Source organism: Meleagris gallopavo, chromosome 2, assembly GCF_905368555.1.
Source record: "Meleagris gallopavo chromosome 2, MGAL_WU_HG_1.1, whole genome shotgun sequence".
Taxonomy (NCBI): Eukaryota; Metazoa; Chordata; class Aves; order Galliformes; family Phasianidae; genus Meleagris; species Meleagris gallopavo.
Genome location: NC_139405.1, coordinates 39769786 through 40054558, shown reverse-complemented (window position 1 = coordinate 40054558; position 284773 = coordinate 39769786). Strand labels below are relative to the sequence as shown.

General features: G+C 41.4%; 12 protein-coding genes and 1 long non-coding RNA gene across 29 annotated transcripts in view; 7 read left to right on the top strand and 6 right to left on the bottom strand.

The window, feature by feature from the left end:
- Window positions 1-20541, top strand: part of LOC146544947 (uncharacterized) — a 29272-nt gene extending 8731 nt beyond the window's left edge. The window contains exon 4 of one of the 2 annotated variants that reach the window (XR_014882153.1): window positions 3546-20541. This is a non-coding gene — a long non-coding RNA (uncharacterized LOC146544947). The other variant, XR_014882152.1, reaches the window with a different exon arrangement.
- On the bottom strand, window positions 19072-25435 carry PSMB1 (proteasome 20S subunit beta 1). The gene is made up of 6 exons (XM_003204047.5): window positions 25182-25435; window positions 24115-24222; window positions 22422-22503; window positions 21860-21989; window positions 20557-20663; window positions 19072-19348 (listed from the first exon to the last, which is right to left on the bottom strand). The coding sequence occupies exons 1-6, from the start codon at window positions 25280-25282 to the stop codon at window positions 19163-19165; spliced, it is 714 nt and encodes a 237-aa protein (XP_003204095.1). The 5' UTR covers window positions 25283-25435; the 3' UTR covers window positions 19072-19162.
- Window positions 25436-25596: 161 nt separating this feature from the next.
- TBP (TATA-box binding protein) lies at window positions 25597-35799 on the top strand. Its single transcript, XM_085219786.1, has 8 exons — window positions 25597-25717; window positions 27618-27857; window positions 28837-29171; window positions 30605-30692; window positions 32216-32307; window positions 33677-33844; window positions 34137-34231; window positions 35127-35799. Exons 2-8 carry the CDS (start codon window positions 27804-27806, stop codon window positions 35204-35206), a joined length of 912 nt encoding a protein of 303 aa, XP_085075912.1. The 5' UTR covers window positions 25597-25717; window positions 27618-27803; the 3' UTR covers window positions 35207-35799.
- Window positions 35800-37624: 1825 nt separating this feature from the next.
- Window positions 37625-41372, bottom strand: PDCD2 (programmed cell death 2). Its single transcript, XM_085219784.1, has 6 exons — window positions 41073-41372; window positions 40741-40989; window positions 40155-40340; window positions 39109-39215; window positions 38640-38756; window positions 37625-38038 (listed from the first exon to the last, which is right to left on the bottom strand). Exons 1-6 carry the CDS (start codon window positions 41368-41370, stop codon window positions 37859-37861), a joined length of 1137 nt encoding a protein of 378 aa, XP_085075910.1. The 5' UTR covers window positions 41371-41372; the 3' UTR covers window positions 37625-37858.
- Window positions 41373-41490: 118 nt separating this feature from the next.
- GNPAT (glyceronephosphate O-acyltransferase) lies at window positions 41491-59921 on the bottom strand. Of its 2 annotated transcripts, none has more exons than XM_085219773.1 (16): window positions 59706-59921; window positions 56740-56931; window positions 54748-54924; window positions 53998-54127; window positions 50587-50714; window positions 50060-50135; window positions 49296-49447; window positions 49075-49205; window positions 48177-48400; window positions 47004-47249; window positions 46007-46086; window positions 44902-45042; window positions 43945-44044; window positions 43758-43851; window positions 42490-42551; window positions 41491-41952 (listed from the first exon to the last, which is right to left on the bottom strand). In XM_085219773.1, the coding sequence occupies exons 1-16, from the start codon at window positions 59919-59921 to the stop codon at window positions 41909-41911; spliced, it is 2193 nt and encodes a 730-aa protein (XP_085075899.1). In that variant the 3' UTR covers window positions 41491-41908. The 2 variants fall into 2 exon arrangements, with proteins under 2 accessions (XP_085075899.1, XP_085075900.1); XM_085219774.1 differs by having other exon boundaries at window positions 56740-56928.
- Window positions 59899-67151, top strand: FSAF1 (40S small subunit processome assembly factor 1). The gene is made up of 7 exons (XM_085219787.1): window positions 59899-60035; window positions 60126-60418; window positions 63119-63175; window positions 64287-64382; window positions 65074-65160; window positions 66128-66177; window positions 66817-67151. The coding sequence occupies exons 1-7, from the start codon at window positions 59975-59977 to the stop codon at window positions 66944-66946; spliced, it is 774 nt and encodes a 257-aa protein (XP_085075913.1). The 5' UTR covers window positions 59899-59974; the 3' UTR covers window positions 66947-67151.
- A 2632-nt stretch (window positions 67152-69783) lies between these two features.
- TRIM67 (tripartite motif containing 67) lies at window positions 69784-107510 on the bottom strand. 2 transcript variants are annotated; one of them, XM_085219772.1, is made up of 10 exons: window positions 106493-107510; window positions 100284-100379; window positions 96584-96706; window positions 95316-95426; window positions 93104-93263; window positions 86288-86445; window positions 84031-84169; window positions 82571-82874; window positions 77167-77329; window positions 69784-75743 (listed from the first exon to the last, which is right to left on the bottom strand). In XM_085219772.1, exons 1-10 carry the CDS (start codon window positions 107384-107386, stop codon window positions 75678-75680), a joined length of 2214 nt encoding a protein of 737 aa, XP_085075898.1. In that variant the 5' UTR covers window positions 107387-107510; the 3' UTR covers window positions 69784-75677. The 2 variants fall into 2 exon arrangements, with proteins under 2 accessions (XP_085075898.1, XP_031408060.2); XM_031552200.2 differs by having other exon boundaries at window positions 86288-86433.
- Window positions 107511-133886: 26376 nt separating this feature from the next.
- FAM89A (family with sequence similarity 89 member A) lies at window positions 133887-140065 on the top strand. The gene is made up of 2 exons (XM_085219788.1): window positions 133887-134337; window positions 138089-140065. The coding sequence occupies exons 1-2, from the start codon at window positions 134086-134088 to the stop codon at window positions 138245-138247; spliced, it is 411 nt and encodes a 136-aa protein (XP_085075914.1). The 5' UTR covers window positions 133887-134085; the 3' UTR covers window positions 138248-140065.
- Window positions 140066-151187: 11122 nt separating this feature from the next.
- On the bottom strand, window positions 151188-160605 carry ARV1 (ARV1 fatty acid homeostasis modulator). Of its 2 annotated transcripts, none has more exons than XM_010707030.4 (5): window positions 160444-160605; window positions 156154-156273; window positions 155576-155729; window positions 153889-154113; window positions 151188-153450 (listed from the first exon to the last, which is right to left on the bottom strand). In XM_010707030.4, the coding sequence occupies exons 1-5, from the start codon at window positions 160540-160542 to the stop codon at window positions 153344-153346; spliced, it is 705 nt and encodes a 234-aa protein (XP_010705332.3). In that variant the 5' UTR covers window positions 160543-160605; the 3' UTR covers window positions 151188-153343. The 2 variants fall into 2 exon arrangements, with proteins under 2 accessions (XP_010705332.3, XP_031408287.2); XM_031552427.2 differs by having other exon boundaries at window positions 160352-160504.
- A 150-nt stretch (window positions 160606-160755) lies between these two features.
- Window positions 160756-198236, top strand: TTC13 (tetratricopeptide repeat domain 13). 2 transcript variants are annotated; one of them, XM_010707028.3, is made up of 23 exons: window positions 160756-161013; window positions 163171-163265; window positions 165183-165258; window positions 167355-167425; window positions 169388-169453; window positions 170508-170600; window positions 171323-171439; window positions 172215-172325; window positions 172753-172835; window positions 174195-174336; window positions 176212-176386; window positions 176787-176943; window positions 177998-178128; window positions 178452-178584; window positions 181013-181105; window positions 185588-185671; window positions 186858-186942; window positions 189041-189150; window positions 190418-190553; window positions 191374-191453; window positions 192623-192701; window positions 194317-194396; window positions 198086-198236. In XM_010707028.3, the coding sequence occupies exons 1-23, from the start codon at window positions 160794-160796 to the stop codon at window positions 198207-198209; spliced, it is 2541 nt and encodes an 846-aa protein (XP_010705330.2). In that variant the 5' UTR covers window positions 160756-160793; the 3' UTR covers window positions 198210-198236. The 2 variants fall into 2 exon arrangements, with proteins under 2 accessions (XP_010705330.2, XP_010705331.2); XM_010707029.4 differs by having other exon boundaries at window positions 160758-161013; window positions 189044-189150.
- A 1618-nt stretch (window positions 198237-199854) lies between these two features.
- Window positions 199855-221194, top strand: C2H1orf198 (chromosome 2 C1orf198 homolog). The gene is made up of 4 exons (XM_010707104.4): window positions 199855-200348; window positions 208225-208275; window positions 216275-216823; window positions 218749-221194. Exons 1-4 carry the CDS (start codon window positions 200001-200003, stop codon window positions 218803-218805), a joined length of 1005 nt encoding a protein of 334 aa, XP_010705406.2. The 5' UTR covers window positions 199855-200000; the 3' UTR covers window positions 218806-221194.
- CAPN9 (calpain 9) lies at window positions 203505-262621 on the bottom strand. 11 transcript variants are annotated; one of them, XR_014882150.1, is made up of 21 exons: window positions 262227-262619; window positions 256451-256520; window positions 255913-256031; window positions 255321-255454; window positions 254553-254721; window positions 253976-254059; window positions 253630-253715; window positions 251513-251590; window positions 247414-247574; window positions 246577-246734; window positions 245706-245914; window positions 244883-244919; window positions 243308-243388; window positions 242720-242777; window positions 242116-242180; window positions 239761-239829; window positions 238333-238411; window positions 237433-237549; window positions 236800-236971; window positions 236183-236241; window positions 235315-235391 (listed from the first exon to the last, which is right to left on the bottom strand). XR_014882150.1 is itself a non-coding variant. In XM_003204038.5 (20 exons), exons 1-20 carry the CDS (start codon window positions 262437-262439, stop codon window positions 235365-235367), a joined length of 2073 nt encoding a protein of 690 aa, XP_003204086.2. In that variant the 5' UTR covers window positions 262440-262618; the 3' UTR covers window positions 234940-235364. The 11 variants fall into 11 exon arrangements, 8 of the variants coding, with proteins under 8 accessions (XP_085075903.1, XP_085075904.1, XP_003204086.2 ...); XM_003204038.5 differs by lacking the exon at window positions 236800-236971 and having other exon boundaries at window positions 234940-235391; window positions 262227-262618; XM_085219781.1 differs by lacking the exons at window positions 236183-236241; window positions 236800-236971 and adding an exon at window positions 258578-258635 and having other exon boundaries at window positions 234940-235391; window positions 262227-262431.
- Window positions 260933-284395, top strand: AGT (angiotensinogen). 2 transcript variants are annotated; one of them, XM_085219783.1, is made up of 5 exons: window positions 260933-261022; window positions 277459-278276; window positions 281105-281369; window positions 281982-282126; window positions 282683-284395. In XM_085219783.1, the coding sequence occupies exons 2-5, from the start codon at window positions 277484-277486 to the stop codon at window positions 282872-282874; spliced, it is 1395 nt and encodes a 464-aa protein (XP_085075909.1). In that variant the 5' UTR covers window positions 260933-261022; window positions 277459-277483; the 3' UTR covers window positions 282875-284395. The 2 variants fall into 2 exon arrangements, with proteins under 2 accessions (XP_085075909.1, XP_010705325.1); XM_010707023.4 differs by lacking the exon at window positions 260933-261022 and adding an exon at window positions 275564-275719.
- Window positions 284396-284773: the final 378 nt, after the last annotated feature.

Genomic DNA, 284773 nt, shown 5'->3' with positions numbered 1-284773 from the left:
GGTGGAGTATGTGGATGGATTTCTACTAGGGTTAGGAGGACTATACCCTCAGTTAAGGCTACAGAGCATAACAAGGTATAAGAATACCTTTGTATACAAAAGAAATTCTGAGTGACTCTATTTTTTAGGAGTTACATCATGCTCCAAATCATGCTCTTGTCTAGTCGTGTAGGCTTGTCTAGTTTTAATACTTATTTCTACTTTGGATAACAGCAGTCATTTGGTATCAAATCCTACAAAAAAAGACACGAGATGAAAACTAACTTTGTGACCTACAGCTCTGTAAGCATCCCACATCCCTCATCAGCCATGGAGAAACTGTTTGTGTTCTTGATTCCTTGAGGAAGATAAGACTTTGGTGTTTCTTCTATAACCACCACCAAAAAAATAAAGCAAACTGCAATTACTTTATATCCCACTGCTATTAATTCCTTCCAAGCAGGTCAATCCATTTCTCTCTTTCAAGAGTGAGATAGCAGGGTTGGTTGACACATGCCAGAGAGCCCTTTGAGCTTGCCTTCCTCACGTTTCAAGAAAAGGTGAGAAAAAAATCTTTTTCCTTTTAATGAACATTCACTTTTTTTTTTTTTTTTTTTTTTTTTTTTTTTTTGTATGCTCCTTTATTCATTTATTTTGAAGCCTTCCACCCCCGTTAACTGTGGGAAAAGGCTTCCCTCTGCTAGGGTACAGCTTGCATTGTAAAAGTAATTCAATTTTACACCATAGCGATGACACGATCAAGGGAACCTTGAGCAAGCTGTGTGACCAAGAGCATTTAACAAGTACGTGAAAAGCTCCCAAAGAGCCCTCATGAAAGAAAGAAAGGTTGTAACAATAGGAGAGGTCGTTCGATAGTGGTAAATTAAGAGTCATAGGAGTGACTCTAATCAGGTTAGACTTTAAAGAAAGAGAAGAATCTTTATATCTCTTGAGCATAGGCCTGACTGCATTAAAAACTCTTCAGTGTGCGTTGGGAAGTGCACAACCCCCTCTGATGCTCAGCACTTGCTCCTCCTTGAGTTGAAGCATTCAGCCCTGGAAGAACAAAAACATCCTAGGCAAAAAAAGTCAAACTGCAAATTTGGACCAGAAGGACCTTGGAAAAATGATACTGAATCTTTTTCTCCACACTACAATGTTTTAGTCAATAGCTAGACTTACTTAGATGTGGTTTCCTTTCATTTTGGTCCCCCTGACAATCCTCATGCAAGCATGGAAACAATCCTGTGTATAAAAGCAACAATTCATTTGTGACAGGAGTTTATCAGGTCTGTCTGAGATAGATCCTGTCCTGAACTGAAGCGCACCATCTATCTCAAGTAAGAAAGGCCGTGCCAATGATGTATAACTACATGTACTGTGTGTATTGATATGTACATTGGGGAAACTTGTTCTGGGCATGTAATTCAAACTAGGGTCACTAGTAACATGTACTGTGATGTGGATTTAAAGGAGAATCCAGCAGTCTGAAAAAAGAATCTATATACCAATGGCCTATCAAGCAGGGCTAGCATGTGGCTTAGCCATTGCTTCTTAGGTATATGCTATTGTGAAAAACAGAGTTTGTTTTGCACAAGAACAAGGTTGTGACTTGTCTTTCTCTTTGTTAGCAAAACAAAATAAGAAAGGGAAAAGTTGGGCCTGACTCATTTTTGCAACCGACAGGGACACCTACAGGAAGACAAAATTAACACAGTGGCATATTGGGTGTTTTCTGCTTTATTTGTTCACAGCTTGAGCCTATTACCTAATAGAGACGCAAGAAAATGGCCCATCTGTTTGCAGTGGGCAAATGTGTGAGTACTGCTCTCTGGGGCTGCATGGGAGAAGGGTTGCTTTTCAAACACGTATTTACTTTACTCTCTGTTTTCTCAACGGTGTGTATAACTCAATACTAAAAGGCTAATTTGTTTAAGAAAACCGAACCTGACTTCTTCAGTTAATTGCTTACAGAAAAGCTGTAGGTACTGCAGCAGTTGTGTGTGCTTTGCCGAGCGGCCTCAGCTGGGCTGCTGGCGTGGAAGCTGCATGGCAGTGAGCTGCTCCCTGCCCCTGCCCCCCTCCCCAGGCCTGCTGGCTCTGCCTGGGCTGCAGCTCTCTGAGGAGATCGGGGGTGTGTAAGGAGTAGGAGAGAGATGAAAGTACGTCTGTCAAGGAATGGGGATGAGGCATCTGGGAGGGAAGGCCTGCTCAGGGGCACACGAGGTTTGAGATATGATTAATGTGTTGGCAACATGTTAATGAGAACAGGATCTGGCAACTTGGAGGAAATGCCTCTGTGTTCGCTTGCAAACAGCCTCAAGCAGGACTATGAGCCTATGCTCGTATGAAAGGGAATCCAAGATTTTTCATGTACGTGAGTGGCAACAGGCTATAATTGAATGAAATGGAATTTGGAGATGAGCAGGATGGCATGGATCCCGTGGGGCCCTTTCCTCCAGCTGGGGCTGCTCCATAGCTTTATCAGCAGAGGACGGGGCTCTTTGTAGTAAACAGCAGCCTGCCAGCATCACCACATCACTGCTTTCTCCCCAGCTCCTTGGCCACTTGGGCTTTTAAAACAATTTTTACAAACTCCCAGAGTCAAAGCCAGTGACGACCTTTACTTCTCTGCAGTCTGAGGGGATAGAACTGCTTGAAGGTATTAGCTATGCTAAGCCTCTTAAATAACTATTAAACACATAAAACTCTTAAATGCACGCAAATCCTGTGTAACAAATGGCAAACAATAAGGAAAAGCTGATCAACCATTATACAGCAATTTAATCTATGCAATTTGCATAATTTTGTCTAACAGAAGGCAGCTATAGTAGAACTCCTTTCTGAAGAACAGCAGAAATGCTGTACAAAACAGGTAAACAATCAGGGGTGAGGATTTTGCAAGTTCTCGGCAAATTCTTGGCTCGTGGACAATGGGAGTATAATGTAATTGCAAGGGATGTGATGTAGATGGACTCAAAGAGATAAAGGAAAAGTTGCGAGCATGAAAAAAAAGTCAGTTTTGCAATCAAATTGGGCAATTTGGGACAAAGGTTTGAGATTTACCTCTAACTCTGTCCCTCTGTCATTTCAGTAGGCTTATGTGCCTGCATCCTACATGAGGTGCAGTGCTCTGTGCTGTGATAGGCACGCTGCTGCCTTCAGCGTTTGTGCATACATAGCACCTTTACAATGGTAATCAACGAGTAGCCCCTTTTGACAGCTGTTCTACAGATGGCCACGGGGCAAATGGGCCACGTGTAGCAGGGCTGGGGCCAACTCCACAGGATAGCCTGTGCTTCCACAGTCTGTAAGGTGGGGCCACACTTCTGAAAATACACCTCATTGCTGTGGGATCTGCAGCGTTGTCCTACACACGCTCAGTGAGCGTGCTGAGATTTCGCAGACGGGAGCTGTACAACTTACTCCTAAGTAGATAACCTGGGGCTGCTTGTCACTGCAGAGCCACCTGCTTAGGTACAGCCCCTGCGCCCGATGCATTTACACCAGGAGCTCATTAACAACTTAGTGCTGAGCTGGAAAAGCAGCTCTTTTTTTTTTTACAGGATTGTCCTCTATTATGTTCCCAGCAATCTGGTGGCCATCAACACCTTGCTGATAAACTGGAAATCCTCACCTTCTTCCATCTTCACCTCCGAAACGACCCATGAAAGAGCTCTGGAGATCAAAGAAATCCTCTTCTATCCTTATCCTTCTGACTGAGGGACTGGTGGGATTTAGCACCCATGTGGGAATGTGAGCATCCATAACTGGGGAGTGGCAGAGGTGGAAAATGAGATGGGGAGGGGATGTAGAGAGGCACAGAAGATGAATTACCTGGGGAGGAGGTGCATGCGGAATTGTGCTCCTCATAGCAAGCGTGAGAAAACAGAAATTACTTCCTCTGCCCCAAATAAAGATCAAGGATCATTTGCATTCAAAGAGGTCAGTTTTGCACATATCCCATCCCTTCAGTCACTCTCTTTTAACTCAAAATCCTCGTTAATTAATTGTTCTTCAAATTCTGCTCCTGTGAATTATATATCTGAAGAACTTACTTCTTTCCTCAGTGCTGAGTGCGTTTATTTATTTTTTTTTCTGTCAAAAGCTGACTTTAAAACAAAAGGATTTAGGTGAGAGTTGTGGGGATTTAAAGATCTCCAAACTTCTGAAATATAGGCTCACTTGTTAGAGATGACTGAACAAACTGACAAAGAAGAGTTACCCATTATTTATCTTTTTTTTTTTTCCAACAGTTTTAGGTTTCATCTAGAATTCGCATTCATAAACACAGCAACCTGGGGGCTTTTCACAGCACCTTAGGCAGACTGAACAGGAGCTGGTGCATAATCAGCGATGGAACAGCTGTTATCCAGAGATAACAGAGGCTGCAGATGTGCATGAGGTCAAGGGAGACAATGCTGTGAGTGAAAAAGTCATACAATGGAGTTCTGTGTATTTTCTTCAGATGTGGAGAACAAAAAAGCAGTGACCTTTTGTCTGTTGCTGTCACTCCCTGCCTCACCATTAAGGTAGTTTTCTCTTCTTTTTTTAAAGGGAGGTGTCTTGAAATAGATCCCTGTCAGTCATGCCCTAAAAACGATGAGTGCAGCCATCAGCAGAATTTTTTTTACTGTAAATATTCTGCATGTTGAAGTATGTGGCAGCTAGATTAATGTAGAGCTTTGGATAAGTGTAATTTTAATGCATTTATTTCAAAGACAAGTTGATTTTAATCACTTGATGTGCAAAGCACTAGTGAAAAATACAGGGAAACAAGACAATACCCATGGGCTCAAGGAAGATCTTTCCCACCTGGTATCCATCTTCCAACAGTGATCAGTAGCAGTGTGCAAGAACTGGGCAAGAAAAAATGAAAGTCCTTCAGGTTTTGGGTAGTCTGATTTAAGGATTGCTGAGCTGAAGTTGTCTCCATTTATTGGTGTTGAATTATGTTTATGGACATACCTAGTTGTGTCCAAACCAGAATGAACACTGCACCTGATTCCTGAGCAGCATTTGGAAAAGTAGAGATCTATGAAAGGTACTTTGGAAAAGTCAGTGACCAGCCATCTTAAGCCTAGTACCAACCACATGTACCATCATGGCAAGTGTTGGCATCTGCCTGCTCAGAAGGATTGAAACCAACAACCAGCAGTGAGAGAAGTACATTCACTAGGAAACTGAAAGCAGCAGCTCAGGATCTCCTGCTGTGCACCAGCACACAGCGTTTCACCTGCTCTCCAGCTTGGTGTATCAGTGAGCATGTGCTGCACTCACCCTGGCCACAGACATGTCCTCAGTGAGCTACTGTGGTACCTAAAGAAGACAGGGAAAAGTCAGTGTGCCTTGCCTGAGGTTGAGATAAGCCTCTATTCCTGATGTCAGAAGTGCAGCTTTAGGAGCACAAAAAGGAAGGTGAGCGCTCACAGGTCAACTAGTCAGAGCTGCATTCATTGTCTCTGAAGCATCTTTTGTGATCAGTAGAGAGTTGTGTTGGGTTTAGCTGAGAACTGTGAGTGAGAGCACACAGCAGTTACGTTCCCAGCCCAGCGTGTTGTTTTTTATGGCCCCCATCCCCAACAGAGGACAATGGCTTCTGCAGCTCTTAGGATCCACGGGAATCTGGTGTTTGACAATACACTCCCAACACATCTGTTTTGTTTTTCTGTTTTGGTTTTATTTTACTGTTGAAATTAGGAGTTTCCATTTTAGCCCCCCTTCCCCCTTCCCCTCTTCCCCTCTTTTTAATTGCTTTCTCCCCTCCTCCACACTTTATTCTTTCGGCACAGGGCTGCCACTTACCAGCTGTTCACAATTCCTTCACCCCTTCTGCTTTTCAGTACTAGATTACCACGACGTACACTCAAAGGATATTTTCTTCCATGCAGGAGGTCCCTGCTTCCCATACCCACTGAATACATTTAACAAAAATACTTTCCTCTCTCTTTCGTACCTTGGAGGAAAGTCATTATTATCTGCACTCATTCCATGATTCAGATTGGCCAACCTCTAATTGCTTGAGTTTGATTTCTTGTCTGTTTTTAGATCCCAAGACTGCTGATTTTCCCTTCTCCTTTGTAGACCAAGCTCACCCACAAAGTGAGTACTCAATAATTATTTCTCAACAAAAAAGATCATTCATCAGTTCATAAATCTACTCTCGTCTCCCCTGCTTTTTCCATTTTGTTATATGTAATTGGATTATTTTTCTAAGCTGAAATTTGACCAACCAAAATAAGTGCATTGCCACATCTCAATGAAAGGTACCCAAAAGAAACAAGCTGGCATGTCATTGTGAAGCAGTCGGTTGCACTCCCTAGTAGGTGTCATTTACTGAAGGGGATCAAGGAGCTATGGCTCAGGGTCGAGGGCTGAGAGATGCAGAGCCTGGGAACTTCCACTGTTGCTACTGGAAGAAGAGGCTGCTGAGCTCTGCTCAGGAATGTACTGCTTTCATTTCTAATTGAGTTATTTGTTCACTTGTTGAAGAATTCTTCTCTTAGGGCAGTGACTCCCACAGACAATAACAGTGGCCACATGCAGCCACCAGGGAATTCCTTGCAGCCACAAGACAAAAACTCTCCCTGATTGTTCGGTTCTGTTTTGACTTAGTCTGTCAAAACTGAAGCCACCATGAACTTACTGTGATGGCACGCGTCACAGTTGTTTGTCTGAGAGCCACCAGTTCATCCTTTTCCTCTCCTAGGCACTCAGAGCAGGAGGTCCCAAGCTGCAGTCTCAAAGACCAAGGTCTGTAAAGTCATAGTAACATTGCACGTTGCTGTTGTCTTTGTAATGTGTCTTTACCATGTCAATTAAAAGCCCTTTAATAAGGGGAGAGACAGACTGCAGGAGAGGCATGGGTGCTCGGTGACTCCAGAAAAATCAGGAACCATTATGCCCACAGGTCAGGTCTGGTCTCAGATCTCTGCCTGTCTTGATGGTCACCCAGAGCCTTCTGCTGAGCAGGTTACTGACCCATGTCTTCCAGAACAGTCTTTTTCTGTGGAGCAACCTCACAGGAACGGGAAAAACCGCCAGAACCATGGATGCTGCAAAGCCAGACCCATTTACCCCATAAGGCTCCCTACTGTTGCTGGAGCAGATGTTTCAAGCAGCAACAGCCATAGCTCGCACGCAACACCACAGGTCTGTGCATGGAGAGCATATCCAACCCCCTGCATGTATCCTACACAGATCACATACGTACCTGGACTCTGTTTCTGGATACTGACAGGGCTCACAGGAGGTCAGAAACATTGAACTTTCCTGCTAAAACAAAGTATTTCATAACTAGTCTTGGACATCATATCCAAGCTTCGCAAGTCCTGCACTTTTTACTGCTCTCAGGAATGATCAGCTTCTGCTGGGCTATGAGCTGCCTGACACAGCCTCGCTATGGGGAAAAGGCTCTGGACCACAGCCTGTTTCCTTGCTGCACTCCTGCCCTGCCTGGGTTGCTGCTGACTGTCCTTGGACCGCAGTTATTACCTGCAGCTTTCCCAGAATGCTGCTGCTCTGCCCAGGCTGCGGTTTTTTATAAGAGATGTATCTAGTTGGTCATGTCTCAGGAATTTCAGAAGTCCCCTATTTAATTTCTGAAAGCAGTTCTCATACAGGTCATCAATAATACCTTATTATGGTTAGGATATTGCTAACATTTGTCCATAGATGATATTTTTCCTTAAAGCTAAAGCAATCACGTTTGCTTTGGTTATTCTCTGCAATTCCTGAGGTATGTGCAGGTAGCATCCTAAGCCATAAAAGCTCACACTTCTATAACTCTGGCTTAAGGGGATAGTGCAGAAAAAGTTTTTGCTGATATGTTTATAAATAATAATAATTAAAAATAAAAACTATAAAGTTTATCATTTAAAGCAGAGAAAACTTTCATATGAGAAACAGTATCCTCTTAGAAAGTTCTATGGCAAGGGACCAGTATAGCGTGTTATGCAGTGAAAAGGAAGATGGTATCCTCTTCTCCTGCCACAGCTCCCAACTCTTCCTGCACAGTGCTCCTGCAGAAGTTTGATAAGGACCAAAGGAGCGGACGAGAAAGGGAGGCAGTAAAAGTAAAGGGTATATGGCATGCTGTGGGCTGCTATTTACAGGTGAGTGCACCTAGTGCCAAGCACAAGGGAGAGGCACAGGCACTGCCTCTGTGCCCTCTGCCCCTCAGAGCTGAGCAACAGCATTCAGTGTCTTGTGGCACGGCTGATGTGCTCAGCAGTATTTTCAAGGACCATCACCATCTTCTGTCACCTTCTCTTGAGCGCATGACCACCCTGTCCTTTTCCCCTCCCTCTCCTTGTTCCCTCACCGGTGCCCCTTCGGCTGCCCTCCTGCACAATATGACCCAACCACACATTCTGCATTTTCCATATCTACTTTTTTTTCTTCTCCTTTCCCCCCTCTTTTGTTTTCTGGTAACAGCGTTTGGCATTTCCCGGACAGCCCGTACCCCATAAGGCCTTAGAGTCTGAATGCAAGAACGGCTTGAGCGTTGCCTGCTGCGACTGAAGAAGAACTTGAGTGAAAATAATCCTCTCTTTTGTTCCGCTTGGGTTGCTTTTTGTTTGCCTGACAGATGTTCGGCCCCTGTGCGTGCACGCGGAGCAGATCCTGCGCAGCGCAGCCGGGCCCTCTGATCCGCCAGCCCATTGAGTCCTGCACCTCGGCCCGGCTGGGCTCCAGCCCTTACAGATGCGAAGGCTGAGGGCTGCTGCTCTGTTCCACTGCACATGGCTGGGTGGCCCTCTGTGGTGAGGGGGAACAAGGAGGGCAAGCCTCTCACTTGCAGCACCCATGGTGACACATATGGGCAAGCGCAGTCAAACAACACCACTGTGTTGCATTTTGAGGTGCCACAACATGGTGTCATACAGAAGCCTGCTATACCTGGCCCCCCTCAGCTTGTTGTGCCATGCTGTGCATCTCAGGGGTGGTTTCGGGCAGCCCCAGGTGCCTGTCTCCTTGTCAGCCCCTGCATGACTGCACCTACAGCTGCCGCATTGCCCTGTTTATGGCCTCTCATAGAATCAAGAATTATTGAGGTTGGAAAAGACTCCAAGACCACCTAGCCCAAACACCAGCCCATCCCCACCATGCCCGCTAACCATGTCCCTCAGTGCCACAGCCACATACTTCCTGAATACCTCCAAGGACGATCACCCCACCACTCCTCGCGCAGCCCCTTGCAGTGCCTCACCACTCTTCCAGAGAAGAAATGTTTCCTAATATCCAATTTGAACATCCTCTGGTGCAACTTGAGGCCAATCCCTATCGTCCTATCACTAGTTAACAGCGTTAGGCACTGAACTATCATTTAATATTGCAGTAGCTGAGCATGAGTTTATTAAAAACTTCCCTACTGTGCTACTGACTTGTTGCTTGACAGAGTATTTTCCTCTGCGGAAGCAAATACAGTTCATGATGCTACAGAGTTCACCTATGCTTCTCCTGACATCCAAGCAGCTCAAGCAGGATGTGTGCATGGGTCTTTAGTTTAGGGAAAATAACATTGACCTGCCACTATGGTGTCAGTAGCCAGCAATTTACATTCCCTTCTTTATTAATTTTGGACTCTCCTTGACATATATGTGAACATGAGCAAAAGGGGCTCATTCAGAAAGGAGAAGAGCTTTGTAATATGAATTTTTGGGTAGGAAATGCTTTACGGGTATGGGAGAATTAGTGAATGCAGCCCTGTGCATCTGTGAGTACCCGTGGGACAATGTAACACCTGTCCTGGCATGAGCTATTCTGTACATGCCCATTTTTACAAAGGCTGTGTTGTAACTCTTTGTAGACAGCATTAGATTAATACTGCGGGACTTATCTAAAGCAGTTATGTGCCATAGATAATACCTGAAACCCATGCTGTGCCTACACAGAGTATCAGCCAGGGAAATAAGTGTTTCAACTAACTCCTATGACTTGTCTTGTTTCTGTCTTGATGATCACAGCCCCTCTCCGTATTCTGCACAGTCCTCTTGGTGATGTTGTTTGCAGGGCTGTGTGCGAGCTATTCTGTGACTTTTCTTTTAAAGTAGTTCTTTGAAATTCTCCTGCTCCTGCCAGGGGGTTTGAGCCCTGTTGCATCACTGTTGTGATGGTCTGTCAAGCCATCTAATTGGGCTGTCTCATTAAGACGTGCAGTCAGAGCTTACAAGGCAGCAATCCCATAGTCCAACACTGTGGCTAGAGCTATGGCCTGCATATGGGCTGGGAAGTGAATGCAGACGCTGACAAGAGCCTGCTTCTGTGAGCTCACCCCCCACTTCTGGGGTTAAGCTCAATCAGCCAGGCCATCTTTATCATCACACTCTGCAGTGAGACTAACTGGAGAACACTTACACCAACACAGAGTTTAAGTTGCCAGAAATGTCAACATTTGTGGAGGAGTTTGATGGATTAAATTAGGGATGATATTGCCTGCATGGTAGGTGCTGCTTTGATCACTGCGATTTCTCAGCTGCCAAAAAAAAAACATCTTGGTTTTCTTGTGCTTCACCAAACCTGGTGAAGACTGCCCCTGTGACAATGTCATACCTTAACTGAGCTGAAGGCTAACAGAGCCCCTAATATTGAAGTCTGCATAGCCAGATGAAGCACATTGACAGCCTAGGTTTAGAACTCCATTCCTCCACCTTGCACAGGGCTGGGGCTGTGCAAGAAAAGTCTAAGTATCACCATGGAAATCTTGTTTGGTCATGCTTTGTTACGGAGCAGTTTGGTGCAAAAGCCCCACTAAGTACCAGCTGAAAACACTTTGCATCATCCTTTGGATGCTTTTACTTCAAATTTTGTGGGTTAGCTCAGGACGAGTGCTTCTCTTGGCTTTTGTGAGAGCACAAAAAACCCAGGCTTTGTGGCTTATTTTAAATCAGAGAATGAAAACACTCTGCACAGCTCTTCCAAAGACAAACTTTCATTTTTAAAAATCCCATCTAAGTATCATTAATCAAGCCATCTCCTGTGCTAATAAGATGGAGGCGGAGAATGAAATGCCGTTCCGGCTCCAGCAGCTGTTGAGCATGTCAACCGGTTTCAAAATGCTTGGCAGAAGTTGTAAATGCAGTTCTAATGAGATCGACTTGTCTGCAACTAGCAAACAAATACCAGCCGCACCAAAATGTTTGTTTGCCACGGGACTTAATGGAGATTGTGTTAACCATTCTGCTGTCAGGGGTAGATGTCAAGAAAAGTTCAGATCAAGCATAAAGCAGTGACACTGGAATGTGGCTTTTTCCAGAATGGATTCTTATATAAAACCTAAGAAAAAGCTTTCCCTCTTCTTTTTTTTTTCTTCTTCTTCTTCTTTTTTTTTTTTCCTCCTCATTTGGCCTTCAAACTTCCTGCAATCTTGGTACATGAAGTTCTCTAAAAAGATCACATAAGCAAGCTGCCAAACAGATGATATATGTTCTGACGGGTGAGCTCGTGGTAGGGGACACACTTCCGAGTACTCAGCAGCATCAGCAGCATCACCAACTCCTGTGTACAGCTCCACCAGTGGCTCCAGGTCTAGCTGGCTGAGCTGTCCAGGTCTCAAACACAAGAGCACTGCAATGAGAACCCAGTAAGCAGCTTGATCACTCATCAGATCCAGCCGCCAAGCTGATTACAGACCTTTCGCACAAAGCCACAAAGCTATGGTTAAACATAGCATCAGTGCAGAGAAGCTGTAATCCTGCCAGGCTAAGCCACATCAGCAGGACTGTCACTGCAGATGTCAAGAGCACTCTGAGGGGCTCCCAGGTAAATCAGCACATCAGTGACTTCTTGTACTAGAACCAAGGAGATCACCATACCTCTGTGGCTGCAGAATGCTAAGCAGCAGAAATATCTAAATTTCAGAGTCATCAGGGCTCAGGTAAACCAAATACGTCAACAGTGCATTATCTATAACACTGCACTACTACTTCCAGTCTTCTACATCTCATTTCTCTACCAAGAATAAGAATCCTAGTTTTTAACCCTTCTCTCATGGTTCTTTGGCTGAAGTACGAAGCACTGGTTGCATTTTCGATCAATGGGCCAAGGTTAACTGTATGATTTTCAATAGGGCCAAGAGTTGGGTCCTGCATTTTGGTCACAACAGTCCCAGGCAACCCTACAGATTTGGAGAGGAGTGTCTGGAAAGCTGCCTGATGGAAAGGGACCTTGGAGTACTGATGGACAGTCAGCTGAATATGACATCCAATGGCATCCTGGCTTGTAATAGGAATGGCATGGTGAGCAGGACTAGGGAAGTAATTCTGCCCCTTTACCCAGCCTTGGTGAGGCCTCGCTGCATTCAGTTTTGGGCAGCTCAGTACAGAAAGGACATGGAGGTGCTGGAGCAGGTACCAAAGAAGGGCAATAAGGCTTGTGAAGGGCTCGGAGAATATGCATTATGAGGAGAGACTAAAGGATCTGGGGCTGTTTAGTCTTGGGAAAAGAAGGCTGAGGGGAGAACATATTGCTCTCTTCCAATATCTGAAAGGTGCTTACAGCAAGAGCGGAGTTGGTCTCTTCTCACTGGTGACAGGAAATGGCCTCAAGTTACACCAGGGTAAGTTTAGGTTGGATACTGGGAAAAACTTCTTTGCAGAAAGGGTTGTTAAGCACTGGAATAAGTTCCCCAGACATCCCTGGTTGCATTTAAAAACCGTTTGGATTGGTACTCAGGGACATGATTTAGCAGAGAGTTGTTAGATTTAGGGTAGTATGGTTAGGTTGTGATTGGACTTGATGATCTTTAAGGTCTTTTCCAATCTGAGCGATTCTATGATTCTTGCTAGTATCCCTTTAATTTGTCTTGTGCCAAAGAATATTAATTATTGCAGGCTACACTGAACTTGAGCTGCTTGACAGAGTCCATCTCTACCCTCACTTGAGCCTCCGAGATGAACACTGAAGTTGAACTTTGCCAGCAACTGTTAGGAAAAGGTCCAAGAACAGCCGAACAGGAAAGATACTGAGAATTTGTTGTTTGTTTTTCTGTTAAACCATGTTTTTGTAATTATGAACACTCTGTTGAGATTGCTTAGAAAAGGAAGTCCACATAAAATGGTCCACACAATTAAACTAACTACATATTAGAGTTGAAAGAATATAAAGCTGGTCTCAGTGTGTTGCACTCACACAGACAAAACCCCTTCTCAAAAGGAATTTGGCTTGAGAAGGCAGTTCTGGAAAAAACTCCTAGTTAACTCCGGGCCCATGCGCCATATTGTCTGGTTTATGACTGCCTCAAATGGCCAAAAGCAAAGGGCATTCATGCTAAACAAAAGCTGACTGAAAGAAAGAATGTGAAAGCTGTCATCTCCAAATCCCTTTCACTCAAAAGTTGGTTCCTGACTCCAGATCAGGAGCCCTGGAAGAGGCAGAAATTACTCTATGCTCCTAAAAGTGTCTTCTACTTGTCTGGGGAAAAACAACACTGTTACTTTCCTCAGATCCACAAGCGCTTTTTTAATCATCCCTGCTTGCTCCTGCCACTTTTCCCCAAGCTTGGGTTTGTAAAACTTAGCATCAAAACTTGGTTGATGGTTGGACAAGATGACGTTAGTGGTCTTTTCCAACCTTAGTGATTCTATCATCATTAAACAGTGCCCATACAAAGCCTGCTTTCTCTTGGTTCCCAGTATGGATAATTCTGGGATAAATAGGCAGTGTAAAGGAGCAAATTAAAGTAGAATCACTTCAAACTGCTATACTCCAAATTGCATTTTATAATTCCTACATCACTGCTTTTCTCTAGGAAATGGCAGTAACAGACATAGCCCACTTCTGCCTCCCACCTCACTGAGGCACGTAGTGTTGCAGGCATTGTAAACAGGAAAAATGCCTTCCTGGGGTGAGAAAGCCCAGTAATTGGTTTATAAAACAACATTTTATGAGTCAATCTTAAGATCATCTTAGTTTTAGCTAAAGGAAAATTAAACTTATCCTTGACACAGGAATGACACCGTGAACCAGAGTCCTAGAAGCATATACGCAGTATATATGCCCTGTCAAGCACTTCCACTTTCCATAATAACAAGCCCCCTCCCCTGTACACAAAATGGATTTGACACATAAACAATATTGCTGAAAAACATATGTCTAAAATAAAGCAAGGCCTACTTTCTTACAAACCTACTCTTCAGGGCCAATTCTGACCTTGTGCAGTCTCTCATATAAGCAACAATGTGCTGCCATTTGGCAGAGATCAAAATAAAGCCTCCTGTCTCCTCAGTAAACACTACGGTGAAGCACATTACAGTGGGAAACCAGTAAAGTATGTATGACTATTTTTACCCACACCCTGTGTAACTGTTGAAATCTGCAACAGTAACTAACCATTGCCATCTTAAGGTATTGCTTAGCACTGCTGGCAGACGAAGCTAAGCTCGCTACTGCAGCTCATTATGCCCCCTCTACCACGTGGAAGTACTTGATCCAGGTGGTTAGAAGTGCTCTCTCCAAGATTAACCAAAAAATTTTGCAACAGCTTGTTTTTGAAATACATGTGTTTCTTCTTTAGCATTAAGAAAAGGTATTGCGAGATAAAGATCTTTCCTCTCCCTTATCTTCCATAGAAATGCAAGAGAGACTTCTAGTCCATAGCCAAGCAGACCTACCAGGCCCTCTTGCTTCTAGAAACTGTAAGTGGTATTCATACATTTGTTTTGTCCAGCTGTACCTGTACAGCATATCTGCCTACAGAGTTCTGTAACTAAATAGCGCTCAAAGTGCTTAATAAAAAATTAATATACATTGTAGACAGTGCAAGATTACTACTGGTTTGATTTGTATACAACAACTACAGACACAACACTACGGAGGGCTGTAAAAAGTCAGGGTATTCCCACCTTCCTACCCTAACAAGATGATGTGATGTTTGCAAGCAAAGCTAAATAGCTCAGTGGATTTTTAAAAAGCCTCTTGCTGCTTTTTATCTGCATGAGACATCCATAATGCTTTAATGTATCTTAATACTAATGACCAAGCAATAACTAACTGAGCAGCCTCTGAATATTTTTCCTCTTATGTATTTTCTGTCACTCTGAGCGTGAATAGTGAGGACATCAAGGCAGGGTACAACCAGGGAAGTTAAAAACATTGGGAAACAAACATTTATAAATCACTAGTTTCACACCACTGCATATAGGAAATGAATACAACAACTAATATCTTCTTCTGAGAAATGAGTTTGCTATTTGCAGTCCAAAAGGCCTGTGTAAAAGCTTTCATTCCCTACCAATTCTTCAGTCAGACTATTCTGCAGGAAAACTGAAGATAACACAAAATGGCCATCTCACCTGCTCCAGTGCTCTGACCAGATAGTAACGGCACACAGCAGCAAGGGAACTTGCAACCTCAGTGCCTGCTATTGTACCTCCTCTGTGACTGCAAACAAGCTGAACACTCAAATCATTTTGTGTTTCTCCTACTCATTTGGCATCCATTAACAGCATTACATTCATTCAAGTCTAAGTTACATGGTTCCTCTTGTTTGTCGCCCTTCCTTGATAACTGCTTAAATCTTGTATACTGGGATAGAGCTGTCCATAAGGCACGCATGCCAGCTTGTTACCATCAACTGCTTCTCACTGCAACTTAAATACTACTCACTTTCATTACAGTTCAGCAACTCTGTACTAAACTATTGTGACATACTTGTGCAATTCCAAGGGTAGCTGAGCTTGACTGCACTTTGATTAAATTTTATAGGGTGTATTTAATCTGGCATTGCTGATTTTCAATTTCAAGTATATATATTCTTTGCTTTCTTGGAACTACCGCACTGTGTTGTGTGCTCAGTAAGAAACAGCCTATAAATACAGCTGTGTACATTTAATGTGACTTTTGCATGCAATCCTAAACATCCCTGTAAGATACTTGAGTGTGCCTAGAAGTTCTGACTCGAATAATCAAGTGACTTCGGTCTGTGCCCTTCAGACTTGGGAGGCTGAGCTCCTTTCTTCCCCATCTGCCTGAGATTCGAAGTTCCCTTCTTACACAGCCCAACAGCGGCACCAAGCGGCCATGGGGACCTTGGGAAACAGCTGTTCAAGTTCCCTCACTGGATTTCCTAACCACTCCCAGAGTCATATTAAACGCAGTACCTGTTTTACTGCTGAGGTTGAAGCAGTTACCTACTACTGGTACTGCCTAGAAAGCCTGAAACTATCATCTCTCATGAAGGTTTGCCAGAGCTAGGAAAAATGTGTGACATGTAAAATGCTGTATTACTGCAATTTGGCCATCTCCAAACAGGTCACAAACTTGCTACAAACTCACATACTTACGCAAAATTACTTTTCATAAAGACCAAGCACGTAACCTCAAGCAAAAAGATACTCTGCATGTCCCCCCTCTGTGTGGCTACATATCTGAAAAGATTCCCGTAAGAAAGAAGATTATTTTGCTCTCGATTACACATCCCTGCTTTTCTGGAGGTCCAAGCACTAAAGTCAATTTCCAGGAATCCAACTAACAGTCTGTGCTTGATGCAATTTCCCAAGAATCAAAAGCAGTAGTAGGAAACAGCCCACCCCTCCCCCTCCAAACTTTAACAGGCTTCCAAGAATCTCCATACAAACTTATTTTCCATCGGCAGCCAGAAAAAGATGCTTCCTAGTTTGGACGTCAATCGACTATAAATCTGTGGAGGTGAGACAAGATGCAGCATTCAGAACTCAACTCTGAAAGGTTTCACTTAATGCCCTCCCTCCTACAGAGAAAGTGGTTTTCAGGCAGCAGCAGCACAGCTAATGCTTTTCTCACTAAACCAAGGCTGAACTGTTAGTGTTATCACAAAAGTTTGTTGATACAATATTAATAAATTTACACTTTTCCACATTGTAGCATAAGGCACTGCAGGAATAACATTAAATTAACCTTGTAATTAGATGAATAGATTAAGATGAGATGAACCAAAATGACTTCAACAAACCTTTAGCCTCACTCTTAGCACTGTATCATAGAACCATAGAGTGGCTTAGGTTGGAGGGAGCCTTAAAGATCTAGTTCCAACCCTCTGCCATTGGCAGGACTGCCACCTACCAGCTCAGGCTGTCCAGTGCCCCATCCAGCCTGGTCTTGAATGCTTCCAGAGATGGGGCATCCACAGTTTCTCTGTGCAGCCTGTGCCAGCACCTCACCAGCCAACCCTCTGAGTAAAAAATTTCCTCCTAATATCCAATCTAGATCTCCCCTCTTTTAGTTTAAAGATATTCCCCATGGTCCTATCACTATCAAACTGTGTAATAAGTTTGTCCTCCTGTTTAGAAGCTCCCTTAAAGACTGAACAGCTGCAATGAGGTCTCCCTGCAGTCTCCTCTTCTCCAGCCTGAATAGCCTCAACCTTTCTTCATAGGAGAGGTGTTCCAGCCATCTGATCATCTGCATAGCCCTCCACTTGACCTCCTCCAACAGCTCCACAATAGTCATTTGATCAACTTCATGGCCTCCTCTAGACCCACTCCATCTGCCCCATATCCTTCCTGTGCTGGGGTCCCCAGGCTTGGACACATACTCTAGATGGGGCTTCAAAGGGTAAAAAGGGACAATCATCTCTCTCCCCCTCTTGGCCACCCCTCTTTTGATGCATCCTAGAATACTGTTGGCCTTCCAGGCTGCAAGAGCACACTGATGGCTCATGTCCAGCTTTTTGTCCATCTCAGCAGGGCTGCTCTCAATGAGTTCTTCTCAATTGGGAATTGCCTCAAACCAAATGCAACACCTTGCACTCTGCTTTGTTAAACCTCATTAGATTCTCATGTGCCCACTTTTTAAGTCTGTCCAGACTCCTCTGGCTGCTGTCCCTCCCTTCTATTGCATTAACTGCACCACTCATCTTAATGTCAGCAGCAAACTTACTGAGGGTACACTCAACTCCACTGTCTGTAACATTGACAAAAGGTCCCAAGATGAACCCCTGGCGGACACCACTTGTGACCGGCCTCTTGAACACAGAAGTTGACACTAATCCTCTGGCTACAATTCAACCAATTCTTTATCCACCTAATAGCCTAACCTTCAAATCCGTATCTCTCCAATTTGGACATAACAATGTGGTGAAGGAACACATCAAAGACCTTGCAGAAATCCAGGTAGATGACATCAGATGTCCATCAGTTGTCCACCCATCCCATCACTCCATTATTAGAAGGCCATCAGACTGCTAAGGCACAATCTGTTCTCAGTGAAGCTGAGCTGGCTGTCTTGGATTACTTCCACATCTCACCCGTGCCTTAACATCTCTTCCAGGAGGATCTGTTCTGCAATCTTCCCAGGCACAGAGGTGAGGCTTACTGGCTTGCAGTTCCCTAGGTCTTCCTTTCTCCCTTCCTTAATATGGGAGTTACGTGAATCATCTCACCACGTTTCAATGATAGCAATAAATCATAGATTTCCAAACGCACCAGTTTCCAATTCCCACACTGCATGCATAGGTATAGAGGCATTTCAGCTGCATTACCTTCTTAGAGAAGCCCTCCCAAGAGCCTCTGCGAAAAATATGAGGTATTCCCCCACTGCTTCCTGAAGTGACAGTGTTCCCTGACTCTTCTCAGGGAGGAGCACCTTGTCCCTCTTAGCTATACTATCCTGGAACTTGTCATGGGCAGGCTCACTATCACCTGCTTCCTCCTTCAAACCTAGTTTAAAGGAAGTTCCTTTTCCTCCTATGACTTAGGGAGACACCATCAGGCCAGGTGCATTCACCCCATGTTGAAAAAATAAAATTCGTGCAGACACCAGCTTCTTAGCCATGCCTTATCAGATAGGTTTTCCTAGTCTTCTCAGTATTGCTGCCTGACACTGAATGGTTGGACGAAAACACCACCTGTACTCCCATTCCATCCATTAACTGCTCCAGTTCCCTGAAGTCCCTTTTGATAGCCCTCAGGCTTCTCTCAGTGACTTAATCACTGCCAGCTTGAATTATTGCCCTAGACAACCTGCTGGGTGGATGTTCCATCACATCCTCACTTACCTGTCCCTTATCATGAATTACTCTGTTTTCTAAAACCAAAAAAAAATAACAACCACATATACATAAAAATACCACTATCACTTCTACCAAAGAAAAGAAAATATTCAGAATTACAACAGTTAAACTTCTTGAAAAAATTTAATAACACAAACACCTTCACATTAGAGTTAAATTGTACATCGTAGATTACACGTTTGTATGTGAACTGAATTAGTCTTTTCTTAACTGGATGGTTTCCTCTTTAATTCCATCTTTGGTGACAACACAAATCTTAAGTGCATCACCAGTGTATACATCTCTCTCAGCAGCAGAAATAAAGACATCCTTAACCAGCTGCAAAGCCTTCTCCAGGGTCAGAGGTACGTGCTCCACATTTTGCATGTTCTTGAAGCCAATCTAAGGAAAGATAAAGCATTTCAAAGGAAGTACCTTCCATCTAACACAAAGGCATTTTCAGTCCGTGCACTAGATGAGCAAGTTTACACAAATGATTAGCCTGTTTTAAAACCCAGAGTTGGCAGAAGTAGTTCTCCATAGAGTTTATAGCTGCATGGTCAGAACTTTACCAGCACTAACGACTAAAGTGAAGCATAGCCTCTCCTACTAACATTCAGTATAAACAAGACACTCATCTATTTCTTCAGAAATTTTTCACCGGGTTAGCAGTATCAAAACTACACACAAGTTCATTCCTGGTCATTTTGTAGTTAGGAGCCTTTTTTTTTTTTTTTTTTTTTTCTCCAAGCAAGTAATTCTAAGTGCACCCAGAACTTAAAGACAACAGCTCATAATGGAACATGATGGGCTTTATTAGTGTATCCTAGCTGATTTACTTAAGTGTCCAAAATGAAAAAGGAGGGCAAAGGGTCACTTACTGTGCTTCAGACTCAGAAATGATAAAAACAACTTGAAACAGAAGATGTTTTATTCTCTACAGCTAATGAACCTTAAAAGTGAATGAAAGCTGAAAAATTAGTTAAAAAACCTGTGAAGATTTCACACATCCAACAAGAGCTTCAATAAAGTCAGTCAAGTGTTTTCACAGATTTAAGTAAGTTTTCAGCAGTTTTACATAAGAATATCATGAAAATAGTCACAACTTGAAGAAAACTTGAAGAATATCAGACAACCATACAGTTGTTTGATCCCTTGATTGGTTTGGTCCCTTCCAACTCCTATAGTTCTGTGATCAATTAATTTTATCAATTAATGTGAGTATATAATATAGTCTGCCTTCTTAACTTATTATTATTTAATGCCAAGTATTAGGAATATTTACATTATCTTTCCACCTCCCTTGTCAGCTAATCAGCTTCTGTGGGAAACAATTTCTCGATTAAAACGTTTAACTACTGTAACAAGACTGTCCACTGTCCAACCTTAACAAAATCTGAAATCAACATTTTCAGATCTCCTGAGAAGGTAGAACCACACAATTTTTAAATGTACGGATTGATAATGTTACCTGTAATATACCCAAACTTTCTCTCAAATAATACCTCTCAAAAGTAAGGTCACATCAATTTAAATATTGCAAATCTTCACTGAGATTGTTAAAAAAAAAAAAAAACAACAACACAAAGAACAAAGAAGAACTATTTTACCTGGTTATCAAGCAAGGGCTGCAGCATGGCACTTGCTGATCCACCTGCTTTGAAAGAGTCTCTCTGGTATGAGCCTACTGGGTCAAAGCTATAGACTGCTCCCTTCCCTTAAAGAAAAAAAGAAGTACGTAAGTATGTAATTGCAATCCAGAATGATTCTTAATAGTGATAAAGATTTGCATTAAAAAAAAAAAAAATTCTGTCCATAAACAGTTTCAGAAATACCAGAAATCTCCGAAGAAGCTTTACAAAATAGTACTGCACTGTGTTCAGACAATACCTTGTATAGCAGGCTCACTGTGATTACGGTGCCCTACTATATGCAAGGTTATCTGCATGACTTAAGCTATACCCATGCTCTAGCAGATGTTTTCTACAGTACTTACCACAGAAGAAGTCCTAATGAAGAATAATCAAAACAGAAGAACGTGTTAGAGCACAGTGATGCAAAAAGAGCTCTACTTTTTTTTTTTTTTTAAACAACTAGCAGAAAGTTTAGTCAGCAAAAGTGCACAGTTCTTGGAACTGCTTCCAGACTGTGTGCTTAGTTGCCTCTGTAGTGCCTTCCTGGAAACAGGGATGGTGCTTTGGGCTCTTTTGTTCTTTCCTCTGGAGTCAGGCCAGGCTGCACAAAGCAAGCTATCTTGTGCCAGCACCAGAAATTGAGATGCACTGTAGCATCTACAGGGTTTCACAAGGGAATATGAGTGAAAATGCAATGCCTGGCTACACTCGTTCCCTCTGTTCAGACAGGCTGCACCTGATGTGATAAGCTGGACAGCACACTTGGCCACACAGTAGTGGTTGCTGAGCAGCCCTGGCACAGATCCAGATAGTAACATTAAATCAGAACAAATCAAACTCATGTGTGCAAACGTGTGCTCTCATTCTTATCACATGCTACTGTACCCTCAGTCTGACAGTTCCCATTATGCAAGACAGACCGACTCACTCTCCATATATTGCAGACATCTCAGCAAGACTGGGGAAGCACTATAACTTAGTTTCAACAGCAAACTGTGGGGAGCGGTTGAAATTAGCTAAGCAAGACCACCTCTGAGCTCCTGCTCAAAGCCAGAGAATACAGTATTTTAACAGCTCAACCACATCACTGGACACAGAATGTCCTGGAAGAGGAGAATTAAACTTACAGCACGTACAGCATGTAGAAGTCATTATTTTTGTTAGAGATTAATTAACATTTAAAAGTCTTCATAGAAAACCTGTCTCCAGCGTTGACCTTCAGCATTTCATAATCTCTACCACACTGAAAGGCACAAATAAAATTTGTTTCAAGTCTTACCTTCTTCATCAAGTCCACCAATTATGTTGTAAACGTAGTAAGGAAAGAAACGTCGAGAATACAGAATTGTAGACAGCATTGCTGCAATAGCTCCAGTAGTCATGGTCTTGTTATTGGAATGCTTGTACATCTGCAAATGGCACAGCACGTCCAACAGGAAAGTCACATGCTCAAATTTATACTCAACCAAAATTACATTTTCTGCAACATCATTACTGAAGAGAACAATATTAGCAAAATATTAACTGACATAATTACAAAAACAGCATTGGTCTAACAGTAATGCCTTACCAAATAAACCAAAATTCATATTTTTCTGAGACTTAGCAAAGAACAGATGTTGCCTCATTATTCTTTTCATCGCTTCAATTTTTAATCTTGTGATTTGGCAAGAACATGGCCTCAATTTCATCCTGCTTGATCTTTCACTAGCAATACAGCTACAGTTACAATACAAACACTTGATGACAAACAGCAAAAACCATATTTAAAATTATAATAGGTCTCAAATGCAATACCAAAAAATATACATGTTTCTAAATATATTAAGACAGTTAGCTACCTTTAATCTTGCTTCAATAATTTTAGTAAGTGTAAGGCAGTCACCATGGAAGCCACTGCATCCAATGACTGTATGCTCTGTTCTGTAAAACAAAGTTTTGTTGCGATTTTAGATTTAGTATGAGCTACATCACTTTCTTACATGGTAAGTTATGAAAATATCAAATGTATTTCCAGCTTCTCAAACACTATCAGAAGTAGTTGTCTAAAATGTAGTAGTAACAGGTATTCTGCAAATAAAAGCTAACTGCAGCTTACATCTTGGAAAGGACTCATTAAGTGTGGGATCACACAGATGTCACTCTTCAACCCACTGATTTCCAAAGCAAAACTTTGGAGAAAAAAAAACAAAACACTTTCATCATGTTATTCAATACGGTTTTACTCCATCTGGCCAGGGGAATGCTTTTAGCTGGCGAGGTAATGTTTATTCTGTAGGTGATTTTTTCTGTCATCACAACAGCAGTTATTTGCTGATGTGTTATACAATATTAGCTCTTTGCTCAGTTTCAGAGCAAGCATTTAATAAGCAATAACTACGAGAACCCACATTTCTAAAAGAGCCTACAAACATTAACACATTGTCCTTGTTTCGGCTGGGACAGAGCTAGCTTTCCTCCTAGTAGCTGCTACAGTGCTGTGCTTTGGATGCAGGATGAGAACTGTTGACAACATTGATGTTTTGGCTCTTGCTGAGTAGCACTGCACAGAGCCAAGGATGTTTCAGCTTTTCACACTGCCCTGACAGTGATGGAGACTGAAGGTGCAAGGGAAGCTAGGAGACGACAGGGCCAGGACAGCTGACCCAAACTGGCCAAGGGATGTCCCATACCACGCAGGGTCATCTGGAATGATAAAGCAGGATAGTCGACCAAAGTGGAAGGGGAGGGTGAAACTGCTGCTCAGGATCTGGTCAGGCACTGGTCAGCAGGCGGAGAGCAACTGCCTCGTGCTTTATTTTATTATTTCTTTCATTTTCTGACCTATTAAGCTATCTTTGCATCAGCCCGTTGGTTTAACTTGTTTTTTCCCCAACTCTCTTCCACATCCCACTGCAGGGTTTGGTGGAAGTGAGCAAACAGCTGCAAAGTTTAGCTGTCTTGAGGTTAAAACACAACACATGTTTATAGGTTTAACACTCAGCAATCATTTTCAAAACAACTTAAACTGAGATAATCTCAGTTTCTGTCACCGCAATTACCCAAAGCCATCATGAGCTCTACACTAATTGTACTAAAGCAATTTCCATTTGGATGGTAAGAGTCAAAGATACTACATAGAGTTAGCCAGGTAAAACACAAGTTTACATGATCACATGTCATAAGCAAAAAAACTGACAGCAGTGAGCACACTTGTGGCCTGACAAAGCAGAACTAGTTATTACACAAGTTAATACAAAAGTTCTTCTGATTATCTTGCCAAAAAAACACCTAGCTTATGTTACAGGTAAAGTCAGGCACCATGCTAAAAACATTCAACAGCATGCAATAAGAAATCTGACTGCATTTAGAGCATCACATTACAGCAAAAGTCATCCTAATTCCAAAACTCCAATTCTGTTACTACCTTTTTTTTTTTCTTTTTTTTTTTTTCCCTAAGAGTTCTACGTAAGGAACATGATAGATAATTTCAGGCAACACAATAAATACACAGGGTCATTCCTCCATTTCAATTCTTATAAGGTACGGACTTACAGTTTGTAGCATTTTGGACTGTCCCGGCTGTGAATTGCATAACCTTCACTCAGTCGTGTGTCAGAGGCAACAATGCAAAAGTCTTCTCCAGCAATCGCCAAGACAGTCCTTGAAGAAGAGTATTCATACAATCACAATTTTTGGCACAGCTTGGTTCTTCGACAAGTGATGAGAAGATAAAAGTTCTCTATCCACACTCACATTGTGTCATGAATCTTATTACATTCCTTGATTTTTCCCACTATACATTTCCCTATGCATAAACTTGAGATTAGAAGAAAAAAGACACTAGACACACTAAAGAGAATGTACGTGATTCTTTGCTTTGACTGCAAACCGTACAGAAGCTTAGTAAGGTCAAGACACAACAGATTCCCATTTTAGATGTCTGATAAGGAAAGCTGCTGATGTCTGATAAGGAAAACTGGCTGGCTCTCCAAGCAAACACACTCCAGCCAAGCACTTAGCTCCACTACCACAGAATTAGCATCACTCTTTTAACTTAATGTTAACCTACATTATTAATTTCCAAATAATTACTCTGTGATTGCTACACTGCCACTTCCACTAAGTAGCTAAGAGATGTCCTTTACAAAGCAGTTAGTGATCAAGAAAAAAAAATAAATCTAACAAACGTCAAGCTGCCCAGATGCTTGTCAATTCAGAGCAAGCATCTGCAAAAGATCACCCACCTGTAACAGTTATGACAAAGTCGTTTGTGACTCAGTTACAGCCTTAAAAACAAATCACCACTAGAGACGTTTCCCACTACAAAGAAACAAGCCCCTGGGTAAGGGAAAGCGCTTGCTTTGACCCCTAAGTGTTCAGCGGTCTGCAGTGTGACAAAATCCCCAGTAGCACAGAGAAATAAAGCAGAAGAGAAGCACCGATCCTCGGGACACGCAGCCCTGTGCGAAGCCAAGCCCGACTCTCCCCCACTGCTCTACCGACAGACGCTGCCCAGGGCACAGGCTTCCTCGCACGGGGCCGGCGAGACGAAAACGAGGAGGACGCGGCCCAGCCATCGCTCAGCCTCAGCCCGCCCCACCCCTGCCCGCGGCTCTCACCCGCCGTTGAAGGTGTAGGGCGAAAAGCGGTACTGGACGGGCCCGCCCAGCCCGCAGCCCGGCTCCGGCCTCAGCTCTGCGTATCCGGCGGCAGACAGCATCTCCGCAGCACCGCTCACTGCTGTCTCACGGCAAAATGGCGGCACCGGAAACGAGGAGGTGGCGCTCTATGAGGCACAGGCACCTCGTCTCGTCTGTCCTGGAGGTGCCACGCCCCACTGTCGGCGACCGCACAGCCTCCACGATCCGGACCAGACTTCGGGCGGAAGGGACGGGAAGCACAAGAGGTTCTCGCCATGAGCGCGGTGCCAGACGCCGCGGCACGAGGTGTGAGTAGAGCCGATACCCCGCGGGTAGCGGCACGACGCTCGCCCGCCCCGCCCTCACTCAAGATGGCGGTAGAGAGGGCGGGGTGGACGCGCGGTGGAAGTGACGCAATCGACGCGCGCCAGCGGCGCGGGAGCGGGGCGCAGCTTAGCTCCCGCTGGGGCTGTGCGGCGGCGGTGGTGGCGTCGCCTGGGCGCGGCACGCGGCAGGTACCGACTGTTATGTGTCCCACTCCGCCCCGGGCCCACCATGGCGTGGGCTGCGCCGGTTCTGTCGGGAGGGACCGGTCGGGCCGAGCCCGCTCCGTACCTCCCCGCGGGCGCCGTCGTAGGATCGGGGCCCTCCGGGCAGGTCTGAACGGCGGAGAGGGAGGGGATGGGCGGTGTGTGATGGCCCCGGGCCGAACGGCGCACCGGGAGCCGTCCCGCTACGGCCGTTGGTGCCGGGGGCGTGATGGCGGCTGGCGGCGGTCACCGCCTCCCCCACGTGACGGCGGGCGGGGAAGGCGGCGGCGGCCTTCGCTTTGGCATTGGCGCGGCGGGAGGAACGGCCCGAGCTATAATCGCCCCTTCCCGTGCACGTGGGCGCGGTACCGGGGCTCGGAGGGGCGGACCGCGTCCCTCGGCCGAGGGATCGGGCCGCAGGCGGGGGGTTGCGGATGGGTTGGATGTAGGTGTTGTCCGCGCGGCGCGTCCCGGCATGCCCGGCGTTCGGGCTGCGGATGGGCTGCCTCTGCTGCTGGGTAACGGCTGGGCCGGGGGGCCACCTCTTTCCAGGGCGTGAAACGTGGAAGCGCCTTTGGGGAAAACAGCGGATGCTGTTTCGGCTACAGTGTTACGTTAGTGCGATTTTGAGCTCTTGTGCCTTAAAGACAAGAAAAAGCTGGGCAGGCTTTCTTCAAATTTTCTGAAGGTTTGCCTAAAAATGACCTTGAAGCTCTCTGCGTAAGTGTCAAGTTAAGCAAGCTATAAACTAATGGCAAAGTATTTGATAAAAAAAGTATAGCATTTCATAACAAGAAGCTATGCAGAGAAGGACCTGAGCTTTTTTGCAGATAGCAGGTGGACCGTGAGCCAGCAGTGTGCCCCTATTGCCCAGAAAGCCAATGGGATCCAGGGATGCACGGCCAGCAGGTTGAGGGAGGTGATCCTCCCACTCTGCTCTGCCCTGCTGAGGCCACATCCAGAGCACTGTGTCCAGTTCTGGGCTCCCCAGTTCAAGGCAGAACAAGGAGCAGTGGACGCAGACTGCAACACAGGAAGTTCCATACAAATAGAGGAAGACAGAGCTGCCCAGAGAGGCTGTGGAGTATCCTTCACTGGAAGTACTCAGAATTTACCCAGACACTTTTCTACAGTATGGAACCTGCTTTAGCAGGGGGTTGGGCTCGATGATCTCTGGAGGTCACTTCCAGCCCTTACGATTCCATGAAAGCATTTCAATTCTCTATTTGTATTGTTTCTTTCCATAGCATGCCAATAGAGGTACGGTCTTTGTTTAAACAAACAACAAACGAACAATAAGTGAAACAACAACACCCAAAAGCATGCGTTCATTTCATGCTTTCAGTTTCTCTTTTTCCCCCAATGAAGTACATCACTGCAATTCAAAATGCATTAGCGCTTTGCGGAAGTAGATGGAAGGAGAATTCCTAAACCTGAGCTGACCAGCAGTGTTTTCCCATAGCAGAAAAAAACATTTTTGGAAGGCCAAGCCTTAACTCTTCCCAGGAGGAGATGTGTGAGCAATGTGTGGCTTTAGGCCTGTCTGTCAGGAGCTGGTGGAATTCAGTTCTGAAAGTCAGTGCTTTCCCAGATGAAGAGAAGAATATGGTACAGTGAGCGTGAAGGTCTAGAGCTGTGTGTGAAGGAGGGCGTAGTTCTGGAGGCAGCTGCTCACGTGCTGTGGGTGCTCACCACGGGGCATCCAGGGGGCTGTAAGGTGCTGTAGAAAGAGAGAGATTACTTTATATAAGGTGCATGGGTGTGTGCGTGCGTATGAGTGTTCTCACATATATTTGTATGTGGGTGTTTCTTATCTAACATACCAGCTGATAGGTGTGCTTTTATTTAAATGTTATTCTCAAGATATTACTTCTTTTCTTTTCAGGCTCTGTTTAGTGTTTTAGACTTGCAGTACGTTTTCTCTGGAGCTGATGTTTTCCTGACGTTTTCAGCTTGGCTAAAAAGCTGCTTTGCTGGAATGCTTTAGAGAGTCAAAAACCATTTCGGTTTTAAATTAATTTAAATTAATTGAAGGAAATATTTCTGGCCTCACCAAAGAATAACTGGAATCATGGATCAGAACAACAGTTTGCCACCCTACGCTCAAGGCTTAGCCTCCCCTCAGGTAAAGAGGAATGACGTAATATGCAATATGCAGTCTGAATTTCTTTGTGAAAGTGTTTTCTGTTTCTTGTATGTAATTTCTTTGTGTCTTTTTTGTTCGTATGTTTGCAGATACGAAAAATTCTATTGCATATAGAATAATTAGTAAAAAGCAGAGTTGAAAAAACATTGATTTATATATCCAGAGGTTTAAGAAATATAATGATATATTTATGGTTTTCTTGAAGCTGAAACATAACTGACATGTTGGAAATAAGAAGGGGAGACCTCACTGCAGCCTTCCAGCACTTGAAGAGAACTTACAAGCAGGAGGGGGATTGACTTTTTAACATGGTCTAATAGCAATAGGACAAGGGGGAATGGCTTTAAACTAAAAGAGGGAAATTTAAATCAGATGTTAGGAGAAAATTCTTTACACAGAAGGTGGTCAGGTACAGGCTGGCCTGAGAAGCTGTGGAAGACCTATCCCTGGAGGCACACAGGGCCAGATTGGAAGGGGCCCTGGGCTGCCGGAGCTGGTGGGTGGTAGCCCTGCCAATGACAAGGGGTGGAGATTCCCTTCTAACTCAAGCCATTCTATCATTTTAACTTTGTTCATTACTTTTGGAATCCTTTAAATGGCTTATACATAATGGACTACAGTTGTGCTGCAAATGCATTTGCATTCTAACGATTGCAAGTAGAAATTGTGGGTCAAAGTTGAGATGTGCTTTCCAGGTATTGTAGGAAACATACTGATATCATTGACGTGCCAGGCAGTGTTGGAATTGACAGACTGATGGATGTTGTGATTCATGTTGTGGAAGAACTGAATCTTGCAAAGGTTTTCTGTTTTTAGCTTTTTAAGTTACTAATATGCCACAGGTTTGATGTGACCAACTAAGATGACTTATTCTTAGATTACTACTTCAAGCTTTTTCTCTTTAAAATGAGATTAAGTCAAAGGATCTGTGGTTCCTTTTTCATGCTTTCTTCTGCAGGGTGCAATGACTCCTGGAATTCCAATTTTTAGCCCAATGATGCCATATGGCACGGGACTGACACCACAGCCTGTCCAGAGCACCAACAGTCTGTCCATCCTTGAGGAACAACAGCGGCAGCAGCAGCAGCAGCAGCAGGCAGCACAGCAGTCTACATCACAGCAAGCGACACAGGGAACATCTGGTCAAACTCCTCAGCTCTTCCACTCACAGACTCTTACCACAGCCCCTTTACCAGGAACCACACCTCTGTACCCCTCCCCAATGACTCCGATGACTCCTATAACTCCTGCAACACCGGCATCTGAGAGCTCTGGGATAGTGCCACAGCTACAGTGAGTGTGTTGTGTGCTAGTATAGCATGACGTCTCTCAGGATGTGCTTTAACTCGAAATACCCAAGAGCGAAACCACATGAGGAATTGTGTACTACATTTTGATAGGAAGGGTGATCTTGAATATTTATTTGTATGATTAGTGCAGAACGTTATCATTGTAAATGACTGCTTACAAGGGTGGATAATGATAGGACAAGGGGAAACTAAGGGCAGGTTTAGGTTAGGTAGTAGGAGGAAGTTTTTCATACAGAGGGTGGTGATGCAGTGGAACAGGTTGCCCAAGGAGGTTGTGGATGCCCCATGCCTGGAGGCCAAGCTGGATGTGGCTCTGGGCAGCCTGATCCTAGTGGTTGGTGACCCTGCACACAGCAGGGGGGTTGAAACTAGATGATAATTGTGGTCCTTTTCAACCCAGACCATTCTATGATCATGTTGTCATTTAGCAGTATAGTGCTAAAGCTCTGTGCTGTGGGAGTTTGTCTTGCTTTGCTTATGAAGCTGTCTGAGTTGATGATCTGGTATTTCAAAATACACGTGCCTTGAAACACTCATTTTTAGCTTACACCAAAAAGTCAGTAGATCCATCTCACTGTGCAGAGAATTTTGGCAGTGAGATATTAAAGCAGATCACAGGAACTGTAACGTCTATAACGGAATTGGAAGGGTTGAGAGGAAGATACTGGCTGATAGTCTAGAAGCTAGTAGTGAGTAGTCTTTAATATTCCATGCTCCGTTTTCTAGTCATTTACTACAACGTAGAGCTTCTTGAGTTTCAGGTATGAAAGTATTTTCACTGAACTGTAGCTTTATAGAGACTTACAACAACGTATGGAAGGCCCAAGGAGAAATAGGTGTTAAACAAAGTGAATTTTGCACCAAAAGAATAGTCTCCAATATTAATATTTTTTTAAAACCTACGGAAGACCTTTAGATTTCAGTGTTTTCTAAGTAAATAAGTGTTACTAAATGCAAAATTTCCTTGGACTTCTCTTAAACTTTCTGGAGATCGTTTTTTTTGAACACCTAGCAGTGGGTTTATCTGCGAGGGTATTCTCACTTAGTCCTGCATCATGTCTTCCTCCTTGAAGGGCATCCCAAGGACAGTATCATTGCTACTACATTTTTGCCCATTCACAGCAGCTTCCTGGATTGTGATGAGTGGTCACAGCACAACCTCAAAATTTTTTTCCTGCCCAACTGAAATATTTTTCTCATGGGATGCTTTTCATAATAGTTGGCAGGAAAGGAGGAATCAGCAGTCGTGCTTTAGGAGGTACTGCCCTAAAAGAGGAGTTTCCTGTCAGTATGAGAGATGTCATTGAAGTTTGCTTGTTTAAACAAATAAAAAAAATGAAACTAATAAGCATGCTATATGGATGCTTTAATTCTTTAATTTACTTTTTAAAATGTATTTCTCTGAACTATTTTCAGGAATATTGTGTCCACGGTGAATCTTGGTTGCAAACTTGACCTAAAAACCATTGCACTTCGTGCCCGAAATGCTGAATATAATCCCAAGGTAAGAGAAGTATGTTAGAATGCATCCAGTAACAGATATGTCAGCAGAACGGGTTTGGAGTGTGCTTTGCTGTAGTAGCTAGATTGAAAAACCTTTATTCAGAAACAGTTTTATGGTAGAGTTAATAGAATTACCTAAGTTCATTAAAGATTTCTTTTCTGAATGAGTAAGAAGCGTTCTTATGCTGATATAGCTGTGTTTTATGTGAAGATGTGATTTGGGAGCATTAGAAAGAACAGTGTGACTAATTAATATACTGGGAAAGTTTTTTTCATTGTTGTAGAGCTGTCCTGAGTTACTGTTTATATGGCACCCTCGTTGCTTTTGCTCAGCAAGTTCCGTTTTTGTGTTATTGCAAAATGTCTGATGCTCAAGTCTTGTTCCCTATTTTCCAACAAGAAAAAAGGAAGGGAGAATTCAATTTCTGGCATCTGTAAGAGCCATGGTTGTTCTGTGAGTTCCAGAGTTTCTTCCTTCTGGCTACTGCTCTGGAATTCCTGTGGCAGCAGTGCAGTTACAGGGTTCTTGTGGCCTCGCTCCCCCTCTAAGCTTTGTTCTTTCACGTTTTCCCCCAGTACTGACTGTTACTGTCAGTTATAACAGTGATGCTGTTAACAACTGCATGTGAGTAAGATGCTTGTGCAGCTCACATTTGAGCAGGCGATGGTAGCTCTTATGGTAGGGTAGGTGGCTGTGTAAAACTTGTAGGCTAGAACGATCAATATGAAATGCTGTTTTTCCACAGCAGAGAGAAAAGAAGGGTTATGTAACACACTCCTGACTTTTAGTCAGTACATCGTTTTATGAAACAAAGACGTTGCTTGGCTGTTATTTAAGCCATAGTTTGACAAATGTGTTGTTGGGTAACTCATGCTACTACCTTCATTATGTCAGCAGAACAGCATATGAGACCGTATAGTGAACTGGTCCAAGTTTAATATAGCACAAAAAAGGGATTTAGTGTGTGATGCCCAGAACAGTTTGCAGTTGCTTCAGAGAGTTTAAGAATGTTTATAAATGCAGGTGTATTCTACTATGGTAGTTAAGATGACTTCAGTTTATATGAAATATGGCTTCTGACTTCCCAGCAGTTCTGTTTGACAATTTTCTAATGCTACCCGAATGCTTAAGGTACAAAGCCAAAGTAGACCATAAAATATTTGCATAACCTTCCATCCTGCTTATAACAGATTAAATTTCAAGATGTGGAGGAAAATTTGGTACTGAGATCGTTGCTATCGTTGTGTTGCAAATGTTAGTAGTATTTGTGGTATGCACATGGTAGTCAAAGACAAGCTTAGTAAAAGAGAAGTGCAGTACTAGAAATCCTTCCTGTTCGACTCTACCTGTAAGAGTGTTTGAAACTAATTAAAGCTTACTTGAAATGTGTGAATGAGGAGTGTTCTGTACATATATTTGAATCTAGTTATTTCTTTGCAGTGGCTACTTAGATTACGCAAACTTGGTCTTGATGTAATTGTTACATCCATGTATCACTAATAATTTCAATGCTCACATTTCAGCGTTTTGCTGCTGTTATTATGAGAATAAGAGAACCACGTACTACTGCGCTTATATTCAGCTCTGGAAAAATGGTGTGCACAGGAGCAAAAAGGTACGTTCAGCTGCTAAGAGCAAACTAGGCAAGGTCATCTTTTCTTTTGAAACCATGATGCTTGAGAAATACTGTTTCTTTTATACAGTGTTTATTATATATATGTTGTATATGCACATGCACATAGAATGGCTATGCACTGAAACTGTTTAAACTGTAGGGGCAGCGGCAGGATAAGAGCAATTTGGTATTTGAGTTGTTTCATTCATCGTGGGCCAAGAGCTCCAAGTCTCCAGTCCCTGTGGTCTGATCTGTTCGTAACGGGATCATTGAGGCATGAGAATTGAAAACTAAACATGAGTTTTACTACAGTGAGCAGGAGAGAAATTCAACTCTGAAGAAGTCCTTTAGAAATCCAAAGGGAATAAGCTAATGAGAGAGATCATAGAATCATAGAATAATTTGGGCTGGAAGGGACCTTGAAGATCATCCTGTTCCAATGCCCTGCTATAAGAAGGGACACCTCCCTCTAGTCCAGGTTGCTCAGAGCCCCATCCAGCCTGGCCTTGAATGCCTCCAGGGAGAGAGCATCCACAGCCTCTCTGGGCAACCTGTTCCAGTGTTTCACCACCCTCACAGTAAAGAATTTCTTCCTAATATCTAGTGTAATTCTACCTTCTTCCATTTCTCCTCATCCTGTCACTACACACCAGTACAAAAAGTCCCTCCCCAGCTTTCCTGTAGGCCCCCTTCAGGTACTGAAAGGCTGCTATAAGGTCTCCTTGGAGTCTTCTCCAGGCTGAGAAACCCCAGCACTCTCAGCCTGTCCTTGTAGGGGAGGTGCTCCAATCCTCTGATCATCAATGATGAATAAAGATGCACAGGAAACGCTTTGTCTGCCTGGTTATGTTCGCAAGTCAAGTTGTCTTACTCTGCCTCAGGAGGAACCAGATCTTCAGCTGTTTACAGAAGTGAAGCAAATTGAGTTCTGTAATAGCAAGTAAGGTTGTGTAGTTGTGTTAAACCTAGGTCTGAGTACCTGGGCCGCATCAAGCAGAGGACTTTGGCAGTTTACAGGCTCCTATAGGAGTTTGTAGATTGTAGCAGTAGTGGGATTGAAAATCTAAGTAACAATTTTAATGTCTTACAGAGGTGCATATTTGAAGGGTATGGAAATATGTGGAGTTACAAAGTATTTTCTGCTTCATAAACAGTGAATACTGTGTTAAAGTGTTCAGGACTTTAGTACCCCAACTAAGCGTGCAAACCAGTAATAGTTGTTAATTTTGGATGTAAGCATTTTGCAACTCTCCTCTCCTGCAACACACACAACATTTCTTTTTCCAGTTAAATATTTGTGGCTTGGTGCTGTTTGCTTGAAGTAGTGCTTAACAGGGGAAATAAGCTGGCTATCCTTTTCTCCCTTCAGCGAAGAACAGTCCAGACTGGCAGCAAGGAAGTACGCAAGAGTTGTTCAAAAACTGGGTTTTCCTGCAAAATTTTTGGATTTTAAAATTCAGAACATGGTGGGCAGCTGTGATGTGAAGTTTCCTATCAGATTAGAAGGATTGGTACTCACACACCAGCAGTTCAGCAGGTAAATGAAGGTTTGCTTACCTTTCATTCTTGCTGTGTAGTGACTAGCTTAGAGGGTGGTGTCTATTTAGATTGTTTCCTTACACCAGAGAGGAGTCAGCATCTTCGTTCCTATCCTAGCTCTGCCTCTGGGGTAACTGATGTAATTTTCATGGGTTGATATTGGGCAACAATTCTTTGCTACTCTTCCCAAATTGTCTACATCTGCACTGTCTGTTTCTGCAGTTCTGCAGATGAAGGGCTAGGACATCTGTCTGTTGGCACATTGAAACACTGTGACTCTTCTCTTACAGCTACGAGCCGGAATTGTTTCCTGGCTTAATCTACAGAATGATCAAGCCAAGAATTGTTCTGCTTATTTTTGTTTCTGGAAAAGTGGTTTTAACTGGTAAGTCAAGTATTTTATTCCAGTAGGCTAGATTTAGACTGCATTAGAAACAATGGTCCCACAAGTATGCAATTTATTAGTTGCTCTTCTTTAGAAATGACAGTATTGGGAAAGAACAGACAGTACAGTGTTTTGTGGACAAGAACCCACAAAGCAAACCACATGTATTTGGTTAAACCTTATAAGTAGTGATTTTGAATTCTAATGAAGAATGGCAGGTGCCCAAAAAGAGCTCAGGTAATGTTCTCAGCAAAATCTGAAAGTCTGTTTCTGTGCATTAGGTGCATGTGACTGAGCTCACTGCATTGTAACAGCTTGACTGGAGCTGCTGCCATTTTTTTTCTTTTGATGCAGCAGCCAAAGAAGGGGAGATATCCAAGCTCTGGGGCTTCCTTAACCTTGGGCACTCCACCTACACCCTTCCTTTTCCCCTCTGTTAAGCCTTACTGTATTGAAAAAAAAAACAAACCTGAATTCACAGATGAAAGAAGGACTGTATACCTGCACTTTGGTCTCTGCTTCAGTCACTATTTCCTTGCTTTCCCAGATTTTTGCACTCTTGAATAGAACTCTGCTGTTCAGGCCCTTCTGCAGAAACATCCTATGGGGCTGTGCTTTGCAGTTGAGTGTACTGAGAAAATATGTTTAGAAAATCTCATTTGCAAGTATGGCATAAGCACGAAAGTGGTAATGAAACAAACTCAGGACTTTATTCGCCTTCCGTTAATTCTGATAATGTATGTTTTATAGGAAATGGCTATCTAAAGGAAGAATTACATGTAGAAATAGAGGTGGATGTACATAAAACTGCATTCAAATAAACATTCTAAAAATTAAAATGAACTATTTGGCTCTGGAGAGAGAGGGAATTAAGTCAGTTTCTCTCTTGTTGCAGGTGCTAAAGTTCGAGCAGAAATCTACGAAGCATTTGAAAACATCTATCCTATTTTAAAGGGTTTCCGGAAGACAACGTAACATTTTCTACATATTTCAGAGAAATTGGGGGTACATTTTAAAAGGCATTGCATATGGCACAGCAGTAACGAGATGGACTTCAGTGAAACTGCAACACCAGACTTGGACTATTTCCCAGTTAGTGCCTATTTCCCTGATGCTCAAGGGGAATTGTTTTATCGATGATTATGTCTACTGAGTTACTGTGAGTTGCTTTGTTGGGCTGCTCTTGGAGCAGTCCCTCCGAGTTTTATTTATATTCTAGCTTTTAAATAGTTTTAATGCCAGTTCTGTTAATAGAAAATTCATAAATTGGTTTAAAAGATGAATGCGACTGTGTCACTCAGTGTATAAACCACTTAAGTTGCCATGTATATATGTTTTAATTTCCTTCCATTAAGACCGTGGTTTTTATAATTTTGAAAGTTAAGCTTTTAAATTTCTTCAGTTTTAAATTTCTTTGGTGCCAGACACATTCCCTCTTTCCAGTATTAAGCAAGGCAGAATAAATTTATTAATGAAAACAGCTCACTGTACATATATATATAATATATATATTCCTCCTCTTTTCTCCTTCAGCTCCACATGTACAATAAACCCTGTTTATACAATTATGGGAACTGTCTTAATGAGTTTTAAAATTACACAGTTGGTAAAGTGAAATATATTGAGAAGTTCTTTTTAATTTAATCTGGATTTTTGAATAGCACATGCACTACTGTAACTGACTTGTCATTTGGAGAAAATCTTAACAATGCTCTGGCTTGCTTACCAGTAGTCATATCCTTGGCAACATTCAGCCTGATTACTTCCAGTACACTAACAGGAAAGAGAAGACTGGCTACAGGAGTTTGTGTTCAAGTATGTGTTGCCTCCCATTCAACAGATGGGATTTATGCAAGTCTTACATAGCTACACTTGAATGAACTGGAACAAAAGATTTTTTGCTTAGCTTCTAATATTTCTTATAAATCACTTTTGTATTTTACCAACTATGACAGTCTCACTATATTAGTGTTCCTACAAAATGTCAAAGCCCTTCCAGCTAGAGTCAGCATGTACATAATCTCCCCTTTGAAGTGTGCTTGAAGCTTAATGGGCTAAGAACTAAAAATAAACTTGTTTCTCCAGTACATTTCCAGTAATAACCTTTCTATGACTTCCACGTTCTTTCAAACAGCTTTTATCTAAAACTAACCCACATGTAACCATGGTCTCTTAATTAAAATATTTCATTCCAGATAAGTAGTTATGGCTGGCTTTGCTACCATACCATTTGCAAATCGTGAGTGAACTTAATCTTTGCTTATTCTTACAGTGGTGCACGTTATGCATCACTATCAACAGGTCTTTCAATAATTTGTTTCACTGATCTTAGCAGGAAGTTGATATACTACCATGCAGAGCTACATAATTAAATGAGATGCAGCACACAGCAGATGTAGTATTTAGGTAAGCTGGTCCAATGTTCTGCTGTATTGCCATCTGTGCTTTTTTAGCATCTGCAGAACTGCTAACTATGGTAGGAAAACTTTAAGCCATATATCATATGGTTTTCACTCAAATCAGCCAAGTTGTGCTGTAGTGACTTAAGATGGTGTGTGCTATTCCAGGAAATGGTCCTTTTAGAAGTGTGGTGATGAGTAAATAGCTTTACACTTAAGGCGTTCTCTGCCTGCTCAGCTGAGGATTCCCAGCATCTAAACTACACAAAAGCAGTGGCTTCTAGTGTTTTCATAAAATCGCTCGTGGAATCACTGGTAAGCAAACATGGAGGGCTCAAGCAGGAGGAAGGAATGAGTAACTTAAGTAAATTCTGTATTGTAGGTAGAAACAATCCACCTCTTCTCTTTTACTGCAAATGCAGTTTTATCCACGGTAGTAGTTAAGCAAACATCCCAGTTACTTAAGCATCACAGTTATGTTTTTGCTCTTCCCTCAGTGACACAGCAGACAGAAGGCACCTGTTTTTAAACTTCACTGAAGATGGATGGCAGAGTTAACAGTTCAGATTGAAAATCTGCTGTTATGAACAGTAAACAACAGATGATAAACATCTTCTGACAAGGCAGGCTTTGTTTAGACTGCTTCTGCAATAGTCTAATGCAGAAATAGTTTAACTCAGTTAATGGTTTTAAGTCAAATAGAACAATTACTTGTTCATTTTATCCTGAATTATCATTAATCACAACATGTAACAACTGCCTCTTAAGATCCAGTGTACCTTTTGGAAGAGCAAAGCATAATTAAGTTGCCTGTTTAAAGGCTATGCAGCTTCATTGCTGTGACTACTGTAACCTGCTGAGCTACAGCATGCAAGTGAGCTTAGAGCAGTCTGCTTTTCTCTGTGAATTACTATCAGTTTTTTAAAGCAAAAGTTCTGACAGGCAATCATCTAAGATTCTCAAATTCGGTTGCCAAAAAAGATACTTTCACCAGTCCAAAACCATTTAATCTTTATTTAAATAAACATTCAGAGTTGAGATTTGAAGTGAAATTCAATGAAGAATCGCATCTGGCTTTATTACCAACTTCAAGAGCGTAAGAATGAAGTTGCCTGGGGCTCCTATCCCCTACCAAGAAGAGAACTGTTAGACTGGTATCACTGCTGTTAGTTCAGTTTCCTGCAGATGCGTTGAAGAACAAAATAAGTGTGATTATAGATGATTCAACTTAGGAACTTAAGGGAGGTTCAGAAGACTCTATAGAGAAGTCTTGTTTCCATATGAACTCCTCAGCATACTTGTTTTCTGCACTGCAGTTCTCAGCACACGTGTACACCACCAGTGTTCCCCAGTCAATGCTCTCCTCGAGGCTGTCAACCTTAAGGTGGTTCAGGAGCTGTGGCATTATCTTCAGGGAAAAACACAGGTTACAACTACTAAGTAACAGTTTACACTTCCTGAAACAGTGTACTAGACGCAAAGGGAAGCAAAGACATGTCCCTACTGAAGTCTAATACAAATTCTGTAATGAGCATTGTTAAATTTAGCAGCTACTCTCCATCTCAAATTATTATCTCCATGACTACATTGCTCATCTTTGTATCACATGAAGTGTATTCAAGATACGCATGCTTCTAGCATGCAGAATTGTACAGCTGAATGCTTACAGCTCAGTTTACTTCCAAATCACATCTCAAATACTTCTATAAAGGTGTATTTTTGAACAAACAATACCAGATTCCTATGACTTAAGAGTCGGTTCCATATTCACAACTGTCCCATTTTACACATGGTGCAAATTAACAAGATGGGGATCTATCTACCTTATGTATGTGAAAGAAGTCCTATAGGGAAAAGCACCTGAAAGAGTAAACATGGGTTCTACACAAGTCAGCACTGTTATTCTGTAGAAATTTCAACTACTTTGCTCTAAGTGTATGACCCTACAATTAGATTCCATTAAATCTGTACTGTACTTCATGCTATTATCTTTAAATTAATTTACATACCTGGAATTCAAATACCCTTTTGGCACCACATAAGCAATTTGGGATATCTTTTTCTTCAGGAATATTTTCACCTGATACCCAGATTGGGCCTTCTCCTCCTCTGCAGTATCTAATTATCTAAAACGAAGCAGAAATTAAGCAGTTTAAATTAAGTTAATACTGTCTTTCACTGTGTTATAAAACTGGTAGTTACTGACATAGACACAGCTTTAAGATGGCTGCAGAAAAAGGTTTCTGTTCCTTTAAGTCATATTCATGGAAAAGTTTATCTTCCCAGGACTGTTTAAATAGTCAAAATTTTATATGAGCTGAAATCTATGGAAAATTAAGCTTAATTGAGATGCGTAGAGGATGATGAGGCATTCCCATCACCATTTCTAGTTGTATGAATGAAATAAAAGGATTGAAAGTGAAACATTTTACAGGAGCACAACACTGTGCAAATTATAAGGCTGCTTCATCTTCTGACCTGCTCTGGCTCAACAGTTATTCGATCTTTAAATGTTTGGAAGATTTTGTCTTCTTTAGTTTCATGTTTTGCCATTGCTTCCAATGTCTCTTCATCTAATGCATCACCTAAGCAAGAAAACAAACAAACAGACAAGGATTACAAGTTAACACAGGAAAGCAAAAATTAAAAATAATATTGCATCCCTAAGAGCATTTGGCTCTCAGTAAATCCCAGTATACATCACTCTTAAGACATTATTTTTTCTTTTTGTGGCATACTAAGATTCTGGTATGCATCCATTTATTAGAGTTAGTAGCATTTTAGCCATAGATGCCAGTAGTGGAACAATAGAAAGGGAAGGAGGTAATCGACCAAAATCTGCGGCTTCCCAAGGGATCATTAAATGTGTTGAACCTGCAGAGTGTGACACTGGGAAAAGGCCACCCACACTGCACAGGGACCAGACTTCAGTTTCAATCACTAAGAGTTACACCCCTGCCACAGCCCTCCCATGTTCACATCAATGTGTAACATGGAGAATCCCTAGGAGGCTTTACACCATAAAGGACAGCTGGGAACCCATTTGCTTTCCTCTTTAACACTATAAACTCTTCACCCTGGGTGTGTACAAAGCCTGCGAGGTGACTACAAATAATGATTTCGGGGAGAAGGGGCTTGTGCTTCAATTTTTTAAATTCAACTAAAATTGCTTCAGAACAATGTTATTCTGGCACAAAAAGATTTGTTAAGTATGATGGCAGATGCTCAGGGCTCTTCTTATCTCACCCAAGTTTCTTCTTTCTTGAGGGAAGCACAGCAGGGTACAGCATGCTCCCTAATGTCCAATGCTTCACTGCAGCAACAGCTGCTCCAGCAGCTCCTGTGGCCGGAGCTCAGTCTCTCCCACAAAAGCAACTTCTATTATGGGATGCATACCAAAAGGCACCATAATCAACTGTAGCTATAACTTTTGGTCACCAGTAGTTTACAAAAAACACTTAAGAACTACAGCATTTGACGTTTTAAAGACGTAACAGAGTCCTCACTACTAACATATTTCTTACTTGTAGTGCTTGTGACTCTGCTTTCCTCTTGTTTTTCCAGTTTCTTTGATGCATCCACAGCACCTTTCTCATCATCAGGATCCACAGTGCTGTCAGCAGGAAACTCTGGTTCCTCAGGTTCTATCAAAATTTCATATTCTGGAAAAAGGAATTCATTATGGTCTGGCTCTGCGTCCTCCGTGGCCTCTATAAAACAAAAAAGATACAACTTCACAATGCCATCTCACGTTTCGTGCTCTTCTACCCAGAAGTAGCTGCTACAGTGTGCTATGAAGCAAAAATACAGACCCAACATTGCAAAGGCAGATACAACCTACACCACTGTTAGACCAAACATAAATACTAATGACAGGCTGTACCATTTTTCATCCACTGTGTACTACGAGTAGGAAAGCTGTCACAAATGCATCAGATACACCGTCTATAACGATGGCATTAATTACGGGTTGTTACTTCTCACTGTTTCTGTTAGACGTTTCAAAAGCGTGACCCGTTGACTGGCACAGATCAGCTAGTTACCAACGGCCGCCCCTCAGTTAAGGCTGCTGCCAACTTTACGCGCACCCCCGTACGGGCCCGGCCCCACCTGCGTCCCCGCCCGTCCCGCAGGAGCGGCGATGCCCACGCCGCCAGTCCAACGCCTGGTGCTCGGGGCCGCAGTAGGCGGCGCGGCGGCAGCGCCCGCAGGCGCGGGGTCCCAGGCAGCCGCACACGCGGCACAGAGCGGCGCCGCTGCGGAGCCGCCGTGGGACCGGCTCGGGGAGCGGCGGGGGCTCTTCGGAGGGCGGCTCCTCGGAGTAGGTGACGTTGCGGCGCGGCAGCTGGCTCCGGAACGCTGCGGGGAAGAAGCGGCGGGTGAGTGCGGCGGCGGCGGAGAGCGAAGCGGGCGCTCCTCCCCGCCCGCGGCCCCCGGCTCACCGCAGAGCGGCCCCCCAGGGCCCGGCAGGCGGTAGCAGGCGGCGCCGCGGCACGCGAAGACGAAGAGAGTGCGGTGGAAGGCGTCGGGGCGGCCGGGCAGCGGAGCGTACAGCTGCAGCAGGAAGGCGCGGGGCCGCAAGCATCGGCCGCAGCGCAGCGCGTCGGAACCCGGCAACCCGGCCTCGCCCAGCCACGCCGGTCGCCCCCCGACCTTACTGGGGAAGTGGGCGCTGCGCAGCCGCCAGGCGCCTCCCGGGCCCACCGCCTCGGCGAAGCCCAGCTCCACGCCGCCCGCCATGCCGCTTCCGCCGGCGGAAGTGAAGCGAGCCGCGCGCCGCCCTACGGCCGCGAACGGTGATGCGGTGCCGGGCGCTTAAAAACGCAGCGTCTGTTCCGCGCAGCCACACGGCGACAGTGCTTGTGTGAACGTTAGTTTTAATGTTAATGCCTTCAGTCCCCCGTTACAGTCCGCACGTCAGCGAAATAATTGAAAGAAATCAATCACGTTCCTTGTTACAAGTCTAGAAAACGGATTCGAGTCTCCATTGCCGTGCACTTCTCTTTAAATACGTATCCAAAAAAACAAACAACAACAAAAAAAACATTTAATCAATTTAAAAAACAACAAAACGCAGTGAGTATATAAATCAACTGCAACCCTCAGCGGCACCATCTCTCAGTGGCAGCAGGAAGCAGTCCCGCACACACACACACACACATACACACACACACACTCTCCCTACGGCCCGCCCCACGTTCCTGCAGGGCTTCTGGATGCGCTGAGGGGACGAGGCCTCGGTCGGTGCTGCCTTAGCGGGAGGGTGGAGCTTCGGTACTCAGAGCCGTGCGGCCATGGGCTTCTGTATTGGCGTCCTGGCATCTGGCAAGGACAGCAAAAAGCTCAGAACAAAAGGCTATAGTAAACTATTCGTTGGTCTGTTTTCTTTGGACGCTGGGTTGTGTGATGTTTCAAATAGAGAAGGTTGGATATTAGGAGTAAGTCCTTCTCAGGAAGGGCGGTGAGGCACTGCAAAGGGCTGCCCAAGCAGCTGGTGGAGTCACCATCCCTGGAAGTGCTCAAGAACCATGTGGATGTGGCACTGAGTGACACGGTTAGTGGGGATGGTGGGCTTGGGCCAGTGGTTACACTTGATGATCTCAACGGTCTTTTCCAACCTTAATAGTCTTTTACTGCCTTAACGAGTCTATAAGTCTAACAGATATTCAAAGCTGCAAAGGAAGTAGTATTGGAAAAAAAAAAAAAATACCACCAGTATTTCTCTACAGATAAACTTGACAAATTATTAGGAAAAATAGTTAAGGAACAGCTGGAAATATTGCTAAGTCTAGTATATGCTCATTGTCCAAATTCATGTACAAGTCAAGAAGCTTTTCAAACAAATCGGACATCACTTACCAAACACATCCAGAATTTTATGGATAGCCTCTTGATTTACACTGTAGGAGAATCCATTGGCCCTATGGTTCAAAAACAAAACCACGCAACTGTTTTTTCAATGATTATTTCTTATTTGTTAGAAATGACTAAAATAATCATATTTTTCATCCTGCGAGCAAACTTATTAATTTTTAGGGCATGGTAGACTTTTAAACAAACTGTGCTCAAGGATTATTTTGGTTTCTTTATCCTTCTTCATGCTTACATTCCCCATTCTCTCTTCCCGTTTTCATTAAGGATAACTGCAGTAAAAGAACATTTGCTTGTTTGTTTTTAATAATACTATTTTCAAGACTCTACCTCTGAAACCATATATCTGAAATCTTCAGCTGATCTCAAAATCTGTCACTCTCAGTTTGCTTCATTTATTTAAAAGGAGAAGAAAGGGAATCCAGCTGTAAAAATCCATTTAGCACAGTGACAGTGCAGGGGACTTACAGCAGCACTTTGTGTGCTTACCATAAACACTACAAGCCTTAAACAATTAATTTCCTCAATGCAAGAAAATACCTCAGGGTCCTCAGTAGCCAACAGTGTTCTGTGCAAACAGCCAAGGCCAAGCAGGGACTCATAGCTGGGATTCCTATGGTTATACTTTTTAATAGAAGTAGAAAGTAGTACCACCACAACGCTAATTGATTTGGTAACATGAAATCTATGTCGCTATGTTTCTGTGTAAGTAGAGCTGTTTTTTAACCTTAAAACTGTACACTGTGAACTGCATTAAATAACCTTAATAAGTAAGTTTTCAGTTAAATTGATTTGAGATGTCAGTGCCAAAATATTTGAATAGTATTAGTGTTTCCAATTATTGCTTGCATTGCCTGATGAGTCTTATTATAAAACACAGAATAATTATTCCGTCATTAAAAATAAGCAGGATTGTTGTGTTTGCACATCAAAATCCTGACAGAAACTTTGAAAACCAAAAAGCACAGAAAGGAGAGTTAGAAGAAGTCCACTAGTGGGTTATTAAATTCTGTTGCTGGAACCAATGGAGCATTTTCACTCTGAGGGGTGGCATCCTGCTTCCACAACCTGTACAGAAAGGAATAAGTACCTAGGCCTTCACTGCAACTCAGGTACACCCAATTCATGCTTCAGTTGGCTGCTGTTCAAGAAATTGGATGGCTCTTATTCTGCTTAACACTAATAGCTCAGTCATTAAGAATTTCCAGTAAGGCCGCACTTTGTCTTTTATATACCAAAGAGCCAATTTGACTCACATTTTTTTCTTCTTCACTGCACCTAGTTGCACAAGAGCTGCTAAGGCATTTTTCTGCATGTCAGAAGACAGCGCCTCGTAACACTGTGTAGTCCCTACAAAAAAAGCAGAAACACAATTAAAAGTTTTATCACTGCCCATTAACAGGTCACACTTGTAAAATAATACTGCATTACAGCCATACGTACCCTTCTCAAGGAGTTGAAAAACAAAGTTGCGGACTCCAGGTATAAACTGCTTCTCAGTAAAGGCTTCTTTTGTTTCTTTTGATAGATATCTGAAAATTAACTAACATTTAAAGAAAAAAAATTAGCACTTCCTTGTGATTGTCAATTTGTTTTTAAGTACAAACTAACATGTCCTTACAAAGTAGTAATCTTGTTACACTTTGAAAAGTTAGCGGAGGAACTTACAAGGATTATTAAACAGCACATCTGAAATTCTTATTACTGTTTAACAAGTGTGAGATATTAAAATAAGATTCAATATTACTGCAATAGTTACCTTGGACATTAATTTAATGTTTCTGTTCTTGCAATCTAAACCAGTATAATTTTATTAGAGTGTTATCTGTTTTTACAGATGGGAAACACCACGCAAGTCAGTACCAATCAGCCTAAGTCAGACACCAGATCAGTAACAGTTCCCTCACCTACTAGGTTCATACGTCTGCATCCCTCTCAGCATTACGCTGATAATACATCAGAGATTTTAGTCTTCTTTATGTATACATTACTTGTCACAGGAATGTAAGTATTCAGCTATATTAAAATCTTAGGGAAAAGAATTTAAAGAGATAAGAACCTGTCACATACAAACTCATTTCTGAAGCAAGCAGGACAGCCCACAAAAGGAATGAAGTAAGAACTCCCAGTAAGAAAGAGCAATGGAGCCTGCCAGCAGGAAACACTCCCTGTGTAAACCCACAATAGCTTATTAGATTACAAGATAGTTTATTGTTTTATTCATTTTGAAAATTCTCAGCCAAAGTTGTAATTAGGCTTCTGAAGAATGGGCACGTTCCTACTATTTCTCCATTCTTCCACTCCCCAGCCATTTAGTGCGCAAGTATCACTGCACTTGTAATTTTCCTACAAAACACAGGATAAAAAAAAAAAAACCATACCTTCTGAAAAACATCATACCTGATAGCCTTCCACAAATGGTCTGAACATAGCTGACAAGAAAGATACTACAACACTTCCTTTGTCAGTAGGGTAGATTTCCTGTTGAGTTGCTTGAATCGCATCACATTTTGTGAGAAGAAAACATCCTTCCTCAAAATCCTGGAAGAGAGAAGCACAACTGAATTGTTAGCACCTAAACAAGTGCAGAGAGCTTTATTCAAAAACAAACCAACCAACCCACTATAACAAAAACAACAGCAAGACACTATTTATAGTGAGTCACATCACTAAATGGCATTATATCAGATACTGGTAGGGTTCTGCAGGGCTCTGTTTTAGCCACAACCCTCTTCAGTGCTTTCATCAATGCAAGACTTGAAGGTTCATTAAGGAAGCTTAAAAACAATATTAGTATTGTATTAATAATTAATATTATTAATAATTATAATAATTATATAATAATTATAATAATTATTAATTAATAATTAATAATTAGTATTGGGAGGAGTTGTCAACTCTTTCAAGGGTAGAGAGGCCTTACAGAGAGATCTACAAATTGGAGGGCTGGCAATCACCAACTATATAAAGTTTAACAAGAGCAAGTGCTGGGTTCTATAGTTGAGATGGGCAACCCTGCAAATATGTATGCAGTTGGGACAATGAGCACTTAGAAAGCAGCCCTGCAGAAAGGGATCTGGGGGCTCTAGCTGACAGCACATAAAACACAAACCAGCAGTGTGCCCTGGAAGCCCAAAAGGCCAATTGTAGCCTGAGGTGCACCAGGCCCAGCTGTCGTGGTTTTCTGATTTTTGTTGATAGCATTCCACATCATAACATCATGTAAAGCAGTGGAAGTTAAAGAGTTAGTGTTCTGGTTCTGTGGACTGCCTTTTTTTGGTTCTCAGAAGGGAAGGAAGGAGTGGAAACCTGGTGGATTCAGACAATAATTTGCAACTAACCAAACCTCCGCTCTGACCTGCTTTTAAGTTCTTCCACTCACAGATCAAGTAATTATCTCTGCAGGTATTTATCATAAAGCACACATTAAGGTGAGATCCAAAATCAGATGCTATTTTAATTGGCTGCGCTACTATCATTATTTTTGTATAAGGGATATTTTTACCTTCAATGAAATACCAGGAAAGAAGATGAACTCATCAGAGAAAATATCCCTCAAGAAGCTGAAGCTGCTGTAGACTTCCTCTGAAAAAAAAAATACACTGTTGTTTAAAAACATAATTAAAAACATGCCATTGAAAAGTTTTTAAACCTTATTTTAGAAGGAAAATCCAGCTTAGATAAAATCTGGACTGGTCATTCAGAGCACTACATATATATACAACTGAAAGCATCACAGTGGAACAGCAAGTACTCAATTCAGTTGTTACTAAAAGGAAATAATAGGGAACTGCAGATTCCCAGAACATGCATTAAATACCATATAATGAGATGCTGCACAAAGTCAAGGTATATGTTTTGAAATAGTACTTAATGAGACAAGTTCTAGAAAACACTGAAACACTTCAGAAAGAGTACTGAGAAGAAAGACTGAGAACTGGCTGCACCATACATGAACTTGTAACCTAAAAAGCAGGCCTGCTGAACATCAACAAAACAAGCAAATAAACCACTGTATTACCACCATGAAATGAATCCTTGCTATAAAAGCAGGAGAGACTTCCAAACATAGCTCTCTTCAATAGATGAAATATGAAGGTTGATGTTTGGTATTTTTGGGGCCATTTCACCCTATGGGAGTTTCAGAATGCATAATGCAAGGGAAGAAATCCAAGCACTCCCAGACACTTAACTTCTAAACTCAATTGCTTCTGCATTGCAGAATAGTGTAAACAAGAATGGGGATCATCTCATCGTAACTCTGCTCTCCCAGCAGAATATTCCTACTTTCAAAAGTATCAGGGGGTAAACAAACAAGAAAGTCAAGCAAAATACCACTATTCCCCCAACACATTCACTTTATGCCACGAGACCTTATTCAGAGTCCTGGCATAACTTTCTCACGTACCTCCCCCTATCAGCCACAGGAACCTCCTGCTCCCCTTGCTGGTGGCAGAGCAGGGAGCTCTGGGCACTGGGCTCTCCATGCTACCCAAACATACCTTTCCTGAAGCTGCGTGTCATTTGCAAGGCAAGTGCTACCAGCGATGGACGTACAAACACATTCAGTAACTGGTTTCTGTAGGTACTACACATGAGGATGACCAAAGCCCGCTTAAAGACTATTTCCCCTACGGCTCCATCTTCTACTCCTTTGTCATTGAGGACCACGTGGCCATCGACGAGGCGCGCAATGTTGGAGTGCAGGGAGAGACCCGACGTAACTGCTTTTTTGGCACACAGATTATCTATCAGGAAAACACAATAGGGAACATACCTCTGTTGAAACTGCCTAAAATGCACCAGTATTTCATTAAGCTTTATCACAGAGGACAACTATGACATCACTCAGTTAGAAAAATGCTCTCAGCCTAGCCATTGTACGCAAAAGACAGAATAAATTTCAGATAGTTCTGTAATTAGAACTCTTCAAATTCTTCCACTTTCTAACAATAAAATGAAATTCCTTTGTCTCTGGAACAAAGATTCTGAGCCTCCAATTAAAAGGCTAGAACTGTCTGACGGATACATTCATCCTTAGAGAAATACTTTTGATTAGGCATTTCTAGCACCATAAGTTTTCAATCAGATGAACAAGTCTTTATCAAGTCTTTCCACGGTTTTCTTATACAAGACATTCCTCATAACAAATTAAGTTCAAAAAATCCTAACAGAAGTGTCATTACATAATAAACTTGCTCAAAGAGAAAAGTTGGCACTTAAACCCAAATTCTGTTAAAATTCTTTTAAAACGCCTTAAGCAAGGAACTTGCTTAAGATTTCATGGATTTCATGGTTTTCTCGTTTCTTTTTAAGGAATAAAGTCCTTCAAAGGCAGCTATGAGCTTTGCAATACTTTGGTAAGACTTCCTTTTGTCAGAGTAACACATTGCAAACAGACAGAGAACAGTATCTCAAAGCTTAAAAACAGAAGTGGATTTCAAGACATCTTCAAACACGACTTCCATTGAATGCAAAGCATTTGGAAAGCAAAGAAACAATAAAAACTGCTAAATGAACACAAAAATTTTTCGCATATGCTAAAATCCATTTTAGCAGCACTTAGCACCTATGAAAACAATCTATAACGTTGTCACCATACACCGCCTTCAGGAAAACATTATCTATCCTTCACAAACAACAAAAGGAATAGAAATAACACTTTCAATGCATACCAGGCCATTCAATGAATCCTCCAAAAGTCTGAGTTAAGCCTTTGAGCCACACAGTCTTTTCTATTAGAAGTTCAAAATCCATGGCAGGCAAATTCTGGAGCAGAACAGCAGCAACTAGCACCCACGGGCTCAAAACCATGTTTTCTATTTGCAGGAGTTCCATTTTATAAGCTACATCACTGACAAATTCTTGAATATCTTCAGTTGGCTTTTGTGGAAGATGCCTGGAGGAAAAAAAAAAAAAACAACAAAAAAAAACAGTGCAGTTCAAGGTTAAAAAGCTTCAACATCTGAAATATACATCACACTCTTCCTTATTTCTTTTATGTATCGCTCCCAGATCCTAACATTTACAGGGCAGTTCTTTGCACTATGTAATACAGAGCAAAACATCAGCAGATTTACAATATTTGAATCAGAACTTTGTACTGATGTTGTACACTTGCTACTTGCTATCCTCAAAATAAACAAACAAATAAACTACATTCTATATATCAAATTATACAATCACCACATCCAGTTGTAGCTCCATCTTCCTTACCACACGATCGCATAACTGCTTGCAGTAATAAGCAAGAAGGGAAAGAAAGAGGAGCTTCTATGTAACAGAACTACTAAATTCTCAGAAAATAGAGCTTTGCCTAGGTCATATATCACAATAAACTTTTGAAATAGGATATCCTCCCCCTAAAACAAAGCAATGGAATTAACAATTTGTTTCAGAGGCAGCCAGTCAGAAGCATGAATACCCTGCGCTCAGACAGAACATCTTCACTGAAGATGATGAGGAGGTGAAGGAAAGTGAAACAGAAGTAAAACAGAGAGCTACTTAATTATTTCAATATTTCTGAGGATTAAACAAGTGCTTTCCTGCATAAACCATAACAATATTCGGTACCTGGGAACTAAATTATATGGGCATAGATTGATTCTCCCAGAAGCCAATGTTCTAAGTGATACCGGCTGGCCAACATAGATGTGTATGGTACCAAAATTGTCACTGAGGATTCTTCTGGCCTTTAACAACCCCTAAGGAAATGGAAAGAGTAAAAAGCAAATTTTAGAGCTACATGATGCATATACAACCACTTATGTTCTGTTCTTAAGGAATTAACATACAGATGTAGATTCTTTGGGCTTTGGGACTCCTAAGAGTTCATATGCATAAAGAGATTCTTCTAATATCCTCTCATAGCTGATGCTGATGGGAACAAGGTATGTGTCAAAGACTTCACGTTTAAAAAATGGTTCCATCACAATGCTGAGAAGACCTGCAAATTAGATTTAAAAAAAAAAAAAAAAAAAAAAAGGAAAGAAAAAAGAAAAAAAGTGAGTCCCTTGTCTTTTTCGAGGAAAGAAGAGCAACTGCAATTTAACTTTGAAAAAGATATATTTATATTTTAGAAACTACTGATAGGTGTGCATCGTTTTTGTCCTCTTTGAGCAAGCAGATGCAGAAGACACTGTCCAAGCTTTAAAACAAAAGGTGAATGTAAGCAATACACTTGCACAGCTATTTGTGCTCCTTTCAAAAGTACTGCTCTGCTCTTATACATCTCTTTCTAAAGATTTTCTATGACTTTTACAAAGAGTTAACCTACAATTTTTCTGAGGTGGTAAGGGAATGCCTGTTGTCCAAAAGAAAAGAGGGAAGAATTATGCAATTAGGTACACAATTGAAGAGAAAACAGAATGCAAGAGACATGTATTGATCTTCTTTATATAGCTTTAGAACTTTAACTGTAGTGTTTTCCACTGCTTACAGACCTCACCAATTTCCCACCACTTCAACACCTCTTCCTGCCTGAAGAACTTAAGAAAAACATAGCCACTAATGAAAACACTGATCACCATAGAAGGTTCCAAGTTTTTAAGAAACTTACCAAACTTTGGAGTCAGTGTCTTAGCAGTGCGGCTTCTAGTTCCTTCAAGAAAAAACTCAATTGGGGCATAGCCATTCTTCAAAAGTAAAACGAAACAAAAAAAGCTGGTCAGAAAAACAAAAACGTTTCTTCCTTACCGCCTGTAAATAATTTAAAGTACTTAAACATAAGCAGATTTTTGTTTCATGGAAGCCATGCCACCTCTAACCTCAGTCATTTCAAATCTGTATTCATCTATTGTATTTGCCAAACTATGGAGTTTAATTAACAAAAACATTTTGTCTGTCACGTGATATGGGTACACAATCCAAAGCAACTGATAAGCAGCAATTTCTTAACTGCTCACTGCTGAACTGCAGTAACAGCACATGCATGCTCCTCACCAGCATGAACTATGAGGTAAAATGCGTTTCCTCCATCAGTGAGGACTTTAATTTTATGCCCACGATGTCACACTTATTTTAAGTGAATCACTGCAATAGAGTATTTCTTAAACATACACTTTGAAAGCTCAATAATGTATTTACCCTTAACATAGTTTTTACATATTCAGCAAAAACTGCCCAATAGAGTCTGTTGCCGCCAAAGGAACGTCGCATAAAAAAGGCACCTGCTCTTCGTAGCAGCTCACCAACTATCTTCATTCCTAGGAAATCTGAAATACAATCAAACAGAAATCAAATCCACACACAGAGAATTTAATAACATCTGCCAGCAGAACCAACTACGTTCTATAATCAACTGATTTAATTACCAGAATAAAAGATCTCTCTCAAGGATTCTGTTGTTGCTTGCAATGCTTGCAAGACATGACTGGTATGTTATGATATGCTTTCAATTATATATATATATATATATATTAGTAAATAGCATTCATATCAATTTATTTTTATAATTCAGACATCCAGATTTCAGCCATAATGAGGATTATTTTTTTTCAAGTACTTTGTCTCACTCATCTCCAGAAAGATCAGTTACCACTGAAAGCATCTCAGAAGACACAAATTAACCCCAGCAATAAACTAACCAATTACATTACGTTATATCATGTAAGAGCCCAACTTATCAATTTGGGAATGGTAGCATAAGCCAGACAAAATTTTTGATAATTTTCTAGTTTCAAGCAATCCCTCAATGCTCAGATTGCTAAAACCAGGAAGTGCTAAGCAGTAACAAATATTTTGGGGAAGTATTTAAAATGAGTCCATATAGCAACTGGCCATTTGCTGCTTCAGCTTTCCTATTACTTCAATCAGTAAAACATTTGAGAATGGATATTCAGTCACTAGATAGGAAGAAAAAAGATAAAAGGAAATTAGCTACAGGATTCTGGGCAACAACAGCTGATGTAAGAGCTTTGACTCTTTTTCCCTTACTCTCCTACTACCCTCCCTCTCTCACCACAGCACAGACTCTATCCTCTCCTTTACCTCCATCCTCCTACTGCCCATTCAATCCCCCAGCCAGGATGCAGCTGCCGTGACCAACACTTCTCCCCATTGCACACTGGCTCACCAGGATCTGGGACTCAAAAGCATCTTTTCATGTGCGTCACACCCACTATTTCACCAGCTCTGCTCTCTGCTAAAGAGTCTGTCTCCTCTTTTATAGCCCCTTTTTAGATATTGAAAGGCCACTCTCAGGTCTCCCTGGAGCCTTCTCTTCTCCAGGCTGAACATCCCCAGGTCTCTCAGTCTGTCCTTGTAGGAGAGGTGTTTTATCCCTTGGATCATGTTTGTGGCCCTCCTCTGAAGGTGCTCTAACAAGTCCATGTCTCTCCCGTACCAAAGAGTCCACATCTGGACACAGTACTCCAGGTGAAGCCTCACCAGCACAGAGTAGAGGGGGCTGGATCATCTCATTTGACCTGCTGACCATGCTTCTTTTGATGCAGCCCAGGATACGGTTGGCTTTCTGGGCTGCAAGGGCACATTGCTGGCTCATATTCAGCTTGCCATCCACCACTGCCAAGTCGTTTTTTGGCAGGGCTGTGCTCTACCCTTACATCCCCCGGGTTGTATTAATAGCAGAGGTTGCCACAACCCTGGTGACAGACACTGCACTTGGATTTGTTGAACCTCAGGAGGTTCATCCAGGCCCATTGCTCATGCCTGTCTAGGTCTCTCTGGACGGCTTCCCATCCTTCAGACGTGTTGACCGCACCACACAGGCTGATGTCATCTGCAAATTTGCTGAGGGTGCACTCAGTCCCACTGCTGATATCACTGATGAAGATGTTAAAGAGCACTACTCCCAGTACTGACCCCTGATGGACACCACTTGTCAATGATCTTCATCTGGACATTCAGACACCGACCACTACTCTCTGGGTATGATCTGATAACCAGCTCTCCAACCACCAAACAGCCCACCCATCAAATCTATATATTTCTAATTTGGAGAGAAGGATGTTATGGGGGATCATGTCCTTACTGAAGTCCTGACAGACGGCTCTTTGCTTGTGCACTGATGCAGCTACACTATCATAAAACACAACAAGGTTGGTCAGGCAGGACCTGCCCTTGGTGAAGCCATGCTGGTTATTCCATGTCACCTTCCTCTCTTACCTGTGCCTTAGCATAGCTTCTAGGAGGATCTGTTCTGTGATCTTCCCTAGCACAAAGATGAGGCTGACAGATTGGTAGTTCCCTCTGTCATTCTTCCTACCCATCTTAAAAATGAATGTGACATGGCTTTTCCTCCAGTCACCAGGGACTTCACCTGATCACTATGACTTTTCAAACATCATTGAGAGTGGCTTGGCAACTATGTCAGCCAATTCCCTCAGGACTCTGGGATACATCTTATCAGGATCCATAGACTTATGGATGTTCAGGTTCCTCACATGGTCATAAACCTGACCTTCTCTTATGGTTGGAGAGGCATGACTCTCCCAGTTCCCACTTTCTGAACCATCACTCAACAATTGCATGCAGAACAGTATCAAGCAAAGACTGCAGCAAAAAAAATGTTGAGTACTTCAGTCTTATCCTTGCCTGTTGTTACAAGCCTGTCTGTATTGCTCACAAGAAGGTGTATGTCCTCCTGAACTTTCCTTTTCTGGTTGATGTACCCATAGAAGCCTTTCTTATCCTTCTTTGTGCCCCTCGTCAAATCCAATTTCAGTTGGGACTTGGCTGTCCTGACCCCATCCCTACACTGCCTAGTAGCACCACTAAACTCCTTTTCTTCTTGCTCTCCAGTTTGATCAGCAGGTCCTGGTTCAGCCATGCCAGTCTTTTGCCTTCTTTTCCAGACTTCCTCCACCTTGAGGAGAGCTCTCGTGCCCTAAGGAAAGCTTCCTGAAAGATCTGCCAGCTCTGCTCTGCTCCCTTATCCCTGAGGACAGATTTCCAGGGGGTTTTACTGATTAACTCATGAAGAGCTGAAAGTTGGCTTTCCTAGAATTAAGCTTCCTGATATTATTCTCTGCCTGTCCAATATCCCTCAAGAGTGAACTCCATCACTGCAAGTCACTACAGCTCAGGCAGCCTCCAATCCTGATGTCACCAATCAGTTTCAAGGAATCAGTCACACCACCAACTAGCAAGAGGTAATTGGCACTTCATATCAGGCTACTGTGACGGCACTTAAAGCTGTATCAAGTGTCACAAAAGGCTCTGTGTACACAGTAACTCTTGGCCAAGCTTTTGTCTGTTTCCAGCCAAAGAAAGCAATAGAGAAGTCTGCTTCACAACACCTGTCTTTTCCCAGCCTTGGGTCTACAGGTGAGGTACTTCTGGTCAAAGTACTTACTATGAAAAAAAAAAATCCTCAGCACAGAGGAGGGGGCATGACCATGCAAACATCTAATCCAAAGACATTTTAACAAAGAGCATTCACAACAGAAATTAAATAACTATTTATAGCAGCAGCTACCTGATCCCTTGCTACTGGTTCTCTGAATCCTGAAAACACCATTAAAAGAACATACTTGCCTATTCCTGCAGCAATGACAGGCAAAGCCAAGTCATACGTATATAGTAAATAAGAGAGCATCAAGAAGTCTACATAGCTTCGGTGACTGGGCAGCAGTACAACTGGGTGCTCTTGAATGGCACGTTGCAACTGAAAAAAGAAATAAGAACAAACAATATTGTTCCAGTATTTGCAGAATTGCTGCTGAAACTTGCAGATACACATCTTCACACAGCTTAAGAAGAATAGAAGCTCATTTGTTGAGTATAGTTTCTTTGTTCACTTTGTATCTTTTTCAACACGGAACCATGGGAAATCTGGAGCAGTATTTTCCAGAAAAGAACCCTGTTGTTTAAAGGCACCACAGGACTCAAAAGACAGGGCCACCTCATTACATGAGGGATGTTCTTTCTCAGCATCAAAATGCATAGCATGAATAATATGTATTTTAAAACCTTAGAAATATTATTCCTTATTGCCAAATACATCTCAAGTGAAGGCCTACATAATCTGCAAAAGATGCAAGAAGCTTTATATAAAATGTCTCCTTACCATCAGAAGAATTTGAAAAATTTTTCTGACTGTTTGCCTCAAATACACATCATCTGACTTTTCCCCTCTTTACTAAGAAAAGCAGCAATAAACACAAATGCAGTCTTTTTTAAAGAAGCATATCTTTTGTACTTTTTCCTAGAAGTGAAGATTGGAGCCTCTGCCTAAGTATCAGTAGAAAAATACTACAGTTTTTGTTTTTCTTGAACAGTACTCACTCTCTGCATTCCTTCTTCATTCACACAAACCCTCTGGAATAGCTGTTTAAATATTTTGCTCAGAGTAAAGGCAAAAAATCTGACAGTTCCTAATTGCATACTGTGACCCATCTCATCCAGGATTTCCGTGGCTTCTTCTTGAATAATATCAGGCGATTCTCCCATTTCTTTTGCTAACTAAAGAGAAGTAAAGCAAACAAAAGAACCATCAGATGTTGCCCCATTCTCCTTGCCCACACACACACTATTCAGTGTGCCACAACAGTTACAGCAGCAGTAATTCTAGAGTTTTATCTGGTAGGCATACATCTAATCTTACAGAATCTGTTCAATGTCAAGCAGCACGAGAAAGCCCCATTAAAGCTGAGCTGTCAACAGGGGCTGAGTAGTAACTTTTCTTCCTCGAAAACATACTATCTAAATATTTTAGCCTGTGCCACCTTCAGAGGAGGTTTAAACTCTAAGAATATTTCCTAGATTATTGGTCTGAAGAAGGTTGTGTGCAGCTTTCTTTAATTAGTAAAATGAAACTTAAGCTTGCAGAAATACTCTAGTAGATCTCAGAAGTGCATTTGGGTTGGATTTTAAGACTTAACCAAAGAACTTCATTTATTACTCTGGCAACGGCTAGCTGAAATGCAAACAAAGCACTGTCTCTACCAGCTTTGCATATCAATGTGTTGGTTTTTTTCCTGTTCTTATGCACATTCCATTTGAAGTTTTCTTAAAAACAGACTTAATAATCATCTCTTCTATTTATATAAGAGAAGTTCACATTCTCTTTTAAATAGAGAAATATTTAACTGAAAAGTTCATCTTTTGCTGTTATGAAATGAGAAACATGTCTTTTACTGAACATCAAACAGGAAGAAAGAGGAAGAACAGAATAAAAAGCTTCCTAAACAGCATGGCTCAGCTGGGAGGCCAGCAATACTTGCAGTAATCTCTAGCTTGGAGTTGAGAAGCAGACTGCAATGGCAAGACTGCAAACCTCCTTTAACCACTTCACACTCATCTGACAAATTTCTATCAAAATCATTTTCCATCAGAAAAACAGCACTTAAGAAGAAAACATCACACGAGCATCTTTCTGACAAATGCCATGTGAAATATTTTCTTTCAGATAATGCTTTAATGTTTCCAAATTGAAAGGTTTCATTTTCTTTGTATTAAATATTACTTAGCAAATCCTGATGGCGGTAAGACTGAAACATGTAGGTCATGCTTCAGTTTGTAACCTCATAGCAAGCTTTGATGTATCATACTTGACACTGACCATTTAAAAATAAAAATATCATGGCAGCCACTCACTCTGAACTAACTGAAATATCTTATACATACATCTGCTAGCCTGGAATTTATTTGTTTAATATTGAAAATAGGTACTTCTGCTAAGTATTCCTTATTTCAGCCATTTCAAAATATGAGTCAGTTGAATATAAAATATTTTATTCAATACAACAAAGCAGCTGCCCTTCATCTTAAAACAAAAATGTGGACACATCTTACTATTTCTACTTCAAAGAACTGTGTGAAATAGAACTTTCCTTTTAGGGAATGTAGCACTCATGATTCTATCATTAACACATCGCTAGCCTGTAAAATTGCTACAAGACATCCTCAAGGTACCAGAATTGTCTACTAAGCAGATTTAGTCTTTCACAATGCTGCTCTGTGTCAAGGACAGTGGAGAAGGGGACAAAAAAGAGTCAAGCACGCTGGTTAAGTTGGATGGTGAAGTGTCATATAAGCAAAATCAAAACACTGCAATATAAATCAGATACCTAACAGCTTTACTGGCAACTCTGTGATAAAACAGTACTTGTCTTTCCTGCCAGAAGAGAACAGCTCTCAAGTTACTGATGTAATGGACCGCCTACCAAACTACACCTATGGTGTTTGACAAGGCCAGCAATATTTCTTTTCTCCTGTTGCCACACAGTTTGGCTGTGTTCAATTTAGTTTGCTTAACAGCTCAGCATTCAGACTCACCTGCTTGATAACATATTGAACCTGCTCTGATTGGAGAACAACACTTTTAATAGCATTTGGCTTGCAAGGTGAAAGTCCTTTATAGATCACAGGTGTATAACATTTCATTGCGTATCTCAAGTCACTGGACAATCGTCTTTCCTCCAAGATATCTTCAAACTCATCTCTTTTCTTTGATGTGAGCTCTTTCTGCTAGGAACATACAAATAAAGAATGAGACACCATTTCGGGTGATTCAGTGATCTGCTTGGATGCAGTAGTTATGTATTAGATGCAAAGCTTTTGCAGCATTTGGTTGCTTTACTTTTTTTTTTTTTTTTTTTTCATATTTCTGTAGTGTCTGCATTCCATACTCTGAGTGCATGAACAATGCACTGCTTGGAACAATGCTGCAATTAGAAACTTAAAAAAATAAATAATTGAACCAAAACAAAAGCAACAAATGTTTTCAACTGCGAAGATCTCCAGATCACCCTATGTCACATTGCTTAATTCTGCCCAACGGGAAGAGGTTCAGGGAACACCTTGGCTTTAAAGCTAAAATGCCTTGCCTCCAGTCTCTTCATGATTAATAGGTATTAGCAGCTTTGATCTCTACTATTACAGCTGCATGAAAACAATAACAGGAACAACATTATAAGAACACAATCATCAACAAAAGAAAGTAGTATCCCTGCTGCTTTAAGCTGCACCTACAACCTTGGTGATCTGTTCTGGCTTTCAACAAGCTTGGATACAAAAGTACAGAAAGCACAGCCAGGTAGGAACAAAACAAAAAGCGAACTACCAGCCATGTGAAGATCAGAAAGCAACACAGTTATAAAGAGAGCACAGTCTCCGAGTAACCAATGTCACTGTTAAGCAAGAAAGCTAACTGCATCTAGAACTAGTTGTGGATCCAGCCCACTGCAGAAATCTCTTTCACAAAACTCTTTTCCCCAAGACAGCAGGCATGGTCTGTGTTAGAGAGGGATGTCTCCTCTTATCTCCTGTAACAGCACAGTCTATGTGAATGACCCTTCAGTCTTTCTAGAACTCAAACTGTGTCCTTCCAAACTTCAAAATAACAGCAATAGTCACTAGACAAGCAAGACTTAGTGAAACATAAAGGTAACAGTTATGGTTAAGAGTATTTATTAGAAAAAGATGCTAAAGCAAAAAAAAAAAAAAAAACAAACAAAAACTGGGGGGAAAAGTGAAGGAGGAAAGGCATTGCTTCCCAGGCTGTTACAGCAACCTTCCCTGACCCCAAGACAAAGGCCTGGCCAGCAAACATCCACCAGGACTGTTCCTGCTTATCCACCAGGATAAGCAAAATACTCAGCAGCAGCAGCAGCTAGGTTTTCAGCCCTGGTAGAGGGAGTCAGCTTTCGCTGTGTAGCTACATCAGCAACACTGTCACAAAAGCAGCTGACATTTGGAGTGAGCACAGCGCACCATTTAGCTCCCGACCATTTGTCACTACAAGACAGTTTGGAAAAACAAAACAAACTACCACAAATCAGGAACATCTCCACTTAAGAACGTCAAAAAAAAAAAGCCCTTCAAAATCCCAAATGAATCAAGAGTCAATTTCATTTTATCAGAGAACACAAACCCCTACTATAACACCTGACATTGTTACATTTTTCCCCATACGCTACAGCCAGGTATTGGTGCCATCCTTTACTGCACCAGTGCTTGGTAGTTCATCTCACTTTTCTCTCCAGTATTGCAGTTCAGAGAGCTGTCCCACAGTAACTGCAGAACCACCCTCTACACAGACTTTTAAAAAAGTCATAGGTTTAAGCTCATACATGCTATATTAAATGTAGGCCCACATCCATTTAAAAGCTTTATTATCTTTTTTTCCTATGTAGTTTAGTATTAAAGTTTTCAATCTTTCTTCTTCCACAGCTTTCACCTAGCTGATGTCACATAAGTGCCACCGAAGCCATGAGCTGACAAGGAATTTGGAGATAGTTTGTGTCAATCATCTGTGGCCTTGATACCTTGTAGCAATCTTTCTGAATACAAATAAAACAGAAGAAAATAAACCACTTTTGGAAGAAAAGAGAAGAGAAAGGGAGAGGAAAAGGACCCAGAACTACCAACTCTGGTAGCATCAGCCACACCAGCAGTGGCTGTGCTTCTGTAGCCATTAACATGAGAGCACGTCGTGGATGACAGAGGCTGTACAAAGCCACAGCCGATGGAGAAGTCACCTGTCTACCACTTCCGTTGATTTCACATTTCCAGATTTGATCTACAACTGCTACCCTTCCATGCTTTCATGTCCCAGCCTAACGTGGCACGGAGGAAGCTGAAAGAAATGTTCCTCTCGCACCGCACAATCAAACTGCTGCTTGGATTCACCTGCAGGCTGGCAGAGACACATTTAGAGGATATGCAGCTGAGAACCCTGGAACCAGAGAGCTCACTTCTGTACGTGGTTACTGCCGTGGTAGTACGTGGTTTACACGGCTGAAGCGCGGAGCGGGGATGCCGCAGCTCCCCACGATCCTCAGAACACAACAGGAGCGCACTCGGGTGCACCTGGGACAGAGGCACAGCGCCAGGGAAATACAGCAGTGCCGTTCCAGAACCCGAGATGGAACTACGAATCATACCGCTCTTTTCCAACCCTTCGCCCCAGTCCTAGCGAGAAGACAGGTTTAACTCCCCACATCTCAACCTCCTCAGGGAAAAACGGGGACAGCGAACTCATTTTCAGTGACACAAAACGGGGCAGCCCGCTCTGACAAATCCGTCCATGTGACAGCTCTCTAACAGCCACTTCAGCCGAAAACTCGCCAACACCAGCACGCTACTGCCCAAACGCTCCGACAGCCCAACCCGGGGACAGCCGCAGGCCTTCCCTCCCGCCCTGCCCGGCACTTGCTGCCCGCCCGCAGGCCCCGCCCGAGCCCCGCTTCAGAGCGAACGCGGCCCGTGCAGGCGACGGCCCCTCTCCCCGCGCCGCCTACCGAGAACATGGGCGTCCCTCGCCGCGCCCGTCCGGCCGCCGTCGCCACCGCCGCCGCCATGGCTCTGCGAGCGCCGCCGCGCCTCGCCGCGCCCCGCTCTGTCGCCCTACCTCTTCGCTGCGGCGCCCATGGCCCCGCGCCGCCCCGGCCCGGCTGCCCGGCGCGCTGTGGCGGGCGCCGGGGAGGGCGGGGGCACCGCGCCGTGGGCGGCGCCATCTTAGGGGCGACGGGAGCCGCTCGGGCTCAAGCGTCCTTCCGCTCTGAGCGCCATGGGGTCGCGGGAGCCCTGCCGGCGGCTGGAGGCGGTGCTCGGCGCTCTCTACGACCTGGGTGGGTGAGCGGGGCCGAAAGGAGATTTGCGGGAGGGAGGGCCTCTCGCTGCGAAGCGAAGTTGACCCGCGCACGTGTTCTGCCGTGCAGGTGACGAGCCCGGCGTCCGGGGCGCGGCGGGGGACGGCGATGCTAGCGAAGCGGAGGAGGAGGAGAGCCGGGAAGCGCAGCCAACAGCTCCGAGCGATGCAGGCAGGGCGGAGGGAGGGCGGCGCGGCGCCCGCGGCTTCTTCGGAGGGCTGCGGGAGGAGATGTACCGCACCGCCCCGCCGCCGCCCCACGCCGCGCCGCCCTCCGCCCAGGTGGAGGTGGTGGTGTTCCGCGCGAGGAAGAGGAAGGCGCGGCCCGACCCCGCTCCGGCGGCGCCCGGCGTCGGCACCCAGGTAGAGCCGGGACGGGGAACCCTCTGGGATGGGGGCTCCGTCCCAAAACTGCCCTCCTCTGTCGGTGCTGCTGCAAAATGAGAAAACCTCAGCTATCGACAAAAATGTGCCGCTCTCTGTTAAACGAGAGCGTGGGTGATGGAAGTTATTTAAAGCACGGATTTTTTTATTTTTTCCCCCCTCCCCCTCAAGCCACGCCAGAGATTTTACATTGAGGGACTGGGGTGCGCCTTTCTGGGTACAGCAGAAGGCAAGCAAGATCCCTAGGTGCTCGCCTGGTTTTGTTGTCTCTGCCCTCTACCACCATAATGCAGTAACTCCTGCTGCAAGCATCTCCTCTCCACCAGTACAGGTGCCTACAAGTCCCAGATCCCTCCCCGGATGCCCAGCTAATGACAGCCAGCCCTGCTGGCAGGTTGAAACAGGGGTAAGTGCAGTCTGACAGGTAATGATTGTGGCAGAGGAGGTTCAGGTCAGATATTAGGAAAATTTTCCACTCAGAAAGAGCCTCAGTGAGGCACTGGAAGGGGCTACCCAGGGAGGTGATAGAGTCACCATCCTTAGAGGTGTTGAGGAAACATGTGGCCTGTGGCACTGAGGGACTTGGTTAGTGGGCATGGTGGGCGTGGGTTGGTGGTAGGGCTAGGCTGTCTTAGTGGCCTTTTCCAACAGTTAGGATTCTGTGACCAATGGCTTTTTCTTCTGATTTCAAAAAATCTCTGATTAAGTATTATGCATTGGAAACAGAAAAGTAAATCCCAGCAACATAAATAAACCCATCCATGTGGCTGCCAATACAGTATGAAACATAATCATCCAGCTTGCCAGTTCACCAGCTTGCCAGTGGCTATGCTTTTACATAAACGTGTTTATTACTTCAAGCTAAAGACAAGGCTTAAAGCTCTAGCAGTATCCTACAAATGAAACAGGCAGAAAGGCCTCTTAACTGTTCCTCTGCCTCAGTGTTTCATGTGTTGCCCTCACCTTGAGGACAGGTGGGTGTGAGGGGCCTGCAGGCCACTGACAAGCAAGGAGCACCTTGCGGGGCTCGCACTGATTATCTTATGGAGGGAGTGTCTTGTAGGCATTAGGTCTCAGGTTCCTGGTTGGTTTGTGGGCACCCAGTGTCCTCATGCTACCAAAAGCTGGGGCATGAAGAGAAAGGTGATCTTGAAGGTCTTTTACAATCTGAGCAAGTCTATGATTCTATGGGCCTGGCTGGAAGCTGCCATGCCTTCCACAGTGGGCAGAGGTTTACCATGGGTCAGCTTTGTAGCTTTTTTGTTTGTATGTTTTTTCTGCCTGTAAAACCAGACCTGTTAGGCCTGTTAATGAAATGCTCTGTAGGCAACCAGTTTTCACTATGATATAGATTGCCAGACTACATGCAGCTTTGCAGAGCTAGAAGACATCTGGCTTTGGTGTATACAGAGGGAAGCTGTGCTTTGATGTAGCCTGAGCCCATGGCTGGATGTGACTAAACACTCTAGAGAGCAAAAGGAACTTTGTACTGAGTGTTGCCACCAGCTGTCAGTACACAAAGTTACCTCTCCAAGTCCAAAGCAAAATAACTTCAAGTTCACATTGTATCCTGCTGTAGCAGTTTTGGTACAGATTTTGAAATGGAAGTAGGCGTGATGCATAGCTTGTGTGTAGCACTTTTTAAAACGTCATTTAAACTTGAAATTATAAAAATTAATTGAATTTATTATTTTGTCTGGTTTTTATCTGATTTATGGAACTCTTGGAAAGCATTAGCTAATAGTGTAGACAGTGAAGTGCAGAACAAAGCTATATATGTTCTGTGATATAATGGCATCCTGTAAATTTTGCAAGGCCATTCCAATACGACCTTATAATATCTTCATATTTAAAATGCTATTGAGACCTTCTTACTTTGATTTATTAAAAGAGAAAGCTGAAAAAAGTTGTGTCTGGAAGGTTTCATACTCTTCCTTGCCACCTATTTTGGCATTTCACTGCTTTCAAATTGGTTTTATTTATTATATTCACAGAATCACAGAATTGTAGGGGTTGGAAGGGACCTCCAGAGATCATCGAGTCCAACTCCCCTGCCAAAGCAGGTTCCCTACACCAGGTCACACAAGTAGGTGTCCAGGCGGGTCTTGAATATCTCCAGAGAAGGAGACTCCACAACCCCCCTGGGCAGCCGTTCCAGTGCTCCGTCACCCTCACTGTAAAGAATTTCTTGCACACATTTGTGCGGAACTTCCTATGCTGCAGTTTCTGGCTGTTTCCCCTTGTCCTGTCTCCACACGTTGCTGAAAAGAGTCTGGCCTCACCGCTCTGCCCCCCACACCTTAGGTATTTATAGACCTGGATCAGGTTCCCTCTCAGTCGTCTTTTCTCAAGGCTAAACAGACCCAGTTCACTCAGCCTTTCTTCATAGGGGAGATGCTCCAGGCCCTTCACCATCTTTGTGGCCCTCCGCTGGACTCTTTCCAAGAGATCCCTGTCTTTTTTGTACTGGGGAGCCCAGAACTGGACACAGTACTCCAGATGAGGCCTTACCAGGACAAAGTAGAGGGAGAGGGTCACCTCCCTCAATCTGCTGGACACGCACTTTTTAATGCACCCCAGAATACCATTGGCCTTTTTGGCCACGAGGGCACACTGCTGGCTCATGGCCAACCTGTCGTCCACCAGGACACCCAATTAAATGTTTTGTTTTCTTCACAGACCAGAACAGTGGCTGAAAAGAAAAATGTGAACAAGCAAGAATTTAACTTCGAAAAAGTAAGTCACTAGCATCTACCTAATCTCAATGCTTCATTGTGCAGGCGTGCATGTATTTATATGCTTGCAAAAGCTGCAGTGGAAATACTGAGAAGCATTGCTGGAAAAGGTTGCCTTTTACAGGTGAGGATTTCCTAATATGTAATTTTGGCCACATGCTGTGCTAGAGGAGGAGCGTGTTAGAGAGCATGTTATGGCTCCTTGGCCTTTCTTTCTGATCTTTCACTGATAAATTGGGGAAGTTCACTGCATGTTAGCTATGTAAAGCTATGTGAGTACCTATAATGTTGCATATGGTGTTTTAGGCCTATAGTGTTTGTTATGAATTTTTGATCTCATATGGGGAAAGAAAAAAAAAAACAAACAACATCTGACATCCAGTTTTGACACATCAAATTACTTTTCACCATTTGTCCTTTTGTTCTAACATTTGGTTCTCTAAGTGTAATTAGCGCTGGCCTTCTTAGCTGCAGATTTGTTTGCAGATTTGAATGAGTTTTATTGTGTGCCTGATCTCTGCTTGAGATCATGCAGTGATCCAGTGAGATCTTCCAGTGGAGATGCAGTGTGGAGTGCTGTACTGCTGGAAACAGAGAGGATTTAACTACTGCCTCTAAAAGGGTTCTGAATTCACCACTGGTTTTGTCAAGATGTTCTTGTATAGTATCAACTATGTATGTGTATGTATGTAGATGAACCACTTCACCATCTGCCTGTCTGTTTCTCACTAATTAATGGCTTTACAGCCAAGGAATTGGAGTTCTTTGTAAATGCTAGGTCTTGTGAGTAGCATGTCTTATTGTTTTGGTATGTACAGCACAACACAACTCACTTTTCTGCAAAGCACCTCCTTCCCACATATCCAGTTTTTTGTGAAATGAACAGAAACACTTATTGACCCTCTGTTAGTCCTTACTGTCCAGAGATTAGACGAACAGTGGTCAACTGTTCTGCAGTATAGTACAAAACTCCATTTCTATTATTTTATAGCGTACTAAATTCAGATATTAGCTAAGGTGTCTCTGGGAGTACAACTTCGTTGTGGTCTGTCAAGTGTTATTTTACAACAGACTGGACAATTACAAAATGCTCACAATTTTCTATGTTTTAGGCTCGTTTGGAAGTGCACAGGTTTGGAATCACTGGCTATGAAAAGCAGGAGCAGCGTATATGGGAACGGGAACGTGCAATCATGCTGGGAGCCAAGGTAATTCTTGCTCATTTTGTGCTGGGAGGTGACCCAACTGTTGCAATGTAGGGAAAGTGTAAGAAACACTGTGAGGTTTTGGCATCACTTCTTTAAAGTGCAAGATCCCATTCTCCACCCCTTCTCTCACCTCATGTTTACTTTTACGTTTTTTGTTCAGTCTTGTCAGTTTTCTGTAGGCATCTGGAAAATTAATATTTTTGTGTTATCAGAGATATTTAGGTGCAATAGAACTGATTGGGGTGGAAAGCAACATTTACTGATTTTTATACAGACCTTTCAAAACTAAACAGCTAAGAGTATAGACATGCTTTTATAAAGATCAATTTTCCCAGTGATTTAACAATTAAGTTTTTCAGTTTTATTTATCGCCAGCAGTGTAAAAGGGGGAAAACGTAGTTTTTCTAAGTTTTCTTTGACGGTAGGGAAGAGGGTAAGGACTTTCCAGGTTCAGTGTTATTTTGGAAACCTTGTAGATCTGTTACACTGTATAAATATCCCTTCCCACCAAGAAATACATTTTTACTATGTATCTGCTTTACAGCCTTTAAGTCCTTTTCCTCTGATCTGAAGTGAAATTATTACTTCTGCTTACCCACCACCTGAAAAATATTTTCCATGCAAGTGTGTGAATATTTCTGAATCTATTTGAAAATTTCAGCAGAGGTATCACTCCCGGTTTTTATTACAGCCTCCCAAAAAGGAACACATCAACTACAAGAAATACCAGGAGAAAATGAAGGTGAAGAAAACAACAAAGGATGATGATAAGGGACAGGTTTGTGTGACTTTGTCTATAAAAAGTCAACATGTAAGATCTAGCCCAAGAGCCTGATAATGCCTCAGGCACAGGAGGAGTGCCTGAGTTTGACACCTGCTGCTCTCATGAGGTGAGCTCGACTCCAGCACAACTCATCTCACCAGTCAGAGCTTGTCATGTGCAGTATGAAGGGTGCAGAATTCAAACTGTGCGGTGGTGGGTTTCAGTGCCCTATCCATGGAGGACGGTAGATTGATGATGCAAAATAAGCAGTTTTTCTGTTTTTTTTCCATGCTTCTCAAGGGGAAAAAAAAAATTGGGCTCCAATTAATGTTTGTTGCATTTTATCTAACCACAGGCAGCCAGATGTTCAGCTGGTTTTATATCAGTGCAATTCCATCTAGGATCTTGCTCATTATTTAAAGTGAGGGTGAGGTTTGTATTGCATCCATCCTCTAGAGTGGTCCATCTGGCCCTAAGCCTGTTCCCTGCCTGTGCTGTAGGTGGGAGCAGGCTGCCAGGCAGGTTTCTGCTCCATCAACTTGTCTTTTGCCACCTTCTTTTTCAGGGGACCTATTTTTCCTTTATCATGTGGCTTAAAGCACACCCAGCATATGACCAAACACAGGCGAACCCTGTCATTTGACAGTGTGCTCAGTCAGGCAGCTAGATGTACTTGCCTACTACTAAGTAGATCTTTTGACTCAAGATCTGTCACATACCCCTTGTGTGCCTGGATTTGTGTGCCCTTACGTGGCAGGGGTACCATTTTGGTTGTGGGTGGACTGTGCTTTCCACAAGGTGACAGGAAGTGCATGGTGCTCTGTGAGGCATTGCATCGTTTGTCCTATCAAAAGGTATCCCAACCTGTTTTCATGCATCTGGTTCAGTGAAGCAAAAAAAACCTGGATGTTGTGCGTGTAGGGGGGGGTGGTTAGCCAAAAAACTGTTCCTTTGCCCTTAAAATAGGCATCTTTAAACACAGGTACAGAAAAGTGATTCTCTGAAGAAGAAGAAGAAAGACTCGAAGGAGAGGTGAGAAATTTTTAATGCTGTTATGATTCTTTGGTATAGTCTTGATGGTGTATTATCATCCCTATGTAACTATGCACAATTTAATACCATATGTGAATTTCTCAAACTACAGAACTCTTGTTACAAAATGGTGACCTTGTTCCACGTTTAGGAGTTTCAGAGGCTTTAGTTATGCAGCTTAAGTGAAAAGATGTCAGTTCTGCCCTGGCATTTTTAAGATGACAGCTAGGATGGATGGAAATCCCTATGTGGAGAGCCAGGATGTGACATTCACTCAGAGCATTTGCCCTGAGAAGCAGCTTTTGCAAAACAACAAGGTACAGCAGATAGAGGCTTGAAAAGTACAGTGACATTCTTAATTATAGTGCAGCAGGCTTGCAGAAATGTGAGACTCTTTATCTTCTTTATCTGAAAATCTTTGTTTTCAGATGTTTCTTTTAATGTAGTTCATTCTGTAATGTGCTGCAAGTTTTGACCAGTTACACAGGTAATAAATGTTCTGGGACCAATGCTGTAATTTGGTATTCCATAATGTGAATGCTGACTGCATAAATAGGTGATAGTTTTCAATGTATTGAATGTTTTAATGAGTTTCCGGTGTTTCTCTTGATTCATTTTCCTTCGTTTCCGCTATTTCAGAAAGGCCAAAAGGAAGAGATCGGTGCCCAGCATTTGGCCTGCAGGACAAGTTGGAAAATTCAGAGACGGAACCTTGATTCTACAAAGCGGTGACATAAAGAAAATTAAATCAACTAAAGTTATCAAATGAACTTATGATACCAAGTGAAATGGACGAAAAGCATTAAGACAGAACTCTTGTTGCCACCAGAAGAGACTTACATAAGTCTTGCCCTGCCACCATGTCCTAATTCATTTACCTTATTTTTTTCTTGCAGGGTTTTCTATCTCCTATTCTTGGGAGAATATGACAATTTACCATTTTATAAATAAAGGAAAGACTTTTTAATAGTTAAGATTACATGGCCTGTTTTTATATGCACTAAAGAAAGCGTTTTACTTTCTAGAATTAACTTATTGCTGCTAAGTGAAAAATTAATCCACCTAGTGAATTATATATTAAAATGTATAGCTCTTTGCTTTCATCTGGAAGAAATATGGCAAAAGCTGTACCTTATTTGCTCTGAAACTGAAGTAGGTGTTCTTAAAGACATATCAGGCATACATCTGTTTCTGTGTTCATCTGAGTTGTTAGTGAAGAGTGGAACTACAAAACAGTTTTCATGCCCAGCAAAGTCTTTTAAGGTTTTGGAGTTATCTTCTCAAGAATGAAAAATGAGATTCTTCTGAAGGTAAGAGTTAGAGGCTGAACCTCTATATCTATAGAGAACACCACAGTTTCAGATGATTGTTTTGAGGGTGACTGTGATGTAATTCAGTATACAACAGCAGGCAACATCCAAGAACTGAGCTGAATGCCAGATGAGGTACAGGCATCCAGTAGCTACACATTCTTCATCGTTAACTTGTTTGTCGCTTAACAGTTAACCTAACTGATAAAAACAGAAGAAAAGTTCATGCTTTTTTTTTTAATATATTTAAGGTTATTGAGCAGCTGGGGCAGTGAAGCAGATATATATGAGAAGGAAAATAGTCGTTATTGGAGATGCTTCTTTTAGATGTACAGGTGAAATTCAGCTTACCCATGAGGATTTGGAAAACATGCTTCCTAGCTGCCTCATGGGAACCTGAATAAGCTGATCTCTAACCTCAGTGAACAGTGAGGGCTGAGCCAGCTTGCAGCTAGCAATGAGAACAGCAACACCAGCAACTGCTCCCTTCCCAGGATAAGAAATTATCTTGACGTGGGGGAACTACAGCACAGGATGCAATACTTTCTCACAAGATCTTTCCCCTGTACCTTTCACCTTAACTTTCAAGCCTTGGAGAAGCACTGTGCCAATACAGTTTGAGGACTCAAAGGGAGGGAACCCAGAAGGAGAACAGAGTCAGGTAAAAAGAGGAAGGGAGTGTTTCTGCATGCTCTTCCCACATGGCTCTAAGCTGGATTGCTAAATGCTGTTATCACACTTTGTAATTGCTTAATCAGCATTAGTTGCAAATTCACACTGGAATCAGCAATCCTATCCGGTTACTGAATATGCAGACTTAAGAAATGTCAAATCATGATTGCATGTGAGGGTGTAATCACCAAGCCTGATTGTGTAGAGAGCATCAAAACTTGCTGAGGCAATAGATGGGCTTTGGATGTTATGGAATAACCTGTATCTTTTGATTCCTGGTTGATCCTTGAGTTTGGTGTTTGTTTATTTTTAATGCCCACTTCTACATGAAATTCTGTTCATCTGGCTTTGGGTATTATGTGCTATGGGAGTTTGCATCCTCACTCAGCCTAGGTAATTTAAAGGGTTAAGTTCTCTTCCTATCTCCACAACTGCCGAAATGTTTTTTGGGAGTGAAACTTGGTCCAAAGGGAGCGTCTGAATTTTGCAGTCCTGGTGTCAAGTTTTAAAAGACCAGAAGAAGAGATAAAGAGTTGAATGAAATTCAGTTCTTAAAATAAAAAGAAGAAAATTGGAATGCTAAGTTGACAGTGAAACAAAAAACTTGGAAAAATTAAAAGCTCATTCAAGAAGCTACAGTTTCTCATACCTGTAATGTTGGTATGTATGCTCTTCTGTTACGTGGTGCTGTTTCTTTTTAACATCAAATCATTGAGGTGATTTCAGTTAGCCATACTACATACTTGCAGGATCATGTTCTCAGTAAAATATGATAGCTTTAGCCCAGTTTTGTAACTGGACACATTAACAAAAATTATAATGACTGTGATTTAGCTAATAACTGTTCAGAAACATTTATGCACTTACTGTTCCTCTGAACTAGAATGTGTTATTAATTAACAGAGTATGAAAGTGTCTGTTCAACCAGCAAACATGTTCTGGAGACATATGCTGATGCATGAAACCAGTATTGGTTCATTATAGGTAAGAGAAAGCAGGGACCATTTATTTTTGCCTCCTGTCTGCAGTCAAGTAGCAAGAAGTCTATGCAGTGGAGCAGTTGATGCCAAGTTGTCTCTTGCTTAAAAACACCCCATCACCATGATGGATGATGTTTTTGTGTTCTTTTCTTTACTTACTGCCAATTGTTTGGTTTGGATGGGCCTCTGTTCTTTTCCTAGCACTCCTCCCAGTGTGTTACTGTGCTTTCTTCTTTATTAACAGGCATTCATTGGATTGCTTAACCTAAATGCGCTTTTTTGGGGGCAGTGCTCAGTCCCTCTCAAGGCACCTGCTTGACGATGGTTTGCAGCATCAGCAGTATATGTAACTTTAAACTGTTATGAAGTTTTACCTTTTCTGCCTTGTATTCTTACCTGATGGCCCTAAGGAACACGCGAGTCAGAGCTAATGGAGCAGTGCTGAGAGACAGGTGTTTGAATCTGGCATATGTGTAAAGGTGAGACATGGATGGTTTATCTGAGTAAGAGACTGGCTTTCTCTGGATTACTCTTGACTGTGGTAATGAAGCAGGTACCAGCAGTTTGGCACGTGTCCTGCATGAGTGCCCCATCCACACAAGACAGCTTACTCAGTAATAACGAATAGGGTACTGATGTTGGGTTTGTTGGCAATGTTTTAAGAATTTATTTAGAAATTGTAAAATGGCATAAACTCATACGTCAGGTTTTTCCAAAAGAGTAATAATAATAATACACAAAGTTTTAGTCAGACCAAAAGACAAAAAGCAGTTTGTTTCCAATTCAAAAAATACAAACTTTGCTACAGATACAAAATTATAAAAAGTTTATATTTTTCTCTCGATCTGGTGACAGACACATACAGAAGAGATGTATATTTCACCAGTTCCAAATTCATATAAGTTGTGGGAGACAATGCTGAAGAAAAGAACGTCATGGTTAAGAAGAAAACAGAAACAACTTCTCATCTTTCACTTGACCAGAAGTGAACACCGTTATCTTATTCCTTGCATGTTTTTTGGTTGCCAACATTTAAATTAGTGTTATTCATGCTTCATATAACAATCAGAAATAACAGCAGTTTTACCTCATGCATTTATTTTAATATTCATCACATAATATCTTCTCACCATGCTACCTAGAAAGGTCAGTGTTTTTATTGACAACATTTAAGGGAGGTGGTATCAGCAATCATGATGAAAGGATGCAATCTGGATCCATAAATATTCTACTGATTTAAGGAAAAATAATAGAAATCTTCCAGTTAGGGAGGAAAAAAAAGTGATATTCTGCTTGTATTTGCTTCCAATAACAAATAGAACAGAAGGAAGGTTGCTTGACAGAAGGGGAACGTGGTACTGAGTATCTATTGCAGTCACTGCACATCTATCTCTTGTATTGTGCAAAGCTGCAGAAGCCCCACACACTTAGTTTGCATGGCTTGCATATGGGCTTCTGCACATAAGAAGACTGAGTGCTTCTTAACCATGATGGGGTTTGTGCTTCAAGCTGCCACTCCAGCCACCTGCATGTGCGCAGCGTTCAGTGCTATGAGATAATCACCAGAAATGTTGTCAGTAAAAACTACAAGCAGCTTGCTTCAAAGAAAAAGGGGAAAAACAAAAACAAAAACAAAAACAAAAAAACCACCAAAACAAAAACAGAACAAAAAACAAACAAAAAAGAAAACAAAAATGAAAAGTTACTAAGGTGATTTTCCATCTTTGTTTGGTAATTGTTGATGACAAGTGCCGTTTGCATTTGTAATGCATTTGTTGCAATAACCTGTTGGTGGACTTGTAACTGTAATCTCCCTTGCAAGGCTGAGCTAGCCAAGATACTTGGGTTTTCATATTATTTTGTCTGGTTCAAAGGTTAGTTGTTTCCTATGCTATTTAAGCAGAATGCTACAAAGCTGGTAAAGCCTGAGATTAGGTTTAACAAATCTATTTCTTTGTCATTCCCTTTGTGAATAGAAGATGTACTTGCTGGCTGTTAGCAGGTTGCTGTGCTCTTCATCCCTTCTAACAGGGACAGGTTGTCTTATTTATGGTCCAGAATGCACCACCTCATTGGCAATCACAGTGTTTTTCATGTGGTGGTAGTGGCAGCTTAGCCTTGACCTTCTCATTCTTACTTCTTTTATAAATATTATTATGTAAGAAAGGAGAAAAAAACTGCATATCACATTTCTTTTTGCTCTAGAACAACTAGGAAAGTAGAGGACTGGGTGCTCTCTGCCATCTTTACTAATTACACTTTGAAGAAAAGAAAAATTAGAAAACAGACTTTTACAGCACTATGACAGAACTCTACCACCAGCCAAGAACAAACTACAGCAATACACTTTAATGGCTTTATTTACAACACGATGAAACATTATGCATATAATAAATCACATTTGATACTTTTTCCTCTTAAGTTCTCGTATATGTAACCTTGTGCTTTTTTTTTTTTTTTCCTTTTCATTTTTGTCCAATGTATTTTACTCTGTGTCTCAACTGTATAGCAAGTATGGGACATGACTGAGTTGTCTGCCTGTCTTCTTTGTTTTAGAAGCCAAATTGCTTTCCAAATTAAAGATACATCATAGTTTCCTACCATCCTCACTGACATTTGTTTTACAGTGCACACCTTTCAACCTCAGAAGAAGTAAGGGAGTGTCACCTAGGCCTGTGCCCATGCTGACATTACCTTTCTGTAAAAATATCTTTGTGGTAGTTTTGTGTTGATGAGGGAAATGCAAGTGTAGGAAATGGTATAGCACTGCACACCTTGGGAGTCTGACAATACCCCTGATGGCACAGTTCTTCTATTTGGTCCCACTGAAATTAATAGGGAAATTTGCAGAGGAAAGAGCAGGGACAAAGGTTCACAAAGGATGATATTTGGGTTCACATGGATAGGTGAAAACTGAGCATCCCTCGTTGCTCTGCAGGACAGAAAGTTTGCCTACTGTACTTACTTAGACAGATGCAGATGCTCCAAATTGACATATGCAGAAGTCAAGCTTCATTGTGCTTATTAGAACAGGACTTTTTTAAACATTAAGTTTACAGGTGCCTCATGTGGGCTCTGTGCCACGTGGGGCAAGATTCATCCCAGCTCAGAAGGCTCTGTTTTGTTTACAAGGATCGGCCTGTGCTCCAGGAGCAGATGCATCCCATGAAAGGCATCTCTGTGCTTACCCAGGTGCCTGGGAAGCAATCTGGATAGTCAGTAACACAATTTCTGCAAGGACCATACTACTAAAGGCTGGCTCCCTTCCAAAGAAGAGATTGGAAGGAAACAAAAGCTGGCAAAAGTGATGCTGTAGATGAAGAACATGCAGACAGCTGGGCTTATAACCAAATTGGATAGTTAACTTACAGAGAAACAAGCTACTTCCAGCCTGAGCAGAGAGGTGAAAGTAAGTGCCAAACTTCTCCCCACTCAGTGCTATTCTGCAAAAGGAAAGCTCTGCTCTGGTCTACGTTTAGATGGCTTCTGCTGCCACCTGGATGCTCTGCATTGTTACACATAGAGTAATGAGTTTCCTAGCAGAATTCTAATTACTTAAGCATTTACTCTGTTACACTACCAAAATTGATCTAGCTGAAGTCATGAGACTGTGCTTGATGGGGGTTACTTGGTTTATTGCTATGGATCATGCCTAATCCAAGTCCTTGAATGTGTACACAACCAACATATAGTCCATTTTGTTTAGATTCAGACCTGGTATTGCTAATGCAGGATACCTACTTTTAACTGTATTCCTTTTATTTTATTTGCATCTCCACTAGGTTACAAAGAGACTATAATGGCAGTTAGTTAGTCTGTACCTCACAGGTACCTGTACGGGTGTTAGAATAATAAATGAGCTTCTCTGTGCTTCTCTACAGATCTGAAGTATGTCCCCACCTACTGTTCATGTTTGCATTAAAGCACAGTAACCTGTATCATTCGCTGCGTTCTTCCCAAGGTACAACACTAGGAACCGATACCAAAGCATACCAAAACCAAGTACTGCAAATGCTTCAAAAACACATTCTGAGTTAATCATAAATGCCTGGCGGTGGTTGAAGAGTGACAAGACCTAAATTCATTTGAATTTCCTTCACAGAATTTGGGAGTAAAGACAGAGGTTCAGTTGCAAAGCAAACAACACCTGGTTGCTTTTAATAAGAAAAGTGAAAGTGGAGTGTCTTCTGTATTAAAATTATCTCAGGATGTTTTCAAATATAAAAATCTATGTGCAGCCTATGTACAGTGTTCCCACACACTGCTCTGACTGGCAATACTTGAAGCCAATGCTGTGATTACAGCTCTTGTGTTCACTGAAGACAGGTTTGCAATGAGCACACTCAGGAAGAAGGCTGGGGTCCAGGAGCGTTTGAGCTGAGGTAGGTTAAAGCAGACCCACTAAATTAGAAAATCCTGCATGAGTTCACATGGCATTAAATGAAACTGAAAATTAAAACTCAGTTGGTTTCTGCTATTCTTTAAGAAATGAAGATGAGGGTAGCACAGTTATGTCTAAAAGTTTACTAATACAATCCATTTCAGAGTGAAGAAAATATAGTTGTATAGTTGCTTTCCCACTTAACAGCTAAGGTTATATTTTCCTGCTGTTGGTTTTGTTTCCTATTTCAGTCTTGACATCACTGGAGGCGCACTGCCGTTCTGCAGGAGAGGTGGCCATGAGATATCAGCCAGGTACAGGTACTGGTGGCAGGCTGTGATTCACCTGTGAAACCGCCTGTAACTACTGCAGGATGGGTTGCCTTTACCTCTCTGCAGTGACTGCAAAGAGGATGCTGCCAGTGAGGCTGCTGTCTCTCAGTGCAGCCCTCCAGCACTCTGTGCCACCTGAGCCGTGTGTCCGGGACTGAACACGCACCTGCAGCTGGCTGCTCTAAGAGAGGCCTGAGCTGGCGATCCTGTGGCCATAGCATAATGTGAGGCAGTAAGCTGTGTTGGTATTAAAACACATTTTTTCAGGCTTCAAACCTACTTGGCTGAGTACAATATGCATGTGCGTATATGTATGCTTGGAGAGGAATATCTGTACAAGAAGCATTAACAGAGGATTTAGTACATCACTAAGATGTAAGAGTTGGTGCTTTTCATGTTTGATATCACCACACTTATGTAGGATTGAAATAACAAAGCCCAGAATGTCATGGACTCACACAGTCTGCTGCATCTTGTTCTTATGCATCACCTCTATACACACAGTTGCACACGTTAATTTGTTTCAGAGGAAAAGAAACACACACAAATCAATGCATTTTTAGACACCAGTGTGCAGGTGGGAGCTCTGTTCTGTGCTGGGAACTTCCATGGTGGTCAGATTCATGTTGTCATGGACAGCACCTGACACGGCCTCTTGCTTTCATGGGAGATGCAAGATACATCCAAGTCTTGAAAGGATTCATGTCCCATTCCAGAAAAATTCTTAAAAATTGATTTAGCATTAATCTCATAAATCTCTCCTGTTCAAATGCTTCGTGGAGATCAAGACATTAGTTACATGATCCTAATCTAATAGAAAATTAAGGCTTTTGATCTCAAAGCTACATTGGAACTACAGCTGCGTAGGACTTATTGGGATCAAGGCTGGAAAGCAATATTTCTCTGTGTGGGATACTTTGCACGTACCATATTTAAATAAAACTCTTATTAGTTAAATTCAAAAAGATCCCTCTTGCTTCATTTTTCAAGTGATGTGTTGATAATCACTAATGGGTCTTCTCTATGAGTAGTCCACACAGTCACAGTTAAGTAAGATACATGAAAATGTATCAGAAATATTTTTCTCTCCACTTTTCATATCTGAATTCTGCACATACCATGCTGTCAGCTCAAATAAGCACAACTATTACACAACAGCATCTGGAATCCATTCTTGTTCTTGTTGAAGATAAGTGCAAGTTCTGCCACTGAACTCGAGGGGAATGTAGTGCAGAGCTTATGGCGATTTGGAGCCAGAAGGAATAATTAAGTGTTATTTGAGCCCCTGGATGTAACAGATAACAGAATCTTGCCTGTGAATTCTTTAACTGAGCATGCAGCTTCCACTTCAGCTGCCAGAACACATGCTGTCTTCAATTAAGGACTGCAGGTGGCAAAGGAATCTCGTTCACCAACTGGTAAATTGTTCCAACAGCCATTGTTCCCCAGTCCTAGTCTTGTCTGTGTTTTCCAACATGCATAATATCTTTTGAGCACAAATCCCAGCCATGAGAGAGAAAATAAATTCATTTAACTTCTCACCTTATAAATATATACATGTGTATGCATGTGTGAGCACATGAGTGCAGTGCAGATATGTTCAGGTACCCATCTGTAATCCAGTGCCAGTTCTGTGGGTATGCTTGCTATGGCTTGTTAAACTAAAGATGGAGTGGGCTAGTTGCAACCAGCAGAGTGCTCAGTGAGCAATGGTGTAGAACATTCCACATTAGGGAAGAGAGTGCTTTTTTACTGACTTACTGAAATGTGTCAAATCACACTGAGACAGCTTACAGAATCCAGCACAGGGTCAGCAGGAGTGTCATTAGTTGCTGGGCAACTTTGGCTGCTTTACGCATTGGGGAACCTCCAGTCCTGTGTGCAGTGTCACCTACACAAAGGAGAAATAACACCGACTATCAAAACTGGGACATCTCCAGCAGAAAGCATTTGTGAAGGCCCAGAGTAAGCAAATGACAAGAGTGGGGCTGTGGAGCTTCTGATCCAAGATTAAGTAATCAACTATATTTATGTGATGATACTGAGCCCCTAAAATTACCAGGAACCCCTCTGAGCTAGAAGCCAAGTGCCAACACTTCTTCCTAAATTAAGCCACTATTTCTAGAACTCCAACAGTGCTCCCAAGCCCAAGGTGGTCAGTTTTTGTGTGAGGGATTCTAGAGTAGTTCAGGAAAACAATTACATTGTTGAGACAATGTACTAAATATATAAAAAATCCTTTCTTCCTTGTCCTGGCAGGGCAGAGCACAGCTCCTTTTACAACATGACAATATTTCTACAAGTTCAGAGTTCCCACACAGACATTTCAGAGCACCATTCAACAGCAAGTCAAATTCATAGCTTCCCCCTCACACCTTGTTGGCCATGCCTTACTTTATTTTGGTCATGGAAAGAACTGTTTGCCAGCTGCTTACAAGATGTAGGTGTTAAAGGTAAGCTGCAATTGAAAACCTATTGTTGAAAATAGCAGGGAATGCCTGTGTCTTCTACTTTTGTGCATCAAATACAATAAAGCTATGAAACTTTCCTGAAAGATTTAGATGCCACCATCCTCAGGCTTCTGGCTCTTTCCACAGGTAAAGGCTCTGGTTCTCCATAGAACAATAAATGTTGGAAAAGACCACTAAGATCATCCACTGCAACTGTCAGCCCACTCCCTCCATACCCACTAACCATGTCCCTCAGTGCTACACCTCCTGTTGCATTACCTCCTGTTTCAGCCATATGCAGTAGTTTTGAAGTTAAAAAAGCAAAATATTTAAAGTGTTTCTCCAAGAGGAGATCCTCTTGAGAACAGAGAGCAGCCTCTGAACTTCACCAGTGATGTGCTGACTGAGTTTTCTCTGCTGGACTAATCCCCTGACCTATGCTGACTTTGCTCAACTAACTGCTATGCTGCTGGCATTTCTGTCTGTTGCCAATGCTAATTATCTCTCAACATAAGATCTAAGAGGAATTCATATCCTTGTGTTGTTTTTGTCAAAGTGGCAGAGGAAGCCTTAGCACTGCTGCTTTCTAAGTGGAGCATTGCAGCAGAATGATGAAGGTTATCAGATGCAGGCATGTTGACTTGTTTTTATAACACTACCCTTTGCATCTGTGAGGCAAGACAGAAGGCTGAGTTCAGTTTTCAAGAAAGCATCAGTAGCCTGGATGTCTGTCTGAGAAGGAAAGAGCCAATATCCACACTGACTACCTGCCTATGATGCTACCAGTCTCAGCAGAAATGGCCAGGGGCACATGGCCCTTTTTACCTGAACAGATTAGGTTGCATTGAACTATAGAAGACTTACCTGGACGTTTCGATTGAGGCTCAGTGCAGGCATGAAGACACCCTCTACGTTTTCAAAAGCTGGAGGCCCTTGTTGCTGCCCATTTATGTAGAAAGTCAGGTTGTGCTTATTTAGATCCAGGAGGACACCAACGGTGGCACCTTTGGAAACTCCTCCTTCGGTCCTGAAGTACAAATGCACACAAAGGGGTTTAGTGTAGACAGAGTGCTGCACCACTGCCGTTCTCTCTAGGATGTGCAGTCTCAGAAAACAAAGGGAGAATGGAGCAGCACAGCACAGTACTTATCCCACTGCATTTTGACTGTGATTATGCCACGCCTTTACCCAAAAGAGATGTGCCATGTTCATCAGAGCTTAAAAGGGGTGTCATAAAGAGAAATGAGGTCCATCTCTCCTCCAGCTGTAACCTAAGAGGTGGTAATGGTGTCCAAATCCCCTAGGCTGACAAGAAATGGGCAGGTGAGCAGATCAGTCCATTGCTGAGTGTGCAAGGCAGGACTTCTGGAGGCAGAGCTCCTGAGAGTGCTCCTGCCGTAGAACGCTGATGCACAGCAGAAAATGTAAAAGCAGAATGCTTGTGTCCTTGGCACTCATCTGAATCACTCTCCCTGCTGGCAGCTAGAAGCTTATCTTGGCAGTCTCTAAGGGGACCCGATTTTCCAGTGTCCGGGGAGCCCACATAGGTCCATAGGAACTGGTTTTGGGGAGGAAGGGAAGGTAGGGCAGGTTAGAGACAAGCACAGGTCCATGACCAAGCTGCTTCAAGAGCTGGGGCACAGCTATTAACATTGGTGCTAAATGGCTATGTCAGGAGCAGCTGCTGAGAGCTACCATGGTGTCAGAGTTTGCCAGGGCAGACCCAGCCATTACATGCATGAACAATTTGACATTAATGCACTTTGATTCGGGGGTTAGTCAAATCCAATAGTGCTTTAAAGAGCGCTGAGCAAGAAATCTGCTACATATGCAGATTAGCCACAGGCACCACTGCTTTGCTAATGTCATAGGGGCTCTGCGATGGATTTACAGCCTGACACAATTTGTTCAGGCTAAATCAGATTTCAAATCATTTGCATCAGGAAAGGAAGTGACTGTCTTTTGCACCACAAGCTGCCCTTGGGCACATGAAATTCACAAGATAAACGCAGTTTTAACATAAGATTTATCATAAGAGCTGGCATATATAAAAAAAAAAAAAATTAAATACAATTAGAAACATGGTGCAGGGTAAGAAATTTTCATTGTGTCCACTAGGTGTCATAAACAGGTTTCCTTTAAACTAAATGTGGCGCATGCTATTTCCTTTAAAGGTAACCGGAGCTTTATCCATGATAGTGATGGCAATAGTGCGCTGACATCTCTATTTAAAGCTCTTCGAACAATATCAAAACAATTGAGAATCACCAGTTAGGTTCTCAGATATGTAAGATGTATAACTATGCAGTTCTGAGCTCTCTTAAATTTATTTCTGGTACTATAAGCATTAATATGCTTGTCTTTGCGCTCCTCTCCACAACTATTTTCCAACAAAAGTTAGGACATTTACCCATCCTCAGGATCTTAGTATCTAGGATGTTTGTATTAAAAGCACTCAATCATAAAATTCATAATGGTTCTGTGGGAGATTGCAGCACCACAATTCAGAACTATCTACAAGTGGGTTATGTTATTTTTTTCTCCGGGAACAGCTCTGACTGTAGTGCAACATGTTTTATATCATGCAGTGTTTTAAAACAGAGTTTATGACATCTTTCTAAATGGCATTGATTCTCTTGGGGAAACAGCTTTGCCTTTTTGAGATGATGATGCTCTTTCCAATATAATAAACTAATTTGCTTCTGGTGGGCTAATTAGTCGTGTGGTACACGGTGACATTGAGTGACTTCTCTGCAGTCCACAGGGAATGCCGTGCTGGAGAGGAGCTGCTGCTGCCGGGGCACACGGCCCAGCCTGTGTCAGCACCTCCAAGAGCTGAGTCCTTACTGCGATGCCTTTTTAAACTGCTTAATGTTCACTGTGCTATAGGCTCCTGATAGCCTGCAGGCTGTGTAAAGGGAAAGCACAGCCACCTGCTACAGTGCTTCTTCAATGACAATCCATTTTTGAAGACACGCGCCACTCTTTCATTATTCCAAGTAAATCCCAATTCTCACACATCTTTTCACACAGTCAGACAAACATTCATCTCTGTGCACAAGGCTCAGTGCTGACTGTGCCACTGTGTGGAAGGCTGGAAGGTCTGAGTGTGGATACACCAATTTGGCTGCCCTGAAAAGTGCAACTGACTGATGCAGTGGAGTCTCACCTTCCCAGGATGGTTTCAGCAGCATTTTGGGCAGTTTGAAAAGCTGGACTGAAGTGGCTTGAGGAATTAAGAACAGAAAGCTTCACTATCACTGAAAAATCAATCTTAATATATGAACACTGTTTAATATGCTGAAGAATTAGTTTAATTCTGCACTAACAGCATTTATATAGTGAAGGAACCTTTGCAGGAACCTTGCTGCATCTACTGTCAAGAACAGTCTTTTTCAATCAATTGTAACATTTTCGTTTGATGAGAACTTGGCCTTGAGACCTCCACAGTTAGTAAGGAGACTCTCTTCATGCAGGGAGCTTAAAGAGTAGCTCTAGATTTTGACTTTCCATGTCTCCTAGCATAAAATATAAAACATTCCAGTGTGATTTCAATCACTTCCTTCATGTAGCAATGCAGTGGCTAGAATATTGATTACAGCACAGGATACTCCTGCTTTTGGGAACATTATGAGGAACAAGTACTGCCATGAGTGCCTCTGAGCAATGGGTACATGTCTCTGGTGTGAGCTGATTACTTCCAGGAACAACAAGGCTTAAAGGTGCCTCACAGAGCTATGTCTCTGAGCTGTCTTCTAAACTGGTGTTTGCTCAACCTATTTTCAAAGGTCTCTTGGAGTTTGATAGCATTAGATTCACCTGTTCATTCCTTTTTTTCTAGCATTGTTGAAGACAGGCCCAGCCTGTCACTTTTTAAGGATGTAGGCAGGTCCCATGGTGCATATTGTGAGTGAAAAGAACAGGAAAGTGCTCTAAACATGGCAGGCCCCATGCCTAGGTCTTTCAAGCTCCACCTCACCTTATCCCTGAAGCCATTCATTAATTTATCACTCTAATTTAATTTTGAGCAGATTTGAATGGATGATATGATTACTAAGATATAGTCTCCAGTATAGGAGCATCTGAGAGGCTAGAAGTTGGCAAGAAATTTTCTTTGGACTGTGACAGTGTGTTCTCATGCCCTTGTCTCCAGTGGGAAAACGACGAGGCAGCAACAACTGTTTTCACGAGACTACCACAGCTAACGAGTTAAAAAACTGACCTACTTGACTGTCACAGTTAAAAATATAATGCTTAGACCTAATTTCATTGAAGCGCATGTGATTCCATGAGACTACATGCCCTTTGTCAGTATATTTCACTTGAAAGAATATTTCATTGGTCTGCCCATTCCTTGGATATGCCTGCAAAATCTTTGGGTTTTCCCCAGTAAAAACAGGGAAGCTGTTGTCAACAGAAAGTACTCTGTTCTCCCGTTTAAGCAGGATGATTGGAAATTCAAAGTATTTCCACTGTTTGTGCTTCTCAGAAGGAAAGCTTTTGCTTGGCTCTTCTGTTGCTTGTGGGAAGGAGCACATCTGTGACCAAACCCATAAAATAGGTTTCTGGGACAGCAGCACACACAGTGTTTGCCAGCTTTTTTCCAGAAAGCATAAGCTGTTTCACAGAGCATTAAAATTAACACAGCTTAACATTACTTCCACCCTAAATCAAATCAAATCAAGATATTAAAGGAACAGAGAAGCTTTGGACACATTCGTTATTCTGATGTTATTTTACTCTACATTTATTCAGGACACGGTTTCTTTATCTACTTAGGACATTACCTAAGGCCTTTGGGGCCAATGAAAATATTCACCTTTACTTCAGATAGCTTTGGGTCCAGCTACAAGGTTCTTCCAACTTCTTCAAACAGAAACCAAACTACTTCAAACAGAAATTACTCTCACTGAAATACAAGTATGTTTTAGAGTATGAGTGACTATTCAACAGGAGACATTACAAGCAGCTTTAGGATGCCATGAATGCTGGCATGAACTTCTCTCTCAAAGAAGATAACACAAGCATTTGAGCATTTTAAAAAACACTGCAAACTTCCCTTTTAATTATGTGATATAACAGAAATAATGTCTGAGCTCATGAGTATGGAAAACTCGCAGAGACAGTCAGTGGAAAACTAAACCAAAACTGATTCCCAGTCTGCCAAAGACCTGCTGTATATCCTCGGTCAGTCACTTTGTACATCTGTCTCCCATCATGGTAAAGTAGGTACACAAATACACTGTTACCCAAAATACACACGGGATTTAGGATCCTGAATCTCAGTCTTTAGCTGAGATCTTCTCAAGGGCCTCAGTCCCTGTAACACACAGCTGACCTTCAACTAGGGCCTGATCCTCCCTCTGGGCACAGAGTGAGCAATGCATTCATGCATTGGTGGTACCCCAGGGGCCCTCATGTGAAGCTGATCATATCTCCTCTACATGGGGCAGCATCCCATCAAAGAAAACACAATCAGCACTTCACAGAGTTAGCTACTGCAAGTGCTAAGAGCCATGCCTCCATGTCAGCACAACACCAAATCCATGCTAATGTGCAATGTCCCTGAAGGATTCAGCCCTGGAGCCAGCTTCAGCTAGATCTATCCCCACCATTCTGCTGCATGGAGCATGCAGATCTTCTCTTTCAGTCAGGAGGGTTTGGTAACAATGGTTTGGGGGTATCCCCAAATCTTCCTTTGTCAGTATTGGTTGTCATGGTTGAGACATCTTCCAAAGGTTTTGAACACAATGACTCAGTCGAGGGAGGCAGTCACTTCGCCCTCACAGCCTTAGTGTCCACATCATACTCAGTGTGGCCTACAGCACAGCACTTAGTCATCTTTCAGGACTCACAAACACCTACATTTTGGACAATGATCCTGTAGCCAAAAGTCTTCCTAAAGGAGAGAATGGATCACATTTCTCCCTGCATTCTTCCAGCAGTGAAATAAATCCTGCGTCTGTGACTGCATGGCACTCCTATCTACTGACATTGTGGGTGTGACATGTGACTATGGGTTTAAACAAAGCAATGGAGATTCAGGCTAGATCTCAGGAAAAACCTGCTAAGAGAGAATAATGTACACAGATACAGATTGCTAGGGGAGAAGATGCCATTGCCATCACTGGTGATTTTTAAGAATTCCGTTAGGAATAACATAACTCTATTTGGCAAGGAGATGGACTATGGCTTACTGAGATCCCTTCTTCTGATGACAAGCAAGAAAAACAATCAGTAAGGAGATAAACATGCAGACAGTGCTTACCGGTTGGTGTGAGAATTGCAGTGCATGAACCAGCTGCGGTTGTTGTCAACGTACATAGCCCACGCCTTGTCATCCTTGCCTAGCATCATGTCCTTGACAACATTAATCCTGGCAATGCCAAAGGCTGGATCAGGATGGTTGTCATACCGGTCCACGTGCAGTTCCCAGTAATGCACACCCTTGGAGAAGGCGGCCGTGCCAAGGACAACACGGTCATCGTAACTGCTGCAGGTGGCGGTCTGGTTGTCGTTCGACAGCACGATGTCCCTGTGAGCCGAGGAGGGGTCGAAAGTGAACCATGCCACTGTGTGAGGGAAAAGGAGAGGCAAGATTACAGCAGAATGGGCTGCAACTACCCATCAGCCACTTTATTTCCACTAGGAAGATGAGACTGGGACTTCCTAAAGACCCCATGGCACTCTCGAATAACAAGGAGTTCTTTCTTATTAAAAAAGGCAGTTACACAAGATTGCTTTGCACTGTGACCCAGCTCAGACTGCCCTTTGGTGAGTGAGAGAGAAAGGAAAGAGTGCTTCATGCAATCTGCATAGTCCCAGTAATAACTGAAAGATGCTTTTCAGTCCATTTGTCTTGAAGGTGCTATGAAGTGTAAATTACTCATGTGTCTTATGTCATCTGTGCCTGCATATCAGAGTGTAGGTTTCTAAAGGCAGTGACTTTCTGTTCTCACACAGTAAGAAGAAAGTCATTGAGGAAACACAGGCTTCTTTATATAATGTAAAAGCCATTCGCAGATGTGAATTGGTTCAGGATTGCCTCTAATGGAAATGGAGGACCAATGTGTCCACAATGGTTAGGACAAATTTCATCAGTTTATCAAAGGGGGGAAAAAGAAATCCAACCAGAAAAAGCACTTAAAGTATAAAAATTTTATACTGGCCTATTTTGGCAACAGCATAAAAGTGCATGTGAGGACAGCACATACTTTCCAATTCATTACGGTATCATTACTGAAGATGAACTTCTGTAATGCCCTCATGGATGTCAACTATAATTACAGAGGAACAAGCATGAATTCCCATCTCTGTCTTATCAAAACTTGCTGTGAAATTGAAGCAGTAAGTGAGGAAAAAAATAAATTCCAAAAATTTATGGAGAAGTGGGGACAGAGTGGCATATAAATATCCAGTGCCTAATGGCTTCTGTATGCTAAAAAAAATAAAAAACTTAATTAGACCTCAAAAGTAAAATTGCACTTACTCGAAACCTGAAGTGTTACCTACAATGGAAAATCCCCTAAGGTTTAAAGAAATGGGCTACCTGACTATTATCATTAGTGGATTTAGGTCTAGGTTGTTCCCCCAGAAATGGCAGGCTCAGTGCAGCCCAAGTGCACCACAGAAGCCATCAGAATATACCCACAGCTGTGTGTGGTACTGGCACTGACACTTGACAACATCAGTCATTCGTGTGCAGGTTGGATTCAACATCAAACTCACCATCTGATGTCTGTAAAATAACTGTCTTGCTGTATGGACCAACTCCGGATGAGTTAAAAGCTTTGACTCTTGCATTATAGGTGCTGTTGAAATGAAGGCCATCGATAGTGCAGAGAGTCTCCTTGCCAACATATACTTCCTAAACACACACACAAACATAACAAACAAACAAACAAAAACCACAGCTGTTCCTTTCTGCCTCATAATCACATTAAGATTTGTAAACATAAATCACAAGTAAATAGCTTATGATGGCTTCAGAGAATGCAGAGTGCATGCTGTTATAACATGAACAGCTACAGAAGTGAAGACAAGAGGTAAGGTCAGCAGTGGAGACACTAAGGTGAAGGTAAAGCTGAGAAGGTACAGCAGTAAAGGGAACATAAAGAGAAAGATTTTATTTTTAATCCTATTTTCCCAAAACTTTTACTTCAAAACATTTACTCCAAAACTGTTTTGGAGAGTAGTCCCAGAACCTTAACCATCATAGCCCTTCTTAATATTTATATAGGACTATAAAAACGGGGAAAGGAGGAATTAAAAAAAAAAGTAAGTACAGTTTCATTCTGTTGGAAAGGCTTCCTCACGCCTGCATTAATATATGATTCTGAAACCTGCTAAGACAGGGCCAGAAGAAGCCAGCCTCCTAAAGATTAGGACCTGATGAAATAGCAACTAGACAGCAGAGACGCAGTAAGAGTCTGCAAGGATTTGTTAAAGAGCAAGCACTGGTGTAATGTGAAATATTTCAGGAGGAGGAAATGCTAGGCAAAATAATGAACAGGATCAGCCAAATGATAGTTTGTGATAAACTGTAAGTAGCCTAGAAACCTCACATTTATTGGAAAACTGAACAAAGTAACAGAATATGAGAGAAAAGGAAACAATTGTGTTCAGGCAGCAGGCTGAAAGTATTCACAAGTATTTATTTAGATGTGAATAATACCAGAAATGTTTTATCCGATAAGCTGGAATGTGCCACACATCACCCCTAACACTTCATTCATTATGCCACTCTTACCTACTGACTGTGTCAGCAGCTCCTGAACAAAGGAACCTTTTCACATCTCCAGTGGAAGAGACCAGCCTCTTCAAACACATGCCAAATGGTTCTTGGACCAAGGAATTGAGAAATTCCAGAAACACTGCGTACTTCTCAAAACACAGTACCAACACTGCTGTTTTTCCTAATGAGGAGCATCCAAATGAGGTGTCTCTGCTGGCTGTGGATGTAACAGTCTGGCACAGGAAGGCAACTGAGGGAGGTCAGGCAGGCCAGTTCCAGGCCACTTTCACCTTTAGTAACTTTCAGGGTTCCAGTGGGAAGTCAGTTTACAGCTTCTGGACAAATCTCATCCTGTGTTTTGACATGATTTCCCATTTGTGAAGAGAGCAGATGTGCTCTGCAGTAATGATTTCAAGGCACTAGCCTCTAGAGATGGCATTGGCTTAGCATGGTCTTGAAGTAACAAAAGCATGAACAGCAGCAGCAAGCCACAGCACTGCAGACCACTGCTTCCAGCAGGACGTGGCTGGCAGAAAGCTGCTTGAATTATTTCTGTGGTTTGTTTTTTGGGATGTAGAGGGAGAGGATGGGAGAGTGGAAGTATTCAGCACCCTCAGGCATAAGCAAGCAGTTGTGGAATCACACTGGAGTTCTGGGAGAATGGCACTGGGGTATCCTCCCATACTTACCAATGCCTCTGCAGCATACCTGAGGAACACCTCCCCCAGCCTTGTCTCTCTTCCCGAAAAAAAACCTGTATTTTTTACACAGGAAGCCAATTTAACTCAGAAAAATAGGAAAAACTGAAGTGCATTTCCAGACCAAGAATCTCATCTGTCAGAAGCGGCTGCTATGGACAGGCAAGAGGAAGGGCTTCAAAAAAATCTTTGATATGTGGTGTGAGCCACTTTCAGATCTTATAGGCTGGTATGGGATTTTCTGTAGGTGCATTCTCCAGGAGGAACATGCAGTAGATATGGCAGTGACTTGAAATTCTACCTTTCACATCCACAAGGCCTCTTTGCCAGTACCCCAGGAAAAGTTTTAACCAAGCTTCCTATCCAAGCTGGAACTTCTTCTAATGAGCAGAAATCACGACCAAGGCTTTCTACATCTATTTGATGGAAGCAGAGATGCTTTGATAAATTGTACTTTCCCTGGCCCCTCTCACCCTCCCCTCAGACACAAATCTATTTCCTGAGGAAACTTATATACAAAGAAATACAAATAAATGCTGAATGAAATTCTCACTCGGAATTGGCCACCATCTCCATCGTCAAGTTCCAGGATATAACCCTCCACTGGATTGTGGCTCAAAGGTGGCATCCTCCAGGCCAGTGTCACACTGTTGTTTCTGGTGCAACACTTCTCCAGTTGCAGTAGTGGGACGGGTGGCACTGTAACAGGAACTGGGTACAGATTAGTGTAGCTCTGTCCTAGCTCCTCGGTCTGTGCCGGGAGGAGGACCACAACCACTCACTTCTTTCCCTTCATGGGGAGTCAATGTTATCATAGAATACCTTTGATCTAGCCCGACCCTCAAAGAGAGCCCTTGAAACAAAACCCAGTAAAAAATGAATAACAAAAAGTCATTATTTAGCTAGGCAAACCATTTGGTTGAAATATGTAAATTAAAACATATTTGGAAATAATTCCAGTAGCAATGTTTATCTAACTCTCTAAGTTCAGCTGGCAAAAGGAACATCTGTATCACAGGAGACTGCTTGTAGCTCTGTCCTTTCAGAAATTACAGCTGCAGTGTTACCTACAGACATGTCTTTTTTACTGACTGGCATAGGAAAAGCACCAAGGGACTGCCGCGAAGCATTTAAAAATAAAAGTAAACAGAATATAACATTCAGCCGTGCCCCTGTGAGGAATGTGGCCTCCACCACACCTTCCCTACTACGTACACCTAAACCCTCACTGTTCATGCCTTGCTGGAAATTATAATGAGAAATTTCCATCTCTTAGAGAGATTTGGCACATGTCTTGTGCACAATTGAAATCACACAGGGTAAGTGGGATAAACATGACGTACAAGCCCTGTCTGTTCTTCTGCCCAAGGCTGAATTTCAGTGCTAGGATCATTTCTTCAGAGCTGCATGACGTCTTGCACGAAGCTGAGTGCTCTGAACATTCACTGACTGAGCTCTTATCTATGTCAATTTGCTCTTCTTTTATATACTCCACTTGGAGCCTCTAGTTTATTTTCCTCCTCTGCCTGCACGAGAACTAAGCCCTTGAGCAGTTCCTTTCGTCCCATTTAACCCCTGAGTGTAAAAAAAAGGTTTGCTCACTCTTCATGCAACAAACATTGTGGAAAAATAGGAAAAATGCCCCTTATTGTGTGAGGGGTCTAACGCTTCACCCCCACATTGGAATTGGGGCAAAAAATCAACATCCCACTAGTGATAAATAATGCAGATGGCATTAGCCATCACTGCAGAGAACCCAGGAGGTTGGTAGCCCAACAGAATGAGCATGGTCTGTTACAAAGGAGCTCTATAAACCAGCTCTTCAAGAATTTTCTGCAAAAAGAGGAGAAAAAAAGCCAAAAAAGACCCCCATCTTGTTGCTTTTTCTTGGTGTTCAAGAATGATTCAAAGGGTATAATAAATAGACATCTGCTTGTTTTTTACACATGAAAAGTCAGATTTTCCTCTGGAAAGCACTATGAGGTAACAGAAATGTGGCATTGTAGGAGCCAAAAAATGGAGGGCAATGAATTCAGAGATAAAGGCAATTTTAAATGGTTAGCTAGATGGCTAACTAACCCTCTCAGGAGGCACTGACTGGGTCCCTCCAACTTCCAAATCTTCCTCTGGCAGAACTAAATGAAAAACTCATCCTTGAAGCTTGTGAAGTACAAAACCACCAAAATTCCTGAGCTGTACAGCCACTCAGGGGTCCAAGGGTAAGAAAATCCCGCAGAGCAGGTGTCCAGCTTTGCTGGATTATGCTTGCCCTCCTGTCTCCCTCCTGGTGCAGCCGGACACAGATGGACAGAGATTTACCCTGACCTCAGACTTCCGCAGGGAGGAAAGAGGGTGAGCACTTGTGAAAGTCATAGAAAATATGGAAGGAGTTGAATAACTGGGACGCTGGGATACACTTCAGAGTGAAAAGCCATGGGATGGCACTAAGACAAGACAAATATAGGTTAACTACCAGAAAAGAAGAAGTTTCAGATGTTAAATAACAGCGCTGTCCCATTTATTGCTCAACTTAAAAGTCCCCTAGAGAGTTTTTGAAGGAAAAGATTAAAAATATAAAGGGAGAAATGATACTGCTTTGGCACAGCAAGACCTACTAATGAGCTTGAATAACATCCTGCTATTTTGAAAGTGCTTCATGGAGGTCATGCTTAGTTAAAAAATGTGCCTTGTGTCAACCCAACAGTTTCAAAAACACATTGCTTTGTGAAGTTGATCTCACTTCAGAAATGGATAGGGCTGCTCTAAGACTTTATTATTTGTCATCTTGACAAAGCAAGTTGTGCAATGATACCCTCTGCCTTTCCAGATTGAGTTTTAAAGCCATGAATGCAGTGGGAGAGTGAGACCCTTAGAAGCATGAAGCATCTTTGTCAGGGAACACCCTGAGATGTAGCAAGAGCACTAAAAACAGTGTCATCAAGAGAGAAGGAAAGACCAGAGGCAAAGACCTGTTTGTGATGCAGAACAGGCAGAGCCAGAGATAAAACCTAGTATGAAGCATTATTATTTTATTATCAGAGCTGTGCAACTGGTGGCTAGAGAAGAAGAGAGAAGCTGAAGATGTCTCTGAGGAATTGTCAGGGACTGTTATGTGGAAGAGGGAAGGAGCCATTCCTGACAATGAGTATACAAGTGACTGCTTGGAGGTGGTACAGAAAAGCAAAGGGTAGTAATGTTCTTCCCTATGTTATACCTGGTCTCCCTTTTACAACAAATCAAGATTGGATGGCCATTCCAGCTGTTTGAACAAAGCAAATGAGGAACACATATTATTTGCCTTTGTTTATAGCTTGAACTGAGAAAATGCATTGTACACAATGAGCCACTCATTGAAGAAAGAGGAATTACATGCCAAGGCACTCAGAAGAAGCAAGAAAGAAAAACACTCAGACAGAGGAAGAAGATCTCAAAAAGATCAGCAAACCAGCAGATAGAAGAGCCATTCATGTGTCTCAGCAGGTCAGCCAGCCTGGGGACTGTGGGGCTCTTACCAAAGCAGTCAGTGAGATACTTTGGTCAATCTGATTGCTTGAGCATCACTTCTGCATCACATCTGCACTTGAGCATCACATTTCTGGCCCCTGCGCATCTAATCTGGTACTGAATTTCTTTTGTTTTTTTGTAAAAAGAAAAAAAAAAACCAAAACACTCCTTGATCTTTATTTGCTGAACACTCCCTGATCTTTATTTGCTGAGATTGGCTTTAGATGGGGGCTTACAGCATCCACCAGTAAGGTACATCAACAAGTCATCAGAGCAAATCTAATGTGATTTGTTCTCATTTTCATTCTTCTTTGTTCAACACAGTGAATCAATGTTTACTTACAAGCAAGCTTTCATTCTAAATGATCCATGCAAGTGCACTGAGGTTGAATGAGGCCAGAGTTTGAAAAAAAAATCTAGAAATTCAGTCATGCACTAAGCGTCAATAACAGTATTACCGACCTTGGGTCACAAAGCATTTGTCATGAAGCATCCTGCAGCTGGGAGAGCTGCACTGACCTTGTTCTATTCGGCTCTCCCCAAAATCCCTTTACAGATGTTCTCTGGTGTCTATAGTGCATCTACACTTATCAGATCAATGTGTACAGCAAGTTTATAACACTCCCCACTCCCACACTCACCACCAAGCATTTGGCAAAAAGTGATGACACGTGGGTATGCTAAGATTGGAGTAGGTAAGATTGGAGAAGGAGGAGCAGAGGTGAAGAGACACAGATTTTTTGCGTGTGAAGCTGGAGGCTCAGAAGTCCCAGTAATTTTGCTGCAGCACCCTGCAACACCTGCTCTTCTCACAGCAAAGAGATTCTCCAAGTGGGTGAGAGTGCTCACTACTCCAATTCCTTTCTATTACCTGTATTTTGAGATGCAAGACCACTAATGTATAAGAAGATAACACAACATTGGTTGATGTCCATAGAGGTAAATATGTCCAAAAGGATGCCAATGGATGTAAATTTCAGAAACAAAAATGCCAACATGTCAGACTGAGTAATTCAAATAGATTTCTAGTGATAAGCTGGAAAATATAAATACATCCATATATAGTAAACTGTCCTTGGTACATATAGATGTTGGCTCTGGACTAGTCAGTGGCTTGTGCTTCTCAGGCACATGGAGGTGCAAAAGGAAATAACACAGTCCCTTATATCTCTGCAGTGTAATGGTGCCCAGGAAAAATGACACAAAGATGTGAAAGATTACACCAAGCTGTGTCAGATGACAGCAAGTTTTGTGGTGTGTCATCCAGAGGCTCGAGCAGTGGGCTTAGGCGGTTCAACAAATCCAAGCGTAAGGCCTATCACCTGGGTCATGGCAACCATCACTACCAGTACAAGCAGGGGAACAGAAGGATAGAACACAGCCCTGCCAAAAAGGATGTGAAAGTACTGGTGGATGGCAAACTGGACATGATCCAGCAATGTGCCCTCGCAGCCCAGGAAGCCAACCATATCCTGGGCTGCATCAAAAGAAGTGTGGCCAGTAGAGTAAGGGAGATCTTGCCACTCTGCTCTGCACTCGTGAGACCTCATCTGGAGTACTGCATCCAGATGTGGAGTCCTCAATGCAGGAGAGATGTGAACCTGATGGAGTGCCTTCAGAACAGGGCCACAAAAAATGATCCAAGAAATGGAACACCTCTTCTACCAGAACAGTGTGAGAAAGCTGGGGCTGTTCAGCCTGGAGAAGAGAAAGTTCTGGGGAGACATTATAGCAGATTTTCAGTATCTAAAGAGGAGGTCATGAAGAAGAAGGGGACAAAGTCTTTAGCAGGGTCTGTTGTGATAGGACAAGGGGAAATGGTTTTAAACTAAAAGAGGAGAGATTTAGATTGTACATAAGGAAGAAGTTTTTTTACGATAAGGATGATGAGGCACTGGAACAGGTTGCCCAGAGAGGTAAAGGGAGCCCTGTACTTGAAGACATTCAAGGTCAAGCTGGAGGGGGCTCTAAGCAACATGACCTAGCTGCATATGTACCTGTTCATTGCAGGGGAGTTGGACTAAATGACTTTTAAAGGTCTTTTCCAACTCAAATGATTCTGTTTCTATGATTCTATAAATGGCATTTCCACTGCTGTTTGCAGTATCTGCAGCCAAGCCTAGCCTTCATGTGTACTAGCTGGTGACAGAGCTGGTGGGACATGAAGCGTACTCCCTGGTCAATGCCAAGATAGCCCCAGGAAAAGCCCTTCCTGAGGGCCAACTCTTTAAGTGCCACTAGGGAGCAATACTCAACCTGGTCTGTAACCTCTCTGCAGGTTTGAGCAGAAGCAGTCCAGTCCTGTTCTCTGCATCTCAGGCTATGTCTAGCTCTGTGCCAGAGCTTAACTGTGATTCTACATCAAATGGGGATGTCAACAAACTGCACTATCTCTCATAGAGCTCCAGTGAATCTGGCTCAATTAAAATCTCTAAGTCCTCCAGCTTACTGACAGATGAACATCCAAAAGCCAAATACCTAAGCTGTTCTCACCTCAAGTGACCTATGGTTAATTAGCAACTTAAGTGGATAGCTTAGCTAAATTCTTTATATGTTTGGGAGGGAGAGCGGTGCAAGATTAGTATTAAATATATTTAATAATAAATATGGCCAGCATTAGAATAAACTGATTTAAACAGATAAATGCAGAGAGTATTTGAAGAAGTTTTATCAGTAATGCTCATTCTCTCTTGTCTGTTTTGCTGGTGCTGGCATTTCAGAGGAGCAGCTCTCAGACAGTTTTTGACAAACTTCTTCAGCACAGGCTGTTTCTGTGGAGGTGCAAGCCACTCCTAGTGAGCGGACTGTGGCCTTCAACTGCTTACCCATTGTTTCTCCACACATTCACCTGCCAAGTGACCCACCCTAATTACTCCATCTTGAGTATCATGTGTCCAGAACTAGACCCAGAGAGAACAGAAATCCTTACACTTATTTAGAGGAAAAAAAAAAAAAAACAGCAAGAACAGCAAAAGCTGATACACAAAACACCACATTACAACATGAATGCCCTTAACTCATTCATTAACTTCTGAAAGCCTCTACTCTATCATCTACTCGTATAACTAAGGCTTGAATCACCACAGAGTGAAGATCATGGCATGATTCCCAGGGATCACAATGGGTTTAACATCTAGATAGTCTATGTATCTCTCTAATCTGCTCTGTATTAAACCAAGTACATTACAAGCATATGATTGTTAATATATATATTTTTTGCCCATGGCATCTGCTGTTTATCAGCTTCTGCTTTTAAATAATTTCCTTAACCTCCTTTTCCTTTTTCTGTGTCCCTCAGGATGATTCTGACACCTGGAATCAAGGAACAGTATAGCAATTGGACTACCTTCCTTCTGAAACTCTCTGTCCCCCAGTTTTATTTTAATCATGACACAGTTTTCATACATGGGTTTATAGGGCTTATTTCCTATAGTGCTTATTTCCCTATTCCAGCATATGTGTGCTGAGGGGAATATTTATTTACTACTTTAACTGTTCCTGATAAGATGGGGATGACCAGCATTTCAATTAGCTGTGTTCAACCTGAATGCTGTAAAACAGCATAAAATTTCACACATCTAGCTTCTTCTTAATCAAAGATAACAGAAAGTCCTACTGTGAAGAATTCATCTCTTCAAATATTTAACTATCCCTGGCATCACTGTTTGACCTTGTCAAGGTCACTGCATACCAGGTGAGTACATCATTCTAGGAAACACCCAATAATGTGAATTTGCTTGAAAACTTTTTAAAAATACCCAGAAATCTCAAGTCATTTCTCTTTCCTCCCTCTGCACCTCCCTTCTTCCCAGCACAATTTCAACACTGGCATGAAAAACAGAAAAAAAAAATCAGAAAAGCTCACCCCTACATTTCATCTGGATAAAATCCAGCTGATGAATGGCTTGCAGTAAGGGTTCACTATCCAGCGTCAGGTCAAACTCAGCAGACACTTTTGGCTCCAAGGCTCCTTTGACCCACTGTTCCTGAGATACCTGGACACGTTTGATTAAAGCATCTGAAATCTGAAAGAGACCATCAGGCTTTTGATGAAACTGCAGATGCAGTAGCACGTCAGAAGACATGAGAAGTGACAGAACAGTTGTGAGATGCAGCACAAAAGAAATAGAAATATGACAGCATGAGAGTTGAGATGGGATCCTGTAATTCTGAAGGGAGTTCTATTTATGTTATATCTTTTGGTCTCCTCCTTTCAAAAAGCATTCTCATCTTAGAGTACAAAAATAAAAACTGCATTTGTAAAGGCCATTAGTATTGTTATAGATCACATCTCTGAATGCCTCATGCACTTCAGAATTCTGTTTTCTGATCTATACTGTATGGTTTTGCTCTCCTCAAACAGCCAGTTGTTTAAAGAGAAGCTGACATGTCAGAGGGTCTCTCCATTTAGCAGAGATGATTCAGTCGAAAGGAATACAAAAATCAAATGGGAAAGAAGGTGTTATTTCTCACAGCAAGGGAGATAGGTTGTCACACAGATTTCCTAAGAACACAATGGACTCACTATCATTACATCAAAACACAGTTTTGTGTTTAAATCTTCATTCTTGCTCAGCCTATAGGCACTTAGGCCACAAGTCAGAATAAGATGAGCACAATGTCCTCTGTAAGTGAGATCTTGTCTCCACAGAAGTCAATGAACTCAACCGTCCTTGAGTTCAGTTATGTCATTTGGGTATCTGCAATCCTTCTGAGTGACATTCCTGTCAATCAAAGAGAGCAAAATTTTTCTGGATAGGTCAGAGCGGGTTTTCCTTTATTATAGGAGTTCAGACATCCTTCCTCACTACTGTCACTGGAAGACCCTTCTCTCTGGGCTCCTGTACCAGAAAGTCCCAGCCACTCTGTGTGGTAAGCAGAGGAGCCTTCCTGCAACCCTGGAGTCACTTACAGGGCTGCTGGGTCTCTTGGCTGTGTTTCTATATCCTGTCTGCAGGAGCAGTTGCTCTGAGTAATGCAGTGCTTCAGTGTTTGCTGGTTACCTTGAAATTATTGTCAGATAAACCAGAAAAATGAACAGAAAAAAAAAAAAAAAAAAAAAAAAAAAAAGAAGTACATTTTTATATGAAAGGTGAGTGCCAAGAATGAAGAGGTTATAGGAAAAGTAATCTGAGTGGTAAACAAAGCATCTGAAGTATCTAAGCATGTTTGTTAGACCTAAAGGTTACATTTGTCCTGTACTATCCAATTGACAGCCTGCTAAAATGCTGTACAGTCTCTGGGATTAATATATACCACACATTCCTAACTCTTGTTTGAGATCAGATGTGACAGTAACCATCAATCTGGAGTGCTAATGGGTTTATGTTGGCTTATTCTTAGTCTGTTTTTCAGGGATACTGTAAGAGGCCTTGCATTCATGCGTTCATGTGTGCGGCATGCCCCGTTTGGCTGACAGTCACATATAGGCCGTTTTGTTTGGAGCCATTTCTTCTTAGGCAGTTAATAAGGCAATAAAACTAATATGACAAAATAATAATTAAAGAAAATAGTTAATAAAATGAGATTAGTTAGGCCAAGTAATTGATTGGATAACAAAACACGTATTTTTTTCTCATCAATTGACCCTTTCATGACTTGCCCCGTCTTCTCCCTCATCTCGATGATAATAACTATGAAAGACTCATCCTGCTTCCTCCCTGGGATCTGGGCTGCACAGCTCCTGCAAATGTGCCAGAGGGAGTCAGACAGCAAAGAGATACCTGTCAGTCTTCCTTGATGTAGGCTTACATGAGATCCAACCATAAAATCTCTCTCAATATATTTACAGAGGCAGACTCCAAGGGGGCTTCTACGCATTTAAAGAACTCTTCAGACCTTTGCACAAGCTTCCAATAAGTTGTCTATTGCAGAAAGGATGGAGTAAAACCATAAGGCTTAGCAATATTCAAATTGTAACTGGCATGATTTTTGGCTAGGCATTATAGATGTTACCAGCAGGAATCTGTCTTGGAAGGGGAAGACACTAATTAGCAAAGCTGTATACTTTTATATTTACATGTCAAATCTTTTCATCTTTGATCTTTTTTACCCCCATTCACCGGAAAGGAAAATACCTGTAAAAACCCAGAGGGATCATTTTCTTTGATAACTTCTAGGCAGTACTCCATAAGCCCTGTTGACTGACGTAGCTTCAGCGTACAGTGGTTTATCTGATCCCAAACAACCTGTAAAACAGACATCAGCACAGTTCTGATAATTGCCTCAGCTTACAGTGAAATGTATAAAATTATTTCAGAAGAGGCAACAAATGGAAGAGCGTGTAAAAGCAATGCTTAATTTAGCTGCCATATGGCCATTGCCACAACTCCATCAGCTACGCTCACTTGCTCTGTATTGTAAATACCGATAATTAGTTTGGCAAAATGTTGCGCATGGGGAATCTCAGTTTTCAGAGCAGATTAATTGCTCAAAGCTCAGGTTTGCTGGGGGCAGAAGGAGCACAGAACATATTTTTGCATTTGCAATATTCACAAAATTTGAGCTTTCAAAAAATCTTTGTCTTAAAAGGCAAATATTACAGAGGATAACTGCAGATTATACTCTACCATTCTCTTCACGATTCATCATCAATCCTGTTCAGCTTAAGGATGCACTGCTAGAATTAAGAATTTAAAAAGGCGTCTCTTTTTTTTCAGATTTTGGACTTTATTCTGTTGTAAATTAGGCCTAGTAGCATTGTGTTCAGTAGCACAACTCCTCAGTTATCCCAGGCTAACAGGAGCAAACGGTAGAATAAGCAATACTGTTAGAATCATCTCCTTAGTGTTGGCTCTTGTTAAGCATGGAGATTTCCAAATGCTGATCTCAGGTTGATTTTATTCATTTCTTTTCACATTCAGTTTTTCACTTTGATATCTCTGTTTTAGATACTATTAATGTTACCCACACTGTAATACTTCAGAATCACTTATACAGTTCCACATTTCAAGGAACTTATCCATTTTTTAACTTCCACTTTGTTCATCCAGTTGTAACTTTATTTTCCTTCCTTTATAGCGTTTCTGTAATATCTTCTGAGTAGCACATGGGCATCTGAGGCTTCCTTGAATTTTAAAGATATGAAGGGACACCAAAATCCCAAAGGTTATACCTGAGCAGAAGTGATTTCTTGCCATTGGAAGGATCCACACATGCCTAATGTTAAGTGTACAAGCACATTTCTACTAGCTGCTGAACCGGAACCTGCTGAAGAACTTCAGGATTGGGTTGTTAGGAATTTGCACTGTGTAAAGGGTTGGGGACTTGACAAAATGCACAGTAATAGCAGGTATAAATAGTCACACTGAGCTGAATACTTACAGCTGTTGAGAGCTACACTTACCTTTAATTTGTGCTCACGTTCCTTGGTCACTTTTGTGAGCAGTTTGGCCTTTTGTCGAGTTAACGCATCAACCAAGGCATCACACTGAGCAACAAGACAGGCTTCGTAATCCAATCCATTCTCCTAGAAGAAGAGTCATATTCATCAAAGAAAACATGCTTTATAGCTACACTATTGTTTATTCTTTCCTGTTTTTTCCATTCAGAGATATCCTTTCAAGGCTTTATCATTCCTATTGCCTTTCTGATTTCATTACTGCTGTGCCATTAATAGCTGCATGCTATAAGATGAAACAGGAAGATGCCATGCTGCAAAGTGGGCTTCTATGAAAACCTTGATTCACTGGCACTTTCCAGACAGCAGATGTAGTACACCATAACATAAAATCAAAACCTACTGCACACTCATGCATAAGAGGAGTCTGTCCCACTCTGCATAATTAACCTGTTCTAGATCCTTTTAAATCACTAGCTAGTACTCACAGTCTTTTGCTGACACTGTGGTAAAACCCTGCTGGGCAGGGGTCAGCAAGTGTGGTGCACAACACTCTACCCCCCTACAAAGCCTGGCTATCACTCAGCCCTCCATCAACTCCTATAGGGTAAATGAGGAACAAACTGTGCTACCACCAATTCCCAGTACAGCTGAAGAAATCTGGGTGAATGATACAAAAACAACTTCTGCTTCCAGGTGATAACTTTCCGTGCTTGTGGAATTGGTGTTGCAGCACCCATTTGAAGGGAAGCTCTCCCTCACTTCATCTGCTGGTGAGGCAATCAGGAAAAAGTTTTCAAGCTCCTATTACCACAAACTGCTCTGCTGTTCTATCAGCTTCCTTCCCAGTTCCCAAATCATGGAAAAAAAAGAAAAAGAAAAAAAAAAAAAAAGACTTTAAACATCTGCTTAAGGAGAAGCATGTCAATGGAAAGCCATCACACACCTCTAACTCGTTACTGTTTCTAGCTCTTTTGTTTATGCCATTCTTTTCTACTCACTTGCCAGCAAGAAGGGATTGAGAAGAGACACCAGATAGCTCAGTTACTGTACACAGGTTTATCTTAGACACTTCCTGTTTGTATCTTTCCCTCCTCAGCTTATATCACATCTGACTCTCTCTTAAACTTCTTTCTATCAAGCTTCTCTTGATGTGCTGTTTTGTGTATGTAGCTTGAGTCTGTACATGGCGGTAGTGCACCATTTTTCTCTTAATTTTCTGTTCACACATTAAACAGGGCGTTTGGCAATATGCCTCTTCCAAGTGAGAAAGGATGAAATTGTTACAGCAGATGGGAAAATGTGAAAAACAGATAATGAGAGCATTAGGGAGGAGCAAGGAAACAAGAGGGGCGATGAGGAACAGGAAGTTTGTAAAAAGAGACTATCAGATGTAGAAGTGACCTCAGAAAGGTGAAGGGAAGGAAGAAGAGGAGAAAGCAACAGCTCTGCAAAACAGGAAAAAGGAAAAAGAGATTATGAATTTGCAATCTGCCCCGGGTAAGACAAAAGCTCTGCTCCTCGTAGCTCTGACATTCGCAGTGAGGAGATAAAGCGTGTGGATGGCTAAGTGGTCCGGAATGCATTGAAACAAGATAGTAAAATGTACGTGTGGCTCATTCCTTTGTGTAAAAATTCATTTTTAAGGCATTTTTGCTGAGGAGTAAGTGTCTGTTTGTGTGCATGAGGCGACCACCAGAAAACACCTATTAGGAATAACCTGCGCTGAGATATATGGTTCTGGGTATGAATCTACATGTATAAATCTTTATCTGTCCCCCTCCCTCCCAAAAAAACAAAAACATAAACAAAACAAACCAAAAAAAAAAAAACAAACCCAAACAGTCCAAGAACAGCTCTTTGGTCCAACAGCCAAAAGGTACAGATCAGCTCATGACATGTCTAAACCCCTTCCCCTGAACAACGTGACCGCACTAAACATGCCTAATGGGAACAATCCCTGTACCAATTCCTTCACCCAGAAAGAGTGTAATTTCTCATGAGACAAAATGATGCCAAGGAGCTCCACAGGAGGCAGACAGTGTGAATGATTGTCACCTGGCACCCAGAGTAACACCCTAGTCTTTTTTCACTTGGGCATACACATGCAGCTTTATGTGCTGCTTTGCTAGAATTTTATGTCCTTGTTCACCCTCATGCTGGCATGTCTAAATTTTAGAGGGTGGATAGTATTGATACAATTCCCTCTTTCAAGTCTATCTTTAGTATTTAAGCAAGGAGCAGCACCAAAGAAATTTCTTGCTCTTTCGATTTAATTGTAGCAGTTCCCTTATGCAGAACAATTTGCTAGCGATTTTATTGAAACACATTAACAGATTTTACATCATAGTCATAAATAGTCATAATAGACCACCTTTGGGTTTTAAGAGGGGAAAAAAAAAATAATGGAGCTAGGTGAATCAAGAAAAGAGTGGCAACAAGCTATTGCTTTAGATGAGTTATCGCAGACCAAAAATAGCTGCCAGTACACACAGGAAGAACTACTTAGGGGTGCCATCCTTTGTGGACAATGAAAGAAGCCCAGGTGACTAGGTTAGATGGGTTGTTTAACTTTTAGATAGCAGAGGTCAGCTGAGAAAAACCTCAGTGCGTTCAAAACACAGCACGTTACAGGCACCACCTGGTGTCTTCACACTGGTTTCTTTCAGTTAAATGTGCTCTTTTTTACCAGTTGCCTCATCTTTCTTTGTTATCTTCCCTACCATGCTGCAGAAGGCAGTGAGGGTGTGTGATTGTACTGCTCTGTGGCAATCTGAGAGCTTTGGCAGCACTTGCGGTACAAATCCATAAGTTGCAGTGTTAAGCGACATTTTTTAAACGATTTAATCCTAAACCAAACGCAGATTGTTGAAATTCTGCTTTGGCTTTCTGTTAGCAACAGAGATAAAACTTGCTTTTTGATGAAAGAAGAGCACGCATATCGTAGAGCAGACAATGTGGCTGCAGATAGGAAGTATCTCCTTCCAGACACAACAAAGCTCAAAGCACAGCAGCACATCTGCAGCTCCAGTCTGCATGGCGAGAAGGGAGTTGAGGACCATATGACCTCCAGCACTGATTAGAGTGTAAATCTGATTGGAAACAGAACTTGCTTCCTTTGGGGTTTGTGCCCTCAATTACTGCACTCACCGTGAGCCCTGTTCTGACTGTTTAAGCTGGGTGATTGCGTGCATGGAAATACCTTCTCCTTTAATAAACAATCAAATTGACTTAGCAGCATGTGTTTCTTTCCTCTTTTTTGACTTCCTACAAATCGTCTAATAAACAGATTGACTGGATTTTTTCCAGCAACAAGTACATTTTTAGAAAATGCTAGATGAAAAACATGTAGTAAATTCTGAGTGGGTAAAAAGGAGAATTTATCCTAAATGTCCAATTCAAGGAAGAGCCAGCAGGAAGGATGCTGAAAGTATGACTGAGAGGTTCAATCAAATGCAAATCGATTCAGCTCTGGTGTCCAGTACTGAGTATCAGCTTCTTGCAATAAACAGCAAGCAATCCGGAAGCTAAAACAGGCTCATAGACATTATTTGATGACTAATTTTGCCTACCATACTTACATCCAAGAAAGGTTAGATGATTCCAGGAAATAGAAGAACAGTGAAGGAGACAAAGCCATAAAATAAATTATTCACTCAGTTCTATTGATTACATATCATCAAAACAGCTAACATTCTACAGTTACCTGTATCTGCTGCAATAAATTTTTCAGCTGAACCAAAAATTCTTTAGCTTCCTTTGCTTTATCTGAAACACCATTTAAGGCCTGAGACAGTTGTGCCTGCAAGAGAAATAAAATAAAACAAAATAAAATAAAAGGAAAATTGGAGATAAAATGTAAATATATTTCTTACTAAACCTTGCTTTTAACAAGCAACAATGAGCTAAAAGGCTTACTTGCTGTCACACATATTCTTATACATGCAGGCTGTTTGTGCTAGAAGAGAAGAGTTAAGATTTTAATTGTAGTAAGATTTAATAAAGGAGAAATATGCATGTGGGGGCAGTTTAGTATTGTGTCTGCACATTCCACGTTATTGCAATGACTCTGTAAGTCAAAATACTTTTTACAAGTCAACTGCCCACATATATAAGGAAATAATAGTCTTACACAGATACATCTGTCGTGCTGTGAAATTCTCAAGTGCTTTCCAAAATAGTACTTCTCTTCATCAAAGCCTGAAATCTTTATAAGCATAGTACACTCTACTAAACCTATGACTGTAGAGGCAAATCTGTGTTTTTAGACTTCACTGTTATGTCCTTTTAGGGCTTCAATTTTCTGTGCTCCAACCCAACAAATGGGTGAGTATTTCTGGAATAGCTTAAACAACCTCTTCCCCTTGCTCTTGGCAGGTGAGGGATGGGGAGTTCATCTGTTGTAAGCCCATACTCAAGACCCAGCTTCCTGTTGCTTAGCTTCCAGCTGAGATCTCTACAGTGAATAAGCAGCTTCTTGAAGGACTTTCAGGGACTGGAGGAAGGAGGAGGAACCTGAAGGTGCAGTCCTCACACAGTTTCTTTGACTGGGACTACAGAAACCATGCTTTTTCATCCATCAGCCCATGGCCAGTCCAAATCCAGCATTAGATATCTGCCAGCATAACATGGAGGGACGGGATGGGCCCCATTCTGAGTGACACTGGTGATGTTTTTTGCTGTCATGCTCAGCCTTTCTCACAGGGCATGCACCTAATGCTGGGCCCTGGGCTCTGGGCTCCTATGCCAAATCCTATTGGTTAGATTCTCTCTTCATGGGTCTGCTCTTTTGTCACAATGGCTATCTATCAGACTGCCAATGCCCAAGTATTATCCTCATCAAACAGATATTCAACTGACATAAAGAAACAGAAAATGAAGCCTCCTTGCTAAAGTCAGGTTTCCAAAATGTTGCAGTCTCTTGACCCCATAGGACTAGAGGGTGCCTAGAGACAGAGCTTTGTGCATAGGAAGGCACAAAAGCTATGAGAACTTCTTACAGGAGACCCAACTATAATCCACAAGTCACCACTCATTCCCTGCTTGCATCTTTTTCCTGAAGGAAAGTAAATTGTTCCACTTCTGAAAAGGGCACAGCTCAATTCCTCATGCATGCAAAATTTGGGGCTTACCTCCCACCTGAATGTCCTTAGACAGTCTCTCCTTGGACTCACCCGGTTGCTCAGGTCAAAAAGGAGCGGACCAGTAGCTCTTTGTGTGCACTGTGTGCCCCAGCTCTGAGGCCACAGCTCTACAGTGACGTGTGAGCAGAGGCACCAGCACACCCTTGCTGGAAGCAGAACTGATTTATAAAGAATGAAGCCATACTTGTATTTTTTTCCTCATATTCACACAAACCTTCCTCTTTATGCCCAGTTGTAGGCGTTCCATTAGTACTATATTTGAAAATGAAATACGCTTTACTACAACGAATTTGTAACACATGTAGTGGGGAGCACAACAATTACAGTGCTAAATGCTTAAACATTTAATAGTCTCTTGCACAAACTTCTGCTACATCATAAAACTGTAAAGCAATTCTGTTTGCTATGAAAGCTATCTGAGGCCACAGAAACAAACAATTCCTTAAAAGGGTCCTGTTCTCCTCCAACACAACTGATCAGGACTTGGATCTGCTTTCTGTGGGTTGATGTGCTTGCCATAATTTAAAGCCCAGCCTTGCTGATTGCACTTCCCATTCCATCCACAAGGACTTTTGTTTGTCCAGTTGACATATGATGAGGTGGAACTGGCATGTGACAAAGTAGTGGAGATGCAGTAAAAAAAAAAGAGGGACATGTGCTCTGCTAGTGACTGGCTCAACAAAAACATCCCAGCGTTTAAAGGATTGGTCCCAACAAAACTAAAGCTTACACTTCTCCCACATCAGCCCTTACTCTCAAATCAAGGTGTGTTTCACCAGAAAGGAAGAGCCAAAAGTTACAGGTGGTCATCAGGTAGAAGCCCAAAAATCACACCAATGAATTTTAATCAACATGCACTACTATCAACTGCTGCAGTAATGTCCAGCTCCTGGTATTCTACCATTCCAAGAGTCTGGAATAGAAACTTGAGAATGTCATTGATCAGATGACTCTTAAGTGAATTTCTGTGCTCATTAAAAACTGTGGTTGCATTAATATGACGGCAGTGTGGAACCAGGGAGAACATCAGATCTCCATTTATGAAACCCACTTAGAGGTAATAGCCCTGTTTTTCAAAGCATTTGTAAAAGATACCTTACAAAACAGTGAAATCTAGTCATGCACTTCCCATTAAAACCAAACAGAACTACATGACTAAGCCCTCAATAAATCAACCAAGCCATAAAAAAATGCCCTGCACACTCAGAGCAATCTCGCATGCTGCAGAATATTTACTTGAAGCCAAACTGGAATGTTACAAGCTCTACTGACTACGACAATTAATGACTCCTGACAAGCAGTATTCTACCTATAGTTATCTCTACTTCAATACTAGTCTTGCAAGAAAAAAAGCAAGGATTCCGGAGGTGGACACAAGGTTTCTGCTTCTATCAAAGACAGGAACAGAGAGATAATGAGGGTGAGTAATTAAATCCAGATAGGCATAGAAGACTGATGCTTCCTTTGATTTTAGAAAATGAACCAGATAATGCCAATGCCCTCTTTCAACCGAGCAGTTCATGCTCATTTAACTTGTTTTCCCTCCATCTCTCTTCAGCAGCAGATTAGCTATTGATTAGACAAGCTTATCCTGGTGCTGCAAGCTAAAGAGCCCTCGTGTTTTTGGGAACACAACTCCTTCCCACCAGCAAATCAAAGCAGGCATGCAGACTCCAACACTTGCCCTCAGCTGCCTGCCTGCCTTTCACACACCCATCCAGGTGAAGTTTGTTTTGGCACTTCTGTACATACAAAACCAGTGTGCAGATTGTGAAAAGTATGCATCCATCTGTTTTCACATCCATAGGTCAAAAGGCCTACAAACTTATATCCCTTCTTTCTGTGAAGACCTAAACCAATTTCTCTGGCAGTAGATTTGCAGAGTTTTACTTAATAACCAAAAGTTGTTGGTCCAGACAGGTAAGTAGTGTAAACAAGCGTAACAAAGATCAGCTATGTCAGTGGATTTACAGCTGATTTATGCAGTTGTGGCCCTGTTTTTATTTTCCACCATTTCTTATTTTACTGAAAAATTTACGTACAGCAGGGCAATGGGCAAACTTGTACCATTAACAAAGGCCAAGCAGTCTTGCACAGCCATCAAACCAATGGCACAGCTGGGAGTAAATGCCCTTCTCACTGCATTGTCTGAGACATTACACCAAGAAGTCTGTTGTTTTCTACTGAACCCCTGTGTAAGATTCAATCAAAGGGGAAATCAAACAATTTGAAGAGAAGGACAATGCACAAATGGAATGAAAATGGATTCTGAAGGAGAAGATAGGCAGTGATACTTGAAAAACAATTCTAGGGCCGGAAGAACGGAAATTGTTTTCAATTTTACTGTTGTGGGATGGAACTGTGAGCTGTGAGAAGAGGGGGCATGGCAGTGGAATTCTTTACAGGGGAAGAATGCTGCCCCTTGCCTTTGGGTAAGATAAGCAGGTGCTTATCACCTGGTGGGGAACAGGTGCTGACCTGTCACCTGAGCAGGCTCAGCTCATGGAGAATCCCTTCCACCTGCTGCTCTACCACCTCTGCCAGGTTATGTGAGGAGAACACACACAGCTTGAATTCCATTTGGCATACCGCATGTAATAATACTTCAATATGAGTAACTTATGGCTTGGCCAAAGTCACTTCAGATAATAAACCAGTAGAAATTGCTGTATGTGAGAACTGTTACTAAGCATAAGTATCTAATTCTAGAGCAATTTATCCAAATGAATGTGAGCTGATTTAGGCTATTTGTCTATGGTTCCACTACATTTATTTTCTGCCGAGTATATTGTTCTAGGAAAAGTAATAGCTATGAGAGCTCAATGTCAGAGTCCCCAAATCAGTTAATTTTGAAACTTATTTAAACTTCCACTAAAACTTCTACCGTGAGTCCACAAATCAAGAGGAATCATTTTGTGACAATGTACTTCCAGAAAAAAAAATGTGGACAAACTAACAAGCTCTTGTTCATTCTTTTAACAACAGGAAAACAGGAAAATGACAGTCAGCACACACTGACTACACCAGAGTTTATCACACTGTTCAGAAAGGCTTCAACCAGTCTTAACTCAAAGTAAATTGTAACACAACACAAGCTACTCTCTCACAGCCCACAGAACACGAACATGTTTCAACAGTGAGCTCAGTCACTGCTCATTTGAGTAATTCTGTACAGACCTAGATCCTGCCTTTACCAGAAGTAGTGATGATCTGTTCCTTCTGCACCAAGAGAACAACTCCTCTACCATCACATTAGGGAGGAGCTGGCAGAGCTTTGGCAGAGAGCATGCAAACTCTGGTATGCATACTGAAGGACTCTCTCTCAGATCCACAAACTATCATGCTCATTCCAAGCCTCTTTTGGGAATTCTTAAAATCAAAAGCCAAAGTTTTCTCTTATCAAAAGTCTTAGGCTTGTGCTCTGCCACTCTATGACTGAAGAACAGAGGCCATTCTTGGCTTTGTCCCCACCCGTGGATCTCCCTGGATAAGAGAACTTCTCTGGGTTTCCTATGATGCTAACTGCAGGAGAGGAGGGAATACTGTGGCCAGCGAAGCTAGTCAAGTGTTCTTTACATGGCCTGTGGGAAAAGCCTTTTCCCTCTAACTGAAAACTCCAAAGTACCACTGTCAGCACTGAAGCTGTATATTCCCCTCTGTACGTGTATCTGTCATAACAAATCATTTTAGAGGGTCCATCATTCTTAACAAGAATGAGCTAACATCACATACTTCTTAAACTGTTATGGTCACGTTTTGCTCTTTATTCAAATGGTTGGAAAGAGTTTTGCATGGTGGGCATTGCCACATGATCCAGCAGATCTACAAGAACTGCTGCCTGTGCTGTGCAGAGGCTGCCTCTGACATGTCCCCAGGGACCTCCAGAACAGAGCACCAAGAAAGGGAAGGGTAAGCCAGAGTACAATGCAGTGTGAATCTGGTAAAGTTACACTTGTCCCCAGAGCCCACTTTATTGTTGTCTACTCATGTCATGAAGGTCCCTCCAACCATTCCTTCTGCCTCTTTGGTGAAGGTTCTTCACCCAAGGGCAGTGGGCATAGAATGGGCTGCCCAAGGCAGCGGTCACAGACCCAAGTGCTGGAGCTCAAGGAGTGTTTGGACAACACTCACAGACACAGGGTTTGGATTTTTGGATTTTGGGTGGTGCTGTGTGGAGCCAGAAGCTGGGCTCAGTGATCCTGGTGGATCCCTTCCAGCTCAGGATGCTCTGCAATTCTATGGTGCTTTGAGAACTGAAGAGAAGTGGAGATCTTTCTGAGGCACAGAAGACAACACGACGTCCCTTGACAGCTCCTGTCATGCCTTCCACCTAAAACTTTTGGGTGGTTGAGGGTTACTCTCCCTCATTGACAGGTGGATAAGAAGTCATGGTGGAAAACGTCTGTGGCAGCTCCTGTTGAGGTGAAAGGGGTGTGAGAAATGAAAGAAAGGCCACCCCACCCCCTCCTGCTGCCCACAGGCCTGCATGGGATGGTGCAGAGCACAACAAGGCTGGCTAAAGCCAGGTGCTTGTCCAGGCCTGGTTCAGCCTGGCTGACGTAAGGGAAGGCAGTGGCAGGAGGAGTTTGTGCAACACCGCAAGACTCTGAACAAAGACTGTGGATTGGAGAAAGTATTGAAGACCAAAGAGTGCCGTGCAAGGGAGAAAACGCCTGGGATGCTGATGGACACGGAAGTTCTGAACTGACAAAGACAAAGTCCCACTGGCACCCCGGCTCCTCCTTGCCATTGGCACGTGCTTCGTGCTTACCTTGTGCTGCTTCCACACGGCGCCCAGGGCCTTGACATCGTGCTTGCCGTGCCTGCCGTCCTCCAGGCACTGGTAACAGACCGGGCTGCGGCAGCTCACGCAGTACATGCTGTAGTTCTCCAGGTCGTGCTCGGCGCACGTCGGCAGCTTGCGCCCGCCGCCCGCCCCCTTCCCGCCGCCGTCGCCTCCTCCGGGTGGGCCCGGGGCCCCGGGCGGCGGGACCAGACGATGCTTGGCGAAGGGTCCGCGGGCAGGGTGGCAGCGGAGCTGGCAGGCGGCGCAGTACAGCACGTCGCACTGCTCGCACAGCACGGCCGCCGGCTCGGGAGGGCTGCGGTCGCACAGCTGGCACTTGGCGGCGGCGGCGGCGGCGCGGCCCTGCTGGTAGCGCTGCACGATGGCCTCCAGCAGCCGGTTGCGCTGGAAGCCGCGGAGGCCGCGCTGGTCCAGGGAGGCGCTTCGGTGGCACTGCGGGCAGGTGAGGGACGAGCCGGCGGGGCCGGCGCCCCTCTGAGACGCCGTCGCCCCGGGGGGTGCGGGCACCAGCGGCAGCACCCGCACGCCGTTGGGGGACTTCAGGCTGGGGGTGTAGGAGCCGTAGCCGCTGTCGGTTTCGCTGTGCAAGCTCAGCTTGTCCGCGTGGTCTACGCCGCCGCCCGCCGCGCACTCCGAGTCCAGCGAGGCGGCCGGCCCCGGCCCCAAGCCCGGCCCCGGCGCGGCCGCGGCGGCCGCGGAGCCCCGCGGCTGAAGCAGGGCCGGCAGGTGCTGCTCGTTCTCCGGGGTCTGCACGGCGATGGTGCGGGCACAGGGCAGGCAGACATTGTGCGAGCAGGGCAGGATGATGGGTTCGCGGAAGAGCGAGCCGCACACCGGGCACTTCAGCTCCTCTTCCATGGCCTCGGTTTCGCGTGCGCGGGCTCGGGCTCGGGCTCAGGCTCAGGCAGGCGGCGCGGGGTCGTGGCCGCCGGGCGCCTCCATCCCCCGCGGCGCCTGCGAGAGGTTCAGCACCCGGCGGGCGCGGACAGCTCCGGGCCGCAGCGGAGCCGGCGGGGTGCGGGCGCTGTCCGGGAGCCGGCGGTGCCCGGGGCGAGGGGAAGCTCCGGCCCCGCTTCCCGGCTCGGGCGGGCGGGTGGAGTGCTGGGCAGGGTGCGTGGTCGTGCCGGGAGTAGTGATATATGGGCACGGGAGGCGGGGGCAGCAGGAGGAAGGGGCGGGAGGAGCCCTCTCCAGCAAATGAGGGATCGCTTGCCCTACGGCTGAGGACAGCAAAAACATTTTTTAAAGGATCTCTCTACGGCGATGTCTTTATACGTTTAAGTAAACCCATTGTTTAGGTAACGGGATGAACGCAGGCGGGGTTCCGCTATCCGTAGGAGTCTTTTCTCCTCTCCCCAAGGAAAGCAGAAAGGAGGAATCTCCCACTAATGAACCAAGCGTGTTTTTATCTTTCACTCGTACCTTACCCTACTTGAGCGTGAAAAGGATGCACAAAAAGTCAGGCACTGAAGGAGGGAAGAATGGAAGAGAGTTAAAGGGAATCCCGGCATGGAATTCTGTGGCTACACGGGGCAAAGGGGTAAGCAGCAGGGAGACGTGCGGCATCACCCCTGTTGTCACTGTATAAACCCAACAGAAACTGCTGGGAGAATAAACGGGGGGATGGCAGCTGAGAGTTTGTGAACTGAGGATAGCTATTTTCAGGAGCAAGCAACCAGCAGTGGGAAATCCCCCATCTGTTTTGTTTACCCTACATAAGAAGAGCGTGGATGTAACAGTGGTTTATTTTCACAGTGAAGAGATTATACAAGTGATTTCCCTGCTTTCATTATTTTTTTTCTGTTCATGTATCTCATTTAAATGCCACAGCTGTATTAACTTCAGCTTTGTAAGCAGATTTTTTTTCTTTTAGTTCTAAATACAAGCTTGTTGTGTCAGAGTAGCTTTTGAAGATGTAGTCCTAGCTCATGTCAAATGGAAAAAGAAACATATTTTAAAAAATCACCCCTCTTCATAACACTTCTTAGCCCACGATGAGCATTTTGTGACACTGGGTAGGAAAGGGTCTTCTAGTTTCAGGTTTATTTTTGCCAGGTTATTAAACTGTTGATGCATGGAAAAGGAGGGATGGGGACAGAGAGCATGAATATATTAAAGCTTCCATTTTGTTTTCATTGTTTCCTCTCTGCAATTCTCCTACTTGCAACTTGCCTAGACATCTTCATGACAAGCTAAGGGAAAAGGAACCCCAGGTGGGTTAAAGCTTTGTGCTCCTCAGTGTAGGGTTGAGAGGGGCAGGTTTGTCCCCTGGCACGTAAAAGACAAAAGCACTGACCCACGTAAAACCGCCTGTCTGCTGCCCAGGAATCTTTTCCTTTCGTGTGACCTCTGTGCCAAGATTCAGAGCTGAGAGAAGGGCTGTGTTTGGGCTGCCTCCACCTGGAAGCCTCAGCAGTACAAGAAAGGTTCTGAAATACTATTGATTTCACAGATACCTTATGCTACTGCATCACAAGAAAAAACTGTGGGTGGAACACTGTTACCTTTGTAGCCTCTATTTTCTACTTTATCATCTGTCAGCAGTGGGAGTGATGTATAATATAGATTTTTTGCATATGTACAGGTGAATGCAAATCACAGTGTTCAAGTGTATGTTGGAAGCCATAATCCTAAGGTAATTAGGAAGGCATTATAAGCTTTTTTCCCTTGGACTTTTGCTTCATTTTTACCAATCTTGTGCCAGTGATCACAATGCACACATTGGTAATAGCAGATCTGAGACATATAAACAGAACTGGATGTATCAGGCAGGAAGGGATGAAAATGAATAGGTATGAACACCAGACCCTAAGAGTACACATTTACAGAGGCTTTTTAGCTATGGCTGACAAGTTCTGGAGTTGAAACCCAGTGAATTTTGGATTTCCATCTCAAACATTACCGTTTGTATTAAAATGTAGTACTGTTTTCCCTTGTCTACGGAAGGAAATGGCAAGAAGTACAGCATCTTTGAAGTGCCGCTGTGACCAGCCAAACTGAACTTTCCTCCTCCTCTCTAAAAGCTTGATATGGTCTAAGAGCACATATCCGTAACTGATGATCTTTGCAACAGAGACCAAAAATTTTACCTGGTTTTCTCTGTCCTGTGTTGTGACTTCTATGCCATTCAAGATCTTTTTTCACCTACTTCATAAATTTGCTATAAACATTTACACCCAGGAGAGATTTGGCTTTGAGTGAAAGAAGAACTGTGCAATCCAGTGCACTACTGTCAAATCTGCTCCTCTGGAGGTCAGAACAGAAACTGAGGTAAGCACTAAAGTTTGGCACCAAGCTTGAGTGCTCTCTACAGACCCCACTGGTTCATTTGGTCACCCTTAATTTTGCTGAGAAACAGATCCTACTGAGGAGGCCCCGCTGATGTCAATGGAGTTACTCCTAAAGCTCTGTTTGGCCTGATAGAATCAGGCCTTTATCATGTTTTGTAACCAAGCCATTCTTATAGTGGCTATGGGCCCAATGATTTTTCCTCTTTTCATGTTCAAATGAGTCTTTAATCTCTTAGAGCTGTAACTGTATAGAATAGCCTAGAAACCCTATTTTGGCAGTCATGGCTTTGATCTTTATTTTAATACTTCAATATCACTAATATCATCCCCTTAAACTATTTACCCTGCATAAGAACTCATTAGCATCTTTTATATTCTCCTGCCAGAAAAAAAAAAAAAAAAAGCTAATGAAGTTTATAAATACACTTACCAAAAAAAAAAAAGCAGACTCCGAGTAAGGAGAGAGATGTAATTCATCTTTTTGCTTCTCTTGTTTTATTGTTTATACTTTCTAATTCTGCTTCTCTGTTTTTTTCCCATGTTTTTCATTTCTTGTATTTTATTTTTATTTTATATTTTATCCTGCCCTCACATACTAACCTCTTCCCAATTAGTTTTCTCTTATTTTTTCCCTCAGCCTTTTTCCTCAAAAGCTGTCCACTGAGGTCATTTTGCTTTCTTCAGCTCTCTTCTTTTACCACAGCTGTCTGCCCACCCCTGGAGAGCTCTCTGATCCCAGGACTCCAGCACCGCTCCCACTAACAGCCATCACTCAAAGCATGCATCCTGTAGCTTGAGAGGGAGCAGAGGGGAAAAAAAGGATCTTTCCTCTATAGGTGCTTGTGTCATTGCAGTAAGAACTACAGAGAGGGAGAGTTCACAAAAACCAGAGAGGACAAAATAGGTGAGAGCTCTAACCAGTGAATACAGATACACGTTACATCTTTGCATTGCTCTTATAACAAACAACGCACCAGGCAGCCTTTACCCAGACTCCTCTTTCTAGCATCGCTAGTGCTGAGTGCTCTGTTTGGGGGGTGATGTGGCAGTGGCATGGGAGATTGCTGCACTGGGGATTAGAGGAAAAGCTGATGCCTGGAGGCCTGGAGTCTGTGAGGCAGGGCAGCTTTGGAAATGGTAGCTGTGTGCTACCATTCTCCCTTATTTCCTTGTTTTTGGAGATTTGCATCATGTCAGTGCAACAGTTTTGAAAGTTTTTTTTTCCTTTCAGCTTGCATTCAAGTATCTGTTATGTTATTTAGGGTTTTTAAATGTTTGCACATTGATCTGTTCATGAAAGGAGAGAAGGCAGAGATTGGCAGCAGCCCAGAAGAGTGTCACAGAAGCACGGCTGCTGGTAGCAAGCTTATCTGTTGGCTAGCAGGAGACTATATCTGTAACATAAATGCATCTACATATTGAATTTTCTCTGTCAGAGGATTAAATCTATCAGGAAAAAAATATAATTCACAACAGAGGACAATTGTATATGGTGGAAATTTATTCAGACTCTCTGCTCAGTATATGTTCATAATTATGGTTAAATGGCAGAACTTAATGCTTGATCCTAAATATTTATTGACAAATGCACTCCTAGGACTGCTCTAGCAATCTATGAATTAAATTTTATATAGAGAAAAGCATTGTTTTAAACATGTAGGCCAACAGAAAAAAAATGGTAGGTTGACACAAATATCAGTAAGTGCTCCATTTGAGCAACTTTTAGTAAGTTTCTATGATTTCTTTGTGATTTTCTTTCATCAAAGGCACTAATCTTATTTTTTCCATGAGTCCTGATTATAAATCTCATGTTTCCGTGGCAGTATAAAAATCCTTCAGACTGAAAGCTTCTGGAATTACTGTAGGCATATTTTGGCTTTTCTGCCATGTGAGGAAGCCTCTCTTTTCTGTTGTTTCAGGAGCAAGAGCCTTTCCTACTATTAAAATTCAGAACTCAGAATCTGAAGAGGTGAGAAGGAGCAGTGGACCATGCATACACTGGAGAGCAAGAAATTGTGCCCTGCTTTAAACCTACCATAGATCACTATTGACTACGGAACTATCATCAGCACCTTCATAATATGATTATTATAGAGAGCTATTATAGCATTTGCTGTTTTTTTTTGTTCTGTTTTTTGTTTTTTTGAGCTAGTGTGCCAACTTCTTAGAGAGATTATTGTGTTTCAGTAGGTATTATGTCAGATCAGATTATGGCTCTCCAATTTGTACCCTCCAGCAGCATCTCTGAATTCAAAAAGGCTCTGTGTTTCACAATCACCAGAACCAATGGAATAGTCTGATCAGGGAACACTGGGGATCCCTGAGCCATAGCACACGAGCCTACTGCACTCAGCTCACAAACTTGCACTCACTATGCTCACTTGAGGAGAAGGCTGCAGAAAGCTGTCTTGCACACAGACCTGCAGTCAGTCATAACTCAGCCGTGGTCCTGCCCTCTGCCTCTCTGCTCCGCTGCCCCTCTGGTCACCCCACTTGTGTTTAGAAAGAAAAGAAGTTTGTCTGTCAGGCTTCCTAAAAAGATAGCTAAGCAGTATGTAAAATCCAGACCTGTTCTTACATTTGCTTTTAGCAGGAAGACTGGGAGGAGGTAGGATAAAATGATGATATTCAAATCGTAAGAGGAGGCAAGAGTGAGAGAAGACGGACAAATGCCTTTGACAGAAAAAAAAAAAAGTGAATTATCTTAACACTGAAGTGGTAACATTTCCTAAGAGCACAAGATAGGCTTGAAAAACACCCTGGAAAAAGCCTTGAAAATGAAACCAGGCTAAACATTTATGCATCCTATCATAAAGCGGATGTAAATTGCCACCATGTGGCAATCTCTCCACATATAAAGAAAATACAGAAATGAGGTAGTGAACTTTTATCCCTGAAAGAGCTGGCAATATTCTATGCACTGAACTGGGTAGCTGATTGCTTTGTGACTATCTGAGAAAGGTCTTTTATCAAGAAGAGAAGTCTAAGTAGCTTTTCTCCAGCTCTGCTAAACATAAGAGAAGACAGAAAATGTTATCACTGTTTAGCAAAAGATAACAGATACTGAGGAAATTTCCCTGAGCCATTAAAGGATCTATAAATACCCTAGCAGATAGGCTTTGCTATTCTATTCTATTCTATTCTATTCTATTCTATTCTATTCTATTCTATTCTATTCTATTCGTTTCGTTTCTATTCGTTTTAGAGATCAGAGCCTCCCACAAAGCTTCCTGAAACTGGAGAAAGGCCTTGAGACCCATGCAACTTGTTGGCTACAGCTACTAGGACAAGACTTCTGTAAAGTTCTAGTGGGTTTGACCAAAGCCTCCTGTACACTCTGCAGCATCATTCAGAAGCATTGAAAATCACACATAGTGGAAGGGACCTCTAGGCTTAGAAGATTCACAGAAAAAGAAAGAGCAAGAGTCAAGAAAGCAGGATTACTAGGAAGACTTGTTGGAGATAATCATAAGTAAGGCCTAGGTTGAGTACCTTCAGAGCAGGCTGCAGAAGCAAGAGTTACCTTAGGCTTTTTCTTCTCTTCTAGCTTGTTTTCTGATAAACAAATAAGAATTACATACCATAGACTCAAGATAGAGAAGACCTTGCATGAGCACAGAACCAGGCTCAACTAGGACTCACATCTTACCCACAGTTGCCACACAGACACTGTAACTTGGTGTAAATCCATACCACAGCTGTGAAGGGAGATCCCTTTGCGCCATGACCACACCATCCGTTCTCACAAGAACTAAGCCACCCCAAAAAGTCTGCTTTCCATCATTCCTGAATGAAAGTGCTGGTGCCTCTCCAGGGACAGGAGCAGGGGGGAGCAGTTCAGTCCCTGCAGCAGGACTGAGTATGGTCCAAGGAACAGAGTGGCTTGTCTGAGATTTCAGTATCAATCAGGTGGGGAGGCAGGGTCTGTAAAGTATGAACCCTGTATACCTTTTCTTCATCAGTCCAGTGCCTCATCTGCTTGAGATTTGCACATTCCTTTCCCTCAGCAGCTGGCTGAGGTACTCTGCAGGAGGGAGGAGGTGGAGGCCAACCAGATCAATTGCACTTGTGTCAGGTTTTATTGCTTCATTTGGCATTATATTTTCTGATTTGAAAAGCAGCTTATTCCTACCTTTGTTCTTTCTTTCCCTTTGCTACATTTTCCTTTCATCTATGATAGTGTCTTTCAGCATTATTAAATAAGCAGAGATGCTGTAAAAGTGATCCCTTTGCACCTCCTGCAATCAGGCCACAGATGGATGTAGGAAGCTGTTGTCATTCATGTTACTGGGAAGCACTAGGCTAGAAGAAAGGCAGGGCCTTCTTCAGTCCAGAGTCAGAAGATAAAAAGATAGCTCTGAAGCATACCAGAAGGTCTGGTCCCTCATATTTAAATTCTTATTTACATTGATTTTATGCTATTGCAACAGCTGATTTCAATAGTATGATCTGCTTTTTCACCATAGTGAGTACATCACATAGAGCATGCTCAAAATCAAGCATATGTTCCAACCAATTCCTTTTTCTGCTTCTTCTTTAGCCCTATAAGAATGGCTAAGCTGTTTTCAGGACCCTATTCATTCCTCTAGTTTAATGATTTCACAGCCCACAGGATGTGGTAATGAAGAATCCCATAAATCCTACTTGCAATAAATAAATAAACAAACAAACAAACAAACAAACAAATAAATTTGTTTCCAACTTGATTTCAATTTTCTTCACATACTTGCTGTTACCCACAAAGATAAATGAAATGGTGATATTTGTGAAGTACCGAATCTATGGCATACATATTTAAAAACAGATGCCAGCACATTACTCCAGTTGCAGAGAGATTAGTCAGGATCTCCCCCCTTAACTTGTTCCTATTAGGTGTCTTGCTGGGCTCTCGCCTCTGAGTTGATTCCACTTTTAATTTTGTGTTTCTATGAATAGCAAAGACATGTAACAGCTGAAGGGGACAGATAAGGGACTTAGCCCACAACAGCCACTATCCAGCTCCAAATTGGATTGACTGGCTGAATGCCCCAAAATTCTCTATGGATATGCAATTTAACAGAAAGAAAAAGCTCCGCACACAAAGAGAAATGTGCAGGAAATAAAGAGGCCACTTTATGAAACATAACAGTTTTGGCAGTAGATATATGATTATAGCCTTAATTTAAACAAAATAAAACATAAGTGTTTTCCTGCTACCCTAAGAAAATAAGAATCCCAGCCCATTCTTTCACTTATCCTTTTACCAAATGATGTAATTTTTAGCAATTCATTTCTAAAGGAAGAAGATAAAAAAGGCTGCAGCCAGCAGCCCAAAGATGAACCTGGTCCGCTTTGTTCTAACAGCAGCAATGGATACTGAGGGAAAAATACAAAATAAGAGCATAACAGAATAGGAAAAAAAATCCTAAAGAGAATATGAGGAGGAAGAAAAAATGGTTAAGGCAGGTGCTAGAGCTAAAAGAATTCCCAGTTTAGCAGGCAGCTATATCTGGTATCCTATAAGTGCAAGACTCCCTTCATGCAGGTGAGCACATATCTGTGCAGCATCAGCTCCTGCAGAAATCAGCTCCACTGTGTGCAGGCACTCTGTCATCTGGCTGTAGAAGGGAGACTGACTGGCAGAGCTGCCAGTCATAGGTGTTTTTTTTTTTTAATTATTATTTTTCTCTTGAACTACTTCCCCAACCAGCCTTAAATGCAAGTGGAAGTCATGTCTTTTCAATGTGTTGGCATCTTTCTATAACCACCCAGTTGGTCAGAAGATTGGGATTGCCCAGCAACCCTTTGTCACCAGCCCAACACATCTCTGCCCTGGCAGTACAATGTCCTGATTGAACATGTCCTTCTCAAGCTCCTTTTTTTAAATTATTCTGCTTTGCTTCACCACTTGATCTCCTCATAGGATGGTGACCCCTGATCCCTTTCCAGGTGTTCTGCCTGCAGCTTAACCTTTCCAGAACACTGAACTCCCATTTGCTCCTCATTTCCTTCCTGCTCTGCCACCAGTTTCATCATTTCCTTCCTCCTTCTCCTTCTTTCCATTTTCTATCATTATTTTTATGCTATAAAAAAGCAGTTTGCCCTGCTCACTGCTGAACCACCACAGTAGTTGCTGAGTAACATAATTCAGTGGAATATGAAAATGTTTGCAGCGGCTCATTTAGCAGCACAGGAAATGTTTTGTGTGAGGGCAGTACAGTGATCTACATTTGCTTGTAATAATTGGAATGCTTCCTATTTGAATGCTGTTATGTTTTGTTTTGTTTTAGCTTGGTTTATTAGTTGTTGGGTTTTTTTGTTGCTTTTTTTTCCCATTTGTGACGTGCACACAGCACAGACTAGCAAGCTGGATGTCTTTGTGGAGGGTGGAATGCATTTCACTAGCTGTAGCTGTTGTGGTAAGTGTATCAGTGCTCACATAGGTACCTTGGTTGCCCTGCAGACATTTGTACGTTTCTATAGGTACATATATAAATACTCGCGTATAAAGAAGCGCGTTAACGTCCTCTGCCCGTGCCTCTCACCGACAGCAGAGGGAGCCCAGAGGACGAGGTCAGCCCCACACCAGTCGACAGACTCAGGGTCACAGCAACTGACCCCAGTGCTGCCCCTCGGACTGCTTGCTGAGGCGACAGCGACAGCCCCAGCTGGGAGCTGGAGAGATGCTATGAGTACTAGAGAAGTAGGGTGCGTTATTCTTTTGTCAAAAGATCAGTTGGTGCTTTCCCTGGCCTTGCTGATAGCCATTTCTGTGTATGTAAGGGGTTGCAGTATGCATATATATGCACATATACATAAGCATATGTATATTCAGGGACCAGGGCCAAGGTTTGCGCATAAATGGCTCTCATCCCTCAAGGACACAGGGCTGAGCAAAGAAGGGCCACGCTCTAAACACACTGAAATAGGCCATGTACTGTGTCTGCAGGACCCCTCAGGTCTCATGTCCCCGTGCCCAGGGGTATGTGAGGGTGCAGGTCTGCGTGGCTCTGCTGTGTGCCTGGGCACGAGCCCAGGAGCAGCAATAGATACAAAGAGCACAATATCACTGTTGGATAGAGAAAATTCTCAGCTACAAAGCACTATTTTTCAGCATTGTCACCACAATAAGCTGTGCATTTACACCAGCGATGAACTAAAGCCTGAATTCTGTGCTCATAAACATCTGTACCACTGGAGGTGACCCACTGCTATCACTGCTGCAACACACCATCCAGCGCCTCACTGTGCTCACATCTGCTGTTTGGTCTCCATAAACATTCAGCAAGCATTAATAAATGTTACTGGGTGCCATTTTTTCCACACGGAAGAATTCAGTGACACACCTGTCCTTCATCTGCACTGTTGTGTCAGACACCCTTGTGTCAGAATGTCTCTCTGCTGCCATCGGTCACACAGCAACAACATGGAACAGAATACTGCTGGAAAGGTTCAACTTCTAGTGAGGTATCACCAACATCCACCTCTGATGTCGTGGGCTGACATCATGAAAGAGAAGGTACTACTTTATGAGCAGCCCTCGTGGTAGCACTGTCAGTGAAGCCATTATCTGAGACCATGCAGGTCTCGATATAGTAGTAATTCTTTTTGTTTTTTATCATGAGTACCTTTTTTATGTCAGTATTTTTACTTAAGACATACTCATTTGTCAGTTCTGAGCATTTTTCAACTTGATTTTGTAGTCTCACCACAATCCAGAGAAAGTAGGCAGGAATTGGGTCCCAGGAATCCTGGAAGAGGTGACCCAACAGAGACCAGGATGGCATTTTTCTTCTACTTGCTTCTTTCATTTACCTTGACTGTGCTATTGGTCTAAGAGCACATTGGACTACTAATCATTACAATAATATTCACAACATCTCTGGAAGTATTAAGGTATGCTTTCAAGATGTTGCAATACCATTCAGTTGAATAGAATAAGAAATTCAAACTTCAAAATCAAACTTTTTCCTACATATGAAAATTTTGTATTTTACATCTGTATTTAAAAAGTAAAGATATTATGCCTTGAATCTGGCATGCAGAAAAGAAGCTACCTTCATATTCCAGCAATAAAAATAAAATGTCATGAACTATACACACACAGGCCATCTGTATAAGCTATACACACACACAGAGCTCAGCCTGCACAGCTGTTAATAAATATGTATTTTGCATTTAGTCAGTAACTGCTGTTCAAGGTTTCTTTCCAGATGCTCAGGGACGAGTTAACATCACTTTGATTACAGAGTAATGCATTCTCCATATCAAAAGCTAGCAAAAGGAACTCCTTTGATAGCAAAAGAGGCGGCCAGTGATGATTAAAACAAGAAAATGTCCTGGGGAGATGAGTGAAGCAAGCATCAGACCCTGATCAAAGCACAGGTGCTGCAGGCAACGTAAGGTTAGCAGGGAGAAGCAGTGTCTTTTATTAGAACAACTTACGGTATTGGAGAAAATGGACAGCAAAGGCCTTTCTTCAAGTCTGTCATTTGGTCTAATATAAAGCATTATATCTCCCTCTATCTGTTGCTTCTCTTGCATTTGAAAACCTCTCCTGAGACAATAGTCCTCCTTTTACAGTAGAAATAATCTTTCTGACAGACATGATTGATAACGCACTGTCTAACAGTTTATAGGAATAATTTAAGTTCCAATTATCTCAATACAGAAATGCAGCTCCCAAAGAGAATTTATTTGACTTGTTGAGAGAGAGTTTTGTTAAAGAAAGAGGAAATGGAAAGTTGAAAGATACATTTGTCAAAGCCCAACACTTAGAATACAACAATGGCAAAAGCCTATTTTCCAGCATTAGCCATAGCACAGAGCTGTCTGATGTTTCTGTCACAGTCAGTCTCTGGCTTTGTGCAGTTTGATTGTGGTGACATCAGACTTTTATCTGCACTACCTGACTATCTGGTTGCCTGACTAAATAAGATGAAAAAAGCATTTTCTCACTTACTCCTGAGAGCTGCAAGACTGACAAGAAACACATCTGAAAGCATGGAGAGCCACGAAGAGCCCTGTCCACCTCATGTGAATAGGGCTTGATGCTTCTCAGCATTTCTTCATCTCTCAGCAGCAGCTTCCTCCTGCTTAAGGACTTGTGCCCTTTGTGGGAAAGGAAGCTGAGTTGAGGATGAGATCCTGAGCTACTTGTGATACTGGGAGAAGAAAAGAGTGGGACAGGGATAGGGAAGGAAAGGATTATCTGAGTATTTTTGAAAAGGTAGCATTTGATGGAAATAGGCAACAGTTCTTGTTCGGGCTACATAGGGATATGAAATTAATTGTATTGTGGGAATTGGTTTGTACTTAAAATCATTTGGATGCCTGAGAGAATTCTGGGGTAGGACTGAGCCAGTGGAGGTAAGTAAAAGCCCCAGGATGTCCATGCGTGTGGTTGGTGAGATGTGTGATTGAATCTGCCTCCCCATTAGCAGGGGTGCTGGAGGCTCCTTGGGGGAGGGAGCAAGACAGGGAAGAGTGGGGCTAAATGATAAGACAAGCTGTTATTTTTTATGATATTAACATGAAAAGTTCCATGAAGCATTCTGATTGAAGGTACGGCTGACATATGCTCCAGCTGCAGATCTGCCAATTTGCTTCCAAACTGTGAGAAGAAGAACATTTTCACCACTTTACTGTGCTGCCAAGCAGGCGGGCAAGCAGGAGTGACAGGGAGCAGCTGACTAATTTCCAAATTAGTCAGGGTTTGCCTTTGCCTCTCTCTCCCTCCTTCCCCTCAGCTGCACAGAGGTGGTGGGCTGCCCGCTTGTGACTGCAGTGCCTTGGGCAACAGAACTGCTCATGCTTTCTGAATGTTGGCTACAGACACTTCACATTGCTCCCTGACATGTACTGAAGTCTTGTCACAAAGTAATCCCTGAGGACTCTCTTTCTCCAGGGATTGCTTTCTCCAATCTGTGTATTATTCTATGAAGAGCTTCTGCAAAGACCTCTGCAAATATCAGCTGTGCTTTGCTTGTCAATGGAGAGATGAGCTCTTGACACAGATGCTGGGTTTGTGCAGTACCAACATGTACCTACTTACTCATTTTATGGACAGATAAGGTGCATTGTCTACAAGAATCTTCAGACCTACTACGCATACATAGTATAATAATAACATCTCCAAATGTATTCCTTTTCACAGACAGAAGACACAGCATTTACCAGAAGAAACAATCTAATAAAACCTGTCTATCCAATCGTCCCATATCCCTCCTGACAAACACCCAGTGAACAAAACCGAACAGTGACTTGTCTCTCAATGCCTGTTGCATTGGTCTGACAAAAGCATAGCACAGAGGATATCTTCACCGGGGCCACTGCATAGCCACAGCCTATTACCTCCAGGCACGTGGTTTGCAGGCCCCCACCAGCTGTCAGTGACAGAGGTGGTTCTGTTGCTCTCAAAAGCCAGTGGTCCAGCTAGAAATAAAGATGCAGCTCCCACAGCTGATGAGAAAAAGTGTCAGAGATGTCTGTCAGTCACTGCCCAGCACAGACTGCACGCAGTGTGAACCATCACAGGGCTCTGACAGCTGCATCCTGCCACAGCCTCTGAAGGAACTCTCCAGGGTGGTGCCAAGGAAGTTATGTAGACTTGGGTAACTATGGAAAATGTACGTGCAAGGATACAAAGAGATGTGAGTGAAAAAATAAAAGCTCTTCACTATGTGTATTTACTGAAATATACATAGTGGGAAGAAATAGGAGAATCAGAGTGCATCCTCTCCCCTAAGTGTGTTTCAGCATTTCTTTTTTTTTTTTTTTTTTTCCCTTCTTTTGGTTTCTTTCTGTCTTGCTGACCTTATTTAATAATTGTTTTGAGCATCCTATTTCCTCAGCATCAGCAAAGTTTTCATTTTCCTTTGGCATATCTTTCTTTCTTACCTCTCTCTCCTTAACACTTGCTACACACATCACCCTGCTACTGGAGCAATATTTCCTCAACAAGCACTTGACGTTTCCTTGTTCTTCCCCATTTTGTTGCTCCAGCCAAAGCCCCAGTGTTCTTTGAGCTCAGCTCCTTCTTCTTTGCAGAATCCTTGCACTCAGAAGAGGCTCTTCTTATCTCTTCTTTTCTTCACTACTTCTTTTTCAATGCCATTATCTCTCTTCCACCAACAACAAAATCACCGCAAAGCTGTCCTTATGTTTTTCATTTTCCAACCCCTCCTGAGACTCTCCTCATTGCATTTCCCATAAGGAACCCTGCAAAGATCACAAGACCTGCAGAAACCCCTGCCAAAGTGATGAAATATGCATAGGGTCTACCTGCACCGATAGTGATAGCCCCTTCAAGCCTCCCGTGTCTGTTATGAACTCTGATGTTCACATGGCATCCTGCAAAGATGATAAACTGAGCATGGACTCCCACAGAGAAAATAAAAGCCAGAATGGCTCCTCTGGTGCTTCATATCACACTGAGGCTTCAGAAAGACAGGGATAAATATATTCAACCTTTGCAAGACAAGCAAATACAGCAAAATGATTCAGAATTATTCATTTAAAGGATTTCAGGAGTGTGATGGAAATACACAGCACTGGGTTAAGATGCAAAGGCAAGGCAGAACAGGGTGGTATTAAACTTTGGAAACCTCACAGCAAAAACAGCAGATGAGGAATTAGAGTGCAGAAATTCAAAGTTAGCCCAGCTGTTGCATATGTAGGCAATCAGAACCAAGACAGCTTAAAAAAACTGAAGTCTGTCTCAGCACCTTGATAACCTGGGCTCTCTCAGTGCTTGTCCTTAGACTATAAAGTATCTCACATCCTCAACCCTCTGCAGTTTTCTAAGTCTTTTGGCCCATATTGCAGTCATCCCAAAGTAGGTCTAGCGTAGTTTAAGTTGCAGAAGACATTCATAAGGGAATATCATTGCAGACAAGGCTGTAGTCTTTTTGTAAATCCTCAAATCTTAAAGTAGTTAGCAATTTCCCAGCCACTGACATAAATAAATTATATGAGAAAAGTGGGATGGAAATGAGTTCAATCTTTGGGTGAAGTTTGAGAAGAAAAAGAGGTCAGATACAGCTGCTGTCTTACTAAAGCTGGGACAGGAGAACGGTCTGTCATCTTACAGTCCTCAGACAGGTCCTTAGGTATCATCCATGGCTCTGTCTGAGGCAAGGATGTGAAACAGCCTCAAGATCTCCTGCCCTGTAGCACGAGGCAGTGTGAATGCACAGCACCTACACCCTTCTTCTCTGACTAGCTTACCCAGGCTACAGAGGTGCATGATACCACCGCCGACATTCTTATATGTAATTTATTTGGCAGGTGAAAGTCCTGTTCAGTCAATGGACTCAGTTTCAACGGTCTTCACATGCAGCTTTTTTTCTCCACAGGCCCATTACCACATTCAGTTTTAATTCGATTTTTCTTCTGTCTTTATAAAACCATTTGCTTCTCCTCCAAAAACAGATGATGACATCTGAACAGAAATTTATTCCAGTATGACTTCAATAGAGTTTTGTTCAGTGATGTGCTCAGCCTGGATTAGTAGTGCTTCCTTCCTCTGATATTTATGTTTTGGTTCTGATCAATTGATCAGTTGTGATGCTAGCTTCTTAATAAACCAACAACACAGGAAAAAACAGGTCTAATCTTCTCTTACAGCTTTGGGCTCCCTACCTCATGAGCATGAAATATGAAAAGAAGTACTAATAGCACTATTTTTAGTCATCTTTGAACCTACATTGTTCTTGTTTACATTTCACTTGTGTGTTTAATTGAGTGGCTTGTTATTTATTTTTCTTTTTTTTTTTTATTTTTCACCTAAATACCAGTCATGAAGCAATGCATGGTGACTGGGAAAAATTAGAATACAAGTAATGTTTAAAAGAATGTAGTTGTGCAGTGCTGTAGACTGGGAAGAGAGGAAAAGCCAGAGGGGGATAAAGCTTCCTTCAAGCTTGGCTGGCTCTGTCACCTGAGAGGACAAAACTAAGACAGCAGGACACTGCCGGTCTGCACTTCCACTGCTATCTGAGAAGTGCCCAAGGGGAGTTGCACTTTGCTGGCTCAAGCTATTTGCCTTCCCATCTGCTCAAGTTGATTTAGAGAAGTGCATTATGCAACCTGCTATACATTCCCACAGTGCTGATGATGGTCAAATGGATATGGCAGCATACTTAAGGCTTCTGGGAGAAGTTTTGAGGAAAAGGAGGGATTGTTTCAAACCAGGCTTTTCAGTCTGCAGTGTTAAAGATATTGCAATATGTCAATTAAAAAAATAATAATAAAGAAAAAAGAAGATAAGCTGAAGAAGATTAAAACTGAGAAAGGTTGAGGTGCATTCAGTTGTGTCAGCAAGGAGTAATAGCTTGAAAACCAGTCAGGACTGTGCTCAAGACAGATTATCTGCACAGTTGGGAGTCTGGTAGGGCAGCAGTGATGCTATCTATAACGACAGCCTAGGGCATGGTCACCTGCAGTCCTTCAGTTCATCTCATATCACTGGCACTATGAGTACGAACATTTGCAGTCTGCAAGTATCTGCCCTCAGCTAAACAACAACAAATATTTTAGTGGATATATGTGGAATGTGATAAAACATCTCCATCAATATTTAGTTCAATGAAATCCCTTCTTTCCTTGTTCTCTATTCATGTGACCTGTTATTCAGCTCCCAGCTCTGCTAGGTCAAGGTAAGAGGGTAACATAGCAAGCTGATTGAATTACATCTGAAAATAACATTCATACACTATAGACATTCAGTTACTTTTTAAGATCAGGGATTAATGTTTGAGGGAATGGTCACACAGTGCTCAGTGTGACCAACTGTGTTCAGCTCCATCTGCCTTTGTTTGTTCCAGAGATGAAGAAGAAACCCAAGCACTGATGCAGCAAGGCTGTATATATCTCACTCTGATATGTTGCAGGTTTGTGCTATTCCTCAAAAGCTCGCTTTTCCCAAGAATGGTCTGAGATACGGCTCAGGAATGTGTAGAATTTAGGATGAGATGCTAAAGCAGCCCTGCCTCCCTTGGCAATATAATGGCATCCACTGCTGGGTTCAAAAATCCTCCATATGTACCAGTTTGGCTCTATTCTGTGTTTATGCACTGTAAACATCTGTAATTCAGATGCTATTCCTGGTACTGTGATCTATTTGACATTTTCTACTTGGTCTTTTCCAGAAGACCACACGCTGCTTGAGATACAGCATGTTCACAGCTCAAGTTACTCTGAGACTAAGAAAAATAACAACAGTGTATCTCAACAGCTACAGTTAATCTTTGTAGTGTATTTATAAGTCTAGTTTCAAAAAACTGAGTGAGAACATTTGTCCAAGCCGACTGAAAGAGAACAGGAATAGCAGGCTATTTCCCCTGCTTTCAATTACAATATTTCAATACTTTGGGATGCCTCAGTTGCATAATCCTTCTGAGAGGATTGCCCAGCTATTATACAGCACCAGTTAGAGAACAAGCTACGCCTTGTGCAATCAGCATTTCCGCTGGACATCCTCAGCCCTGTCCCAAATCACTTGTCCACTCTCTTTCTGCAGGACACTAAACAACCTTTCTGCCTGCCCCATAGTGAAATGCACCCACCTGCAGAGGGCAGAATCAGGACATTGCCTTCATTAAAAGCCTGAATAAGCTTAACTTTGAAGTTGGGGGAAAAATGCATAACGAGCAGAACATGTGTAGGGCCTCTATAGGGAGATTATTCCAGCTCTGCCACCATCTCTTTGCTCCCTCTGTAACTGAAGTCAGCGGAGAAGTGGTCACAGGTTTTAACAAGGTTTGCATCAGACACTGTGTGGCTTGCCTTAGGAACAGAGGTCTCCAAAAATAGTAGCAAAGTCTTGGAAATTATTTTAAATTGCAAACTTCTTTCAGTTTCAACTAACTACGGTTATACTGATATTTCATCAAATGAATGAGATTCACAAGTGGTTCATTTTCAGAAACAAGACTAGAACAGACAGAAATGTATTTAATTATCAAATCATAGAATGGCTTAGGTTGGAGGGAACTTCAAAGATCACCTAGTTCCAACCTTCCTGCCATGGGCAGGGCTCCCACTCACCAGATCAGGCTGCCCAGGGTCCCCTCCAGCCTGGCTTTGAATGCCTCCACAGTAAGATTGCCTCACTCGGCAACCTGTTCCAACATCTCACTGTCTGAATAAAAAATTTCTTCCTAATATCCAACGTAAATCTCCCCTCCTTTAGCTTAAAGCCATTCCCCCTTGTCCCATCACTATCAGATTGTGTAAAAAGTCAGTCTCCCTCCTGCTTGTAAGCTCCTTTCAAGTACTGGAAGACCACAATGAGGTCTCCCTAAAGCCTTCTCTTCTCCATGCTAAACAAACCCAACTCCCTCAACCTTACTTCATAGGAGAGGAGATCCAGTCATTTGATCATCTTCATGGCCTCCTCTGGACCCACTCCATCCGCCCCATATCCTTTCTGTACTGCTGACTCCAGGCTTGGACACAGTACTCCAGATGGGGTCTCACAAAGGCGAAATTGAAGTAGAAGTCACCTCCTTCTCTCTGCTGGTCCCCCCTCTTTTAATGCAGCCCGGGATACTGCTGGCCTTCCAATCTACAAGAGCACATTGCTGGCTCATGCCCAATCTTTCATCCATCAGGATACTCAAGTCCTTCTCTGCAGTGCTCCTCTCAGTGACTTCTTCTCCCTGTCTGTACTTGTAACTGAGACTGCTTCAAACCAAGTGCAACACCTTGCACTCTGCCTTGTTAAATCTCATTAGATTCTCATGTGCCCACTTTTTGAGTGTGTCCAAATCCCTCTCGCTGCTGTCCCTCCCTTCTATTGTGTCCATACTCAACACTCAGCTTGGTGTCAGCAGCAAACTTGCTGAGGGTACACTCAATCCTACTGCCAGTGATAAAGATGTTGAAAGAGCACAGGTCCCATGATAGATCCATGGGGAACACCACTCATGACTGGCCTACACTTGGACATAGAGCCATTGACATTTACCCTCCAGCTGCAACAATCCAACCAATTCTTTATCCAACTAATAGCACACCCTTTAAATCTGTGCCTCTCCAATTTAAAGAAAATGATATGATGTGAGACCATGCCAAAAGCCCCACACAAATGCAGGTAGATGACATTGGTTGCCCATCAGTTGTCCACTAACATCATCACTCTATCATAGGTGGCCACCAGATTGGTGAGGTACAATGTTCTCTTGGTAAAGCTGTGTTGGCTGTCTCAAATCACCCGCTCATCCCTCATTTGCCTTAACATCTCTTCCAGGAGGATATGCTCCATGATCTTTCCAAGCACAGAGGTGGTGCTCACTGGCCTGTAGTTCCCTGGGTCTTCCTTTCTTTCTTTCTTGAATATGAGAGTAACATTTCAATTTTCTAGTCATCAAGGACTTTGCCTAGCAGCCACAACTTTTCAAATGTGATGGAGGGTGGTTCTGCAACCACTTCAGCTAATTCCTTTAGAAATTTAAGTTCTGAAATTATTAAAAAATCATGGTATTTATAAGTTATTACGTGTTTTTCTTCTGATCTGTGACAGTTCACCAAAGTTATATAAAATTATCATCTGATCTTCCTTGCAGTCTCAAAGCAGTATGAGAGCAAAGAATGATTCAGCAAGAACAGAGATTGTAAATATAAACAACTTCATCAAAGGAGCAAGTGCTTCAGGATGCACATAGCCTGCTCTCATAGCACTGACAGAATAATGCTGATTCTATTCTGAACACTTTCATAACTTTTGAAACAAAGAAGAGCTAGATCTTGCTATTTTTTGCTTACAGTTGAAAATGACAAAAATTATGAGGTAAAGTTATTTCAGGTCACTGGTACTCCAGAATGTTCTGAAAACTCAAAAATAAACATGAAATCTATGAAGCCATGAGCTTGTTCAATGTCTCCTCATCAGAAACTTGTTTTCATGGCGGGAATTGGCATTGATAGCAATCATGTTTCTGATGATTCCTATCCAGGCAATCTCTGTAGGCTTCAGTCTTCCTTGGCCAATTTAGCAAAGAAAGACAAAGACTCTTTAAGTCCATATCTGCCCTGACAGAATGATTCTTATTTTGCCAGTCTTGCCAAAATACTTCAAAAATCCATGCTCCTGCCTTCTAACTTTTTTGTACACCTATTTGCTCCTGCCAGTGACCGATCAGTGCTGCAGTGATTGGCTTGATCTGATCACATTTCCAGCACAGATGTCTGGTTTCTACAGCTTCCCTCCTTTGTGTATGTTTGTTATCACATTTCCTTCTGGAGAGGTTTTTGTCTTTTCTTTTGTTATGTTCTAGTTTTTTGTTTCCTTTTGCAACCTTAACATATACAGTGGATGCTTTTTTATTTTTTTAAGGCTCTGTGAGATGTTCCAGATAGCACCTTGCTGTAACATAAGAAGGAAATTACTGAATTATCAAATGGTTTGATCCTACTGCACGTTGGGTTGTCTCCAACAATACCACAGCTGCTTAAGGTATCGGCAAGAACGACTGCACTCCAAAACATCTCACTTAGCAACTCTGCCTGTTGCCATTACTGTTCTTCCCCAGTGTTTCTGACAAGGAAGGACATCTCTGAGAAGCAAAGGAAGCCAATCAGAGTTCACGAGGGTGAAATTATCTAAGCCCCTGCAAACCTCAGCACTGTGGGTGTTTCTCTGCGGACAGGCACATGTCTGGGACAGTGACACCTGCCTGCATTCAATAAACCAAGAAGGGTGGTTGTGCTGTGGAGCACATGAGAGCTCCTTCCTGGTGCATTCAGCTAAAATTGTTGGGTAGAGTCAGAGAAGCAGCCACTCAGTTGGCAGGGCTTGAGAGGCACACTTTGAATAGCAAAAGGGGGGAAAAAAGAGAGGTGAATTGGTTTTGAAATGTGAACTGCTTTGATGGCATTTCTCTGACAGGTTTGCCTCAGGTAAAAATCTGGTATCACAGGTACTTAAGCCAGGAAGTTATTTTCAAGCTTTATGTTTGCTGTACGGAATATACTTCAGTTTAAAATCCTGGTCGTATTTTAGAGTCATACCTTTACCTATAACATTATAAAAGCCAATTTCCTATACTAAATAAGGCTCAGCTTGTTGCCACATAGCGGAGTGCTGCAAAAAGCAATGATCACAGCTCAGCCAGGGGAACATCTGCCTCTGAGTCAGTAATTGCTCAATGCCCTGCATTGAATTCAGGGGTCACCAGGCTGCTGAATGTGCTGTTCCTGTACATGAAGTATGAAACAAAAATTCTAATCGCTTGTTGGCCATTAACTAACCAGATGACATTTTTCATCAGAGACTCACAATAGCCTTGCTCCTCTAACTGTGCCAGATAATTACATTCTATCTGCCTAAATGAACTTTCAATTACAAAGAGTACTTTTCTCCTTTAAACTACTTACAAAGAATGCTATGCACTGCTAAGTTATTGCCCTCATCCTGCCTCAGAGGTGGCTCAATTTCAGTAATAGTTACAATGCCCCGGGTGCACAGGACACTTGAGGATACATGCAGACTTCAGCCCGTCCACCACTCAGCATCAGGGTTTTGTTCTCGGCTGTGTGCTTCAGCCCTGTGAGCTCCATGCAGCATGAGCTGCCCATCAGCTCCTCACTCTCCCTTCTGAGGCCTGCACACAGCCGGCGGCTGTAGCCTAGTGCAGGCCTGATGTGCCATGCAACAGCAGGATTAGACCTACCTCAACTGGAGAGATGATTATATTTTTTTATTGTGGTTTCAGTTATGCATTTCATTATTCAGCATAAATCTGTCTAACTGCATCTGTGGAAGAGGAAGATCATTTTTCAGGAGCACAGTTACATCTCAATACAGAATCACACCTTTCTATGAGCAAGTGTTATACCCATTCACAGCTGAAGAGAAATATTTATCTCCTGAGCAGTGCAATCTGCATCTCTCTTATGGAAATGTGCTGCCTAACAGATTTTTGTGTTCAGCCTGGGAAAAAATCTCTTACATAGGTTTATTAAGGAAGAATGCATTAGACATAAGCAAGTGATATGATCTCTTTATTAACATTAGTTGAACATGATAGTTCAACTCCGTGTTTGCTTATACCTGAACACTTTGAATTCTTCTGAAAAAAAAAAGATTGGTTACCACTCCCCACTCAAAAATGCAGGTAACAGATGATGGAAATCTGCAGTATTCTGCAATCTGTAAGCCCAAATCATTCTTACTACATCTGCACATCAGCAGCACTTCATTTCTGCCCTGCAGTTTTGCCCTAGGATTTAGGCCTTCTGCTGCTTTTACCTCAGATGACCTTGGCACAGCTTAGACAGCATCCACCAGGTTTGACCCCGATGCAGATCTCACTGAAGGAAAGAGTCTGCTCAGTGTCACTGGGATAATAGGACAAATACCCTTAAAGCCTGTAGTTCTGATCCCTTGGCTATCTACTTTCGGTAATCAGATTCTGGAAAGCTGTTACTGTAAGTTGTGTCTGTACTGCTTGGAGTAAGCAATCTTTTGTAGTGGGGGTTAACAGACTGAACGCACAGCAGAGCAGTAATAAGGGCCCCCTCAAGCCATCATTTTGAAGAGGCAAATGATTTAGCCCAAAGCTTATCAGAACTACATTGAGCTCAAAGGAAGTAGGTGGGGGAGAATCAAAATGCACTTTGAAATCCTTAATTTCTTTTATATTTTTGACACAGAAGAAGGAGACTAAGGGAAGACGTTCAGCACCATTGAGAGCCGTGGACATGAGGCTAGATTATGACATAAATATCTCATAAAACTCTGTTTCAAATAACACTGCAGTAATTAATTCCTACAACACAGCAATGTTTCTCATTTCATTTGAGATTTGCTTTAAACATCTATATGAAATACTCTCTTTGTTAACTGCATCAGAAACTCTGAGGACAAGGATGTGGCAACAGTATGAAGCTGGTGTAGCCTAAATGACAAATCTTCTTTTGTGCTAGAATTAATGCAGTGGGGAAGGAATCATGAGACTGGAGAGGTAGGAAGAAAAGACTGATGCTGTTACATCTAATTTAATAAAGTGAAGGGACAGAGCGAGGAGATTTTAAAACCAATGTTGCAGAGCACATTGAGTTTTTGAGCAGAGTGATATACTGTGGAGAAGATTGATAGCATGAGCTAAGGTTAAGCAGAAACATGAACAAGACAGACTTCAACACTATCATGAAAATAAAATGGTGGTTATCTTAATTCCCATCAATATTACTATCAAATCAAGTCTTTCTTTATCCTGAGCATGATCCTTACATAATCCTAAACCAGAATTTCTGCTGTAAAAGAATGGAATTTGATTATTTTTCTTACCACAGCACAATCCCATAGCATTTGGTAATGGATTACAATGTAAAAAAAAATCCTTGAGACAGAGGAATTACTTGTAGTGATTGCAGAAATGCAACTGGTTGTTTGCCACCATGCTCTTTAGATTTTAGTACTGCTTATCACTGCTTTCTACAGTGCATAAATTAGTAATCTGTATCATCTTCATTGTGAAAAGGAGAGAGGAACAGAGTTCAGGATAGATTAGCTGCCATTTAGTGAGGCACTGGAACAAGTTGCCCAGAGAGGTGGTGGATACCCTGTACCTGGAAACATTCAAGGTCAGGCTGGACAGGGCTCTGAGCAACCTGACCTAGCTGTAGATGTCCCTGTTCACTGCAGGGCATTTGAACTAGGTGACATTTAAAGTTCTCTTTGAACTCAAATGATTACATGATTCTATATACATGAACAAAAAGGAAAAACTTATCTACATGAACATTACTGCTGACTGGAATACGCCTTCAATTGAGAAGTTGTTATTCATACACACATTTCTATGTACCAGCCACTTTATTTAGCTTCTCTAATTCCTTCCTTCTGAATTTTGGTTGAATATTGGTTTGGAATAGGGTCCATTCAAGGACAAGGACAGGAACCTGTGATAACAGCAATATGGGCAAGAGGAACAGGCTGGGGGAAAAATGTCACTTTCAAGGGTGTATAACCACAAGAATGCATTCTTAAACTGAAGCATAGATTCCCACATCTTGTTAACTCTGTGCTTCTAGGAATTAGTTCTGGATCTCCTAGATGGACAGAGAAAGGTTGAATTTGCTTCTTGGGTATCTATATGGGAGCAGATCCATAAAAACTAACAGCTTACTGTTGTTTTTGTTTACTTAGGTATTTTTTAGGTAACTTAAATGGGACAGATCCAATCTCTGGATCTACAGATAGCAGCTTTGCCAAGAACCTACGGGGAAGAAGGTGGGATATTCTGGATGTTAGAACATACTTGAGGTTTGAGAACTTCAGCAAATAAGGAAATACACATGGGAAACAAGTATTGAAATTGGGACTCCTGATAATTTTATTTGAAAACACTTTTTGATCTGGTCTTATGGTGCCTAAGAGTCGAATGATCATTGGTTGAAAATTGGTTGGATTTGGAGTCATGTACTGTGCATCAATTATGCCAGCAGCTTCTGAGTTCCCCTTACCCAGAGGGCCACATTTTACCTCATTCATGGAGCATCACAGAACAGCATGACCTCTCTTCCTCCACATTAGTGATGAAAACCAGATGCCTCATGAAAAATAGAGTACTTTTAGGCATTCTGACTTCAAGAGGAAATGGAAGACTGTACCATGTGCCACTAATTATTAATTTGTCTTCCATACATTTAATTGTGATATTAGGTCCTGATCTGTTATTTGCAAGCAGCCATGTCTGTGAGTTGATCCAATGAGAAACATCTTGCAAACACAAATAGTTCTAGAAAATGTTGTTGGCAGTGACAGATGAGCTCCATTGCATCTTGTCTGGCAAGTTTTAGATATCCCTGCAGCAGGGAGGACAAAATGTGATGTTAGCCACACCACTGCAAAGTCTGGTGTCTTACTTCAAATCACTAAAGTTGGCTTTAGAAAAGGTGCTGCTCTGCACAGGGCAGCTTGAAGTTGAGGCTCGTGCCCTTCTGCCAGCTTTGTTGGGTGGCTGAACATTCAACTAGAGGTACTAATGGGAGTCTTCTACACATCAGACTGCTGCGGAAAGCTTTCTGTTTTAAAGAAAATCATCCCTAAGAATGACCAAGTAGACACTTAAAATGAGTAGACATTTTTACCATGACCTACCTTTTGCTCTCTGGGTCTTGGATCCCTATCTACAGTGTGGATGATACCATCTTCTATCACAGGGGAGTCATAAAGAATTCAGTAACATTTGTAGTTATTACAGGGAAGAGCAACACAGAAAAGGCTGTAGGAAACCCTTCTCATTTATCAGTTCAATATACTCAATAATGAATACAGATCACCACATTTGGAAAGAGAAGCATTAGTAAATGAGGCGTGAATGATACTTAGTTGTTGTGTACTGTAATGAATGAGGAAAGGGAAAAAAATAATCACATATGTAATTTAAAATATACAGTAATGAATTTGCATAAGGAAATGGCACCCCTATTGTGGCACTTCCTAATTCTTTATGAGGTAAACCACATGTGTTCGTAAGATGTTTTCATTTTTTAAGGAAGTGTCTGTAACAAATGACAGCTGAGTAACACATTTCTGTAGCTCAGCCCTGGAAAACAACAAAGTCTGAGAAAAACACACAACGCAAGAAAGTTTGTTACACGGAACAGCAAAAAAACATAACTGCAAAAGACTCCAGCTGCCATTATCACCAACAGTCAAACCTTATATCCAATGTTTAAGGACCAATATATTAGATTAGCAAAAGGAATCAAGGAGTGCTAGTTCTAAAACTTTCCAGTTTAGCTCTGCTTGGTGTGTGAATGGCCTTGTTTTTCTGCTTTGCAGGAGCACTGGAGTCACAGTAGATTACTTTTATCTTTGCACTCACCAGGTGCAAGGACTTCTTCCTCAGATTTCATACGTACTGTTTTGGTTTATAGTGCACTAGGATAGAAAGTTGCTCAATATGGCTAACAAACAAGAAATTTGCCAAATTGAGGAAAAACAGCTAGAGGTCAGCCAAAAGTCACCATGATGAAGCTGATGGTGGAAAAATGAGGAGAAAGTAAGTGGTCTAAGACCACCATAGGCCCCTTCTCATGCCCAGAAGGATATTAGCATATACTAATGAGTTCTTGGAAAAGAGTGAATATATATGCCAATGTATACCTGAACTGCTTAAATGCAGAACCTGTCAAGTTGTGTATCAAGAGGAAGAAAGGAATGCAGCTTTCTAACACCGCACTGGGGTTAGGGAGTTTTCTTCCTGGATTTTGGATGATAGGTGAGAAAAGATGCACTAATAATCCAATGGGATCAGGCAAGCCAAAAAAACAATGATGATACACTAGTCTGGGTGAAATAAGCATGTCCATAAGCTTTTCCAAGCAGCTGTCATTTGGGGAAAGAAAAAAAAAAAAAAAAAGAATGGGAAGAGAGCTAGGAAGAAAAGCAAATAAATGAACGCCGTTTGCTTATAATAAAGAAAAAGATAGCAGAGGGCAAACCGAATTAGTATTTTTTGCTGTCAGACACTCTCGGCCCTGAAAGACAGGGGTTTTCCTGATATTTTAAATCTACAGTTGGAATGGTTTGAAATGCATTTAGTGTTATAAAAGCTAATAACACTAATTTTTCACATTTAATCTCAGTAGAAGTTAGATCTCTAGAAATGGAAAAAAAATCATCTTAACTCTAATTTACAAAGCATTAAGACGCAGAGCGTATCATCTTATGTACCAATCCTTGTAGTAGTGAGTAGATACAAATAAAGAGTGGGGAAAGATTCCTCAGATGTAAGTTGGTTTAAGATAATTGCCAGCGAATCTGATGAGACTGAAATCATGAAAAAGCCACGCGAGGCTGTAAACAAAGCCAGAAACGACGCGAAGCCCTAACTCTAATGTTAAAAACCACTGTATCTCTTTACTTCTCCAACAGAAACCTGCACAAACCAACCGAGGTTGCGGCGATAGGACCCCACCTTTAACCATCTGCTCCGAACCACCCGGTTATGCAACGGCAAAGATAATAATGGGAAACAAAGGGCGCACAGCTCGCGCTCACAACTGGCACACGACCGCTGTGTGCGAGGGCGGGCGGCGGGCGGGCGGCGCGGGGCCATCCCTCCCGGGCAAGGCCCGGCCCCGCCGCAGACAAAGCCCGGGGCCCGCCGCGAGCACCTGCGCTCCGCCCGCCCCCGCCCCGCCCCGCGGCCCCTCCGCAGCCCCGCGCGGCGCCCCGCTCCCCTCCGCGGCCCGTAGGCGGGGCGGGCTCCGGGCGGCGCCTCCCGCAGAGCGGCCGACGCGGCTCTTTCCGACGCTCGCCGCCGCCGCAGCATGAGCGGGCCGGGGCTGCTGGGGCCCGGCGGCGGCTCGGGGCTGCCGCCGCTGCCCAAGAGCTTGAGCGGGCTGCTCAACTCCTCCTCCTCCGGCGGCGGCGGCCAGGGCGGGCGCTGGCGGGACCTGGAGCGGCTCTACGCGCAGAAGTCCCGCATCCAGGACGAGCTGAGCGGCGGCGGCCGGGGCTCGCCGCGGCCCCCCAAGCCTCCCAACCTGGACGCGGCGCTGGCTCTGCTCCGCAAGGAGATGGTGAGCGGCGGTGGGATACGGGGAGGCCGGCGGTGGCGGCGCGGAGTCCCCGGGGCGAGGCGGGCGGAGACGGCGGACGTGGCGGGCGGGACTCGGCGCGGCGGGGGGTGCCGTCGCTCAGCGGCCGGGCGGAAGGGCGCACCGGGGGGCACCGCGACGCCGTGCGGAGCCGCCGTGCGGAGCCGCCGTGGGGAGGGCGAAGCGAGCGGCCTTTGTAGGGCGGCTATAGGGCCCAAGGGGAGGTGGGCGCGGGCCGCGGGCTGGGGCGGCCCCGAGGAACCCGGCGGCTGCAGCCTAGGCTCGGGGCGGTCGTTGGGAGAAATGCCGTGGGCCCTTCGGTAAAAATACCACGGGGAGCTGAAGGACGCAGTGGTTATTTTCCACGCTCTCAGAATGCGGAGCTGCTCAATGAACGCCCTGTTCTGTGACAGCCGTCTGAACGTGCCACCCATCTCGGAACGCTGTCCTCTAAAAGAAAAGTGAGCACTGATTCATTTAGCTCGGGTGAAGGACGCTTGGGCGCAACTTTCCTCAAGACCTTGTTTTGGTTCTGTAACGCAGCGTTATTAGCACAGCTCCTCGGGGCGGTCTGGCACACCTTTGGGTTCAGCACCCGTGTGGGTGTTGGTGTTCTGCTGATGCCAGATGCGCTCCTAATGACTAATGAACCACTTCAGCATTACACACTTTGTGTTCTGAAACAACGTACAATGTTGCTGCAAACCTGCCCGTCCTAAGGCTTGTTTTATCATGGTGGGAAGGTATTGGAACTAAAAAAATTGTCAAAAGACCCTTCTGTGGCTTTAACAGGAATGCGTTCATCACGCTTAGTCTGTCACAAATGCTTCAACAAATAATTCTAGTACAACTCAAAATGCCCTTATATCCTCATTTGCCTCAAAGGATGAGAAGCATGAGTGCCCATCCACTGCAGGGGTGTTTTTCTATAGTAGTGTAGAGGGACCTGAGGATATGAACTTTGTTGTCTTTATCTTTTCCAGAAAAGCAAAGCTAGCTCCTATAAAAATCTAATTTATTTTTCCTAATGGGAAATCAAATGAGATGCTTGTTCAAGTCATTTGACACTGGAATTCCCCTTTGATAATCTGTTATCCTTGATGATGATTTGATTATTTTTTTTCCTTCAGAAGTGTTTTATCACAAGCACACCAAAGACTTTGAAGCAACAGTCCCCTCAGTTCCAGGTGTGCTCCTCTGTAGTCTATACAAACTGACTATGCCCTCACATACTGATACGCTGCCTTTCATCATGGGGATAATAGCACATTGTTATCTGTTTTGAACGTTATTCCTTTCACCAATCAAAGATAGCATTACAGCTGAGCAATGAGCTCACTTCAAAGTTTCAGTACTGAATGAGGAAGCATCTTTCCCTGCAAGATGTTCTGCACTGGCTTTTTGATGAGGAGTGTGGTGAATTTAGATGCTGGGGGAGGAAGGGCATCACAGAAAAATTCGTCTCAGAACTTTCATCTTGAAGAGAAATGTTGATAGCTGGGGGGTGCACAGTATGTAGCCTCGTAGGTTCTATGAGAGGAATCTCTAGAGTCAAATGCAGATGAGTTGGGATTAAGAACATTATGCTTGTGCTAGCAAGCTTGGATGTTTCTTCAGCCTTTTGATACAGTCAGAATCATACTTGAAGGCTGTGAAGAGCTAGAGGCTGTGTTTTCTCAGTAGATCTGCTGTTCTTGTTTATTGACACTGGTGATAGCTACGGATGTAATATAATACATATAACTACTTGGTGCTAGGACTTGCTAAACTGATTCTGCTGATCAGTGTCTAGCTTGGAGATTACAGCTAAGTGCAGAATGGACTGTCACTCAATGCACTAAAGTGCTGCACTGAGCAGACACAGGAAGGCTGTTGCAAATTTGTGTGCGCTCCTTTGAAGACAAAGATCTCGCATCTGGAATCTCTTCTGTCTCCATGCCGATTTTCCTGCTCAGTTCATTCCCTTTTCTCCTAATCACTCTGAATAATTCTTCACCAGTCTCGTCTTTCAGACACTTAGTGTTGATGCAAGTTTCCCTAATCTTTCTCATGTTTACATGTAACAGTATTAAGTCCAGCTTCACAGAATTCTTTCTTACTTGAGATGAGCAGTTTGTTTAGATGGGGCAAGCCAAACTTCATTAGCTGCCAGCCATAAAGGCTGATCTTCAGACTTTATTCTTGGGCAGGTAAACATTCATTAGCTTAATGTGTCTGATGAAATTACCTCAAGTATGACTTAAGTAGAATGGGTCTGGATATGGTGCATATACTTACTTTTGTTTGCCCCTCTGCAGCCCTTTTGGTCCAAATGCTGATCTCCTGTCACAGAATACTTGAAGGCTAGCAGGCACTGTTCAGTGAGTTCTGCTTGCTTGGCTTGCTGCAGATTGTGCACTCTGCAGCAAAGAGAAAGCAGTTGTCTTCAATAAAAAAAAAAAAATGAGATGAGGAAGAAGAGCAGCAGAAGCTCTGAGGGTACTGAAAGGCACATCTGTAATCTGCTGGCAACTCAGTATAACGTTTCATACCTTATCCTCTATCTGCCTAAGAGGCAGAAGTATTGATGTCTAGGTCTGTAGGAGGCAGCATGATCATGTCTCTGCTTCTTGACCTGACCAGGTAATAGAGCTTGGCTCTGATAGACACTGTATCTTGTTTTTCTAAGGTGGAGTGGTGATGTGGCGTGTGATGCTTGTTTTTTCCTCCTCCCATCTTTAGATAAAGGAGCTCATAGGATAGGGCAGGCGGGAGGGACCTCAGGAATGACAAAGAGAGATCTTCGTCTAACTTCTTATGGTTTTCTTGTGTGCTGAATGCACCAGTTCTTAGAATTTCAAAATGTAAGGAAAAGTTTTTGAGGTAGGAGTTCTCATTCTGTGTAAAATGCAACCTTCCCTCCTCCTCCCCCGTTTTCGAATGTGAATTATAGCAGGAACTGCTGAAAGACTGAAGCTTGCTAGGTCAGCTTAACACTAAAATGCAAGCGTAATAGGTACTTAAAAAGGTTACATTGGGCAGAAGTTTTAATTTACTGCAAGAGAAAACTCAGGTTTAATGTGATCTCACCTGGGTAGGTGGAAATGTCAAAGAAATTCTTCATTTTGTTACCACAGATGGAAACCACTTCAAGCTAAATGACCAGCTTTAGTGTTCAACATGGCTTACCCATTTTTGTGCCTGAAATAAAGATGCAGGCTACAGGGTAACTTCAGTGTTGCTCCGAGTCTTTAACTGGACTTGGACCTAATGTTTTAGGAGTTTAGGGGATCCAAAATAGTAAGGTCTTGATGACAAATCAGGCCAATGCATGTAAAACTCCAGGAGTACCAAAAGGAATCTTGAGTAGCATGTAAAAATGTTCAAAGGTTTGCAGACTGTAATGCATACCCTTATCTTACTCAGCTTTAGTTTTGCTGCCTTCAGGTGGCATGTGGTAGTGTTAGATGTGGTTAGCTGTGTAAAGGCAGAGAAGCCAGCTGCCTGTGTACGTCAGTATAGAGCAGAAAACTGAGCAGAGATACTCAGCCATGAAGCGAGAAACCAGTCAGAGCTGCACTTGCATTTTTTTTATTTGGGCAGTTCTAATCAAGATGAGATCTGTGAAAGACCTACAGTGATATCAGAAAAGTATGTCTTCCACATGTTGTTGCATGTAAAAGCATTATGTCGCAAATAAAATCACACTTGTAATATTATTATTTTGATTTCTCTTCCACTCCTTCCCCATCAGGTTGGCCTTCGGCAGCTAGATATGTCACTTCTGTGTCAGCTGTACTCCCTGTATGAATCCATTCAAGAATATAAAGGTGCCTGCCAAGCTGACTCTAACGCAGACTGCACGTATGCTCTGGAAAATGGCTTTTTTGATGAAGAGGAGGAATATTTCTAGAAATAAGAAGGCTGGTCTAATTCTTTGGTCCTACTCCCGCTATGTACACTAAGTCACTAAGAATGACTGGAATCTCTACAGATGGATCTCTTCTTGAGGAGGAGCACCCAGCTATCCTAACTTGCATTCAATTCACTTATTCTAACATGCTGTCAGCACAAGTTACTCATGCAAATACCACTTGACGAAAGTGCTGTACTGTAACTTCTGAAGAGTCCTCAAACATGTTTGACAAGGGTTTTCAATGTAATTTGCAAGGTGGGTGTTTTCAGCTTACAAACACTGATAGCTTATAACTGGAATTTTAATCATAGAAGACAGTAATGACTTCCTGATCTGTAGTAACTCCTTGGGGTGGAGGAAGCCTCCGCTGTGGTGTAAATAGCTATAGGTGATTTTGTTCTGAAACAGTATTGATAAATGCAGTTTGAACAGGCATCTGGATGCACGCACATCCTCAGCTCTACTAAGCTAGTTCTGCTCTTAGCTGCATCCAGTTTTGTACTGGGTGGATTGTTTACACAGTTTAATTTTTTTTCTTAAGCTAATTTTGACTTCCTTACACCCAGCTTACAAGCTGTACATGTGATACTGAATGCTGTCAGCAGTTTTTTTCTGTTGATCTAATTCACTTTCTTGGTACTGCCATTTGGCGTTAACTTTTATACAGTTGTCTGGATTTCTTGCAAAAAACAGCTCTTTGACCTGCTAAACTCTGTTCTGAAATGGTTTGCTTAGCTTTTACTGTACTGCGGAGTAAAAGCACAGAATCAAACATAGTCTGTCTGCCACTGTGTGGCTTGGAATAACGTGAACTCTTGTGCAAGTGTTCTGGATCATATGAGGGAGACCTCTCATATGACAAAATGGGACAAATTGCAATATTTTGTATTGGATGAACTTTGTTTCTGTAAGGTAGATTACAGCTCTTTTTAAAAACGCAAAATAAATATTTTGAGCACATACTTTGCATACGTTAAAACTTTTTATACTGACTTGTTCTTTGAAGTATAACTTATTTTTGTTTTCAGAACTTAAAGCACTCAATTTTCTTTTTAAAATTTCATAGCATGTACCTGTAACACTTAATTAGTGTGGAATACGTGAGTTGCCAACTATCTTACTCTTCCCTCATTTCTGCTTTAAGTAAAAACCAGCTCCCAATGTGATTTTCATTTAGCTTTCATTTTAAAAATGCTGTAAATCACAGTGCCTGACTCATGACACAAGCTAATAATAAGGGCTTAAAGCTCAAGGGGTTTTTGCATGGTTTACGTCTGGCATGCATACAGTTTACAGAATGAATTCGAAATCAATTTCTGGGGTAGCTATTCTCTTAGTTTTTTAGCAAATGCTAGGATGTTGCAGTGATAAAAGCAAGGAGACCTTCAGGGTGGAGTTTTGTGCATTCTCTCTAAAACTGGTTTATTTTAGGTGGAATTTAATGGCCACAAGAGTAAAGACTGTGCTGTAATTGTGTATGTGTTTAAGCTTTTAAACTAGTCTGTGAAAATTGCTGGATTTCTTTTTGTTAATTCTGGTCTAATTACTTCTCTCACACAAAACTAAAATAAATAAGTCAGATGCAAATAATCCAAATGGCTACATCTATATTTAAACTGCTATGTGCATGTATGTGTTGTGTATGTGTACACACATACATGTGCATGCAACTTGATGCTTTGACCTAGGAATGTATCAGCTGCGAATATGATTTGCTGTGCTTTTGGTATTTATATGAGGCTTTTTCTAGTCTGTTGAAATACTGCTATTTTCTTGCTTTTTCCTGAAAAATAAAAAGCACGGTGTTTAGCAGAGCTTCTTCATGTTTGTGTGTGTTAATTTGTCATTTCAATACATCCGGCACCCTCAAAGATTTCTTTGAATTAAGCATAGAAAATCCTGTCTCTGCAAGAATCAAAGGTTGTTCTACAGATGCTTATGCAGTCCCAGTGGTGAGAGTGGACTTAAGCAAAATTCCTAAAGTTTTCTCCTAAATGAAGCTTAAAGTTAGCAGTGGAAATCATTTGTGCTTTTTAATGCAGCATGCTTGTGAGCTAGGAAATGTGGTATGTACCAAGAGAAACATAAATGTCTCAAGGAATTACTCCACAATGCTATTTGTACTGGAAGAAGGATGGACTGTTAGGACTTGCTAAGGTTTTTAGAACTTTCAAGACCACCTTTTCCTAAGCCAGATTTAAACACAGTGATGGTGGGCTGGCTAGTGAGAAGTTTTTTAAAAAATAATAAATTTAAGTCAATAAACAATTGTTCCAGAAGCATTGTTCCATGCTTGTTGTTTTGATTACTGAGCTTTCTCTTCACCACTTTATAACAACATGAGGTAGGGAGATTCTTTTGAAAGAGTTACTTGGTGGGAAAGTGTAGCTTAAATACTGAGTAATCGTTACATGCAGCTTCAAGTCAGAGTTTGGTTATACACATGATCAAACAAGCTGTGTTACTACGCAAGCCTGCTGCTTTCAGTCCAAACCACGTAACAACAATGCTTTTTCCCATTTTTCCTCCATAGCCTCAGTTTACACATGTGCATTTTCTTCTTGCTCTCCAGTTTGACCAGTAGGTCCTGGTTCAGCCATGCTAGTCTCTTGCCTTTTTTCTTGATTTTTTCCATCTAGGGATAGAGAGTTCTTATGCCATAAGGACAGCTTCCTTAAAGATCTGCCAGCTCTGCTCTGCTCCCTTGTTCTTGAAGACAGATTCCCAGGGGGTTTTGTTGACTGACTCCCTGAAGAACTGGGAGTTGGCTTTCCTAAAAATAAGCTTTCTGATTTTACTCTTTTCTGTCCAGTATCCCTCAAGAGCATGAACTCCACCACTGCGTGGTCACTACAGTGCAGGCAGCTTCCAATTATGATGTCACCAATTGGTTCACTCATGCTGGTGAGCAACAGATCCAGCATTGCATCTGTCCCCCCTGGAGGCATTGTCTATTACCTGGCTCAGGTTTTCAGCAGTTTTCTCTAAAAAAGAGTCCAAGGTCAGCATACTGCTGCAGTCATAAAATGGGGACAGCAGCTAGTTAAAACAATGAAAATGAATTACGTGTCAGTAAGTACATATTAAAGGATCCTCGACTGCCTCACTTTCGCAGCATCTCCCTTAAAGTAAAGTGAGTGAGCGTTAATGTTTAGTCAGCTACACAGTCACTGAAGCTGCAATGTACAGTGAACTCTAAAGATGACTAAAAACATACCTCTTGCATCTTCAGTCTCCCTCCTTTGTCATAGCTGTGTATCTCACCATGACATGGGAAATGCATGCTCTCCCACCAGACCTAGCTGTGCTGGATGCAGGCATACCTGGTGAGAACCACAGAATCACCAAGGTTGGAAAAGACCTCCAGGATCATCTAGTCCATCTATTGCCAGTATTTCCCCACTAAACCACGTCCCTCATTACCAACGGAAAGCAGATAGGAGCCGTGTGGCAGATGGGAGCCCTCAGCCAAAGGAAAGCCTCATAGATACTTCTGAAAATGTGAGAAAAGACTTTTTCATTGTATTCAGATACAGTGTATATTACCAAGTGATATCATGCAACTCCTAGGCCACATGGTCAGCTTAGCTGATGCTACTTTGGAGAAGGCTGGCAAGAAAACAGGAAAAACATCCTGCAGCTCAGCGATAGAAAACTTAGTAAAGTGGTTGAGAAGGTGATTAACTGTTGTGAGCTCTTCACTAGTCTTCCTCTACGGTGTCTACATGTAGGGTAAAAGGATTAGAAATGGAATTACCAGGTCTGTGTCGGCTGTTTGAAGGCTATTTGACAATGTACCTTCATTTTATTGCTATGACAACTGCAGTCGTATGGTCAGAATTAAATCACAGTCTAGTTTTGAAATGTTCAGAGTCTGCAAACAGAGAAGAATCATGAGATAGTGCTCTACTCAAGAACTTAAGTGTCATAAAATAAAAAGGATGGCTGATGTGCTTGACAGCTATAAGAGATGGCATTTAGGTCCAACTTCAGTTCCTGGGGAATTCTCTGCCAGTTCTATAGATTTTAGTGGGATGGAGCTGGAATCAGGGGCCTTTTCGTGAAATCAGAAGTGCTGTTGCATGGCATCTCCAGCAACCTATGCTGACATAGGAGAAGTATTCAAACAGGCAGTGCAAGTATTTTCAAAGGTGAAGTGATGAAATGATAGATCATCATTTGATTAGCCTATAAAAATGATTAGTGTTGCTTCACAGAAAGTTTTCAAATAAAGGTGAAACCGAGTTGTACTCTCTGTTTACAGATGGCTTGGAGTCATCTTTCAGTTTGCTTTCAAAAGATAAGGTTTTAATGTAAGATTTGGTCACGTGAAATTGAAAGACGGGGGGAATGATAATGCTCAAAATTTGCAAATAATAATTTAGTTCCTAATATAGGTAACCAGATTATTTTCCACAGCTTTTTAAAATAAGTTGATTAAAAAAAAAAAAAAGTTTCTATTTCCTCATAAATGATTGTTTGCAAAGTTTTAAATGCAACAGAGTAGCAAAAACCCCAGAATCTGTGTAAATAAGTTAATCAAGTAGTGTCTATTTACTAAGCTGAGGCTTTGCCTTGCATTTAATCTAGTTCCTCAAGAAACAGCTAACATGATGACTGTCCAAGCACCTCCTGTAAGTCTTTTTGTTATTAACTAAATTTGATGCGATAGAAGTCACAAAGTTTGTCTGTTTTTGCAAACCTTGTAAAAAATAGCCACTAGTAGAAGAAAGACTTAGTGCTGCTTTGGCTGCCAGGATCAAAGGTGAAATTCATGTTTTCCTTTCTGTATGGTCATCAGCAGCCAGAAAGCAAAAACTGGGCCATTGCCTGGAGCTCTACAGCAGCCTGGGTGCCTGCTGCATCTTTCCTAGTTCTGCCTGCCAAGACTAAATAGATGTGGGTGGTGTGGGAAGGTGGGAGACTGCAGCGCGTCTGTTGGTGAGCATGGGAACTGGTATGTTGCATGGGAGAAGAGGCTTAGGGGAGACTTTGGATATTACTTTTTGGACTAAATGGGATGTTGGAAGGTGTGAGTGTTGTGGTGAGGAACATCAGAGCTTCTGGTGGACAGAGGAGGTAAGTGAGGTCTGGAAGGAGATGCTCAGACACAAGTTGGTTTCACCAGCTTTGCTGCTCACAGCTTGGGGGATTTTTCTTGTCATTTTCCAACAGGTTTTAAAATCTGGGTGTACACTACTTGTCATGGATTTCTAATGTTGAAGTTATTTATTGCAGATGCATAGTTTTGCTTACCTGAAAATAAAGCATTTTATTTACATTGCTGTCTAGTTAAAACCATTAGTTTTATTTAGATTGTTCTGATTGTTCTGTCAGCAAGGGGAATAAATTTCCTCACTGTCATTCAGCTGACTGCTAGTCAGAAATGTGAAATGGGTGGATTAACAGGTGTACCTGCCAGAAGGAGTCCTATCATCAGAGCTGTTTTCTTCCCCAGCGTGCAGCTTTGTGCCTTTGAGCCATTTGGAAAGAATTTACTCCTGTTTGAGGTCTGCCTGTAAAGAATACAACACCACAGTAGTTTCAGGTTCATATTCCTTTCCATTTACTAAACGGACTTTCTAAGAAAACAACTCCTCAGATGTATATTTGCTGGTTTATCTGAATCTATTAAATTTAACAACACTGCATGACGTAAGGAAATAACTTGTTCTTAAAAAAATAATAATTAATATTAATATAAACGAGAGCTCTGTCTTATTTCAAAAGTATTCTTATATTGATTTTAACATTTCTGAAGTTTCAAGGCTCCATACACTAAGTGGTGAGGCTCCCTACCAAGCTGTTCTGACTGGCTTTCTGGCTATTCTAACTCCATAATCAGCTCTGCAAGCACGCAGGGTCTATTGCAAACGGCTGGCTTCTTTGGTATTCTGAGGATAAAATAACCTGTGAAATCTGTATACATGGTTGTATACACAGTGACAAGCTATCCCAAGATCAGATTGTCTGGAAGAGCAGACGTAACTCACAATGTAGATTTGCTCAAGGGCAGATGTAATTGATTAAACTGTAGGTGAGTCTTGATTTGTGCTGGACTGGCGCCTGCTGCTTGCAGGGCAATTAAACTTCATAAGAAAGCAGCAATATTACTGTTGAAAGTTCTCACTTCAGAGGACCAGCAGTGAATTTGGCCATTTGTTTTTAAATGAAAAGGTAATTTTGGAAGAGGATGAAAATCTACTGCACAAATCTGTTGCTTTTATTTATTATTTATTTCTTCCTTTCATCCTTTCTATTCAGGAAAATTCATTAGATGGATGTGGAAACAAACAGCATTGGGTAATCAAGCTCACATCTGATTTCAGAGGAATGTGCTTTTAGCAATAGAATTTACATTTTTCAGATAAGGTTGGTATGTAATTTAAAGAGACAGAACTATTTTCTTTTGAAATACACAGGCTTGTGATTACTTCTAGTGAATTTTTGCCAGGGTTTTAAATGCACTAGTGCTGCAACGTTATTAAAATAATGTCTTTAAGATGATGCAATTTTTAAGAATTCCTCAATGTAAATCAGAGGAGAAATCTCTTACAGACTGTGGATTATTAGAAGTTAAAACATGTGACCAGAGCAGACTACATTGGTTGCTGTTGGGAATTGTCAGTGCGTAGAGTTCAGATGTTTGTCAAACTGCTGCCTTAAATTTGTGGTAACAGAAGTAGTTCAATCCTTCTCACAGTGCTAAATATTCTCTTTTAGAAATCTCAAGCATTTCTTCCATGGGTCAGAAACTTCCCTGTGATTATCTGGTTAGACACATGAGTAATAGTTTTAGAGTTCTTTTTGGCTCAGGATACCAACCACTGTCACAAACAATAAAGTTGCCTGCCTGCATCCTACCAGCTATAGCTTAAACTGTTCTGACTCGTCAACCAGCAGAACCTTTTAAATCATTTGCAAAAGGGCAACATAGTAAGGTCATCACTTCACTTGCAAAAGCACCTGTAGGATACAGGCAGTAAGTTTTGTTATTTTTTTTTCTCTGAACTCAACCCTTTGTCATGTCTTCAGTTCAACTGAATCAAGATTTAGCAACAATCTGATGCACTATTTGTACTGAAAGCTCCACTGCTTACAAGGTTGTTCTTCCTGTATAAGATACTGGAAAGTTCAAGCACTGCATACAGAGGTGAATTTATAAGAATTGAGGTAAAGTTTTGAATAATAAAAGCAAAATTTTGACAGGACCACGTGTATAACCCGTGTTACTAACAAAGTACCATGGGCTATTCATGTCCTGGAATAAAACTATTTCTGTCTTTTACATTCCACAAAGAGTAAATTTCCTAAAGATTTAAACACTTGTTTGGTACTGGCAAAGGCCTTTTTATCAAAATTAGCAGAAAAAAAATAACAGACTGTTAGGAAGGACATTTCACTTCTCATAGTACAAGAATATCAAAACCCTGTTAGTATTTGTTACCTTTTTGTCTTCTGAATACAGGACACCTACATTCTGAGTCCTGATATTCTTTCTTTCTACTGTTTAATATCGTACAAATCAAAGAGTATCTTTGCTAGTATCTTTGGATTACTCTTGCTCTTTTTGATGATTCTTTCACGATAAATGAGCGTGGTGGAAACTTGTGGTAATCTCTGGGGTGGTGGGGGAAGGAATTCTCCCATCTGTTTTATGTATTTCGTTTATCTTGCCTCATGTCCTCTTCTGTAGGATTTGCTTAAGGTCTGAGTTTTCATATGTAAATAAGTTTGTCTTGTCTTCAGTGCCTTCTGTGATCGCACAATGGGACTTCTTGTCCCCGTGCCACTTACCGCTAGCCAGTCATTCACAAAGTCCTTTCTATTTATGTTGCAAATGGCGAATTGTTCTACTGTTTGAATATAACTTCTCATAGAGAATAAAAATCTTTTCTGTCGTTAAATGCAGGTGTGTAGAGACAAATACGTCAATCAGTATTAGAGGAGTCAAGCATATCACACTGTAGATGTTACTTTGTAAGAGAATCCGTTTAAAAATGTGCTGGCTATAGAGACTTAGACTACAATTCTCTTACAAATCAAAAGGGAGTTTGTACAGATGCATTTATTATCCTGAAACAGAGATCTCAATTCACCATGTCCAATCCTTGTGTTCCATTCTAAAATAGATGCTCTAATTTTCAGACTGTGATCATATTTTTGTTTCAACTTAACTGTGTGTAACCCAGTGTAAAAGTCTGGACAAGAATTCCATAGTAGATTAAAAACGTACAGACTACCTTATTTATTTTGAAGTCCCATATACATTGCAGTTGTACAGCTAAGGAATCCAAGTGATAGATTTTAATGTTTCTGTCCTAACAAAGCTGTTGCAGGAGGTAGCAGAGACTTTGAAAAATGCAACTGGAAAATAAAAAGAGAAAATTGCGTTAGTAAAAATCAAGCCACCATATTCATGATGAATTTCTCATGTAAAGTTTACATTTTCACAAAATCACATTGTTTAAATAAATTGACATAGTTTAAAGGCTGAAAAACAACTGGTCATTAAACTGCCACTGCACACAGTGAAATCTAACAGGTCTCCTAATTTAGGACAGACAGCTTAACTTGGCTCTCACAAACAAGATCTCTGGCTGCCAGCCGTAACAGCCGTCCAAAGTGCCAGTCCGGCCTCAAGGCCAGAGGAGGGACCAGATCATATCTGGGTTCCCTTTTAGCCCTGACTCTGTGCAAACAGATCACTTCCCACCAATAGCAGCAGAGCCAGCTGTCTGCTGAGGACAAAGCTGTGCACTCAGGAACAGCTGTTGCGAGGAGTTGAGAGGAGCCAGCACTTTTCAGTATAATGGCATGAGATTGCAGATGGCTATCTTCCACTCTGCCATTATAAAGAGGAAGGAGCTGTGCATGAGAACTTCCTGTTTTGCTGTCCTCCATCAGGACAGAACATAAAGGATGAAAAGCCTCTCTGAACTTACTATCAAAGAGCTCCTGCAGCTGAACTAGATTAGCATCATCACGTTGGCATTTTTATTTAATGAAAGCAGATAGGTAACAATGAGGGAAGGCAGAAACGATCTGTATATGTTTTTTGATGCTGTTTTATCAAGAAGTTGTTTTTAATCTGTCTATACTTGCTGAACAAATACTTCATTTATCAACACTGTCTTCTTTTCATATTGCTCTCTCCCAGGATGGAATGAATTCAAGATGGGTTATGGTTTCCTAGCTGTTCAACTCATCTGCCATTTCCACACTACAAAGTAGGAGAAATGTCCTCAGATGGAAACAGAGGCCCTTGGTATTGAAAAAGCTGATCAGCAGTATGGTCAAAATGACATATATAATTATGCTCTCTATCCTTCAAAGTCCAATCCATTTTTCCTGATTCTGGTACATGCCACTTTATTATGCAGTCAACTTTCTCTTCTTCCTAGTTAGTTATTATAACATTATTGTTGGCTTTTGATTTTTGTTGATGAAAAGAATGCTGCAGTCCTATTGAGAGAAAAAGATGCTATCTCTGCTGTAGCCAAGAGAGGATGCATCAATGGCTTTGAAAGTTAGAACCAAACCTTATACTAGAAGCAAAGTGAGAGACCAAAGAAGGGATCAGAGTTCAGGAGTGATGCGTGTCTGACAGCATCAGATGGGCTACAGGCATCCATAGCAGGAAATGGCTACAAAGGTAAAAACCTTTATGGATGCTTACAAGCAGAGTGAATTAATGGTTATAAGAAGAGAATGTAAGCTGAGTAGAAGTGTTCCTGTATCAACATTTTGCTTTCTTGTTTAAATTTATGCAATGCTACTGGATTAATTCACAAAAAAACAAACAAACAAACAAACAACAAAAACTAATAGTAATACTTCTTCAAAAAATAATTCTTATGCAAGACATACTTGTCCTTTCCACCTCAAAGCCTCAAACTGCCAAATAAATTTTCCTTTCAGATAGCTGAAAGTAAGGTCAGTTAATGTGTTAGCTCCCACCCCTTGATTTTACTGAACCAATTTCAGATTTATTTTGGCACATGTAGCTGCAATAACTTAAAATTTCTTATAAAGGATTAATGATTTGCAGTACCCCTAAAGATCTGCATTTATCTATGCTATTCAACTGTTTGTCATCCAGGCTCAGAATTGAGGCCCCCTTTAACATAACAAAGAATTCTTTGAACATGTCAACTTCGATATTCACATTCTATGGCTCCTGGCACATCCGTTTCAGTATCTGACATTCATGGTGGTGACTGATTCCCAGAAACCTGCAGCTGAGAGGACATAATGCTTTTCATCTTTTTAAGCAGACAACAACAAATTAATCCTCCCCCAAATCCTGTGATGATGGAGTTGAAATCGTTTTATGCAGATACAAACATACGTAAACGAACACAAGGTCAAAGTCACAGCTGTAGTCAGTCTCATATTCATGATAAGTATTCAGATCTTAATTCATACCCCTATTCCTCTGCTCACATACATAGCTGTGGCACGCATTACTGTGCATCTTGTGGACAATTCTTTTGCCTAAAAATGTATTAAAAATTACTGTTAGAGACGATAAGAAAATTTGGGGGTCATATGGACTTCTCCAGCAACGAGCACATATACAAACTATATGAGTTCACACTCTTATATTATGTAAAGGAATTTAAACCACAGTTTTATACAGAAAGGAGAGGAAAAAAAAAAAAGTCCATAATCCTATGAATAGCAATTAAAACAATTAAAACATAATTGGCAGTATTTGCTAGGTAGTATTTGCTTTGTGTTCCTGTTTATTTATGCAGTGCTCAAAAGAGCTTTACATATACAGGAGACCACGTTTATAGAAAAGATTTTATAGAACTTCAGGTCTTCTTTCCAGCCACCTCCATAATATACAAGCATTATTGGAAAGTCTCAGGTCAGAACAGCATTATAAATGAGGAGAGAATATGAAATCTTGTCATATACTCCTTCCTGCAAATTCTAAGTGTGGCAACCTGAATTTCCAATTAGTTCAGTGACAAAATTCCTATTGTCTTTTAGCAGTGAAGTCATATGTTCAGTACGCCTTTTACCATGTTTTTTTTTTTTTTTTTTAACTCTGAAAAATCACAGTTTGCACGACCATTTATGTCTTAAATAAGGTGTCATACTAAAGTAATTTGCATTTCCTAGCTTTCCTGGTGAAATTGTGAATTAACTCTGTTACAAAGTCTGGAAGCAATTATTTTGTGGGCTGATTTTGATCACTAAGTTCATTTAAGCATTTCTCCAAAGTGAAAACGAGTAACACTTTTATTTAGAAGGTTGGAGATACTACAGAATGAAAAATAATAAAAGATTATGTACTAACAGTGCTTTTATATTCCTTCCAGTTTTGGAAACAACAGTGCTTTACTCTTAAACTCCAGATGGCACTGTAGTGCTTATGATTACTTACTTGGGTGAGAACTGGATTGGAAAAATGCAAATTCCTGAAAAACAATAGCTTCCTTGTTTTAAGAGAAATCAGCTGCTAATAGTTTTCCAGTGCAGATGGATATTTTACTTTCAGTTTTATGAATACTAGGATAACAAACGGCAGCTTGTGTGCTGGAGATAGGACTGGTTGTGTAAGAAAGGACTCACTTGTTCATGTTTGAATGAGGTCACAAGGGTAGTAGCCTTTTCCTCACCAGAGAGACCTAAGGCAACACATACTATTGCTGTGAACAGGAAGGGCTATGCAACAGCAGAGATTCTCCATTCATTCCACAATCGATTCTATCAATTTCTGTATAATTAGTTTGAAAAAGTGTATTTACAAGGATGGAGTGCAATCTGAAATAATGAGGCTATCAGTAACTTCTTTAGGGAAAGTCATTGGCTTTACTGTTTGGAAGATACCCTTTGTCATTTGTCAGTGTTGTCACTTAGAATATGGCAAGAATATTTACAAGAAATAACATTCTTCCTTCATGTTCGTTCTTAGAAATATTTAGGAGTATGATGTTTGTTTGTTTGTTTAATCACATACTCATACTGTTTTATACTACATCCATAATAGCTCACTCTTTTCTTGCATAAATATTTCTTAAGACTAACCCCTCCTCCCCCCTTTTTTTTTCTAATGATCTTCTCAAATCTGCCTGTCATCTACATCCTTTTAACTACATAACTTTTACTCCAGTTCTCCACTGTTGTATAGAGTAATTTCTAAATACTTGACCTATGGACCCAGTTAAAGTTCACAGCTCTCACTGGATAATCACTAAGCCTTGGCACAACCCAAATCTAAATAACATCACTGTTTGTTTTGTACAGTTCATCTGACAGAATTCTGGACTTGTTTCCTTATCCTACAAGACACGATATCCTACTGGGCTCTGAGCAAAACACTTCATTTCTCTGACCTTTACTTTTTTTTCTTTTTTTTAAACTAAGTAAATCTTTTCATACAAGTTAATGAAATGATATTAAGATATGTAGGAAGGGCAGCCTATTTTTAATACATTTTCTAGCACAGATGACTATTTCATTACAAGAACAAATTTAAGAAAGATGAGATCAAAAGACAAAAAGAATAAATGTGAGAGAGACATGACCGACACAGAGAAAGCCCTCAAGTTCATACTAGATTCATGGAGTACTAGTGCACTTGTCACATTAACTCTGGTACATTAGTAACCATAAAATCACACAAGGCAGAGTGCCCTGCATGACTTGATAATAATGACACCTCTGAAAGCTTGTACAACACCTACTTTTGCCCACGGCTGTGTAGCTATTAATTTTTTCTCCTTCCTCAAAGTTGCATAAGAATAATGGTGGCTCCTGATAGCACTGCAGAGTGCATAGCTGAGATATTATCAGCCTGCGTGACAGAAGATAGAAGCACTTCTTCGGAAGTGTTCGTTTCCATTTTAGGTCTACCAAATAAAACTCAGAAAGTGTCCCAAAATATTTTTAATTCTAAATAAACTTTAAGAAAATGGCTCCCTTCAAATTTATATACATTTTATTTACATATTTTGCTTCTGAATTGGTGAGATTTACATTACACGTAATATAAAATCTTTTCCTTGTATGTACAAGAAGCTGGAAAATACCATATGAGAGTTACAATAACAAATGGGGTTTAACTCAGCAGATACCAGCATTTTCCTAGTGCATATTCTTGTCACCCTCTCTGCTGCAGCAGAACAACATCCCCTCTTTCACTATGGGCAGAAGGTGAAGGAAGAAAATGAAAGCAGGCCAAACTTGTTTCCCTGAAGCTTTTATAAAATATTTACTGCACTTTCCCATCACACCTTCTCAAACTGCAGCATATGTTGTAATGATGTGTCTGGCAGTGTAGGAAGACAAGCTCTTCAAAGCACCATCAGCAATGTACTTCTAAAAAGATCATGGGGGAGGAGTACCTCTCCAAATCTAATTATGCAAAACAACGCATGTTCTAGATACCAGATTGCCAAAGCTGCTAAAGCAAGGTGGATCCCTCATACACCTTCACAACTATGTGCTTACTGGAACAGTTTTGGTGTTGACTTGTCTTGTGTACTTAAATGGAGTTGTACTTTATTTTTTATGGTTTTATTTTATTTTTTTGCTTTCTCTGGCCACATCACATGCTCAGAAAGACGCCAATTTTAACAAGTGGTACATATATGGCGTTGGCTTCTGATCTATTGAAAAACAGTTAGCAATCCTTTGCTTTTCTAACACAGTAACTTAACATGGCCTGCATAGTTGCAAGGGTTTTAATCTGTGATGTCTTTTGTGATCATAATCTAGACCTACTCTAAACGTGTTCACAGTTAACTTGGAAGATGTTGCAAAATTTTAATTAATGCATTTTGCAAAACATAGATAGGAGACTGCACCTGAGAAAAATAAACAAGCTAAATGGTACCTGTAGACAGTACAGCCTTCCAGAACTGAAGGAAAATTAAACATTGGATGAAACACAATGGAAACTGGTCTCCAGAAGAGTAGGTCAGTGTCCTAACTACTGCCCTGACAAAATCAATTCTGCCTGTTCCTTTGTGGGCCATCTATCACTCTCCTTGCCCATGAAGGAAAATGGTGCAGAACTTTCATAAGCGTCGCCTTCTTAGTACTTTCCAAATCTTGCCTCTTTTTTCAAGAAATACTACTACATAAAAGAACATTGCTGAGTAGTCTTACATTTCACTTTTTATGAAATAATATACAATTCAAAGCCAGTTAAAACTGTACTTCCTAGAGATTACTCTAGAACTAGGTATTTTATTATTCTGGAATGTTTATATAAACAATCCAAAGAACAGAACTTAGTTTTTCCACTCTAGTTTTAATCTGCAGTTTCAAGCTGCCTTTTCTATTAAAAAAAAATCTGTTTGCACATGTTCATTTCTCCCTGAAATCTGTTTTTGCAGAAATATCAATTTTGGCTTTTACATTTTTCCACTGATTCTTTTCCTTCCTCCTAAGGGAACAATTCATCCCTCTCTTTCTGCCAAAATGCAATGATTGCTAACAGAGCTGAATTTTTTTTAGCATACCTTTTTTATTTCAGTCAGTTATATAGCCAGATTTATAAAGATCCTAGGATAGTGAAATGTTCACATTTTTAATAGAAAAATAAGCTAAGGCTGAAGTTTCATTGCTTATCACATTAAACAGCCAAACTTCCAAATGCTTCTCCTTTTAGCTCATCCTCAAACTGCCTACTAAAATTTTTATTACTGATCATCTTCATTATCACTATAAAAACAGTGTCTTCAGAACCTGTTGGCAGAGATCTTGCTTAGACAAGGGGAGCAGAGGTGCAGGCGCTGATTTTTTCTCTCTGGGGACAGCAACAGGACCTAAGGGAGCAGCATGGAACTGCATCAGCACGAGGTCAGGTTGGGTGTTAAGAAATGGTTCTTCAACAGAGAGTAAGTTGAGCACTGGAACAGGCTCCCCAGGACAGTGGTAACGGCCCCAGACTGCCAGAATTCAAGGAGCATTTGGACAACACTTTCAGACACAAGGTTTGAATTTTGGGTAGTGCTGTGCGGAGCCAGGAATTGGACTGTGGGCCCCTTCCAACTCAGGATATTGTATGACCCTCTTCATTTGAAAACGATCATCACCCTATCCATATTTCTTTAGGTCTGAGCTGACATTTCAAACATCCCATCCAATTTTCTGGACCAAACAAACCACACCATTTTCCAAAATTAATCCAAAGAAAATAGCCAACCAAGGGAACACTCGGTTCAAGTTCAACGTAACTGCAAAAGAAAACAAAACAAGTTTAAGGATTTCCACCTAAGACCATAGAAACAACATGAAAATTCATACTAATTTGTATGCCTAAGAAATCACACAAATCTGTTAACGCTTGCTTTCCAAAGCCATGCATAAAATTAATACAAAACATCTTCCAGACACACAAATAATTCTACTCTGTGCTTTGATGATCCACACTGAAACATCTCAAACCATAACTGATGGATCTGATGGCTTTAATGCAGTATATAGAAAGAGATGATAAGTTGTTTTTTTAGCTCACTTTATATGAAATCTAAATATAATCACTTTAGGCTAGAGCTTTCTCAATCACACATCTCATATTGATTAAAAAATATAACAATAGAAATGACTTATCTAGCAACTGCATTTTCTCACACATTCTATACAAATAATACAGTAACAAAGCAAGAATGTACCTCTAATTGCCTGAGAGTTTGATATCAAGACAAATACTTTTATGAACACAAGGCACAAAGGCGTGTAGTCATGTTCCCAAATAACAGCTGGAATTAACAAAAGCTTTCCATAGCTGGACAACAGTAGTGCCTTGAGAAGTAAAATGAAGTCAGACTTCATTTTTAGCATCTTGGGTCTCCTCCACCACAAGGCAATAAAGATGCCAACCAAAAACGAAGTTTGTTCTAAGAGACAATAAGAGAAGTTGAAAAGAGAAAATGAAGCACCAAAATCAAGTCATTTTTGATACCTTACAGTGAAGTGATACATCTCTACTGCGCCCGGGCCACTGCTATTTAAAAGACACATGCAAACACGAACATTATTTGCATCTCCTGTGTTCATTTTAATAGTTATACATTATTACTACTTAAACCAATTTAGCATCATTACATTCAAGATAATCCCATCGCAAAATTCTGCCTGCAAGACTGTCATACTTGTAATTTCTAACATCACACAGCACAGGTACATGAAACTCTTTTTCACAGAAGGTGAGGTTTTTGTTATTTTGTGTTGGATATTTTTTTAAATTCTAATTGCCTGTTAGCCAGTAAAACAGAGTCATCAGTACATTTCCTTTCTGAAAAGGTCACCAGCAATGAACTTTCATGCAGCATAAGGAGGAATACTAAGATGAAAAAAATCATTGAGCTATTCTTGATACCTTCTCCCTGTATAACACTGGAACTTTACAGACATCAGAGCAACTCTCGTGACAGCTGTAATAGCTGAATTACTAATGAAATACAAGTTCCAACATTTTTGCTGACACGTAATGAAAACCTACTAGAGCAACATTAGAAAATAAACAACTGAAGTTAGATTTTCAATGTCTAAGGGAAACATTAATTTTTGTCTGCATGTTTGATTTAAAGAATATCACCTGGAAAAAAAATGAGAGAATAAAAGCCTTAATGAAAATAAAACAAAAACTCTCTCTGCCTCCAACTGTAGTCTTAGAGTACTTTCCTTTGTTTGGTTGGTTTTGTTTTTAAAGAGCATTTAGTCACTCTGAAAGAGTTGTCTTTCCTTTTTCAATAAATTGTCTTTCCTTCTTCAATAAATTGTAAGCAAAATTCTACAATAACGAAGCATCTCCCCATGTTACATATTGACTTTAAAATGAGTAAAACCAACAGGGTCATTTTAAATAGATTAATGTAGAAAGAGGAGCTCACTCTATTACATGGAACACAACTGGCAATATATCATGCAAGAGAATGAGGCACAATGTAAACTGCTGAGAATGCTAACGTGCTTGAAACAACGATCATATATAAAAACAGTATCTGGAGCTTTGCACCTTGGAATAAGGCTGAGCTCTAAGCTAGTCTTCAAGCTATTTAAACGAATTAAGACTGTTTTCTGAATATTGCCACTTTTCAGTGATTTGATGTCAAATGCTGATCATGCCAGTCTGAATATCATATCTGTCTGAACTGTAATCAAGTTTGAAAAATGAATTTGTAATGAATGAAGGCAAATTAGAGAATGCGTGCATAATCATTTAACCATGCTAAGTTGGACATGACTTCTACTCTGTATTACTAATTTTTGCAATGCAGATTTGCTGAAAGACTCATGAAATTATTGAATGCTTAAGAAGTACACTTGATAGTTACATGAAACAATTATTTTTCTTACCTAAAGAAGCTATACCAAACATTCTATAAAAATCCCATTCCTTGGCATATCTGATTAAGTCATCAGGATCTGTACTTTGGCTAGAATCCTGGAGTTGCAGCCACCTGAGATAAGCTTCACAGAGTAAACAAAATATGTAGAGCTTCCCATGAAACTGCAAAATGAAAGAATAATAAAAACATAAGTTAAAGCACCAATATTAAATAAGTATTTAAAATACATCCCTATATCTCTAAACAAACAACTTGTGAGGATTTTAATATCAGTTTAGGATTACAAACAAATTATTCTGCTGTGTCCCTAGTTTAGAAAATACTCTTTTTAACATCAATTCACAAGATAGGAAAATTATAGAATGTAGAAAATTGCATGGAAGAAAGTATGTAACTGTAGTTTGCAAGGCCTGTTTTTTTTTTTTTTTTTTTTTAACTGAGAAAGCTGACAACAAGACTGGTTCACCTTGTTGCTATCAGTGGAAGGGAACAGACCCTGAAGTTTACACCTATTCCAAACAATGTATTAAGCCCAAGTATTACCTTTAACCTAAAAATTCACAAAGTAGGTGCATAGCAACTTACATTAATCTTTGTATTGAAAAGAATGTGTCTGTATGCTTGTGCTTTACATAAAATTGCATTAATCAAGATGATAACAGGATCATACTCAATGTATTTATCCACAGGTTTCTGGCACGATTTCTGAAAGTCACAAAATAACAACAATTAGAAAGAAAAGAAAGCAAGAGTTCATGAAATGTTCCTGAGCTAGGCACAAATGCATAAATACAAAGTAGCTATTCAATTCTCATTCATTTTTTCCTTAATGTAATCTTTATTTTCAACTCGTTTTTAATTCATCCAGAAGAATTGCTTTTTTGCCTTTTGACATTACAATCAATACAAGCATTTCCATCATAAACCAGAAAGATACACCACTTATGTTTATAGGCTTCAGATTAAACAGATCAACAAACTATGAAGGATGTGCTTATTTCATTTGTCATTTCCTTCTTTCAAAAGATATGCTTTATCTTCCTATCCTACCTTTTTCTTCCTTTCAAGAAATAAAAATATTTCTTTCCTGTTGCACTGTTCCTCCAAGCTGATAAACAGTCCGGTGTTTCAATTCATTTTTTGTTATTTAACAAATATTAATGCATTTAGAAAGCTTGAAATGTAGTTTTCACACACAGATATAGCTGAAAAGAAATTGCCACTGACAGGTGATAAGACATGACAAAAAAAAAAAAAAAACTTCTCAAATGCATCTGTTGGTTCCTGCTGTGCCTACTAGAGGTTATTTCACTCAGCCCACTGGGAATAGGTTGTCATCAGCCACTTCAAACTTATGGACTAGCTTGGATGGGTGCCCTTCTCCTTGACTTAAGCTAATGAGAGGGGGTAACAAAATTGCCTTGTTGTACTTGTGATCAGAACAGTCTTAGAAAAGGCTCAACCAGCAGACCCAAGAGAAAAATAGCTTCTAGGGAAGGGCAGAGGAGCAGCAGCAATTGGTCACAGCAGCCACTTCAGCTCAGAAAAGGGCGCTTGAAGGAAGCTACACGTCTGCAGGGCTGCTTTCTTCTACTACCAATCCTCCAGCTCGGCTACTTGCTTTCTCTAGCTTGTCCTGAGCTAATTCCACTCCCCCAGGCCTCCACATCAGATGCCATGCTCAGAGTGCAGAAATCATAGAATGATCTCTATTTCCATTTTAATGAGCTCACAGCTCTACACTGCCAGAACAGAAATCCATGCACAGCAGCTTTCTGAAGCACTGCCAGTCAAAAACGCAGCATGAGACAACATGAAACTACAGGCAAGCTCCACATCAACTTGACAGTGATTCCTTGTGTCTGAAGTTAACCTTGCCTTGATATTTATCAGAATTACTATCCGAGAAGTTAAGCATGCAAAAATTCACCAACAGACTGACTTAAAAGCCAGTCTATGTCAAGAAAAACATTTGAACAAATGAATAAATTGAATAAAGCACCTGAGGAATGCTGCTACCATTAGTGTTTCTTGGTCCCAATAAAGAAAAAAAGCACTCATTTGGATGAGAAAATGCTATGTACAGTGACAAAGTTAGAAGGAATTAATTTAAAAATAGATTCATTAACCAACAGTTTGATGGATCTAAAATTGAAGCCAGAGGGATGGAAGAAAGGACATAATTAATAGAAGACAACAGCTACAGTGAATAATAAGTGAAAAATCTACCACAGAAGAAACTGTAACTATAACTGAAGGCACAGAGAGCAGAGCTCAGCATTGCCCCTCCGCTCCCTGTGAAGAGCTGCAGCCACCATGAGGCCTCTCCTCAGCTCCTCTCCTCTGGGCTGTATAGACCCAGGGCGCTCAGCCACCCCTCACACACCTCACCCTCCAGACTCTGCCCCATCTTCTAGCCCTCCTTTGGATGCTGTCTGATAGTACGTAGCAAGGAGACTGCTCCAAATGAATACACAAGCAGCAGTATTACCTGTAATGTAGGTCTAGTGCTGCACAGCTACAGCCAGCTACAGCCAAATAAATTGACAGCTGTAAGGCTGATGTTTAATTCAGCATACTACCAAACATTTAAGAATCCTATTTTACTTGTGTTGATTTAATGGGAAGAGAAAAATCGATATCACAAAAAGCAGCCATCTGCAAGGACTTCTCACACAAAGACAGGCCAATACATTCATGCCTGCTTATCTTCTTAAGTTAGATGAGAATTCCGTTCATAATATATTTTATTTCTATTTGAGCCTTAACTATACAAAGGAAGAGTCCTTTTTGCTGACCCAGCCAGTGACCTGGTCAGCGTGAGGTCACTCAGGGAATTGTGAGACCTACAACACATTTCACTGCAGAAGACTTGCATGTGTACTGACAAACTTACTGGACAAAACGAAGACAATAATACTGAAAACATGAGGACAACACAGCATTATTAAAACTTCCAGGATGAAGTTTTCTCCATGCCTGGATTTCAGTTATTTTTTTCCAGCTGTAACACTAAAACATCTGCTACTTACCTTAAGCACCCAGGAAGCAAATGTGATGAAAGCCTGACTTCAGCCAAACCAACATAAGCAAAGGTTAACGCAGTTTGAGTACATGTATGTTTATCTTGACAGTTTAAACTAGTTAAAATGATGTAACTTTATGAACATTGATAATCCATAGAACTTTCAGAGAAGATCAGTATGAGCAGCTCAGCAATGCAGAACTGCTTGCAACCTCACTTTCAAGGTTGGGGTGCATTAAAAAGAGCATGGCCCAGCCCAGGCCCATGATGGTGCTGGGCTTCTATGACCGAGTCACTGCCTCAATGAATAAGGGAAGGGCCACTGATATCATCTATCTGGACTTCATTAAGGCCTTTGACATGGTACCCCACAACACCCTTATCTCCAAATTGGAAAGAGATGGATTTGAAGGGTGGACTGTTCAATGGACTGTTCAACTGGCTGCAGGATTGAGTGCAAAGAATGGTGATCAATGGCTCAATGTCTGGATGGAAATCAGTGGCAAGTGGTGTTCCCCAGGGGTCAGTGCTGGGACTGATACTCTTTAATGTCTTCACCAATGGCACTGAGATTGAGTGCACCCTCAACAAATTTGCTGATGACATCCAAACTGTGGAATGCAGTTGACACACGAGAGAGATAGGATGCCATCCAGAGGGACCTAGCCAGGAACCCTGAACAGTGGGCCCAGGTGAACCTCATGACTGCAAGGTCCTGCACCTGGGTCAGGGCAACTCTCACTACCAAAACAAGCTGGGGGATGAAAGATTGAATGCAGCTCTGCAGAAGAAGACCTGGGAGTACTGGTGGATGGGAAGCTGGACATGAGCCAGCAATGTGCCCTCATAGCCCAGAAAGCCAACTGTATCCTGGGCTGCAAAAAAAGAAGTGTGGCCAGCAGGGAGAGGGAGGTGATCCTGCTCCTCTGCTCTGCACTGGTGAGACCTCACCCGGAGTGCTATATTCAGATGTGGAGTCCTCAGTACAGGAGAGACATAGACATGTTGAGGTGTGGCCAGAGGAGGGCCACAAAAAATGATCCAAAGGATGGAACACCTCTCCTACAAGGCCAGGCTGAGAGAGCCGGGGCTGTTCAGCCTTGAGAAGAGAAGGCTCTGAGCGGACCTGATACTGGCCTTTTAGTATCTAAAGGGAAGCTACAGGAACGATGGAGACACAGTATATAGCATGATATTAAGAAAAAGCAACCAAAAATCTTTTTTTTTTTCCCCCCCCGTTTGAAGTTTGAAGATAGCAGAAATGCATCTCTATCACCTTGACTGCCTTCTACCTGAGAATACCTGTTGATGGCTCCAGTTTTCAAATAGCGTCTATTTCTGATTTCAGGGAGGGAATCAAGACGACACCCTCTTCCCCTCCCCAAGTAAGTAAATAAATAAATAATACAGCGTGCTAAATGATCCATTTTCTCCACACACTTCAGAAAAACGCACCAGAACTCACCCCAGGCCACAATTCTATCATAAACGCTATCCAAGCCAGACAGCTGGATATTGTGCGGATCATAGAATCACTCAGGTTGGAAAAGGCCTTAAAGATCATCGAGTCCAACCACAACCTAACCATACTGCCCTAACTAACAACCCTGCACTAATTCATGCCCCTGAGCACCACATCCAAATGGATTTTAAACGCATCCAGGGATGGTGACTCAACCGCCTCCCTGAGGAGCCTATTCCAGTGCTTAACAACGCTTTCTGTAAAGAAGTTTTTCCTGACATCCAACCTAAACTTACCCTGGCGCACCTTAAGGCCATAAGGCAATAGCTGAAAGCACCGCCGCAAACGCTATAGTCGCGCTCCCCAGGCCCGCTCCCGCCCGACTCACGCAGACAGCGATGCGGAGCACGCCGTGCCGGTAATCGCGGTAGAGCTCCGCCGCTTCCCTACTACACTCCACGCAGCGGTAGGCCACTCGCTCCGCCATCGCACGCCAAAGCACAGCCCGCCCACTAGGACTTCCAACCGCCTCGTTTCCGTCTTCAAAGGCGAAAGAAGGACGGTCCCTCAGCGCGGCGCATGCCGGGAGTTGAGGTTTTCTCCCGCCCCCCGGCAGTGAGGCAGCCCCGCGGCAGGACTCCATACCCCATGGGGCAGCGCGGCGGCGCTCTGCTCCTCCCCCCATCTCCTCCCGCGGGAGGCGCTCTTCTCCCCGGGCGCGGTGTGGGAGCGGTGCGCATGCGCCGCGCGAAGATGGCAGCTGCCGGCGGACTTGGGTCCGCGAGCGGGCTGTGGGTGCCGCTGTTGGTATTGGCCCTGGCCCGGGTCGTGGTGGCTCTGACCGAGCAGTACCCGCCCCTGTCCCTGCTCAAGCAGGAGCTGCACCAACAGCGCCAGGGCCTGGCGGGGGGCTGCGCCTCGGCGGGCGAGTGGGCAGAGCAGTACTCGGCGGAGTGCGGTGAGTCGGCTAAGCGGCCGTTAGCTCGGGGCTCCGCGCGGCCCTGCGCGGAGTTGGGGCGGAGCGCGGCGCGGCTGGGAGGCTGCCGGCCGGCCGGCTGCTGTGCGAGGGCTGCCCGCGGTGCGGGGCCTGCTGGTTCTGGGCTGCGTGTGTACAGGGCCGAGAGTCCCCGTACAGAAATGCTAGATCAGGGTAGCGAAAGTTTCTCGGGCTGATTTCAGCCCCAGCTCGCTCACGCTTCAGCACAGACCAGAAAAGACTTTCACCCAGTGCTAAGATGAAATCAGCGTTAGGTGCGAGTTAATAAATAGCAAAGCGCTTTATGGCCTTTCTTGTCCTAGTGAGGCACAGCTGATTGGCTCCGTTGGCAGTGTGTGTAGAAGGTTAGGGTTCGGTTTGGTGGAAGATGTTCTTTTAAAGAGCTCAGAGTAACTGGGATCCACCTGTGGTGCTCTGCTTCAATCATCACCTGCCTTCGCTTTTGACATTTGCTGGTAATTGCATAGCTGACAATTAAAAACCAGCACAGTAACCCTGAGATAGCAAGGATTGGGCTGGTACACAGCTATTTAAATCTTACTGCTAAACTAATAGCCAGTTTAAAAGTTCCCTTAAGCTTTCAACCATAGCTTTAGTTCTTCTTTCCCAGAAACTGAGATCCTTGTTGTCTCACAGAGTTTCTCTCGCAGCCACCACAAGGTCTGGGCTAGTTTCATTGATGTTTGTACTTTAAGTTGTCAAGAAGACAGTGTTGTACAGCTGTGAGTGTGCCTAACCTGTAGACAAAGACAGGGGCTGAAGGGTCTTTTCCCCCTATGCCTTGTAAAGATAGACTGTTATTATGCTCTGCCATCTCATTCAGAAATTCTTTCACTACATTTTCACTACTATACAGAAAACGGTTCCGGTGGTCGTAAGCCACATCTGCATCTTTTCATTTTGACTTGAGAAACTAAGTTTGCTCAACAGGCCTGATGGATGGCTGCTAGCTGTCACTGACTTAGAGCACCGATATGGAGCAACTCACGTGTTAATGATGCTGCTGCTGCCTATGACAGGGGAGAGGAAAGTTCTGACCAACATTAAGGATAGGGCACAGCTGAAACCTCCCAGCAGCAATGCTTTCTTTCTGGAAACTATGTATCGTGAGCCACTGTTCTTACAGGGCTTGCCAGCTTTAAACTTTGACCTTCTGCTTTTCACTAGTCCTGCCTCTGTTGTGTGGCTCAACTTAGTTCCAAGTTTCTCTTTACAGGGGTTGACTCTGTATGCTACTTAACTTCCTTATGAGAAGCTGTTACTTTTTTTTTTTTTAATCTGTGTTTGAGAGAAATGGGGAGTTAGCTAACTGCAGACTGAGACCTCCATCAAAATGCACGCGTAGCGCTTCTTCCAGAAGTTAATGCAAATGCATTCTCCCCATTACCTTTCAAACTTAGTGCCACTACTCTTTTTTTAAATATAATATCTGGTATTTGTAATACAGAATAAAAGAGATAATACTGTCTGATTGCTTTTTCTTGTTTGCTTTTGCAACTTTTGAAACTTGTGTTTCAAGTTGGTAGAAGCTTTAGGATCTGAAGACTGAAAAGCTGACAATTCTTTTGGGATATCATAAAAGCACCATGTAGATCAGATAGTGACTTCAATGTGGGTTTTTGTTAATTTGTTTCTGTTTTTTGTTGTTGTTGCTGTATACTTTGTTAGTCTCTTTGCTGTCTCGAGCTTTCTCTCATTTCTAGGATTGAGTCAATCTTTCTGTAGTGGCCATCCTCTATGTGTGGAAGACTTTCTGTATGTTTAGTTGGTTGCTGTTTGCTATATTTTCTCTACTTTTTGTAGTCTTTATTTTGTCTGTTACCTGGATTTCTAGCAGCAGATCTTTCTCTACCGCTTTTCCATTTATCTCCCTCTGTAGAATTGGAATGATGAGTTGAGCTTCAATTTCTTGGACCAGAGATCAACATCACCATATCAAATGGGAATACAACTACTGCTTCCAGTTTCTTTCCCTTTTATTCCTCCCCTTTTTTTTTTTTTTTTTTACCCCCATGTATTTTTAGTCAATAGCACAAACAGAAGCAGTGAACTTGAGGAAATATAGTAGAGAAACATGTGTGACTTCTTCAGGTATTAATTATCACTCTTTTCTCCTAGATTCATCATTTTTGCACTTCCAGGAATCAGACTGTGATTTAAGAAGCTCTTCGTCTTGTGAGTCCTTGCTTTCTCTCAACACAGAAAAAATTCTGGTATGCTATCAAGAATATAATGTACAAAACAAATTTAAATAGACTGTTGAACTGACTTTGAACTTCATAACTAGTTTGAATTAATTTCAACCAAATAGCTGTAAGTAAAACATGTTAAGCAATAGACATATGCTCCCAAAAGCTCAAGTATGAATCAACTAAAGTTGGTCGTGAAAGAATGGCTCCATAGTACTCCGTCATGAGTCTAGGGCTCCCAGCAGTTTATACTAATTGAATCTGGTCAGATCTGTCTAGTCTAGGAGTACCAGCAGTTTATTTCTAAGGCAATTAAATGTATATTAATATACATTTTAATATATATATATATATAAATATTAGAGAGTACTTTTTTCTTTTTTTGTTTGTTTTAAGAGATCAAGAATGTGTTTAATCTGAAGCTGATGCAGTGATAAATTCTCAGTCACAGTTTTTTGCATGTAGAGCTGCAGGATATCTAACTAGTGACTGGATTCAGAGTTTGTTGAAGTGTGTATCACCTTCACATTCAGAGGAGTTAAATACCAAAAATAACTTTCTGCAGTATGTCTTCCGGAAATTGCCTTAGGACAAATGGTGATGCAAAAAGATTGGTTTTGGCGGTTTGTGGTTTGTAAATATTTGTGCAGTGTAGATTGCTATACCTGTTGAGCCCTGCTTATTCTTCTGTTCTACTTAATTATTTTTAATTAATGACAAAAGAACAATTCCATTCCATTGTACTCAGTAGGGTATTAATTCTCTATGTTACATCTGAGCTCACGCATCATCTCTAGTTTCAACAAAACTGATTTTAAAAAAAAACAAACAACCATGGTTTGCTAATCTTACATACCCTCTAAAATGTTGTTTAGAGCTCTGAATTTGAAGAGTGGACTAAGCTTTTTTCTTATTACGTCTACAGGACAGAAAGTGTTCTTTTGATTTAGGATGGTTACTTTTGCACCTGTAGGTCATTGAAATGCCTGTCATGCTGTCATGGATACAAGTGATAGGACTTCTTTTGACTGTAGGAGCCAAAAAAAAAAAAAAAAAAAAAAAAAAAAGGAGGAGGTCAAAGCGCAGAGATGAAAATAACAATGTTCTCTGAGGTTTAAAGTGTTTAAAGTGTTAGATTGTCTTCTGTGAAGTAGAAAATGCATAGATGCACAATTTACCTGAAGCAAAAGATCTGAACACTCAGAGAAATTCATTTTTCCAGTCTTACTTCTTAGGACAGTTTTGAAGGCTTTTATTAAATAAGTAATTTGGAATTTTCTTAACGTGTCCTCCTCTGGTAGGCTTGCATCTATCTGTGGAATACAGTTGTGAAGATGAACAGGGTACAGTATTTCTGTATTTTAGCTTTTGTCTGTGGCAAATTTGTTTTCCATAGGTAGACTATTTGAAGAACATAAATTTTAATCTTTGTTCAGCCTGCTGTAGTCTCATCCATAAATAAAGGTTGTTAGAAGAGGACAGTCTTTTTCCTTTAAAACAGCACTGTGAAGTTAAGCTTGTCTTTTATTGCTGGAGCCATTTTCTGTTCAGTGTTTCATTTTGTTTTACTTTTCCGTAGTATTCTTACCTTTGTAGAGACAAAGAAATTGTTAATGGGGTGAAGAACAGAAGCTTTCCTATGAGGTGGAATGTGTTAAACTTATAAAACTTCGTCTTAGTTGTAGTACAGAAATGGCAACCACCACTGAAATGCTGATAAGGTCCTTTAATCTGAAATGTTTGTCTAGCCTCATGTTAGAAAGGACAGCAGAATCTTACCGAAGAACAGTTTTTCTCCCTACGGAAGACTGGGAGTGTATTTGTTTTCACTTACAGCAATTGCATTGGTCTTAACATTTTGATTTAAAGCATTCTCTGTTAAATTTCTGTTAAATTATTTACCATTGTTTGCTAAACACTACAAACCATGATGTTTTACAGAGTCAAGCAAAGTCACTTGCAGAGCAAAAGAGATTTCCATTCGCTACTGATAATGACAACACAAATGAAGAATTAGGTAAGGTATCTTATAAGGTTTGTGCAGGTGAATTGCATGCTCAGTGGTAGCACTGAATATTTTGAAGCTAAACTAATGATTCCTACGTGATATATTAATTTAAAATGATCCTAAAAAGCCTGGAGAGTTTTCATTGGGGTCTTCCCAAGAATCCTTCCTGCTACGATCGCTGGAATTCTTCACTGCATCTGTTTACGAAAGTGATTCAGAAATCATTATTAAATCCTATTAAACAGTGTCAAATGTATTTCCCCTTTTCTGTCATTACTGATGTCTAAAACTATTCAAGCATCCTGAAAAATTTACCAGTAGGATGTGGTTTCTGTCAAGTGTAGATCCAAAAGTTGTTCCCATCAACACAAGTAGCAGTTTTTGTCCTTTTTCAACCCGCTAGTTGCTGATATTTTTTTCAAAGTACACTTAGGGCAGAAGATGGAGGCATTTCAAATAAATCAACAAGGAATACTTTTCTCAAAAACTTTGAGGAAGAAGTTAATTGTTTTGATTCTCCACATTTCTATTCTCATCGGAAGCAGAGGTACTATGAGGGAGCAAAGAGATTACTGAGAGTGTATTTCAAGGAAGACAGCAGACTATCTTGTATAACATCGAGGGGAGACTTTACTCATAGTTTGTCTAAGAAAGTGAAAACAATTGAGTGTATTTTTGTTGATCTAACTTCTGCTTTCAAGGATTTAACTAGCAAAACTTGGGGGCTTCATCTCTTTTTCATTTATCCAGCAAATCTAACTATACTCATAGAATCGTTCAGGGTATACTGAACATCCATCCAGCAGGAAAAAAAAAATAAGATGCCTTTAATACCTGCTTTGTGGACTCAAGATTATACCAGATGGTACCAATTCCTGTGGTTGGCCTGTATGCTGGCACCTACACACTACACACAAAAGATTGTGATTCTGCCTGTCTGAAGAATAAATATCTTTGTCCTGTAAAAATATTTTTGTTCTAATTGGCTTATCTCTTTATGGTTGAGTGGATAATTGAGCTGATAGACCTTATACATTATGCTTGGGTTACTCCTAAAACTAATTAGAAGCATGGGGAAAGGCAAATTCCACTGCTCAGTTCTACTGTCAGCTGTTCATGTGAACTGCATGGAGAAAAGTTTTAACTTTCATAGTTGTAGTCTGTAAAGTGCTTGGTTTATGTGGGCACTGTGAGCAGATATTAGTCCAGAACTAAGAACTGTGAGAGATTTAAGACTGTTTATTTTAGGTCATCGTAGATAGTCAGCTGTCACAGCTGAACTTCAGTTGCACAACCATAACTTTTAAGTCTTGTGACCTGACTATTTTTCTATCTTCTGGGGATTATAGAATCACAGAATCCTTAGAGTTGGAAGGGACCTTTAAAGGTCATCTAGTCCAGCTTCCCTGCAATGAACAGGGACATGCACGGCTAGATCAGGGCTGGATCCAACCTCATCTTGACAGTCTCCAAAGAACAGGTTTCTAAAAACAGTTGTCTGTTTCTTTATTGAATACTTGGATTCTACTCCAAAGTAAGGATGCAAAAACTTTAAACCTTTCATATCTTAAAATAGGTAAAGATTGTGTTTTTCAACCTCATCATAAAAACAACAGAATCACTTCAGTTTTTCTTGATACTTCATGTGAAGGAAAAGCTAGTAAAGTTGAGCAAAACATGTGTAAATGAGTAAAATCAAATGCTTTCTAATGGAAGTGTCAAAAAAGTATTCGTGTCAGCCAAGTTCACTACTTGAGGGGTCATCTAGGGCCATCGAATGGAGTCATGGTGTCTTTTCTAGTGCCAAGTACTTTGGACGCTAACGTGAACTCTTTCCTGTACAGTTTGTAAAAAGAAGAGGGGTAAAGCAAACACAGAACTCCAAAACAATTCTGATGAATGTAATCCAAATTGAATAATTAATAAATGGTAGGTAATGGTTAAAGAAAGCAATTTTTAGTGGTGGTTTAGAAAACCCTTGGCCTGTCTTCCTCTTCAATGCAATATAAGTACTAATATAGCTTACAACTTAGTTGTATTTAATATATGTATTTAAAAAAAACCTGTTTTTTGATGTTTTACTGACACTTGTAACTTCTTGTTAGCAATTGCTTACGTGTTGATTGGCAACGGCTTGTATGATGAAGCCATACGACAATTTTCAACAATGCTGCAGGTAAGTTTTCTTTTTGGACTCCTTAAGCAAAATATAGCATTAAAAGGAAAAAAAAAAATCACTTCATGAAATTATCCACTACAACTTACGGCTTTTACCAAAACAGGTATTAAATTAAGGTTTTTAAAGTGAGAGCAATTGCTCTATTCTTTTTTTTTTTTTTTTTTTGCATCCAAATGTAAGCAGGCTCTTAAAGTTGGGTGATTCATATCTCTTTTGGTGGTTATTTTTCTCATCTGTAGGAATAATGTTTTTCTGACTTTCTGAAGAAAGGATATCTTCAGAAACTGACGCGCAAAATTAAAGTTCCTTTAATTTCTGTCTTAGGGTGTAAACAGAGATCTTAATTTTTGTGTGTGTGAATGTGTGTGGGTGGAGTTGGGCTGCAGTTGTTACTAGTAACATAAGCAGAAAACTAAACGAGATCATTTGTTGCTAGTGTCAAATATCCTGCTGTGTTCTCAGTGATATTCTGAATCTTCTATGAATTTAGGTAGCTATATAAGAAAACAAACAAACAAACAAAAAAATAACAAAACACTTAAAGCTGATTTCAAACTACTGTATTTGTCTGGCTAAGAACCTGTGACTACTAGAAGTATGTGCCTGGTTTTTGTTCTAAACTGATTGTAGTACACAAATGCAAGTGATAAGTAGGAAATAATATTGTGTATTTCAATTCAAATCACATATGGCTCATATTTAAATTGAGCGAAAGTTTAGCAATTCAACAAAATAATTGTAGGGAGCTTAACAGAGGGCAAAAAAGGTTTGAAGCAGTTTTTTTTTTCTTTTCCTCAGGTACATAGAGATCTGCCATTGGCTTGTTTCTTATATGAGGAATGATTTAATTTGCTTGTCTTTCTAATGACAAATAGTGCTTCCAAAAAACACTGTAATGATAAAACACTTCCTGCATTCTGTTGAGTAAGAAGGTAAAGAGTCAAGATAAGCAAGATATAGGAACTCTAGAAAGTTGCTATGAAAACTGTGTATATAATAGAGTAGATTTGTAAGGCATACATTTTGGTTGAAATCACAGTATGATTGGATGCCTCAGAGAATGTAAACTGATTGTGATCAATCTTGTCTTCCATAATTTCAAATAAACACAAAGCAAGTATTAGAACACTTAACAGAACAAAACAGTCATGTTTAGTCACTGTATTAAAAGTAGAAAAGTTACCTGAAGCTGACATTGGCAAGTGTACACTTGCAATTAGCTGAAGTCTGGTGAACCATCAGCACTGGCTATACCACTTATCTGTTGTTTAGTCAATGAAGTAATTTGTTTCCTGGCAGTTGTCCCAAGTAAATGAGACCAGGCCTATTCTACAAACTGCTGTAGCACAGCTGTTCACCTGTTTGCAGTTATGGTGTGTGATTCCTGACTGACTTTTAGGGAAACAATGACAATATAGACATAATTGTGCCAGGAAAAAAAAAAAAACTTCTTGCAATTGTAGTTCTTCATATTTGGATGGGGAACAGTGGCTGGATTAAATTTTATTGGACAAGATTTTTTGCTGCTAGAATCCATCAGAATCTAAACTCTTTTTTTTTTTTTTAATAAAACTAAATCATAAATACAACTAGAAGAAAGGAATATAAAGGTATACCTATATCTCTTCTGTATTTTTGCTGTTGGGTGCTTTTGCTATAAATTGGTTTAAAAAAAAAAAAAAAAAAAACCTCTGTGGATAGCGTTATTTCTCATGTGAAATCTCTTCCATCAGATTAATGGAGATGTTTAGCTCGTTTTCTTGACAAATAATTCCAGTAAATTGAATTGGAAGTTGTGAGCACATGAAAGTACAGGTTGTAATACAATCAACTTAATATCTTTGCCTGGCAACTGTGATTGTGTACTGCTTACTGGTTAATGCTAACAAGAGTTAAAAATACTCTGAAGAAAAATGCTTATTTTTTAACTGACTGCAGTACTTGTTTTCAATCTTACAGGAGGAACCAGAGCTGGTTAGCGCAATTTATGGACGAGGGATAGCGTATGGAAAAAAAGGACTCCATGTAAGTAAATAATTATTGAAAGTAAAACTTAATGAATTATTTGAATCTAAACTATAAGAAGGCCTGTCATAGAAGGAGAAGCTAGGTTGATTAGAACTTGATAGGTACGTACCAAATTGCTTTGTGCTTTCTTGCTATGGTGGTGCTGAAGTGCTCCACATCCTTCTCTTAGTAGATACTCTGTAACATAGTGATCTCTTATCATAGAATCATAGAATCATTTTGGGCTGTACTACTTGGCCCATGGGTAGGTTATCTTTTTATGAGTGTGGAAATAAAGCAACGTGAAGCAAATTTACTTTGAAAATTTTAAATTTTTTGAAGAAAATTTTAAGAAAGTTTACTTTGTGCAGGATCTTTAATTCTTTGCAGTTGCTGATGGGAGAGTGAAATCTCTCATATTTGCATGTCTTTAACACCATTGTGGTTTGCTGAGTTATACTGGAAGTTTGGACAGTTTTCCTTCATAAAAGATGGCTTCTGTGAACAATATTGTTGGGTTACAAAAAGATGGTGATTAGCACCTTGGGAATTTCTTTGCCTTAAAAAAGATGAATGAAATCTAATTGAGATCTTGCTATATAACCAGTTTTGTTTTTTTTTTTTCTTTTTTGTAGGTGAAGTAACTGCTCCCATCCTACAATTTATTGAGGGGATATATAAAAACTTAGACTAGATATTGATGTCATCTATCTATTTGCTGGAACTCCTAACACTAAATTATAGATGGTACTCATGAAAACACTGTTGTGATTTCATGTGAGAGCTTGATCCAGCTTTTCTCCCAAGAAAGATAATTGTGTATCTGTAAAACTCCATGTTTATTCAGTTACATAAATGAGCTACTAGAAGGGTAACACAGAGTTGATATATTAACAGAAACAAACTCTGCTTGTACATGTAGGATTTTTTTCAGTTATTTGTTGTGTACTGCATTTTAGACTTGTTAGCAAAGGTGTGTAAGGCATCTTTACCAAATTAGTTTTTCTTTGGTCTTCAGAGTATATTACTGTAGGTATGCACAGTTGTTTACCTTGTTTTTCTCTCATTTCAGGATATGAAAAATGCTGAACTTGCTCTTTTTGAGCTTAGTAGGGTAATTAGTCTAGAACCAGATCATCCTGAAGTATTTGAACAGCGAGCAGAAGTGAGCATTTTTTCCTCTTTTCATCCTTTTGGAAGTCATTGCTGTTATATAGTGTTTTCAGTGTAATTTCTGGAATGTTTACCTTTAAAATTAAACATGGCATTACTGTAGCCAATGGAATAGCACTGTGTGTTGCAGCTTATTGTTAGTATAAGTTGGCAAAATACCCACCTTACGAAGAACAAGTTTTTAATCAAATGCTTTGATTTTGTTTATATAAATATAATATAAATAAAATGTCATTCAGAGATGCAAATAATTGTTATTCAGCCAGTTAAGCTATCGAAAATGGATTTTAAGAAGTTGAGTTAGATAACTCAAGAGCATGCTTAACTCAAAATAATGCGTATTAATAGTAAATGCCATGATATGAAATAGTAAGTCATAATTTTCATATTTTTAATTGCTTCTAATACATTTTATAGTAATGTTTATCTAAAAGATGTGAAAGATGTTCATTTAAAAGGAAAATGAATAACTTTTGGGTGGAATGTTTTGCTTTTATTGAGAACATCTTAATTACTTTTCCAGTTGATTATGTTGGGATTCTTTGAAATACAATATTTTTCTTTGACTTCTTTTTATTTGAAATACTAAGTTTCTGCAAATTATGGTGAAGTACAGTTGTATTCCGGGGAAAAATGCTTTCAGATTTTCCATTTTATTTATAAGAGTTTTTTTTTAAAAAGGCACTGAAACATTTATATTTATTTGCCTCTTAGATACTTTCCCCACTGGGACGAATCAGTGAAGCATTATCTGATCTCACCAAAGCTATTCAGTTACAACCATCAGCACGGCTCTACCGACACAGAGGTACCCTGTACTTCATATCTGAGGTTAGTAGATTTGGGGGATCCTGTTTGGTTCTGGTTGTGTGGGTATTTCTATTGCTGTCCTTTTTTCTTTTAGTACCAGTTGTTATGTTGTTCAAGAGCATCTTTGATATTTAAATGAAAAAAACAACAGAAGTCCTGTTTTTTCTGTATTTAATTTTCCAGTAGTTCAGAGGTATTATTCAGTTGTTTTGTCTGCTTATCTATTTAATGCAGAGAGCAGCTGTATGGTTTACTTTAACTGCACATCTCTAATTATTTTGTTCACTTGAGGAATCGGATATAGATATAGTTTGTTTTGATTTATAACCTACAGCTACATGTAGGCAATATTTTAGATATCAGTCTCGAAAGGAAAAAAGATGTGGCCAATGCAGTAACTACCATATATCTCAATGAGAAATAAATACAAAAATTCTAATATTCTATTCTGTTGTGTGTCAGTTGTCTCACACATTGGAGATATGTTATTTGTTTTACACTAAGGATTGTCTGAATGCTGAATAGCTGATAACTCACTTTACTCTGATCTCACTTGCTGTCTAGCTATTTTTTCAGTTTTCTGTATGTCGTATAGCACTTGCTGAAACCCAAGTTGGAAATGTATTATGTGTCTCTTGTTCTTTGATATTTTGAGTGGCAGTTGACAATTGTTGCTGCTTAATGGCTAACTTTCTATATCAAACAAAATTTTACAGTTTAATTTTATGAAGGTACAAATTTGTGTTTCTCTTCATTTGCATTTTTCCTCTGTCATCTGAAATGTGCTTTATTGTAGGATTATGCAACAGCCCATGAAGATTTTCAGCACTCACTGGAACTGAACAAAAATCAGCCTATAGCTATGCTTTATAAAGGCTTAACATTTTTTCACAGAGGACTTTTGAAGGTAAAGTAATAATAAATAATATTTTATAGAGAACAAGCTAGATGTTGATATAGTTTTATATTTTTCTCACACAAAGTTTTTTTTAAGGCATAAGAGTACAAGCAAAATGAAAATGCAATTGCTTTTGGTTCCATTGCTAACAATGTAATGCTCCATAATATGACATGTAAGTACTGCTGACCTTGCAGGGTATCGATGAATATACAGTGCGTCACTGATGACGTGTTTATGTAGTGCTTTCAGAGATGTTTGTATTTGGCATCCCTAAGATCTCTATGATGTTATTCCATTTTTTTTGCATGGAATGAAGACTCCCTAGGGGCTTGTAAAGGGGAAGGGGATGAAGAAGAAATAATGCTAAATTATTCCTTGAATGGGCTAGAAGAGGATCAAGGGAACTGCTAATATTATGTTGGTGTCTTTACAGGAAGCCATTGAATCTTTCAAAGAAGCTCTGAAACAGAAAGCAGACTTCATAGATGCCTATAAAAGTCTAGGACAAGCCTACAGGTAATGACAGTCAGAAATGGTTTTAAACTCTTTTTCTATATAATTTTCTATATAATTCATATAAAATTTAAAATGCACTCCTAAATTTCACACATCTGTTACAAATCCATACAGAACTGTACGTGTATTTGGTGGGTTCTCAGGCCAGTATGGCATGTCAGGTGTTCAGTACAAATTATTTCTAGGTTTCCTTTATGGTTTTAATTCAGTTGCCAGGAGCTCCTGATCAAAGGTTAGGTGAGTAGCAGATATTTAGTGTACCTAAATCATATCTCACAGATGTTTTCTTTAACAGTGGAAACATTTAGTACAAAATATGTGTTTGTATTTCATTTATTTGATTATTGTGCTCATTAGTTGCTGAGATTATTGTGCTACTTAAATTTATGAACAACATATTGTATTGTGAATGTGGCTTCTTAGCAGCAGTTGTCTGTTAGATCCTTTATAAGTTTATCTCTTGCCACAGCCACAATTTTGAGAATTAATCTAGCTAGGCTGTTTTTAATATAGTCATGTAGTTACTTTCACTATCAATTAAAGGAAAAGAAGTTCCAAGCTTGATTTAAGTAGTACTCACTTAAAAAAAAAAAAAAAAAAAAAAAAAAAATTATTTTACTGTTGAATTAAATGTGTTACTCTAAAGGTGGTCTGCAGATAACTGTTAGGGAGAAAAATATGCATACCTTGTAGATGAGAAGATAAATTAGTTGTCAACTGATAACCTCTGCATGCTGTAGTTCTTTCCCCAACCTGCTGTCTCTTGTCAGTTCTTTATTTCATGTTTTAATTTATTATCTTTGGACATTGCTGATCTACAATGTGGATACTGCTGCAGCAAGAATGTATCTTAAGGCTTAATTTAGGCAGAGTTGATACAAAAGTGTTAATTACAGATTTTTAGTTACACGATTGTGTGCTCTTTTTCTTCAGACTGTATGCTTCCTTCAGCATACAGAACATGCATTAATCCACTGCTTTCAGTGAAAACATTTGTTGTAGAATCATTGAATATCCTGAGATGGAAAGGACCCATAAGAATCATTGAGTCCAACACCTGGCTCTATACAGGACCATCCAAAAATCAGGTCTTACATCTGAGAGCGTTGTTCAGATGCTTCTTGAATGCTGGCAAGCTCACTGCCATGACCACTGCCCTGGGGAACCTGTTCCATACCTCAACCACTTGCTTCAGCCACTAAAAAAACAGTTGCAGAATTCTTGCTTTGCTTAAGGAAATCTACCCATGATATTGCATTCCTTTTTAATGATATCTACTGTGGACACATGAAAACAACTTTTTTTTTTTTTTTTTTCCCCTTCTGTATTCCTCACTTTACACTTTATGGAATTTCATAGGGAACTTGGAAACTTTGATGCTGCTACAGAGAGCTTCCAGAAGGCTTTGCTGCTAAATCAAAATCATGTCCAAACATTACAACTGAAAGGAATGATGCTTTATCATCATGGTAGCTTAGATGAAGCACTGAAGAATTTTAAGGTATGCCTTAAGTTAATAAATTTAAAAATGTTTTAACGAGGAGTAGAAAACAAGAAATGTTTAAAAAAAACCACAAGGTTTACATTCTGAACGCAAAAATTATTGTGCATTTGTATGAAAACACAGTTTTGAAGTCTGTCATAAAAAGAAACTTAAACCTTGCAGTTGAAAACTGGAAATAAAATTTGGCTGAAAGAAACATACTTCATCCAACTGCAGGATGGATTTCTGAAAACCAAGCACTAGTTGAAAAGTTTTATCTGTTTTTTGCTAATACTTTACTTTGAGTTGAAGCCTAATGTTTTTTTTTTTTTATAATTGAGGAAAGAAAGTATTTAGTCTTTCTAATTTTCAGCTTAAAATATGCATACAAATTTTCAGTGTTTATATATATATATTTTTCTTATTTCCTTTGTTTGAAACCACTGTCACTATACAGTGATGTGTATAGCTTGCAAAAAAAGCTAACAGTGTGTGTTTCTGTAGATAAACAAAATCCTGCTTCTTTCTGTGCACATTAAGTAACAGCCTCATTTTGCAGGCAAAACAATAAAACGTATGTTGATCATGTGTTCATATCCTAAAAAAATAGTTGAAATGGGATGTCCACATGAGTGTTTCGCTTTCTGAAGGAATGGCCTGGGTTGAAAAGGGCCACAAAGATCGTCAATTTCAACCCCCCTGCTATGTGCAGGGTCGCCAACCACCAGACCAGGCTGCCCAGAGCCACATCCAGCCTGGCCTTGAATGCCTCCAGGGATGGGGCATCCACAACCTCCTTGGGCATCCTGGTCTAGTGTGTCAGCGCCCTCTGGGTGAAAAACTTTCTCCTAATGTAAACCTCCCTTGTCTCAGTTTAAAACCATTCCCCCTTGTCCTATCACTATCCGCCATCGTAAACAGCCGTTCCCCCTCCTGTTTATACACTCCTTTCAAGTGCTGTAAGGCCACAGTGAGGTCTCCCCAGAGCCTTCTCTTCTCCAAGCTAAACAAGCCCAGTTCCCTCAACCTTTCCTCACAGGAGAGGTGCTCCAGCCCCCTGATCATCTTAGTGGCCCTCCTCTGGACCCACTCCAAGAGCTCCACATCCTTTCTGTAGTGGGGGCCCCAGGCCTGGACGCAATACTGCAGATGGGGCCTCACAGGAGCTGATTAGATGGGGACAATCACCTCCCTCTCCCTGCTGGCCATCCCTTTTTTTATGGAGCCCAGAACACAGTTAGCAGTGCTTATCCCAAGGAGTGCTGTGTCAGCCATTATGTGTATCTCTTCTATAACACAATTTGTAGATGCTGGTGTAATTGAAAAGATGTTTAAACTTTTAAAGCAAATATGCTTTTCTAAGGAGATGTAACTGTTGGAAAAAGAATCAGAGTAATACTGAGTGAGTATAAACTTGCTCAGTGTTTAACATATAGTAAATATTTAACTAATGTAATGAAGTACTGTAATGCATGAACTAGGGAAGATAGGGATTGAAGAAATGACATGACAAAAATGTTGAACTATTAAAAAATACCCCATTATTAGTATCATCAGGAATATGGGTTTTTTTCCTAGTAGAATGAATCTAATGAAACTGTAATGCTATTACCATTAGTGCAAACATGATCTACCTTCATAACAATGAAAGTGAGATAAAAAGCACATTTACATTGGCAACTTCTTTTGTTTTCTTTAGTGAAGCTAAAAGTAGTTTTCTGTCTAGTAATTTGACGATCGGCATATCTTGAAAGAAAATTTTGATGTAACATGGAACTTAATAATCAATAGATCTTCTCCTTAGTGAAGGTCTGACTGAACAAGTTAGCTTATTTGAAGATATTCATTCTCTATTTCTTGATCTACGGATGCTTTGTTCCTTTAATCTCTTAGAGGTGTCTACAGCTAGAACCATACAATGAAGTATGTCAGTATATGAAAGGACTCAGCCATGTTGCAATGGGACAGTTTTATGAAGGCATTAAAGCTCAGACTAAAGTTATGTTAAATGATCCACTACCAGGCCAGAAGGCTAGCCCAGAGTATCTGAAAGTGAAATATCTCCGAGGTGAGTTGAAATTTTTGTTTGTTAGTTTTCTGGTTTTTTTTTCTTAATTCTTCTGAAAATGCACACATGCTTATAGTTATGGCCATTTTAAAGAAACCATTGTGTATTCTAATGAGTGCCATAGAGTATGTCATCCAAAAATGTACATGTTTAGCAGTAGATCATATGGTTAAAAGCCAGCACCATAAGTCAAAGAATTTTTCTGTGTACTGGTAAATACTTAACTGAAGTAGATGTATTTCTGTTTTAGAAATTAGCTAATAGCAAAATTTTGTTATCTAAAAACAACATCTTATTAAAATCATGTTGGATAACTGACAAATGACAAACCTGTGGTTTCATATAACTACAGAAGTAAACTAATGTACAAATTTGTTTCAATTTTATTTCTCTCCTCCAGAGTATTCTAGATACTTGCATGCACACTTGGATACCCCTCTTACAGAGTATAATATTGATATAGATCTCCCTGGAAACTTCAAAGACCACTGGGCCAAAAATCTTCCTTTTCTCATAGAAAATTATGAAGAACAACCAGGGTTACAGCCACATATAAAGTGAGTATTTTTAATTTCTTTAAGCTTTCTCCAATGTTTTTTAAAATCTTGACTTCTAAAAGTGTAATTTTGAGGCACTTAGACCTGCCTTTTCTGTGTGCAAGTTCTTTTTAAAATACCTGGGATTGGAGTTGATTTATTTTGTAAGAAAGAAAGAATGAAACTTAGGATAGTTTTTGCAAGTTGATCTTCACATAATCAAGTAATATTATTTTTACTTTATATAAAAATATTTATAATAATTTTAATTATTTAAAATTCTATTTTGTTTTCTTTGCAAATAACATTAAGATATAAGTTTGAGATCTTCAATACAGTATTATAGTACCCTTGCTGCAATTTCTTCCTATGTACTTTTATTTTATTATGGGTGTAATTTCCCCGGCATTAAGTAGATTTTAGGAACAGCTGAGTTTCACTGGGAAAAATATTCTCTAGAATAACTTAAGTAACCAGTATTTTAGAAGAAGCATGATTTCAGCCAACAAAGTAGGAGATGTATTAGGCTAGTCTTCTACCCTTTATTTATGCATGTTTTTAAAGCCTAGTAATTTCACCTGCTGTAAATGCATTTTTAGATATATTCTCCTGTATTCCTTCTATCTGTGTATAATGCTGAATTAAATGTTTGGCTTTTGTATGGTTCTGTTCCAAATACACAATCTGTATTTTACAGAATTAAGAGAGAAGTCATAGAATAAGGCTTCCAGTTTCTGTATGTATTCTTAATTAGTGTTGAGGTTCCTCAGGATATATCCACTGAAGGATGGTGTGTTGTTAGTTAACTCAGTGCCACTTAATGTGAAAGAGTCTGAAGGCAAAATAGATTTTGGCAATAAGTTTAGTAGGACCAGGATTTGATTTCAGATACAGAGTGTAACTGCCATATACTGTGTATGTTTGGGGACAGTGAGGAGAAATGGGTGTTCTTTATAAAGCTTTTGAGTATTTCCCACACTAACTGTATTTATTACCATACAAACGAATTGTGTTTTATAACTTCCAGGATTTGTGTTGCCAAGTTATGTCTGATGTATGTTTTTCTTTCTGTCAGAGATGTATTGTTTCAGAATTTTGAAAGCTATAGGACTGATGTGCAAGAACTCATATGTGTAGCTGATCATCTGGGTTCCATGATGCAGTATGAGACACCAGGATTTCTTCCAAATAAAAGAATACACAGAGGTATACTGGAAAAGCTCTATAAGTTTGAAAAATAAGAAGTTAGTGTAGTTACAATTTAATGCTCTGCCTTTGCTGTCTATATAAATTTATCTTAAGCTCTATGCATTTGAAACAATTAAATAAATAGTTTTAAAATGAAAATAATGGTATCAGCAATTTGGTTGGAAATTGTGATCTCCCTATTCAGATTGATGTTGACAGTTTTGTCTGTAAATACATCACTTCCCTCCTTTGGTTTTATTGTCTGTATGAAAATAAGCATTTGGTTCTAATTGATTTTCTACTTCTGTTGTTGTTTGTCTTTCTTTCCTCCCACCTCCCAGCAATGGGGTTGGCTACTTTAGAAGTAATGCAAGCTGTACAGAGAACTTGGGCAAACTCAAAAGTTCGGATGAATGGGAAAACAAGACTGATGCAGTGGAGGGATATGTTTGATATTGCTGTGAAGTGGCGAAGGTAATGGTAAAAGAAGAGAGAAAACAAGCCTTAAGTTTAACAGTGGTGCATGCTTCAATTAACCAAAGGGCTGAAGTCAGAACAAGTAGAACAATTATTCTTTCCTTGCTAGAAACAGATGGATGTTAGCCTATGTACTTGAATGTATCTTTGTGCATATCCTCATCCAGTCTGAAAAATCCAATGCGTTCCTTAAAGGATTTTGTAACAATACATCATCTAAATGAAGAGCTTAGACTGAGGCGTTCTGGGCTTTGAGCAGTGTTTACTTGGTTTGGTTTTTCGGTTGAAGTTTGTAATGTAAACAGAGTAGACTAAAACAAAGATGTCTTACAAACATGGATGGATCAGTTCTTGATTTATATAATCAGATTTGTCTGAAAAATTTGAGTTCGGGACTTTCTTAACATGTCTCCCAGCTTGCTTTTCTTTCACTTCTCCCGGTGCATAAAACATTCAGCATAAGAATATCTTTCATTTTCAACCAATTTTTCTGTTTCTAAAGAAGTACGTAGTGCAGTTTTTTGGCACTGAGCTTCTATTAATAGGGTTGTTAGTTATAACTTCGTTACAATTAGATCAAATGCCAATTGTTTGGAAGTTATTCATATCATGTGTAATCATTTACAGATATCTATTTTAGGAGATCCTTTTTAGCCAAATTCTGCCCTTTAATACTCCATTTAGATATGTTATGCCAATAACACTGTAGGTGCCTGGTATCAGTGGACCTTTCTGGTGCCCAATTCTTTAGAGAGAGGAATAAAAAACATAGGATGTTCTTATTTGAAGTTACACACAAAGCAAATTCTTCAGAGTTGTTAATAGACAAAATCTGTAGTAACGTAGCCATGTGATGATTATCACATTGGTCTTACCACTTAAGCTACCTTAGTGAGAAAGCTACCAGCTTGGGCTCCTGGGTCCATAGGTAAACATCTGCACTGATTAAGCCCAGTGATTAATATAACTTTGCAACCTGTCAACCATGAGGGCCAACTATAGGTAATTAAGAAAGGTAGAACAAGCACATAACAGACATCAAGAATATGTTTGCAATCTGCCGTATTTTTTTGTGACTTGTGCAGTTCTTGAGTCAGAGTTCACATTTTTCTGTCATTATTCTGGCAGTAACATTAGCAGTTAAGAGTAAGAATGAATTGAAGCGCTTTTTTTTTTTTTTTTTTTTGAGACCAGAAAGTCAAAATACAGCATTTATATTGGTTTAATTCCTTAAAAACCAAAATCCTGTAAAATATCTCTCATAATAGTTAATATTAGTCCATTACAAACTGGCATACTGCAAAGTCAAACTTCCTTTCTGGAGTTTTTTAATTCATTCACTTTTAATTCTGTATGGGTGTTGGTACTGGCATTAATACATCACTCATCTCATAACATTATGTTTAATTTTTGAGAAGAGCAGTTTTGAATGCAAAAAATTCTCCCTTAGAACAAGTGAAACTTGCCATAGGAGGAATCCTGTATATACCTTAGTCAGTAGGAAAGTATTATTGTTTGTGGATTCTCTTGGCAATGAGAGATCTTGTCTTTTGTCCAGAGCACCTTAAAGATGGAGTAATCATAGGCACATTTGATTGAAGAATCCCAATTACTGTAGAGTAACTAATTTTGTTTGTTTATGGGAGAGTAGCATCTAGAAGCCTTAGTGAAGTTGAGTCCCCATTATGCTTCTTTCTTCTGCAAAATAAAAGGCAATTTGTGTAGCAAAGAGCCTATTGAGTAATAGCAAGTTAAAGTATGTAGGTGAAACAAAGAAGGATAAGAAGAAATACAGTAATATTATAGTGTTAGTAATAATTGTGCAGATCAACTACATATAATAGGCCAATTAGGAGCAGCAATCAGAGTGATAGCCTCTCCTTAAAAGCAGGTGTACCCAAAACATGTTTAAAGCATATATCAACAGGACAGCACTAGGAAAACATCTGTCGCTACCTGGGCTACTGTTCTTTATGAAATGAAAGACATCAAATGCAAGAACCCTTATTATTATGCTACTGAATTTTAAAGAGGAGAAAATGAATGCTAACTACCACTCTATAAGTGGAAAGTATTTTGATAAAACAGAATGATGCTTTAAGCATCAGGAGTGCACTTAGGAAAATACAGTTTTCCCTTTTTAAAAAAGTGAGGGAAAGGTTTGGAGTGAAGTTCTGTTGTTGAAGCAAAGGTGAAAGACCTTAAGATACACTGCAACTTTGTTTGAAGCCTTTATTTTATGTGAGCCATAGCTATGTGAAATGCTTAATAATATTCTTAGGAATATTCTTAGGTATGTTTCACTTCTTTGTGACCGCCTACTTCTAGCTTTTGCCTAAAATTATTTTGTGTAAGAATAAAGTTCAATTAGAAATATTACATGGAGTGAAATATGTGCCAATAATAACATCTTCTGTCTTTGTAGGATAGCAGACCCTGACCAACCTGTGCTTTGGTTGGACCAAATGCCTGCACGAAGCCTGAGCAGAGGTTTCAATAACCACATTAATTTAATCAGGTACGAGATTTTTCAAAATTTTTCCACACACACTAAGGAACTGGAATTTACTGCTTGTTTGTGGAACCATGTGCTATAATAATCAATGCATAAGTGCTTATTGTTTTGCATCAATATTTATTTTTTATTTTCTAATGGACCATTTGTTTTTCGTGCGCACTCCTGACTTTCCCTCATGACAATTCCTTTTTCTCCCAGATTTCAAGGGATAAGTAGTACCTGGAAGATGCATATTTTTACATGTTGTTTTTAGTTCCCAAATGATCTAAGGTTTATCTTTAAGGTAGAGTTCATCACAGTTTCAATTCTTACAAACACTGCTTCTTGAAGACAGTGGCAGTGATCATGAAACAAAGCAGTTCTGTTACCATCGTTCTTGATTTATAGTAGAACAAAACAGTCCTTGTTTAGTCTCAGGGAATGTCAGATACAGCAAAGGTGACAAAAGTAACCTGACAAGGGTAATAGGTGCACTTTCAAACAAAGGTAAAATTTAAGATTCAACCACTGTTGTACGTTCCATCTTCTCCCATGCTGCAAGACTCAGTATTGCAGTCAAGACAGCGCTACCGCCCAGTAAGTGGTAGAAGTGTGAGAGACTCGATGTGGCAACATCACTGTCAATCACAGGAGCAGAGGGTGTTTGTAAGTAAATACATAAGCAAGATTTCATCTTTTCTTCTTCCCCCCCATTAAATCCTTCATCTGTCATTCTGCTTTTATATCTGTCTCTTCCTTTTTGGGAAAGCATCTGGAAAAGGACGGGGAAAAAATGCCTTCTTGAGAATAATTTTCTGTAGAGAAAAACATTGATAATCTGATGTTCACAAGCAGAAGCTAATGATCATTTCTCCCCATCCTTCCTGCCATTCTACTAGGCTGCCCTTTGCTTTAGGGAGCAGTTACAATGTAGTTTTTAATTCCATGTGAAAATCAGTGTTTGCTTTAAGAATGTGCTGATTTTTGGTCTGTGTTATGCTCAGGCTTCTGTCTTCCTTCAAATTAAATATTACATTTGAGTTCCAAACTGTCCATCTTTGCTGTTGCTGCATTCCTCTTTTTACACCTGAGATCCAGCTGAAATAACAGCAAGCTGTTCTTTGAGACAAGGATGCTTTCCAAGGATGCTTTCCATACTTAATCTGTTTCTATCTGTTCTTAACTTAAATTGGAGAGGAAGAGCTTAATTCCTATGTGGTCTGAACTTGCAGAAGACAAAGGCATTCACATTGTAAGACTTGATTACCGTGCTGAAATAAGATTGAACATTTAATCTGCAGAAGTGCATCCCTTCTGCAGGATGTCTGTTAGCAACTCTGTTTTTCACTGGCCAAAGTACTTGAATTGCTGGTGTTCTCTGCTGAAAGAAAAACAAAACTCACAATTCTCTGGTCCATTTATTTTGGTGATGCTGCAGAAATTTGAAATAAGCCTTATGAGTACTCAGAGTGGAAGGCCCACAGCTAATTAAACTTTAGTCTCATGGGTTTGGATCAGCCTTGACTTTTGGAGGCCTCATCACCATTTTTATCATACTTTTAATAGCAAATTGATGATTCTCTGCAAGTTACTCTTTTGGGGCTTTTTTTGGAAGGAACAATAGATTTAAAGCAACCTTAGGAGCTGGTCCTACTTAGTACTGGTTGGTGATGACATCCTTTTTAACTCTAGGAATCAGTACCTGTTTGATCACTTTGAATACCTAGTAATAGCTGTTTTTGTTGATTAACTTTCCATAGTAGTGGTTTGTTTCAGCTTTTGAATTCCCTCCTGATGATTTCACATCAGGTGCCAGATAAAAGAAATGAATATATCTACGTAGTAATATGTTTGTTTAAAAAAAATTACTATGGAAACATGCTTAAGTCCTTTATAGTTTCTAAACAAAAATTTAGTAAATTATTAAGTAACACGAGATTATGCAGACCTATTCAAGAGGAAAATGGCTGCTAATTGAAAATAATTATAGGCTACAGAACTGTCACTTTTTTGTTGATAATTGAGACCATTTTATGGTCTTTCAGGTGTTTTTCAGGATCACTGCTTTACGATTTGGAAATTGTTCTGAATTCTTCTTAGATTATGGCTATCTGAAAACTAAGTATAACAGATTATCTAGTCTGACAAATGGCATCTCTTTGTGATTATTAAATATGATGAGATATAAAATAAAAATAAAAATAAAAAGTGCATCAATAGCAGTAGAGTGATAAGGATAAAATATCAGTCTTCTGTTCTGTATTCCAGTAGTAGATGTACAAAGAGATGGTTAATGGTTTTTGATTTCTTGACTTATTATGGATTCTTCTGACAGTAGCTTAAATAATGCTTAGTAACAATAATATTTTGGCATTCTGACTAAGGACATTATACATTCTCTTGGAAGTATGTATTAAATATGACTACAAGTACTGAGTTTGGTTCCGTGCAGTTCATACTGGTAACTGCAATTTCCTCAGTTGTGCTGATTTCATGTGGTATTGTACATAACTTTTAGTATTTCTACATCATGCATCTGTGTAATTTATTTGACAAAAATGAGGACTGGGTAGCTCTACAGGAGGGGAATAGCGGAAAGCAGGGAGGAATCGCCTATTTTAACTAGTTAGCCACTGAAGGATTTTAGAATTGGAACTTGATTTTGTTGTTCTAGTATTCATGGCAGCTCTAGTCATGCTAAGCTCAAGCTATTTCTAGCTTGTTTGGTATAAACTGTACACAGGTAACTTCTGTGTGCAAAAATACTTGGATTAGATACCCATTAGCATAAACATTTTCTTTACTTAGAATTCTTTGCATTTGCAGTCCAGGATTTTCCTGACAGATGAGTTTTGATATGGAGATACTAGCATTCAATGACTACTGAATTCAAGATCCATTCTCAGAATGGCATAGTGATTGAAGAGAGTCAGAAAACAATTTTGTTTTTTTTTATTTTAATTTGGAGAGCTTTTGTTGAAGGTATGTAAGAGAAGTCTTGTACTTCACTATGCTTGATAGGCTTCCAGGTCCGAGTAGTCTGGAGATTCAACTGTATTGGCTGTCTCTACTAACTTGTGGGTCTATACTGAAGTCAGACTGTGGCTTATTTCTCTTCTGGCAAATGGTGAAACTTGGTAACTTTGATTTACATTAGAGAAAATGTTTTTGAAAACTTGAGCTATTTCCATGGGCAAAACAAGGATTTGGGATCAGTTAAACATTAGTGATATCTTCTGTTTTGAGAAAAAAATAAAAACACTCTGGAACACTGTTACTTTTGAATCTTTGGTAGTTCTCATCAAACAAGAAGACAGTGGGAATAAGCAAAAATAGTGTCTGACCACCCACAAAAGTCTTCTCCGGTGCCACTGCTTCTAGATAGCTTTACAGACAGGTCTGATTTGGATGCATTTTCCAAGATGCAACTAAAGGAAAATCCAGTTCCTCGTTCTGATGTGCTTCTGCCTGTTGTACAGATACTTTAAAAACAAATGGAAAATGATGGGACGTACAACAAGGGCAAATAATGTACAGAAACTTATCTTTGTCCTTCCTCTTTTCTTTCCCTCCCTGCCTCCCTTTACTTTGTGCAGATATGTATGTATTCTAATTCTGTTCAGTTTTTAAAGAGTAATTCTGCCATTACTGTGAGAGTAGACCTACTGAAGTGTGAGATGGTGGAGTGAGTCATTAGGGAGTTAAACTGCCAAAATCACCTAGAGTGAATAAAAGCCAAGTGTATACACTTTCCTGTGATTCACCTTCCTGTGATTGACAGTGGTCTTGCTTCCTCAGAGAGCGATAACATTTGCTTTATAAAATCTTGTTTTGTAGACTGGGAGAAGAGGAAGGACTCCTACAAATGCAATAATGGTATGTAATTTTTCCTCTCAGAGTGGTTAGTATCCTAGCAGGGTTTTACCTAGTTTTTATTTATATTTTTTTCATAGTGTTCTGTGGGGGAAAATGAATTTATTTTGTTCTCTTCCTTCAGCAGTTAGTACTCCTAACTGTTAGGAGTCAAAGCAGAATTAATTCAATATGTAGAGGTTCAGATGAATAAAGAAAACTGTATGTGGACTATCAGAGTGCCACATGTCTTGGCAAATATGTGCACTGGGGAGTTGTTGGCTCTCAGAGTAAGTCAGTATGCACACTAATAGTTCTCTCTTAGTTCTTCAATTTCTACTAGTCTAAAAGTCTGAGGATTATCTTTTTAAGAATTGATAATTATCATATAGGTAATGGATATGCAGAAAATAAGAAAATACCTGTGAAATACAGTTTGTCTGAGAATAGTTCCAATGATACGTGAGTTTTTGCAAGTTCATCTTAGAATCTACATTCAAAATTGGAGATGAACAATTGCCACTTCATAGACACCTCTAGTCCTTTTCTTTCATCTAAAAGCATATGTGGATAAAATTCTGTCAGACTTCTAATGAATAATGTTTGTATCTTATTCTGAAATACAGGACTTGAAACTGTTTTGTTTTGTAGGGGACAGGTGATTAACATGCGGTACTTGGAGTACTTTGAGAAAATTCTTCATTTTATCAAAGATAGGATCCTTGTTTATCATGGGTAATTTAATGATTTATTTATTTATAATCTTCCCTCTCCCCACGTCTACTGCTTCACTCCCTTGGTGATACTGATTTGAAATTTACATAATATTCATTTCAGAAAGTCTGAAAGATATTTTCTTAATTCTGCTGCCTTCTAGTTTTCTTACTGCCTGTAACTGTTGTATTTCTGAATGGAAATGCAAATCCTATTATTTGCCATTTAAACTAATAGGAAAATTATTGTCATTACAGTATTCTTATTATTAAAAAATTCGTTGAATTTGTTCCTGTTGTTTTGGCCTGAGTAGGTCTCAATTCTTTCTAAAAATGATTTCTTCAAGATGTCATGTTCCCTCTAGGTAGAACAGAATACAATTTCTCTAATTATAGAGAATAATATCTTGAACAGTAGAGTGATAAATCCCACCTTTGTGAATGAGGAGAAGGGATTATGGAACGTATGAATGGTTATTTTATATGAAAGTGGTGTTTGGCAAGTAGTTTTGAAGGAACAGGGAATCTTTACAACTTGTTACACAAATGGGTTGTAGACTTTACAACCATCTTCTGCTCCAGAGCAGAATCTCAAACAGAAGAGGTGACTAAAGATTCTAAAATCATTATTGTTATCTGTTGCAAACTTTGATCACTTTTAATGAGTAAAATATTTTCATAACCCATAGCTCATTTGTGGCAACAATGTTCTGATAAATTTAAAAATTAAGAAACTCTTATGTCTTTAATTTTCCTTTGGCCTGATAATTTTTGTTAAATATAGAGTTCTATTGTTCAGTTTGATTTACTATGTAAAGATTGAAAATGAAAGTGCAAAGAAGTCTTAAAACTGTTTCAGATTCAGAACACTTAGAACAACCCCTTTGCCCACTCAACCAAGCAAACTTAGTTCCACGCTTCAGAGTGACCAACAGCAAAAAAATAAGATAAATTTGAAGTATGTTACTGAAGTCTGAAACTGGAAAAAAAGAAACAGAGGTGATCTGGGATGGAGAGGTTTTGTTTTGTTATTTAAAAAAGGTGCTAGAATAAATGAGCATGTGGCCAAGTATGAAGGAACTCCTTTTCAGAAAATAAATTGTTTTCAATAACTCATTTGTTAGCTAATTAGATTAAAGAAGTGGATTTTCAAAAATGTTAAAGAGTTCAACTACTGCAATTCTATATTTAGTTATTTCTTTTTCTAGTGCTAATAATCCAAAAGGACTAATGGAGGTTCGGGAAGCTTTGGAAAAAGTACATAAAGTAGAAGATCTTCTGCCAATAATGAAGGTAAATTGAAGAAAACATATAAAAATATGCTGAAAATAATGCAGTTTATTCTGGGGTATATCCAGTTCACCAGAATGTAACAATTGTGTAAAGCTTAAAATGAACAATTTGAAATACTAACTCAAGTTATTTCAAATCTACATATATAGAGCGTGACCTTCCCTTTGGTAAATACACGTGTGGTGTATATTTGAAAGGCTTGGTCTAGTTATGGTAACTACAGACAAACAAGGGGCTGAATAAAATTCTTTGAAACCAGCCCTTTCAGCCAGAAAAGTCTGTGATCAGATCTGCTGTAATGAGCACACAGTGTGTGTGTGTGTGTGTGTGTGTGTGTACAGTATGGAGGAAAAAAATTGAAAATGTGTCTGAATGATAAGGAAACATGCAAGCTCTTGTGTTAGCATCATTTGTCAGCACGTGGTGGAGGCTGGCAGAGGGGAGCACAGGGGAGTGGCTGCCCTTAACTGACTGATCATCAACCTGAAATTGTGCTTTGCATTTTTGTGCTCTGGAATAAGGAGCTGTTGTAATCTGCAGTTTTTCTACTTGCTACTGGTGGTCCCTGTGTAACAGCTGTGGATCATGAAACATACCAAATGTGTTAAATACTCTTATCTCAAACAGTGAGGCTTAAGCTAGGTTTGAGTCAGAGGTTTTATCCCAAATTAATCTAGCATGACCAATAAGTAAGCATTGAACAAAACTTCGTTTAGAATAGAATAAAATTTGGGAAGGAGTAGTCATTCTAAATGGAGACAAACCCATAACTTCCTTGTCAGTATGTCTGCACTGTGGTTTCATTCATAGATCATAGATACCACGCTATCTCTAAGCAAAACTGATTGATTGCCATAGAACAGCTATTGTATGATGCATTTACCTTGCTACTGCTGATGCACTGTCTGGTTTTGACTTTGCTTGCTGTACCACTTGCTTGTGCACTGTAAGTAACTTTACAGAAGCTGCGTGACTCAACCTCTGAATTTTTCTATGGGGTGTTTTTCATAGGTATTACTGACAAATAAATATGCAAACAGAGCCCCACAGTATGCCTCTTATGGCTACTGTAGAATCACAGACCAGAAAAGAAAATTGCTATTAGTGGAGTTAAAAGTGCAGATTACTCCAAAACAATGAAGAAAATGTTGTCTAAACATAGTGGACTATATTTGGCTTGGCTTGAAATACATGTTTCTAAGTACTGGCAGCAAGTATTTTTCCTGGTTTTCATAACCTGTACGTTTTGTCTGGTTTAACTCAACTGTATCCTGTTCTGAATTGTATCTAAGCAGAATGCTCTTTCTCATTAGAGGCTTTTAGATTTGTTTCTTTAAAATAAATGTAGATTCTCTTTAAACATAACATCCCAGATCATAAGTTCTATTTTAAAGTAAATAATTTGTCGTAGTAATTAATTCAATGCTATTGCACAATAGTCACTATTAGGGCCGGTATAAAATGAATGCCTGCTAATACTGTCACAGTTTGGTTATTTGGATAGCTGGGGAATGTTGTATGTCAAAAGCTTTTGGCTTTAGTTAAATAGAGTTTTGCACGGTTTATACAACTCTGGCTACAGTATTACAGCTAGATCATGCAGCTTTGTGAAATTCTTAAACTCTGATATTTTTCCTTCTGTTGAGGATAAACGCTAATTGAAATTGAATCACAGTTAAGAAGTTGCTGTGAGCTGTATTCTGGAATCCATGCTTAAAGCTAACACATCTGCTTCTTGGTATAAACAGAGTAAGCAGATTCTCACATTTCTGCTTTTGCATTTACATTGTTACACTAAATGGTTACTGTCAACACGCAACCTGGGAAAATTTTGAGCTTTTGAAGCTGCTGCATACATTTGCTTTTCGAAGATGATACAATTGTATATGCTATATGGTTAAATTTGAATGGTAATATGCCTGATTCAGAACTTCAGGTTTCCATTGAGGTAGAAGAAAAAAATGAATGAAATAATGTAGTTAACAGTAACTCTGTACTGTTCATCCAGCTTGTTCACTTTCCAGTTTCAGGTGTTTCAGAACAATAGATGCAGGCTCTTTGCATTCACCCTATAATTACTTTCTTTTCCTTTTGAAAGCAGTTTAATAGTAAGACAAGAGATGGGTTCACTGTGAACACTAAAGTCCCCAGCCTCAAGGATCAAGGGAAAGAATATGATGGATTCACAATTACAATAACAGGAGATAAGTATGTTTATTATTTTCAGGGGCTTAAGTGCATTAAGTAATGATGAAGTATTGGCAATTAATCTTCTCAAATGCCATTTCTACTTGTATAAAGTGGTTTTTGTTTTTTTTAGTGGTGACATTTTTGTCACCACTTGTTTATTTCAGTGCTTCTGTTTCCTATCATGTTCCCTTACAAAGAGGGAATATGGATGCTATTTCTGGAGTTCATCCTGTTGGGATAATTCTCTAACAGATAGCATATAAATGAAAGGAGTCTCCAATATTCTTCCTACAGTTTAAAATACCAAAAGGAGGAAAAGACTTGGTCTTTATCCATACCAAAGTACTTTTCTTGTTATAAGCCTTCGTCTGTTATGAAGCTGGAAAGAGAATGAAAAAGACTTCTGTTTGGATTTTGGCCTTTTCATTTTATGTGTTCTTTCAGATGTTTACTGATTCTGTATCTGCACTTACCAATTTGAGCTATGTCATATGATCAGATGGGACTTTGGGCTGCTCTTTGAGTGAGATAGCAAATTTCTCACTTTATGGATTCCAGCTCTTTATCTTCTCCAAGAGCACTAGTCGGAGTCTAATTAAGACAAACCAGAAACCCCCTCCAGCTACCAATCAAAGTTTGACTAAAGTTGACTAAAATTCTTACCTTTTAGTTTATTAATTATTATGGGCTTTTAAATTCTATGCTTGGGAATTTCCCCAAAACATGTGTGCTTTTAATGTGGGGCGCAGATTTTGAACTTCTCTTTTGAAGTGTAAATGTGTCTATTGGTTTTTAATTTTACATTCTATGTCATACATCTGTATGCAGTGAAATGATGCAAAATATCTTTATTTTAGAAAAATATTTTGGTATCAGCAAATTGATACAGAGTCTTACTCTGCACACATTTTCTTCCATGTTAATGGTTTGTGATCCGTACTTTGTAATTACACTTTTATACCAAAGCAAGTCATATTTGATGAATTTAAGTTAACTATATTTTACATTCCCGAGGCCAAAAAGATATTTTTAAATTAGATTACAATCTTATATATGACAAACTTGCAGCATAGCAACATGTTTTTAGATTCAAGTGGGTTTTTTTATTTGCTGTAGGAAAATGAAGCTAATCCACATAATCTCCTGCTTAAAGGAAAAAAAGAAAATGTTTATGATGTGGTATTTAACTGCTGTGCATTTGTTACTTAGCCTGAGTATGTAAAAAATAAATAAATAAATAAATAAATAAATAAATTACCTGCTCTTCTGTTTCTCTGCTTGGTAGAGTTGGAAACATATTATTTTCAGTTGAAACTCAGACAACAGAAGAAAGAACACAGCTGTATCACGCAGAAATAGACGCGCTATATAAGGATCTAACAGCTAAAGGAAAAATCTTAATTCTTTCTGCAGAGCTGGGGGTAAGCTTGTTTTAGTGACAATTGTGAGTTCCTTGACAAAATTCTATTATGTCTTTGTACCTTGTGTTTAACAGTCAATGGCTTAATGCTTTCTGACAGAGATCTTCAGTAATAAAATTGACTGCTTGTTTAAACCTAGTTACGTCAAATAATATAAAAAGTTGCCATAATTCCATCTGCTAATGAAATCTGCTCTGCTTTGCTGCAGTAATTGGAGAAAGTCTAAACAAGCTCTTGATATCACAGTGTGCTCTGCTATAGAAGTGCTAGATGTTTTTCCTCCTTTTTTTGTTTGCATGAGTTTGTGGTTGTCGTTTCACTGATAAGCACTGCTTAAGATCACACAAAGATTTGGTTTATAGTGGCTGGATGCACGATGAGAAGTAACATGAACACAATTTTAGTGTTGTCTTTTTTTTTTTTTTTTTTTCCACGTATTCCTGTTCATTTCTGTTGTACTAAGAACCCAACTGTACTTGAGCCTGTGTTTTGCACTTTTCATCCTTTCACACAGTATAGATTAACTGTTTCACCTAAATATTTGGATTCTGTGTTGAGGGACATGGTCTAATGAGTACTTTTGGTGATAGGTGGATGGTTGGACTGGATGATCTTGAAGGTCTTTTCCAACCTTGGTGATTCTGTAATATAAAATGCATAACTGCATCTTACTTTTATATACTAGTTGAAATTCAGCTTGATATTTTACACATTTAAAATGGTTATTCGTAAAATAAGTGCTGTAAGATTTTCCAATATGTGCTTAGATATATGGTAACATCTGGATATTAAGCCATCTTTATTTTTTGCCTTTGCTTAGGAAGCAGATGCTGTGTGCAATTTGATCCTGTCATTAGTTTATTACTTCTATAATTTAATGCCACTTTCAAGAGGATCAAGGTTAGTGATTGTCTTTATCACATTTGTTTTCTTGGATACACTCTATAAAATGTGCACATGTATGGTATCAAAACTACAGTTTTTTTCACTGTCTAAAAAAATTAGTAATCTCTGAGTTAAGCTGTCTGACCTGTACTGTTCCTCATTTTATGCTGCTGTGGTGATGAGCACTGATTTTGTACTGTTTTAAACGTTAGTTTGTAATTGCTGATAGTTACTGTTCATGGTCATACATATATAGAAAAAGATGAACAGTCAGTATTTATGGCCTTTAGTTCATGAATTGAAAAGTGTTATTTTTAAGTTGTCACATTTGGGTTCCGAATCCATATTGTGTTATACTGCTCAAATTTGATTCAAAAAGCTTCACTGAAAGACATATTTTAGATGAGATACAATTTGGTATAACTTACTTTGTGAAGACACACTGCAAATATTATTTTAGGTTAACGGGGTTGTTTTTGCAGCTGTTAGAATTACCAAATGAAATTATTATATTTCACAGACCTCTGCAACTGAAATTCTAATTTAATGCCAACCTGTCTACATCTAAGACTACTGTTAATCTCTTTTCCAGTTGTTTCAAGTTTACTAATAAACTTATTTCAGTAGAAAATAAATAATCAAGAGAGTTTCATTTCTGTAACTAGCCTTTAATTTTCTTACTCAGTGAAAAAATTAATATAAATTGTTTAGGTTTCACAATTAAAAAAAAATATATATATATATATATATTGAACAGATGGAATAAGGGGATTTCTTTCTGTTCTGGGTGTCTCCTGCCTGGTTCATAAACTCATTTGGGCTATGGCTAAGCTTCTTGGAAACAGGAGTTTGCTTTGTATTCAGCTCCATAGAGTTTTAAGAACTACCAAACCTGAAATTATAATTCTGACTACTATGGAAAACAGTGTTCTTCAGTAGTTAAACTCCATACTATGATAGCTTCATACTAATGCTGTATCAAAGTAACAGTGATTTCACTTTGTGTGTTGCACTTTATTTTTTCTTTTTATAAAATAGCTAGCATGTAATTTTATGAACCATCTGTGAAACAACACTATATTCTTTTTTTGTATGTGTAGTCTAAAGTAATGCTATTTAAATGCTGTTATTTACTGTAACGCTATGGAGAGACTTTTACTGTGGGTATTGTTTGTTTGTTTTAGTGTGATAGCTTATTCAGTGATCATGGGAGCTCTAATGGCAAGTGGAAAGGAGGTATCAGGAAAAATCCCTAAAGGAAAGGTAAGTATCAAGGCCTTGGGAAAGGATGTGAATTTGAGGAAGGAGCTGTGAGAATGAACTGCAGTTGCATATTTATGTACTGGAGAAGAGATGGCGGCTTACAGTGGTGTCTTCCAGCCTGAGAGAGCAAAAAAGACTTAGAAATAATATATGCAGTGCTTCTGGTTAGTCAAATTGCAGCAGATTGTGTCCCATAATAATCACATGTTTCTAACGGAAGCAATTCTCCTGTGCTGCACTGCTTTTTCCAGCTTTGTTTAAACTGAGCTCTGAGAACACTTTGGTAGACTGGGTGGCTTTTCTGGACACGTGGCAAAAATTTTCAGCACCCAGTGTATCTGTGAGCACTTTAGGCAAGCAGAAATGTATTTGCAACTTCTTGTAATACCTCCTTCACCTCTGTATTCTGCTTAATACAAAATGTCCTTGTTTTTAAGTGTCTACTTTAAATACTATACCATCTTGCTCAGTTTATTCCCTTTGTTTATTAAATTGTTTGTCTGTTAGCTGTATTACCTCCTCAGCATGAAAGAAATGAGAGCACATCTGTCTCTTTAATGTATTATCAAAGAATCATCAGAATTCCAGTCAGAATCAATGTTGAAGAAAATATCCTGTGTGGATAACTGAAAAGAGAGTTGCTTTCCCTTCTGTTCTAGAAAGTCCTGAAAACAATGAGATCTGTCCTTTCAGTACAATGAGTTTAAAAGGCTGATAAGATCAACAAATACAAAAAGAAACAAACAAGGCCATGAAGAGAATGTAATTGTATTCCTAGTAGCTTGCAAGTGCATATTAAAAAAAAAAAAAATAAAAATCTATCTTTTCATGCAATATCAGCCTGCTTTGAAGACAAAGATGCCCAGTTATCAGGAGTTCTGTTATTTCCTAGCAGAAAGTTCTGTCAGTAGCTACAGCCACATATTACTTGTGGTGGTGGAACGCTCAAACCTGCAGACAGTTTTAGTGCCTGCACTAGGCATGCAAACTTACTTCCAAATTGTTTGATGGTGAGAGAGAAGCTGATCTGGGCACAGATAACTTGATAAGCTTCTGTCCCACCAGCAGTAGAGGTAACATTCTTCCAGAACTCTTCCTTGAATTCAGCCAAAGTTCACTAAACCACAAATGTTTCAACTTAAATTTTCAGTATTAATGAACCAATGTGTTTTGAACACTGTTTTACTGAAAACTTATTAGCTGTAAATATGAAGTTTCCCATAGTTCTTCTGTGTATAGTTAAACTTGTCTGAAAACTCACTGTGGAAAGAAATAATACAGAACATCTTGGAAGTTCAGAATAAATTTGCCATTCCTATGACACAGTATTTTGTGGAATACAGTATGTGGAAATGAGAAATATCCAGGTATTAATGGTTAATTGGATGCTGTAATGAAGGGGTAAAGACAGTATTTTCCAGCACTGACTCAATAGCAAAGACATTTTGCTAAGACATAATAAAATAAGTAAACTGGATTTAGTCACAAAAAGAAGGGTACATATTTTAAAGTTGAATTTGTATATTACAGATATTCAAGGATAAACTTCCTGGAATTAGAGAACTTGAAATTTCTCCCATTTCTTAAGATCTTTTTAATTTTGTTGCGTTTTCAGCTTGTTGACTTTGAAGCAATGACAGCACCTGGATCTGAAGCTTTTAGCAAAATAGCAAGGAGTTGGATGAATCTGAAAAGGTAAATCTTTTTGTTCAGATGAGGAGAATGAGGGTGGAAGAAGTAAAAATATATGGAACTTTGTAGGTCAACTTTAAGCTCGTACTAAAAGAAGTGACTGAGACATGATGAGTTTAGTAAATGACTCTTTTTACTCTTATCAAATCCTAATTTATAAAGACATTTCTAGTTTAACAGAGTAGAAGTCTAGAGAGAATCATCATGTGTTAGTCTCTGAGAAAATTTGTTGACTAAATATTTTCTTTGTTTTGTCCTGTGGTCTAATTTCCCTTTTTTCTGTTTTTGTTATTAATGACTCTTGTGACTGAGTGAATAAAACAAGTGAAAAAATGCAACTCTTTGCATTATTATGGATCTCTTCAAACTATACATTGAAAGTGGTGCTCTTATTCATTAGTACTATTTTAATTTGGAGTAAAGGTATTCTCAAAGTAAATGGAAGTTTTGATTCTAGAGAATTGCATTAATATAACTGTGACTTCAGCATAATGCTTACAAATTTTGGTTTTCTAATGAATAGATTTTTGAATATTGAACACTTTAATTCCTTGTCAGTACTGCAAGATCGTTGCATTTGATCTGTCTCTTAGTAGTTATTCCCTGAACAAAATCTTAAAAATGGGGTCAGAGACCAAAAAAAACCAACAGCAAAACAGTTTTAGTGTCCTTCAGGTCAGGGTCAAAGCACTTCAGTGGTGCTGAGAGAACTGACCAATGTCCTTAGAAGGCTGTCTGTAATCTCTGAGAGTTTGTACAGATCAGAGGATGTCTGTGGTGACCAAATGAAAGGAAGCCTGTCTTCAAAAGGTCTGAAGGACCATTCAGAGAAACTAGAGGCTCGTCAGCCATGCTTTAGTTGCTAAGTCAGTCATGAGGTCTTTCCTCTGGCAACGCATTTCAGGCTATGTGAGAGTCCATACTGGCTGCTTTTTAAGATAGGGTGATGAGCATGTTGCTTTCTGTGGTAGAACTGCTACATTTGTGGATGGGAAGAGAGCAACTGATGTTTGTTTTGACTTCAGCAAGGTATTTGATACTACCTCCCACAATATTATTGTACAAAGATAGCTGTCTTGATTTCAGCTGGGACTGAACTGTTTTCTTCAGAGTGTTTGGTATGATGCTCTGTTTTGGTTATAGGAGAAAAACAGTGTTGATAGCATACCGATGTTTATGATTTCTGATAAGCAGTGTTGTACAGAGCCAAGGTTATTCTCAGCAAAGGGCCTAAGGAGCTGGGAGATAACAGAATTAGGACAGCTCACTTAAATTGGCCAAAGGGATGTTCCATATCAGTTGATGTCAAGTGGAAGGATTTTTCAAGAGAGTGGGAGTTCGTCTCACTCTTTCCTACTGCTTGGGGGCTAGCTGAGCACTGGTCAGGGGATGGTGAGCAATTACTTGTGCATCACTTGTTATATGCATTCATATATATATGTAGTCATAACTATTTTCCTTTTCTTGATCTTAGTAAATAGATTTAAGTCATGAGTTCTAGTTTGTTGTTTTTTTTTTTTTTTTTTTTTCTCCATCCCACTGGGAAGAGAAGGAAGTGAACAAACTTCTGCATGTTGCTTAGACACTTGCTGGGTTAAACAGCAGCAATAGCTCATAACTAGTCCATTCATCCAGACCATTGGTGGAGAGCAATTTGGATGATCAGATTCAAAGAGTAGTTAATGAGTAGGGCTTTGCCTGTAACCTAGTAACAACTGCACCACTGCAGTGATCTATCTTGAGACAGACCTGGAAGAAGCGATGGAACGAATGGAGTTCTTGCCTGTGGGCTTAGGAGTTTGATGTCCAGTGGTCTCCCCAGTTTGGTGTCCAGCTGACATGCTTGAGAACAGGGCTGGATCTGGAGGACGTAGATAAGCTGCAGGAACGGGCCAGCAGGAGCCTTATAAAGGTCAACAAAGACATGCAATGCCCTGTCCCCGGAGAGGAAGAATCCCATTCAGCAGTACAGTCTGGCAAGCAACTTGGTGGAAAGAGACCTGTATTCTTTTGTAGACAGCAAAAAAACCATGAGCAGGCAGCATATCCTGGGTACAGAGAAGGCCAGTAGCATCCTGGGCTTTGTTAACAGGAGAGAAGCCCATAGATTGAAAGAGATGATAATCATTCTCTGTTCAGCACTTTAGATCACACCTAGGACTCTGTGTCCAACTTTGGGGCTGCTAGTACAGTAAAGACAATGATTAACTGGAGTGAGTTCAGCAGAGGGCCACCAAGATGGCAAGGCCATATCTCAACAGCAGGAAGTTGATCTTGTTCAGCTTGGAGAAGAGAAGGCTTAGATCTAACAACAGCTTTCTGATACTTATTAGGAGTATAAGAGCAGTGCTTGGTAGGAGGATAAAAAGGAACATACATGAGTTGAAACAAGGTTCAGATTGAGCATAATCTTTTCACCCTGAAGGTAATCAAGTAGTGGAGCAGGCTGCCCAGAGAGACTGTGCAGTCTCCATCCCTGGAGATTTTCAAGACCTGACAGGATAGAGCCCCAGGCAGCCTGTGCTGTCTTTGCAATTGACCTTGCTTTGAGTGGGATGTTGGATCACAAGTCTCTGAGCTACTATGTGATCCTGAGAGCCTATAGAACTCCACAGCTCTGTGTTAGTGCTAAATATCTCATAGTGCTTAATGTTATTTAACTGCATCTGTAGCTCTTGGTTTAAATTTCGCTAGACTATAAAATGTATTAGTAAAGGAAGGATGCTGTTAAGAAGACTCAAATCTGACTTTATCAGACATGAGTTAAAATTCTACATATAAATGCAGTCAAATTCAGCTTTCATTAAGGAGTGATATTTTTAAACTAATGTAGCAAATTGCAGTTGATGTTTCTTTAACAGTTGTGGGTTTTTGCTAAAAGTAGTCTGTGCAAATATTGTGACTTGGTTGTCTTAGAAATACAAAATGTTTATGGTTCTCACTTCTTTTTTTTCTTTTTCTGTAAATTCCCTATTTTATATACTCAACCTCTTTAAATCTCACGTTGACATATCTTCATAAGGGGAACTTTCCTCTCTGGACCACAGTCAGCTAGCTAATGCTATTCCAACCAAATCAAGAGCCTGCTGACCACCAGCAACTCTATCTTCTCATGACCCCTCACTTCAAGAGGTGCTCTCACTAAATAGAATGAAAATAATCACTAAATAAAAAAGCCTTTCAAAATGGCAGAACTTAAAGCAGATTCTTATAGCTTGAAGTCTTCAAGACTTCCTTATCTTATGCACTATTATTTCTATACCACAGACAAATTAGCTACTCAGGATAATTGCCTTCACATTATTACTTCATGTTCTTTAAGTTGTGGTTCTAAGATATTTTTTTTCAGCATCAAACAAAGCCAGCTTTTAGCATTTTCTTCTCTCTGGCTCATTCCTCACTCATCTCTCAGTTGAGAAAGGAAAACCTGTGCTATGAAACAGCCTCAGTTACAGATAACCCTGCCAAAACCACAATTTAAAACAGATCAGTTCCCTGATCTGATTTGCTATGGGATCTCACCGATTATTTCAACAGTACAGCTGAGAGGGTTGGAAACAGGTTCTTAACTTCAAATCCCAAATTTGTTGAAGTGGATGAGCAGAAATGTAAGCCAATATGTTAGCTTCCAGGTAAATAATTCCTAATTTAGAATAAATGAATAATTGTCTTTTTTTTTTTTCCTCTTTCAGCATTTCACCTTCTTACAAGAGCCTACCATCAGTATCAGAGACCTTTCCAACCCTGAGAACGATGATTGAAGTGCTAAATACAGACTCCTCTCAGTGTCTAAAAAAAACTGTTGTTGTGGTGTAATTTATACAAATAAAAAGCCAAAGTATACTGCTTCTTAATTTATTTTATAAGGGAAAACATGTTCAAACTGGGTTTATTACTTACGGTTTTTATGGTAAATAGAGTATGTGAACTTATTTGAGTAAATATCACTACAAAAAGGAATATTTGTGACCAGTAGAATTAAAAAGAAAAGAAAAAAAAAAAAAAAAAAAAAGAACAGTTCACTTCTTGTATTCTGACATACCCTAACAGGGAATGCAGCTGTCCAAGGGCCAAAATGAAGAGCAATAAGAAATTCCCATCTCAGTTATGTTCTAGACATTCTGCAGGTGAAGATTTTACTTTTTTTTTTTTTTAAGTGCATTGAAAGTCCCATGATGCAACTTCCATTTATTCTTTTTTCCAAAGCCTCTGCCTTCTGAATGGAAAACTTCAAGCCATACATGAGTAATTGGTAAATACGCAGACACTTCATGTAATGTAATCCAGGGAAGGAACAGATGTCAGCCTAAAAGAACAGCGATCATGAGAAGATAATTCAGAAATAAAACCAAACAGATGACATATCCTGGGTTAGCTTCTCAGTGAGTAAATGTCAGAAACACAACAGTACATGAGGTTTTCTTTCCGTTGGTGGTGGTGTTTGGCAAAAGATCCCAACAGATTGACAGCATTGTAGGACAGCTGGTGTGGGTATGGTGTCTGCTGCACCTGCATGTGTGCGTAGAGGTGTTCCAAAGGAGTGGTTCTCTGGGCAGTATGTGTGACTAAGAAAGTGAGCTCGAGTCAAACAATGCTCTCAAACAAGTTTAACAAACAGAGCAGGATTATATAACGACTGGTATGCGGTGACTGGGAGAGCTGTAATTACCTCCTAAGAACTAGAGATGTGGAGAAATGTAATTATCGTTTTCCATCCCCTTCTGTGTCATCAGACAACTGGTCCAGCTATTTCGTTTGAGCTCTTATATGTAGGCTGTAGGCCCCGCCGTTTATCTATTCATACTAGAGAAAGTGTGAAGGCAAAAAATAGACTTAGTAATTAAAACCTATTGATCTCCTAGTATTTGTGAGATTTCAGAATATAGTGTGAAAATCATGAAAGGGCTTGATGCAACTGGTAAGGATGAAAGATAAAACCAATTTAGCCTCAGGCAAATGCAATGCAAGATCTGTCTTTAATTACAGTAGAAGGAAAAACAGATTCAGAGAAAAGAACTAAGGTTGCAGAGAACCGTGCTCATGCTGCAAGTTCATCATAGGGCTGGCAACAGCTTTCAGAAGACTGATGATGAACGTTTTCAAGATGCTGGTTTTGCATGCACTCTTGTTCTGACTTACAAACTCAGGAGCTGGAGCTGTCAGAAACCACTCTTAATGTTAAGGAAGAGGCCGACGGGGTGCGGGAACTCGAATGGTAAGTGACAATTCCTAGCTTCCTTCCTCTCCTCCACGAGGAGCTGCCCGAGGTAACGAGTACAGCTGTGAGGGGAAGAGTGCAGCTCCGAGCGCAGAGAAGGAGAGCCCGCAGGTCGCCGCTCGGCCGGCCGGGAGGAGCCCGGTAGGGAGCGGCCACGAGGGGCAGCGAGGAGGGCGCCGGGAGGGGCTGCCGCGGGCGCTGGGCGTGCGGGAGGCGGGGAGGGGGCGGCGGCCGCGTTTATAGGGAGCGAGGAGAGGCGGCGTCTGCAGCAGCGGAGCGGGGAAGGGACGGGAGTAGGAGGAGGAGAAGGAGGAGGCGGATCCCGCTCCCACTCCGCCGTACAGCGCGGCCGGTTCGGTGCGCTCGGGGCCGGCGCCGGCGGGGCGGCCATGGCCTCGATGGCGGCGGCGATCGCCGCCTCCCGCACGGCGGTGATGAACGGCAACCGGCCGCTGGACGAGCGGGAGCGCAAGCGGTTCAGCTACTTCTCCTCGCTCAGCCCCATGGCGCGCAAGATCATGGCGGAGAAGGAGCGGATCCGCGAGCGCTACGGGCCCGAGTGGGAGCGGCTGCCGCCCCGCCAGCAAGACGAGATCATCGACAAGTGCCTGGTGGAACCGCACGTCCAGGCCCGCTACGCCGCGCACCGCGGCACCGCCCGCCCGCCCGCGGCGCCCGCCTCCTACCCCAGCCTGCGCCTCAACACGGGCCAGAAGGTGGTGCGCTTCGGAGACGAGGTACCGAGCGGAGCCGCACCCCGCGCGCGGCGTCCGATCGCGCTGAGTGGGCGCGGCCCGTCGGTTCCCTGAAGGGGTCCGCCATGGCCGGGGCCTGCGGGAGGGGAGAGGAGGGCGAGCAGCGGGGCCGAGCGGGCGGTGAGTCCTGTTGGTCGGCAAACGGGGCTCGGTAGCGTGTCTCGGTTGCGCGGAGAACCTTGTGGTTCCTGACGGCCGAGGGTTGCCCCGGTGATGGATGGAGAGAGTATGCGGGAGGGCGGGATTCACTGCCTTCGGTGAAACCGTAAAAACAGGAAAGGCAGCGTACTGAGGCGTGCCTGGGAGAAACAGGAGGGATCCCGACGTGGGTTTCCTAAAGCAGAGGCTCAGTGAGAGGCCACTGTCAGCGCTCCCAGAAGTTCTTCAGAGCTGAAGGCGGCGGCACGGACCGCACGGAATGTTTACCCCGAGTTAAACCTCTTCCTTTCTGCTCCTAATTTCAGACTCTGCTAAAAATAAAACATTGAAGACATTCCAGCTGTTGGGTATTTTTGACGCCTTAAAGTAAATAAATAAATAAGTGCAGTCTTTCCCATGTTACCTGCCAAGAAAAACAAGGGTGTGGAAAGAGTAGATGACAAAAAATATATAGATGTTAGAGCTTCTGAGGGTCCCCTGTCTAATGGAGAAGGGCGGCAGTCCTTCCAGGAGAACATAAGTGTGAGTGTGCTTGCGTGGAATTGTCCCATTGCCAAAGCTCCTGTGAGTCTGAGGAGACCTGACAGCGCTCCTGACTCCCTCTTTCCATGTGTGAGATTTCCTTTGTTACATTTTGCTTAGTGTGCTTGTTTTGTGTGGGTTTTTGTTTCGTTTTGTTTTAGCATGATTTCAGAGCCAATATCTTTCATTCTCTTAATTTAATTTCTTAAAGCGACCCGTTGTTAATTAACTTACGTGACTACCACCAGAACAAAACACTCTGCTTCTGTGCTTCTGGCCATCAATCCAGTTTAAATTGAGCAGTGCTTCTTGTAGCTGGCTCGCCAGAATCCCTGCAATGGGATTTGTAAGAGGCGTGTGAAGCATCGAGGTTCCTGCCTGGCTTTGTGGCAGAAGGCTGCTGCTTGTGCTTCCTATGGCAGAAAGGTATGGCACCATGCTGCACTCAGAGTCATGCAAAGTATGCTCAAGATTAGTTTTATGTAGTCAGTGATACCAGGAGTTCTGTGTGTTTTCTGGTAATAGGCTGTCACTACTGGTGAAAAGGAGTGTAAAGACACAGAAATCTTATTGTGTGAGCAGTCTTTGAAACCTAAACTTGAAGTTATTTTTGAAAGGATTTAGGTGAATGACTGTGGAAACAGTATGTTCAGCGTTCCTAGTCCCAGCGTCCCAGCTCTGCTGGGCTTTCTGCTTTGAATTATGTGGATCCAGAAGGGACAAAGGCATGTTGTAGGTGGTTGTGCTGCACCATATGGAAACAATCATTTTCTGTTCATCCGAATTACAGCTAGAGCATCCATCTGAAACTTTTGCACGCCATTGTCTTTTTCCTTCTCCCCCAAAATGCAGCTGTAATACAATGTTGTTCTTAGCTGTTCTGCAGCCACTAACCAACAAAAGCATGGTCCATCAAAATACAAACTGTTTAATTTTGGAAGCATCTGCCTCAACTAACTTCCTCCTTGACTTTCAAGCTGAAGTAATGTAAAATGCTTTTTGAAGAAAAGAGGTTCCACTTGTTTTGGCGCTCTGCATTTCCATTTTAATTCTTCTAACTGCACTGTTGAGCCTTGGACCTTTTCTTGGCACCTCATCTGATAACTTCCTCTCCCTCTGCTCCCTCTCTGGCATTCAGCCTGATTCTTGGACATCTGCCCTGGCTCCCTAATCTCTCCCTCCTTGTCCTGCCATTACAGAGCCACTGCAGCCACTCTTGCCATTTCAGTTCAACTTTCCAGGCTTGCAAATGCTTTGCCTACAGAGCTTTGCTACTGTGCTGCCTTCAGAACTGACAGCTTATTGAGCTGTACTGCTGCTGCCTGTGTAAGATGTAGCTGCTCCACTTAGCGCAGTCACCCGGCACGCTTAGATTGGCAAGGATGCTGAGAACAGCCTACATAAGCCTGCATACCCCCAAATCTCTAATTGATATTGCAGCCCTTACACTGTGAGCGTGCTGTCCTGACAGTGTTCTTGTTGACACCTGCTACTTAAGCATCACATTTGCAGCTAGAGAAGCATAGCTCAGCTTCCATGTTAGCTGACACTGAAATCTGTGGCCATCTACCTGTGCTTGCTTAAGCACAGAAAGTTCATGTCTTTCTCTTCTGTAGAGGACCTGGGAGAAGGCAGAATAAGGATGAATGCTGAACATTTACACTTCCTGAGCCCTCACCACTTCCTTTTCACTTTAATGTGTCTGGCTGTTTTGATAAGCTGGTACAGAGCGTATATTTAGTAGTCTTACATCTCTGGACAGGTGGTTCTCTCTCCTCCCACTTTTTCCCATGTATCTTCTAACACCAAACTGATTTGCTGAACTTTTTGTGCAGGACTGCAAGTTGTCAAAGCATAAGCACTTCTCAAAACATTTTTCAGAATGTTACCTGCATGGGAAGGCTGTGACAGAAAATAGATGTGCAGTAACAGGACCACAGCATGCTGCAGCCACGATCTGGTCATATCATAGTGCCAGAGTGTTGCAGCACCACGTGCAACTCCTGGCAAATGTCTCGAGTCACCTGAGTGCCACTAGCCAAGGGCTTTTGGACTCCGCAACCTCCAAGAAGAGCTTTGTGTTTCTTAACAAGGCTCCAGGTAGGAGTACAGACAGGAAGAAGAACTCACAGAGCAGCCCTGCAGAGAAAGACTTGGTCCTAGTGGACAAAAAGCCAAACATAAGCCAGCAGTGTGCTCTTGCAGCCTGGAAGGTCAAAGTACCCTGGGCTGCATTACAAGAAAGGGGGCCAACAGGAATACTCTGCTCTGCCCTTGTGTGGCCCCAGCTGGAATACTGTGTCCAGGCCTGGGGCACCCAGCACAGGAAAGATGTAGAGCTTTTGGAGAAGTCCAGAGGAGGGCCATGAAAATGCTCAGAGGGCTGGAGCGCCTCTCCTGTGAAAAAAGGCTGAGGGAGTTGGGTTTTTCTGGGGATATCGAGTATTTGACAGGCAATCACAATAATGAGAATTTTTATTGAATAAAGTACAATGTGATTTAGGAAATATTAAGCAGTTTATGCGGAGGAAAGACAGGTAAGGGAATTTTTTAGCTTCATCCATCGTCTTTTGATAGGGAAGCTCTCTGAGGGTAGATACAGTATTTTGCTTTGCGTTAAGAACTTTGTCGCCAAGCCAAAGAATCGACCCTTCTATCTCCTATTTAAAAATGCTTTGAAACAGCAAATATTTAATGTATTGATAGCTCTAATGTCAGGCCTGTTATAGATTTGTGCTTTTAAAAAATAAAAATGCAGTGTGGTTTGGAGCGCAGCTAAACCACAATAACCAGCAAGTCCTGTTCTGACAGTGCTTCTGAAATGCCTTTGCCAACACAGAAACCCATTTGTTGGTAGTTTTGCGATGGCACAGTCACTGTCAGCTGCTCTGAGCAATGCTTCTGTCAGATAGGCTGGCACCTTTCTCCCAGTGGCTTCCTTTTTGAAATTCTGATGCCGTTTGGCAACAAGCTGCCTACGTGTAGCAGTCATAGTTTGTGATTCTTTTTAATAGAATCTAAGGATTTTATGATTCTATGATTAATATATTCTCCAGCTGGTTCTTGAAGTGAAGTGTATGACTGCATTTTTGTGTCACTCTCTCCAATACCTCCAACTCCTCTTTTTTTTTTTTTTTTTAAACATATGTAATATGTTTTTTGAGGCTCACTTTCTTACAAATAGGTTCTTGAATGCTGGTGAACAAAAGTTTATTTATTTGCCTTCTTTCTGGAAGAAAGCTTTGTTGTGTGGTGAAAACAAAAGCTTATCAGATATGGATCTCTTCTAATCTATGTTGATGATAAATAGCCTCAAAGCTGTTTTCTTTTTTAAATCTCACTCATCATTTACTTTTGTGAATCGTTAAATTTTTTGTTGTTTTGCTTCTGTTTTCTTCAAACGTGCAAGAACTTGATTATTTTAGGGAAAACAAAGTTCTTTCTCAGGTTTTGTTGGTGACAAACATGAGTCAAGCACATTGGGCAGAAAACAGTTGAACTGTGTTATTCTCCTGCTGCTCCCTTTGTCCTCTCCATGTCCTCTGAGAACCAAGAAGTGAAAGCCACAAACTTCCCTTCTGGGAATGGACAATGGACAGAACTTGGTAACTGTCTGTTTTATCCTACCTTCAGGTACTCTTCGGCTAACTGCAGATGTCAACTCCTTGAAACTCTCTGTCTTTGAATCATATGTTAGATTGCTAGATCCAGTGGAAGACCTCTTGAATGTGGACAGTTCTTCAGACTCACTGGCTCTGAAGTGTGCGGGGATGTGCAACCTGAGGAGAAAAAGAAAAAAGATGAAAAATCTCCTCCTTTTCTTTCAGGGAACTCCTCCAGGAAAGAATAGGACAAACTCTTTAGCAGGATCTGTTGTGATAGAACAAGAGGAAATGGCTTCAAGCTTAAAGATGGTAGAATTAGGTTGGATATAAGGAAAAAGTATTTTACAGTGAGGGTGATGAGGCACCCAGAGATGTGGTGGATCTCCTATCCCTGGAGACTTTTGAGGCAAGGCTGGATCAGGCCCTGGGCAACCTGATCTAGTTGTGCATGTCCCTGTTCATTGCAGGGGGGTTGGAATAGATGGCCTTTAAAGGTCCTTTTCAACCCTAAAGATTCTATGATTCAAGCAAATGTCTACTATTTCCGTCTTCTGCAATTATCCGATGAAGTCTTAGATCATTTCTCCAATAAGAACTTTTTAACAACCCATATCAAAATATTACTAACTTGTTTTAGGAGCTTTTTGTCTAGCTAAGCTGCAGATTGACGTTGTATGCCAACAAGTTCAATGGCAGTTGAAGACAACAAATTCTATTAAATAGAAACCTGATGTACTCCATTCTGTAGGGAATGATCTGCCTTGGTGATCAGACCTTCACTCAGTCCTCCTTGTGCTATTTTCCTGTCATTCCTCAGGCAGCCTTTTATCAGCAGGGCTTACTAGCAGCAGCATCTTCGCTGGGGTGAAGGCTGTGTTTCCTCCCGACGTTGACTATACTAGTCCCAGATACAGGAGAGTTACGAACTTTCTTGGAAACCAGAATGATGGTGATTATGGCTTGCTGCCAACTTTAAGAGTGCTTGATAGCTGTTTTGCATGTTCTGTTAATGTATGATAGTCCTTTACAAGGAATATTTTAACTTTCTGTGCCTTGTGTGCTACCAGTGCAAGTTTTTCTTTTGCTATTTTCCACTGGAAATGTCAGATAGTTAATAGTTTATTTAAACCACTTGTACAGATTGTGCTGACCTGTAACCTGTCTTATTGTTGGGATCAGTCTTGTAATAAGTTTTTTATCCCCTGTTCTCCAGCAAGTAATCCTTGTGAGCTATGTGGGACTGTCTCAGCTGCCATAGCAAATGAGTTAGCCAGAGTCTTCTGACAAGAATTCACTTAAATCAGCAAGAGCTTCCCTTAAACTCCTGAGGTAAAATCCACTGACAACTCTGCTTACATGCCTGGAGCTTTAAGGCTCTCTGACAGCACGTGGGAGTTTGCTGGACTTCACTTCTGTCTTTTAGTGCTATGGCTGACATCCAATACTAGTTTGTGCAGACCCTGTGCAGACAGAACTCTAGTCCTGCCTATGCTATGTGACTTAATGCAGTGGCTGGGCTCACAGAGGGTGTTTTCCAACCTCTGTTGCCTCCTGGGCTTGATACCTGTCATGCATCCTTCAGAAATGGGGTTCCAACTCCGTCGTTTTCAAGTGCAAAAGGTGCAGTCTGAAAATGCTTTTGAAATCTGACAGCTCACCAGCTTCAAGGCATCCCATCTAATGCCTCGTATGGCATTCCGGTGTGGTCAGCAGCATCCCACAGTTCAAATACTGATAGAAGTCAAAACAGATAGTAATAACAGACTTTCACTCTGTTTCCCTTAAATGTTAATAAATAGAAGTATCCATTTCCCAGAACAAGAGGTTCTAGTATTACATTTGTGTTCTTAGCAATAACTTCCTGTGCCAAGCTACCTTTGGTCAGAGTATGTGCTCCAGTAGAGTCCAGTCTTTTCCTTTCAGGTAAAGGAAACTTTTAGGTTGATTAATTTTCAAAATTATTTTCATCCATCCTCACCTTAGATACTTAGGTCTTAGCCAGTAAAGAATTAGTCAGATGAATCTTGCTTTTATATCTTCATAAAGAATGTGGGGTTACTTTCATATATCTCAAACACTTTACTTCTAGAAACTGTACATTTCACAAGTGAGAACCAGTTGGAGACTGTCATGTTTTCATGTTAAGGAGTTGAATAGACATTTCTAATTGTAATTTTCATAGCCTTTGGCCAGTAGAATTTCGCTAGGGTGAAATTAGAGATGGCAGAGCAAGAGAATGCTGTCAGATGTCTTTGAGAAATGCATTTCCATAAAGGCAAAGGTCAAAAACATGAAGAAAAGGGCAGTCATGATAAGATGGGGGATTCTTATGCAGTAGTTAACTTAAATCATATTTCAGTTCTGTTATTACTTTAGAAGCAGAAGTGTGATGCAAGCACTTCATGTATTGTCATGTCATCTCTTTCTCAATGGATAGTTTCTCCGGGCCTTTACCCATCCATCCATCCATCCATCCATCCATCCATCCATCCATCCATCCATCAGTCATTCCTACTCCTGTTCTTCCTCTGACTTACTGTGGTGGCAAAACATTATACTTGGTATAGAGGGTGCAACTCATTACCTTTACCAGCATAAGTTGGTAAAATGTAAAAATGAGAGCATCCAAGGTAAAAATAAGAACTAGAAGTGCAGTGATTTTATTGCAGGTTGTAAAGAGACATGAACAACAGAATTGATTTATTTATTTGTCACCCCTTCTGTTTCAGTGTGGATTGTATTCTGGAGGCCAAGCTATGCATGAAGAGATTACCTAAATTTCTCAATGATAATTTTCTTTTTTTCTTCTGTTATTGATACTGGCTTTCCGCTAGTAAAGAAGGTGAAATATAGAAATATAGTAATAGTTGAAAACAGCAGAGTTCACTCAGAACACAACTGTGCACAGCAGTTGATATATTCTGGACCATTCTTTCTGCATGACATATAACCAGAATCTGATAGTTGTGAAACCTCGCAACGCATTCCCAGAATGGTACTGCTTGGATTCAGATTGGGATTTTACTCTTGCATAAACAGCACCAAATACTTATTTCAGGCTGATCATCCTCAAAGTGCATAGTGCTGGGTCTTGTTGGGGCTGGATCCAGCTGTGGCTTGTGCTGATGGATATGCAGCCCTTTTGCTGCCTGGTTGCACACATGCTCTTCAGCCTGTGGGCGGAAGAAATGGAACTTTATTTCCCTAAGGCCCCAGCTCCTCTAGTTATATTCTTGTGTGTTGCTAGCAGCTACCAAGGAATGTGTGTAGTAGAAAACTGGAGATTTTAAAGCAATTTGTAGAGCAATTTCAAAAAGTTTAGGCCAAGTTAAATCTTCATATTCTTTACAGGTTAAATAGGAATACTATTTGGTAATCCTTCCCTCAAAGAACTTGCTTTCAGTCAGTCTTAATATGTAATCAGTGGCATATAGAAGTAGAGCTCTTGCTTTTTAGCTACTTCTTTGGTAGTGGTTATACTTCCAGCAGTGCAGCGTAATGTTATCTGAATGATACTCTAAGCAGGTAAAGTTGCTCTTCTGATTTTTAATCATTCTTGAATTTTATTTCAGGATATAACTTGGCAAGATGAGCACTCAGCTCCATTCTCCTGGGAAACGAAGGTAAATATGCGTCACTTTTACTTAAAATGTGGGTTTGTCATTTGATGCTGCTGTTCCTTCTGCTTTTCTATTGTATTTTGACACTTGATAGGCAATGTTGCCTTTGTTCTATGAGAACTGTGTACAGTGACCATACTGCAAATGAAACAGAGCTGGTATACTTTGGTTCACATCAACAGAAACATAAAGTCTGCTTTGTGAACCAACACTTGTACTTCAAGTGCGGGAGTATGACGAGCATGCTTATTTAATCATATTTCAGACTTTTTGTTTTCTGGATCTATCTGCCAGAGAAAGCTGCTTTTCACCCACCTTTTTTTTTTTTTTTGCCCTTGAACTATGTAGATATCATGCATGAGCTTATGGATATAATCTTAGCCTGATGCAGAGTAATTATCTGGAAATGCCAGTGGATACTAAATTAATCCAGTTGACCTAACCCTAGAGTTGTTGTCAGCCTTCCTTGCTCAAGGTCACTGCCTCTAACTAGCAGCCCATCTGTGCTCAGCAGATGTAGATTAACCTATAATTTGATGTGGCTCCTGGATCCCTGCAGCATACAGTGCTGCAGTTTAGCAGAAACCTTGTGGATCTTCTCTCACCTTAGAACTCTGTTACAAGCTATGGTGGTTCAGGAGGATTTCAGGCAGCAGGAACCAGCTAGCTCAGTCATGCCCTCCTGTCTTTCAGGGCCCTTGGAAAAAGAAGCCACTGACTTATAGGATAATTCTAGAGAGGCTTGTAGTATGAGTGCACTTGGATGGAGCTGTCAAGAATAGTTGTGATACTCATTAACCATAAGGTGAAATAAATTGTATATTGGAGACAGTTATGTTGTCTATCCCATTATTTTTTTATACAAACCCCAAAACTCAGTCTTAGGACCATGTCAGCTGTCATCATATTTTGAAGATCTGTCTTGATAAAATTTTATAACTTCTGAATATTTTAACTTCCTGGAGATGGTGCTACCTGTAATACGCTGACCAGTGATCCGTGATGATCTGCAGTCAGATGGATTTCCTCTTTAATGGGCAGTTATCTTTTAAGTGCTTGCATGGCTAGTGAAGTTTTTTTTTTTTTTTCAACCCAAGTTATGGCTTTTCCTCTTTGTGCTGTCCCTCTGGTGTCTCAGAATAAAGGTCTTCAGTGGTCCAGGTTCATGCTTTTCAGTAACGTGTGGAGAATTGCAGGATGACATGGAGACACTCCTGTGACTGCTGAAGAAAAGTGAAACAGGGGAGGTTGCATTAGGAATTTGTCTCAGCTAATCAAGCTGTGCTTCTGTTTCCCCTCTTTCCTAGCTGTGCTTCAGCTGCAGGGTGAAAAGCTGAATGACCTTTTTCCTTGAGCAAAACTCTAGGGAATCCATTTTGTCCCAGTTCATGGCATGCGGGTTGGTTGTTTTGTGTGGGTTCCTCCTTTTGTTTTCTTCCCCGTGCCTCATCATTCTGTGTCAGCCTTCCAGCCCAGCCCTTCAGCTGCTGAGTCGTCTGGTTCTAAAAGCCGATGTCTTGCTTCATGCTTACTCTTTGATCTCTTCTCTAACCAGTACTTCAACAAGAACATGTTGGAATGCAATTTCTCCATGAGTTACTGGCTGAGTAGAAAATACCCTTGCCCAATCAGTCCAGCCTGGGGAAACAGTGAAGAAACCTGAATGGGCCATTTAATAAGGTTGCAATGTTGTAAAGCATGTTTGGTGTCTTGTGTGCCACATCTGTTCCCACTCTTATTTTAGGCTGTCAGGCTCTTTCCGTTTCATTAGCTCTCCCTCACAGTGGGCTATTCTTTCTGTACCTTTTTTTTTCCTTATCTCCTGTTCATGAAGAGTTTTGTTTCCTTTTGTGTTGTTTTGGTGGTTTTTTTTTTTACACATCAGTGCTGTTACAACAGAGTACCTTCATTCTTCTGTAGCTTTGTATGAATGAGCTTTGGTGTACCTGTAGAAGAAAATGTGACGTCCGACTTCTGCAGAGAAGGAGGAAGCAGAGATTTAAATCAGTAAAACCAATAGGCTTTTTCTTCTATTTTAACACTTAGACTGTAAGAAAAAATACGAGGTAGCAAAATCAGTAGTTGTTTGTAGGACAACCGTTTTTGGACAACTGAGGAGGTGTAGGGAACAGCAGAGAAATGGCAAGGCTATGTTTTCTGCAAGTTGGAGCTGTTGCAGTGGTGACAATATTGCTTCCAGCTGATTAGGCATGGACACATTTTTCTTATGGTAGCTAATGGAATGAATTCCCTAATTTCATGGCTGTTACCATTAAAATACTGTAATAAATTGCTTTCATTTTGAACAGAATGTAGTAGAAGGATTTGATAACCTCCCTTCTGTCAGAAGCAAATTTTCTGTGTTCTCATTTTAAACACAAGTATGAGATAAGGGTTAAGTTGCTCACAACGTATCAAATACTTCCATGAATGTTTCCACCATTGAAGCTGCAAACAAAGCAGGAACACGATGTAAATGTTTGAGCTAGCAGTTAGGCATCATTTGAATGATCTAATATTTTTAGTGGAAAACTGTAGCACTTCTCAAAAGGATAATTACTGGAGAAGGAGCACGTTCTCATGGCACTGCAAATAAACTGACATTTTAGAATGAGAGGCTGACTTGGATGGAGTGATTTGGTTCATGGGTGGAGCCCTTATGAATAACACAGGAAATGTGGGTTACTCTTTTTTAACTGGGGCCAAAGCCAGGTTTGTGAATTTAGGGCATTCTATTTATGGCTAAAGGTTTAAGTGAGATGAAAGCTGACATTTTGGCTGAGTGTAGCCTTTGAGGTTTCTTGGTCTGTTTGATGTAAAAATTGAGTGAAACAGCACGGATTTCAAGATATAAATGGAAAACAGGAATCATGCCTGGTTTTGGAAATAAAATTTTGTTTTGTTTCTAATGAATTTAATAGTGAGCAGAATATATTATTTGCCTGCCACCTTGGTTAACTCACTGAATGCACAGAGCAGCATGGGGACAAATTGGAACCTATTTCTAAATCATGCTGCTAACGAAAATAACTTTAATTCCAGATGTTTAAAACAAACGCACATCAAAAAAATCTGTTGGTCTTGCTACAGCTAAAATGGTTGTGAAGGCAGCTTTAGAGAATCCTTTCTGTAGGGGTTTACTTATTCCACTTTCAGCTCTCCTCTGTGATACTTTTTATGCTACTTATAAAAAAACAAAACAAACATAATATGCAAACTGTTTCCTGTATTGAAGGGCTAAAACTAAAAGATAATCTTCAATATCCTGATTTGTGCAACTCCTAGGTGCTGTTGTTGTTGTTTTTTTTCCTTTAAAAGGAAAAAAAAAAGTTTCAGAAAAGGATTTTTTTCCCCTCCTTCCGTAATAGCCTGATATTAGAACCATTTTTACATCTTATAATTATTGATTTGGCATAAATGGCAATACTTTATTGGAAGGAAAGAAGAGGGATGCCTGAGATTTTGGCTTTTTCTTTCCCCTCTTTGGTCTAGATCACAGAGATTTAAAAATCAGTGCCGTAAGACTACTGCTGAGTATTAGTTCTTGAGCAAAAGAAATAAACTGTGATAACAGTAACTGTGTTCAAGATTTATTTTAATCTGATGGCCTGGTGTTGTTGGCTAAGGATTCAGTTACCTGCATCAATCTTTGGACAGCTGTTTTTGAGCATAAAACCAGGCACATGCCAAACACTGATACAGTGAGTTTGTTCGGACTCACCAGTAGAGGAGACAAACTTGTGACCAGAGCCAGACTACTGTTCATATCACCAAATAGTAGATAATGAAATTTCCTCTGAAGCTACACGCTATGCCTCTTTCATGTTATCTTTTGGTATGCACTAAAATTACTTAGACTGTTTTTGTATGCTCTATTTTTACCATTGTGATGGGTCTTTGCTGACCTAAGGATTTCTTTCTGAAAGGGTCCTGAAAAGACCCTGAAAACAGCCCACAGGAAAAAATGCAACAAGTTTGTGTCCATGTTTATTCTGATTTTGTCTGTTCAGCAAACCAAAGTCATTTTCTGAATCCTTTTCAACTTGGCTTTCTTATCTCTGCATATATATCAGGCTTTGCTTTAAACAAGTTGCTTATGACAGTGTTTCTGCAGTCTTTGTCTCAACAATTTAGATTTTTCAGGCTGCCAAGCAAAACAATTTGTTTTGGCTGTGTTTGCGTGTCTGTTGAGTAAAATACTACAGATTCCTGATGAGTGAATAAGATGCTTAAAAAAAATGGTTCCTGAGTTTTTGTGGTCATTTGTTTTTAAGATAGATTTATGGCTTCAAACCTGATTCCATTAATCATTAGGTCCTTAAAGTGTCTGGTGCCTGTCTTATAGAATACATTGTTTCCCATGAGCACCTACAGATAGGAGTATGATGTGGTAGGTTATCTCTGCCTCCTGAGGGATACTGAGGTAAGGTCTAAATAATTTTAATAGTTTAAAACGATAAATATCCTAATATGGCCTTTTTAAGGAAAGAGGGAGACATAGCTTCCTAAAAGCCTCAGTTTTGCATATTTCTTCTCTTTTATCTATTGGGCAGAAAAGTGATCCAAGATGTAAGGCATCCTTTGCTTTAACCCTCGCAAAGGAATTTGATAACATATAAATTGCATTTTAACTTTCTACATGGAGGGCTTTTCACATGGCCCTCCTCTATCTCCATATGAATTTATCTGCTGCTCTGGTTTGTGATTTTTTGTTTCTTTTAGTATTACATTACGACTTTTGTGACTTGAAAGATATCACATATTAATCACTTTCTTTCCTCACCAACATTTCTCAGAGCTTCAGAAACCTTAAATAACTTCTAAAGTCAAATAGAAACAATAAGTGCTTCAAGGAAAATAGGCCTGCAACTTGTCCACAGAAATTCCTGGGAAGCAGAATTGTACTTCTGACCACTTGGGGCTGTTCTTAGAGAATGTCCAAGCTCTGTGCTTTCAGAATGTATCGGTGTGGTCTCTTCTTGTTGCAAAGACAAAGAGAAAGCAAACTCTTGAAGAAGTGTTTTCAATCAGATTTTTCCATGTGAAGCATCACCTTATGAACTGCTTCATCTCCAGAGCATACCTTGATGCACATATGCAAACCTAAACATTGGGTGGGCTTTCCTTGTAAAGTTGAAAGGTGTGGTCACCCTCAGCGGTGCACTGAATAGAATATTAGAGACTCACCAAGAAAGGTGAGCTTAGCTTTTTTATATTTCGAAGTTAGATAAACTAGATTGAGCTTAAATTAAACAGAGCATCTATACAGCGAGCTGATTTAATGAATATTCAGAAACTTTCTTCACCGCTTAAAAGGCAAAAATCTCCAAGAACTGAGAGCAAACTTTAAAGAGTTGCATCCAAACTGAGGAGCTGGTGTTTTTCCTTCTCAAATCAAGATTCTAGTTTTTGTTAGATTTTAATCTCAATGCTTCAGCTACTCAAACTGTAGTCTTGTTTTGGTGCATTATTCCCCAGGATCACTTGGGCATTAGAACTGCTTCATCCACAGCCCCATGAAAATACAAAAATGTGTGCAACTCCTTTCCCTGCCCCATGTTCTCCATTGTAAAAGGACAAAGACTGTGTCCTCTCTGGGTTGGAAAGCTTAAAAGTGTCTGAAGTTCTGTAGGTCATGCTCTTCCCAGCACCAGCAGGAGCCTGCTCCTTCCAAACCAGAGCTCTAGGTTGACATTTGGGCCATTGTGAAAGAAAATAAAATGTGACCACAGGAAGTGGCTGTCCACTTTGGTCCACAACATAAGAATTTTTAAGGAAACCTAACATTATTTTGTGCATCTTGGTCCTACTGAAACGTGAAGTCATCTTCTTTCTTCTTTCTCATTTTTGTTCCCCAGCTTCTCTTCTGTCAGTGTTTTGGCTAGATTTTGTTTCCAGCATCTATCTAGCAGAAACAGGGCTGGGATGGCCTCTCTCTGCTCTGGGCACTGACCCTCTTTCTCGCTTGAACTGAGGTAGGAAAGGATCATTTTACTGAAAGTGCTCTTGCAATGGCCTTCTACCAGTGTCATCTCTAGTGTAAGCTGTAGGACAGGCTGAGAAGAAAGGAGACTGCAGAAGGATAGGAAGTAGCCCTGGTTCAAGTACTTCTCATGCAGGAATTAAGTCTTTCAAGGTGCAATAAAAACAAAACAAGATTATTTTTTTCCCTTTGGATATTAGGGAAATGCGTGTTCACGTTATATTGTGGCTTGGAGATTTTTTAAGATGGGATTTTGTCATTTTTGAAGTCTTAAAGCATCTTAACTTCAGGGTGGTAAATCTCTATTCAATAATATTGTCAAGTAAGCTTAGGGGAACAAATCCTATAAATTAATACAGAGAATAGCAGTCACTGAATAATCCTCAACCCGTTGTGTTTACACAAAATTCATAAAATAGAAAATTGGGTTTAAAATAAAAATAAAGCAGTGTGTTTATATCCTTCATTGTCTGGTGACACAGCATATTCTTAATGGAAACATGCAATCTAATGCTTCCCTGCCTATAATCTCAGAAAGATACCTAATAATATATAATTCTTTAGAAAGTACAGATGTTGATTCAGGAATCAATTATGTGTAGCCAGCTGCTGGCCAGGCCAAAACAAATTGGTCACATAAGACAAAACAAATCTGGCTTATAAGTAATCAGATGCTGTGTTAACATTTGCATTTTGATGAGAAGTTCTGAATGTGAAATATGAGGTGTGCAAATCCTAAATCTGGAGTCCCTTTGAACTGAATGTGTACAATAGCGCAGAAGTGGAGATCAAAGATTGCTATTAAAAACAGCATGCAATTTGGACTTTTTTTAACATTAATTCTACAGATGCTATTGCAGTTTGGTTCAGGAAGGTCCCAAAATGAGATAGAATTGGAAAAAACTTAGCAAATTAGTAATGAACTTCAGATATATCAACAGCTTATGGCAAAATCTACTGTTTGAAATGTCCTGTATGCTTTTTGCAAACCAGTCAAGTCTGTAACAACAGTAGCATTAGCTGAAAATGCACTGGTTTTAGGGTTTTTTTTTTTCCATAATGTTCCATATACAATAACACTTGAATGTTCCTTAGAGTGAACTAAGGCTTAACTTTTACTCGCCTAAAGACTGTCAAGCTTACAGCCAAGAGTGCTGAAGTGGTAGTAAGCAAAATGAACGTTTTGTAGCACTGTTCACCCTTGGGTGGCTTTTGCAGGATCTGTTTTCATGCCTTAGCTACGGTCTTCATTGACTCATTGTAATTCCTCATAAATGAGTGCAGCTATCCTAATTGCAAGTAAAACCAAAACACAGCTCTGGGGTGAGTGTTGAACAGGCCCTGCTGGAGTTGTTTCTTACTCCAGAGTGGCATTAGAATTGTAAAACTACTGATTTACACATACTCATTACATCTAGTACTCTGTCTTGGAAGTAGATGGAATTAAAACATATTGCCAACTGTATCGAAGACTATACTGGAAGACTGCTTTTCAGCATTTTGTGATTTCATTTGGTTAATTTTCTTGTGTAAAACATGTATAGCTTTCGGAAAGCATCCACATCTGTTCTGATGTTTTAGTGCTGTACTGAGGGACGTGGTTTAATGGGAAATATTGGTGATAGGTGGACGGTTGGACTGAATGATCTCAGAGGTCTTTTCCAACCTTGGTGATTCTATGATTCCATATGCTATCTTGGATGGGACTTGGATGGTAACTCAAATTATATTTTCAACCATATTCATTTAATCAATCTGTTTTCCTTCCGACTCCTTTTCAGCAGGTCTGGGACTCTTACATTTGCCCACATTGCAGACTTTTGTTAATAATTATTATGTAGCTAGAATGATAGACATTTATGGAAAAAAGGAATGGCTTTTCTGTGATATCTGCTGCATGAGAATTGCCTAGCTATTGGTAAAAATATTATCTATATGCATCAAGCTGAGAATTTCATAACCGTGTATTTGTGAAGGGCTCTGAAATACTTTTTTTTTCTTTCCTTTATTCCCGAACAGAGTCAGATGGAGTTCAGCATTGCATCTCTGTCCATACAAGAACAGAGTGGTGCCCAGACACAAAATGAACAGAGGCAGCCACTTAAAGCAGCACCTGGTGTCCAAGTCCCTAAATCTTCTCAGGCTAAGACCCCTGGCTCTGATGGGTTAATAGCACCCAGAAAAGATGAGGAGTCCTCGTTCTGGAAGATAAATGCAGAGCGCTCTAAGTTTGAAGGAGACAAGTCTGAGTTCCAGTCCTTGACCCCCAGCCAGATCAAGTCCATGGAGAAAGGAGAGAAACCCCTTCCCTCTTTTTACAGACAAGAATCTGCTCCAAAGGAGGTGGCAAAAGCTGACAAGCCCAGCATAACGAAACCTGAGAAGTCTGTTACCCCCAGTCTACCTTCTGTATCTCTTGAATGGGAGAAACCTCGACCCACTCAACTCCCGGCTAGTTCTCTAGATGATTTCTTTCTTCCTGACCCACCACAGGACCTGGCATCTTCTAGGACAAATAAGGAAGATACTGATGGTACTTTACTTACAGATCCACAAATGCCTGGACAGGTAAAGACTTCTGTATCCATTTTCCTTGAATGTCAAAACCATATAACATACTAAAATATGATGGAGTCATTCTGGAAGATTAGAAATGAAGTATTAAAATGTAGATAAGCTTGTTGTCTTTTTATCCTGCAAATTTAGAGAAGTCTATTTAACCAATGTGTCAACTGCTGTTGTTTGTTTCAATATAGTATTTTTTAATGTAGTAAAGTTCATAGGATAAGGACATCATTTAAATATAACAACTGAAACACTGACATGGCACTCATTGGCTGATTTGAGAGCAAGCTACTTAACCATTTAGGGTAGGGAGCTTACTATATAAAATTACTTTTTTTTTTCTTGAAACAGCTAAATGCTTCTTATAAAAAGCTTAACTTGAATAGTAGGAAAATTAAAATCTAGGATTCTTTCTTGGTATACACAGCATAGCAGTGAATGGTGAGCTTGTTTCTCAGCTGTTCTAAGCCCAGCAGCCGCGTTGCAGTGTTTTGTCCCAGGCAGCTGGACAGCTTTAAATGTATTTTCTTTTAAAGTCCAAAATGGAAATGGAATGAGCTCCCAGAATAGCCTTCTGAATGTGGCTTTTTTTTTCTTAAAGAAAAACAAATAACAACAAAAAAGAACCTTAAGCAGCTCAATAGCCCATTGGATCTATTTAAAAAGCAGATGCTGATCTGTGAGAAAAGAAAAGGAACAACAGGATATGACATGGTGAGGGAAAGAGAAGAAAGAGATACAAAGCCTAAAAACTGTGAAGAACTGTTCTTGAAACAAAGCCATGCAGTTCTGTTTGAAATGCAGCACTGCACTCAAGCCTAATGTATTACTGTACACCTTAAGCATGTCACAAAGCTTTCTCTTACCATGTTTTCACACTAGCGATTGTTTAAATTCCAAACAAGATGATGTAAAGTTAGAAAGATGCAGGCTGAGGTAAATGCTTGAAAGTGAAGAGTGGCAGTATTTGAGAGAACTTTACTTAAGCCACGTCAGTGCTTGGAGTGCCACATTTAGTTTAGCTTTTGGTGGTTTTTTTTTCCCGAAGCGAAAACATTATTCTTGAGCTGTTTTACTACAAATTGTGACTGCAGTAGTTCTTTAATTTTAGATTAAAAAACTGTGTCATGATTTCCTACATCATAATGGTTTGTTCAGTATTAATTCCTTGGAATGTTTTCTGGCTCACTGGAATGGTTTGAAAGGCCTGATTTTTCTATCCATGCAGAAGCAAATCTGCCATATCAAAAAGTGAGAAGACAGGGTTGCATGAAAGAATTTTCTTCATTCACTCTTTCTGGATTCTTTCCCCCAGAACAGGGAAGAGATTGCAGGAAGAGGAAATGAAGAAAAGTCACACAGTAGGAATAGAGACTTTAGAGACTCATGTGTCTCCTGAACAGTCTTCCTGAACACTGAAATCATTGCACATGTCACAACTGACAGTGCAGTACTGCAGGAGCAGCATGCTCTTGATAGCCAAGTAAAATGGCTTGTCAACAGAGTCTAAACCACATACTTTTCTAGAAACAACTGGTTGTTGCTGTAACAGGCAATCCATTTGAACTAGTAATGCCTGCATTTTTTTGGTTGGTTTTTGTTTTGTTTTGTTTTTTTCATTCTCTGCAATGCTCACCCTACTCTGAAAGTTGATCTTTATGAGTTTTTTCATGGGCACAAAATTACCTTTTGCCTGCAGATCAGAAGGATTATTTTCTTCCTTGGAGTTGCATTTTTGTTCTTGTTTGCCTTTGTTTGTCTTCGTGTCTGGCATTATTTAGTGTAGATTCTTAGACATCCTAAGCAAGATGAAGGACTTGAAATACTGGCAGACAACAGTTTAAAGTTTCTTTTGTAGATAAGCCGGCAAGTACTAGGCTTGTAATACCATAATTAACAGTCACATCTTTTCTTTTTTCCTCTTGCAGACTAGTACAAGCAATGTTATCTTGAAGACTGGCTTTGATTTTCTAGACAACTGGTAAAAGGTGCATCAAAATAGTCCGAACCAATTTGGGGAAGGAGTGAGATATCATTCTCTTCATGTGTTAATTTACTAGTATTTGTGTCTTTTTCTAGAATTAACTTTCAAATTCTTAAATGTTGCCTTTGTATAAACTTTTGTAATACCAGATGCATTTTTGGTTTTTAAACAGTATTAGATGTGTGATTTCATTTTGATTTATTTTTAAAATCTGTTAAATTTTTAGTAGCTACTGTTTTGAGAGGATGGGAGAAGTTACCAAGTAGACGTTAAAGGAAAACAAATGAGCGTCTCTGCATCTGAGAAGTGGAACCTACAGGAGCAGGTTGTTATTTTCAATTGAAACCTTGCTAGCGTGGCCTGTAAGTAATAGCACAGCACATGCAGTGGTTCCAAAAAAAAAAAACCCAAATGATTCTGTACTTCAGATAACTAGCAAAAGCAGTATGAAAAATAAGCATACAGAGTGCGTTGATTTCTATATCTCATGTAGTCTGGAAGTAACTTTTGTATTACTTATTTGAAAATACTTTTCTTTTGAAGAGGGCAGAGGTATTGCCAAAATGATGGATCCAAAGAAGCACTTCTTCTACCCTACAAATCTGCTAACATAACCTGAATAGTGTTAGAGAAATGTCCTAGGGAAAGAATTGATGTTTCTGATCTTTGGATTAAAGACTTGAATTGGGGAAGGGAAATAGGACAACACCTTATGAATGGGAGAAACTGTCTTCAGGGAATACAAGCCTAACGATTCACTGCCTCCTTGTTAGAGCATAACTCTTCTTAACAGTAGTGCTGGAAGCACAGCACTGTTAATTGCTGCAGTGTGAATTACCTTTGTGTCAGGAAACCACTATGTTTATGGGAGGTCCTAGCAGTATGAGGCTTCTTTGTATTTATGAGCAACTTACAGTCTCAAGGACTTATAAACTTTGGTGCTTTTTCCTCCTGGTGGGTACTTTCTCTCTTCAGCATTCAACATCTGGGTTACATTTATTCCCAAGATGCAAAGTAGCATCTCAAGGTGGCCCTCAGCAGTTCTGTGTTCGAATGATCTTCGGTGTTTTAAATGTAGAGAACAAGGTTAGCTGTCATTTGAGTCTGTTGTCTCCGAAATGCAGCATGATTTACACACTGACTCTCACTGTGTTTACCTCACCTTGAAGCCTTAATTCCCCCAACGCACAACCAGTGGGTGGTCTGCTCCAATGCCAAAGGTCTGACCTTCCCTTTACCTCAGCAGTAGTCCTGTAGCGTTTGTTTGGGGTAGAAGGCAAAGCATGGGGCTCTGATGGCTCTTGTAGGTCCCTGCCAAATATGTAAGAAGGTTGCCATCTCCTAGACCTTTACAGAGCTGGGCTTCTCATGGATTCGCATTTGGTTAAATGCCAGAGGCAGATACATGCACAGAACTGGCTGCTGCAGGGTTTTCTTCTGCCTACTCCAAGTCTGTTACAGGAAGTGTTTGAAACGTGCTGGAGGAGACCTTGCCTCTAATTGCTGTACTGCCTGCTCCGAACAAGCATTGTGTGCTGATAGAGCATTAAAACTTACTTGCTGATCAAGGGAGATGCTGTAAGCTGCCCTCTGAAAAATAGATCCCCAAACCTCCAGCTTTTCTAGAGTTTTCTTAAAAGGTTTCTTAGCTAAAGGGGCAGATTGCCACAGAGTATAAGCCATTGCATAGCCTTATGTATAGAATTCAGAGGCTTCTAAATATCCTTCCTGAGATGTACACGTTCCCTAATTCACAGATATTATCTCTGCATTCAGCAGTTCACAAAATACTATAACTGTTTCTGTTGGCCTAGGCTTTACAGCTTGCTTTTTCCTAGCTGTCTGTTTTTAGGATTTCTTACAAATATCCAGCATTAATATAGCTTAGAACAACTTCAGCAAAAAAATGTTTAGGTGTGTAATTAGTGCTGACTTACACCTCCTTTTCAAAGCTGACAAATGCTAACCCTGGGTGTTACTCCTTTCATTGACTCCAATTTTCTATGCATTCAGCTGCTGAAAAGTTTCAAATCCAATGTTAAGATGTGTATTCTAATCTTACTTAGAAATGGGCAGATCTTAAAGCAAACTCTCATACTGTTGAGGGGTGTTATTTCATGTCTCTGCTAACTGCATTGAAACTTCTTAAAACAAAACCTGGGCTGTCTGTCTCCTCCATTGGCTAACGCTACCCTGATACACATTGGGACCAGCTGGTAGAACATGCTGCAGAACTTTATACTTATCCTGGTAGCTCTTTCCTGTGCTTTGACAAGAGTTGATGCTCCTTCTTTCTTTCATATGTTTTTATTAAACATTCTTACAAAAAAAAAATGTACTTGGTCACATTTTATATTAACAATGTTTTAATAAATTCACTTTAAATAGAACATTCAAGGCTTTCGTACTAGTTTGTGTTTTGTCCCTTACGCCCTTCCTTCATCAGGGCCATTTGAGTTTTTTGTTCATATTGAATTTGCCTGAAAGGCAGTGAGGAACAGTCTGGTCTAGAATTTAGAAACGGAGTTCTTCAGATCAGGGAAAAAGAAAATCAGTTCTCCACACTGCAGCTAGATTTCAAACTGAGAGTGAGGCTGTTTGGGGTAGCTTCCTTGCTTTGTTGTTTTGTCTGACAGGTGGGGACAGGAGAGGACTTGAGGCTTCTGTGAAGACTTCACTGTAATGGACTTGCAATGTAACACACACATTGGTATCAGGAACAATATTGCAGGAAGATTTTGAAAACCATGCTTAGTGCAAATGACCAGAACTAGCCGTGACAAAGTTTGACACAATTATGCTCGCTGTGGATGGTTACCTACAGGTTTTAAAAGCAAGTCACAAGAAGATGCTGGCAGAGGCCACTGCATAGTCTCGCTTTGTGCATTCTGTCCAACATTTGAAAGTTTGCTGTACAAGAGAATCAAAGTTACTGCTACAAGGATGTTTCTTTTTCTGCATACCCACATCTGCTCTTTTCCAAAAATGTATTTTGGAAAGCAACTCAGATTTGTTTGATCCTTGAGCTGAATTTCTACCAACAACTAAAAGGACATTTGAAGAAGAATTTGGTTTGGAAAGCTCGACGACCAATGAAGGGGTGGTATTCCAAGTATAATTAGGATCTGGCTTACACATTGTTTTCTTCAGTCTTGTTTAAGCTTTATCTTAACTTTTAAAAGTCCATTCTAATAAAGGCAAATCCACAGCTTCTGAGAGCTGTCTGGGCAGTTAGAGTCAGCAGGTCTCATAACCGGGTACAGGCAGTGTAGAAAACATGGCTGTCTGCCTAAGGGCAGCAGAGTGGTAGATTTGAGTTTGTCACTGGTGGCTTCTGCCATAGCTGCTGAGGGAATGTAAAACTGGCTGTGTGGCCACCATTGTGGTACTGTAACAGCACCCAGTAGGCAGAATCCTGCCTCACTCTTCAGCATTCCCCAGAGAGCTTGCAAGTCATGAGAGGTTCAAAACCCAACTTTGTAAGCATTATTCACAGGCAGGCTGCTGGAATTTGCTGCCCAAGTTTGCCATGACCTACTTTTGTTCTTGTTACTGTGAGGTACAGACGTGGCAGAATCGAGGAGTAATTATTGGCTATCTGAGATAAACCCATAATTTGGCTGTCAAACATTTAGGAGTTAATAATGCAAGTGAAAGCCTTTACAGAGCAGATAATCCTGGCGTGCCCGATTCTTTGCAACGGGACATTTTTCTTATTTCTGTTGAAAATCTGTTACTGTCCCTTTTCACACATGTGATTTACACCTCAACACATACTGCAGCCAAGTAGTTCACAGTGAGGATCTGCATCTCTCTCTGACCTTTCACCACCTGAGGGGCCCTGACAGCACTCTCTAGAATCATTGAGTGCATGGTGAGAGATGATCACAAGATATCTTGCAGCCTTGGTCCAGTTCTCTGTCTCCAAGAGTTGCTGATCTGAGATCAGATATATTCTGTCTTAGTGGAGCAGGGAAGGAAATCTCACAATTCAACCCTCTCCTTCAGCCCGTTTCCCTTCTAGGATCCTCTTCCCAGGCATTGCTCCTTCCCATCCTCCTCTCTGCTGTTCAAGGCAAAGTTTCCAGGGGAAAAAGAGGCTACAGTTCCCCTGCCCCTTACCAGCAACTTGATTTTCCTGCCCAAATGGGTGCATGTGTCCAGCACAGTGCAGGTACCCACTCACAGGGCAGCAGGCTGCTGGCCTGGCCAGCTGCCCATTATTCTTCTCTAAGACAGGCTTGGCTGAAAGCCTGGCAGCTGCGTCTCTGCTCACCTTCAGTCTGGCACATTGTTTTTAAAGCTTACTGTTTTTTCTCCAGATTTTACTCTGAATTTCTTCTGGGGAAAAAGATTCCATTAGGCAACCTCTAAATCACAGCATTTATCAGCTCTGCTGCCTAATGGCTGTGAATCTTGGACCTCATTTCAGAGTATAGATACAGGGATAAATGCCCTTGGCAGGTCAGTGTTTTACTGGGATGCCAATGAATCAAAAAACATGTAACTGCTCTGAAAATAGCATACTGCAATTTTCTTTTAATGCTTGTCTCTAAAAAGAATGAAGGAATGAAAAAAAAAAAAAAAAAAGATGGAGGCGGGGGGAAGTATTCTGTGTATTTTGGATGGTTCAACAATTTCAGTAACCAACCAGAGGTTTGCATAGGGGCCTGCCCTCAGCCTTAGCTTCCCTTCTTACCAAAAGTGGCAAGAATGCTGGTGACCCTCAAGTCAAGCTGGCTGTTTGCCTTCTGGGTACACGCTCTGAAATCAAAAAGCCAGAGAGAAGGCAGCCTTTGAAGATTCCCTCCTTACAGCTAGGTACAAAGTGTTTTATTGGGACTGCTTTTGTTGCTGTAAAGTGCCAGCTGCTATGAAAAGCTGCATTGAGACACAATGTCCTCATGGAGATGAGAGAAGAAAGAAAGGTGGGAGAAGAAGGAGAAAAGGTCAAATGGGAGTAGAAAATTCACCACACTGGGTTCTCTCTACCGTGACATTTCCCAGCTACAGGATCTGGAGCACTGGCTCCAGTTAGTTTGGTGGCAAAATTTACTGGGACTTGCAGGAAGTCTGGACTTTATTACAGCTGTTTGTTATTAAAGGGCTGACTGAATATCCTGCTCTCCTTGCCACATTTTTCAGGACTGATATCTGCCAAAAAGGAAACTAATGCTCTGTGCCTATAAGACTATGTTTAAGAAACACTGTTCTGGCCCCTGCGTTGTACCAAACCCTCTGGCTTCCACTCTCACTTGGCAGCAGCTCCATTCCTCCAGAGCAGAGAATGATGGCAAATACTTGTGGCCGCTAATTGCAGATTATTTTCACTTCTCCATCCTGAAGAAACTGAGCTGCAGCCAGTGATCCAGGGCCCCTGGGAGCTCCAGCAGCCTGGCTGGCTGGAGGAGCAGGGTTGCAGCCAACCTGGGTGAGCTCCGCAAGGCCTTCAGCAAAACCCTTCACCCGCAGCCACCCAGCTGGCTCTACAGACTGCATCTGGCCAAGGCCACGGCAAACCTGCATATGCCCCAGGAGTTGCCAGGCCAAGCCCTTCAAGCCTACAGCTATGCTCCAGTGCTAGGAGCACTATGTTTGCTAGGTCACTGCTAGAAGACAGCATTGTCCCGTTTGGGTTATTCAGTCCTGTCACAGTTCTGAAGCATTTTGGTTTTGATGGATGGAGCGGGAACCAGGAGCTGGCAAGCGTGCCCCCAGCCTCATGGACTTTATCTGGTAGTAAGTGACTGCACTTACAGAGAACTTCAGCTTGCATGAGTAAACAGCAGTTGCGAATCCTTTCTACTGTACAGATTCAGCTGAAATCCATAATAGCAACAACACCAAGTCCTTCTTTGTTCATTCCCAACTAGCCCCCAGGGCACTACTTTTTGCTAGAAATTCCATTAGTGTTTACTGTTAAGTTCACTGCAAGGCACTTCTGGTTTTAATTATATATTGTAATGCTTCCTCTGGCACTATCTCAGTATGGAAAAAATGAGCATAGGATGTAGACAGATGAAAAAACCTATTAATTCCAGCACTAATAATGCCACATCATTACAGTTACAAACGGATTTGTCTCCATTACCCAGCCCAAACAGTTGGCTTTCAGTGCCTGTATAGGAATGTAGTAAATATGGCAAAAATGTCTTTATCTGGGGAAGTTAATTTTAGATACCATGTTTAGCAAGGCAGTGGAACTACTTGGGAAAGAAATTATTGAACTTCCAATTAAAAAACACATCACAGGACGCATTGCATCTAGCTTTTCAGATATGCTCTCTTCACTGCATCCACCACATCGGAGTTTGTGCATGTTCAGCAGTGCTCATCTGTCCTGTTGTGAACTGGATGAACTGGAGTTCATTCCCTATCTCTGTAAGGCCGGAATCCCCAGACCTCCAGCCCACAGACCTGCCAACCCCACCACCCTCCTTTCATCCAGTCATGGATAAAACTACGTTTAATCTCCATGGAGCTCTTCCACTTGCTGAGGTTTCCTCAGGCCTGCTCTGTCAGCTCTGCTCCAAAAGCAGTCTCTCTACATGAAAGCTCAGATGGAGCTGCTGGTCCAAGGCTATGACAGCACCCAGGGGCAGACCCTTCCTGGGTGTCTGTTGTGCAGGCCTTCTGCCTTCCAAGAATGCAGGGAGCAAGTGGAGGAGGGCTACGGGAGGTAATGTTGCAGTGCAGGGTTAGTTTTCCCTCACAAACCCAAATTGCATATGCTTTCAACCCCTTGCTGGGGCTAGGGAGGCTCGGCCTCACCCCTGCCTTGAAAGACCCTCTTTCTCATTTGAAAAAGATTCAAGTGGCTGTTTGGCTCCAGAGGTGCAGGCAAGGCATGGATGTATATTTGCCATGCACAATGATGTAAACAGAGTAATTACAATCGAATTAGGGAGGAAAACCCTGCAACACATAAATAGTTTGTAACTAGAGAGGTGGAGGATAATATTTTTGAATTATGCAGAGCTCCACTGATCAAAAATTCCTCAGTTTCTATTATTTCTGCCATATTTAAAGTTATTTTTGTCTTCAACAGTCTCAGCACTCACAAGCAGCTACCTGCGAAGTGTTCCTGTTTCAGAACTTCTTGCCCAGAGCTGGGCTCCTCGTTCTGTGTTTATGTTCCTTGCACACCCCTTGTAGGAGGCAGCAGGACTCAGCACTTAGTGTTGGCTGTAGGGATGGGGTAGTTGATGCCAAATGTCAACTGGATGCAAACACACACGTATGTGTATTTTCAAATTCAGGAAATTGGAGCACAAAAACGCTAGCTCTTGCTAATAGGAATTGAAATACTGAAGATCTACTGGCGTTTCCTCTTCTATTGACACTCTGAGGCTTAGCACCGCACCCCACCTTGAGATGCCCTCATGAGATTTCCTGTGGGGTGGGAACATCCTCTGTCTATCAACAACAATGCTGATATTTGTTGTTATCTTTAGAGGACTGATGAGATAAAGACCATGGAGTTCTGTGTCTCATGGACAGATGCCACAGTGCAGTACCTTAGTTTGTTGCAGGTAAAATTAAGATTTTTTGCTAAAGTGGTTGTAAGTAATGATGGTGAAGACCACTTCTGGCCATTCTCTATCTGAGACTATTGGCTGTGATATTTCCCTTTACAAATTACTCACAGCACTCTGTTCTTTGCTATTAAGAGCCAAAGAAGATACCTCTTCCTCTGTTGAAATTTCAAACTACATGAATCATAGCCCAATGAGTGAAGCTGCAAATTTTATAATTACAGAACATTTTCTTGTTCCATCACTGGGGTTATTCTAAAGAGGTTTTCTATGCTGAACTCTTTCAGATATTTACTGATAGCAGAAAGTACACAGAGATTCCTCTTCAGAGACTTCTAATGAATGCCACAGGCTCTGATCTTGATATCAAATGACAACACTCACCTCAGGCTGAAAGCCTGCATGCAGCTCAAGGCATTGTCTTGACCTTCCTAAAGGGAGCAAAAGGCATCAGCTGAAGTCACTTGGAAGGGATCACATGGTAGGAAGTGCAAGGAATTGACATCTGTAAGCCACTTGAGATGATGGGAAAGACACCTTTGTGAACACTAGCTGAAACCATCGCGTAACTGAAGATGAAATGTCCCCATGCTTTGATAGGCTTCGCGCTGGGTCCTGCACAGAAATTCTGCAGTACTACACAGTAGTGTAGTAGAAGGGACAGAAATTCAACTGGGTGGAAATTCCAGAACAGATTCCTACAAAATCCCCAAAATTCCTGCAAAATCCTGCTGGCAGGCAGTGTCTCCTGTGACTATGGGAGAAGCTGGGCACCATGCTCTGCCAATGCAATCTCTAGCTACAGCACAGGTATCACCTCTAATTTTAGCCCCAGGAGCAGTGAAAGCCCTCTTGAGTTGCAGCATACATTGATAAAGCATCTAAATCAAGGCTGCTTAGCCTAAAGCTGGCTTTCAAATGGAAAAGGCCGAGTGCTAAATTTTAAATCTAATTTTGAATGACGCTGAATTCAGCCGAGAAATTGCATTTTTCCCTTGGGACAGAGATGGGTCTGTGACTGCAGGCAATTGCCTCTACAGAGCAAGCTTGGTTTTTTTTTGTATCCAGTCAGTTTTGAAGCTGAGCGATCCATGTGTGGTGAGTCAAAAGTTGGCTGTCAGTGTAGGGTACAAACCACCTCCCTATTTGGGGTTATTACTGCAGAATTTTACACAAGCTGTCCTACATGTATATAGAACACGTGCATATATCTGCGTGTGTGCATATATATATACATAAATCATTATTTATGTTACAGATTTTGTTTAAAGTATATACATCGAAATTGATGTATACATTAATACACACTGAAGGGCTGGTGTTCTGCTTTTCCTTTTTTCTGTGTGTCTGAGTGATGCACAGGAGTAGTCAGAGTGCAAGGAGGAACATTGTTCTGCTTAGAAGAGTACTGCAGCATTATAACATTAATGTTAGACCTCCAAGCACCTTTAAATCACCAATTCCCACTCTTGCAGCAGTTTGATGTTAATGTTTGTCAAGAGCTGGATGTTAATGATCAGAGAAGCTACTAAATTAACAGCTCTGGAGACTTAATTGTCAGAACACTTTCAATTATTTATTAGGGAAGGAAATCCCTACCTGTAAATAGAGCCAGCAAAGGGTTGTTTCAAGCCAGGAGCAGTAACAACACATTAAAGCAGTCACAAGTCATGAGTTAAGGCCACTAAAATTATCAATATGGTTTGAACTTCAAAAAGCAGTAAAATAGCATCGATCATTGTATTCTGGCCTCTGAATCTTTAACCTGCTCAAAATGCCATTTTCTAGATTTTCTCTGTCATTAAAGCTGGAACTTACTGTAGAAATTCTGTCAATTCTCACTTTCTCATAGACCTCTCGGGTTCATGCTTTATGGAGAACACAACATCTTGTGACACTGACAGTGCAGTTGTAAAGCTGCCAACAAGGAGCACACCTTCTAATAAAGATCAAAATTTTGAGCAGTGGAATTGTTTTCCCCAAAAAGTGAGCCCAGACCATGGGCTGTGTCTTTCTTGTCTGGTGCCTTCTGGGATGTCCAAGGTCCAAGAGTTGAGTGATAATGGCACCTTGCTGGAGAATTTTTCTCTGGTCTATGAAGGGAAATAAGTACAGTGCCATATTTGCATTAAGCACGTCTTGCCCCTTTGCCATGGCTCTTGTGGGTACATCTCTGCATCTGTCCACAGGAAAGTGGTCCCCCCAGTGCCCTGCCAGACCCTTGCTCCCTCAATCAATCCATTCTCACCAAGGCATTTGGGGTACAAGACGGCCACAATGCAGAATGATTGATGCTGGCAGGGACCTCTAGTGGTCACCTGGTCCAACCCTCTGCTCAGGGAGGTTGCCCATGCCCAAGACTCAGGATGCTGCATCCGGGCAACATAGCTGCTCTCCCAACAGGCACCTTGTTTACTAAATAGAAAAACCTGGCAGGAGAGTGAGCCTCGGGTACATCAGCACAGGCAAATGGGGCACGCAGAGTGCTAAGTGCTCGCTCTGCCCACGCTGTGCTCAGAGAAGCAGCAGTGGAACATGCTTCTGCAGGGGGATCAATTCCAGCAGGAGAAATTGCAAGGACAGGAAGGAGGGGAGGAGTGAATGGTGCTCCTGCTTTTCCCTTGGATGAAGTTTTACCATGTTGGCCTGAAGATTTGCTAGTCGCCCACAGGAATTTGTTTTCTTAAGGCTAGAAGTAATAGACTTTCATAATTACATTAAAGCATTGAAGACTGCTCATGCTGCCCCTGCTTTCTCTCCCTTTCTCCTCCTTGCTAAAACAAACCTCATGCCCACGTTCTTTTCCTCGCACTGACTGCACATCTTTCCACCAGGGCTTATGCAAACTGCACTGTGACCCTTTTTCAGCAGCTAGCCAGCCACGCACCTGTTTTCAATTAAAATTTCTTACTGTAGCTCTTGCTGGCTCAGAAAAGTGTTTTGACAAGCGTGAGGTTTCCTGCCCCTGGAAAGAACAACATCTCTTTAACAGTGCAGTGGGTTCTCCTGGAGAGATCTTACCCTGAGCTGCAGAGAAAGCTGCACTCGCTAAAAGGATCAGAAGCTGAATCAGCCATTGTGGTACCAAGTGTCCCAGAGCTCCTGGCTTTAAGAGGGCTTTTGGCACCAGCACAGGACATGTTGCTTTGCTTTGGCTTTGGTTGCTGCCATTACAGTGTCCTCATAAAGATACTTCTCAATCTCTGCTTCTTGTGCTCGAACATCTGCTTACCCCAGTTTGAGACAAAATATATATGATATTCTTCTTAAGGATAATATCAGGAACTTCAGCTGAGCCTGGTGGGGTACAAAGCTGAACTGAGGCTGTAACTATCAGCCACCCACCATCTTTACTGCAGTGCCTAGAAAGCCCTCGCTAAAATGAGAGGAGATCTATTCATGCTTTCATACTGGAGAAAAAATCTGTGAGGATGGCACTTTCTGTACAATGGCTTCTCCAGTTCTCAGGGACTTAGAGCATTTCTGCCTCTGCTCTCCTTGACCTATGTCCTGCTAAAATTTTCTGTGAGTTATTTGTCAGGTAAATATGCAAAAGGGCCATCCATCCCATCAACAGATGGTGGCAGTGGCTGAGAGCTACCCTATTAATTGCTGACCCCATTTCTATTTTGGTCACTTAGCACATCCTCTAGGAAACGGATGGGATCAGTCATGATAAATCCAATCTCTGTGGCCCCAGATAATCTGTTTTCAAGCTGGAGTGGGCACTGTTTGTCCTGACAGCCGGCTGCAGGACAGCCAAGGGACTGCAGGGCAATGTGGCTGCAGCTCAGAAGAGAAGACTTGTGTCACTGCTTCTGTGTACAGTAAGTGGGTTTGGTTTACAGCATTGTGTCCTAGAGTGTCCTGCCTGAGGTATGGCATATGCCACTCTTGCATGATGCACTGTAGGAATGCATCTCTCTAAAGGTGCAACTGGTTAATTCCTGAATGGCTTACAGCCTTTCTTTTGGGTATTAAATTCATGCAGAAAAGCCACATGTCTACTAACTGTAGGAGGCTGGAGAAAGATACATGTGATTCAAATTGTTCAGTGGTTTTGAGCCCAGATCTCCTGTTTCTCTAGGCACTATGATATGAGACACTGTGCCTTAGTGGTAGGGATCTTTGAAGCTCCCAGTGCTGCAAATGCTCTGCTGTGCCCTGAAACAAAGCAGCCTTCAAGATATCAGTAATGGTGGAAGGTGTACACCGGGATTTAAAAGTGATTTGACCATCCTGATGATCAGACAAAGTGAATCACAGAATCACAGAACTGTAGGGGTTGGAAGGGACCTCCAGAGATCATCGAGTCCAACTCCCCTACCAAAGCAGGTTCCCTACACCAGGTCACACAAGTAGGTGTCCAGGCGGATCTTGAATATCTCCAGAGAAGGAGACTCCACAACCCCTCTGGGCAGCCTGTTCCAGTGCTCCGTCACCCTCACCGTAAAGAATTTCCTGCACACATTTGTGCGGAACTTCCTATGCTGCAGTTTCTGGCTGTTTCCCCTTGTCCTGTCTCCACACGCTGCTGAAAAGAGACTGGCCTCGCTGCTCTGCCCCCCACACCTTAGATATTTATAGACCTGGATCAGGTTCCCTCTCAGTCTTCTTTTCTCAAGGCTAAACAGACCAGTTCACTCAGCCTTTCTTCATAGGGGAGATGCTCCAGGCCCTTCACCATCTTTGTGGCCCTTCACTGGACTCTTTCCAAGAGATCCCTGTCTTTTTTGTACTGGGGAGCCCAGAACTGGACACAGTACTCCAGATGAGGCCTTACCAGGGCAGAGTAGAGGAGGAGGGTCACCTCCCTCAATCTGCTGTCTATGCTCTTTTTATGCACCGCAGAATGCTTGTCAAGAAACACTTAACCATCAAGAGGAACAGAAGCTGCATCCCAGCTGTTCCCTCCTTGGGCTGGGTGCCCAGTGCTGGGCTGCAGATCTGGCACAGCAGCAGCTGGACAGCTGGGGAGTCAGATCTGTGCCCCCCAGCAGCAAAAAGAGCTCTGCTGGGATTCCCAGCAGGCCAGGAGGGCAGGGGAGGCCCAGAGACTTCCAGAACAATGCAGTAGTTTTCCCCCTGGGCAGCTTGTCTCCGTTGTATTTGTGTCCCCAGCTGCTTAGCAACTGGATTAAACTGTCACAAGATGCTGGCGGTGCCCTCCCTGCCAGGGCAGGGGCAGGGCTACATCTGGTGGGACTGTCTGCCAGAAGAGTGAGCAGGGTCCTGCTGTCTGCGGCTGTGCCCAGGCTCCAGCCCTCGCCCAGTCTGACAATGCTCTGGGAGAACTCAGGCCTTCTCCCTGCCGGGTGGCCCTGCTCAGTAGTTCTGACCTCCTTTTCAGGGCCACGCGAAGGGCAATAGATGAAAACAGAGTTGTTGGGAGGGCAGTTTATAATATCACTTGTCCTTATAAGTGGCTGACGTGGAAAATATAGTTGTTTGCGAGAGTTGACAGCTTGTGTTTACCTCGATCTGCAAGTATTTGTAATTCATTTCTAAAATGATGAAGCTCTAGACATACCGGGAACATTACAAATGACCCTCAGCGCTCTGATGTGCTTCCAAAACATGCGCTGCCACGAGTTGAAAAGCACGAAGACTCAGATGTTTCCAGGGAGAGATAGGGAGATGATGCAGATGAAATGAAAATGGTGGAGATAACTCATCTATCTCTATACAAATATTTAATTTTGATGGCTGGAAGCAACCACAATGATTACAAATGGGGAGAAAGCGTCATCACTCCGAGCATCTCTCCTGCCTGATGCCACGGCACTCCCAGGAGCTGGTGCCAGCAGTAGGCCCATGCTTTGGTTTTCATTCTCTCCCACACCTCCTGGCCCTGCTGTGCCTCAGGCACCTCTGTGCTGATAGATCAAGAGTCTGGGGACCAGCGTCACACCTCATGGGAGTTGGAATATATCTATGACAGAAATAGGACGTTTTGGAAGTGGGTGGCATTGCCAAAGATTCAGCATTACTGAGCTTTTCAAAGAAACATGAGGTAACTTCTGTCCACACAGGTGCCCAAAATTTCAACTCTTTCATCTGTGTGTGGAGAAAGAACAGAATGCAGTTTTGCTATTTCTCAGTTTCTTTACATTTTTATGGCAGTTCCTCATGGTCCTCTGTGCTAGGTTGGATACTAGGAAAAGTTTCTTCTCCAAAATAATGGTGAGGTATTGGAATAGGCTGCATGGGGAGGTGGCGGGGTTGTCACTGTCCCTGGAGATGTTCAAGAACTGTCTGGATCTGACACTGAGGGACGTGGTTAGTAGGCATGGTGGGGGTGGGCTGAATGTTGGACTTGATGATCTGAGAGATCTTTTCCAAACTTAATGATTCTATGATTCTGTATCTCTTGTGACTAGGGCAGGAAACCTCTGAGACTGGAAAATCCATTGCAAAATCTGCATCAGAAACTGGTGGTGGAGGTGGGTGGGCCAGCTCTGGCCAACATCTGGCCTGAGGTTTCAGCAGCAGGTTTTAGGGAGGCAGTTTTTGTTCTGAGAGGGAGCAGGAGAGGACGCTCAAATTGCAACCTTGTGGCTAAGTGATTTTTTTTCCACCAGAAGTATGTCTGAAAACTGCATCTAATGTTTCCCATTAAAGCAGCCACTAACATAGAGGCAGGGCTCTCAGCATGAGCCAGTACTTGCTGACAAGATCTGCATGCACCACATGAGGGAATGTATAGCTCTCATGGCTTTCAGACCACCCTAAGTGATTTGCCATAGCTCTTGTAATGATGCAGAGCCAAACACGTCCATACCTCATGTCACAGAAGTCAGAAGGATCTGACTTCAAACTCCTTGGCTGAAATAAAAGGGAGCCAGCAAGCCCAGGGCTCTGCTTCTGGGCACTGGACTGCCCTCCTGAGAACCAAGTGCTGAAAGGGACTATTGCATTCTGACGGGGCTGTGAAGTCAAACGTCTTTCACTCGCCCACCCATTCACTTGCACAAGCAATGTAACAGCAGAATAAAAGCCCATACCTACAGCAGAGATTATATAATCCTCCACTTTCAAATGCCCTGGCTCCCAAGGTTGCTTTTCACTTTTGGAACAGGGCCTTATTCTAATTTGCAAAGGATTTGGGTGTTAACTCTCAGATTCCTTGTGATACAGTCAGCAGGTAACTGTTTTGAGTGGGCAGAAAACAAGCTGGGGTGTTTTTGTCTTAAATGCATGAATTTTCACTTAAATGCAGATATTTTTACTTGTGCTCTACTGCTCTCACTCCAGTATTTATCACTTTCTTTACTAAACCTGATCTCTCCAAGACACCATCAGCTGTCTAGAAAAACAGAAAGCTACAGTGGAGGAGCCAGACATGGAGAAGTCTCTTTTCTTCTGCATAGCTTGTGAATATTGCTTCAGAAAGAAAATGTATTACAACAAATTTGTATCAACATCCAAGCTCACACAGTGAACCAGCTAAGAATCTATTAACTTAGTTTGAAGTATGTGGCCAAATATTTATAGGACAGTCTAGATTTCCATGCAAACTTTCACAAATTTAGACAGCTGCCTCCAGTGCTGTTGAAAACACATACAACCAGCACATCTGAAAATCAATACATCCCATTTGGGTTGCGTACCTCGGTTGGTCACATATTGCAACCACTACCTTTATCCCAGTTTTAAGTTAGCTCCAGAGCATTTTCTATACAGTTATCATTGTTACTATACGGATTGCCATTGTTGGGAAAAGAAATGGATATTTTAACTATCATGATCCTTTTTTTTTTTTCCTGTAGTTTGAGCTTCATCTTTATTGCAGCTCAATTTTCATTCCAGAATTGCTCAGTAGGTCTAAATCTAGAGAAAATAGAGCCCTAGCCGTCTTAGTGATCCTGGACAGTAGAGAATACAAAGAAGCTCTTCTAGGGCCATCTGTTTTGCTGCAAGAAAGGCTTTCAGAAACAAATCCAGATAGTTGATTCATTATAAAATAGACATAAGTTATGAAGATATTCATAGAAACAAATCCATTGGAGACCTCTTAAGTTCCTGGCTGTTATTACTCTTATTTTTTAAGTCAGCACTGGCTATCAACATCACATGAATAATGCAGTGCAAAAGACAAATGCAAAATAGCAATAGCTGCAGAGACCAGAGCCTTACCACTGGTAGCATTTAGATCATATAATATGATTGTAATTGCTCTTCTGGAGGCATGGTTGTTGTGGGATCAAACTCTGACTGTGGGTGGGGGAAGATGTCCCCAAGCAAGAGCTCACTGTCTCCTGAGCCATGTGTGCCTCTGAAGATGCAGCCAAGCTGTGTGCAACTGTGTGCAGACTCTGGCTTGTGGGGCATACTTTGGCACAGACAGAACAGGAACTGAGGGGAGTGAGATGCAAAAATTTTTCTCTAAATTAAATCTATGATGAATATCAGGTCTTAGCTTAAATAACATTCTTCTAAGGAAGTCTGGACCAGGGACCTATGTCCTAAGTGCATATTCAGGGATGGATTTTCATCCATCCATTCCCTTCACAGAATAGCAGGCTGAAATCCATGTGGCTGCAACAAGAAGCTTGTTATGTAGCCACACAGCAGGCCTGGAAATAAATTCCAAATCGAACAAAATTTTATGCAACTTTATATTTTTAAAAGCATCTTAAAGCAATCTGTAGCCATGCAGCAATAAAGATGTTTAATCATTGTAGTCTGTGCTATGCTGAAACTAAATACAATCCTATTTCATAAAAGACTGTGTTCACTCAGGGGCATCAGTTTCAGTCTGCTTGAGAGACATGTGTGCCTCATCCAAATATCTCTCCCAGTAACAAATCCATCAACAGGTTTTATCAAAATTAAAAACAAAATGAGATCTAACTGTTGAACTCCTGAGCACAACAGGGCTGGAGACCAGAAAGATGAGCAGCATTAGTCTTCCTCCACACGAAAGCTCCAGGTGAAGTTTACATGATAAGGGCATCACAGCTGTTGGAGCAGAAGTCATGGCAGTGACAGCACAAGAGACTCCTGGCATCCAAGTCTGACTTCCTCAGATGTTCATTGCCAGGTTGATGAACTAATATTGAAAGAAAGATCAAATTTACAATAAGTAATTTCAGGTCCTTCACCTGCCTCCCCAAATAAAAGAGCAAAGTTCAAAAGCATTCCCTTGCTCTGATTTGACCTCACACAGGGAAAGGGATCTTTGTTCAGTGGCTTTTATGTCCTGTTCCTACTGGAGACCATAGGTAGTAAGCAAGCAGGACTTTCCAGCATTTACTTCTGTGCTTAAAGGGAAGAGGGTAGAGCTCTTTGAGCACTGAATGCCAATAGCAGCAGTGTGTTTATTTCCTTCACCACAGCCCAGGAGCTTTCACATTTGCTGTGCCAGGGAACAAAGTGTGCATTGCCCCAGGGAACTTCGGGTAAGTGTAAAATCAGAGAGAGACAGACCATGTGTGCAGCAGGAAGACAAAGAGAGCACAAAGAAAACAACAAGCCTATGCTGAGAAGCTGAGGATGCACATTAACTGACATGCTGATTTCAACTGCTGAGGGAGTTGAAAGAATCCCGTCCCAGTTTGCTGCCTCTCCTTTCCCCCACTGTGAGCTGGCACCCAAGGAAGGTAAAAGTAGAAAAGCCAGAAGGGGGGATGGGAAGCTGTCTGTGTGCAACAGGGCAAGGAAGGAAATAGCATAAAGGAGATGTAATCAGTGTGCGTGTTGTAAAATCACAGCCCTGATGAAATCTATGGCAGACAGTCCTGTGCTCCCATGGACACAGATTTCACCTCCAGTTCTTATGTGAAGACCAAACGCTAGAGAAGCCACATCATTTTGCTGGTGTTTATGAAGCTGCACTCATACCTCGCCAATATTCAACTTAATGAAATCCTTGTTTTTCACACTCAATGCTTGGAATACTCCTGAAATGAAAAGCAGGACACAGGAGCTATAAATATGCTTCATTCATATTCATGCATGAGCTCCCCATCCCACATCGGGTGGCTGTGTCTAGGGCAGGGAGGGCCTGGCACAAAGGCTGGATGCTTAGGGCTGCTGAGTGGTGGTGGCTGCTCTGAAAAATGAATTCCTTGGAAGGGGAAAAGTCTTGCTGACTTCAGGCCTCTGTGCAAGCCTCACATCAGGAATCAAAAGGAAATGAATGCCTAAGCACTCAGATTTGGATAATCAGAAATCATCTAATTTTTCTCTCAGTACTTTATACTTCTCACAGAATCACAGAATGGCCAAGGTTGGAAGGGACCTCAAGGATCATGAATCTCCATGCCACATGCAGGGCCATCAACCTCCCCATTTAATACCGGACCAGGCTGCCCAGGACTCCATCCAACCTGGCCTTGAACAGCTCTAGGGATGGGGCATCCAAAATCTCTCTGGGCAGCCTGTTCCACCACTCTCACCACTTCTATTGCCACGGACATAACCAGGAAGTAAAGAGAAGAAAAAACAAAAAGTATTACTCAGGAAAATTCATTGCGATTGTCATTGAGTTGAGATGCGTTGTGTTTGAGTTGAGTTTGGAGTCACACTGATGATCACTTCAGTATTTATCCAGCCATTTTACTTGTCTCTACTGCTTCTGCTCCAGAACAAGTGAAACACTGCATGTGAATGAACCAAGACCTATGGTGCCTTGATGAGCAGAGAACAGTATCTTCAGCCAATTCAAAAGAAATTGGAGGGAAGTGGTGACAGTGAGTTTGAGTACTGGGGAGAATAGGGGCTGGACCCAACAGGACACACAACTGCTCCATATTTTTATGAGTAAGATTTGGCTAAAAACTGGCTGGGCACCACTATTCCAATGGGTGTGACACGAGAAAAGGACACAACACAGACTTTGCCAGCATTCTTTACATGCCTTGTGCATTGCTGTGGAGTTTATGAAGCTGGCTCTATTCACTTGGGGAAATTTTCCATCAGCAGCAAAGCATTTTTCTCTTTACAGGAGAAAAGCTATTCTAAAAACAAATGCTAAACAGAGCTACTTTATATTAGCCATTGAATATACACACTTTACCTCAGATATTAGGCAATATGCTTGATAGCAACCGAAAGTGGTTTTTTTTCTTCCAGAGGAAGAAGATACTCACGACTTGCATTCTCTAAGCGAATTAGGCAGTTTAGAAAATCATCAAAATCAATCTGGAACTGCTCATCAGAGTATCGGAGGACGATCAGCTGCAGCAGGTAGTTGTTGAGTTGATATCCTTCCCAAACACATACACAAAGGAAAAAATGAGCAGCCGCATAGAACAGATAAGGATCTGCAAATATGTACTAACTAATGTTGAAAACCAGTTAATAGGAAGATGTGCAATGGCACACATCCACCCAAGAGGTGATCTGATTGTGAAGTGAATAACTAACTGAACAACAAATTTTTCAGTCACTGGATATGACAGACCACTCTGTCTCTCTGAATATTGAAGAGACTTCTGCAAAGCTAGGTGCTTTAATAATAAAAATACTTTATGATGTTATGCAAACCCATGATTGCTCTTCATTACAAAGAGCTTACTCACTGCTCCTACACACCTAAGGTGGAGATGGGCTCCGAAGTGTTTTCCTTTAGGGTTTAACCTTGCAGTGTTGAGTTTCACAGAGCTCAACAAAAATGTAAACATTTATCTGACAAGCAAGAGGATGGAGCATGCCACTGGCCCATTACTGACTGCTTCAAACCCTTGTGGGCACAAGGAAAGCTAAGGTTGGCCATGCAAGTGCTCTAACTAAAGGGTAGTCTGATCTTACCTACATCTCTGTACACATTTCAGAAGAGGCTGCAGGGTCGCCACAAAGGAGCATGCGGGTTTTCACTTAGATGCTAAAAGTCCATTCAATTTCCCTTCTACATACCTAAAGTCTTCTCTGGGATTTAGTGCTTCTTGCAGTTACGGGGTACCCAGCCGGCATCATTGGTTGCAACCTTCTTTGCCTACAGAAATTTGCCTGACTTATCTTACCTGTAGTGTTCATAGCGCTTGTCTTACCTGCAGCTTTGAGAGCACTGCGAAGCTCATAGGAGGACATCGAGCCAGATTTATCAAAGTCAAATCGAAGAAAGATATTCTGTTACACAAGGAACAGATGAAAAGTTCAGTATTTCCACATGAAAGGGAGAGTAGAAATGGCATACAAAGGCAAGGTGTTTATCTCTGTGTGGCATAAGCTCTCAGTAAAGTTGACAAGACTTTAGACTAGATCTAGTTTGATCTGCAGTAACTGAGAATAACATCTGGGACCCAATTCTCTGTCATATGGGTAGGCTGTTGTGAAACTTAAGTACTGCCAAACCCAAGCATTCAGAAATGATGAAGTGCTCTTCATAAAAAGAATTCTGTGATTTTTAAGAAGTAATTTTTATCTGAGAAGGATGTATTTTTATTTGTCTTCTACCTTCTTTCCCCTAAGGCAGAATCCTGAATCTGTTTTCATGTTTTTCTCTATAATTCTGAAGGTAGAAACTAATTGTTTAACAAGAAATTGAGATTATCCCTTACTCATTTGCTTGTGGATATAAAGATTCTAAATACCCATGGTGTACCTGGTGCAACTGGTTTTAGTTTTGACCTAAGTATTAAATGATGAAGTTGGAGTTCAAATCCATCCTTTTAATGAGATGACAAACAAAAATCTCCCTTAGAATATGAGTTAAATAGAGATGTTTTCACGTTCAGTTTGAAATTTGCTATCAGATATATGTGCAATCTTCTTACAGAAGTCAAAAATTTCTCAAGCTTCCTTATTAAAAAAACAATGCATCTTTTGATAAAAGAGGTATGACATTAGGACCCAGAATAAGTGCCATTTCTGATGGCACAGACAAGAAGCAGAGAGCTGCATATTTTGAATGCTTGGGTGAAGTATGAATTCAGAAAAAAACTATTAATGACCATGAGGAAGCAATTATGATGCCTTTATTTGAATATTCACTCTGTGCCCTGATTCTGAAAGTCTGCTTCTTTTTACTGCCATATACAACAGCAGGGAAATGTGTTTAAAATTGGAATCAACTTTCCCAGACTTCAGTACTTTTGATTACTGAGAGATCGATAATGGAAATGCAGTGACTTATGAGATGATGTTTCCTACTAGAGATGAATCATCATTTTCTTCTTCTGTACTCCTTAATTTTCATTTTGATTGGATTCCTTGGTAGCGCCCACTACATTCTTTGTCCCAAACATACTTGATTTCCTTATTAAAATCTCTGTTATTTCCAGAAAACCATTAAGGTTTAGCATCATGGAAAGCCAGGGTCCAAAAACAAGCAGTATATTTTTAAAACATTTGTTTTGAGTTTAAATTTCTGGCTTATAAACACTCCTGTCTCTATTTTTGTCTGCATATGCATAATAAGCTAGGCATGAAATAGCTACTAACATGGAGAAACAAATACAATGCATAATGTCACCTACTATCCATTTCTTCAGTTTTTCCCAGAAAACTTTGAACTCACTGAATTCCAGTTTCCCGTTGCCACTGGTCTAATAATCTGGATTAAGGAAAATAACACATTGCATACAGGTGCAAATTCCAGCTGAATTTACTATTTCTTTAAACATATAACATTACATTGTCTTGTGCCACTGAACCTGATGCAGGATTTATCACGAGGTGCAGGCTCAAGCAGTTACAGTCATGGCTGTGGCTGTGATACTTAGGGAACATAATGTGATAGAAAAACACAGCTGAACAATGCAGGCTCCACAGAACAAGAAAGACAGAGTGTTCTGAGACAAGAACAGCTTTGGATGTAAATGTGATCTAAATGATTCAGAGAATGAAATTACCTGATTAAAACAAATTGCTACTGTAGTTGAAGCAGTTAGTCAACCAATGTGTTATTCAGTATTGTTATCTAGAGATGATGCAGTGACTCCATCAAAGATTAAATGAGAGTTGTGAGACGAGGCTGGCAAAATCTGGTCTGAAATAATAGTCTGTAAAGTAGTGCTGAGAGATAGTGACAAGATGTACCTGGACTTCACTGTTCCTGAAATGTGAGGGTCTTCTTAATACTTATGTACTGAGTTACTGACGGTCACCTCACTCGTATTTCTCTTCCCCTTTCCATCTCACTTTTCAAAATAAAGCCCTTGCTGAGATGGACACTAGCTCAGCAAGCGTTCACAATGGCCAATGTGTGCCATGCCATTAAATAGCATGCTTTTGTTTAAGCATCTGTGACATTACTGAGGGCACCCACAGGTTCCATGGACACTGTCATTCCTATGAAAAGTCTGTCTTTGTACTCAGCCAGGTTCTTCTTCCTGGTGTCAAGACTTTGCTCCCATCCCCCTGCTGCATGGTGACTACAATCAGGAAATTTGATGGCATATGACATGGAATGGACTTGCAAGCATCAACTCAAGCTTACATTTGTGTCCTTTTGCTCCTCCATTTTATTTTAAATTCCATGACCATTATGAGATGGTTGTGCCTGTATTCCTCGTGCTTCCAAAGCAGATGAGATATCTCCCCATTAATTCAAAACTATGTAGAGATTTTCTGGGAAGCACTGCAAAACATGGAAACTATTTGGCTATAACCTAAATAGTAGGAGCTGCCATATGCCAGGGTCAAGTGTAGACTCTTGTTCTGCTCTAAAACCATGTAAGGATGAGAGGTGAACATGGACTGGCTCCCTACTGAAGCTTGGTTTCTAAGGGAGGAGATTTAGGACTGGTCCGCTGTTTCTTGTTGCACGTGCATAGTGACGGATCTCCACCAAATTTTAATGTTATGGACATAGCTTTTACAGGATACAGTTTGATTTATTTCGGTTTTGCATTAGAAGTCTTTGAGAACATGCTACTGCCATCATGGACTTAAGCAACTGAAGGAAAACATAAGAATTTACTAGTTGAACGAGCAGGACAAAACTCACATATTAGATAGTTGTCTTGTCAGAACTGTATCTGTTTTGTCTCTTGTAACAAAATCAACTGTCAGAAAAGCATACCACCAAAAATAGGTCTACCTGAAGAGAAGCCATACTAAATTCAACAGACAGCAAAACATTGCAAAGGATGAACCCAGTGGAGAACTGCCAGGGCTGTAATTCATCAAGTCTAATATCTATGCCATCATTTAGCATTTCTCACAGTCAAGCACATCCTGATCAAGCATAATAACACCATTCTTTTCACTGTCTGTAGGAGAAGTCTAGAAAGCTAGCATAGATGTAGACACTTCCATCACAAATGCCTAAATTTGGACAGAAAAATCTTACCCACAAGTCTGCTTCCTGGAGTTCTAGAGTCCAGCTGAATGTCCAGATTCACCAGCTTTTCATCTGGCTCTCAAAAAACCCACAGCCCTGATGTCAATAACTTTTACCAATCTGCTGATTCCTAATTTTTTTACCCATAATTTCCATGCACACCTCTGTCTGGTGAATTCCACTCTACAGACAGCAGACAGAGTAATACTTCAGTAATCTTTTCCAGATCTTTTCTGAATAATCTGCATCTTGAAAAATCCACTGTTCTCTATGTAAATAACTTGAGATTTATTTGTACAGGTGTTTGGCTTGAAGCATCTCCCTCTGAATTGTGCAGCAGAAAATGGTCTGTCTTGAAACTCCTAACCCTGAATTTCTAAAGCAAAAATCAGAATACAACTTTCAATTTTTTTCCTTTTCCTTTCCAGTGGACAGCATTCTCAACATGACATTGCCACACTCATTTCCAATATTCATGACAGGCCCTGCTATGAACAATTATATTCAGTATTTGTTCAGCACCACGAGCACTTATTTGAAAGGATACATCCATAAGAGAAATGATGTTTCGGCATGAAATGAGACTTAACTTCTTGAATTTGATGTCCTTTGCTGAAAAAAGACAATAATAAGAAAGAAATCATTGGGCAAATCTACCTTTTATAATTCCATAATAGAAAACAGAATTTCATAAGCACTGATAGCTGGCTCTTAGGCCTCATGGGAAGGATTCATGCACTGGAACATGAAGACAGCCCACTCTTTATGGAAATCATAATCCAGACAGAGGAGGTATGAACTGAAGACATAAAAGAAAATATTCTCTTTGTTTCTTGTTATACAAAGGAACTATGGCAGTGCCATGAACTATGTCCAGGTCTTACTAGTCCCACTCCCAGCAGAACAGTAGTGCAGTGTAGAACTAGCTTCATTGAACTGACATGGGTCATGCTGGAGGCAGGGCAATCAAGTGGGTAGATCACAGACTAGATGTTTTTCCAGCTCTGCCCTGGCTGGAGGACACCATGCAAGACTAGTAACACAGCCTTTATTTTTCCATCTGTAAGGGAGCTTAAGAGCAGCTTTTATAAAGTTCTTTATGGCTCTTAACTGCATGCCACTGAGCAACAACAGAGATTATCAGTACTTACTGTTTTTTAATACTGCATTTAGAACATATTCAAGTTCTTCTGCAGCTACTTCCATGTCCTGAAGTTTAAAAAAGAAAAAGAAAAAAAGACAAAAAAAAAAAAAAGAAAGAAGCATCTGGTGCTTGAGTGTTTGTAGAATAAAACATATAAAAAACCTCAGAAAATATCATCCCATTCCCCGGCACTTCATTGCACCTCAGGAAAAGAGAATCATACAAAACCCAGAAAAGGCTAAAAATCAAAGAGCTAGCAAAATACAGAAGTGCTACTGTGCATGAGGCTGTCTGCAAGCAATCTTAAGATGGAACCATTGATTCAGTGAGAAAGAAAAATGCAGGTGGACACTGAACCATATAGGCTCCCTCGGGACTTGAGTTCTAGTTCTGAACCTCCTGTTTGCTCAGTAGGAACTGTGCCCTTCTCCATCTAAGTATAAGGCATGGTGACATCTGGTGCCTAAATGACACACTACAGCTAAGCACACTGCCCCCAAAACGCAAGGTTTTTGCCTCATTTGGCTCTGGGAGGAAGCAGAACTCTCTCCTCCTTCCTACGTGTTGTCATGACACACAAAGATTTTGCACTCACCTTTCCTGAGATCTGCTCAAACAGTGCCCGGAACTGTTTTTCTTCCTCAGTTTCTTGTGGACTTGGGGTTGGGTTTGGAGGCTGCAGTATCAATCACAGTAAGAAACTGTATGTGAAACGTGGTGTTTCTCCTGCACACAGTCCCTCTTTGCATCAGGGGACCATAGTATATCTTACAAAAGGGTACATGCTCTTGAGCATTGTTTGCTTTGACTGCAAACCTCAGGCTTTCCTAGCATCTAGCTTTCTGAGGGGAGTCTCATCCCTCATTTCCTTTTCCTGGATGATTACATAGTGTGCCATTGCTTTGGCTACTTCAAAACCACAACCATCTGTACTGGAAAATGCCTCTTGTCTCATCTCACCCTGCACCACTCTGCTTCCACAGTCCTTGAACTACCTCGTTCAAGGAAGCTCTTTCCAGAAACATCATCCAGGGACTTCTGACCCCTCTCGATGGCATTAACTAGAGGTGGCTGCATCTCAGCACTTCACCCAGGGCCATTGCATGCCTATGCATTTTCAGTCCACTGAGAGCCTCAATATCATTGCAGGGTGTAGAGCCCAGGATTCAGTCTGCCAGTGAGACATGCAGTGTTTGGCACAGTGTCAGGCCATTGCTATGGCTGTGGTGACCATGCAAACAGAGAGCAGTTCTTGTGCCAAACACTGGGGAAAAGGAAGGCAACCAACAGCACAGCAAACAATGCAAATAATTGAGCTTTGCTTTCTCTACATAAAGAAGATAAAATATAGGTGATATTTAGCATGCTGTCACCCTCTCAACACTGCTTGGTCACTTACGTCTATTTTTTTACCAAATGCCTGTTCCTCACTTTGTACTGCTCAGGTTTGGGTGCATTCCTTTAATGATACTGGACAGATTTACTTTGACCCTGAACATGGCCCTGAGATCCTAGAAACGAAGGGGTACACTTGCTAGTTGGTCTCTGGAGAAGGTTTCTAATAAAGAGATTCACATGGAATCATGGCTTAGCTTGTTTGCGTAGGAATTCACACCACAATCAGCTGCAGGGAAACTCTAAAACAGGAGCTGACCTGGATTCACCTGCAATTGGTGCTCAGCAGGCAGGTCAGGCCATTCAGGAATAAAAAGAATTTAATCGCTTCCCTGGGCAAACGCGTTTACCAAGCCTTTCCTTCCAAGCCCTTGTGGATAGTGGTAGGTTTGTATTCAAAACAAATGTAGGTCTGTGGAAATTCGATTGCCTTTTATTTTTTCCACTATAAACAGAATTCGAACAGATACAAAAGGTCACGTGCAACCCCATGCTAACTAAATTTGCACTTTCAGTGCATCTGTGGTAGCTGATAGCAGCCTCTGGTCTATCTGACTCTGCCTTGATGCAGCTGCAGAAGTATAACAACTGTGATTTTGATTGTTATAGCTCTTTTACCATATTCAGCAGAACTGAATGCTTCAGTCACTCACACAAAGCTGGCAATTGTGGAACATTCCTGGGAAATGAACGTGTTTTAGCCAAAGACAGTAAAAGCAGTGTGAGCTGGCTTACACTGAACTATCCTCTTGCTATTTTAACTCTGTAGACTTACCTCGGGGAGATCAATGGCAACATTTTCATCCAGATCCCTGCGGAAAACAAAACCTTATTCAGTATCTGAAGATGTTCAGTGTCTGCTTGGGGTGGAAAGGGCACAAGCTTGCTCATTACATTTTCCAGAGGTGAAAGATAAAACTGCATTTTTTTCTTACTGAACTACTTATGTTTAGACAAAATTAATCAGAGAGATTTTTGCACAATTCAAATTTTGGCATGAGCTGTTATAATAGATTTTAAGCAGGACCCAGTGAGGGCATAGCCTCTGTGCATGCTGTCTGCAAAAGAATTAATCTTATTAATTGTGTACTTTTTTCCTCAGTTTTTTTTCATACAGAATTGTCATGCGGGCAGACTTTGTGAGGAAACAAAGAGGAACCAAACACTATTGCAGCCACATAATACTGAACAGCAGAAGGCAGCTAGCAGTTTTTCCCTGCAAGCTTCCATTGGATTCACCATGGCAAGCCATATTTCTCCACCTCCTACACTCCTCTCCAGAATAGCCAGATTTAGCAAAAATGGAATCTGCAGATGGATTTTTCCCAACCACTTTGAAAGCAACCGAGCAGATGAGCCTTGACCAAGTTCAGCTTCACATTGGAGGGCATGCTGCAGGCCAAAAGCCCATTTTCAGACCTTTCCTTTTTCTCCTTACTAAGCAAATAAAAATAGCAGAGAAGCGAAAAGTCCTCAGGAGATTCCCACAACAGGGCTCTATCATAAGACTGGGCGCCCAACATCCAGACCCTTCCCAGGAGTTGGCAGCCCCATGCAGAGGAGAGTACCAAAAGGGCTGCTGCTTTCTGCTGACTTACTCAGTGATGGCCTTCTTCTCTGAAAAGATTCTCAGGCAGAAATCTGCTTCCTGGTGTGGCTCAAATGTGGTTGGAACAAGGATGTAGTCACCTGGTGGCAGCTTGAATCTGTCAGACACTTCCCTTAAATTGATGTAGGTTTTGCTCCTGGCCTTGGAGGCATGGTACCTGAAGAAGTCTTTGCTCAAGTGTTCATCTCCACCAGGGCTCTAGAGGGGATTCAAGGCAGCACTGCATTGGTTGTGGTATACTGAGGGCTATCCCCGCCCTCTTCCCAGTCATACACCAAACTCTGCCTGACACAATGCAACCCTGATTGTCACCCCCTTGTCCAAGCACTCGCAGAACCTAGCTCATGCTTTTTGGCAAGGACCTGTCTTCTCCCACCCAGAGGACAGTCTAAGGGGACATTAGGACACTGCCTTCTTTCATAAACATTTCCTGTTATTAAAGATCACAATCCCAGGTGAGGTGTCCCAGAGCAATGAGATTTCACGGTCCTCTTCTGGATGGAGAACATGCCTCAAAAGATTTTCTAATCCAAACTTCACACAGGGACAGGAAGCATTGTACACGATGAGCCCCAAGAGGCTCACAAGAAGCAACATCCCCTCTCTGGGAGCCGGGCAGGGGGATGACACAGTTACAGGGCTGAGGAGTTTACCCTGGGTATCCATGGGACTCCTAAATCCTCCTTTGAAAGGACTCCATCCTAACCAAATCAAAATTCTCCATGGGGTTTGATGTAACCAAGAAGAGTATTTTAGGAGAAAGAGCCTTAAAAATATCTGATGATTGGCAGGATTACAAATCTGGAGAAAGATGCTAATATTGCTGGTGTGGCTACTGCACTGTAAAAGCAATAGACCACCTCATAAATGGAGTAGCCGATGCTTAGCATTTCAGCACCAAGCTTCCTGAGTTTACGGCGATCCTTTTGCATCAGTGCTGCTATGAACGTGCAGTCATCTTGACCATCGTCTTTCTCTGTCAAATGCAGCTTGATTTGTGGATTTGTCCAAAAAGTGTCTGCCAATGTAAAGAACACCAGAACATTTCTCGCCTCAGAATAATACCACAACCACACACACACACAAAAAAAAAGTAAACAAAGAGGACAATTAAGCTGAGGTTTTGCTCAAAATTATTTTTTTCCATTAGTTGTCATGCTTCTTTCCACTCAGCTCTGCAGAAAATTAGCCAAATCCTGAAGTCCTTCATGGAGTTAGATGTAGAAAAGATTTTAGGGCTGATATTTTATTAAGTTACTGTGGTTTAAATAAAGCTGTCAGCTGGGATTTTGTTCACATAGTTACAATGATTCCATACTACTGGTGCCAATATGGAGTAACAGTTCAGATCCACAATGCTACTTCAGAGCCACATAAACATGCTGGCTGAGCTGGAATTTTGTCTCATTTTACACTTACTGCTGCATTTTAAGTGATTTATTTAGAGCTAGTACAGCTTGTACAAATGTAAGTGAGAGAGAAATCAGATCCAACAAACTTGAGAGCAAAGAAAGCAGTTCCTTTACCCCAAGTCTCAAGTAGGACTGTATTTGTACCTTTGGCTGGCTTCTACAAGCTGAGACTCAGCTGGCCTGTCCTATTTCCACAGTTGTAGCTCTAGCGTAACAGGAGAGGTGTCTGAGAGAGGCTGACGGCTTCTGTGCCTGTTTTTCATTTTCAAAGCAGTATCTACTTGCCTAGAAAATTTCTGCATCCTCCTGCTGTGGACCCCCGGACCCAGCTCCCCTCATGGATGGTCACCTCCCACTTGTGGGCAGTGCTGTCTTCCAGGGCATCTGGAGTCAGGTTGCAGATCTCAACTTTATCAAAATGCACTGTGAAGTCTTCAAATTTCATCCTAAGTGAAAGACATGGGAATTAATGGACAATTATTCACTTCAGCGAAGGATGCCCAGACAAGAACTTACACGCCTGGGTCCCAGGGCCAGACTTTCAGCTCACATGGATTTGAATAGCTCCAGTGACCATGGAGATAAGCTGGATGCCCACAGAGGAAGAAGATAGCTCTAATTCATTGTGGTGTGAAACACAAACAACCCTATTGTCATGGTCTGATTTTGACATCTCTTACACCTTTCTTTTTACACTGTTACTCCACCAATTTTATTCGTTTACAGTTGAGTGTATGATACAGTAAAGAGACACTGGTGTGGAAAGAAATACTTAACCAACTCTGTTCCCTGGACTTCCAGATCCTAATCCTGAGTTGCATCCATACTGACAGAGAACCAACCAAAGGATGGCAGGCATTCATATAGGAGCCAAGTTTCCCTACAGATCATCTGTGCATTCAACACCAGCCACATGGCAGCACTGCAAGTGACACACTGTGATGGATGAGCCAGGCTGTTGTACAGCTAGCCTGTCCACACTGCAGTTAAAATAATGTTTGCGCCTCTGGTAAGGTTCTTTGGCTCAAGTTTCTCACCCTTTCCTCTATTATGAATGCCTGGGACTTTGTCTTAGCAAAAACATGCACCAAGCAGAGGGGCAATAAAAATTTGGACTTGAGTAAAGACACCAGCCAGCCCTTGAAGGTGATACAGACACTGCTGGAGTGTCACACAGATTGCAGTATATGCATTTTAAACCCAAGGTGGATACATATACATGATCACTGAAAGGGAAAAGTTAATGCCAAAATACAGTCATTTCTGAGTTTCTGTGTTGGATTGGTCAAACCTAGCCTACTCAGCATGCTAAGAAGCAGATAATTCATGGGATTTTAGCTAGCAAGTAAATTGGAAAAGAAATGACAAACTTTCTGGCTGGGGAGCTGAGTATTCAGGGCTGAGCAAATAGCCAGGAAAAGGGACAGCTGGAGGCAGGCATAGTGCATAGTGTGCTGTCCTGGGCAAAGGGACTGAGCAGAGAAACTGCTCCCTCCTGACACAAATTCCTGTAGCTATCCTTTTTCTCCTGTGACTAATGCATAACAGCAAAAATGGAATAGAAGGAAAGTAAAAACTCTTCAAGACCATATGTATATCTGTGCTAATGGCAGATAGGACCCAGCTAGCAATCAGTGCAGCTCACTGGATAGATCATATTCCATTTTTCTTCTGTATAAGAAATGGGTGTCTATGGTGTCAATAATTTACACCTGCTATGGGCCATTTTACAACATTTTTTTCAGTGAGGGATGAAACAGTAGAACTTGCATTCCTGGGATTTTTCCTCTTTCTTGTCAGCTCATATATATTGCTAGCCTTGCATGCCACAGGCTCTGTTAATTCTTACTATGGTGCTCAGTACACTATAGCAGGAGCAGTATAGCAAAATCTCTGCCTCTAATTTCCTGGCCATTCTAGGCAATCTGGGGCTCTCTGGAAGCATGCTGCAAAGTAGATAAAGAAATTGCACTTTATGGATAAGAATTGGCTTCTAAGAGATAAAACATCTATTTTGACTTCTGTAGGGCTGTCCTAAATTTCCACTGGTGAAGGCAAGAGAAGACTCCAAGCCTCTGATTTTAGAAGGGAAGAGACTAAGGTAAGTTAGAAGCTTATTTCTTAGTCAACAGTAGGATATCTTTTTCCTATCTGGTAGAATCATTTCATATGCCATGACAAGACAGATCTTTACTGCTAAAATACTGACAAAATACCTTTGGGACAGTTAATGAGGTAAGCAGCCCTGAGCATGTTACCATGAAAATTTTCTTCAGCTCAAAGAACAGAAAATTCAAAAGGACTTATGAGATGACTTTGCCCACCTTGGCTGCCTTATCCTGCGTACTACTTCACAACTGTGCTGCCTTTTTGGACTGAGTGCAGCCACTGTGATGAAACAACACTTATCTTCCTTTAAACGTCCTGTAGCTTTTGGTCAAATTTCCCTTCCTAACCTTCCTGTTCTACCTAGCATGAAACCAAACACAATACATGAGAACAAACAGGAGTATTTCCTCTTCTGCTTCCCCTGCTTCATTTTAACAAAAATGAGTGTGTGCATGAGAAATGACCATTGCTTTTTGTGCAGTCAGCACATAAAATAAGCTGGGTCCAAAACCTGGAGCACAATTACAGAAATTGTTCAGGAATGTACAGTAGGTTTCTTGGACTTCCTCTCAGTTTGCAGACACATTAAGAAATGACATACAAAGAGAATACTTGTTGAGCTCTCTAACTGTATTACCTAACATTAGGTCTACTTCAGTAGAAATTGGTTGTCACCAACAAGAAAAGTGCCAGTGCACCTAATGTTATTTATTAAGTACAATGATAATGTGCGTCACGGAGAACATGTTTTGAACTCCTGAAGACCTGATTACTTTGCTACTCACTGTTTCTAGCAGCAGGTTTAAAAACACTTCACAAAGATCACTCCAGCTTTCCAGCGAGACAAGCTAAGTCACCAGCAGAAGTCCTGGTGAACAGGCTGGCTGAAGGTCCTCAGCTATAGAAGTAATACTAAAGCTCCATCTCCTCATCTAAACTGCATCAGCAGTAGAAACAAACTGAAAGCAGGTGAGAAGTAGCTCTCTTCTTCTTGTTCCTCATCTGACCACTTCAGTGTCTTTAGGGATATACCACAATCATTGATCATGCAAAGTCTGTATACTTATCCTGATGGGAAAGCCATCAAAGCGTGTCTTAGACAGGGCAAACAGACAAACACTTCTTAGAGAAATACACAAAAGTCAAAAGGCATCAGGACAAATAAGTCTGATCAACTAGGTGGAAAGTTTACTGGTCTCAAATTTGTCTGACTGGTTTTGGAACAATTTATTATATTTTACATATGACTTCTGTCCACTTAACACCTTCACGGAAAATTTCAGTCCCAATGGCTTTTGTTTCTGCTCTCAGTGTCTGAGATGCTGTATGAAGAAGACCAACATTTGTCTGGGCATGCTGAATCTCATTCATTTTACTGACCTTCTGAGGATGTACTTAGCTATCAGTAATAACTAAATAATTAAATAACTAAATAAATAAAATAACTAAAAAACATCATATGTAAAAATGCTTAAGTAATGGATCAGTCACTAGTCCTAATTCCATCAGGAGCTATCAAAGTGTAGGATTAATGATTTTATGTGACCAAATGCTCTTCGTTATCTATCACTTGTCAGGCCTAAAGTTAACTTGTGGGAAAGATTTGGAATACTGCTGCTGAACACCTCTCTAGATTTACCTCTGTGTAAAAGAGATAAGCATTTGGTCCCGGAAAATATGACCAGACACACTGTCATAGACCATAGCATGGCTGACATGGGGTAGGGTGGGAAAGGGAATCTTGTGCAAGTCAGCCATCTGCTCTGTCTGGGATAGGGAATTTGGCATGAAGAACACTTCACACTTCCAAAGAAATTGGTACCATATTTTTCCCCCTTTCTTTTCATCTTTTCTTAAATCTTTCCATCATTTCACACATATTCTGGTGTTCTTGTACTTTCTGTAACGTAGCATTGCTTCTAAGCGCTCCCTTCTCTACCAGTGTATGACTAACATCAACCCTGAAGGCATTTCATAGCTAATACAGTGCAGAACAATGCTCCCTTGTGTGCTTGTGTTCCTGTTAGGGATTTAAAGGATATTACAGCCATGGGAGACACATAGTATTTGAAATATGCTAATATCATTAACTAAACTGATATTTAAAACACTTTTTGTTAATAAAATACACATGTACTCACATGAAACATGCAGTACCTGCTCTCTCCTAGGAGGAAACTGAGCATTTGATCATTCACATTTCTTCCCTATCATTCATTTTGATCACTTATGCCTTGATTTCTGACCGGAGTCACACTTGAACCCTGTGGCTTACCAGAACTCTCCATCATCCAGCACTGTCTGAGCCAAGCGCATCTGCTCCGATGGGCTGACCAAACGCCACTCTAGAGAGCTGCAAGAAAATAAAATTAAGATATACTGTGAATAATAGAATATTCTGAGTTGCAAGGGGATTCACACGGATCACAAATCCAACTCTGTCATCAAGTCCAACTCCAGTAATTGAATACAACTCCAGCAAGGTATATTGCATTTAATTTCTCCTCACTCAGAACAATTGTCTGGCACATCAACAAGCTGCTGTTCTCCTAGATATGTTTTCTTTGAGCAGCACACACAACTATGGATGCCTTTAAAAGATTTCCTGAACCCTACTACCGTTTCACCTAGTGGTATAGACTCAGCTAACATACCTTGAAGCAGGACTGGGACAAAGATCCCTAGACTTCCCCGAGATCATCCTGCCTGAACTATTCTTTGCACTCAGCACTGGGACTGCTGCCAGACATTGGAGCTAGGTAAAATGTGGTAGTCAGTAACACCAAGATTTTTGTAAGTCACAGTCCTCCTTAAAATCTGTTTTTCATCCGTAGACAGACATTTCGACAAAGTTGACTGAATGGGAACCAAATAGGCTCCTTGCCCTGTACAGAGAGATTTGCTGAATTAGCTGGATTGCAGATAAAATCCTTGCCTCTTTTTTATTTATCTTTACATCTCCAGCTGCAGCAGATCAAAACCAAACAAAAATCTACTAAAACTTTTATTAAAAAACAGGAAATGCCCTAATGCATTTCCAACCTGATAACATGCATAGGGCACCTCTTGTGAGGTTTTCAATTCCAGCAATTATTGCAAGAAGTTAATGCAGATTACTGCATTGACCTGGGAGACTCTCTGCCTTAGCAAAGCTTTGCTCTGGTATCCTGAATCCCAGAAATCCTCCAAAGCACAGAATCAGAGATCTGTTTTACAGGGACAGTATTTTCAATATACAACCTGAATTGGCAGATGCTTGTCCTGATCTGAACCTCCTTGTTCTTTTGAGATTTCATCACTCACTGTATGTGCCAATTATCTACATTTTTCATATAAAACAAAGGATTTGAGATTATACAAAAATATTTCATTGATTTGCATTCAAAGGAGTGCTAGAGAGGACTAGAAGTCTCAGCAATTTTAAAGGCCCAGCCAGGTTATGGCTCCTCTCTGTGACATCTGTTTGAACAAGAAAAAACTCAGTAGAAGAAAAAGAAATAAAAAGGAAGTGAGATTTATATGTATAAGAATAAATTAGAAAACTGCTTGTTGGAGGGGAGATATGTTACTATTTTTTTACTATATGCTTTTTTCTTTTTTTGTATTATTTGCACTTCATTTACTTTTAGTAGCAGAAGCAGACTGCTTTTCAGATCAATCCTACTGTGTTTTTGTGTCTTCCCACAGCTTTGAATGGCACCACAAGGAGAGAGTCTCATCTAACTATCTTATCATAGAATCATCATAGAATCATTTGAGTTTGAAGGGACTTTTAAAGGTCATCTACTTCAACTCCACTGCAATGAACAGGGTTTGCCTACCAGCCTGACCTTGAACGTCTCCAAGGACTGGACACCCACCACCCTTTGGTCAACCTGTCCCAGTGTTTTACCAACATTATCATAAAAATTTTTTTTTTCTTATGTCCAATTTAAATCTCATCTCAAGGTGACCTATTCCTAAAATGTTTAGAAACCCAGAACATAATTGTAACTAGAAGGGGTGACACAATATCAGTTTTAATTTTATCTACAGTAAGATTAAGTATGGATGTTGTGTTACAAGTACTACAGGAACAGGCTTGTATAAAAAAAAACATCACTTCAAACATATAACTTTGGGGAGTGTCTTAAAATTCACTTATCCTATTTATATTAATGCATGATTTTTGCTAATACTCTATTTTAGGGGATAAACAATCTGGACAGCGTCCCATTAATTGAGCAGCCCTGAAAAATATTGAGGATGACAGGCAGTGTGATAGTAATATTGTTAAGCATATGCAAATCCTTAATTTAATTATCTGTGAAACTACTGCATCTACAGAAAGCTAGATGTAGAGCAGCAGATTGATTTTTTGTATGGTGAATGTATATGGTACAGTGCACGCACTTATCACTCCAAGGCCCGTTCCACTCCACTTGTCCCCAAGGGTTCCTTATTCTTATGAGCTGCACTTTCTGGCCCTGATAGCTCACCTGCAGTAGAAGGAAGCAGAGAAAATATTGAGTGTCATTAGCTAAGGAGCAGGACTTCTCCAGCATGCATAAGTTGGACAAGTTGGTGTAACAGGCAGGCTAAAGGTGCACAGGAGACGTGAGAGGGAAAGATGGATGGGAATTCGGATAAATCCCGCAGAATAATTGCTTCCATCTCTTAGGAGTAGAAGGCACTCTTCTATCTTTTGACCAAACTTCTCCTTGCCCCGCACAGCTAACAAAAGCCAGAGGGAACGTACCTCATCAATGCCAGTTACAGAATAAGCATGGCCCTTTATGAGGCCAAAGGGTGTCCTGGCTTCTGACTCGGCAGCACTGCTGGTCTGCAATATGGAAAACAATGTGAATATATCTCTTTTCATGGTGAGACTGCAAGCAGTGCCACTTGGTCCCTTCCAAGAATCAGATGGAAGACCAGCAACTAAACAACATTGTAAACAGGCAGTTTGTCTTTCTGCTCCATGCAGGCAGTGATAGTGCAATGGTCCCCTCTGAAAGGGAACTCCTTAGAGCTGTGTGATTTTCTTTTTTGGAGCGCTGTGCACTCTGAGGGAAAACAAGGTGATTCCAGCCAGGAAATAAAGTTCACTCTCCCCATGTACTCATTCTAATGTCATTATTGCCTTAAATACCGTAGCCATCACCTGATGAAATGTGCTGAATTTTCTTTTCTTTTAAACAACTTTTAAACTAGGGATTGCATTAATATTACTTCATAGCTATTATTTGCAGAGTCCAGTGCATATCCAGTGCATATTTTTAAATGCAGAAATGGTAAAACTAAGCTGAGAAAATCAGAACCCATTTCTTACTCACATCAATAGAGCAGCCCACCATTGATGATCTTTTCAGAGCTTTCTCTAGGATTTCATAGAAATTGCCAGGAGCCTTTTTAACCTCATACATTTCTCCCACTCCCCCAGTGAAATCTTCCATGGCTTCTATTGTACTGCCTCCTTTCAGAGCCTCATAGCTGCCATTCAGCCTGGAAAACACACGTGAGACATGCTTTCAAAACTTTGAAGATATCCATGTGTGAGAGCTTTCTCACAGAGGTATAAAATCACAACAAGGGCACTCAGATCAAGAGAGGTGTTCCAGAACGCACCCAGGAGATATGTGAGGTGTATTGGGAACCTTCTGCTTTCCTTGTTCTTTCCTTTTTAATTCATTTGATCCTCCGTATCTTAAAGGCTGGAGCTTTTCTTTTGTTAGTGCCAGTCATCAGGTTGGCAAGGGCTGATATCTTTGCATTATCAGTGGCTAGCTATCTCCCAGTTCAGTTAAAAATCTAGAGTTAGCCAGAACCATCATTTGAGTATCAGCAGTGACACAAATGGTAGGATTCAGTAGGACTCTACTGCTGTAATGTCAGATTATATCTAATGATCTGATGGAAGATGGATGAGCTCAAAAAGGATAGACATAATATCTTTAGATCATGGCAGCAGCAAATAATAATAATAATAAGAAAAACAGGATAGAAGCTGTTAGCTTGCATTGTGTATAATGTATATACAGATAGTGTAGAATGTATGTACAAATAATGAACTGTGAATGTACAGTGTGGTATACCAGACTTACTTGGCATAGGCTTTCTCTAGTAAAGCACTCCAAAATTCATTGTGTTCAGCTGAATGTACGAATACCAACCGGTCTTTGAAGGTGGGCAATCGATCATCAATCACAACATCCAGCCACTCATTGTGCTGCCAAAACTATTTAGAAAGGATGGAACGTGAATTGGTTGCCAGCATGTCATTTCCTGAGCATAAGAATTTGGTGTTCCAGTGCTTCTAAGTGTAAGTTAGTGCCAATCAAAGGCTTTTTCAGAGGTCAAAGATAAACCATCTATTCCCACTAAGCCATGCTATGTTGGTCTGAAGGAAGGACACAGTTCAACTCTTGATTCATCTTTAGCACCTTATATCCTAAGAGAGGTTAGGGGGGAAAATAAGAAATGATTTATAAAGCCGTATTTCTCTTCACAGAGACTGGCTGTGTATATGTCTGTAAGAGGCTGTTCCTCAAAATGCAAACAGCAAAGTGAGTTCAGCAATCTCACTTTTTGTCGTTTCCTCTGGAATGAGTGACAGCCCCACCACAAAGCAAGACACAACATGCAACAATCAACTGACTAGAAATGTTATCATGCTGTGCCAGATGTTCATCTTACCTGGAAGTGAAATATCCCAGCATAACCTGGCCCAAAATTTTGCTCCAATGGCACTACTCTTGCTAGTGTTTTCTCATTCAGTGTCAGAGAAGCTATGGCTGCTAATAGCCAGCAGTCACCTGTGAATCGAGAAGGGGAAAGAAAAAGCTTCATTTTCTTCCATTTGAGAGGAAAAGAAGGTGTTGTGGGGATGAGGGGAGATGTTGTCACAGACAGCTGCCATCCCCATTGAAAAGTGATCCTGTGTGTCTCCAGGAAGTGTCTGTGACCAGCAAGTGCAGTTGGGAAGTGCTAGGGGATGAAAAGCTCCTTTGGGCTCCCAGTATACTTGCATGGTGATCTTTCCTTGGCCTTGAATCCCACTGCACCAGAATGATCCTTGGCAAACATGGAAGTGTGCCACCAACAAGGTTCTGGGCAATGTCAGCATGGGAGGTGACTCCAGCCTGACTGCTCCTATCAGCTCAGGAGGGACAACATCCCCTCACTTGTGAAGATATGCCTCCTGCTCTACACAGGTTGCAGAGGAATCACTCACCAAGATCCCCTTGGCAAATGTCAGTTCTTGTGGCTCCTCCGAGGATAAACTTGGGATCTTTGACAATGTCCTGGAAGAATGGGAGTGAGACACAGAATGACTGAAAACATGCCAGGAAATATCGCTGTCACTCTGACCCCAGATGTGTAGCACTCTGCATATGAACCATGTTTTCCTGAGCAGTGTAGCCACCACAAAGAACTAGATGGGGAATCCGTACTAATTAATTGTAATGTAGGGCAATTAAAGAATTAGCTATCCTCATTTCTTTCTAATTAGTTGGCTGCTAATGAAAGGCTGGCATTCTTTGTTCACCCATATGCAATTGTTAAAACATAGCACATCCTGGTCCAGAATCCCAAAGTTAAGCTACAAGCCTGGCTAATGCTTGTTTTTTTTTCCCCAACAGCTGAAAAAGAAACCCTAGAACTGGCAATTTACCTCAAACACACTATTATGTCTTGTATTTACCTGCACATAATATGGCCTTACGGTTGTCAAACACTGTATATTCTATTTCCTTCTCAAATAAGGAAATAAAAAAATAGACTCCAGGCTTGTTTGTTTTATAGAGCTGGTTTTTAGGAGTTGTTTTTTAACACTACCCACCCTTGTGTGCTCAGAAGTTGGAGGGAGTATGTGATCATGATGACATTAAAGTAATTCTCAAGTATCTCAGCAGGATAGAAAATTTAAAGTGGTAAACCCACAAAAGTGGCAAAACCCCCTTTCCCCCTCCCCTTTTCAATGAACTGTAAATTGGATTGAACTGAATAGGTAAGGGAGGAAGATAACATGTAATATACTATTGGAAGAATTCTCTTGTAATTAATCAGATTTTCCTGATATCCTACTGCAGACCTGTTGCATGAAGTTCTTTTATTTAACCATCAGTTTGCCAAAAAAAGGCAAACTAAAGAAGAAAGAAAAACAGCAGAGCTCATTCAATCACTTAACCTGTGCAGTTGTCCATAAGGAAATTGGTTTACTCTTGGTTCATATCAGTGCATTTTGCGAGGCCATCAGGGTAGGATACAGCTAGTTTTGTTCAGCTTCCTACACTTCCCATGAAATATCTGCCACGGGCTGCTACTGCAGCCTGGGCTGTGACCCAGTTAATCCCTACTGCTGCTCTCATCTTTGGCAGCAAAGCCTGGGCATGCCCCAAAGCCTGACTTTTTGGTCTGTCAGGTTATGCAGTGCTTTTTTGCATTGCAGATGGTAATGGACTAGTACTGATGCTGAAGGGAACAGTGGATTTACTGGACAGAGTAGCTGGCTGTTTGCAAATATCATGCCTGAGAGTTCAGCTAAGATGCACACAACTTGCATCATGTCTAAACATTTTTAAACAAAAAGCACAGGTGTGTTTTTTGGACAGTCAGAGCAGGTTTACTGCAGCAGCAGCAGTATGAAAAGATCATGCTGTAATTCCATAATGGGCAACGTGCAAACATTGTCTAGTGAGCCAAGCCAAGGCATGCCAGTGCCAGTTTTTCATTTCCTCACGCCTTCTCAATACATTTTGTTGTATTCATCCACTTCCTGTGAGGTGGCTGTGCCCAGAAGACATGACCAGCATTATAGCAAACCATGCAGCTCATCACATCAGCCACCTCCCTGCTTACAAGAGCAAGTTAGCCGTGACTTATCTGTTGATGAGTAAGCTTCTCTTGGCAAAGTCACCCTCCGATGGGCAGCTTGTGCTGATCCACACAGCCTGTCTCCATATTGCTGAAAGCCTTTATATGGGTCTGAGTGTTCAAAACTCTCTTTGGACTGGACAAACAGGAGGGAAGAGAGGAACATCTGCAGACCACTGGTGAATGTGTTTGAAATGACCCTGGCTATAGCAGCTTAAGCTTTCTGCTTTGGATGTCCATGGCTCAGAGCCCACAGTGCTGCTCTAAGGCAACGGCCATCCTGAATCCTCTTCAAAGCTCACATTTAAGACAAGCAATGGGTGACCCAGTCTTTCAGAGAAAATACACATCCCTGTCCACCATGTAACAGGGACTCTCCCATAGCACCTGGAGCTTGACAGATCACGAATTGTATTCCATCCTTGCCAGAGTGCTATGATGAGGGTGAAAATGATCCAGGTACTATACTTATGCATGAACTTACCTGGCTGTCACTAGTTGATAAGTGGCTTTCTGTGACTTCAGTGTTGGAGAGAGTGGTCCTTAGAGAAAAGGGGCAAGTCAGCACTCTCCTGTCATTAACACTTTATTTGGACAACAATCCTCACTGCCTACTGCCAGTTTTAGCTACTGAAGCACACACCTTCAGAAGCCAATGAGCCAACTCTAACAGCTGAGGGGAAGAATCACTTAGATGGCTGAGGAAAATGGCACGCAGCCACAGAAGCGGAAAGCAACACCTACAAAGCCAGTCCCACCGAGGCACCATTTGGGCAGGAAGCTGGTTGCATATTTTGTTTGCCTTTGCTATGGAGGAGGTGGTGGTGAGGTTATATCCCCAGTGTACCTGGCACAGGGAAACCAAATAGCACCTCCCTGTCACCTGGTCCACCTGCTTGTTAAATACAGCCAGTCATGTGTGGATGGAACGGGAGTGATAAAAGCACAGCTCATTGCCTTTAGACATGAGTATTGTGATGGCTGATAGCGTAGATGATTTTTAAGAACATGCCTTATTTTAGCACCAGTGCTCCTGGGGAATGTGATTTTCACAGCAAGCACTGCATTTAGCAGTTACCAAGAAACTCTGTGTTAGCAGAGATACTGAGATACACTGACACAGACATAAATGCTGTTGAGCATTTTGAGTCTTTCCTAGCTCATTGCCTATTACACAGCTCTACAGCTAACAAATGGGAAAATGTTTTCAATCTCTGTATCTAAAGCAAGCACAAATGAAAATCAATGAAAAGGAATTTAAAGGACTTTGAATGGACTTGTGTCACATTCTCTGCTATACAAAAGAAAACCAAGCACTGCAGTTTTATGAGTGGAAGTTATAAAAATATTCTTAAAGGAATTTTCAGTCTGTGTAGTGTATAAATTTTAATCAGTTCATTCAGAACATTAAAGGACAAAGCCCAAATTAGGCCTTGCGTTCATGCACAGCAGATAGCAATTCAAGGTTTCGCTGCAGAAGGGTGTTGCCTAGAAGGGACAGGACAATGCTCAGGGAGATGAAAGGAGGCACCTGTACCTCTCCTGCTGTCTATGTTTCTTTGGAGTTACTGGAAGATAAATGGTATCCCTTGGGTCTCTGTCACATATTGGAGATAACGTGGAGATCTAAGAAAAGCTGAGGTTGTTTGATGGGGCCTTATTTTTTGTTATTATATTTCTCTGTCTGTTTATAGTTCCTGTCAGACCAGTGGCTGTTTATATTAGGATAATTTCCTTATTAATTCCTCCTATAGACCATGGGTAAAATATATTTGACTTCCTTTTCTGGCTTTTCATTCTTCATCTTACAAGTCTCTAGCTTTCCCAGACACTGAGCTATTAGAAATAAATGACAGATATACCAGTTTAACAGTTGAATTCAGATATAAATTAACAAGGGAAGGAAAGAAATGCAATAAGAAAACGGTAATTTATTCTTAATATTATTCTGAAATTTTGTTAAGGCCTAATTTCAAAAATTCTATTTGCAATGACAAGGGATTACCAAACTAAACTGCTAAATATCTTTCTGACTCTCCGAGCACTTAAGATTTATGTAGAAATCTATGTGTTCCCCTGGTGCAGCTCACTGCAGTTGAAGGCTTACAGAGTTAGGGTGGCTGAGGGTCTGGTTCACATTGTGTGCAAAGGTCTATGCACATGAAAATAAGGAGAGAGCCTTTACTCCCATTTCTGAACTATATCAAGGCAAATTTGAGGATTAACATTATTTGCCCTGCAATTACCTGCATGCATTGTGCTACGCTACACTTCAGTGAAGCCACTACAAAACACTGGTAAGTAAAGCAGGCAAAACCAGTCACCAAGAAGCAATTTGAGCTCTGATACCCACATGCAGGGGAGATGCTGTTGGGCTCATACTGCCAAGGCACACAGCTTGGCCAGCTGAGCTGTGATACCAACCCAGCACCTGCTAAAGACTCATACTCCACCTGCAAAACGCTAACTCAAAATAATGTTACAGTGATTGTATTCACTGCTGTAAGTATATATAAGTATAAACATAATTATAATGTAAATATTTATACTTGTAAGTGTATAAATATACTGATGGCTAATAGAGATGAAAATAATTCAGCTTAAATGCTGAGGAGTTAGAGGAGAGTTTAACCTTCTTTTTTGGGCCCTCAAAGCCTCCCCTGAGCTGTATCTCTTGCTGTGCTGCTCACAGAAGTTCAATTTATTTATTTATTTATTATTTTTTTTGCATAGTGGAAATTGGAGCGTAAAGGCAGAGACTGTATCAGATGACTTATTCATCATAGAAAAATTTCCACTTCAGCTTACAAATACCCAGAAGCTGACAGCAGTAAGTACAACGGGCAGAGTACAACCTTCTACTGTCCTGGAGTACCACATACAGGGATACAGAAGCTCTCAGCTGCTACCAGTCACACTTTGGAGGAAGGTAACTCACACCTCCAGCCTGCTCCTGGGGCAGCCCACAGCCTACCTGTCTTTCAGGGCAATATCAGGCAAGATGGCATCAGTGCTATTGGGGCCGTCTCTTGGGTTTTCATAGCTGAAACTTGTTGAGGAGTAATGGCTTTAATAACACCGCAGTGGCACTCCATTAGCTATCAGACACTAAGGCATTTGAATGCTTCTTGTGGATTAAGTGAAGCTAAAATATGAACCCAGCTTTAAGCTTCTTTTGTTCTTTGTCGCTCGTTATCACTATCGACAAAGGTAAGCTATCTACTAAGTGAGAAGCTTTCAGACTATGAAGGAAAAAGAGAATAAATGTCAAGCATTAGCAAAGAAATGAAATTAGCTACAAATTTTCTGTGGCCACTAGTTAAACTCGGGAACCTGGGGTGATGATGGGTTTGTGATCTGAGAGCATGTGACTGGTGAAGCTTCAGGCTATCACTGTGTTATTAATGACTGTTATGCAAGATGCATTAAGAGATACTCATCGAGCCCTTGGCTACTGCGGAATGGCTCAGTGACTGTGGTATGTGCTTCATGAAGGAAGCATCTCTCATTTTTAAAAGTGAAAAGTTTTTTTTTTCTTTCTTCCTGTTTAGCCTTAATTATGAATTTCCTGCATTAAGAACACTTGTTGTTTAGATAGTTATCACATCACCATGATGCATTTTACCTTTAATTCCTTCCATGCCCTCTCATTTTCATCTTTACACTACTTTTGTTTAGCAATAATGTAGGAGAGAAGCCTGGTTAGAAGTTGTTTATGTATTTACATAAACATGGGCACATTAAGTGTGGCTGCACATTAAGCTACAGGAGGCAGAACAGAAGGAAAACTACATACAATATTTAAAATGGAAAAACCAAAGGCCTTCAGATGAGCAAGGGAAAATGGACAAATTATGGGATTTTTCAGGATAGTCTAAAAAGTTATGTGCTTCAGAAACACTTGCAATGTTTTATGAAAGATTTTAGCATTTACAACAGAATCCCTACCCTTCCACCCCTCTCTGCAGTTGTAAGCCAGCAACATGCAAATCTGCTGGGCAAAACCTTCCAGCTCTGTTCCTTGCCGAGAGGACAAGACCTCACAAAAGCACCCCAAGCAGACATCACATTTCACTGCTGGATGTAGCAGCGATCCCACGGAACAGTGGGGTGAGTGGACATTGTGTACTCACCCCAGGCCTCTTCCAGAGGAAGGGAATCGGTGGCTTTTCACTGAAGAAGAGGGAGGCATTATTGGCAGGGAAGTCAGGGTCCTCAAAGAGGCAGCCACTGCGCAGGCACTCCTGCTTCAGCTCCTGGTAGCCCTTCCCTGAGCTGTGGGTGGCACGTGCTTCCTGTGGCAGCGGTGGTGGCCTTGGCTTTGAGTTGTGGAGGAGGTAGGGCATGGTTCCCAAAAGGGAGAAGTGCAGTGGGCTGAGGTCTAGCAGAGTAGGGCACAAGGGAAGAAATGAGCGGGAGCAGCTCTGAACAGCACGAAAGATGATGAACACCCTGAAAGCAAACAGAGAAGGAAAGCGTCTGGTCCGGCCACACCAGCTGCTGGGGTGGAAGCAGGAAGGTGGTGCCAGACCCTCCCTGGGGCAGGGCTGCTGTGCCCACCCGATGGCAATGGGCCCACCCGGGGCCTGGCACCACTCCCGGCTGCCCCAATGAGGATGTGGGGACAGGTAGGAGGTGGCTGCTGACTTCAAGGTATGCAGCTCCTGAGGAAAGCCCTCGTGGCAGCGAGCCACTGGAGTGAAACTGGAGCTGCAGGAGGGTGCAGCCTCGGCAGACACTGCAAGATCACCATTTTCATCCCACACTAGAGAAAAACCTGGCATGCCCAATGGTGGGGCTGTCTCTGCAGCCAGGTGTTGATCATGTTGAAGGACACCAGGGCTGAGATGTGCAAGGGCTGGCTCCATGTTTGAGGTGGTGGAAGCCGATGCAGAGAGTTCAGAGCTGGGCAGGTAGTAGGAGATTTTAACTAAGGGAGGGATCCTATTGGACTGTGCATTTAAGAAGTTCCATGTCCTCTGTAACACAGGATTTTAAAACCAAACACATGCTTACTTGCCATTGAGTTCAGGGTTTCACAACCTTGTTCATCTCCTGTTGTGCTTTTGCTGCCAGCCACATAAATTCTCACATTAGACAGCAAAACACTGTCCTAGAGAGGATGCCAGTATTGAGGATGATCTGAAGAAATAATGGCAAGGTTTCAGAGACAAACAGGCATGGATACTCCTCAATGCATTGAAAGGCAAGAGATGCCATCCTCTCAGAACAAATTACAGTTCCTGTAATACAAAACACAGCCCTGAGTAGAAACGCTGCTCAGCCTCCCTTTTCTTTAATTGGCCCTTTGGTGGACCAGTCAGAGCTTGCTGTCAAAGATGATTTATGGAGAGCAATTAGGTGAAACAGAATTAATTCCTTTCTGTTCTGCTATTTTTCACAGCAGTGCTTTGAGCAAAGTTTTCTCAGAGTGTATATTCCCATGTTTAGTCCCCATAATTGTATCCATTGTTGATGTCTGTAGGCTCCCTCCTGAGACCAAGTTGTCCAAGAATATAGATGCTGTCCAAATGTGTGAACAGGGCCAGGTCTTGTACTCCAAATGTGGCAGTCATTTGACCAAACTTTGGGTGTGCAGAGCAGATCTCAAACTACACATCTCTGCTTTTTCTACAGTCAGTGCGAAGAGCTGTGCCTCCAGCGAGTGATTCATTATATCCTCGTTCATAAGATCTCTCTGGAAATGACTGTGTCTTTTGACTGCCTGGAGGTGAAGCCTCATGGCCTACCTTACAGTAGCTACCCAGCCATTAAATGTATGTATCAAGTGAGATGAATCTTGGCTAAAAGATAGGCAAAGGGCATGAATGCCGACATGAGCCTTACGGATGTGATGTACCCAGTGTACCACATTCAGACAGTGGTTAAAACGGGAATGTTCTTTAGCCCACACAGAGATGCTGTGGATTAGGCTCGTTCTCACATACCAAACTAACATGAAGACTGGAGAAGGAAATGCTCGGTATCCTGGACATGGCTATAGTGTGCTGAGCTCTGAGGGGTGCTCTTGCTGCTGAAGGAGAATTGATACAGTTTGTCTCCTATGTGTATACTTCGGTGCATCATAAGGAATGTTTTTTCACTGCAGGAACTTGCTCAGAGGGTAGGGACAGCCCTTCCCACCCTCTCCCCTCCACCCCCTCTCCCAGCATGAAGCTTCAAGTCACAATGCTGCATGAAATGTCAGATCTCTGAGATCTCAGCCTTACTTCAAGTCTGCCTAAAAATGTCCTAAAGAGATGATGCCTGGGAAAGGCAGATGGAAAGCCCCATCCCAGGAGGCATTCAAGGCCAGGCTGGATGTGGCTCTGGGCAGCCTGATCTAGTGGTTGGCAACCCTGCCCACAGCAAGGGGTTTGAAACTAGATGATCTTTGAGGTTCTTTGCAACCCAGGCCATTCTATGATTCTATGATGACTGTGGAAGAGACAAATGATCAGAAAATGCTCCCAAAAATGTTTCAATTCCCAGTTTTCTACATCACTTTGTATCTAGCTAGCCATGCTGAAGTGTTTTACAAGAAAAGGGTCTTCAAGCAGTTTTGCTCTTTAACATGAAGTCGCCTTTTAAAGCAAAGAGAAGTACATTTTTCTCCTGAGACAACTCTTGTTATTATTGCCACTTTGTGCTGCCTGCAAGCCCTCAGATGTGGTTACAGCCTGGGGGAAAGTGAAACATTTGCATTTTATACCAGGTAGGATACTGCAGTAAATTGTGGATTTCTAATAGGAAAAGAGTGGATGAAAGAAATTTATAACATCTCTCTACGAATGACATTGGCTGGTCTCTTCATTCATCGGGCAATTATTTGTGTTAGATTTATGTATAGTATGGACTATTAAACTCTGCATTGTGCTTGTTGCTGCGTAGATATGTTCCCTGCTGGAACAACGCTATACGTATACGATATGAGGTAATGGGCAGATAAAAGAGAAAGACTATAAAAGTGATTTTGAAAGGTGGATGTGGCAGGGAGATTTATGCGAAGGGATTACTTTGATATGAGCAAAAGGGCAATTATACCTATTTGTCCTGGTCACTTTGCCACGGATAACTGCAAGAATGCCAAGAAAAGCAATTATTTTTGTGGTATTCCACTGTGGACAGTGTAGCAGAAATGCTAAGTTGCAGCTGGAACCAGTGATTGAACACCTGGTGGGAAGGCGGGGCAAACCCAGGGGATCTCAGGTGCATGCAATATACCTGAATGACCAGAAGGGATAGAGCTAGGATGCACCCCTTCCCAGACCTCATTTAAGGATTGGCAGTGCAGGTACAGGTATCTTGCTGGACATCTCTGTATGCTGGAGACCTTCTAAGGTAAGTAGATTTTCTTCTTTTGTTTCTGCATCTATGGCTGCTGCATTTGGGCTTGTTCTCATTTGCTGTAGCCTAGGGTTGTGACACTCAACTGTTATTGCTGTGCTTTCCATCACATTGTAGTATTACAGCATTATAGACAGACAACAAAAGCATGTTACAGCTCAGGATACTGACAGACAGTATTAGATCCACTAACTTAAAAAGGCTTTGATCCTTAGTCATGCTGGTCCTCTGAGAAAAAGCTGAGTAGATTTTAACTCTGGAAAAGGATGTGAAGGCAAACAATGAGAGGCTGTGACAGCAGCTTTGTACACTTTCACTTGGCAAGCTGTTGCAATGGACATACTGTCATATTAAAGTAGTGTAAAGAGGAGGGCTTGTGACAGGCCTGAGCAATTCCTTCTTCCGTGCTTGCATTGTCTCAGTGCACAGCAGATTTCCATCCCCCTCTCTCAGCAGGAGTGACAGGGCAGTCTGTCCTAGTCCTGCAAAGTAAATGCCTGCACAGCTGTGAAAGCACAGCTAGCTGAGAGATAGATGTCAGAGTGCATGCAATTAGCTCCCAGTTGGCCTTCTCTGGAAAACCAATAGGCTCTTGTAGATGTGACTGGGCAGAATGTTAAGTTGACAGTGTAGAGTTCATGTGATGTACAGGCTGGCAATTTCTAGTGAAGTTGAACATCATTTTTTTTCTCTATGCACAATCATTAAACACTTGCTCCTTAAAATGCATGGAGCTTTATTGGTTACCTTCAGCCCTATCCAAGGGCTCTAAAACCTACGGAGAACACGAGCACTAGTTCAACAGCTGCTGCCCATAGACATCATTCAGACTGGCTATGGATGAGGTCTGCTGGCTCCAAGGATGTAGGCTGCTATTGGAGCATTTAGGCAAAGGCTGTGTGAAGCACAGCTCCTGGGAACCACCAGCCCATAGCCAGGAGATCAGCTTGGAGAGGGAGGATTTCACTTTTTCTATTACCCCAGAGGTGATACCTTTGTTTCTGTTCTCTAGAGCTTTTGAGTGATGAGACTTCATTTCCTCTTTCATCATTAATGCTGTCAGATTAGATTTCCTTGACTTCTTGCCTTTTCATTAAGAAGACAAAGTTTGATTTGGATTTCTGTGGCCTTAACTGCCTTTCACGTGAGGAAGACTTAGTCTCTCTCTCTTCAGCTGTTATTAAAGGTGACATAAATGGAACCTAAAAAGCCCAACATAGGAAACTATTATGTCCACTTCTTCCTGGCCTCTTACTGGGCTTTGTGCTACAGCTCTGAATTTCAGCCCTTGTTTTTCAACATCTGGTATGATCTTTTCTTAGTCACGCTTACGTAATTCCTTCCCCATTGACGCCAGGTGGACCCTGGTCACTCAGGATTTAAAGTTGGTTATTCAAATGACAGCAACCTGATTAAGTATTTCATAACCTTGCTGTCATTAAACCTCATGCCCTGTCATCAGTCTAACGTTTCAGGGTTTATCCTCTGACCTAACTGATTCCAGGTTCTCCATGGCTTGTTGAATGCTGGCAATGCCCTTCCACTGCTCTGTTCTTCTATAAGGGGCTGTTTTAGGCCAGATGATTTTATTTTGTGCTGTCTCCAGGGGCTTGAGAAACATGGCTGGCTTGTCTGGGTCTCTTTATAGCTTTCTCTATATTTGCACTGATTTATGGATAGAATTTGCTATGTAGATTGAGGTGCCTCTGTCAAACTGAGCAGCTCTCTATCCTTGCTTTCTCCTATGACTTTGTATGAAGTTATATAAAACATCTTTGTTCTGTCTCTGAGATTAGTCTAATTTTTAAACTGATTGGTGCCTTTCTGAACTTTGCATTGATTTGAATCCAAATGTCACAGCCACAGTCATGTGAAACCACACTGTTTCTTATACTTTCCATTACTTTGGTCCAACATAGTGTGGACTTTTGCCCAGTGTCTTGCAGCCTGGCAGAGTTTGCTCATGCTCCTGCACACATCTTTGCTAACTGGGAACATGATATAATGCTACAACTGTAGCTGAGACCAGATGAAATTGAGCCTAGCTTGGGGTTAGTTTTTAAAGACTTTTCCTTCAGTTTTCAGCAGTAGGGCAATACAGGCTTTCTCTGGCCTGTTCTCTAGGAAAACATCCTTCTCTTTCACTTCCAGTAGCAGAAGAGAGGCAAAAGAAGGGGGGAGGTCAGGAAGGTCATGCAGGATTTTAGGGGTTGTGCTGGGACTGCAAGCCAGGCCTGAGGTCTAGGCTGCCCTACTAAATGTCACTGCCAGCCTAGTGAAAAATGCTTCAGAGCAATGAGAAAAAGGGGTTCTGGAAACCATGGGGAAGTGCTTTAATAACTGCCCTTTGAAAATCCTGCCCCCCCCCCCCTCCCTTTTTTTTTTTTTTTTTTAAGAAAAAAATCCCTTGGAGGGACTGAAAGATATCAGAATCTCATCTAAAGGAGGAGACCAAAATTACATGCTCAGACCATTTTGCCCAGCAGAGAGATGCTAGATGCCCATAGGCAGTTGCTTTCTCCGTGCTGAATAGCAAAAGGGCCTTGTCCTAAAGAGGAGTCTGTCCCAAATGTGGTCTTAGTACTCAGACATGCTCACACCACCTGCGGCTCTGCCATCCCTGACTGCTGGCAAGGAAATGCTGACACAGAGCAAATGTATCCTGGGGCTGTGTCATTACCTTGAGTAGGGGTGACACACAGGGCAGACCCCTGCTGCTACAAGCAGGCCCCTTCTCTGCCCTCTCTGCGAAAGCCTGGCAGTAGCATTGCTAATTCTCTCTTTGTGCATCCGGAACGAAAGACAAAAGACATCATTCTGTATGCTTTGGTGAGTAACGACAGCATTATCTGTGCTGGCAGCTGCGGTATCAGGCAGCTCTAAGTACTTTACCGGGGCAAACAGGCATAGCTATCTGAGCTGCAGGTCCAGGTTTTTGTTAGAGCTGAGCCAGCACTGTTGCATTCATACATTACTTTGGAAGAGGAGTTGCTTAACAAACAAAAGGGTGCTTTTATGATTATTTTTTTTCTTTTCTTTTGAGCTGTGAAACACCAAGTGGCAGTGTAGGAGAGGAGCCAGCTGTTGCATCTCCTCAACCCTTTCATCACAGGAAAGCCCCACAGAAACTCAGATTGTATTGGGAAAATAGATGTCAGAGCACTCACTGGGCTTTTGGGGAGCTTAGTATTTACAAAGGCTTCCATCAGTGTGTGTCCCAGCACCCCGACCAGAGGCAGTCCTACTTCTTTTCTCTCTGAGAGCATCCTGGGCTGGATTCACTGAATTCGTTCAGTTCCATCCCCCAGGCAGTAAGCTGAAGTCTTATTCTACAGTTAATACTGAAAAGGTGAAACAACAAGGCAAGGTGAAATAAAATAAACCCAAGACCACAGCAAATATTCAAGTGTTTGCTTAGGAACCATCCAGTAAAAACAAAAGAGTAGGAAACTCTGCTCTCTGACTGCTTTTTGCCACTTACTGGACCTTCAGAAACTTCAGTCACGAGCTTTCGTTATTTCTTGTAAGAAAAACAGCAGTGGGCCTACGTTTAACTTTCATCCCCCTTGCTTCCAGAGCTGTTGGCTGAGCAAAGCGAAAGGAGGTTAATGACATTTCCAAGAGCTGCGTGACCGGGGTCCTCCACACGGCGGCAGCTTCGGCTCAGGAGTAAGGAGCGGCTGTAGGCGGCCGGCGGGCGGAGCTGCTGCTCTGCTGTGCAATGTGCTGTGCTGTGCTGTCCTGCGAGCTGCTGGGCTCCGGGCAACCCCACCGTGGTTGCAAGCAGCCCCTATGGGAGCTGGTGCGTCTGCAGCGCAGCCCTGCTAGGCTCAGAGCCTGCCAACGGAAGCTGTATCGTACCGAATGTCGTTATGAGCTGCAGAAATGCCTGCTGGTGCTAATACGTGCTCGTTTGCAGGTGTTGTATTGTTAGGTGAGATTTGGAGATAGGTGGGCACCAGCAGAAAGGTTGCCCTCATGAGAAGAGGAGATGCAGAGGTGGTGGTGCTACTGCAGGGAGCCAGGAGCAGCCTTCTCCATCACGCAGCAGAGCTTGTGGCACTGCTAGGGCACCTTGGGAACATTGTGCCCCATGCATCATTTTGAGGAGACCTCAGCTACTTGAGTCAGCCCCACAGCTGCCCACTCACAATGCATGTGTCCAGGTACAGGCACTGTGAAGCTGTGAGGGATCTGGAGAACAAGTCTTACAGGGAGCAGCTGAAGGAACTGGGATTACTTAGTCTGTAGAAGAGTAGACTCAGGGGAGGCTTTACTGCTTTTTATAGAGACCTGAGTAATGGCCTCAAGTTGTACCGGGGAGATTTGGATTGGATATGAGGACTCAGAAAGAGTGGTGAGGCACTGACACAGGCTGCCCAGGGAAGTGGTTGGGTCACCGTTCTGGAGGTGTCTAAGAACTGTGTAGATGTGGCACTGAGGGACGTAGTAGGCATGGTGAGTTGATGGTTGGACTAGGTGATCTTACTGGTCTTTCCAGCCTTAATGATTTTATGATTCTATGACCAAGTTGACCATGGCACTGATTCAGTTTTCATGCTGAAAGATTGGCTTTAGGGTTAACCTTTGCTCACATGGTCCCTGGGTTTAGTTGTGCTTCTCCTCACTGTGAGAACCAGCAGCAGAAGCGGAATAATCTCTCTTTCATCATCTGCACTTTGAATGCTATTATTGAGAAGCATTTTTGCAATCCTCTTTACACAAAGAATTGGGCAAGTGCTGAGTACATCCCTCATGTTCACCAGCTGCTTTCACAGAAAAGTGTGTTGCGCCAACAAGGGCAGAAGTCAGGTGTACAGAGAGAACATGAGAAAATAAAAATTACATACGAAGCTTTTCCTTATCAAAGTGTTATTAAAATAGTCCAAAAAAAAAAATTACTTTGCACAGCCTTTCCCCATCAGAGATAAGGAAAAACAAACAAATTGGGCCCATGGCAACTTGCCATAGTTGTCACAGAATGGGGGAAGGCTAGTTTACTATCATGCAGAAACCTGCCTGGCCCATCAGCAGGTCTGTACTACCTGACTCCTTCCTACTTATTTACTCTGGGGAAAATCCAATGAGTACTTTGTGTGCAGCAGAAGTGAGAACAGACCCTGAAAGTCTGGCAGGAGATAGAGAAACAAATCTCAGACCTCGGGGCAGTGAATCTGTCTCTAGTTAATAAAGTGCTTTGACTAAGCAAGAAAAGAAAAAATCCCCTCAAAGTGGCTAACTGATATTAGGAGCCTAGACACTGTTTTTGCAAACTGTTCACATTTCCCAGGGTTTATTGATTTTTTCTTTTTTTTTTTTTTTCTTTTTGAAAAGAAAACAGTGTGTTCCTAAATGTGCTGTACAAAGGAGCACTGTCCAGCTGGGGTCAGGTTTGCTGGGTGTGATGCCTCACTGACATAGTGACACTGAAATAGTATTTCCATTTCTGCAGAATGAGCCAGGTTAAGCTGACCTTAGCTCAGATATCTCTATTTCCATCATAAGCAGTAGACAGGCACTTAGAGAAGAGTCTGTGAGGTGCTACGTGGATCTAACTAGAACTCATGACAGCTTATTGTGTGGGTATCTCCTGAGTTAGCACCTGAACTATCGTGTTCTGCATCTTTTGATGACTGTGCCCTTAGTGATTTCATGTAATCTCTTTTGTTTCAGTTACACACTTTCTACAGCATCCTGTGGCTGTGCCTTCTGCAGTCTGTGTATGAAGCAGGACGCTTCCTTTCTTTTATGTTTTCTGCCTGTAATTTTACTGAGAACTTGCGATTCTGACATTATGGCAAAACAGTCAGCACTTGGCGTGTGCCTTTACCATTTTGCATTTTCTCTCCCAATCCCAGTGGTTATTCTTCCAAACCAAAATGCCATGTTCTCTGCAGGCACTTGGTTGCTCTACAAAGATTATATTGGGGGGTTTCACAAAATTTCTTCCTTCCAGCATTGTGCCTGTCTGCCATCTCACAGCAATCACTACACCTATCCTTAAAGCAATATTCCCTGTCTACTTCTTGGCAAGTCCTCCCACACAGGCTTCCTCTCTCTTTCCTGTCATTTTTGTAGTTTGTCCCCTCCTTGTTCAGACCTGATGTGATGTTCCTTTTCCAAAACAAAAGGGAGAGAAGAGTTATGAATGTTGATGGTGTATAGAGATTTGTGATTACCAACCAAAATCCACAGGTTGTATAGATAAACTCTTTTGGTCCTACTTTCTGTTCAAGGTAAATTAGTTTTAAAGAAAGATGCTCTACAATTTAGTAACGTGCAAATAGTCATGTATCATACGCTCTAAGTTAACCCTATGTGAATTCATAATCAATGCAGGTCAGAAGTGCCAACTCAGCCTATGAAGAGCTTGTGTTGGTTCTTAGCACTGCCTGTGGGCTGAGTCCGAGCACATCATTCCTTATCCTCTCTCCAGAGTGACTTCTTTCTCCATAAATCCCATCCTAATTTCACAAGTGACTACTAGGATGCTGTCCTAATAGTATGTCTGGCCCCTTTGAGTTCAGGTCTCAGAGAAAATTATGGAAGACTGGAAAACAAGGGGGGGGGGGGGAAAAAGTAAAATATTTACTATTGTCTCTGCACAAAGTGCTGAATTTTATATAGCCTTTCCCAGAACACTCTGGATCGATGAATACTTCAGTAGAATGGAGCAAGATGTTCTTCAGCAAAAGAATTACTGGTTTGCTGATCAACTGAAATTTGGTCTTGAGCAAAAACATTTTTTTCCTATTAAAGACCTAATTACTCACTTCTGGCTGTAAGGTCAATATTTCCCTTCTGGGGTTAAAAATTCTGAACCATATCTGGCAGTTTTTATGTAAGTAAGCAGTGGCAGGAACACACCCCAGAACTTTTCTTGGGAAGCAAAACTATCCCCTATTTGCACTTCAGAAGAGAAAGGCTGGTAAAGGGATTTCTTTTCAATGGAGCAAAGGAGATGAGGGAGACTGCAATCAGAACAGTGACTGCAGTACCAGCAGGAGCAGATTTCCAGCCACTCTCTGCTCCCTTTCTGGAGAAGGCAGCTGTGACCATGAATAACAAACAGGAAAAACAGAGGCAGGTCTTTTTCTTTTTTTTTTTTTTTTTTTTTTTTAAATAGGGCAAGGGGAGGGGGGGAATGAGAAGTCTGGGCTTGCTTATGTAAGGGTGAGTACAAAAGGGAGTTCCAAGACCCCTCCAGAGATCAGGAGGAGTGAAGCAAAAGAAGGACAGGAACTTCTTTGTTGAACAGCAAGCTTGAGAGGTCTGTACTTCTTTATACCTTTATCATGGCTATTGAAAGATGAGAATTGTAATGAAACAACAAATCAGGACTTTCTTTGTACAGGCAATAATTTTAGGAAGGATCGTGCTTCTATGTTCTTGAGTTCCTAGCTGCTGGAAAGCCCTGGGGAAGTGGTGGAATCACTGTCTTTGGAGGTTTTCAAGAAAAGGGCAGGTATGGCACCTGGGGATGTGGCTTAGTGGGTGGGCATGGTGGTGATGGTCTCTCAGTTGGATGAGGTGACCTTAGCGGTCTTTTCCAACCTTATGATTCTATGAAAGTTTTTCAACCACTTTTTTCCCAGTGCAACTTTTCTGCTGCAGTTCTCTTTGGGGAAGAGAGTCATCACAGTTGACAGTTCACTGTCAGCTGACAGGCAGGATACTTTTTCTCTGAGAGGGTGGTCAGGTGTTGGAACAGGCTGCTCAGAGGGGTGGTGGAGTCACCGTCCTTGAAGGTGTTCTAGAAACGTTTAGATGTTGTACTGAGGGATGTGGTTTAGTGGGAATATTGGTGAGTTGTGGACAGTTGGACTGGATAATTTTTGAGGTTTTTTTCAAGCCTGGTGATTCTGTGATAAACTGTCATCTTGCTGAAGTCTAGCTCTTCAAGCACAGCATCCATCCTAAAATGATGGCAGCTCAACAAAATTAAGCCTGACAAAAAGGTCCACGTATAGTAATTGGGATAATGCTTGTGCTCTCTACCTTAAAAAGGGCTCAGAAGTGAAATGAAAACCTGTAATTAAGTCATACTAGGAAAAAATATGTTCCCAGTTGTGACAATGCATACTCTTTATAATCTTAGAGTAACTTCTTTAGTATAAACTGAAAAGTTAGAAATTTAAGAAATACACTACTGAATGATGCATAATTGTAGGGGAATACTAATTGAATGAGCATACGGGACTGGCAAATTTGGTGGGATTTGTGTCTGAGCTTTGCACTGGGGCATGAACATGGCTGAAATCAAAGTCTTTACCACCATAAGGGAATTACTGCTGTTGGGAACTGTGCCTACAGACAGCAAAAGGAGAGCATGATTTACTGTAGGAGCTGCAACGTGATGTGGTCACAGCCCACAGGGCAGCTGGAAGCTGGGATTACCCAGACTGCTCCCCTTGGGTGCTACAACAGCATTTCTGTATCACATGTGAGGCAAAACGACTTAAGGAAAAAAAGTACAGTGGCTAAGGGTTAGATGATTTTCCATCCAGTACATAACATCTGCAATAAACATGCAAGTCTGGCAGCTTATTACTGAGCAACCCTCATTAAGGATACTTTTCAGTTTTACGGAACACAAGGTGCCCTTTGCTGAAACAGCCCAGACTTCTGTGTTCTTGATACTGAGAACTTCAGATGGAGCTTTCCTTTTCTCTGTGCCCAGGCCTGGCCCAGTAGGATGCAGCAGGCTGGCTGTGGCCCATGGACATGGTGCAGCCCAGCTCGGAATGTGCTGTTAGGCCCAATGCCTCCTGCAGGCCTGACTGCTTTGGTTCCACACGCACCTTCACCAGCCCTGGGGAATGGAAGGCTAAAAAGGGAGATTGCAATCTGAGATCCAGCTCCGTGTCTTCAGCGTTTAGCTGAACACAATGCATTCTTAATGCAAAAGCTGTTTCTCCCATTGCTTGGATGCATGGCTGGGCACCATGCATCTTATAGCCATCTGGAGATGGTGCAGATGCACAGGGCTTGTTCTGCAGCCAGATGCTCCTCAGATTCAGATGGAGAAAACATGCTAAATATTTCAAGCTGTTTGTTTAGGCCTTGTTGCATGACAGCATGCCGTATGTGGCTATGCTCAGGACAGTTTTCAAACCTCATTACAGTTTAAGTAGTGAAACTGTTCAAATGAAAAACGGTGCTGCAGAGATGGATGCTTTCTGTCCCTCCATCAGGGCTCAGCTGTCACTGACAGAACCTTCGGTTCCATCACTTCCAACAGCCCAAACTCATCTAAAACTTTTTTCTATCTTTCTTGGCTTGCTTCTTGAAGTCCTCATGTGACTGAACTCTATAGCACAAATCGGGCGTCATTGGCTCTTTAAAACTGAGACCCTTGGATTCCCATTAAGGCCATGGGATTTTAATTATTGACTATAATGATGGTGCTGAATGAGACCATCTATGTCATCCTCAGTTTAATTCGCCATTTACTTGCTTAAAGAGGAAGAGGGGCCATACAGGGGAGTAGATCTCTTCCAACCTATGACTCTATGCAAAAGCTGGAGGTTTCCTTCCAAAGCAGCAGAAAGATCTCTGAATCCCGCTCTTGTCTTCTAAATAGGACTGTAGGAAGTTGAGACTGGGAGAGGCAAATTCTCTGTTACCTGGATCTAGTGTCCTAATCCCTTCTAGTTTTCATCCTCTCCTTTCCAGCACGTTTGCTTTGAGAAGGAAAATGAGTAAATTGTTGATCTTATGGATAGATTAAGAGGATAAAAATTGAAATATCCCACTCACTGGTGTGTCACAATCACACTGACAAGCCACAAGTTAGAGATTCTTATCCAAGAAGAAAAATATCTGATCTGACTGCAAAAACTGCAGGCACAAGGAAATCTGCATTTATTTGAGTCTGGCACAAAATGAGCAGAGTTATTTTCAAGTCTTATAAGCAGTTCTTCTGCATAACAAAACATCAGTGTCCATCTTAGTCAATGTGTAACAGCAGGCTACACAAATGAGCTGGGTCAGGTTAAAGGTTGTGTATTGATCCCTAGGGTTTTCTGTGCATTGTCCAGTGTTAAATTGCACTCGAGTTTCATTGGGTCCTTTCTGGTCTGATTTAACTTTTTTCAGCCTTCCCACCCATGAGGTAGCTTTGTGCAATGCCACTGGAGACATTTGGAAAGGCCCCCAAATTGGAAAGGGCATAAATGCCCCCGCAGCCACCACACACTGCTCAAAAGGAACCACAAGGAGTCTGCCCCAGAGGACAGGGCATCTGTGGGAACAGCAGCACGGACAGTAAGCACACACGGTGGGTTTGCTCTGAATGCCAGTTGTTCAGCTCAAGTTTTCTTCTTTTTCTGAAAGGCTCTGTGTGGATTTATTTAGGGAAATACAGCATGTTTGCTTTCCACAGATCAGGTTGTTTAAGTGGCAGCAGTGAGAACTGCCCTCCCGCTGTTTCTGCCCGTGAGAGTTGGTGTGGTGGCTCTGGGGGAAGCAATCTGCCAGCACCAGCTGCTGTGAGGATGAAGGCAGAGAGTGGAGGGGATAGCAGCACCAGCTACTGCTGCCAATGTGCTGATTTAGAAGATGGGGTGGGATTAACTACAACAGCAGAAATTCCTTTTGCAAGCCAACCTGTTAGACATGTGCCTACAGCCTGGGAATGTAAATGCATGTTAACAGGCACGTACCTAGTGAGGTGTCTGTCTAATTACCATGTGTCTATTCCTCTCAGGCTTTGCATTTACAAGACAGTGGTGATATTGCAAACCCAGCATTAGTAGGCATGAAACACCTGGAGATCCCTGAGTGAAATGAATATTGTTTTACCTTGTAAATCAGGCAGGATGTCAGCTCTCAAATGGCTGGATTCCATCCATAGCGCTTCCACTCTATGTAAATTAAAGTGTTGGTGAGACAGACAGTGCACTGTCTTCCTAAAAGTGTCAAGCTACCATGCTGCAGCATTATGGCCCATAAGAAACATTACTCTCGCAGAAGAGTAATCTCTTACACGTTTGGATTTCAACTACGTGAATCTGAAGTTGTAGACTACAAACCCAAGGAAGGTGCAACAGAGTTATTAGTTTTTAAAAAAAAAAAAAAAAAAAAAGATACAGGAGAAGTGAGAATTATAAGTACAGAAAAGTTGTCAGTGTGTTTGTGTATACAAGTGTATGTGGATATGTATGTGCACACATACATGTCTGTGCCTTTCTTGTACCCTATATGTACCTGGTCCCTTGTGCTAAAACACTGGCAATGTCCACATTCAGGAGAAGTCTCCATTTCTAGTCAGGAAAAACAAGAGCGGCAGGAAACCTTCTACTGGAGGAAAAGATTGCTTGTGCAATAGAGGAAAAACTGAGTTTATCTTTCCTAACCCTGTTTTTAAGAGATGAAGGTGCTATGAAGATAAATACTTGGTTTCAGTGGCAGCACATTTGTGTAAGAGAGCCTTGAGGCAGTTTGTCTAGAAGCTAGAATGAATGCTTGCACTGGGCTGTGGAAATACAAAGTGCTTTGTTAGTGCCATGCATTACACTGACTTGACATACAGAGCAGGAGAGCTCAGTGGTGGGACCTTAAGAGACCTGGTTTTCAAATCCACTTCCCCTGTAACAGCAGGCAAATCGCTTAGCCTGTCCTTGTGTCAGCAAGATTTAGTGCAGCGGTATGCAGACAGATCTCTGACTAGGTCCTGGGAGCAATATAACTGCATTATTATAATGTTTTGAAAGAACTACCAGTCTAGTTTGCAAGCCTAGCTCATTGTGATATGCAGCCCTGTTTCTTCCAGTGCACGGTCTTCAGGTCGTGACAGTGGGTAATGTAGTCAGGTCCACACTTGGCATTTCTCCATCTGCAGCCACTGAAACTGGTGGTCGTTCCACCCTGGCTTTTTTGTTGAGCAGACAATGCAGGCAGCACTAAACACTGTGCTTCCTGCCTTTGTAACATACAAAGTGTGAGCACCTCACCATAAAGGAAACAGTATTTTTAACAGGCTGATCAGCCTTCTTTCCTCTCTGCTTTTTCTTTCAGCAAACTGTGGAAGTGGTTTTCCAACATGAAGCTGGCAGCAGATCTTCTCTGTTTGCTCCTGTGCTTCACTGCAGTGGGTTGTGACCGGGTCTACGTCCACCCTTTCAGTTTAAATGCTTTCAATGAGAGTGCCTGTGAGGAGCTGGAACACTTGGCCCAGGAAGGAAAGAAAACATTTGTGCCTGCCTCCATTGAATCCCAAATCACACCTGCCTATGAAGAGGATGTGAAGGATGAAGTTAGGCTGGATTCCCCTAGCCTAAATGTCCATGGAAGGCAGAAACTGATCTACCTGAAGGACTTTGTGCATGTCCTTGGCATGCGATTTTACAGTTTGCAGAGGGAAGCACGGCAGGGCCAAAATGTCCTCCTGTCCCCTACCAGTCTCTATGGCTCCTTGGCATCTTTCTACTTGGGTGCATCCAATCAGACAGCTGCTGATTTGCAGGGTTTGCTGGGATTTGTTCCCCCCTCTGGAGACTTCAATTGCACCTCCAGGGTGGATGGGCACAAGCTCCTTGCAAGCCTGAGGACTATTGAAAACCTCGTCAAAACCCAGGATGAGGATCTGCTCTTTTCCAAGATGTTCTGCCTCTTCTCTGCCCCTGGCATACCCTTATCCCAACAGTTTGTGCATAACTTGCTCCCTTCTGCCGATGCTTTTTACACGCGAGCTGTGGACTTTACAAACCCAAGTGAGGCAACAAAACAAATAAATGCCTTTGTGGAGGCCAAAAGCAAAGGCCAAAGCAAGCACATACTGACAGACCTCAATCCGACTACTGACTTAGTGTTCGCAATGGATGTTCGCTTGGCAGGTAAGAGGGAGCAAGTACTCATGTTGGAGGCAGGCTGGGTGGAGTAGAGGTTAGCTAGTCTGCTTCCCAGGGTAGAAAGCCAAGAGGTGAGAGGAAAGAGCTCACTCACATGGGAACCTCGAGCACTGCTCCATGCAGTGTCCTATTCCTGGGTTTCTGCCCACATGCCACCTCCTCTCACCCAGTCTCAAGACAGCCAGGCAATGGAGAAGAGGTGGAGGGGGGTGGCATCAGGGGACTTTTCCTAGACCGGGCAGCTAAGGGTGAAGAAAGGCGTGGGAAGGTGAATAATAGACTACCATGCATGATTTCTTACAAAAAAGTATCTAAATGTCCTGAGGGGCTTTTGGCAAAAGTCATCTGGAAAGTAGGTTTAAAGCAAGCAAAAGCAATACCTTTCTACAGGCTAAAGGAAATATCAAGGTCAGAAAGTAAGCCACCAGTTATGGAAGCTGGGAGAATATCCAAAACTAGAAGTAGGGCAATCTCATAATTATATGGTGTTATTCCATTGCTGATGTGCCAGAACTCCCTCTGTACTTTATCTAAAAGTGTAGCTGGTTTTCAGCATCCTAATGCCTGAATGCAATACCAGATATGGCAAATTTTAGGGCAAGTTGTGTACCAGCGACTGTATTTCAGAAAATTTGCAGTGAATCATAAGTTTCTAAGTGGGTTTCTACTGCCAGCACTGGAGCTCTGGTGTTCATAAAATGCTTTTGTACCTTTATCTTCTCAACTGCAAACTAGATTTCAGATTTCTTTTGCCTTTCATGAGTGCTGTCAGAGGATGCTCTGTAATGCTCATTAACTGATCCCAAATTCTGCAGAAGAGGTGTGACAGACCATCACCTTTTAGTCAATGTGAGGTCTGCCACAGAGATAGCACTACAAAAATAATTTTTGTATTGAAGACTTAGACACGGTCATAAGAGCAGAATTTTCTTTTAACAGAGAATTTTTTTTTCCTCTTCTGTATAGGAAACTTGTAATTTTATTTGCTTAGGAACACATTTTTGAAGGTCTGAATGACACTAGGTGAGCTGCTCTCCCTCCTCTTTCACAATGATGCACTTGAGATGCTGCATTCTCCACCTGTGGGCTAGAGAATATTGGCTTAAGGATGAAATAATTAGATAAGTAACTTTTTATTAATAAACACGGGAAATGGATGGCAGCATTGGCTTGGTGATTTGACTATGGAGGGACAACCATGACAGCTTATGCTGTCTTGTTCCATGTTTTGCCTCTTAGCCATAGAAAGAAGGAAAAAAAACCATTATTTTGCTCTGAAGCACATTATATAGGTTTATCAAACACTTTCAAGAGCCAAAGGATTGATAAAATGATATGGTAGAAATCTATACAAAAGAAAGGCTAAATTTCCTCAAATAGTCTCAACTTATGCTCACTTCTCACAGTTGTTTTCACATTTATAGACTTACTGCTGAGTGGGAACTGCTATTTGCAATCCAGCAGAGAACATTAAGTGCAAATCTTATTGATTCAATTTTTTTTTTTTTGAGGTTGCAAAATAATTACCAACCAGTGAGTGAAGACACTGCAATTGGATGACATGATTTTAAACCCACTGGCAACATTTAGCAAAACAGCATACAACAAAATGGTGATATTCCCAAACAACACCCTTGCTTCAGAGGGCAGACTTTCTGCATCCAAAGTCACGTTACGTGCTCCATAAGCAATCAGCTTCCTGGCACTTTGTGTCAAGCCTTTCTGGAAGCTCCTTTCATTTAGTGGGAATGCAGAAACTGCCTGGAGCTAATCCAAGGTCTATGCCCTCAGGCATTCACCCTTGCCAGAGGGTAGTGCTGCTTCAGGGAAATGAGTGACAAACACCAGTAGGCAGCCTACTGATCACCTGCTGCCTCACAAAGAGTTGGACGTCACTTTATTTTCCCCTCCTCAAGACCAGGTTAGGTTTTTAAAAATCAGTTACTGTCCCAATTTGATGCATTTAACCTGAAAGTTCAGTTCTATTCATTTCCCTTTTGTTTAATTCTGTTCTTGGGTTCTGCTCTCCTGTGCCTAAGTTTGGCAAGGTTACAGATGCTGTGGAAGTGGCTCATAGCTGCTTTCAGGAACTTTCTCATGAGATGGGGAAAAAAAAACAGTGAGCAACTCTTTTCTGTTATTTTGTTGTGTTCATAGAATGGCTAAGTTTGGGACAGAGCTTAAAGCCTTCCCAGTTCCAGCCCCCTGCCATGGGCAGGGCTGCCATCCACCAGCTCAGGCTGCCCAGGGCTCTATCCAACCTGTCTGAGAGCCTCCAGGGATGGGGCACCCACAGCTTCTCTGGGCAGCTGTGCCAGTGCCTCACCTGCCTTGCATCAGCTTCCCTGGCTGCCTCAGCTGTGCGAGGGCACTGCATGAGAGCTGCCCTGTCAGATGGGTCCAAAATATGCAGCTGTTGTGCACAGTCATCACAGCTGTTTGGGGGGATGTAAAGGGAATCCACGTCTTTTGCATCTCACTATAAGCATTCAAGAACTGCTTAGCAGCTTGGGAGGGAGTAAACAACTGAGCAGGCAGAAATTTCAGCCAGCTTCGTAACCCTTTCTGGTTGCAAAAAGTGATATAAACACAGCAGTTTTGATCAGTCGTGATAGTCTGTCCCAGCCTCTGCCTGATGCTACCAAAAGTCATATTAAGGTAGGTTACATAGGCTTACAGTAGCTAAATGCAATTGTACATGTGCAATCCTTGTCAGACACAGTGTGTTATAAACAAACATATCTGCCAGTTAAGGGGCAGAGGGGAGGATGAAAGAGAAGAATCAATTTAAAATTTCTCTGTTTGTTTTTTAGTGAATGCTAAGAAAGCCTCTCGGCTGAAGGAGCCTCAAGAGTTCTGGGTTGATTCAAACAGGGCAATCTCAGTCCCCATGCTGTCAGTAACTGGGACGTTCAAGTATATGACTGACACCAGTGAGACCTTTTCTGCAACTGAAGTCCCCGTTGGCAAGAACGTTCTGCTGGTGCTGCTGCAGCCCATCAATGGCAATGACCTGGACAAAGTAGAGGCTGAGCTTCCCTTGCAGTCATCAGCCTGGCTTGAAAATCTGTCCCCAAGGTACATTTTGGACACCACATGATTTACTGTAAGAATGAATGGGTGAGGAGGGGCAGTGCAGCTCTGCCTACTTCCTGCTCTACATCAAGGGTTGGATCCTGCCACTGAGAATGTAACATTTGGTGCAGAGATGCACAGAAACCAAGGGATGCCACATTAATAGTAGAAAAAACTTTCACTGTGTGGCAATTGGACAGATCTATACAATGTGAAATGCGTTACAACAGGTGCGTGATGACAAAAGGACAGGCACAATAGAAAGGTGCTATAAAGGAAGAAGATTGCTGACCCATAGCAGAAGATTCCAAGTTCACAGGAGAAAGCTTCATCAAGGAGGGATCTCCAACCAGAGATCCTTCTATAGTGGCAGTCAGCCCTTAAATGAGGCCTAAGAGAGGTGCAGCCAGGTTCCACCCCTTTCAGTCACGCAGCTGAATTGCCTTCATCTGTGCTCCCAGGGCTGACCAGGTCCTTCCTCCAGGTGCTCTGAGTGGTTCAGGCCCTGACTCAACAGTTAACATACAGACTAGTTGCCCAAAAACTACCCAAACACTCTGCTTTGATACTACAGGATACGCTCTCATTTTTTTTTTTTTCTTTTTTCCCCCCCAGAAAAATTAAATTAACTTTGCCTGAGTTAAGAATAGAAGACAGCTCTGATCTACAAGAATTTCTTGCAGATATGAAACTGCCCGCACTGCTGGGGAAGGAGGCAGATCTCAGTAAAATAAGTGACACCCACCTCACTGTTGGAAAGGTACAGTACACATCACTGGTGTTCAGCAAAATATACCTGCTGTAGCTGTATAACTTTAGAATCATAGAATCATTAAGGTTGGGAAAGATCACTAAAATCATCCAGTCCAACTGTCAACCCATCACCACCGTGCCCACGAGGTCACATCCCTAAGTGCCACACCTGTCCTTTTCTTAAAAACTTCCAGAGACAGTGATTCCACCACTTCCCTGGGGCATTCCAGCAGCTAGGAACTCAAGCAGGAAAAAACAAGATCCTTCCTAAAAATCACTGCCTGTAGAAAGGAAGCCTGAACTAAAAATAGTCAGAGCCATTTGGGACACATGATCAGCAGGGCACATTCACTTGTCAGGGAAAAGGGAACAAGGATTTCATACAACCAAAGTGAAAAGCAATTGTAGAGTTTTTTTCTTGTTATGGAACAAGTATTTCAGTGGCTTATTTAACATCCATGAGCCTGCTGGTTACAGCTGATCCAAGTTACTGATTATTGCGTGTGTTCTTTTATTTACTTAAACTCTATCATGATCCTGATGACTCACCTTTTGTATTACAGATAATGAATAAAGCCTTCTTCAAACTGAGCAGCGATGGAACACATCAACCAGAAGACACCACAGCACAGGAAAAAGATTCAGTGCCACAGGAAGTAATGCTGAACAAACCGTTTCTTTTAGCAGTTTTTGAAGCAAAGTCGAGGGCAATGCTTTTCCTTGGTAGAGTAACAAACCCACTGCAGGAGGTTTAAATGCAAGCACCAAGGAAAAGGGGAGAAGAAAAAAGGATGCATGTTTCCCATCACCTTTTTGTACTCATAAGCTGTTTTTATGATCATGTTGAGTGCTCTACCTTACTTGGAGATCAAGGAGGAAAGGTTTGAAATACTGCTTTTTAAAAGCTAAAAAATTACAACATCCCATCTTTATTTGTTTCATGCAAACCACCCAGTTCTCTTCTTTCCTTCTCCCCATCTTGTCTTCCTTCTACCCCACCATTTTTCAAGGCAGTGGGGATAAAACAGTAATCAGCAACAAGTCAACTTACAATGTTATTTTATAAGTGCAAGTGCCATTTACTACAGAAAGGTAGGAAAAAGGATCTCGTAATTCCTTGAGAAGTTACCTTTTAGTTTGATCAGTTTTGCAAGACATCTCTCCAATTTTTCAAATTATCCACAGAGACTTCTAGCTTGATCAGCAGTATTTGCCTTCAAAATGCTGCCAACAGCATGGGAAGGCTTTACTTGTCCCACTGAGACAAGATTTTGCCTTGGAAGCAAAAACACATTTATAGTTAGTTTCTTCTTTCTGCAGCCTAGATGGACACATTTATTTCTTAACTCCGTGGAAAAACTAAAAATAGGGCTGGTAGCATTAATGAGCAGCTGCAGATGAATTCTCATAGCCTGACTGCAGTTTCTCTGATTATTTAGGAAAAAAAAAAAAAAAGACCTACTTACTATTCCAATACAATTTCATAATTTAGAATATTTACTGAACTGAGAGGCATTTATTACAGTCTTATGGTGAAAAAAAGAACATTACTGGTTAGAGGTCAGATCTGTAATCCTTAACACATCCAAACCATATTTTCTGGGGGAAAAAAAAAAAGGGAACAATTATAGTATCAGTGGCAGTAATCCATACTACTGTCTATACTAATGGTGCGTGTGCTGCTACACATGAATAAAATGGTTTTAACAGTCCAAATTTTAGCAGTCACAGAAGTTGGAAACATTAAACTGGAACAACAGATTATTAGACTTGAACCCTGAATGAGAGAAACTGGGAGTGAAATCTTGGTACTGCAAAACCCTGCAAGAGCTTTCCCTTTGATTTTATTGGCACACAGACTTCCACCTCACACTTTAGATTTGCCTTTGGAGCTGATGGCATTCAGACAGTAACTGCAAACCTCTTTGCAGTATGATACCAGATGTATTCTGCAGAGAGGAGTAGCTTACTGTCATCCACAGTGGTACAAATTTCTATCTTACCCAAAACCACTCATGTCAGCAGTTAGCTATTGGTGCTACAGATACACAGTGGATTCTTTTTTAATAAAAGAAAAAGACTATTAATAACACAACTCACTCTCGTGAATACTAGGATTTCAAATGCTATAATATCCATGCATTTATCTAATTATTCTGTATGTATTCCAGATGCTTTAACATATAAATACTGTGCTTGCATTATATACAGCAGCAATTAACTATGAATTTGCAAAACGAGAAAGCTGCAAATAAAACCACCTTCTAATTGCTTTGCCACAGTTCAGTTGGGTTTATGCCTGTAACAACTAGATCTCTTGTTCCAACTTTTGAAATTTGCTCTAAATCAGATTTATGTTTTATAAGACAGTAAGTTGCAAAATACAGCCGATGATATAGCTGTAAGCATGAAACAGCTTCCACGTATTCATAAAGGCTCTATTAAGTTATTCCACTTATTCATTGAAGCCAAAAGGTACAACCACAAATAAAATTGCAGACCACAAAAGTTTCCATTTTTACCATGAAGATGGAGTGTAATGTAAGGGAGCCCCTGGCAATGATGCCATTAAGTTCTGGGACAAAACACCATTATTTGTACTTGGGGACTACAACATACTGAAGGACTCTATGCACTGCTCAGTATTACAGAGA

Excerpts from the sequence above, each read along its gene's own strand:
- PSMB1 (XM_003204047.5), bottom strand. The coding sequence starts at position 25,282 with ATGCTGTCTGCCGCCGGATACGCAGAGCTGAGGCCGGAGCCGGGCTGC. Across the intron at positions 24,223-25,181 it reads CCCTACACCTTCAACGGCGG|GACTGTCTTGGCGATTGCTG; the intron begins GTGAGAGCCGCG and ends CTCTTCTTCAAG. Across the intron at positions 22,504-24,114 it reads AGTCCAAAATGCTACAAACT|AACAGAGCATACAGTCATTG; the intron begins GTAAGTCCGTAC and ends TTTGTTTTACAG.
- TBP (XM_085219786.1), top strand. The coding sequence starts at position 27,804 with ATGGATCAGAACAACAGTTTGCCACCCTACGCTCAAGGCTTAGCCTCC. Across the intron at positions 27,858-28,836 it reads AAGGCTTAGCCTCCCCTCAG|GGTGCAATGACTCCTGGAAT; the intron begins GTAAAGAGGAAT and ends TTTCTTCTGCAG. Across the intron at positions 34,232-35,126 it reads TGGAAAAGTGGTTTTAACTG|GTGCTAAAGTTCGAGCAGAA; the intron begins GTAAGTCAAGTA and ends CTCTTGTTGCAG.
- PDCD2 (XM_085219784.1), bottom strand. The coding sequence starts at position 41,370 with ATGGCGGGCGGCGTGGAGCTGGGCTTCGCCGAGGCGGTGGGCCCGGGA. Across the intron at positions 38,757-39,108 it reads TAACTGTTGAGCCAGAGCAG|ATAATTAGATACTGCAGAGG; the intron begins GTCAGAAGATGA and ends GCTTCGTTTTAG. Across the intron at positions 38,039-38,639 it reads AAAGGGTATTTGAATTCCAG|ATAATGCCACAGCTCCTGAA; the intron begins GTATGTAAATTA and ends TTTTCCCTGAAG.
- GNPAT (XM_085219773.1), bottom strand. The coding sequence starts at position 59,921 with ATGGCGCCGCCCACGGCGCGGTGCCCCCGCCCTCCCCGGCGCCCGCCA. Across the intron at positions 48,401-49,074 it reads CCATATAATTTAGTTCCCAG|GCATCTTCCACAAAAGCCAA; the intron begins GTACCGAATATT and ends TTTTTCCTCCAG. Across the intron at positions 41,953-42,489 it reads TAAAATTCTGGATGTGTTTG|ATGCCAGGACGCCAATACAG; the intron begins GTAAGTGATGTC and ends TGTCCTTGCCAG.
- FSAF1 (XM_085219787.1), top strand. The coding sequence starts at position 59,975 with ATGGGGTCGCGGGAGCCCTGCCGGCGGCTGGAGGCGGTGCTCGGCGCT. Across the intron at positions 63,176-64,286 it reads AAGAATTTAACTTCGAAAAA|GCTCGTTTGGAAGTGCACAG; the intron begins GTAAGTCACTAG and ends TCTATGTTTTAG. Across the intron at positions 64,383-65,073 it reads CAATCATGCTGGGAGCCAAG|CCTCCCAAAAAGGAACACAT; the intron begins GTAATTCTTGCT and ends TTTTTATTACAG.
- TRIM67 (XM_085219772.1), bottom strand. The coding sequence starts at position 107,386 with ATGGAAGAGGAGCTGAAGTGCCCGGTGTGCGGCTCGCTCTTCCGCGAA. Across the intron at positions 95,427-96,583 it reads AACGTGAGCACAAATTAAAG|GTTGTTTGGGATCAGATAAA; the intron begins GTAAGTGTAGCT and ends TCTGTTTTACAG. Across the intron at positions 77,330-82,570 it reads TGCAATTCTCACACCAACCG|GACCGAAGGAGGAGTTTCCA; the intron begins GTAAGCACTGTC and ends TTTGTACTTCAG.
- FAM89A (XM_085219788.1), top strand. The coding sequence starts at position 134,086 with ATGAGCGGGCCGGGGCTGCTGGGGCCCGGCGGCGGCTCGGGGCTGCCG. Across the intron at positions 134,338-138,088 it reads CTCTGCTCCGCAAGGAGATG|GTTGGCCTTCGGCAGCTAGA; the intron begins GTGAGCGGCGGT and ends CTTCCCCATCAG.
- ARV1 (XM_010707030.4), bottom strand. The coding sequence starts at position 160,542 with ATGGCGGAGCGAGTGGCCTACCGCTGCGTGGAGTGTAGTAGGGAAGCG. Across the intron at positions 155,730-156,153 it reads TTTTCAATACAAAGATTAAT|TTTCATGGGAAGCTCTACAT; the intron begins GTAAGTTGCTAT and ends TTCATTTTGCAG. Across the intron at positions 153,451-153,888 it reads AAACTCTCAGGCAATTAGAG|TTACGTTGAACTTGAACCGA; the intron begins GTACATTCTTGC and ends TTTCTTTTGCAG.
- TTC13 (XM_010707028.3), top strand. The coding sequence starts at position 160,794 with ATGCGCCGCGCGAAGATGGCAGCTGCCGGCGGACTTGGGTCCGCGAGC. Across the intron at positions 171,440-172,214 it reads CCCTGTACTTCATATCTGAG|GATTATGCAACAGCCCATGA; the intron begins GTTAGTAGATTT and ends GCTTTATTGTAG. Across the intron at positions 181,106-185,587 it reads AACCACATTAATTTAATCAG|GGGACAGGTGATTAACATGC; the intron begins GTACGAGATTTT and ends TTTGTTTTGTAG.
- C2H1orf198 (XM_010707104.4), top strand. The coding sequence starts at position 200,001 with ATGGCCTCGATGGCGGCGGCGATCGCCGCCTCCCGCACGGCGGTGATG. Across the intron at positions 200,349-208,224 it reads TGGTGCGCTTCGGAGACGAG|GATATAACTTGGCAAGATGA; the intron begins GTACCGAGCGGA and ends ATTTTATTTCAG. Across the intron at positions 216,824-218,748 it reads ATCCACAAATGCCTGGACAG|ACTAGTACAAGCAATGTTAT; the intron begins GTAAAGACTTCT and ends TTCCTCTTGCAG.
- CAPN9 (XM_085219776.1), bottom strand. The coding sequence starts at position 262,439 with ATGCCCTACCTCCTCCACAACTCAAAGCCAAGGCCACCACCGCTGCCA. Across the intron at positions 245,915-246,576 it reads TCGGCTACTCCATTTATGAG|AGCCCTGGTGGAGATGAACA; the intron begins GTGGTCTATTGC and ends AATCCCCTCTAG. Across the intron at positions 235,392-237,432 it reads TCGCTTAGAGAATGCAAGTC|TTCATCAACCTGGCAATGAA; the intron begins GTGAGTATCTTC and ends TTTCAATATTAG.
- AGT (XM_010707023.4), top strand. The coding sequence starts at position 275,616 with ATGCCCCCGCAGCCACCACACACTGCTCAAAAGGAACCACAAGGAGTC. Across the intron at positions 278,277-281,104 it reads AATGGATGTTCGCTTGGCAG|TGAATGCTAAGAAAGCCTCT; the intron begins GTAAGAGGGAGC and ends TTTGTTTTTTAG. Across the intron at positions 282,127-282,682 it reads CCCACCTCACTGTTGGAAAG|ATAATGAATAAAGCCTTCTT; the intron begins GTACAGTACACA and ends TTTGTATTACAG.